This window comes from Saccoglossus kowalevskii, chromosome 22, assembly GCF_978046115.1.
Source record: "Saccoglossus kowalevskii chromosome 22, keSacKowa6.1, whole genome shotgun sequence".
NCBI lineage: Eukaryota > Metazoa > Hemichordata > Enteropneusta > Harrimaniidae > Saccoglossus > Saccoglossus kowalevskii.
Genome location: NC_140662.1, coordinates 2,699,151 through 2,987,508, shown reverse-complemented (window position 1 = coordinate 2,987,508; position 288,358 = coordinate 2,699,151). Strand labels below are relative to the sequence as shown.

General features: G+C 35.6%; 11 protein-coding genes, 2 long non-coding RNA genes and 2 pseudogenes across 13 annotated transcripts; 7 read left to right on the top strand and 8 right to left on the bottom strand.

The window, feature by feature from the left end:
- Positions 1-156: 156 nt before the first annotated feature.
- On the bottom strand, positions 157-1,245 carry LOC144344625 (uncharacterized). Its single transcript, XM_078006502.1, has one exon. It carries the CDS (start codon positions 1,243-1,245, stop codon positions 157-159), a length of 1,089 nt encoding a protein of 362 aa, XP_077862628.1.
- An 18,040-nt stretch (positions 1,246-19,285) lies between these two features.
- LOC146728624 (UDP-galactose:fucoside alpha-3-galactosyltransferase-like) lies at positions 19,286-20,353 on the bottom strand. Its single transcript, XM_085496124.1, has one exon. It carries the CDS (start codon positions 20,351-20,353, stop codon positions 19,286-19,288), a length of 1,068 nt encoding a protein of 355 aa, XP_085352250.1.
- Positions 20,354-29,021: 8,668 nt separating this feature from the next.
- On the bottom strand, positions 29,022-30,089 carry LOC146728623 (UDP-galactose:fucoside alpha-3-galactosyltransferase-like). The gene has a single exon (XM_085496123.1). The coding sequence runs from the start codon at positions 30,087-30,089 to the stop codon at positions 29,022-29,024; it is 1,068 nt and encodes a 355-aa protein (XP_085352249.1).
- Positions 30,090-51,390: 21,301 nt separating this feature from the next.
- On the bottom strand, positions 51,391-52,449 carry LOC144344626 (uncharacterized). The gene has a single exon (XM_078006503.1). It carries the CDS (start codon positions 52,447-52,449, stop codon positions 51,391-51,393), a length of 1,059 nt encoding a protein of 352 aa, XP_077862629.1.
- Positions 52,450-56,828: 4,379 nt separating this feature from the next.
- LOC144344627 (UDP-galactose:fucoside alpha-3-galactosyltransferase-like) lies at positions 56,829-57,581 on the bottom strand. The gene has a single exon (XM_078006504.1). The coding sequence runs from the start codon at positions 57,579-57,581 to the stop codon at positions 56,829-56,831; it is 753 nt and encodes a 250-aa protein (XP_077862630.1).
- A 3,024-nt stretch (positions 57,582-60,605) lies between these two features.
- Positions 60,606-61,154, top strand: LOC144344628 (uncharacterized). The gene has a single exon (XM_078006505.1). The coding sequence runs from the start codon at positions 60,606-60,608 to the stop codon at positions 61,152-61,154; it is 549 nt and encodes a 182-aa protein (XP_077862631.1).
- A 35,283-nt stretch (positions 61,155-96,437) lies between these two features.
- LOC144344629 (uncharacterized) lies at positions 96,438-97,526 on the top strand. The gene has a single exon (XM_078006506.1). It carries the CDS (start codon positions 96,438-96,440, stop codon positions 97,524-97,526), a length of 1,089 nt encoding a protein of 362 aa, XP_077862632.1.
- A 24,353-nt stretch (positions 97,527-121,879) lies between these two features.
- Positions 121,880-124,590, bottom strand: LOC102802096 (protein SpAN-like). Its single transcript, XM_085496118.1, has 7 exons — positions 124,522-124,590; positions 123,998-124,187; positions 123,780-123,906; positions 123,381-123,450; positions 122,990-123,193; positions 122,685-122,814; positions 121,880-121,941 (listed from the first exon to the last, which is right to left on the bottom strand). The coding sequence occupies exons 1-7, from the start codon at positions 124,588-124,590 to the stop codon at positions 121,880-121,882; spliced, it is 852 nt and encodes a 283-aa protein (XP_085352244.1).
- Positions 124,591-126,660: 2,070 nt separating this feature from the next.
- Positions 126,661-128,751, top strand: LOC144344623 (uncharacterized). Its single transcript, XR_013419224.1, has 2 exons — positions 126,661-126,777; positions 128,458-128,751. It is a non-coding gene; the product is annotated as an uncharacterized LOC144344623 (long non-coding RNA).
- Positions 128,752-136,589: 7,838 nt separating this feature from the next.
- Positions 136,590-137,471, top strand: LOC146728622 (uncharacterized). The gene is made up of 2 exons (XR_014928291.1): positions 136,590-136,701; positions 136,856-137,471. It is a non-coding gene; the product is annotated as an uncharacterized LOC146728622 (long non-coding RNA).
- A 6,176-nt stretch (positions 137,472-143,647) lies between these two features.
- Positions 143,648-158,025, bottom strand: LOC144346119 (uncharacterized). Its single transcript, XM_085496117.1, has 22 exons — positions 157,517-158,025; positions 156,729-156,925; positions 156,336-156,477; positions 155,428-156,123; positions 154,948-155,006; positions 154,255-154,452; positions 153,015-153,059; positions 152,757-152,840; positions 152,064-152,129; positions 151,163-151,260; positions 150,830-150,953; positions 150,541-150,660; positions 150,206-150,273; positions 149,568-149,607; positions 148,921-149,011; positions 148,425-148,485; positions 148,076-148,127; positions 147,343-147,440; positions 145,629-145,764; positions 145,428-145,504; positions 144,523-144,579; positions 143,648-144,100 (listed from the first exon to the last, which is right to left on the bottom strand). The coding sequence occupies exons 4-22, from the start codon at positions 156,059-156,061 to the stop codon at positions 143,956-143,958; spliced, it is 2,253 nt and encodes a 750-aa protein (XP_085352243.1). The 5' UTR covers positions 156,062-156,123; positions 156,336-156,477; positions 156,729-156,925; positions 157,517-158,025; the 3' UTR covers positions 143,648-143,955.
- Positions 156,088-167,818, bottom strand: LOC146728621 (uncharacterized). The gene is made up of 9 exons (XM_085496116.1): positions 167,746-167,818; positions 162,269-162,442; positions 161,384-161,530; positions 159,787-161,169; positions 159,046-159,185; positions 158,142-158,343; positions 157,517-157,624; positions 156,729-156,925; positions 156,088-156,123 (listed from the first exon to the last, which is right to left on the bottom strand). The coding sequence occupies exons 1-9, from the start codon at positions 167,753-167,755 to the stop codon at positions 156,088-156,090; spliced, it is 2,397 nt and encodes a 798-aa protein (XP_085352242.1). The 5' UTR covers positions 167,756-167,818.
- An 11,513-nt stretch (positions 167,819-179,331) lies between these two features.
- LOC102806598 (U5 small nuclear ribonucleoprotein 200 kDa helicase-like) lies at positions 179,332-251,184 on the top strand. Its single transcript, XM_085496079.1, has 42 exons — positions 179,332-179,422; positions 180,784-180,947; positions 181,675-181,846; positions 184,540-184,732; positions 188,971-189,029; positions 189,130-189,225; positions 191,410-191,562; positions 193,186-193,285; positions 199,161-199,384; positions 208,213-208,386; positions 208,718-208,855; positions 209,048-209,203; positions 210,145-210,315; positions 210,678-210,736; positions 210,848-211,106; positions 214,069-214,218; positions 214,928-215,024; positions 215,204-215,349; positions 216,104-216,208; positions 216,619-216,900; positions 217,423-217,656; positions 217,869-217,952; positions 218,276-218,382; positions 219,215-219,506; positions 219,814-219,884; positions 220,140-220,240; positions 220,846-221,019; positions 222,553-222,713; positions 224,634-224,861; positions 230,033-230,224; positions 230,566-230,802; positions 236,957-237,159; positions 237,362-237,435; positions 239,562-239,641; positions 239,796-239,943; positions 240,100-240,264; positions 245,016-245,137; positions 246,733-246,876; positions 247,726-247,902; positions 248,142-248,302; positions 249,320-249,401; positions 249,621-251,184. Exons 1-42 carry the CDS (start codon positions 179,378-179,380, stop codon positions 249,870-249,872), a joined length of 6,432 nt encoding a protein of 2,143 aa, XP_085352205.1. The 5' UTR covers positions 179,332-179,377; the 3' UTR covers positions 249,873-251,184.
- Positions 251,185-251,676: 492 nt separating this feature from the next.
- On the top strand, positions 251,677-252,662 carry LOC144355059 (uncharacterized; annotated as a pseudogene).
- A 444-nt stretch (positions 252,663-253,106) lies between these two features.
- On the top strand, positions 253,107-270,028 carry LOC144350484 (uncharacterized; annotated as a pseudogene).
- The last annotated feature ends 18,330 nt before the right edge of the window (positions 270,029-288,358 follow it).

The following is a 288,358-nucleotide window of genomic DNA, read 5'->3' as shown; positions in this document are numbered from 1 at the left end:
TCTACTATGTGACTATGTCTTTCATTAATTTCTGTTTGGTTTCAATGTTGCACACCATTGCGAAATACCACAAAAGCAGTCTAGATATATATGATTATTGTGACAACTACATTAGGGAACAGAAATTAACAGCAGTTGTCAGTGTGTTATAATAGATCAAACAAGTGTTTCGTTTTTTAGTTTCAAATAATTGTCCCTTTGTTCTCGGTAAATTTTCTTTGCATCTTCATAAAGCTTCAAGTCCCATTTATTTCGTGTACGTAGTTCATTCAATTCATACTCTGTAAGGATTTCACTGTGGGCATTAGCGTTGATATGAACAGTGTCATTTTGCTGTGATATACCAAATATATGACTTAGCATTTCTTGAGAGGTTTTAAAGTCCTCTGTCAGGCCAATGAACGCCATATTGGTTTCTATGTTTCTCTTAGCAACAAGATAGTGTTTCTCTTCTACATCAGGTATTTCATATGCTTCAGATAAATGCACTGCTCCATGTCCGTCTTCAAATGTATCATCAATTGTGGGATTATCGCCAAACTGTAAAAGTCGTACCATATTATTACTCATATCTTGTAAATGCACTCTTTTACTACGTTTTAAGAAATCTGTAAGTGAAGAAGTTCTCTGCAAGAACTTTTTACATATTGGATGTGTACGTCCACAATGCGTTTTCTTTAGGAAATAGTAGCTTGAAACAAGCTTCGCAATTGGCTCACGAAACCATGTGACATATGCAACTGGTCTGTATTTGAACACGTAGTCATGGATACCATATGTACGTTTCGAATAGTAAACAGTTTGTGAAGAATCATTCCTAGAGTTAACACCCTCATTGTATAGTTGACTGCAATGGGCAACTAAAGTTTTTCTTAGAATTCCCTTCTTGGGCTTGATCTGCGACAGTATCTTCTCAACTGATGTGCCACCAACTTTTGGCAGATGTGTAAAAATAACATTTGCTGCACGATATTGACTGTGTGCTGATTCATTATAACTCAAATAGAAATTTGGAAGAGGTTTTCTACCGGCATCAGAAGTATTGTAGATATCTCGAAGTTCTTTATTCAGCCTCTTGCACACACCCTTATTATCTGTCACTAATAATTTCATTGACGTCGAGGTGTGTCTATGTGACTGGCCTTTGGTTATTGATTGGTTAGCATAGTGACTGGTGATATTGGAGACGGGCTGGTCAACCTTGAGATTTGGTACTTGCCTCTCAGTATTGTTCTGAACGTTCATGTTTGAGGCGACATCCATACTGTGTACAGATGCCAACCGCACGGGGTTCACTGTAACATGCCAATATACTATGGCTAAACAGGTTATTATATTACATATAAACAGACTGTACATAATTCTGGCAGATTTCATGTTGAATGTCACCAAGATACCTGTTGATCAAACACAAACAGTTAGTAAGAATCATTTACATACTCTATGACAATTTGTATTAAATTGTAGTAATTATGTTTCATGGTAATTGAAGTTCAAAATGAAATCATCTTTGCAGTATATTACTCGAAACGTTTGCTGGGCATTTTGTTTACTATGATGTGAGACCTCTAGGATATGGATAACACCTATACACGAAGTATATAACTGATGGTCTACAAGCTGAAACATGTCATCAAACATAATGAAGGAACTTTTGATTACAACACCAATTAAGTTACAAAAAACGCCAACTATATCCACAGAGTTATTACTTAGTTCAGCAAGAGGGTGTAAGGAGCTTTGATGATAATAATTAATATTTTTATTCAAATGCTTCAGTCTGCCTTAACTTGTCCAACGTACTTTCCTTCGCTTTTTTAGCATTGCTTTGTTTTGCTATTTAGCTTTGCTCTGCCTTTCAATTGTTTGCCTTTATTTGCATTGAATTGTGTTGCCTCTCTTTGCCTCACTTCGTCTTCGTTTTTGTTTAAGTTTAGTATTACTTTTATATTCTTGTAGACTATTATGACATATGTACAAGCGACAATTATCATTTTTATCTACAGCCTCTATATTTGCTCATTAGATTGGAATATTGTTTCAGCCAACAAAACGCAGTTTAATTGAGGCATGTGACCAGTTCACATAGCTGGTTTATACTTTCCAACATCAGCCGATCATATGTTTATTCTGCCACGCCTTAGAATTTTATTGTAGATTTTGTAAGAAAAGTACTATCTGTCCTGAACTAATGTGTATTCCCTGAGTTTTTCTTCTATGATTTAATATTTTAATATTAGAATTGAGTACACACTCACTTCAACTTTATTCATCAGATTTTAATCCCGTTGAACATGTTATTTTATGAGGGGGGCAAGGGTTATTTTCGTACAACGTAATCAATCAAATATTTTTTTCATACACTGTAAAAATGTGTCATTTTTCTCGGTACGTACAAGAATTTACATCCAAATAAAAAAATCGTAAAAAATAATCCAAGGAAATTACATTTTAGAAACAGTAAAACGACTAGATGACACAATGTCAAGACGTAAAAGGCCCTCTAACCGAATGAAGAGCATTACGAGGGTAATATGTGCATGCGTCTCTACACACAGCGCAGTAATGGCGGAGAATTTGAGTCGGAGCTGTTTGGACCATTCAATGTTCCATTTTTTAATACTGTAAACTGTAAAAACGTCCCTTTTCCTTGTAAATTGTAAAAAAAACTTTTTATTTCCCGTAAAACCGTACCAGCTACCCCCTTGCCTCCCCTCTTCTACACCTGTGATACCACAAACACACACACACACACACACCAACACTTACGGCTTTATACTGACGAGCCTACGAAAGGGTATTATACGTGTACAGTTAAATTGCCTTGGAATTAATTTAGTGCGCCAGCAGAATCAATAATCGTGAATATTCAAATCTTTACAGGCAAACGAACGTATAAATATTACAAAACACAGAAATGTGATAACGACAAGTGCTTTACAGAATATATATATAATTCCATTATTATTTTACTCTACTTCACCAACTTGGAGCCATAATACAACACCTGCACATTCAACTGTGAAACAACAAAACCTGTACTCACCCCGTAATACTGGCAGAAACTTAAAGAACTGTTGCTTTCCCGATTGTTTAAGTCCCTGAAAAGATGAACCCTAGGCGTTCAGATTTAGGTGGGTTAGCCATCCAGTGACTGGGGTGAAACATGAATGTCTCATTTACCTGAGAGGCTGTGACAGATTTGTTTTGGTGGTGGTGGTGGTGGTGTTAATGTCCTCTCATGAATAATGTATTGGATATGCCCTGTTGACCATTTAGTTGGAATGTACTTTTGATTGACGACGTGCCTCATGAACCACATCCTATAGTTTTAAAACAAGGTCTCGTCCCAACAAGAATTGTTTTATTCGATAATTCGTTACCTAATTATGTTGAGATTAGTTCAAAATGGAGCATGAAAATTGAAAGTTTTTGAAAGGTAAATAAATTCGCCGAAGCGTGATCTATACAGTTCTATTACGTCTCGTGGATACCTGCCGATTACACTCGAGTTAAAAACAGCCTTATTCACTCAGGGACGAGTCACTGTTTTTTTAACCCAGTCGTGAAGCCTGAACACATAAGAACCATACATTTTTCTCGTAACATTGCCATGGCTCCTTCTGCATCTAAAGAGTTGATTTAAATATTCAAATGAATGACAAAATTGTTCTTTCAACATTTGACGTCACTCAGTGTGTATATAGAACGTTGAAACCACTAGTGTTCGAGTTATAACCACTCCTATTGTAATTGAAATAAATACTACCACAATTTATCAATCTTTATTGACTATGACAATTTTGATAATACAACATCATGTGCCAGTTAACAAAAAACATCTACCAAATATTTATTAACTTTATCAATAAATTAATAAAACAATTTTAATATTACTACAGATATTGTAATTTGTGTATTTTGACGTACATTCTATGTTTGACCGAAGCAGGCGTTGTAATGCCTTGATCGTTGTTAATTGTTCGACTCATTACAAGTGAAATATTTACCCGGTGTTTTATCGTAATGCATGTTAGTATGATTTGTTCGTTATTTCGGTGTACAGAATTGAACCAATTACAAACAAGCATTTTAGTCACTGCGATAACTAAATTCAATGACTAACATACTTGTTAGTATTGAAAGTACTTGTTACGTTATATTATATTACCGAAGATAGAGAACATAAAATAATAATAATGAATAATATTTGATTATTTGATCTTTGCATTAAACAAATGTGTATATCTGACCAAATCACATGTACATATAGTCATACATTCTCATCTCAGCTTTTGTTTATATTCTTATTTCTCAGTTTTTTATATTGGGCTTTTTAAAAATGGGTGCATCTACCTGTCTATGCGTTGAACTAGATAATTGAAAGACCTAGTATCTGTTCTGAAGTGGCCTAGTTTGCATATGAGCTATGACCGTTAAATTTCATTTAACTTGAACTCTATCGAGGTTAGCGAGATTAGTTTCTGCTGCATAAGTTGTATATATTTTTTGCGATAATACAGATAAATCCCCATAACGGCCATTGTAACAATACGTTGTAATCGTTTAGCATGGAGGCGTAGAATTTCAATGTGGCGATTGGACAGCTTTTCTTTCCGAATGCGAATACATGCGTGTTTTCTTCTTTAGGTTGCAATTTTGTGTTTCCTAATTTAAGATAAGCTAAGATTCAATGCCAAGTACGATATTTAATGCCGGGAAAGTCTGCTCACCTTGAATTTGCATGAAAGAGCTCCACAGCCAGTTAAAAACTGGACCTAAAAAGATTGACGTTGAGGGCGCATTTGGCTGAAATTTTCTCGAAACAATTGCCAATTTTTGATTGAAAAAAGATTGACTATTTAAACAGAAATAAATTATGTCGTTCAATAATAATCAACAATCACATGTTTACTCCGTGCTGCGGGATTGCACTACAAATTAGTCTATCAAGTGGTTACATTTGAATTTGATAATTTTTCTATCAGGTACGATAATTGCCAAAATAATCGTTTGTATTAATGAACAAACAAACAAACAATGACAACAAACAAACAAACAAACAAACAAACAAACAAACAAACAAACAAACAAACAAACAAATAAATAAATAAATAAATAAATAAATAAATTAATTAATTAATTAATAAATAAAGCAATACCTTAGACTACGTGAATTCTAATTCCATGATTTGTGTTTGCAAGGTATATGTTAATCAAAATAAAAAGATGACAGTCAGTGTGCCAGTTTGCCGAACAGCCATATACTATGTACTTTTGAGAATAGTCTGAGAGCATTATACATACGGTACCCAAAACACACATACAATTTTCCACCATCTTCATTGAGGCCAGGTTTTTATTGTTTTGCTGTACACACTATCGAACATTATATAATTTAAATTAGTCGTAAATAATTTAATTGTAATACATTATATATAACGCAGTGTCTATATTTTTATCACAACATTTTTGATGACATATTGCGTTATTTGTAAATAATATATAACAGATACGCACAATAATCACTTACTTTTACCCTTTAAATAATACGATACATAATATATGTGTTACATTCTTAGTTGATGACAATGCATATTACAAATTACTTGTTGCATATCTTTGTGTACATAATGATTTCTCACTATCGACACGGTTATACAAATCTCTGACTTCCATCTTCATGTCACGAAGATATTGAGTTATTCACCAACTTTAACTCCAGATATCTACGGCTTGAAAAATGGCGACGCTGTCTCGCGCTGACTGTCTGATTTGGACCGACTATTTGTCTTCCCGCAAAAGTTTTGCTTTATCCTCGCTTTGAACGAATGGTCGACTTGGGGATTACAAACCGGGGAAAGAGTGACACTAGCTCATCATTGACAATTTCAGCTCACGCGTATTTTTATGCTATGCAAATGACCTGAGGTGTGTAGCGAAGTAGGCCCAGATTTTCACTTGTGTCTATGTCTTCAGACTCCCCACAAAATAATACTGAATAATAATTAATACTGACAATTATGTTATTCAAGTATCCACGCAATTTACTGTGTTTCAAATGCGATCTAAACGTCGGTCATCATCTATCGACATGAATCTGATTAGTTTTGATCTTTGTGAAAGTGTCCAAATAAAATAATATGCATTTTTGGCGATCCGCTCCGCTAGGATTGCCCTTATAATCACTTTTGTCGTTTTGTTTGTGTGTGTGTGTGCGCGCGCGTGTGCGCGTGCGCGTGCGCGTGTGTGATTGATTTATTTATTTATTGATTTCCGGTGTTTTCACGTATGATTTTTTCTGTGATTTTTTGGCTTGGCCGATTTCTTTCAAACTTGGCACACACCTCATCCCTTCACCCTAGTTATTAGGAAAAATCTGAAAAAATCTTTTGGCCCAACGTTGCCATAGCAATAGCCAAAAAAACAATTTTTGTATCTCCTCCTACAAATTTGGGATAAAACGCTTCATACATAGCTCAATCTACTCAGCTTGAGTGTGGGCACAAAGTTACTATTTGAATTTTTGATATCTTTATTCATTGTCGAGAAATTTGACCCCAAAGTTAGGGTAACTTTTCACCAGCAACGGCTTTCAAGTCCTCTGTGATTTTTTCGGCTCAGCTGATTTTGTTCATACTTCACAGGTAGGCCGTACCGTCACTAATTGGAAAAAAATCCTGGCCCACCACTGCCATTGCAACATCCAAAAACTGATTTTTGAATACTTTCGCCCCAAATGTATTACCTCCTACCAGTTTTGTAATAGCAGTGTTCAAATGACCATGCTTTTTAGTTTGGCTACGTTGCCCACTGGTAAGAGATCATCCGCGCCGACATTGTTACACTGTATCAACGTAATCCCAACGCAACTTTGAACTTTGAATGAACTGTAAATGCTGCCTTCATTCTAGAAAATCCTATCGCAAAACGGTTGGAAATAATAAATGTAACAGCAGAATACGTCCTAGCACAGTCACTCTACTAATAGAGTGACTGTGGTCCTAGTAATAAACTAAGTGACTTCTAAAGACTGAATGGTGTTTGCGAACTTCGTATACGGGTCCATTTAGTTATAAACCGACGTTAGCTTCACGTTTATGTCATACCATGGAAACAGCCAAAACATATTTTTTGTTTTTGAGCGGAGCGGATCGCCAACCAGCCTACCAGCTTGTACATTTATTTAGTGGTCACAGAAATCATAAAATATAAACCATGAATAAATGACACAGTGTCTTATGTATATATTTTTGTTAGGTCATATTCTGGATGGCGTGACGGGATAGTGATAAGCATACACATATGAAGATTTTGTATAATATCTCAATAATATATAAATGATGAAGTATTGTATGGTGTTTGGTTTTCCAACACAATCTCATTCATTTCGTCCTGTATAGGAATGTTTGTAATTGTCATGATTGGCTTATAATGTGCTTAACTTTCATTATTTTTATAGTAGAATTAATATCTCTACTGAAGTTCTTTAACAGGCACTCATAATAATATTCTAATGCGACAATGTCTCTGTTGCAATCAGTTCATTATTTTCGATAGATGTTGCTGTCAATTTGGTATTGTGATTGGCAGTTTAGTGACATAATTCTAGCATATCTAAATTCCAGTGTGCCAATGCTATCACAACATGTTTACCTAAAAATCCAACATGACGGAATCCAGATCTCACAAAATCTAGTGTGATATTCTGATACTTCGTGCAAATATGCTTTAACATGCACAGTTCTTTTTGGGATATATTTGAGACTAATCTGGGAAATGTCCATATCCATGTAGTTTGAATTTAATTTTATGAACAGCAAGGTTTGAAAATTTACTAAGGATAAACTAGTCTTGAACTAAAACAAGAATATATTATGAAATATATACTGCACAATAAAACCCCCTCCACAGGATTCTTAACATAACGCCTTTCTATCGTTCTGGGGGATACATAAACCAAATACTTACAAACCAAACCAGTCACATTGTTTAAGTTATCATTAATATATTCCATCCTGTAGAATTTGGCACCCACAGATCACATCTTAAAAATATAACACGAGATAGGTATTATTCACAACCACATGTCAGGTTAAATATTAATTAACAAGGTTCTTCCAGTATCAATTAAATATTATTGTATACAAATGCTCGGAATCATATATTTCAATTTAATAAAACAGAATGAAAAAAGCTTTGCACGAAAACTAGTTCAAACATTATTGCTCACATGTGGTTTGATAAAATGGTGTAAACAACCAAACAAACAGAACCAAACACCAAAAACAAAACTCTACGAACCTTGTAAAATATTATACATATAGTTAAATCTCTGCTTTGTTGACAAGAATAAACAATTTCTTTAATCATTATTTCGCATTAGACATTAAACAAATTATAACCACAAAATGATCACAATAATATAATCATCATCATATAGCATAATATAAACGTCTAACAAGTCACTTAACGTTGTCTGAGATGTATTGATGATTATCTTCTAATAATATAATAGAAGGATGCAGAGATAGATAAAGACAATCAATAAACTATGACTCTTATTCTGATGTTTGAGCAATCTCCCAACACACTTGGCATTGCAAGTATCGGTATAATCCGCGGCTAATGATTCAGATAAACGGCTGTGAACAGAGTATGCATATGCCACTTACACGTGGATGTCTCGGTTTCGTTCTAAAGGAATACACATTAGTTCATTACAGATAGTCAAGCTTTATTCGCGTAAACCGCAAGCTGAGGTCACGGCTCGCTGCCCACGTATATCCTTCTTCTGTTACAAAATCTTACAAACTCCACAATAAAACTTCAAGGCGTGGCAGAGTAAACATGGGATCAGCCAATCGCTGAAGCCGTTGGCGCGATCACGTGATTACAAGGGAATTTCACGCGGTTAAAGCATTGCAAATTGTCACTACTGAATACAATTAGTAAGCAATCCATTTATCAAATTCCTGTAATAATGTTACTTTAAAAATACAAGTTGTTGAACCAAAAGTTCGTACTTGATGTCTGTGATAAAAGAACTATGAATATTAGCCTTTCTCTGGATCTGGTGAAATTTTTAGCAATGTACAGTCTTTAGTGACCCGGGCATGGAAATCATTTTGCATCATCCAATTTTGCATTATGTGGCAGTTCACATTAAAATCGTTATAAAAAACTGTAGATATTTTTAGAACTCAACCTTTGCATGATTCAAATTAGCGATTATTTTCAATATTTCAATATTAATATATTACTACCGTTTTATTTCTCTTTGTGGTTGAAGTTCCAGATGATAGGCCAGTTGACTGCCTTACCCCATTCAATTGGGGGCGCCAATCGTTTTCGGAAACTGCATACAATTTAAATATACTTTTAGTATGTGTAAGGTGACATATATATTTTGATCTAATTAAACAATAAGATATCCTGTATGTATAATATGTTAAGTTTGATCAAATGTCAGATACTCATGTGCACCCTCCTTACATTATATGTCTGTTCATTGAATAGTCACTGACATTGCAATGAGAAATGATTAAAAAAGCATAGATGTTATTGTTGTGACGAGGTGTGGGAACATTGTTTTGTACTTTCTGTGAGAAGGAAACTTTCCTTATGTTAATGACGAGCTACAGTACGTATATCAATGAAAAACAGTCTAACACAGAAATTCATATGGTACAATTGAGAATACCACAAATAAACAAATGATCTCAATAATTACATCATTCGGACAACTAAATAGCATTCTGTAATAAATGTTAAATTACGTACGTACATGTGAATAAATCCAATGGGATTCAAATAAATAGAGTGGTTTCATATATAGAACTAAAAATAAGCAAATACAAAACGAGGTCAACGGATTATGATGGCTTAATTATCGAGTTATTAAACCTTCAAGTCAGGTAACCGGTGATCGGGAAGTTCGCCACCCATTCAATCGAACAAAGACACACAGAGGATCGAACTGTGTTACATTTGGTCTCAGCCGTGTTGCTTCTCGGCCGCACCCCGACCGACTCTCTCGTGCCGAGACCACTTTATTCACTTTTCCAACTGTTAACCAATTACAGCGTAGTTTAAGAGCTAGAGGCGTGGCCTACACACAAAGTATTTAACACGCCTTAATGTCTGATTAATTACCCCCAATGCCTGGCATAACTACCATATTCATCGGCGTCTTGTTATTTCAACTAACATTCCGTATTCGACAATTATAACCGCCAGTTGTCCTTTGATAAATCTCAATAACATGCTATGAACGCTATCGTGATAAATTGTAAGCAGATGCGGATTATCCAGGGGTCACCATTGGAAGCCGCTATGACCGCTGGAGCGATCTCTGCTAAACACTGCAAATTTAAATCATGATAGGATCTTGAATTCATCTAAACAAACCTGCTAATAGACTGTACGTAACTTAGCAGCATTATGTTGAAATGTCAGGTGTTTATTTCCAGTCTGTTCTCGGCAATTGTATAAATTACTTATTACTAATATTATACTGACATTACAAATCAGACTAAACTGTATGGAATTAGTATAGTTTCTCCTGCTGACATGTTTAAGCCTCGTTCTGTCAAGTTAAATTTGCATACATATCCCTTATCTTGTTACTGAGATAATGAGGGGGATTTTTCAACTACCAAATATCAGCAGAAAAAATACATAAACGTGAACTGTGAACGATTGGCAAAAAATATGCCATCCATAGTAAAAATAAAAAAATTCCCTGATGCAATTCACGTAATACATACAATACATACTATAATTAGATTTCTTCAGATATATTTAGTAAAGATCCTGCACAAACACTAAGTCTATGATTTTACTTACGAGTTCAATACAATCCGTGGTAAAACACCTTTTACCTCCGTAACATAATGTTGGATATACGTTGACATAAACAACTTATATTTGCAATGTATGTAAACAATTCTAATTTAAATTTGTGATCATAACAGGCAGTGAATGGATTTATTATTTATCACTCGTCCTTCTTAGATTCTATCCCATATCTCGATAATAGCGGTATATATCGAACAATGGTTAATGTTTCATTAAATAAAAAGAGAACAAATTTTATCTGAAATTAATCTTATTTGATCAATCACTTTCATAAGGTTGGTCAACTTATCTGTAGGTTTTCACCTGTGTGTCATCAGTAACAGTGCAGACCAAAGACGCCAGACCTCCAACTTTAGTCATTGAAGAGTCCCTGCTTGCAGAAACTGGGCATTTTGCAGCAATATGGCCAATTTGTTGACATTTATAACATCGGCAATGAAATCGATTTGATAAACTTGTCTGCTCTCTCTGACGTGCCAAACATTCATATGCAATATGCCCAGTCTGTCCACAGTTAAAACAGCCTTGTTGCTATTATGAGAATACTGACTATAACTCTCGCGTATACGTGCACGACATTAATCTATTTGATAAATGTTAAAGAACTTTCATAGCATATTCTATTTGAAAAAAGGGACATGTACAACATTTCATATTACTCATTTCAGGCAGACGTGTTGACAGAACTCACAAAACGCTTTCAAAAGTACAAAAATTCCACCTCAACTATTATTTATACATGGTTTGTAACTTAGTTTTTAAGACAGATGAATCATTCGTACCCAGTCTCTCCTGAATATAAAATGAAATGGTAAAATGTCTCATACTGCAGCCGCGACATTTTAAATCGCGTCATACTCCACATTCCAGGAGAATCAAACCCACAAGCTGGCTAATACCAGTCTAACACGCAATATGAAGACGCCAAATATGTTCACGATATCAACTCGTTTTGTCTCATGTCTGTGCGTTGCATTTCTGACATTCACGTGGTTTTTTGGTGGGGACCTCCCTTATATGAAATGGTGGGACATTCAACAACGCTCAGGCTCTGAGACCACAGGCCATGAACAGGAAAGCAGGGCTGACTCACCCAAGAGCACGCTTGGACCTGATGAGAATTGGGTCAACACAATTACTTGAAATTAGAACAGCTATACAAACACGTTATGGGTTTATCGTTGTGCAGTTTTTGAACCATGCTTACTTGAATATGACAAAAAGTTGGCTTTGCAACGTGGATTGTTTTGATGATGTATTAGAGCAAACGGTGTTTATTACTACTGACCAAGCTGCGTGCGATGGATTACTTGGTTGGTGACCTGAACTGAATGTCTTGCTTATAGAATTCGGAACAGAAGATCCTATGTCATATGGGCGTGTCAATTATTATCAATTTGGACTGTTCTTTGTAATGATGATGATTAATAAGTTGTTGGCGAGTAATATTAGTATATTAATGACTGAATCCGACGCTGTGTGGTTTGGAAACCCTCTTCATTTTTGTCGTAAACTGATACATCCATCAGATATGCATGTCAATGTCGCAAATTACGATAAAGGGGATGGTTTCTGTGCTGGTTTCTTGTTTCTAAACGCGACAAGAGCGACACAAAGAGTGTGGAATACATTGTTCATGAGACTTAGCAAACGTATGAGCACGTTTAAAGACGAGCAACAGAACATTGGAACTTAAGGTTCGGATCAAGTAATGTTATCAAACATTGCAATGCGTGATGACCCAATCAGACTGAACTATCTACCCAAGGACAAATTTGTCAGTGGGCAGTGGTACCATAAAGTAGAAATGCAACACAACATCACTCCAGTTGTTCTGCTAAACAACTATGTTATTGGCAACAAGAACAAAATCAGAAGAGCCAAAAAATGGGGGCATTGGTTTTATCACGTGATACGGTGCAATGTATTGTCAATGCCTTTAACTTCCAAATGGCATTAATTTAGGCGATTGTAACTAATAATTCAGTTATTAGATTTTATTCGTATTGTTAACATGGCAATATTATGTTATAAATATGCTCGGAAATTACTCATTGCTACTTTTCAAAGGGGTGTTTGGATTATAACATGAAACTATATAACATATTATATTATAACATCTAAATCTTACTTTATGCCTATGAACGCTCATTTGTGTTTAGTGCTAAGATCATTTGTTAAGTATAACAATAAATATTTCGTTGGTGTTTCGAATCTCGTGTTATTGGTAAATGCACAAACAGCTTTTCCAATACTGTGTATTATTTCCTGTTAATGTGTGCCCTGTGCACTCCGGGGTTGCGAGCAATCATTTTTTAAACACAACTGATTAAGATGTTTCGATTACAGTGAGAGGTTATACAGATCATTGAACGTCGAAATCGAACATACACAATTTAGTGTGGTGCCGAGGAATGATAGGATGAAAAGTTTGTTTCAATTCGCCGGATTATTTAAAAGCTTTAAAATGACACAAATTTGCTTATAAAAAGTGCATTTTACCGACAAATATAAAATACGTTACAAACTTAACAACAATTTTTAATTAATATTTATAATACTCATGGTGAACTTTATTCAATCGCTCCGACGGCTGAACCATGAATGGTTGATGTTACTTTGATATATATATATATATACTTTGGTGATTTCGTTTTCGAATTCGATGTCTCACATTTTCAGCGTCAGTATATAACGCCGCACTCACGACTGGAGATCTGTGTTGAAAAGTAATCCTCTGTTGTTATTCTCTTGTTATGTTTTTTAACATCCGTTAACAATCCACCTCTAGACGTAATAATTTCATTTCATTATCATCAATCCGTCGTCAAAAAACTAAATAGTCACAATTGGTATTCATTTACTATTCTTCCCACAAGCCACACTATGACTTCATCAAAACAAGTGGTGTTAGGTATACTCTGACCCATGCTTTGGACTTCCTGTTTGTAATGCTATATGATAATGCTAGACCAACTATCACGTGAAATCAAACAAAAATCAATCTAACATTACGTACTAATACCCAATTGATTCTATATACATTGATCCGGGAGGAAACAAAAGACCTTTGCGATAATAATCGTCGACAAGTCCGGGTTGTGACGTTCCGTTGACGAAATGGATGATATAATAGTTCCGATTTGACCTACATGAATACTAATGAATTTCACATAACAAATTGCTACTGTTTTTCCGATTTTTTTATATGTCGTACATCTTCGGTAATAACCCCGAAAGCGAAATACTACATCTTCAACAGAACGTAGCGGTTACAACTTGTTTTGACCTTAGGATTATTTAAATATTACGAACGGTGACAATATTCAAAATTGCTTTTTACTTTCTTTTTTTTGCGTACTTCATAATGATAGATCTAATACTATTTGTATCGAATCTCCCACTAGCTTCCGCTTTTGCAACCGCTTTATTTGACGAAATGAATATTGTAATCCGTTTATACCTTGATAAGTAAGGACATGATAGAAATAATTGGTAGTACACGCAGGGAGTGAGTCCAGGGAAGAAACAACCATCACCCCTTCACAACGGAAACGTGAAATCTCGGCGGATTATTTACGTCGTACACGCAATATTGGATTTTGAGAGATGATCAGTCCAAAAGAAATGCACTAAATGAACCAAAAAGCATGCATTAGAGAAATACATTGCCAGAATTTAGTTTTCCAGTCCTTAATCTATTTTAAACACCTTGGCTACTCTACTGACATCAGCTGTTTACCCGAATCATTTATCACTTGAACTGACTGATAAGCTGTGTAGAAAACGTGCACATAATGGCTATTCTCTGCATGTTTTCGACACGGATTAAAAATCAATGGTAAACAGGAATTGTTCATATGCTGTGTTTGGCAATCATTCATCGGACGGTGAAAAATCATTTTTAATACCAGTGAATTTCAGACGTCATTGCTGTCGTTTATTTGCAATAATGTATACCATTAATGAGCAATGAAACCCCGTACCACGGATATAAATACAATCTTGTTTTGCGGATAAACGAATATGAGCGAAAGTATTTAATAAAAGAAATTATGAGATAATAAGTATTACCTTAGGTCGATAGGTGTTAACGTATCCCATCATATGCCCATCAAAAATCATTAACATGCATACAACAATGCAGAAAAATGATGCTCCAACAAAAACGTAATCTGGCATATTCGCCATAATAAATGTAGGAGCAATTCTAGATTTAAGTATGGGTCAATAATAAATATTGCAAACATACACTCGTCAGATTACCAACAGTAACATATGCTTCCATTCTTGATTGTGATGTTAATTAATCATCTGTATATATCACAAAAATACTTCAGTATTTAAGCTGATTTAAGCAGCCGTCAAAAATCATTAACATGCATACAATAATGCAGAAAAATGACGCCCCAACAAAAACGTAATCAGGCATATTTTCCATAATTAATGTAAGGGCAATTCTAGATTTAAGTATGGCTTAATAATATATATTGCAAACTCACACTCGTCAGATTACCGACAGTAACATATGCTTCCATTCTTGATTGTGATTTTAATCATCAGTATATATCACAAAAATACCGTCCAGTATTGGAATACATCACTTTACAACATGTTTTATTATTATATCTATTAAGGGATAATAATATGTATACCATAAACATTAAAACAAATACTTTTGCATTACCTACATATTTTCCTTTTAAATATTATATTGCTCTTACCTGTAGTTACGAACCATAAATAGAAGGTCGTGGGGCATATTATATTATACTGTTGTCCGTCTTTTATCATACGCATACCTCATGGACAGCTTGTCCGCACTTCTAACACTCCATCTAGATTTATCTGTCTACGGAGCAGATGAAGTAGGTTTCAAAAACACACCACGTCAGAATATGTTATCAATACGTTGATATTACTAATTGTAATACCCAGATGACATGATGGATCCTGTTATAAATTCTGTAAGCAAGAGGTCCCTGACAAAACAGTTCATTACTCGCAGCTTGGTGAGAAGTAAATCAGTTGATGTTACAAGTCCAACTAGTTATCATATGCAAGTAAGCTGGTTTAAAAAAAACTGCACAACGATAAAGTCATAACGTATTTGAATAGGCACTTGTATTGATTCCGTCCACATCAGGTTCAGATGTCATCTTGGCCAAATCATCCCAAACCTGTATCTTGTTTATAACCAGTCATCGCAATCATCAATCCCGAGCGTGGTTCACCGCCTCCTCTATAAGAGAAGTCTCCACCAAAACAGTCAATGATAGAACTAGAACACACAGGCATAATACAAAATAGAGATAATATCATTTACAAGAAATCTTCAGGTGATATCCAGTCAACCCATACATAGAATGTTGAGGTTTGGCCTGACTCAAAGCTCATTTTCCAAAACCGAATACAGATATAGTAGAGGGTTTTTGAGATTTTTAATAACATTTCGTGAGTGAACTATTCTGTAAGACATGAATATTGGGAAAGCGTATCCTTGCTCCTATTTCAAAATTATTATGTGTTCATCAATGTTGTAGTCATTGCTCTAATGAAATAAACGAATGATGTCATGATGGCCCACATTGTGTTTAGGGAACCGATTATACTGTTGGAGCTGTTTAACATAACAAAGGAACCTGAATAAATTAGTTTTGCGATACGCCATCTTGTTGAATTTAGCATCCACTTTCGGTGAAATTTGTCACTTTCTAGTCCTCCAATTGTTCACGTTATAAGAGTCCCCGTAGATAAGATATATGTATAAAGCTCACAATGCACAAATTACACCATTTATTCATCGTGAAATAGGCTAAAATGACGTCTCAATGACGTGCCAGTCAGCCGTTGATTAATCTTTAAAAGCAATACTGACAATCCCGCTTAAAAATCCAATCCTATTTTCACGGGAATGTTCGTAACTTATTGCCCTGTGCAAATATTAACACGAAAAAGACACGACCGTATTCTAATGTATCTCAGCTTTCTGAAAACATATACATTGCCATTGCTGCAGTACGGGGAAGGTCCGAAACGCAATGAAACTTTTATTCCACTTCCCCTCTCGTTTGCATAAAATAAAAACAAATTTCATCCAATCAAAACCGCGCATTTACAGGTTTGATACACACCACATGATATATAATAATATAATATATCTCAAGTAGATGAACACAAAACATTACGAATCGACTATATCACCCTTAGTAATACCAGCAGAAAATGCCAGTGTTAAAGTCTGGGGTGTTTGTGCACTTCTGCTGCACATTGAAATGGGCTTTCCAGCCAAGGAGTTGTGGGAATAGATAATAGAATAATCAGATTAATAAATTATGATTATAAATATTTATGACCCATTTTATTTATTAAACCTTACTTGATATAATCTTTCGCAGAGATTTACGACTCTGATTATTTACCAGGATAATATGCAAAATATATAGTTTCACAGCCTCGGACAAATCTAAAACGATATGCGATATATTGCGACATACAGACCTCTAACTAATCCAAATTTCCTCGGCTAGAACTGTATATCAATACAATAAAATGACGTGATTGTTACATGACTATTACTCGCCCATTTACGACACAGTGACACAGCGACTAGTGAACATTTGGTTATATGTATTTCATGCATTTCACTGTCCGGTGAATCATTGTCAAACACAGCATATGACAATTCCTGTTTACCATTGATTTTTAATCCGTGTCGAAAACGTGCAGTGAATGGCCATTATGTGCACGTTTTCGACACGGCTTTTCAGTCAGCTTAAGTGATAAATGATTTGAATAAACAGCCGATGTCAGTAGAGCCAACGTGTTTAAAATGGAGTAAGTACTGCAAACCAAATTCTGCATAGGTATGTCTCTAACACAAGATTTTTGGTTCTAATAATTTAGCGTACTTTTTTGACTCAGCAGCCTTCAAAACCTAATATTACATGTAAGATCGTAAACAAATCCGTCGAGATTTCAGGTTTTCCTCTCTGAACTCCTTCCCCGCGAGTTCTACAAACTATTTATAGTGACACATGTCAAAGTGTAAACTGGTTACTCATTTCGCCATATCTGCCGCTTATATCGCTTTTAATCGACCTTCTAATCGCTTAATTTCCGACCGGCAAACGACCACATGTTTATCGCTTGTTTTTTCTTTCGCTCGTTTATTGAAAACACCAAACGCTCGCCCAAACATGAGTGGTCGAAATAGTAGCTTTGAGCAAAGACACTAGAAAAATGCAATACAAAATGTATTTTCTTGTGTGTTTGGTTTGAGGATACAACGAGTATTGACTATTATTAAATTCTGAACGATACATTCAATCTATGACACTTTGTATCGTTCGCGAACGCGACCTAAAATATGACCTCTTGTTACGTTAATGGGCGTACTGATGGAGCGGGACTGCATTTCGTTTTAATCCAGGGTTGCTTTCTCTTTTTAATAATGATTTTCGAGACAGCTAAGGCAATGCTAACTCGTTAGGGAAAAGAACAGAGAAACGAGGAAAATATTGATGTGTTTTCCCAAAACATAACGATGTCTAATGGTCTGGTGTAGTCACAGTATAGCTTGTGGGTAAAATAGAAACTAATGCAGTTGTGATTATTTAGATTTTTTACGACATACAATTATATTTTCAACACAGATCTCCAGCAGAGAGGTGGCGTCAGGTACTGACGCTGTCAGTATGAGAAGGTTTTGAAGCACCGATTTTAATAAAGCGACTGCAGCTCACTTATCATTTTTATACTTTGTTGCTGTTCTATTTATCTATTTTATCTTTTTATCGAATTCTGTACTATCTTAAAAATATATATTTATGTAACATCCACCATCAATAAAGTTCACCATGAGTGTTCACCATTATAAAGAATAATTCGAAATTGTTTTGGTTTGTAACGGATTTTATATTCACGTATTTGTCAGTAATAAATGCACTTTTTATAGGAAAATGTGTGTCATTTTACCTATTAAATAATCCGACGAACTGAAACAAAAGTTTTATCCTATTGTCGGGGTGATGGTTTCGTGTCGGATTGGGTTGGTGTGAGTTCTTTTTCGGACCAGGAGTGAGAGAAAAACGGCTTAATTCTGCAGTTGGGGAACTTTTGACTCACTTGGCTTCAGATTGAGGGACTGGGCCGTAACGCTTGCAGACGCACACAATGATGAAGAAACACCAAAATTACTTAGTTACAAATATATATTGATAATATAAGATGTGACTTTTAAATACAATCATGGTTGTTGATACTAAGGCTAACTGAGCGCAGGAATACGAAACGTCCTCGTTTCCGGTATCAACTAAACTAAAACATAATATTCATGAAAAACTGCTAATAACCTCCTAACACTATCATCGCCCAGCACCACAGTAAATTGTGTACATAATACACATTGATTAAATCGCCTTAATTAATGCCATTTGTAAGTTAAATTTTGACAGGCATTGACAATACATTGCACCGTATCACGTGATAAAAACCAGTGCCCCCATTTTTGGGCTCTTCTGATTTTGTTCTCGTTGCCAATAACATAGTTGTTTTGCAGAACAACTGGAGTGACGTTATGTTGCATTTCTACGCTATGGTACCACTGCCCACTGACAAATTTGTCCTTGGGTAGATAGTTCAATCTGATTGGGTCCTCACTGATTGCAATGTGTGATAACATTACTTGTTCCGAGCCTTTAGTACCGATGTTCTGTTGCTCGTCTTTAAACGTGCTCATACGTTTACTAAGTCTCATGGACAATGTATTCCACACTCTTTGTGTCGCTTTTGTCGCATTTAGAAACAAGAAACCAGCACAGAAACCATCTCCTTTAGCGTAATTTGCGACATTGACGTGCATATCTGATGGATGTATCAGTCGACGAAAAATATGTAGAGGGTTTCCAAACCACACAGCGTCTGATTCAGTTATTAATACACTAATATTACTCGCCAACAACTTATTAATTATCATCACACGGAACAGTCCAAATTGATAATAATTGAGATGTCCAAATAACATGGAATCTTCTGTTCCGAATTCTATAAGTAAGACATTCAGTTCAGGTCGCCAACCAAGTAATCCATCGTACGCAGCTTGGTCAGTTGTAATAAACACCGTTTGCTCTAATACGTCATCAAAACAATCCACGTTGCAAATCCAACTTTTTGTCATATTCATGTAAGCGTGATTCAAAAACTGCACAACGATAAAGCCATACCGTTTCTGTATAGCTGCACACCTTTCAAGTAATGAGTTTTCTTGTAAAATTGTGTTGAACCTGTTCTCATCAGGTCCAAGCGTGCTCTTGGGTGAGTTAGCCCTGCTTTGCTGTTCATGGCCTGTCGTCTCAGAATCCGAGCGTTGTTGAATGTCCCACCATCTTATATAAGAGAGGTCCCCACCTAAAAACCACGTCCATGCCAGAAATACAACACACAGACACAAGACAAAACGACTTGATATCGTGAACATATTTGAGGTCTTCATGTTGCAACTGTGCATTAGAGTGTTGGAGCAGTGCCTTGCGTGTTACACTGGTAATAGTCAGATTGTGGGCTTGATTCTCCTGGGATGTTGAGTATGACACGGTCTAAAATGTCGCGGCTGCAGTACGGGACATTTTACCATGGGGAGGACTTTACATTCAGAAGAGACTGGGTACGACTGATTCACCTGTCTTAAAACCTATGACCCAACCATGTATAGATAATAGTTGAGGTGGTATTATTGTACTTTTGAAAGCATTTAGCAAGTTTTGTCAACCAAACTGCATGAAATAAGTAATATGAAATGTTGTACAAGTCCCCGTTTTCAAATGGAATATGCTATGAAAGTCCGTGAATATTTGTTTAACTTACATTTATGTAAGTATTACACGTTTTCGTCATCCACCACACATGTCACCTGCATAATCGATTCAGTGGTGTCGGCGTAAAATACGATACACAACTTCATGTATGAATCAAAAGCAACTAGCGAATACCTTCCCTCAATGCCACTTAATATATGTATACAAACATATTCATATATCTGCCATAGTCTTAAACATAGTAGTGTTAGTGAATAATTCGTAAATGCCACTGAACAATTCCTTCAAAAGTATGCAATTGTAACCAATTAATGTAACTGGCAAGTGCTAGTATTAGAGAACTAATGCAGTGGAATTACTTGTTGAAACCTTGAGTGTCGTTAAATTGGAACAGAAAACTGTAATTTTCCTGTATGCTTAAGAACGTTTAATAATAAAATTACGTATTTTATCGCGTGATTACAGTCAGCGAGTTCCCCGTCCTCCCTCTAACTCGGCGCTCGGTGGCGAACAAGATAACAAGAGCCGAACTATTGCTCGTTCCACTAATCAAAAGCGTTTTTATCACTCATGTATTCTTGCAAGACAGGATGCAACGGCAGTATTGCAGTGCAAACACTGGGTTGCTAATGGAAGAGCTACATGACACAACCCATTGCTTCATGTGGCTTCCTGCTACATTGTGAGAAATGTAGCTCCGTCTTTTAAAGTGTCACGTACTGCAATATTGCTGTTTTATTTTTTTTTGCTGTCACAGTAACTTATTCCAACTCCATGTGATTGGAGCGATAATATGGCATGATTTCCGTCCAGAAACATGACAGGGATCAGTCTTATGGGAGTTCTGAAATTTCACTGGTACTAACACCGCTACACATATGTACTTTCGCCCATTATGGGTTGGCACGTCATTATTGTTTAAATATTATGTATTCAAGTGTTTTGATGTCTTTAGTGTATGACTATTCTAACATATAGCTGACAATGTTGGTTATTACATTCAACGTGAAATACACTTCAATTATATGCAAAAAATAATATTTTTATGTGAATCTATGTCATACTACATATTAGATTGTATTTTAGATGATATCGACCATTTTGTCAGTAATATAATGCTTTTACCATAGGCAGATATTATGCTATATTTCAAATTTTTTAATTGTAGACTGGTCACATAGGCTGCAAAAATATATAAATAAAAATTAAAATATTTATTATTTATTTAATTAATTTTAATTAATTTTATTTTTTTTACATCTGCGGCTTAATACTCATTTCTTTAAAGCAAATATCCTGACAAGCAAGTGGATAATATGTAGCATGTAGCAGGTAATGGCTGGCGAGCGAGTGTCGAGTAGTATTATAAATATAATCATTTTCTTCTTTGTAATGACTGAGATCTATTGCGTTTTAGATATTAATACTGGTTCGAATATGAATTTATTTATTTATTATTGAATTTATTCACACAGTTTTATCAAATGCAACACATGGTGGATAAGTCTTAAGCAATAATTACAAATTATAAATTGCAATAATCGATATAAGAGTGCGTCTGGATTAGATATTCAAATAATGATACACCCACACACATAAATATATCCATACAGGCTGTATCAAGTGTGACGAAAACTAATCTATGTTATATAGAAGTGTCTATTATTATCAATTTGGTCTGTTCCGTGTAAGTATGATACAATTGTTGTCGCCGAGTAATATTAGTATATTAATACCAGTAGCTGACGCTGTGTGGCTTTGAAACCCACTTCATCTTTTTCTGAAAAGACGTTAATAAATTTCAATTATGTGCTGGTTTACTGTTCATCATTGCATCGAGATCAACACAGCGAGTATGGAATATACTATTGACAAGGCCACGTACACGTACCAACAAGTAAAAACAGAACTAAAGAACATTTATTTACTAGGTTTGAAACAAGTAATGTTATCAAACATTGCTATTCGTTAGGACTACATCAGATTGACTTAGATATAACGCCAAAACACAAAAAAATATGTAACAAACTTAAACATAACGGTGCCGTATTGATGCAAGATTGTGGCTGTATGACCAACTGATCAAAACAGGGAGACCTCGTACTAGTAATATTACGAATTATTGCCAAAAATGTTAATACACTGCACAATTTGCAATGAAACTGTCTCCAAAAACATTTATTATACATTCAGTATACATGGATTAGTGCCATCAGTTTTAGTCATATGAATCTTTTTTGAATAAAACGTCCGCACCGTTTTAACATCACATTCCAAGGGAATCAAACCCATAGTCTGCCAGTCTTCTAATACCAGTCGAACACGCAAGGCACTGTACCAACACTTCCACTATGATGAAATATGTTCACGGCAGCAACTCGTTTTGTCTTATGTCTTTGTGTTTATTTCTGACATTGATAAGCTTGGCATAGACATCGTCACTCTCGTCATTACGAATGATTTGATTAATTGATTGCAGCAGAGGGGTTAACTGTGTTTATTATATCAATACACTAAGGCATCAACACATTACCAATCAAAATAATTCGATTTATCTTATGTTTATCAACGATGTGATGGCGTTTGTCAATGATTTAATTATGATTACATAAATGACAAATCATCGGACAATGAAATACATACTATGTTCAGAGAACATAATTATACAAATTACACAATGTTCTATTATTATACAGCTCTAGCGGAGAACATTTGTCATTATTTTGGCATTGTTTGGGACACTGGTTTAAAGAAAATTGTCTATTTTGACATTTGTTAAAAGATTTTTTAATTGAGGAAACAATAAGTACCCATTCATTCATAATATATATTTTTGCAGCCTATGTGACCAGTCTACAATTTGAAATATAGCATAATATCTGCCTATGGTAAAAGCATTATATTACTGACAAAATGGTCGATATCATCTAAAATACAACCATCATTTTCTCAAAAAATAGGGAGGTGATCCCAACTTTTTAAAGTTACTATCCTTATATTGCATGGAAGTACAAATTATTTGAAAATTAATAAATTCTGAGTAGGCTTCTACCCTATGTAATTGTATTTAAAAGGGCGTCCAGCTCCGACGGTGTCAACCTATCCTAGACAATCAGATGGTATGGCAGCTGTTTGCTCTGTGAATATGTTGATGTGATATAAACTGGTAACGATGTGCGAAATGGGGTGACGTGGTCCTTGATTTGGCAAATCTTTGACAGAATCACATTCTGCGTAATTTAAGCTTATGTAAATTAGTTAAACGCAGTACAATTACATTTTCATATTTATCATATTTAAACGATGGATTTGTGTAGTTGACTTGTTTTCTTAACGTCATACTACTGTGCTAAACATGTGTTACGTTTTCAAAGAGTAACTAAAATAATCATGTAATCAATAGGCAAATTACATATGAAGGCGTCTATTAACGTTTATATTGACGGGACAATCTAAAAACTTTAAATGTCGGTTGTCGTCGCGTTGCACATGTGCGACATTTGTGTTGATAATATTGATTTTCCCACAATCCAATGTTCTCTTCTAATAGAAATCACAAGTATGAGTTTTGACCTCGTTCATATGCGCAACAGCCAAAGGTGCTATCTTTGTTTGTTATGAAATCCATATATCTCGCGCATGCGTGGCGCGACAAATTTAAATTGAATGAATCTTATGAAGCCATGATCATCTAAATTAAGTGCAATCCGTTCCAAAAGAGTAACACCAAACTTTATTTTCTTGAAACAGTATCTGTTAACATGTAATTGGTTGTAGCCATTGATTAACGAACGTGAGTGTGCCTTAAATATTGCTCATTGTATCAAAAACGTGCCAAAGGTCATGTGCCTTAAATGTAGCAACAAGGAGAATGCGAGTGCACTGTTAATCCAAACCAAAAACAGTGAAGGTGGGGAGCAGCTGAGAATCAGCAAAATCCAAAATTGCAAGAATGGGTGAATGCATTCTTTCAGACTCCAGACTACTGGTTGTTCAGGCTACCGAGCCGCATGCATGTCCAACGACAGACATAGTTGACAAGAGAGGAGGGCAGTCCGAGGACTTCAAATGCCCAACACTAAGGGGGGAAGACAAATTAAATGTGTCATGAATTGTTTCAAACTGTCAAAATATGTAGATGATATGTGATATTAGTATACATCTAGAACCAAAAACAATAGAATTTACAGTATATGTAGATGATATGTGATATTAGTATACATCTAGAACCAAAAACAATAGAATTTACAGTATATGTAGATGATATGTGATATTAGTATACATCTAGAACCAAAAACAATAGAATTTACAGTATATGTAGATGATATGTGATATTAGTATACATCTAGAACCAACAACATTAGAATTTACAGTATATGTAGATGATATGTGATATTAGTATACATCTAGAACCAAAAACAATAGAATTTACAGTATATGTAGATGATATGTGATATTAGTATACATCTAGAACCAAAAACGATAGAATTTACAGTATATATAGATGGTGTTTGTTTTATTATTATATCCATTAAGGGATAATAATATGTATACCATGAACATTAAAACAAATACTTTTGCATCACCTACATATTTTCCTTTTAAATATTATATTGCTCTTACCTGTAGTTACGAACCATAAATAAAAGGTCGTGGGGCATATTATATTATACTGTTGTCCGTCTTTTATCGTACGCATACCTCATGGACAGCTTATCCGCACTTCTAACACTCTATCTAGATTTATTTGTCTACGGAGCAGATGAAGTAGGTTTCAAAAACACACCACGTCAGAATATGTTATCAATACGTTGATATTACTAATTGTAATACCCAGATGACATGATGGATCCTGTTATAAATTCTGTAAGCAAGAGGTCCCTGACAAAACAGTTCATTACTCGCAGCTTGGTGAGAAGTAAATCAGTTGATGTTACAAGTCCAACTAGTTATCATATGCAAGTAAGCTGGTTTAAAAAACTGCACAACGATAAAGTCATAACGTATTTGAATAGGCACTTGTATTGATTCCGTCCACATCAGGTTCAGATGTCATCTTGGCCAAATCATCCCAAACCTGTATCTTGTTTATAACCAGTCATCGCAATCATCAATCCCGAGCGTGGTTCACCGCCTCCTCTATAAGAGAAGTCTCCACCAAAACAGTCAATGATAGAACTAGAACACACAGGCATAATACAAAATAGAGATAATATCATTTACAAGAAATCTTCAGGTGATATCCAGTCAACCCATACATAGAATGTTGAGGTTTGGCCTGACTCAAAGCTCATTTTCCAAAACCGAATACAGATATAGTAGAGGGTTTTTGAGATTTTTAATAACATTTCGTGAGTGAACTATTCTGTAAGACATGAATATTGGGAAAGCGTATCCTTGCTCCTATTTCAAAATTATTATGTGTTCATCAATGTTGTAGTCATTGCTCTAATGAAATAAACGAATGATGTCATGATGGCCCACATTGTGTTTAGGGAACCGATTATACTGTTGGAGCTGTTTAACATAACAAAGGAACCTGAATAAATTAGTTTTGCGATACGCCATCTTGTTGAATTTAGCATCCACTTTCGGTGAAATTTGTCACTTTCTAGTCCTCCAATTGTTCACGTTATAAGAGTCCCCGTAGATAAGATATATGTATAAAGCTCACAATGCACAAATTACACCATTTATTCATCGTGAAATAGGCTAAAATGACGTCTCAATGACGTGCCAGTCAGCCGTTGATTAATCTTTAAAAGCAATACTGACAATCCCGCTTAAAAATCCAATCCTATTTTCACGGGAATGTTCGTAACTTATTGCCCTGTGCAAATATTAACACGAAAAAGACACGACCGTATTCTAATGTATCTCAGCTTTCTGAAAACATATACATTGCCATTGCTGCAGTACGGGGAAGGTCCGAAACGCAATGAAACTTTTATTCCACTTCCCCTCTCGTTTGCATAAAATAAAAACAAATTTCATCCAATCAAAACCGCGCATTTACAGGTTTGATACACACCACATGATGTATAATAATATAATATATCTCAAGTAGATGAACACAAAACATTACGAATCGACTATATCACCCTTAGTAATACCAGCAGAAAATGCCAGTGTTAAAGTCTGGGGTGTTTGTGCACTTCTGCTGCACATTGAAATGGGCTTTCCAGCCAAGGAGTTGTGGGAATAGATAATAGAATAATCAGATTAATAAATTATGATTATAAATATTTATGACCCATTTTATTTATTAAACCTTACTTGATATAATCTTTCGCAGAGATTTACGACTCTGATTATTTACCAGGATAATATGCAAAATATATAGTTTCACAGCCTCGGACAAATCTAAAACGATATGCGATATATTGCGACATACAGACCTCTAACTAATCCAAATTTCCTCGGCTAGAACTGTATATCAATACAATAAAATGACGTGATTGTTACATGACTATTACTCGCCCATTTACGACACAGTGACACAGCGACTAGTGAACATTTGGTTATATGTATTTCATGCATTTCACTGTCCGGTGAATCATTGTCAAACACAGCATATGACAATTCCTGTTTACCATTGATTTTTAATCCGTGTCGAAAACGTGCAGTGAATGGCCATTATGTGCACGTTTTCGACACGGCTTTTCAGTCAGCTTAAGTGATAAATGATTTGAATAAACAGCCGATGTCAGTAGAGCCAACGTGTTTAAAATGGAGTAAGTACTGCAAACCAAATTCTGCATAGGTATGTCTCTAACACAAGATTTTTGGTTCTAATAATTTAGCGTACTTTTTTGACTCAGCAGCTATCAAAACCTAATATTACATGTAAGAACGTAAACAAATCCGTCGAGATTTCAGGTTTTCCTCTCTGAACTCCTTCCCCGCGAGTTCTACAAACTATTTATAGTGACACATGTCAAAGTGTAAACTGGTTACTCATTTCGCCATATCTGCCGCTTATATCGCTTTTAATCGACCGTCTAATCGCTTAATTTCCGACCGGCAAACGACCACATGTTTATCGCTTGTTTTTTCTTTCGCTCGTTTATTGAAAACACCAAACGCTCGCCCAAACATGAGTGGTCGAAATAGTAGCTTTGAGCAAAGACACTAGAAAAATGCAATACAAAATGTATTTTCTTGTGTGTTTGGTTTGAGGATACAACGAGTATTGACTATTATTAAATTCTGAACGATACATTCAATCTATGACACTTTGTATCGTTCGCGAACGCGACCTAAAATATGACCTCTTGTTACGTTAATGGGCGTACTGATGGAGCGGGACTGCATTTCGTTTTAATCCAGGGTTGCTTTCTCTTTTTAATAATGATTTTCGAGACAGCTAAGGCAATGCTAACTCGTTAGGGAAAATAACAGAGAAACGAGGAAAATATTGATGTGTTTTTCCAAAACATAACGATGTCTAATGGTCTGGTGTAGTCACAGTATAGCTTGTGGGTAAAATAGAAACTAATGCAGTTGTGATTATTTAGATTTTTTACGACATACAATTATATTTTCAACACAGATCTCCAGCAGAGAGGTGGCGTCAGGTACTGACGCTGTCAGTATGAGAAGGTTTTGAAGCACCAATTTTAATAAAGCGACTGCAGCTCACTTGTCATTTTTATACTTTGTTGCTGTTCTATTTATCTATTTTATCTTTTTATCGAATTCTGTACTATCTTAAAAATATATATCTAAGTAACATCTACCATTTATGTTTCAGTCGTCGGAGCGAATCAATAAAGTTCACCATGAGTGTTCACCATTATAAAGAGTAATTCGAAATTGTTTTGGTTTGTAACGGATTTTATATTCACGTATTTGTCAGTAATAAATGCACTTTTTATGGGAAAATGTTGTCATTTTACCTATTAAATAATCCGACGAACTGAAACAAAAGTTTTATCCTATTGTCGGGGTGATGGTTTCGTGTCGGATTGGGTTGGTGTGAGTTCTTTTTCGGACCAGGAGTGAGAGAAAAACGGCTTAATTCTGCAGTTGGGGAACTTTTGACTCACTTGGCTTCAGATTGAGGGACTGGGCCGTAACGCTTGCAGACGCACACAATGATGAAGAAACACCAACATTACTTAGTTACAAATATATATTGATAATATAAGATGTGACTTTTAAATACAATCATGGTTGTTGATACTAAGGCTAACTGAGCGCAGGAATACGAAACGTCCTCGTTTCCGGTATCAACTAAACTAAAACATAATATTCATGAAAAACTGCTAATAACCTCCTAACACTATCATCGCCCAGCACCACAGTAAATTGTGTACATAATACACATTGATTAAATCGCCTTAATTAATGCCATTTGTAAGTTAAATTTTGACAGGCATTGACAATACATTGCACCGTATCACGTGATAAAAACCAGTGCCCCCATTTTTGGGCTCTTCTGATTTTGTTCTCGTTGCCAATAACATAGTTGTTTTGCAGAACAACTGGAGTGACGTTATGTTGCATTTCTACGCTATGGTACCACTGCCCACTGACAAATTTGTCCTTGGGTAGATAGTTCAATCTGATTGGGTCCTCACTGATTGCAATGTGTGATAACATTACTTGTTCCGAGCCTTTAGTACCGATGTTCTGTTGCTCGTCTTTAAACGTGCTCATACGTTTACTAAGTCTCATGGACAATGTATTCCACACTCTTTGTGTCGCTTTTGTCGCATTTAGAAACAAGAAACCAGCACAGAAACCATCTCCTTTAGCGTAATTTGCGACATTGACGTGCATATCTGATGGATGTATCAGTCGACGAAAAATATGTAGAGGGTTTCCAAACCACACAGCGTCTGATTCAGTTATTAATACACTAATATTAATCGCCAACAACTTATTAATTATCATCACACGGAACAGTCCAAATTGATAATAATTGAGATGTCCAAATAACATGGAATCTTCTGTTCCGAATTCTATAAGTAAGACATTCAGTTCAGGTCGCCAACCAAGTAATCCATCGTACGCAGCTTGGTCAGTTGTAATAAACACCGTTTGCTCTAATACGTCATCAAAACAATCCACGTTGCAAATCCAACTTTTTGTCATATTCATGTAAGCGTGATTCAAAAACTGCACAACGATAAAGCCATACCGTTTCTGTATAGCTGCACACCTTTCAAGTAATGAGTTTTCTTGTAAAATTGTGTTGAACCTGTTCTCATCAGGTCCAAGCGTGCTCTTGGGTGAGTTAGCCCTGCTTTCCTGTTCATGGCCTGTCGTCTCAGAATCCGAGCGTTGTTGAATGTCCCACCATCTTATATAAGAGAGGTCCCCACCTAAAAACCACGTCCATGCCAGAAATACAACACACAGACACAAGACAAAACGACTTGATATCGTGAACATATTTGAGGTCTTCATGTTGCAACTGTGCATTAGAGTGTTGGAGCAGTGCCTTGCGTGTTACACTGGTAATAGTCAGATTGTGGGCTTGATTCTCCTGGGATGTTGAGTATGACACGGTCTAAAATGTCGCGGCTGCAGTACGGGACATTTTACCATGGGGAGGACTTTACATTCAGAAGAGACTGGGTACGACTGATTCACCTGTCTTAAAACCTATGACCCAACCATGTATAGATAATAGTTGAGGTGGTATTATTGTACTTTTGAAAGCATTTAGCAAGTTTTGTCAACCAAACTGCATGAAATAAGTAATATGAAATGTTGTACAAGTCCCCGTTTTCAAATGGAATATGCTATGAAAGTCCGTGAATATTTGTTTAACTTACATTTATGTAAGTATTACACGTTTTCGTCATCCACCACACATGTCACCTGCATAATCGATTCAGTGGGGTCGGCGTAAAATACGATACACAACTTCATGTATGAATCAAAAGCAGCTAGCGAATACCTTCCCTCAATGCCACTTAATATATGTATACAAACATATTCATATATCTGCCATAGTCTTAAACATAGTAGTGTTAGTGAATAATTCGTAAATGCCACTGAACAATTCCTTCAAAAGTATGCAATTGTAACCAATTAATGTAACTGGCAAGTGCTAGTATTAGAGAACTAATGCAGTGGAATTACTTGTTGAAACCTTGAGTGTCGTTAAATTGGAACAGAAAACTGTAATTTTCCTGTATGCTTAAGAACGTTTAATAATAAAATTACGTATTTTATCCCGTGATTACAGTCAGCGAGTTCCCCGTCCTCCCTCTAACTCGGCGCTCGGTGGCGAACAAGATAACAAGAGCCGAACTATTGCTCGTTCCACTAATCAAAAGCGTTTTTATCACTCATGTATTCTTGCAAGACAGGATGCAACGGCAGTATTGCAGTGCAAACACTGGGTTGCTAATGGAAGAGCTACATGACACAACCCATTGCTTCATGTGGCTTCCTGCTACATTGTGAGAAATGTAGCTCCGTCTTTTAAAGTGTCACGTACTGCAATATTGCTGTTTTATTTTTTTTTGCTGTCACAGTAACTTATTCCAACTCCATGTGATTGGAGCGATAATATGGCATGATTTCCGTCCAGAAACATGACAGGGATCAGTCTTATGGGAGTTCAGAAATTTCACTGGTACTAACACCGCTACACATATGTACTTTCGCCCATTATGGGTTGGCACGTCATTATTGTTTAAATATTATGTATTCAAGTGTTTTGATGTCTTTAGTGTATGACTATTCTAACATATAGTTGACAATGTTGGTTATTACATTCAACGTGAAATACACTTCAATTATATGCAAAAAATAATATTTTTATGTGAATCTATGTCATACTACATATTAGATTGTATTTTAGATGATATCGACCATTTTGTCAGTAATATAATGCTTTTACCATAGGCAGATATTATGCTATATTTCAAATTTTTTAATTGTAGACTGGTCACATAGGCTGCAAAAATATATAAATAAAAATTAAAATATTTATTATTTATTTAATTAATATGTGACCAGTCTACAATTTGAAATATAGCATAATATCTGCCTATGGTAAAAGCATTATATTACTGACAAAATGGTCGATATCATCTAAAATACAACCATCATTTTCCCAAAAAATAGGGACGTGATCCCAACTTTTTAAAGTTACTATCCTTATATTGCATGGAAGTACAAATTATTTGATAATTAATAAATTCTGAGTAGGCTTCTACCCTATGTAATTGTATTTAAAAGGGCGTCCAGCTCTGACGGTGTCAATCTATCCTAGACAATCATATGGTATGGCAGCTGTTTGCTCTGTGAATATGTTGATGTGATATAAACTGGTAACGATGTGCGAAATGGGGTGACGTGGTCTTTGATTTGGCAAATCTTTGACAGAATCACATTCTGCGTAATTTAAGCTTATGTAAATTAGTTAAACGCAGTACAATTACATTTTCATATTTATCATATTTAAACGATGGATTTGTGTAGTTGACTTGTTTTCTTAACGTCATATTACTGTGCTAAACATGTGTCACGTTTTCAAAGAGTAACTAAAATAATCATGTAATCGATAGGCAAATTACATATGAAGGCGTCTATTAACGTTTATATTGACGGGACAATCTAAAAACTTTAAATGTCGGTTGTCGTCGCGTTGCACATGTGTGACATTTGTGTTGATAATATTGATTTTCCCATAATCCAATGCTCTCTTCTAATAGAAATCACAAGTATGATGTTTGACCTCGTTCATATGCGCAACAGCCAAAGGTGCTATCTTTGTTTGTTATGAAATCCATATATCTCGCGCATGCGTGGCGCGACAAATTTAAATTGAATGAATCTTATGAAGCCATGATCATCTAAATTAAGTGCAATCAGTTCCAAAAGAGTAACACCAAACTTTATTTTCTTGAAACAGTATCTGTTAACATGTAATTGGTTGTAGCCATTGATTAACGTACGTGAGTGTGCCTTAAATATTGCTCATTGTATCAAAAACGTGCCAAAGGTCATGTGCCTTAAATGTAGCAACAAGGAGAATGCGAGTGCACTGTTAATTCAAACCAAAAACAGTGAAGGTGGGGAGCAGCTGGGTGAATGCATTCTTTCAGACTCCAGACTACTGGTTGTTCAGGCTACCGAGCCGCATGCATGTCCAACGTCAGACATAGTTGACAAGAGAGGAGGGCAGTCCGAGGACTTCAAATGCCCAACACTAAGGGGGGAAGACAAATTAAATATGTCATGAATTGTTTCAAACTGTCAAAATATGTAGATGATATGTGATATTAGTATACATCTAGCACCAAAAACAATAGAATTTACAGTATATGTAGATGATATGTGATATTAGTATACATCTAGAACCAAAAACAATAGAATTTACAGTATATGTAGATGATATGTGATATTAGTATACATCTAGAACCAAAAACAATAGAATTTACAGTATATGTAGATGATATGTGATATTAGTATACATCTAGAACCAAAAACAATAGAATTTACAGTATATGTAGATGATATGTGATATTAGTATACATCTACAACCAAAAACAATAGAATTTACAGTATATGTAGATGATATGTGATATTAGTATACATCTAGAACCAAAAACAATAGAATTTACAGTATATGTAGACGATATGTGATATTAGTATACATCTAGCACCAAAAACAATAGAATTTACAGTATATGTAGACGATATGTGAGATATTAGTATACATCTAGAACCAAAAACAATAGAATTTACAGTATATGTAGATGATATGTGATATTAGTATACATCTAGAACCAAAAACAATAGAATTTACAGTATATGTAGATGATATGTGATATTAGTATACATCTAGCACCAAAAACAATAGAATTTACAGTATATGTAGATGATATGTGATATTAGTATACATCTAGAACCAAAAACAGTAGAATTTACAGTATATGTAGATGATACGTGATATTAGTATACATTTAGAACCAAAAACAATAGAATTTACAGTATATGTAGATGATATGTGATATTAGTATACATCTATCACCAAAAACAATAGACTTTACAGTATATGTTGATGATATGTGATATTAGTATACATCTAGAACCAAAAACAATAGAATTTACAGTATATGTAGATGATATGTGATATTAGTATACATCTAGAACCAAAAACAATAGAATTTACAGTATATGTAGATGATATGTGATATTAGTATACATCTAGAACCAAAAGCAATAGAATTTACAGTATATGTAGATGATATGTGATATTAGTATACATCTAGAACCAAAAACAATAGAATTTACAGTTATTTAAAAAGTTATTTCTGCCTTCGTTAAAACGTATATTTCAATTTTCCCTTCGGATCAACTATGTCACCAATATTGATTCGTTGAAAATTATTTATGTCACTTTCAATCACTTTACATTGAATTCAAAAAGTGCTATTTTGTGTGATAGAAATATAATCGCGTTATCGAACAACAACAAAATGTTTTTTTCTGATATGTTATGCTGTTATTTCCCATTAAATTATTACTACAAGCAGCGGTGGCGGTGGCGGCCTCAGTCAATACGCCAAATGTTAGTCGTATTGTGAGGAAAAGCAATCCTCAATAAGGTTCAGCTTGCTGGCATTGACTGTTGAGTATTCTCTTCAATATACGCTTTGTGCTTGGTTCAGGAAATATGAAGCATTTAACTAAAGTAGAAAAATTTAGAGATCAAGTCTAATATTGCACTTGCTTAGGATTATCCCTATTGCCTCAAGATGTAATGCTTGCGTGTTAGCTTATTTTATTAGTAGCTTATTTTGTTCATCAATTTCTTCTAGACGTTTTACATTTTTTCATATATTTGTGTTAAATAGTGCTCCAATCCTAGAATACATTCTTCTCTTAGGATGATAATATGTAATATGTGCCCAAGCTTTCCCAATGGCGGGTCTGCCTATGAATGAGTGTGTGATGTAACTTAGTTGTCTGTGGCTTTGGGGGTTATTGGATTAGGGTTAGAATCATGCACTTTCATGACTATCCGCCTCTGAGATGAATTTAATCTTCGTCCTAGTGTCTTCTGATTTGGACATGAAAAAGGACTAGCTTAGGATTATCCCTAATGCTTGAGTGTTAGATTATTTTAACCAATATTTGTCAATCAGTGAAAATAATTTAGATTTTATTTGTTCACGAATCGTAATGCTTTGTATATAAAAGTATTCGAATGCATCACCAGTTAACTCGTCCAATCTTTTGATAATTACCACAGCATAATCACGCCAATCTGTTTGCGGAAATTAAAAATGTTAAAAGGTATTATATTTGGTTGAGCGCCTGTTATTTGGTAGATACGTGTTATACTGACGATATAACACATTTGCAACACGGTGAGGTCCTATAAAAGTGAAAAAATATATTGTTTATAAACGAATGCGTTAGTTGTATTCCTTTGAGACATGAAAAACATATGTTATACAACAAAGTATTTTATAAAATACTATCGTGAATGCGTGAAGTTACGTCGGAACTGGCCAAAGTTAACGTCTAGTTCACCGTCAATTTACACTATAACCATCAAAATAAATGTCATGTGTACTGTGCAAATCGTTGATATATTATACAAATCCCGTATTTTAGTCTAGTAGCCAACGCCAGTATTTTTTGAGTTCGTGGTCCCCTCCTGGCAACTTTATTTTGATGACTGGATGTGATAGTACATCTATTACTTTCATCATTTTTGTCGCATATTTAATTAGTTATAACACTTTGAGCCCCCCCCCCCATTTACATCCAAAGGTCACTTTTTTGTCTATGCCTGTGACTGTGTATATCTACAGACATTATTGTTTATGGTGCATCTGGACAAGTTTTTAGCAAAATCCTTTAAAACTTGTTGCAGGTATAGAAGGAAATTTATTTATAACTACTTAACTCCTAAACTCAAGTCAAATTCAGGACTGTCATTTTAAAATGGCTTTGCCAAGGTTGGAACATACACATAAAATACACATAGCCCTACATACCATGGGTTGTATTTCCAGCTGCTAAAGGTAACAAAGAAAATTCCATATTTGATGGACAGACTTCCCTGAAGGAGTGTGTTCAGATTATTAAATTAATATTGCATATACAATATGATATACATAATTATGGTATTCATCGATAGCATTCAATGTGGTGATATATAAGAGAAAATATACATACGATAATGTTTAATGGTTTACTAAACACAAATTAACACATTATTTTAACAACAACAAAACAGTATTCAAATAGTAAATAGCATACAAATTATTCTATAGTTTATTCAAGACGAGAATTGTCATCTTCGTCATTGTCCTCAATGTTGGTACACTCCGAGGAACAGCAACATGCTGGCGTACATGCCATTTTAACTTTACGAAGGCCACAACGTCCTGTACAATCTTTTTTGCATTTACATGTTGTCAATTCCTGTAGAACAGTTGGAGCTGCCGATTGCTTCATCAACACTGGTTCACAGTTTTCATTCCATCCATGACCACATGGTGAAGGTAATTCAGGGTTTCCATCCAGACAACGAATCCATATTGCTGCTTGATAGTTTGCCCTACAAACATGCTGTTGAAGGGTATCCTGACATGGTGGTAAATATGAATATCGCTTTTGAGTTTTACAGAACAAACTGTATTGTAAATGAATTATTTGGAATGTCATCAAAGCGAATCTTCTTATACAAAGACACAATAAAACTTTCAGCGAATTGCATTGTCTCTTCTGAACAATCAAATGATTTTCCAAGATTCTGTAGAAGATCGGTGCATGAAGTAGCTATGGTTAGAGCAGATTTCTTTCCAATGCCAGCAAATCCAGATGTTGTGTCCGCTCCTGTTAATGCATGTAAATCTGGAAGGATTTTAGCTAATCCTCCAAGTACTCTGCTTATTTTTGAAATGTTAATATACCTAAAGTTGGCTGTCACGACTGTTGCAACCTGCCAATCTTGAGGCACTGGCATTGCATAAAACAGCCACATCTGTGTCTGGACTATGCACAATCACAGTTTCATAACCTGTATCAAAAGCATAGTTAGCATGAAAGACAAGTCTTGTGTCTGCCTCTTTATGTGAACAAGACAGACTAGGAATAATAGTTGCAACAGAGTTGCTTCTCAGGGCAGTGTAGGCAAGTCCATTAGCTTTCTGCATTCCAGCTAAAAAGACTATTTGGTCAATTTCTAGTAAATGAGCAGAATGCTCTATCCAATATTTATGAAGAAAATCAACTAAGTTGATCTTATTCGCAGTGACTGAAATAAATTTGCTCCACTGTTTCGCGATCAATGTCTGTAGTCCATGAATGTGAATTGTAATTCCACCAGATTTGATTCAGCGAGACCTCTCGCCCATTTTAATTGATTTCTCAAAATACTGATCACTCACAATATCAATTCTTGCCACAGACTTTGATGTTATCAGAATATAATCAAATAATTTATCTCCATACTCTCTGAATGATTGGCAAGAATGTGCAAGTTGTCCTGGGCTTTGAATGACGACCATAAGGTCGAAGGAAACACACCACTTACATTTGTCAGAGATAGAAATTGTGTTGCTAGCATGTACATTTGAAAATTGTTCAATCTCATGTAAAAGAATTGCTCTCTGGGTCTTACGCAGTGTCCCATCAGATGTAGCAATTGACAGATGTATATTGGCTTGTTCATACTTGAAAAGTTCTTTAAGACTGAATTTCCGATATTGAGCAATAACTACAAGTCTGGAAAATAGTTCTATATCTGCAAGGATCACATTTTGAGTAGACGATTTTTTGGACAATGGATATTTCTTTAGGCTTGCAAAGTGTTACACGCAACGTAATATTACCGTAATTGGTATAGTACAGGTGTGATGGTTCAAATACCAAAATGGCAACAGTAACTGAAAGACTTTCCTGGCGGCGATGATAAAATACGAACACGGAGCTAACAGATGAGGTTTCAACTGGTACTGGTATTATTATACTCTGCAAACATCAAGTACAATAACGCGGGAAAACTCCACTACTCCAATAACTAGATACTTAAACTCCAATACAATTCAACGAGATCTCCGATCTGACTCAGTGCTGAACAACTCCCCTATATATACCCACACTGTCTATAAATAGACCATTACATCAGCATACATAATGAGTCTGGAATTTACTATACATTTCTAGAATGTTCCATTACCTTCTATTGCCTCCTACAGTGTTCTATTACCTATTCAACCAGTTTCTAAACAAAATATAGAATATTCCACCCAGACACAGTAAGGTTCTAGAACATTCTCAGTGACACGGAAGTGGTAAATAAGTCGTATGCGACACAAAGGTATGTATTTTATTGCATTTAATCTTGTCAATGAACACCTGTCCGTGCGCAAGACGATTCTGTACAAAGTTACAAAGAGCTTCTTCACCTAGAGTGCAAGATCCTAGGAGACATTCTGAAACTTTTTCAGACAACTGACAACCCGAGCCAATGTTTGAAAGTCGGGATGGGTCAATGGAAAATGGATTTACCCACTCTTCAAACTGGTTATATATCTTGCAGACAATATCATTATTTCGAGCTATTGTATTTTTGTGCAGATCTTTATTTGAATTTGCGTCATCATTCATTTCAAGAACTGTTCTAAGAAGATCACTGGTTTTGCTGTCTCTGTTCAATGTCTGTTTCAGTGTCTGGTCAACTGGTATTTGTGCAAACTTTTGGCTGGATCTTGCAACTACAAAGTCGCCATTTATAAAATGTTCATGGACACCAAGTGCTCTATCTTCAAGCTCCAACATTTTTCATAATAAAAAGTAGCATATCATGAATAATTATGTCTATAAAATGCAAAAAAGTATGGTAACATTGATCTCAGAGATGACAGATGCATATTCCAATTTCCTTCTCGCTCAGCTCTAATGAATGCTAAAAGAATGTCAACCATTTGAACATACTCGAACCAAAATAAAAAAAATTGTGACTGGGATGATTTATCCTTAATGGTAGCATCTCTCAACTGTAAAAGAGGACCCAGAAGTTAGTTAAGTCTTTAACTGCATTGGGTATATCATGCCTGATATCATCTTGAAACAAGTCACGAAAAACAGTAACTGCAGATCTTATAGACTGCCTGTAATTTTCATTAAGATCTTCATATGTAAATTGTTATGCAATAATCTTTCAAGGGTCTCTCACACCAACTTATGAGCCCGCACAGCTCTATTATAAGATCTTCCAGTCATGATACCTGGGACTGATCCTTCTGCAAATGCTCCACTTTCCACCAACAGATCTTCAAAGCCACTACATTCCATTCGTTTACCAAGTACAGCAAGGAATGCCAGCAATACATGAAATGAGCCCATTCTCAATACAACATTTTGAAATTAATTTTTCTTTTCAAGAACTACATCCATGGCTTGGTCTAAAACTAATATAGTGTTTGTCTGTCCAACACGTCTAGTAATTTTATCCGGCACTGTATACACAACATCATACTGTGTTGGCGAGGCATTGATCACAAGGCAGATATGACACTGGTGAGTGGGAGGAAGCTTTCACGTTAAAGCCAGTCCATCCAGGAATATATTGCTGTTCACTCATATTTACATCACCATCTGTTTCAAGTGTTATTAGTTTAGTAGGTAGTGCTCTACACAAGATCCATACTTCATCTAGGTATAATTTCTCAGGATGCATGGTTCTGGACAACCAGGTTAAATTTTTAGACTGTAGCACTGGGCATGGTCGTCTTCGGGCGGTAAATACATTTTCACAGATGGTTCTTTGACTGTATCTAAAGACCTTTTACGCACATAAATTTTATCCATGAAACTACCAGATAATAATGGATTATTGCTCTTTCGCTGTATTGCTATCACATTAGTACAGTGTGTGGTATTTTTACTGGCCACTGCCTCCTCTGTGAAGTCATTGTTGTCTGCAGCGATTTGTGTGAACACATCAGCCTGTACATTGGAAGGAACATTTACTACTTCTTCAGTTAACTGTTGTTATTCTGCCATAGAAGTTTTGATTCGAAGCAATTGGTCATATGATACACAATGTCCAAGCCTATTCAGCAATGTAATAAGTTCTTGGCTTTGGGTTATGTGGTGGATGGCATTAGCAACTGCAATATGTTTTGAGGTATGTTTGCGACCATTAGATGTCACATAGATTAGGTCTTGACCAATTGCAAGAACACGCTTATAGCGATCGTCAGCTGCAGAAATTGGAGGGTCCATCAAGTTTAAATTACTAGTTCCTGCGACCAGCCACTGAAGAAAGAGCAAAAGGCAAGAACCTACTTGGTTCTCCATTTCAGAAACATTAATATCTTCTGAATCAGGTGGTATGATCTGTAAGTCTGTTACCTCTTTTATTTCTGCATTCAGAATAAGTGCTGCTCTAATGAGAACAGCAGTCTTGTCATTAATGTCAAGTACTGGTGCATCAACATTCAACACTGCATCTGCAGTAACTTCTGTTAAGGACTCTATAGCCCTTCCGGTGATTCTGTCACTGGCAAAAACAAGCTCACTTTTGTTTCTTGATTCAGGTCTGTGGAAGGAAATTAGTGTACCATAATGCTGTAGAAGACACTTCTTTACTCTACTAGACCTGTAGTTGTGTGCATCCACATTAAATGTGCATAGGATTTGTCGATACCTATCTCGTATATTTGTCAGTTCATCTATATGGTGCAGCTGAAAGAGTCCAACATCAATTTCGAATAGCAGCATACTAAAGGCTTTGCTGTATTCATTTCTTGTTTCACCATCAGAACTTTTGATGCGAGCAAGGTGATCTGTAGATGTAAAAGTTTGATAACATTTCTTATGATACCTTCCCTCATATGCTATAAGATCATAATCTCTTAGTCAATGCTTAACCATTTCATCATTCCGTAGCTCAGCAGCATTTCGTAGCTTTTCTCTTGCCTGGTAAGTTATAATCTGACAAATTGTCTTTCCTGACTTTCCACAAATCAAAAAGTTCTGCCACTTAGGGTCAGAGTCTAGAGCAGATCAAGTGAACCTAACTGGATTGTGTCCACTTGAACTCGGTTGAAGGAGATAAGACTGTTTCTACTTAATGCGATTGAGCTTTTCTTGACTCGTGAATGTTGAGTAACAATCTTTGTGCCACTTTGCCCCATATTCAAGAAGATTGTCAATATCTTGTTCCAAACACTATGATGGCTCTTCATCACACCTGATTTCTACGCAGCTTTTACCCTTTTCATACCGTCAATAGTACCACATCGTAAGGTTTTACGTTTACTTTGACAAACAAATACATCTTGACCAATCTGTTGACTTTTTAGCTTTTTTAGCAGGGGGAGCTTGTCCTATTGGAGTCCCTCCGTCTTGTTGGTAATTCACAGACTGTATGGTAATTTTTAGAGGTTTCTGACAAAGCAGAAATAGTTTGATATGTGTTAGGACACCCTTCTTAATTTGCAGCATTGTATAAACATTGTTATCTTCAGTGATAACTATAAATGTTTATCTAATATATAAAGATTGTGAACAGTTCATTTTTTTTCAATAGAAAAAAAATACCTACCTGATATACAGAAACTTATCTACAATATACAGTTATTGTCTTTGTGTATTCACTGCAAATCCAGCTAACTGGGAAATGGTGAGATTTCTCGTTGGATGAGTATTAACAAGGGTAGATAACTAAAGCAACTGAATGTAAAGCAACTGAACGGTATTGGCAATTATCAACACTGTTGGTGGAAATCCTCACAAATCACATTAAATGACAAAATGTATAGTTTAAATATTGTGCAAAAATATAGACCTTGTTTAGGTTAAAGAAACAACATCTCCTGTTGGGAGAAATTATATTAATCGCAATTTTGTTCAAAAGCACATATCTGCGTCCCTTTGAGTACTCATTGGAATTACGTTCCACTTATTGCAATGTACAGATGAGATTTGCATGGGATCTTGACTTCATGACTATCCACAAGGCACTCTCCCTTGCAGAGCCTTCGTGACCAAGGGAGCCTCAGAGAGCCGCAACTAGACTCTGCCACAGGCGACATTTTACGAAAATTGTTGGTATTCCGCGTTTTTTTAAACTTGTTTCTTATATAAATATATCAAATATTTTTACATTCAGTGGTTATTTTTTTTCAAAATGTTAAAATAATGAAAAAGTAGATCATGCGGTTGGAGACGTAGATGTGAATCGTCGGTTCAAATCGGTGCGTTCGGGTGACGCGGGCGCCTCGCTCCTGCCCAGTTTTCGTTCGACTGCTATGTGACGTGACAACTGGGCGACTTAGGGAAAAAGATAACGAAATCAAACATAAAATAAATGTTATACATTTTATACGAGTTTCGCTCACATAGCAACGGACAAATACATCTAATTCCTGTCACGTCGCTTGGGCATCTCCAGGGAGAGACGCGAACGCACTCGTGGCAAAGCAAAAAAGTAGGTCCGGTCATCAGTATTTAAATTAGCTTGTGGCAGAGAATAGTGGGACGTTCCTTGGCGACTACCTAGCTTAGCAATACAAGACCCATAGTCTCTGCGACGGAGAATGTACACAAGGCTGTGTATATCACTGACCCCAAGTTATCACTTCCTGATATTGATAATGTCCTTGACAATTCTCGAAAATGTAGAAATAGTCCGATCCTATTACGGAGAAGAATAGTCACACTAAACAGTAATTTCTAGTTTGAGTGTAGATTTCAAGAGGCAAAAAATAAATCCAGCTCAGTATCTCTTAATTTATATGAAAAAAAAAATAATGGACACGTCTGTTAATTTTTCTTAAAGGTTGGTTTTGGTTACATTTCTGTTCAGATCATATGTAGTTGTCAGCTGAATATTCAAAATGGCCGCCAGTTATGTGAACTTTGATCTAAATTACTAATTTTTCAAAACCATATATTAGAAAACTTCAAACTTCTCCATTAAGATCTGGTCAAACACTTGTGAAGCCACAGGAGAAGAAAATACAAATAAACACTCACATGCCTTTTCACAAAACCATTCATTTTGATGAAATTAGGGGGCGGGTCAAAAGTCTCATAACTCATTAGATATTCAATATTTTTCCTGGCATCTACCGAAAATAATTAGGATAATAAGTGTACTTTCATGTCCACTGGTCAAAATAAAGTTGCCAAGAGGGGACCACGAACTCATTATCTAGAACCCTTTTCCAAATTGGCTACTAGACTAATATGTTGTGTATGAATTATTTGATAGTGCTAATGTGTTTTAATGAAATAGACTAACATTGTTTTGTCAAAATATTCTTGCTATATATATTGTATTAACGCTAATACGTACATTCAATATTTTCCTCCTGAGTACAAGCGTTGTATCTGAATGAAACAACTCTGTTCAACATTTCTATACGTATGTAATTCAAGGAAAAATATGATACTTTGAATAGGCGAGTCCTATCAATAATTTTGCACGTCATGCAAAATGATGTAAAATGGGTTCAATGCCTCTATTTTTCAATGGTATATGCTATAAGATATTGAACGTTTATTACGCAATGCGAAAAGGCAATACACATGTGCACAAGTATTGACTTTTTAAAAGTTAATCATTAAATGCTCATAGAATTTGCATACTAATATATATGCGCAACTTATGACTAATAAAAAAATAAATCAAAATGATATATAACAGTCCACAACATTATGTGAGCTTTGAATTAGAACACTCCATTTGTGGTTTTTGTCTTGGAAAACTTGGTCAAGGTATCTTTGATGTTACGTGATGTACATCACAATTTTAAAAAAGTTATGAGAAATAAGGCGCATGAACGTCCTGCGATAACTCATAAGTGTAACGACTGTCGGCGTTGTTTTAATAGCGACAACGCTATATGTAGTTTAGTGAACATATTCGTATAGCCTCCTCTATAGTTAACAAACAAACAGACCGGGTCCTGTCATCTTGGATAGAAAGTTAGTCAGATTTGATGGACGAAGATAAAACAACAAAGTTTTGATTGTATTTAACATTGAGTGATTATGAGTATAATTTAGAGTTCTATATCGAGCGGGTTGTAAACGTCGCTGTGATGGATTTACGTCCTTGTATTTTTGCCAGTGAAGTGTTAATTGGGCAGTATATGAGTATATGTACATGTATTGATAGTTGACTGGTTTACTGGATATTCATTTGCTCGAGTAACTCTATACTTGTTTACATTATCATTTAGTATTTTGTATTTCTTTGTTTTTTCTAGTTTTTATTTTAAAGCTATCAACTATGCTACATGAGAAGATCATTACTAGTAAGGGGATTGATGGTCTGGTTGTTAAAGATATGGATGTGTAACAAATATAAATTTACCAAGTGTTTGCACTAGAGAGGCGATTCCAGCCAGCCACAGCCAGATACCATAGCCTGAAACCATCAGACGATGGCTTCATCGTTGGCTTAGTTGGCTGTCGTGGACTGGTTCGACAACTTTGAACGAATAGAGGAACCAATTTTGTTGCTGCAATTGGTGAATTACTATGTGCGTTGGCAGAGTTATATTACGAGAGAGTGCGTCATGAGCTTTTAAAGGACAGTTGTGAGTAGGTGACATTCGAAATGAACGTGCATCATCACAGTTACATGGGCGTAGTTTGGGAGAAGATGATTAGATCCGCCAGAAACGCTTTGTCTGGTTTACTGATGACACATGGTACGCAGCTTGATGACGAGTTACTTGGAACACTCCCAGACAACGGACGCAAATAATATACTGGCGATCGGACACAGACCTACCTACACACACTTTCTTCAAACAAGATGAAAACAGGTCTTTGCGTGATAACGGTGTATTTTCCAGCGAGTCTCTGCTAACGGTGGCGACGACGGTAATTATAGAACGCAGTCAGAAGCACTGTAGTCGTAGAATACACGCTGCACACTCAGTCGAACACGATACCAATCAATTACAGAGTTTATCTGATCAATATTCGTAACTTGTAGAAGGAGAGTGGTCCGGGTGGATTCCCTTGCACCGCAGTACACATTCGTTAGAAGGCGCATCCAGTTCAACACCAAAATCGGGAATGCCATTCACTGGCGATTAGTGAACACATGAAAATTGGTATAATTGACAGTCTGCCAGCTACGGCGAACGACGTCCTCCAGAATAGATCACAAACTCTCATGATGCAATATTATTTAATGGCTTACTGTTGTACCTACAAGATAGGACATCCACATGTGGTCACACATGGACGTTCAGATCGGGTTCTATCAAAGTACGCTTCTCCAGTACTAATTGAAAGAAACATCTCGCCACTCTATATTTGTATATATATATATATATATATATATATATATATATATTTAATATATTAATATCTTAATTATCTATCGCCAAAAGCAACATTGCCTATCTATCGACATAAGACAAACACAAAACACCACCATCACGACATACAACATAAATATGATTTAATGTTTGACATTCGTGACAATATTAAATGATAATTGAAACTGGAGTGACCTTTGTGAACCAGTGAATAAACGACATTGATGTTAACTATTGGAGTAATTTATTTCTGACGCTTGCGAACTGTGATCCCTCAAGTGAACTGTCTCTCTATTGATGGAATTAATTTGGAGTGAAACGATTCATCATCAATCATTCGCCACAATAAGAACAGATTTATTTTAATTTGTAAAAAACGTATTATCATCAAAAGAATACTTACGGGAATGTTGCTCGGAAAATAATTAAAACATATGGGTCTGTTAAAACTTGATAAGCCAAGGATATATTAATATGTCTACCATATGTCACATTAATGCTATCACAATATTGCATGTTACCATATGTCAGCATAAATTACTGTTTAATGTTTAAACCCTTTTCACACCAACTAATTGCCATGTTTGGGACGGTTTTAAAATACTAGATACCACTTCATGCATGAAATAAAGCAACCAGCGAGGATCTTCTTTATAATATAATCCAAATACGTTTGAATGATGTTTCTGGAAAAGAAGTTTGTATAAAATTTAAAAAATAAGCTTACATCACTTTACAACATTTTAAATTATACTATATTATACATTGATACAAACATGTATACCTTAAACTTAGCAAATGTTCAAATTGAAAGAAATTCTCCCTTTATATAGTATATGTCCCTTATGTATCCACATCGTTGAGAGAATCAGCACAGAATTACACTCCTAACACAATGTCCAGAATATAATGAGATTTATCTGTCCACAAAGCAGATGAAGTGGGTTTAAAAATCACACAGCGTCAGATTATGTTAATAATACTCTTATATTACAAACTGTTTTGACATTGAAGTGTACAAATTAATAATAATTGACTAATAATTGAAGATGACATTTCGTGAGTGATGTCAACTATTCTGTGAAACATGCATATGTGGGAGAGGAATCCTTGTCCCAATTTTAACCAGAATGCTAAAAAATTATTAAGTGTTCATCAATGAAGTTGTAGTCATTGTTCCAATAAAATTTATATTCTGAAATTGTGTCAGTTTGTAATGGAACTCAAGATCTCATCACTTGGTCTCAAATTCATGCACGCATACAATATTGCTCCCATCAAAACATTACATAGTGTATTGAGAATTCCTTTGTGTCATTCCTCATGGAATTGTATGCATGAGTGCAACGCACATATTGCCATTAATTTATTCAACATGCCAAGCATGTGCAGCAGAGTTAGCATGTTATTCGACTCTAAATTGCATTCTTGGTTAGTGCAATCTTGAGGTAAACTAAATTTCTTCTCGGAAATTTTATTTCGTCATCACAATCATTAGGATATCTTTGATCTCACTTTAATAACACCACTGTGCACCACGCAATTGCTCAGTTCTTGTACCTCACCAAACACTGCTGGTGGTATGTGTTACACTAGGAACGTGTAGAATGTAGGGACTCGCGTAGCCTTCACTGATGACACACCTGTCATACAAACAGATTATGTAGAATAGATATATACAGCCTCGGCTGGATGCATTTTCTATATAATTACTTAGCTAGTTGTAAATATTTAATTAATGTAGTGGTTTTATTTAAATTATTGAACAGCTATAAATTCCACTGTATGTAAATTGTGCGTCTAAATCCCGACGATTCAGTCAATTCAAGGGTGTTTAGGTGACAACACTTATATTTCTAATGAACATTAACAAAAAAAGGCAGTTTATGATATCTATCTTATTATATCTATCTGACACGTGTAAATATGCTATACACCTCTAAGAACAATTCGCCCCATGTGATCAAAATGATTGCATCATATCTAAACACGTCCTTTACATCTCTTCAAGTTTATATAGGAACTAGTTCCAACGCTTCTAGTGAAAATTCGTTAGGCATTCCATGCTTCCGCCTTTAATCATAAGCGTGTTTGAATTTCAGCTATGGTCTTTGTGAACTATTTTTCAGCTCGTTATAATTTCACTGACGATGAAAAGTCAGCAGTTGACTTACAGTTGTCCATCATTAGTGTTTTAAATGGGCTTGCATAAAATTAAAATAAATTCACCCAATCACAGCAGGTATAATACACGGCACGTTATGTATGTATTATGAGGTTATTACGAGAATACCTCAAAGTATGCACGAAGACAGTATCAACCTACGTGCAGCGTACTTTTTTCGGGCATACTTTGAAGTATTCTCGTAATAAATTATTATCCATCTTTCTCTTCCAAGGATACACCATGGGAACGCCGAAATCAAAAATGTTTAGAAGCGAATCAACGAACTTCTTTGTGTAGAGGACACTTATGCGCGCAATCATTCTATATTTGAAATTCGCATTTCGTAATATGGTAGGATGGAAATACCCCGTAAAATACCGCAAAATTACGGCACGCTGTAACTTGTGGCGTTACGGTGACAGATGTATAATAATATAATATATCTCAAGTAGATAAACACGAAACATTACAAATCTACTATATATTCCATGGTGACACTAGCAAACACTGTCAGGTGTAATGTTTGGGTGTGTAAGTGTTCTGTAAGCCAAGGAGTCGCGACTAGCGTTGTGGAAATGGATAATGGAATAATCGCATTAATGAACTATCGGATTTCGTCAATAACTGATTATAAATATTCTTGAGCACTAACAAGTTTTTTCCAAATAAAACAATAACATATTACAAGCAACATTTTGCAATGTACCCACGCACACATAAACCCAATTGAAGTTTTTTCGGAAACATCCATTTATTTATATTAAACCTTACAAAATGAATATGCAAAATCACAATACTACATTACCCTATTTACAATACAATACAAACACAATCACATTTATTACATCCCCATATTTAATGCCATTTGAAGGTTAAATTTTAACAGGCGTTGGCGATACAATGCACCGTATCACATGATAAAAACCAGTGCCCCCATTTTTGGGCTCGTCTGATTTTGTTCTCGTTGCCAATAAGACAGTTGTTTTGCAGAACAACTGGAGTGAGGTTGTGTTGCATTTTTACGTTAAGATATCACTGCCCGCTGACAAATCTGTCCTTGGGTAGATAGTTCAGTCTTATTGGGTCCTCACGAATTGCGATGTGCGATAACATTACTTGTTTCGAGCCTTTATTAGCACAAATTTTACGTTGTACGTCTTTAAACGTGCGCATATGTTTACTTAGCCTCACGAAGAGTGTATTCCACACCCGTTGTGTCGCTCTCGTTGAATTGAGAAACAAGAAATCAGCACAAAAACCATCTCCGTTAGCGTAATTTGCGACATTGACGTGCATATCTGATGGATGTATCAGTTTACAAAAAAAATAAGAGGGTTTCCAAACCACACAGCGTCAGCTTCGCTTATTAATACACTAATATTACTCGCCAACAACTTATTAATCATCCGTACACGGTCCAAATTGATAATAATTGACAGGCCCAAATGACATGGAATCTTCTGCTCCAAATTCTACAAGCAAGACATTCAGTTCTGGTCGCCAACCAAGTAATCCATCGTATGCAGCTTGGTCAGTAGTAATAAACACCGTTTGTCTCAATACGTCATCAAACAATCCACGTTGCAAATCCAACTTTTTGTGATATTCCAGTAAGCATAGTTCAAAAACTGCACGACGATAAAGTCATAACGTTTCTGTATAGCTGTACTTATTTTTAGTAACGGGTCATCTTGTACAACTCCATTCTCATCAGGTACAAGCGTGCTCTTGGATGAGTCAGCCTGTCGTCTCAGAACCCGAGCGTTGTTGAGTGTCCCACCATCTCATATAAAGGAGATCACGTCAATGTCATAAATACAACGCAAAGACATAAGACAAAACGAGTTGCTGTCGTGAACTTATTTTGGGTCATGATATTGCAACTGCGTTGGTACATAGCCTTGCAAACCAGTGGGTGAATTGGACCAGTCGTTTTATGGTTTTGACTGTTTACAAAATCACCACTTAGAGCTGGGAACAATTGTCATATACAATTTTGTGTTCACTGAATGAATTGATGTGTGAATTTATATACTCTTGCAACACAGACCATTCCATTTCGACACTTAAAGTGACCAATCAACTATTTCATGGTATCCATGGTATTTGAGTACTTAAATAAAGACATATACAATTTCTGATGAAATCTTGTGCACTGTGTGTTAACACGAATGTTAACGAATAGAACAGGTCATTCAACAACAACAGTTTTACTAGTAGCACATGGCTAAAAATGCTACTGTATTTTTGTCATGTATTGAGGTTAGTCTTTTTAAAACTCCAATATTTCTTTTAAGAAAGTGATTTCAGGTTCCATGTACCAATCTACCTTAGAGTATATGATGTAACGTTTTGTAATTATGCCCTTCCCAATTAATACGGCTGATAACAATATTATATATACATCTTGTCGTGCATTAGCTTACTATTGCTCATTAGCCAATCACCATTACACATCCTTCTAAGCGATATGCTTTAACTTAGTTTACCTGAAAACGCGGATGTTTTTGCAAGTATTCAACATATTAAGCAGGATAATTGTGACATGTTCTGGCTAATTTACCATCTATGAACTGCTGTTATAGTTCATATTGTTACACTAATGACGTAAAATATAAAAACACTAAAATGCCGATGCAACATTAATCAACACATTCTTTAACATCATTCGCACTCAGTGTCCAAATTAAAAATTGAAAAAAACGGAATTGTTTGAGTAACACCAGGTATACATAGTAAAAATGATAAATTATAAGTTTTTTTTATTTATTTGTAATATAATATTACTTTATTTTATTCTGCCAGCATATTGGAATCTAATAATGGGACAAACTCTGAATGAGATCTGCACAATGACTTTATTAATTAGAATGACGCGTTTTTTATTTGTTTTTATTTGACGCAGACTAGTTGGGTCGTTGTGATCACATTGAAGCAATCAGTGTAAACAAACATACTAAACAGTAAATTGCACCGGTGGGCAGACAGTCGGGAAAATGAGTATATGTTGTCCCAGTATTCAAGGCTCTTCATCAACAGTTTATTTGACGATTACATACAATTTTAAAGATATTCTTTTTCAAAATATTACTTATTGTGACTGCAAAATAGAATGGAACGGCAAATTTGCAGTGTGCGTCACTGGTGTGATAACGAAATATCTAACACAACGCATTGTGGTGCCATAGGAAGCTATGTTTAAATATAGCTCTGTCTTTTAACAGTGTCCCATACTACAATATTGCTGTTCCATTTTCATTGCTGTCACAGACAGTAGGTTATTCCAGCTCCCTGTATGTGGGCGATAATAGGGCATGATTTCCACCTGTGATAACTCTTATGAGAGTTCAACGCCGAGGGTTTATCGGATCCGAACTCGGCTCGTGACAAATGCGTAAACTCATTTAGTTCTACTGGCTCAATCGGTTGGGCTCCAATAAATGCGTCATGTGGTATGGTATGTGATTTTTGGTGCTGGTCTGTCAACCTCACATTGGAGATAGGGATGCCAAACGTGGAGCATGTAGACAGACATTCGTGTTTTAGTTTTTGTAGTGTTTGTGCTATCAGCTTGATGGAAGCCAGCATTTGGCATGTGTGGTGTCAAGGAGTACGGATGCGATGCGATATCTACTTGTACCATAGTCCTTAGAGAACGGTAACATGCAACTGTTGGTTTCCTTTCATGTAACCTTAGTTATAATCCTCTACCCAATTAACACCTTAGTGAAACTAACAATAAATCTATGTCAACACTGTAACATCCTCACCTGTTCCATGAGCCAAACATGGCTGCCAGGGAGTAGCTACACAAAATGGACCAACTTTGTTGTTAGAATATGATCAGTAAAATTACATTTGATCAAAACTGAATAGCCAAGTCAATTCTATTCATACCAGTGAAAGTAAAATTACACGTCAATGTCTTGAAATGTCGCTTACGCGTTTTAATATTGGCACAGTGCTTCATTTGAACTTACATTTTATTCGTATCGTTCGTATAGTAGACATGGAACTGACTCAATATTAAATAATAACATCTACAACTCCTTTTACAAATATATCAACCGTACCATGTTTGTAAAGGAGTCGCAATTTTACGTTGTCTATCTTCCTTGTATTTGAACTGTATTCCAGCTTGACATAAATGGCTGATATTTAACAATCAGTCCGCCCGCAATGATATAACACATTCGCAATGTAAAGTATTTATTTTTTAGTTATACCCATGTCTAATTTCATTCCAATACAAACAAAGTCGCTATAACTAAAACGCCATATGGAAAGATACATTTTTACAGGCATTGGTTATACATTGCGTCATATCCTTTGATAAAAACCAATGCCCCCACTCTTGGGCTCTTTTGATTTTTTTCTTGTTACCAATGACATAGTTATTTTGCAAGACGACTGGAGTGAGGTTGTGTTGCATTTCTATACTGTTGTACCACTGCCCACTGACAAACTTGTTTTTGGGTAGATAATTCAGTCTGATTGGGTCTTCACGAATTGCGATATCTGATAACATTATTTGTTCTGCACCTTCTTTACCAATGTTCTGTTGTTCTTCTTTGAACATGCTCATCCGTTTACCTAGTCTCTCGGACAGCGTATCCCACACTCGTTGTGTTGCTGTCGTTGCATTGAGAAACAGGAAACCAGCACAGAAACCATCTCCTTTAGCGTAATTTGCGACATTGACGTGCATATCCGAGGGATCTTCTCGTCTACGGAAGAGTTGAAGTGGGTTTCCAAACCACACAGCATCGGACTCTGTTATTAATACACTAATATTTCTTGTCAACAACATACCAATTGTCTTTACACGAAACAGTCCAAATAGATAATAATTGACATGCCCAAATGACATAGAATTTTTAGTTCCGAATTCTAGAAGCAAGACATTTAGGTGAGGTCGCCAGCTAAATAATCCATCCCGTGCTGCTTGGTCAGTTGTAATAAACACCGTTTGCTCTAATACGTCGTTAAAACAATCAACGTTGCAAATCCAACTCTTTGCCATATTTAAGTAAGCGTGGTTCAAAAACTGCACAACGATAAAACCATAACGTTTTTGTATAGCTGTACTTATTTCAAGTAATTTGTTTTTCTCGGCACTTGTATTGACTCCGTTCACATTAGGTACAAGCACGCTCTCAGATGAATCAGCCAATCTATTATCGTGTCTATCGCCAGACATTACCATCTTCAACTCTGTACGTGGTCGAATGTTCCACCAAGAGAAGTATCCATGCAGGAACCCAGCCAACGTCAAAAATGTAACACACAAACATGATACAAAACGAGTTGATATCTTTTGAGACATCGTATTGCAGCTACATTAGCGGTATGTGTCTGAGCTTTGTGTGATCGCCTCATATTAGTGTTTTAGGTTTGATTTATAGACAATTTATCGCGGGGAGGACTTTATATGCAGATATGTCAAGTACAAGGTTATTATCTGACTGAAACCACAATGCTTAAAAGGCCAATATATATGTGATATTTTGGGAAATTGTGATACTTTCAAAGGCAATAGGCGAGTTCTAAGACCAATTTTGCATGTCATGCGAAATGGGTTTAATCCCCCATTTATCAATGGAATATCCTATAAAAATATTGAACGTTTATTACACAATGCGAAAATGCAGTACCCTCGTGCACTTTTTAGAATTCATAGATCTCCTAGAATTTGAATACTGAAATATATGCACAACTTATGGCTAATCGAGATTATCTCGAAATACCATATAGTCTAAAAGTCTACACTCTACAACATTGTATGAGCCTTGTATTAGAACACACCATTTGTGGGTTTCTTCTTATAAAAGTATAACTGACAAGTGTATGTTTATTGTCGCGTGACCTACATAACAGTTAGAGACAAGTTATAAGAAATAAGGTGATCGTCCTGGGACAATTCAAAAGAAAAATTTTAATGTGTGTGAAAAACGTAATATTATCAAAAACTATAGGTACTTATGGATACACAGCAGAATCGAACATTAATTTAAAAGATATTGGTCTGTTAAAACTGAATAATGCAGCGGATATTAATATGTCTACCATGTGTCACCTTAATGTTATCAGATGTTACCTGTTACCATCTGTCACCATTAATATGCCATGATTTAAACCAAAATTGCATTCAATTTTTTTACACCTTCTAATTGATATGACAGAAGCGTCCGTAAAAACATTATATGTCTGAATAAAATAAACGAGTAACTTCTTTGATTTGCGAACTATAGTCAAAGAGCGTGGAGAGAGTTGTCACCACCATCCAGGAAAATTTGTTCATTCAGTTGGTCTTATAGGGTTGTGTGTTCTAATTATTGAATAAGTTTTGGTATTAAATATTTAAGTCGAAGCCTTGCTGGAGCAAGGAGCATGTCGATAGGCGGTTTGATGCTAAGGTCACGTATACTTGGATTTCTTATTGGGGTCAATCATTCCTTACTACGTCACTTTTTGCAACGATGGTGGCTTTTCTGACTGACTTGTGTTGACCTGCAATGGACGAAAATCATATGCCATTCAGTTTCGATTAAACTTCATATTGCAAATCTTTTCAATGTCCACAATAATTCCAGTTATAGCTTGGATAAGATAATATGTGGGAATTCTATGGAAACATCAATTGAATGATACTCCACAGACTGTCATACTTGAGTATAATGATGACTCTTATCATTCAAATAATAATAAATATGAACATTTCCGATCGTTGGTAAAATATTCAGCTAAAATAAATATATCATGTTTGAGTATTACTCACGTTCGCTTTAAAATGTTATTTTCTTGCCTTAATAAGTGTTTGATGATTCCTAAAATTTAATAACATGTAAAACATCCGCTAAAATCACGCTCCCTCTCACCAGCAATTGCGTTAAAGACGTAAAGGCGCTGTTCACGAGATGCTGGTAAAACTGGTACAGCTTAGTACAGATTACATGGTGTTAGAATTCTGTGTTTAACTCCGTGATCGAGCAGGTGCAGCTAAAATCAAGCACCAGTGGTCTATTATTAAGGTTTGACTCAATGTGGCTCTTTCGAGTATTAAAATATAGGTCATACTACTGAAGAAGAGTAAAAAAAACTAAAGTTCTCGGCTACTTGTATCTTGCTTATGAAATTATAGATTTTAGTTGGACAAGCAGTACGTAGAAGTAATAGCAGCATGAACAGCAGTCAGTCAGTTTTGAGAGTCTAATTTCAGTTTATGTCCCACACTCTCTAAGTACACACATGTTTTTTGGTATCACATTATTAACAAATGTAGAAGGCAGTTTACTTTAGGCGGATAGTGACCACGTATCCCATCATACGCTCATCAAAAATAATTTCACCCATCAACAATGTCCCAACAGAAACGTAATCAGGCATATCCGCCATATTAAATGTAGGAGCAATTCTAAATTTAAGTATGGCTCAATAAAACATATTTCAAACACACACTCGGCAGATTACCGACAGTAACGTATGCTTCCATTCTTGATTGTGATGTTAATCATCCGTACATATCACACAAATACTTCAGTATTTAAACTGATTTAAGCAGCCGTCCAGTATTGGAATACATCACTTTACAACATCTTAGATTATAATATATCAATAAAGGATACAAATATGTATACTATAAATATGGCAAATGTAGAATATGATAAAAATATATTACGTGATCACCAATGTTGTAGTCATTGTTCTGATGAAATATGTATATTAAGCTTGTGGCATATTGTGATGGAACTCAAGATCCCATCACTTGGTCTCAAATTGTACCAATGTGCCAAGCATGTGCATCATAGTTCAGTTGAATCATTTGCATGTGTCTGGCTTCTAGGTACAGCTTATCAATGACTTTTATGCATTTTTGGTCAGTGGAGCCTTTGAGGTAAACATCCTCATGACAATTGTATGCAGAAGTTCAGTTATATAATCTTCTGTCTAGTTTCTGATTGGTATCGTCATCACAAATCTGTGAAGGATCCCTAATCATTATGATATCTTTAATCTCACTCTAATAACACCACTGTACACCACGCCTTTGATCAGTTGTTGTACCTCATCAAACATTGCTGCTGGTGTGTGCTATAAAACGCGTAGAGTGTATGGACTTTGAATCGCTTGGTAGATAACTCTTACGCTGGAAAGATATTCATCTCGACTTGAAGGGATGAAAAAAAAAGACAAATTAGTGATCACGTCACCCATTTGCGCATCTGTTACCAGTTTATACAACGTCACCGTATTCACTGATGGTACATCTGTCATACCGGCAGGTTATGTAAGACAGATAGATAAAGACCGTAGCCTTTTTTTATACAATTACTAAGCAAGTAGTAACATTTTAATTATTGCAGTGGTTTTATTAAAATAATTGTACAGAGATAAAGGAAAAGTCGTAAGGCTTAACATTCTGCCGCCTTGGGTTACTGCTTTCCATGATTAGATATTTATGGTTATTTCATGGATAATGAAAAGTTGGCACTTGATACATTCGTTCAGAGACATGTATCACATCAACACTATACCAGTATTAATCACAACCGCGCATTCAAATGTTTAATATAATATATAATAATCGTCAGCATCCTTTATTCTATGTTTTTGTCACATTACACCAAACCCTGCAAATAGAAGTGTTCGTGGAATCATGGAAAGAACGGTGTTCATTACTATGTGATAACTGTTGTAAAGGTGATTGATAGGTCATACTTGTTTACAACTCAGGAAGGACAATTGGAATCTACTAGGCGTATTTGTGATTCAAATAACAAAGGATGTTTACGATCTACTGAGTTCCCTACGTGAGGCAGGTGCTAGCAATACCACATTCTGATTGGCTCATGTGGAAACCCAGGGTGTACATGAATCTCGGCCATTTATGCCTATAAATTGGCTAGACTGAGGACAATTGTGGTTCATTATTTAAACTAAGTACTCTGTGTATTGCTGCTGCGATATTGTTATTTATATGATGTATGTGTATGTGTATTTCATTTCATTTCAGGTAATATTGTATTGTCTACCCTATTCTAGCAGTGAAAGAACCCACTGTTCAGTGTCTGTTCAAAACACAAAACAGTACGAATCGACTGTACCATCCTTAATAACACCAACAGAGAAAAGGGGTGTATGTGCACTTGTGCTGCACATTGAAATGGGCTTTGCCAGCCAAGGAGTATGGACTAGCGATGTGAATAATAGAATAATCACATTAATAAACCACGATTATATATATTTGTGACCCATTCTATTTATTAAACTTTACATGATGAATGATCTAAATAGGTGACACAAAAAACATTGAGACAAGCATATCAGTGTTTTACGACTATTTTGGTAAATAATTATAGTGCTAGCATTGCTAAAACGGAATATACGGACCTCTAACCAATACAAATTTACTCCGCTAGAATAGTATATCAATACAGTACAATGACATGATTGTTACATGACTATTACATGCCCATTTACGACACAGTGGCACAGAGACTAGTACTTAGGTCTGTGAACATTTGGTTATATGTATTTCATGCATTTCACGACCCGATGAATCATTGTCAAACACAGTAATTTCCGAGCATATCACCAAATCTTTTAAAACATAATATCGGCATATTTACAATACAAACAAAATCAAATTAACTGAATTACCTTATTACCAATACGAACAGAATTACAATGATAAAATCGCCTTATTTAATGCCATTTTGAAGTTAAGTTTTCACAGGTGTTAGCTATACATTGCACCGTATCACTTGATAAAAACCAGTGCCCCCATTTTTGGGCTCTTCTGATTTTGTTCTCGTTGCCAATAACATAGTTGTTTTGCAGAACAACTGGAGTGAGGTTCCTTTGCATTTCTACTTTATGGTACCACTGCCCGCTGACAAATCTGTCCTTGGGTAGATAGTTCAGTCTGATTGGGTCTTCACGAATTGCGATGTTCGATAACAGTACTTGTTCCGAACCTTTAGTACCGATGTTCTGTTGTTCGTCTTCAAATGTGCTCAAACGTTTACTTAGTCTCATAGACAATGTATTCCACACTCGTTGTGTTGATCTTGTTGCATTGAGAAACAGGAAACAAGCACAGAAACGACCTCTTATAGCATAATTTGCGACATTGACGTACATATCTGAGGAATTTATCTGTCTACGGAACAATTGAAGTGGGTTTCCAAACCAAACAGCGTCAGATTCTGTTATTAATACACTAATATTTCTTGTCAACAACATACCAATTGTCTGTACACGGAAGAGTCCAAATTGATAATAATTGACATGCCCGTATGACATAGAATTTTTAGTCCCAAATTCTATAAGCAAGACATTCAGATGAGGTCGCCAACCAAGTAATCCATCGTACGCAGCTTGGTCAGTAGTAATAAACACCGTTTGCTCTAATACGTCATCAAAACAATCCACGTTGCAAATCCAACTTTTTGTCATATTCAAGTAAGCATGGTTCAAAAACTGCACAACGGTAAACCATAACGTTTTTGTATAGCTGTACTTATTTCAAGTAATTTCTCGGCACTCAGGTACATATTAGGCACAACCACGTTCTCGAATGAATCAGCCAAGCTTTTTTCCTGTCTACCGCCAGACATTGCCATCTTCAGCCTTGTAGGTGGTCGAATGTTCCACCAAGAGAAGTATCCATCAAGAAACCCAGTCAACATCAGAAATGTAACACACAGACATAATACTAAACGAGTTGATATCTTTAACATGTTTTGAGACATCGTATTGCAACTATATTAGAGGTCTGTGACTGAGCGTTGTTTGATCGCCTCATGTCAGGGTTTTAAGGTTTGATTTAGAAACAATTTATCGCGGGGAGGATGCAAATATGCAGATGTGTCGAAATACAAGGTTATTATCTGACTGAATCCACATTGCTGAAAAGGCGAATATATATGTGATATTTGGAGAAATTGTGATACTTTTAAAGGCAATAAGCGAGTCCTACCACCAATTTTGCACGACATGCAAAAAAATAAAAGTGGTTCAATGCCCCCCATTTATCAATGGAATATCCTATGAAAAATATTGGACATATATTACCCAATGCGAAAATGTAGTACACATGTGCACAAGTTGTATTCTACGTAAAAAAACAATAATATTTGTCTGTGCATCTATAACTGTAGCAGTTTAAAGGACTATGACAGTTGTCTGGTATTGCGTTATATGTTTTCTTGAATTGTATTTTTACTATACCTAAGTGTTCCGAATATAGCGTAGTTAGTGTGAAATCACATTTAGCTAGGGAGGCTATTAGGGGTTGCCCTTATTGGCAGCAGCTCAAGAACTCGGCGATTTGTTTACAAGGCTGGACGGCTGCATAGTAGTTTTATGGTTTCTCTTCGATTTAGATGGTTTCTCACTTCACTTATACAGCAAACGTCAAGATTTGAATTTTGTATTTACCTACCTGTTAGTGAACTGTTGGAAGGAATCGTTACGCAATAAACGTATAAAGTTGCACTGTTATCGCGATCTGCTAGTTTGTTATTGTCGGCACTTCGCCGTCTGCACGCGATCTGACGTGAACTTGTACATACAAATAGAACGATTTATTCCTGTAGGTTACATGTTTAGTATCGATTGGGAACTTATAAGACTCATGCGGAATTACTATAGGAAGCTAGTGTTTTCGTTTATCCTAGTACGATTTGCGACTACATTAAGATAATACGAGTATGACTTAACATAGTTTTCATTATAGCAGAAATACCGACAAGCAAATGGATATTGTGATTCGTATAACTTTTTTTTCTGTAGTAGCAAGGATAGGAGTGGGCTTCTACCAAACACTACAGTATGCCTGTTATATATAAATGATCATTCGCATATCTATTATCTGATTAATAATAATAATGTAGGACGCAATTGTGATTGCTGTCAAAACATTGTATTAATAATTGCATTCATCAACTTGTTTATGTCCGGTAGACATGTGTCACACGCATATCAACAACTTCTCTTTTTTTATCTGTTAGACCCATTCAGTTGGCTGGTACCCATAGAAAATTGGTTATTTGAAGCATGTTTGTTACTTAGTGTAATTAACATTAATTTTGAAATGTATTATAATATTAATCATTTTCTTATTTTTTAATGCCAGAAGTATTGCTTTCGAAATCTTATTATCTGTTCGAACTGAAACTTTTGTCGCCGGTATCCACGTATATCCATGTCTCTCAACGCCCTTCAGTTGAATGAAAACATTGTGAATCGCAATACTGTCTATCCAATGCAGTTCACCAGTTTAAGCCATTAAAATACACGCGCATCATAGTTTAAATAAGATAATCGCTTCTCGATTTTGTTTCTATTAGCAGATTGATTAGTTCCCTGTAAGAGTGACACATTGAATGATGCATTCAAAATCTTATGAACACGGCAATGTGTAGTTTACACTAATATATAATCGACAGAACTGTAGTACAGAACATCTCACAGGATTACTGGTAGTACAGTACAGCCTTGGGAACTATATGTTTAACAACCAAGAAAGAATGGTCTAATGCGAATATAAAAACGATGTAGAATTGACCCTCCACCTGTACAACTGTCGCTTTGATAATGGGCCGTCAAACGAAATTAAGTATCAATTTTAAATGAAAATATATATATATATATATATATATATATATATTAAATGGTTGCCAATCACAGTTAGAGAAATTCACTAATAAATGTCTACCCAATTTTCAGGTCTAAATTAGGTTGATTCTACTACTTCGAATGATTCACTCATAACAAATTGCATTTGTATAGGTTATGGTATTTGATGTTTTACCAAAATAAGTAATTATTTAAAATAATTTATTCTGCTTGTTTCCCATTTTGGTCATTAAGGAAAATAATATTTAAACATAAACATAATATTTTCATTCATTTATTATTGAATTTATTATACGTTTTATATAATTTTATTAAATTATTATAAGGCTGAAGCTGTGTTAATCATATATTGCAATATGGTGTCCAAAAGCGCACTGAAAATAATAGCGCGCTGTTTGTGTGTTGCCGCCATCAGAGCATCTATCATTTTCTCAACGGGAAACTATAACAGTGATTAGATATTTAACAACCGTTTTAAGTGTGAATCTGGTTTAGATAGTCTGGTGCCAGTCCAGGGACATTATTAAAATAATGATACATTCACGAACATGAACAAATTTAGTTAGAATAGGCTCAGATATACAGAAACGTTATTGTTTTATCGTTGTGCAGTTTTTGAACCATGCTTACTTGAATATGACAAAGAGTTGGATTAGCAACGTGGATTGTTTTGATGACGTATTGGAACAAACGATTTTTATTACTACTGGCCCAAATGCATACGATGGATTACTTGGTTGGCGACCTGAACTGAATGTCAGGCTTATATAATTCGGAACAGAAGACCCTATGTCATATGGGCGTGTCAATTATTATCAATTTGAACTGTTCCGTGTAAGGATGATTAATGAGTTGTTGGCGAGTAATATTAGCATATTAATAACCGAAGGTGACGCTGTGTGGTTTGGAAACCCACTTCATCTGTTTCGTGAAAAGCCGATTCCCTCAGATATGTACGTAAATATCGCAAATTACGCTGATGAATCACAATTCTGTGCTTGTTTTCTGTACCTTAATGCAACAAGGGCAACACAAAGAGTGTGGAATACACTATCCACAAGACTGGCTAAATGTATGAGCAACTTTAAACAAGGACAGCAGAACATTCATTTTCGAGGTTCGGAACCAGTAATGTTTTTCAACATTGCTATTCGTGAGGACCCCATCAGATTGACTTATCTTCCCAGAGACAGATTTGCCAGTGGACAGTGGTACCATAGTGAGGATATGCAGCAAAACATCAGTCCAGTTGTTTTGCAAAACAACTATGTTACTGGTAATGAGAACAAATTAAGAAGAGCCCAGAAGTGGGGACACTGGTTTTTGGCAAAAAATACAACACAGTGTCTATATGATAAATGTCAAAGTTTAATTTCTAAATCGCTCTGATTGTTATGATACAAAACGGTATGGGATAACTTGTGATTCCATTTTTGTGAAACAATGTACATTTCTAATCATGTATCGAATATTTAAAAGTGTATTTCTTAAAGTGTTTGCCTAGTATACCAACCCAGTGTATATAATAAGCCTTTCAAAGTTGTTGTCACTGATATCATGCAACTGAATTAATAAGGACGCGCTTATTTTCTGATATATAAATTTTTGATGTTTTTGAGGGGCACTAATCAAATGCGTTGCATCAGTCTGACTCTCATGATCATACTTGTATGTAGTGGGATGATTGGTATTTGGTCTACTGTTCACGTTGGCATAATCTGTTAAATGAACGTTAAATGGAGTAAATGAACGTTCATTTCTTGATATGAACAAACATTGAAACAAGTTACAGTGTAACACCACAAACGTTGAAGAATTCGAATCTCTAAATGCTGTGTAATTTGTTTTAATTTCGAAGTTAGCTAACAATGCATTGTACACAAATAAACCTATAATTCATGGTTTAATACGACCTTACACAGTTAAGAATGTTCCCGAGGGACAACTCAGTTAACGAGCAGAGACAGTCACTGTGTGCAATTTGAATTAAATGTACAGGTAAATGAGGATTCAAATTCGTGATCACGGCAAACGCCCCTGCATGTAGACTTTTTTCTCGTCAACCCACAGTCAATCACCCAAAACGAATATCGCAAAATGTCATGTAATTATGGAAAGACAGGGATTGGTGTATACAATTTCAAGAGAATACTAAGACTAATTTTGAAGATGTATTGTTGCTCGTTTTGTGAAGGAAAATGAATAAAGACTGTCAAATCAATACTATAAAGCAATCACCACTTCAAACAGCTGACGAATTTACACACACGAGTTTTGGTTAAATGAATTAAACATTTGAAGGAGCCTTACTATAATCATCATCAACATGTCAAGACATCATTTCCCAAATTGATAATTCTATTGATAATGTGGTACAAAAACGAACCTTCTTTACATAAACAATTAAACCCAGTTAGCGCCGGTTTCTAACAAAACTAGGTAAATTTACTCACACATTAAATAATAAGTATAAGAAAAATGTTTTAAACAATTAAATTCATCTAAAGTAGAGAATACTGATAGTGATCTCTCACATACTATAAAATGGTTACATGATGATAAACAGTAATTACATCACAAGTTGAAATAATGATAGATATGCATAAACAGGAACATTCGGTTTCATTGCACATATACACACACGTAGGAAAAGCATAACTCTAATGAATGTCATTGAAAACATTTTACAAACATTTGCATATAATTACTTAAACGTTCTAGATATGCATAAATCTCATTTTCTATGTAAAATATCGATACTTTGCAATACAAACGTTAATCCTGAGATGGAGACTTATCATTTAATATCTGTAAACTTGACTTAAGAATTTGAAAGGTATGTCGGAAATGACAACAAGTTTATATATCCTTATACAAAAGTTTAACCGACAGAGGTAACCATGGAGTTTTAGCAACCTGAGAGCTCATTGTCAAGCACGACGAAGTTGACAATGTACTCTGAGGCTCACTAAAATGTATGTCCACTGCTATCGGGTGAACACTCGAATAATTGTAGCGAATATCTTTGGACATACAGTTTTAGCGACCCGAAGAGCCCGTTGTCTACTGAAGCGAAGCCGAGAGCGCCCTCCTAAAAAAACAGCTAGAAAACCCAGTCAACAGAAGCAGGCAGAAATTTTCAATGCTGGTTTTACTGTTAAAGTTTGTGAATAACTCGAGCATTTTGTAACGTGAATATGAAAGTCAGAGCATTACAGTACCGTGTCGGATGTTCATATACTGATGTATATAATATTAACGATGTGCAGTTATGTATGTGTAGTATCCACCAAATAGGGATAATATACCATATTATATGTTTCTAATTATTTGCAATATAATACATTCTCATTGGTTAATCGGCACCACGTGCAGCCCTGTTATCAGACGTTAACTGATCAGTGAATAAGTTCAATATACGCATATGAATATGTGTAACTCGCCTATGTCTTATGTTTCCCTTGTTTTGTACGGATAATTTAAACAACAAAAGCCTCAATGATTATTTAACTTTCTGTATTTATTTACAAATAATGCATTAAATCTCCGAATATGTATTCAACAATGTTAGGACAAAAATATAAACACTGTTTTTTTAATTCTACTACAATTGAATTGAATAATTTAAATTGTATGTCCAACGGTTTATATATAAGAACAATTATATGCAAATACTAGCTATTAAACAAATATAATAATTAGTACACATTTATCTGTAGTTAGTGTATTGCTCCAAATGACAAATAAAAAAAGTCATCATTTGTGTATTTTATTACTTTATGATATAAAATGTGTATATCAATAAAGCGTAAAACACTATAAGACTGGTTAACCAGCATTCTGAGTGAGAAGAGTAATTGAATAGAAAAAGACTTTTAGCACGCACGTTGAGGGCGTTGTTGCAAGTAACAGGAAACTGCTCTGCATTATGAAGGGTTTTGGAAAAGAGATTGTCAATCTATGCAAAGAATATACAGCAAAAACACTTTCCGGGTATTTAGAACAACTGTAAAGTAACTTGGGACAAATTTGAATCGGCCCAGACAAATTGCCTCAAAGATTTTAATTAGTGTAAATGTGATGTTTACACTGTACTGAATTACAATCTTCATTAACTTTCCTATCGACGAATATTTTTTTTATTTAGTAGTTTTACATCTGTATATGGTATTCTCGTCCTATCTTTAATATTAATGTCCCAGGACGTAGCAATAGATCGTATCGAAATCCCTTTACAACCATATTCTGATTGTTTAAGCCCATCTTATCAGTTTCCTTTATATTGTGAGTGTCAACAGTTTCCGTATACACACATTATTGGAAGAGAGAACGCACAACCAACACCTTTTTTCGGCAAGGAAAACAGTATTATTTTACCACGAGAAAAAAGAGAGGTTGTCAAAAAAGTATTTTGAACCCATGAGTGAAGAGAAACGGGTCCGATTGAGTGGGTACAGCAGAAAATTAATCCTGTTTCAGATGATTTAGAAGAAGCAACTTTAGTACAGAGAAGGTCGATGTGTCAAGTGACAGCAACTCTAAGTACGCGCAAGCGAGAGTGACAAACATTCACCAATTTTAGTGAATTTGTAGTCTGTAAACGAGCAAAGTAGCTACACAATCTGTCTACGCAAACTGCAAAAAAGGTTGGGCCATGGCCTCTCAGGTAAATTAGAAATAGTGAGACATACACGCATGTTCGCTCTCACTGGCTGGCTAACCCACTTTAATCTGACTATCAGGAACCATGGTTTAAGGTCTTAATCAATTGGAACGGCAACAACCTTCTACACCGTGGTGAGTGCAGCTTATGTTGTGTTTCAAAATAGAATTGTCATGAATCTAAGTTGTTTCAGATTTCAAGGATAGATATGAAATCTGCAGCAATGGGATGTACAAGCGAGAACATTCTGTCGGCGAGTGTTATAAAACGATATAAAACGGTGAACGGTAACATGTTCATAAACATAGCGGTCTAAGAAGAGCCGCCATGTTGCTAAGCATATATGTCAAATATTCCACATTCCACATGACAGCGGTATGTAATAAAATGTTTTTTTTTTCTGATCGCGCATGCATTAATTACATGGCCTAATTATGCACACTTTTCAATAGAAAGACGAAATGATGAAAAAAACAATAATGGCTGCCAGTAACCAGTGAGTATTATATTCTGCTATGCGTTGCATGATCACTTTTTATGAGATCTCAAACAACTGATAACAATAAAAAAAAAAATTGTTGAAATTTTATTAAATTAAAAGTATTCAGTGGATGGGTTGTGGAAGCAAACGAAACATTGAAATAAAAAATGTTAAAATGTGCAAAAAGCAGTTAGTTTAGAAGTGTTTAATCAAGAGTTGTCCAGACCCACAGGTTGCCGGTACTCGTCAATAAACAAAGCTTCACGCACAAGTGAACAGCTGACGTAAATGAAGTACGCCCTCGCACCATGGTTTAAAGGGGAGCAGAGGTGTGGCTTTTGACACTCTGTACATGAAATCTGAGATCTATGAATGAATTCTGTCGATGAAAACAACTTATATGTGCTTCGAAATGCCCTAAATATCGGGTATAAAACGGGCTGTGAAGCAGACGACAAACTTCCGCTTTTCCTGGTGTCATTTCGCCTCTAGAGGGCCAGTCAAATGACGTCATCAGTGAACACTGATAATTGAACCCATTCATGCTAGTACGTCAATCCCATAGAAATGCTACTATGAAAGACCTTGTCAACTGACTACTTAAAAGTTGAAACATGACGAGGTGTTGTGTTATGAATGCCGTAACGATTCATGTTATGTTTCTCGAAATCCCAAATAAAAAATCACGTTGTTGGTTGCGAGAAATCGGCGGAAGAACTAACCTGAAAGTGAAGACAATACAGCATTCTGGCTATAGTAAACAGTGAGTGAATAAATATTGTACGAGTTAAAACTAAATGAGAAATATGCTAATATCACTTGAACCACAGTACTCATTTTGCCCAACTTCCCACTTTTTAAACGATCGCTTAATTTCCGACTGCACTGTATTTTCCGACCGGAAAACGACCACATTTTTACCGTTTTTTTTCTCTCGCTCGTATATTGAAAACACCGACCGCTCGCCCAAACACTGGTCACCGGCACAGGAGTAGTCAAAATGTTTGGGGATATACAACAAGTGTTAACTATTATAAATTCTGAACGGCTCTTCAAATCTATACCACTCTGTATCGTTCGCGAACAACTTCATCTGTGTCAAATACTAGAGCCGGTACAATATTGTAAACAAATGCCATGATATCTCAGTCATATTGTATTGTATACACTACCTTTTCTATTCTTGTTTGCACAAACGTTGAATAGCCGTCAAACATTCAAATATATTTAGTTTTTAACTATCTATAATTATATGCACGCCCTTTGACATTTTGACCTAGATTTGATTGGGATGGAATATTTTATTTTAAACAATATTCTGACGTTACTTACTGCCCCAAAAATGTTTCAACACAATTGCGATATGACTGTCTGATTTACAAGTGCATTGGGTAATATATTAATAACCATTCTCACCAATCGCTAGCTTAGGAGCGAGTAGGAAATCAAACAGCCGCAGGTCGCCCAGAAAGGACTGAGAAATTAAAAAAATATATTTCCACAAAGTTAAATAAATCTGGCTGCATCAAAAGCTTCGAAACTAGTTATAAAATTTTGCAAAAGACTGAGTGATCAACGACATCATTTTAGGGTGCAATTGAATTTTAAGTACTTCATTGCGTAACTTACTGCGCGGCGATGTTGACATCAAGTGTGTGTTGACCGAAGTTTGACCCCCCCCCCAAGTCACGCACTGAACAGGCGCGTTACCTTAGCAATCTTTTTCTTTCATGCTCCGCGCGTCGATCATGTAAAATTGTTATTAGTTCTGACGGTACGAGGCGCGGAATGTAAATTTATTATTTTGTGTATACTAGAAGAAAACGTACTAATAATTCAAAATTACGTACGTATTGGAGGCCGTGGCGTGTGTGTTTTAAAATGATGAGTGCATTTAAAAAAAACGGCGTGACTGTGCGTTTTAATGGTATGTGCTTTAAAAAATCATGTGTGTGTATTAAATGGCGTGGGTGTTTTAAAAAACGTGTGTTTTAAAAATAACGTGTGTGTTTTTTAAAAATGGCGTGTGTTTAAAAATGACGTGTGTGTTTAAAAATGACGTGTGTGTTTAAAACGACGTGTGTGTTTTTAAAGATGGCGTGTGTTTAAAAACGATGTGCGTGTTCAAAAATGACGTGTGTGTTTTTAAAAATGGCGTGTGTGTTTAAAAATGACGTGTGTGTTTTTAAAAATGACGTGTGTGTTAAAAACGACGTGTGTTAAAAAATGACGTGTGTGTTTTTAAAAATGGAGTGTGTGAGGTCGAATGAAAATTTCGTGTGTGTAAAAAGAAAAAAACGCGTGCGTTAACCTTTTTACGCCTGTGGGGGCGCTATTTGAGAGATTTATTTCATGTGTGTGTTAAAAAAATCGCGTGCATTAACGAGGCGTCGTCTCAAGTGGTAGCCATTTTCGTTTGTGGATTTCTATAACGTCAATAAGATACGTAAAAAGGAACTTGTCCAGCACGAACATTTTATTCATTTTGCCCTATAAATTTACCGACACTGTGTATACCTCAGAGACCTGGTGATTTATTCGTGTGGTTGGTTGCTGAAGACAATGCGTGGACGTCTGGTACAATGGGGCAGAACAAAGTACTCATACTGGTCTCTCAGGCGCTCGGAACGTTTCTTGGATAATAAAAAATGATCTAAAGTAGGCTCGGCATATTTAGTCAGTCGCCGGTACATTCGCCTACCCAGGGGCGTCGATCCATTCTGAAAAGTGAGGGGGACACTTTTGGGTCCGCGTAAGCGGCCAATGTCCGCGCTTGCGCGAACAGGGGGGTGTCTGAGAAGTGGGGATTGCTTTATGTTCCGACATATCTATGTTCCGACACCCCTATGTTCCGACACATAGTATACTTGTGTCAAACTTAATCTGAATAGTCGTGCGTGACCTTTTACTACCTTGATATAACCAGGATGTTCTGCGGGTTAATAAAGTTGAAATTCAACTGTAGTGTAGTCCGGCCATGATGCTCGAAAGTCCGTGAAGGATAATTATCAGAGAATTATCGAACAATGTTGCCCATTGTATCATTCTAATACTTCGACAATTATTTGACAATATCCGTGTCTGTTGGATGTGGTTCCAACCACCGTCCCGAGGGACGGTGTTCCAACCTTAAATCCTCCGATTGCCTAACTATCGAAGTTTTAGATCGATAATTATCGGAGAATTATTTTACCTTTTTTATGAAAGTTGTACTTCGGTATTCATCAGTCGCAGAATTGCAAGGTTGCCGTTTACATCCGGTAGCACCTTTCCAAGTTTATCTACATATTAATTAAAATCATTTATTTATTTATTTATTATGCGAGAGATGAATAGGCACTGCATTTAGCATTCCGTAGTGTTTGCATAAGTTTTTGAGATTGCCAAAAAATACAAAGGTTTCACACTATCTTTTTCCGTTCCTATATTGTGTATTCGGCCAACATTCCTCGTTTTACCTCCACACGTTATACGTTTACCTATCAATCTAAGACTTTGATAGGTCTCAGAGAATTCCATGTTTAAAAAAATTAAACCACCACCCAGCTGTAGACCCTGTCTAATACCAATCTAAAACATCGAGAATTATCAGATATTTATCCAATAATTCAAATGTACAATAGACCGGCTTCCTCTAATGCGAGGACATTGCACAAGTTTATACTACCTCAAAATTTAATGCATAATTCATCGTTCAGGGTTAAGGTCCATATTAGAGAGATTTCCTTAAGGAAGTCAGAAAGCACTATTCTATTTTATTCTTCGTTGTTCTATTGCATTGTTCTGATATTCCTCTTTATTCTGAAAATACTCCCATATGTTACACTCATAAATTACAGTTGGGCTACACTGATTTAATTTTATGGATGACGTCCTCTGAAGACCCCAAAACTAATGCGAGAGAGCGAAAAAAAAAATCCTGCAAAAAAAAAAATGTTGCTAAAACCACAGGACTACGGAACTGTTATTACGAATTGAACCGCAGTGTATCAAAAAAACCAACAAGTCTTTATTTGTAGGAGGCACATGTTGATGTACACATCTCGTTCTGTATTACTGTCACAGGTATCATCATCTTTGATTTTGAAAAGGCAGGAGGATAAGACAGATGTTAGCTTTGCCAAAGGCATACACATCAACTCAATAATAAAGAAAAAATTACTGTGTTGTATTGAAAAAAATATTAAAAATGAACAATAAGTTTGTCAACAGCAACCTGAAAATTAACTTCTTTGACATTCAAACTACAGCTTTTAAAGTGACACTTCAGATAGACTAAGTGTAGACACAAACTACTTCAACTATGTAACAAATTATAAGAGGCTCGATATTGTAAAAAAAACACCAACAGAGAGTCAACAACAATTTGGATGCAGAAAATTATGTACATGTATCTTGATGAAAATTTGTCATATGATCAAAATAAGGGGACTTCGGCCGAGGAGCTTCCGCTGCTTTCGTTGCAGTTTTGTCGACTTCAATGCGGACAAAGCAACGGAACTGACTTTTCGTCTGTTCGACTTTTAGACCACCATACACCTCCATTCCTCTCCCATTTCTCTCATCGTATAGCTGTGTAAACGTCACATCTCCCAGGCCAACGTCAATTGCGTACCAGTCTACAACAATCCCTCCGTTTTATCTCTGAACTTTTATGCTCACGTATTTTGGTGGCGTGGATCGCCATGTTGGATCATTTATGACAAAATTGGCATGTTTTGAGACAATTTCCTTCCCATAGGTCTTTGCGCTTTACGTAACGCGCATCTAACTGTGCGGAGTTTGGTTTTGAGTTTAGAGGTAGTTCAAAATGAGTTTTACCTGTTTAACGACAAGTCGGCGCTTTGCGACAATATGAGTCGGCAAGTTCCGGACAGAAAACCGATCTGTGGAGACTCATCGTCGGAGATTTTTTTTTTTTTTTTTGAGACCAGGCGAAAACTGATGCGCGCGGATGTCATCAATAAAATTAAGTCGGCGTGGCCTTGGTATAATACACAATTTAAATACTTATCCTTATATCTGCCAAAACATGTACATCCCGTATTTATACTTTGTCAATATCCTTCGTGTTCTGCAGACGTATTTGAAACTGCCTATTCGCTCCATTGTGCAGTCGTCGATTTTGTATTTTACGTTTAATAAATAAATAAAATATTGAGAAAGCATAAAAAGACTTATTTTCAAATACATGAATATGTCATGACTAATTCATTTTATCATAGACGGGATTTGCCCAGAAAATGCCATTTGATGATTTTGAATAACGTATAATAAAGTTAATGAATTCATAATGTCAATAAGTAATGGATTATACGATGTAATATCCAACGTAATACTTGTACGCTACATCAATATAGCTTTAGTTTGATATATAACATGATGGTGTTTGTCTGAGGTATTCCTATTTAATACGTGATAGGCTATTACGTAATTATATCTTTGTATAAGGTTGATCCCATAAAATTTACTTTTATTTGACGCTGTGTATAATTTTTTAAAGCTAACATATTTACCCTGATTTTTGGGGCAAAACGGCTCAGATTCTACAGCCAAAATTGACCAAATTAATTCCCATGTTTCTGTCTATTTTATGGCATGTAAATTTGACAGCCTTGTCTTAATTTTAATTGTACAGTCAGTATTCTGTAACAAGACTGATCACGCTGAACAGAGAAAAAACATGTTGCTATGTTCTACCATATGGAGGGGTATTTATCCAATGTTGGCTTCCGACCACTAGCGTACATTTTTCCATTGAAAATATGGCACATTCTGGCCGGCTCAGAATTTATTGGATGATCGTCGAACATAAAAGTACTAAACAATGTAATTTAGGTCTCCCCGAGTACAAGTTGTCAGGGGCCCACATGAAGACTGTCAGGTACATAGTTTATTGTTGATCTGAATATTGCCGACGATGATCACAAAAACATCTCCATGAAAGCCCATGGCCAGAAGAGTGGCAAGTATTATAATCCGGCATAGTTATTTTTTAATGTAAAGAAATGTAACATTGTGTTACAAAAGGTGGGCGTAGAATAATATTTGAATAATAATAATAATATTTTTTCTTATAGTAAAGAGATAAAAACGCAGTGAAATGTCAAAAACGTTTCTAAAATTTCGTAGGTGTCAGAACCTAAGGTTGTCGGAATATAGGAATGTCGGAACATAGGGGTGTCGGAATTTAGGGGTGTCGGAATATAGGTGTGTAACCCCGAGAAGGGATGTGCCCCCTCAGAAGGTAGAAATTTTTGAAAAATGCAACCAAAATGAAGTCATTTGGTGCATACTTGGGGATTTTCATTCTTGATCATTAAGAATACAGTACATGTACACAGAACCAAAGGCATTACACAAACACAGGCTTTGATATAAGCCTATTATTGATATTTGGGTAAGTCTAGAAAGTGGAGGGGACAGTTGATATTGTGTCTCCCACCCTTCAGAAAGTGGGGGGGGGGGACGTGTCCCCCCTGTCCCCCATGATCGACGCCCCTGCGCCTACCACTCATATGATAACACAAGGTAGGAAAGCGTTTACACCATGACACCGAAATTGTCCGAAAATAACACGATTTTCAAAATTGTATATCGATCCACTTCACACAACTCAAGCATGATATCGGTAGAAACAATCGATCGACTGTTATTATATGAGTGGTAGGCAAATGTACCGGCGACTGACTAAATATGCCGAGCCTACTTTAGGTCATGTTTTATTATCCAAGAAACGTTCTGAGCGTATGTGAGACCAGTATGAGTACTTTGTTCTGCCCCATTGTACCAGACGTCCACGCATTGTCTTCAGCAACCAACCACACGAATAAATCATCAGGTCTCTGAGGTATACACAGTGTCGGTAAATTTATAGGGCAAAATGAATAAAACGTTCGGGCTGGACAAGTTCCTTTTTACGTATCTTATTGACGTTATAGAAATCCACAAACGAAAATGGCTACCACTTGAGACGACGCCTCCAAAGGCGTGAATAGGTTAATGCACGCGATTTTTTTTAACACACACATGAAATAAATCTCTCAAATAGCGCCCCCACAGGCGTAAAAAGGTTAACGCACGCGTTTTTTTGCACACGCACACGAAAAAAAATCTATTCAAAACAGCGCCCCCACAGGCGTAAATAAGTTAATGCACGCGTTTTTTTTCTTTTTACACACACAAAATTTTCATTCGACCTCACACACGCCATTTTTAAAAACACACACGTCATTTTTTAACACACACGTCGTTTTTAACACACACGTCATTTTTAAAAACACACACGTCATTTTTAAACACACGTCAATTTTAAACACACACGTCATTTTTAAACGCACACGTCATTTTTAAACACACGCCATTTTTAAAAACACACACGTCATATTTAAACACACGCCATTTTAAAAAACACACACGTCATTTTTTTTAACACGCACGTCGTTTTTAAACACACGCCATTTTTAAAAACACACACGTCGTTTTTAAACACACGCATCGTTTTTACACACACGTTATTATTTTTACATTATTTTTAAAATACACATGTTCTTTTAAACACACACGTTTTTTTAAATACACATAATTTTAAAACACACACGTCATTTTAAGACACACATCATTTTTAATTCACACGTCATTTTTAAAACACACGTTTTTTAAAACACCCATGCCATTTAATATACACACGTGATTTATTAAAGCACATACCATTAAAACGCACAGTCACGCCGTTTTTTTAAAATGCACACATCATTTTAAAACACACACGCCACGGCCTCCAATACGTACGTAATTTTGAATTATTAGCACGTTTTCTTCTAGTATACACAAAATAATAAATTTACATTCCGCGCCTCGTATGACGGTGCTGTAAGCAAACTTGTATATTTTGAGGTCGTTTACTTAGTGCGCTGCTTTTCTAATTACGCAAATTTGTTTACAATGTTGTACCGGCTCTAAAAATTTCAACATTGTAATATATCGATTTCATAATAATTACGCAAAGTCAGTTATTTAATATTGGACACAGGTGAAGTTTCCTCCGCGAACGATACAATGTGGTATAGATTTGAAGAGTAGTTCGGAATTTAATAATAGTTAGTACCCGTTGTATCCCCAAACTATATCACTCAAAACCACTATTTCGATCATTCCTGTGCCAGTGACCAGTGTTTGGGCGACCGGTCGGTGTTTTCAATGGGTCGGTGAGAGAAAAATTACGATAAAAATGCGATCGTTTTCCGGTCGGAAAATACAGTGCGGTCGGAAATTAAGCGATAAGCGGTCGATTAAAAGTGGGAAGTTGGGCGAAATGATTACTGTAATGATATTAGCGTATTTCTAATTTATTTTTTAACTCACACAATATTTATTTACTCACTGTTTACTATAGCTAGAGCGCTGTACGTGAGAGAAGCTAGCTCATCGACACCAATCTCTATAATTGAGTGCTTTGATGTAAGTTCACTATTCACTAGGGGTGTAACTAATGTGAATACACCTACCTCTTGGAAGGCCTGACTGGACTGAGGTCTAGGAATTGGATACGTATATTACTGTAGGATTGTGAGTTATTGCGCTTCCCTGGCCTTGAATAACCATATTTTGTTTTTGTTTCAGTCATTGATATATATTGTTCTTGCCAGCGGGTAACACAAAGTCAGGAAACGTTGCACTGAGGCAAAGTAAGGTGACATAAAGAAAAGCAAAGCTAAGCAAAACATAGCAAAGTGAAACAACGCTAAGCTAAGCTTAAAGCGGGAGGGTCGTCACCTGCGCACGCGCGGGAATTGAGTCCCAAGCGATAATAACAACACAGGCTGTGAACGCAAAGGCTCACGGGGAGACGCTTGTTTGTAAACAATGACACGCTATGGCCACCTGAAGCATACGTAGGTGACGACACCCCCGTAATAATCTACTTTCATTAAAAGTGGTCTTTATAACCTAATTTGTGCTGTAATCACAAGGTGTTTTTTCGCATACAGCAACTGGTGAACCAGTCTTGAATAGTTGTTATATACCCGGAGGTCAGATATCAGAGTACACGGAATGTCCAGCAAAGGTTTCGAATATCATGCTGCAAAGTTAATTGATTTTGAACAAAATACTTTTCACCATGAATCATTAATACATTTCAATTTAAAACGATTTCTCTTAAGTATGTCGAGTATTAATATTATATGTTTGTGTTTGACCATCAGGTATCTCGGTGACATTGAACATGAAATTTTCCAGAATTATGTACAGTATGCTGCTATGTAATATAATGGCCTGTTTATTCATGGTATATTGGCATGTTACAGTTAAGTCCACTCAAGTACAGACGGCATATGAAGTACAGGTCTCATGCCACTAATTAACCAATGGCTGCTCGTAGCCCAATTTAAATGCCCAGCAAGAACCAATGAAATTTTTTAAATATTATTTTTCTCAGGTGCTCCCTGTTTGAGGGCGTAATCACCTGGGTCAGAGGTGAGACCAACATGTGGTCTTTTGTTTACTACTTAGCGGCTGTGTACCTGTGGGTTTATTCTGTGTGTTAATGGATGTTCTAATCTTGGTGTTTTTCCAGTGATTTCTCTTGGTGCAATCCAAATACAGTAGGTGTGTCTTGTTTACCTGAGATTTGCAAGAGTTTGAGCTGGCCAACATGTTAGTTTTTTTCATATGGTTGATTACTGGCATGTTGATTTCCCATTTTTGAGCCATATTTTCAACTTTCTTCGTCATTTTCATATAGCAATCTCGTCATATGTTAACATTGTCGTCTATGGAAATTCAATTAGTGGTATGAGCCCTGAAGTAACAGTTTGCCTAGGACCACCTGAGGTTGTTGTTTTAACCATAATTATGGCTCTATTCACTGGAATTTAGTCATTTTTGGCAGATCTCATCTTACATAACCAAAGTTTACTTTGACCTAATTATTATAATTTTTGACCTCTCCTGACCTTGCATAGATCTGATAATTATGAGGTTGTGTGTTCAAGCACACATTTCATGAGATCAGATCCATTGATTTGGCAGGTATAGTGCAAAGTAACTGGGAATCTTTTTTATTTTTATTTTACCACTTTTCTTGCTTTGTATTCAACTATTTAGACACAATGGAGTAATTTTTTATCCAGAAATGTTATATTTTGCTATGCGTTTCACCCATTTCTGTCAATCTCTTATATCTTGGTTGAAGATTTTGAAAATTTGTAATTCGGTATATTTTTTGCCCTAATCTTATTAATTGGCTGTGGTTGGGCTGTGGTCTGTAAATATAAATGTTTTTATTAAACTGGTCCAAAAATGTTATTCATTCATCAATGAATTATTCATGTCACCACTAATTTCAATGGCTCTAGGAATTCTGAGAAAAATGCTTAACCCCATTTTATGGGTTTTTTGTCTTATTTTCACATTATGGCAGACAAACTTAACAATTTGTAGTGCGGTCATTTCTAATGTACCGTATTCAAAGTTTAATGAGGTCAAAATCCCAAATATTTAAATAAATTCTCAAAATTGTGTTGTGTATCTTGTCACTGACAAGAGATTTGCATACTGTCAGTATATTAGCCAAGTAGTACAACTCTTTCAATTTCACAATTATTGCTCTTTTCTCAGAATTTTTGTGAATAGTTAGCTAATTAATCCCATCTTGAGTTTATTATTGAACAGTGCATGTACCCCCCCCCAATTAATCAGAAATCCTGTTGATTTGGATTTAATTTGATCAGGGATGTGTAATACAAGTATTTTATATTTAGATCCTTTTCTTGTTTGTATATTTTTATTTTTATTTCTTTTTAAATCATAAAATTGTTTCGTTGAACTACTTTTTTTCACATAAGATTTGATTAAGTATTTTATGTTGAGCAAATTCTATGTGTGGCCATGGTAAATCAAACCACTGTTGTGTTTTGGTATATCCAAGGTTGCCCGTCACAGGTCTCCGGCCTAAATGCAGATACCGTGGAATTGTTTTTTTGTTTTTAATTAATTGGAGAAATAATGAGCTGATGAATTGAGACTTTTGATTCAGTAGAATTTTTTTTTTTTTTAAATTACAGTGATAAACTACTTTTAATTGTCATTATTCTATGTATTATTTCTAGAAATTAATTAAAATTACTAATCATGCCAAACGTTGGTCTGTACTTGTTTGTGGTGAATGAGAACATTATATTTTACAGTACTGCATCTAATAATCAGGCTTATATTCATTGCCTACCATCTATTTTGGTGTTATGCTGAGTGTGTATGTTGCCACTTTCTACAACTAATTGTCTGGGTATAGGGCGCCACCAAGTGGTAGATTTTGATAAATAACTCCCAGGGTTTAAATTTTGGGGATTTTTTTTGCATGGGAAATTACTCGTCTAATGATATTCCATCATATATAAGATCAACAAGAACTTTATTAAACCTTCCTATTTCTCTGAAGGTCTCATGCCACTAATTAACCAATGGCTGCTCGTAGCCCTCAATTTAAATGCCCAGCAAGAACCAATGAAATTTTTTAAATATTATTTTTCTCAGGTGCTCCCTGTTTGAGGGCGTAATCACCTGGGTCAGAGGTGAGACCAACATGTGGTCTTTTGTTTACTACTTAGCGGCTGTGTACCTGTGGGTTTATTCTGTGTGTTAATGGATGTTCTAATCTTGGTGTTTTTCCAGTGATTTCTCTTGGTGCAATGCAAATACAGTAGGTGTGTCTTGTTTACCTGAGATTTGCAAGAGTTTGAGCTGGCCAACATGTTAGTTTTTTTCATATGGTTGATTACTGGCATGTTGATTTCCCATTTTTGAGCCATATTTTCAACTTTCTTCGTCATTTTCATATAGCAATCTCGTCATATGTTAACATTGTCGTCTATGGAAATTCAATTAGTGGTATGAGCCCTACACAGTATGGAAGTCTCCCCAATCATGAACATTCAGAACAATACTGATAAACAATTATCAAATCACACAGTTAAGGTCTCCAATATTACCAGTCACTATGCCAATGAATCAGTAACCACAGGCCAGTCACATAGACACACCGCGACGTCAATGAAATTATTAGTGATAGATGATGAGGGTGTGTGCAAGAAGCTGAATAAAGAACTTCGAGATATCTACAATACTTCTGATGCCGGTAGAAAACCTCTTCCATATTTCTATTTGAGTTATAATGAATCAGCACATAGTCAATATCGTGAAGCAAATGTTATTTTTACGCATCTGCCAAAAGTTGGTGGCACATCAGTTGAGAAAATACTGTTGCAGATTACACCGAAGGAGGGGGTGTTAAGAAAAAGTTCAGTTGCTCATTGCAGTCAACTATACAAGGAATGTGTTAACTCTAGAAATGATTCTTCACAAACTGTATACTATTTGAAATGTACATATGGTATCCATGACTACGTGTTCAAATACAGACCAGTTGCATATATTTCGTGAGCCAATTGCGAAGCTTGTTTCAAGCTACTATTTCCTAAAGAAAACGCATTGTGGACGTACCCATCCAATTTGTAAAAAGTACTTGCAGAGAACCTCTTCACTCACAGATTTCTTAAAACGTAGTAAAAGTGTGCATTTACAAGATATGAGTAATAATATGGTACGACTTTTACAGTTTGGCAATAATCCCACAATTGATGATACATTTGAAGATGGACATGGAGCAGTACATTTATCTGAAGCATATGACATACCTGTTGCTAAGAGAAACATAGAAATCAATATGGCGTTCATTGGCCTGACAGAGGACTTTAAAATCTCTCAAGAAATGCTAAATCATATATTTGGTATAGCACAGCAAAATGACACTGTTCATATCAACGCTAATACACACAGTGAAATCCTTACAGAGTATGAATTGAATGAACTACGTACACGGAATAAATGGGACTTGAAGTTTTATGAATATGCAAAGAAAATTTACCAAGATCAAAAAGAGAACTACTTTAACACAAAAAAGCAAACACTTGTTTGATAAAATAATGTATAAACATAGAAAGCTTCTTGGAATGCCTATTTGACACACTATGTAGTATAATTATTATATTTGATTAAATTGTATTTTAACTTGGAAACATTTCTATTCATTATATGGATGAATATAAATAATAAAATACAATCAAAAAAATTTCAGATAATTCAGCAATTTATATTAAGAATAATTCATAACGAACTGTAATTCCTATGCACTATAAATATTTTTCACAATTCCTGATTACACAAAAATATTACAGAAAAAAAGTTTATTTGCTATATTCTCCATATTTTTGTCTTTTTTGTCTTAAATTATGAATGAAAGAAGCTGTAGAATGTTCAACAACACATGTATGAACAATAACTTTATTAGATATGATTTTACTTGGTAGAAATACTGTTTTTCTGCATAAAAACGAAAGAATTTCACAATGTCGAAAACGTAAAGCCTTTAATGCAATAGGTCAGTTCTCGATTATTATTAGCCGGCCCATTATCAGCGCATTTGGAAATGTGATACAGACAGAAACAGCAAAATTCAGTATGTATAATAGTAGATGCCTGTTATATTTAAATGATCATTTGCACATCTATTATGTGATTAATAATAATAATGTAGGTCGCACTTGTGATTGCTGTCAAAACATTATTAATTATTGCATTCGTCAACTTTTTATTCAGATAAAACATTTTATAGTGTCACACCCATATCAACAACTTCTCTTTTTTATCTGTTAGACCCATTCAGTTGGCTGGTACCCACATAGCTTTGGTTATTTGCAGTATGTTCATTACTTAGGGCAATTAACATTAAGTTTGAAATGTAATATAATAATAATCATTTTCTTATTTTTAATGACAGAAGTATTGCTTCGAGATCCGTTCGAACGGCAACTGTTGTCGCCGGTATCCACGTATATCCATGTCTCTCAACGCCCTTCAGTTGAATGAAAACAAAGTGAATCGCAATATTGTCTATCCAATGCAGTTCACCAGTTTAAGCCATTAAAATACACGCGCATCAAATACCAATAGCATAACTAGCAATACATCTGTGAAACCAACAATCAAAACCAAGACAATTAATAGTAATATGTACTGTCAATTAGGGACGGTATTTCAATGGGTGATAGGGAGGGAACACCAAGTTCGTATAGTTTAAATCAGATAATCGCTTCTAGATGTTTCTGACTAAAAACGCCTTCACAGAAACAGAAATATCGTATTTGTTTCTATTAGTAGATTGATTAGTTCCCTGTAAGAGTGACACATTGAATGATGCATTTAAAATCTAATGGACACGGCAATGTGTAGTTTACACTAGTATATAATCGACAGAACTATAGTACAGCTCATGTCACAGGATTACTGGTAATACAGTACAGCCTTGGAAACATATGTTTAACAACCAAGAAAGAATGTTCTAATGCGACTATAAAAACGATGTAGAATTGACCCCCCCCCCTGCAACTGGCCTTTTACTTGGATTAGAATATGGATCAGTTGAAAGCTGCTAATACCATTATTAGCTGTTACTAATATGTTTGCACACAAATAAAATACAACAATCCCACCAAGCTGTCGCTTTGATAAGGGGCCGTCAAATTAAATTAGGTATCAATTTTGAATGAAAATATATATATATATTAAATGGTTGCCAATCACAGTTAAATACATTCACTAATAATTGTCTACCCCATTTTCAGGTCTAAATTAGGTTGATTCAACTACTTCGAATATAATTTGCAAACTGATTCTCTCGTAAAACAGTGCATATGTATAGGTTATAGTAGTTGATGTTTTACCAAAATAAGTAATTATTTAAAATAATTTATTCTGCTTGTTCTCCATTTTGGTCATTAAGGAAAATAATATTTAAATATTGTTTTCATTCATTTATTATTGAATTTATTATACGTTTCACATAGTTTCATTAAATGCACCATATAGTGGATATTATAAGGCTGAAGCTGTGTTAATTGTATATTGCAATATGGTGACCAAAAACGCATTGGAAATAATAGCGCGCTGTCTGTGTATTGCCGCCATTGTAGCATTGTTCATTTTCTCAACGGGAAACTATAACAGTTATTGGATATTTAACAACCGTTTTAAGTGTGCGTGTGGTTTGGATAGTCTGGTGCCGAGTATGCACGCGCGAGTCCAGGGACATTATTCAAATAATGATACATTCACAAACATGAACAGGCTGGATCAAGCGTGATGAAAACAAAATTAGTTAGAATAAGCTCAGATATACAGAAACGTTATGGTTTTATCGTTGTGCAGTTTTTTAACCATGCTTACTTGAATATGACAAAGAGTTGGATTTGTAACGTGGATTGTTTTGATGACGTATTGGAACAAACGGTGTTTATTACTACTGACCAAGCTGCGTACGATCAATTACTTGGTTGGTGACCTGAACTGAATGTCAGGCTTATAGAATTCGGAACAGAAGATCCTATGTCATATGGGCGTGTCAATTATTATCAATTTGGACTGTTCCGCGTGAGGATGATTAATAAGTTGTTGGCGAGTAATATTAGCATATTAATAACCGAAGCTGACGCTGTGTGGTTTGGAAACCCATTTCATCTGTTTCGTGAAAAGCCAACTCCATCAGATATGCACGTAAATGTCGCAAATTACACTGATGAATCACAATTATGTGCTGGCTTTTTGTACCTCAATGCAACAAGGGCAACGCAGCGAGTGTGGAATACACTACCCACAAGACTAGGTAAACGTATGAGCAAGTTTAAACAAGGACAGCAGAACAATCATTTTCGTGGTTCGGAACAAGTAATGTTATCCAACATTGCTATTCGCGAGGACCCCATCAGATTGACTTATCTTCCCAGAAACAGATTTGTCAGTGGGCAGTTGTACCATAGTGAAGATATGCAGCAAAACAACAGTCCAGTTGTTTTGCAAAACTATTATGCTACCGGTAATGAGAACAAAATAAGAAGAGCCCAGAAGTGGGAATACTGTTTTTTGTCAAAAAAATACCACACAGTGCCTCCATGATAAATGTCAACGCTTAAAATCTAAATCGCTCTGATTTTTATAATATAAAAAGTTATGGTATAACTTGTGATCCCATTTTTGTGAAAAGCGTTCTACGTACTATACAGACAAAACAATATACATTTCTAATCATGTATCCAATAATTAAAATTGTATTTCTTAAAGTGTTTGCCTAGTATACCCACCCACTGTATATAATAAGCCTTTCAAAGTTGTTGTCACTGATATCATGCAACTGAATTAATAAGGACGCGCTTATTTTCTGATATATAAATGCTTGATGTTTTTGAGGGGCACTGATCAAATGCGTTGCACCAGTCTGACTCTCATGATCATACTTGTATGTAGTGGGATGATTAGTATTTGGTCTACTGTTCAAGTTGGGCATAACCTGTTAAATGAACGTTAAATGGAGTAAATGAACATTCATTTTTTGAAAAAGATCAGACATTGAAACAAGTTACAGTGTAACACCAAAAACTTTGAAGAATTCGAATCTCCAAATGCTGTGTAATTTGTTTTAATTTCGAAGTTAGCTAACAATGCATTGTACACAAATAAACCTATAATTCATGGTTTAATACGACCTTACACATTTAAGAACGTTCCCTAGAGACATCTCTGTTAACGAGCAGAGACAGTCACTGTGTGCAATTTGAATTACATGTAATTACAGGTAAATGAGGATTGGAACTCGTGATCACGACAAACGTCTCGCCCCTGCAGGTAAACTTGTTTCTCGTCAACCCACAGTCAATCACCCAAAACGAATATCGTCAAATTTCATGTAATTATGGAAAGACAGGGATTGGTGTACACAATTTCCAGAGGATACTAAGGCTAATTGTAAAGAAAAATGACTATCAAATCAATACTATAAAGCAATCACCACTTCAAACAGCTGACGATTTTACACACACGATGTTTGGTTAAATGAATTAAACATTTGAAGGAGCCTTACTATAATCATCATCAACATGTCAAGACATCATTTCCCAAATTGATAATTATATTGATAATGTCGTACAAAAATGAACCTTCTTTACATAAACAATTAATCCCAGTTAGCGCCGGTTGCAGACAAAGCAGTGTAAATTCACTCACACATTAAAAAATAAGTATAAGAAAAATGTTTTAAACAATTAAATTCATCTAAAGTAGTGAACACTCATAGTGATCTCTCACTTATTATAAAATATTTGCAAATAATTACTTAAACGTTCTAGATATGCATAACTCATTTTCTATGTAAAATATCGATACATTGCAATACAAACGTTAATCCTGAGATGGAGACTTATCATTTAATATTTGTAATCTTGACAACAAGTTTATTTATCGTTATGCAAATGTTTACCCAACAGAGGTAACCATGAAGTTTTAGCAACCTGAGAGCTCATTGTCAAGCACGACGAATTTGCTCTGCGTCTCACTAAAATGTATGTCTGGTGAACATTTGTATTATTATACCGAATATATCTGGACATACAGCTTTATCGACCTAAATAGCTCATTGTCTACTGAAGCGAAAACTTAATTTCAAAAGCTAGAAAATCCAGTCAGCAGAAACAGACAGAAATTTTCAATGCTGGTTTTACTGTTAAAGTTGGTGAATAACTCGAGCATTTTGTGACGTAAATATGCAAGTCAGAGCATTACAGTACCGTGTCGGATGTTCATATACTGATGTATATAATATTAACGATGTGCAGTTATGTATATGTAGTATTGGCTGTCACCAAATAAGGATAATATAGTATATTATATGTTTCGAATTAATTGCAATATAATAACTGATCAGTGAGTTCAATATACGAATGTGAATATGTGTAACTCGGCTATGTCTCATGTTTCCCTACGGATAATTTAAACAACTAAACCCTCAAATATGTCCTCAACAATATTAGGACAACAATATAAACACTGTTATTTTAATTGTACTGCAATTGAATTGAATAATTTAAATTGTATGTCAATGGTTTATATATAAGAACAATTATTTGCAAATACTAGGTATTAAACAAATATAATAATTAGTACACATTTATCTGTAGTTGGTGTATTGCTCCATATGACAAATAAAAAAAGTCATCATTTGTGTATTTTATTACTTTATTATATAAAATGTGTATATCAATAACGCGTAAAACACTATAAGACTGGTTAACTAGCATTCTGAGTGGGAAGAGTAATTGAATAGAAAAAGACTTTTAGTACGAACGTTGGGGGCGTTGTTGCAAGTAACAGGAAACTGTTCAGCATTATGAGGCGTTTTGGAAAAGAGATTGTCAGTCTATGCCGTCGTTGCAAGGAATATACAAAAAAAATATTTTCCGGGTATTTAGAACAAAAACTGTAAAGTAATTTGGGACAGATCGGTTAATCGGTTCAGACAAATTGCGTGAAAGATCTTAATTAGTGTAAATATGATATTTACACTGTACTGAATTACAATCTTTATTAACTTTCCCATGGGCGTATTTATTTTAATTTAGTATTTTTAAATATGTAAATGGTATTCTCGTCCTATCTTGAATTGTAATGTCACAGAACGTAGCAATATATCGTTTCGAAATTCCTTTACAACTATATTCTGATATTTTAATATTTCAACTGCATGTTTTAGAAGAAACACCAATTATATAATACCTCGAGATGTTGTTTGTTTTAAAATGTGTATGTTTAATTTCTTTGTATTTGTGCTGTTATCCTATTCTATAATCACAATCGTTCTGTCATTGCGGATTTTTTATTTTGTAGTCTACAATGTTATAATCTGTGTTGGGAACATTACATAAATAACATAAATGAATTGAACAGTATACGAAAGAGAGAAAAATGTGGTCAACAGAGAATGCTTATCTGCGGCTCAGAACCATTTTGCTAATTATCAATGGCACAATAATTTACTTCTCAAATATAAAACGCTGGTGCAATCAAAATAAATAAGTGATTTGTTTTCAATTTTGACTGGTTACTTAATACATCGTTATAGAGAGAATATGGTGCGAGATACACCACCTTTGTTTGCCAATGCACAGTACCTACAGCCGTAAGCAGTACGTGTGTTCTTTGGTGCTGGTTGTTTAGTGCTGTCAACTATTTTCAAACTTTAATTTTATTCGGATATTATCTGCTTCTACGACTATTCGAAAAACACAATTTGTATACATTTACATATTGACTGAACTAACTATACATACATGGAATTCCACGTAATACATTTCTTTGACCCTGTAGTATAACTGTAGTGTACTCAAACACCCCATTGTCCAAACGTCCAAAAGAGAGGGAATAATTATTTACTACAATTGTTTGGGTTTATTCATTCCTGTTTTACTAACGGTATTATTCAAAAACGCAAATTGCTTTATAAGCTTGTTTGGTCTTCAATAATGGTATCCGATGAATACGTTTACAATGACACACAATCATTCGAGCGTTTCTCTCGATATGATTTGTTATTATCACTGTGCTCTATTGATATTTGATGATTCGTTTATAAACAAGGTAAGATTCTCATCTATTCGGCAATTAGCATTATTTGTTTATATAATTTAAAACACCTTGGCAGACTAACTCAGAGTGCGCTCACGCTGAACGAGGTAAACACAAGGTGGTTGATTATTATTGTACCATAAGTTGCTCATTCAGCGTTGATGTTGTTCGATCAATATAACGCCCAACCCTTTTATCACACGATAATCGGACAGTGATTGTGGTAAATGCAGGGAGCACCAGAGTACAGCAGGCGACAACACCTGATTACGTGATCGTTTTTTTAATGAACGCTCACGATTATCTAATCAGTGAGTGTAATACAATGTATCCTCGGTAGATGGGCGAAAAAAACATACGGGGCAGCTGGAGTAAGACGGTGATTTTGTACTGAATTTCCACCTGCAATTTGACATGGGACTGTTTTAAAAGCGGCCAATTACTACTGACCAAGCTGCATACGATGGGATACTCGGTTGGCGACTTGGTTGACTGCATGTCGTACTTATAGTATTCTGAACAGAAGATTCTATATCATATGAGTATGTCAATTATTATCAATTTGGACTGTACCGTGTAAAGATAATTGATAAGTTGTTGTCGAGTAATATGAGTGTATTAATGATTGAATCCGACTACTTCAAGTTTATGCATAAATTAACACCCAGGCTAGTTGTCTGTACGTTTGTTGTAACACTGTTCAACCAAAAACAATGCTCCGACGGCGTTTTGAAGATAAACACATTGCCAACCATTTCAAAACAAAAGGTAAAAGCGTCTAGGAGCTATTTTTTTAAAGTAGTGGGATGTTCATTAAAACGAAGCTGAGATAATTGCTAATTTGCATAACCATTCACTCAGTAAGAAGTTTGCTAATGTTCATAATTAAAATGGCTGTAACAGTTCCAAATTTAAATGTATTATCGTTTTGTAAAAACGTAAATATAGTGCATAATATGGAGATCACGTCATTACTTTTTTTACCATGTTTCTTTTTTAATATTATGTACAGCCATGCTAAATCTTGCTAAGCATTCAAAAGAGAGAATGTTTGCACCTGTTATCTATATTTTAAAATCGTCTTTCGAGTATGTTCAACTATTCAAAATTCTACAAAATTTTATCAGTCTCTAGCCAAGACTGTTTTGATAATAAAAAGCAAGAAAAAAGTTTCACTCCCAAGTGCCTACAAACCTGCATCTCTACCTCAAAAAAGGACACAGAACAATTATATACTAGGTTAGGAACAAGTAATGTTACTAAACATTGCTATTCGTGAGGATCTTCCAGAGACAGATTCATTAGTGGGCAGTGGTACCATAGTGAGGATATGCAGCAAAATATCAGTCCAGTTGTTTTGCGAAACAACTATGCTACTGGTAATGAGAACAAAATAAGAAGAGCCCAGAAGTGGGGATTCTGGTTTTTTTTTTCAAAAAACACAACACAGTGTTCACCTGATACATGTCAACTCTTAAATTATATATAACTTGTATTCCATTTTTGTGAAAAGAGTTATATGTACTCTACTGACCAAAAATATACATATATCGAATAATTAAATAATTTATATAAATAATAAAAAGGTTACTTCTTAAGGTGTTCTATATACCATGCATAGATAAGGCACTGTAGCTGTTAAGTGCTACCTACTTTATATATTAATCCTTTCAAAGTTGTTGTCACTGATATATTGCAACTGAAGTAATACAGATTTGAGAATGTTCTGAGTTCACTCATGCTTATTTTAGCTAGTTGAGGTTTAAAGGAAAAGTCAAGCCAAACAACATAATGATCCCTCAAGAAATAGCTCCACAAATGTAGAAGAATGCAATGTACAGTTTTTTTATATCACATTTCCTTCTCTAGATATTCAACTTTTCATCAGTATTATGTAGTCAGCCATCTTGATTCTCAAGCAAAGGATAATGGGTAAAGTATGACATCATAGAATCTGTTGTCAGAAATTGAGAAAATGATTTTATCTATCATTTCAAAAGTGTATCTTCAATTTGGCTGAAAGTTTAGAACATGATAGTATACATGTACTGGTGCCAAACATGCATTTAATGTGTCGAACCCAATTATCTGAGAGTATTAAATTGTTAGCCTTCACTTTCCTTTTAAGACCATCAAGTAACAATGGGCAGGCTGACTGCTTCCTTCTAAAGTGACAATTAAAAACAACTAATTGTGAAATATACAAGTACCGAGACTTATCAATCACATTTAATGACACAGAATTCACGTGTCTACAACCCAAAGCAGAAATCAGTCTTCCTGAGCAGCACAACCAACCCCCAAACAGATTAAACCCATATCTTTGAAGGGTCGACATTTCAACAAATAGATAAACTGAACACATGCTTTTTAAACATGCAAGTAAGTCCTACTCTGTTTGGAATTGAAAATGTCATATTTGGGTTAGATGTTTAATATATCCCACAAACAAGAAGAGCACAAAGACTAACCACGGTCTGTATGGCACAAACAGATTAAAGATACAGTACATAAACTAAATAATGATATATAAATAGAAATATCATCTGAAAATTAATCAGATCTCATCATACAGTTTCGGAGAACAGAACCTTAAACTCAACAGAAATCTCAATTATTCCCCGGAATTATATAACTTATTTCATGGATATATAAACAATCAAATTATATTAAGTTACGTTAATCAGCAGCTCCAAATGCTGTGTAATTTGGAACTAGATGGTACGCCGAGTCTAACTAAGAATGCATAGTATATGTCTACACACAAATAAGTTAATTAGAGACAATCACTGTGTGGAATTGAATGTAATTGCGGATAAACGAAGATATATACAATATAACACTAAACAGGATTCGAACTCGTGATAATATCACGGGGTAAAATCTTCTCCACTGGGTCTCCACACTTGTCAGGGGGGAATCTCGTCTCGTCTCTCTATCTCGTCCCCTTGAGGTACGGGATCGGGAAAGTCACTTATACTTTACAGTCAAATAAGACACACACAACGAAATACGTTTCAGCTCTCGTCTTAGTCGGTCAATCGAGCACTCTATAAGACACAGCGCCCTGGGGGAAAAATCCCCAAGACTCTCGCAAGGCTGACCCAAGACTAGCCCAAGACTGGACTGCCTCAAGGCTCGCCCCTGGACTCTCTCGGACTCTCGACTGCCCAGGACTGCACTCTCTCTCTACTGCGTCTATCGTGCTCTGCTCGTCAAGACCAACTCAAACTCTCTTTATTCATTTTCACAACTCTAACCAATTACAAAGCAGTAAAAAGACTCTAAGGCGTAAACTTCAATCATAAAGCCAATCACACTAAGTACTGAATACGTCATATCTTTTGATTAATCGTTCACTACATTAATAACTATGAATATAAACTGTCAGAATGAGTAGTTTAAAAAGCGGTGGTTATCTGGTAATTAGTTCCAAATCACTGAGCCAAGTTCCGTCCAAAACTTCAAATAGACCTAAACGATGACAGACATAACACAGCAATTCAGCTAATAATCAGTTAATTAAGTCGGTTAACAGATACGCAAAAACAAATTCATGACAATAACTGCAGGTAGACTTGCTTCTCGTCAACAAACAGTTTCCATACAAAGAATAAATTTAATAGATGAACAAAACAAGCATAAGTTGGATCAATCTGATTAAAATAAGATCCTAGTTTTTGCTTGTTTTGTATATATATTTTATTTTGATCTAGTATTTTGTTAATTGCGAAAGCCAACAAGGATCTGACCAAATGCCTATGTAAGTCCCTTTCAAATCTCGTAAGTAACAGCCAATCACAGCCCCCCTTTTATACAGGTTGTCGGTTGCTTATTTTTCAGTGTAGCGATACTCTACGGGCAATCTTTCTGTACATTATATTTTGCCATTTGAATAACCATTAATATAGAAAAATAATAGTATATTTTTTATTTACTAAAGAGATTCCACAGAATTTTACAAATTTTGTCATTACATTGAATATTGTTTTCACTTCCAACAAATGTGTACACTCCCTGGTGCATCGTTGCCAGCCTAGGTTCGTTTATTCAGTCCACGCTTCAATCAAACACTGAGCATAATTATATAGAATGGAAGCAAAAAATAAGTAAATCGTAATGATTAAAACATCGTAATCAGCTATATAGTAAACAACGCAAACTGATTTTAAATTGTATAACGGTCACCGGTTCACGGTATCGATGCAGAATATCAGAACAAAAATATTGCCTGATCAATTGAGATGTGTTGCAAATAAAAATATTTCATTCCAGTCAAAATCAAGTCAATTACTTATTAATAACAAATTATTGTATAATGTACAAAATGTTGATACATTTGGATATTTACAGCTACGGCTTCAATACCGTAGACGATTTTGGCCCGATCGTCAACAAAACTCATCTCCAGGGCAAGCGACTGGAAAACGATACCGGTGTTCGGTTGAACCGGTGGAAAAAATCGTCAAGCTCGGAATAACTACGCAAGATAACGAGCTAAATTGGGACTATTCAAGCCACAATATAAACATAAAAATTAAAGATGACTTTTGTTGCATTTGACTATGATAAAATTACCGAAAAACCGTGTTTTCCCAATACATCGGTATAATCCGCCATTTTATTTTATTGTGCTTGCGACCTGACTCTGCCAGTGACGTCATCAGGTGCGCTATAGAGAGAGGTCTGTGATTCATTGACTAAAATCGTCGATAGTGGGTATCGCTGAAATCTCGTTACATAGGCAGAGGCTCAGATGTATGTAGGGCGGAATTAAAAAAAATCACAAAATCAAAGTAAAATAATAAAGCATTAATAAAAAAAGTAATAAAATATAAATTGAAAATTATTTGAACAATAATTACCTTAAACGTTCTAGATATGCATAAATCTCGCCTTCTATGTAAAATACCGATACATTACAATTACGTTAATTTTGAGATGGAGACTTATCATTTAATATCAGTAATCTTGACTTAAGAATTCGGAGGGTGACTTCCCAGGTTTGTCGGTAACGAGTACACAACAAGTTTAATTGTCAACACAGCGAATACAGTTTTACATACATACAGTTTCAGCGATCCGAAGTTATGCATATGTAATATTCGCTGTCACCAAATGAGGATAATATGCCATATTATGTGTTTCGAATTATTTGCAATATAGTTCTCATATAATATAGTTCTCATTGGTTAATCGGCATCACGCACCGCCCTGTTATCAAAGGTTAACTGAGTAGTGATTGAGTTGAATGCACGAATATGAATATGTGTAACTCGCCTATGTCTCATGTTTCCCCAGTTTTGTACGGACCATTTAAACAACAAAACCCTTAATGATTATTTCACTTTAAACAAATTGAGGTTATCTTTATCTAATAAATTACCTATATATGATTGTTGGTGGACGTTCTTTGCGCAACTGACATACAAGCGCCTACAACGTCTATTTATGAATGCTCAACCAATCACGTTTATTCAATATTACGTCAGTCCGATGTATTGTAATTGAAATAACAAACTCTGCATTGTCCACTGTCGCGTGATAACACCCTCGGCTCGGACAATATCTTGTGATAATATAAAACCTCTTATTATGATAGTGGGGATTTATAACATGCAATAATAGACAGCTCATCGCCATTTATTTTCTAAATGAAATGAATATTTATTAAGTGTATTTGTATTTATTTATTTACAAATAATGCATTAAATCTCCGTATATGTATTGGAAAATGTCATGACAAAAATTTAAACACTGTTTTTTTTGTAATTGTACTACAATTTAATTGACTAATTTAAATTGTGTGTCCAATGGTTTATACATAAAAACAATGTAGACCAATTATTTGCAAATACTAGATATTATTATACATCTGTTACCGGGACGCCATAAGTTGCAGCGTTCCGTAATTTTGCAGTATTGCACTGGGTATTTACATACTACCATACTAGGAAATGCGAATTCCAAATATGAAGCGATTACATGGCAGCGCCTAGGGTTTGGCCGGACTTTACACAAAGAAGTCCGCCCAATCTGCTCTAAACGTTTTGTATTTCTGCATACCCCTGATGTTTCCTGGGAGGAAAAGATGTATAGTAATAAGGTTATTGCGAGGATACCGCAAAATTATTTTTAATAATTATTACTCATTTATCTGTAGTTGGTTCAATGGTCTAAAATTGTTGACAAATATGAAACGTCACCATTTGTGTATTTTATTACTTCTGGTTAAATGATATAAATATGTCTTAATGTGCATATCAATAAAGGCAGCGTAAAAAAAACTTCTTAAGACTGGTTAATTAAGTTAACTTTTAGCTCGCACAGCCAGACGCCGTTTCATCAGAACGTGGCATCGTGGACTCCTACGTGGTGCCAGCGTTTTTCATGAATGCAATGTTGCTATTTCCAATATTCTAGTGGAGGTGGACGACCTAAAACTCTCTATTTGTTGTGCCACAAAAGTGTGTCTATTTCTACTGTTAGTAAGTGTAATGGTATGGACTACGCGGTGCAAACAGAAGTAGCGACTGTTCAGAAGCGGGTCACAACATTTTTTGACGTCTGTAGAGATGTGCCATAAACAACATGTTTAAGATGATCTAAATAGATAGGGCACATATGTGGCATAAATAAAAGCACCCCTCTGTATATCTGCCGTTAAAAACATTATATTGCCCCAAAATACAATGTAAAGAATACACTATTTGTTTGCCACTCTGTTAGATTGCCCAAGCATGTTTCTAGCTGAATCAATTCTGTAGATTAAAGTTCGTAAATAAAAAAAGGTTTAGTTTATTTTTCATTATTTTAGCTCCCTTAAGTAACAAGTATTTTTTTTCTAAGAAGGCTGGTACAACAACAAATACACTACAATAACAAAATATTCCTAACATATTACTCACATTAAAATTACAGCACGATAATATATTGGGTACATTTTTCATAGAAATATCAATTTTCAATGTTAACGAATGAGTGGTAAATGGTTTTGGAGCACATAAACTACCCAGCATTGTGTTCGATTGAAAACATTATTAAAAGTCATAGAACATTGACAAAGAATGGTTTACTACTAATTTAGAATGACAAAAGAATGATTTTAACTATTCCACTTCAAACAAAATAATTACATGACTTATATGGTTATTCATTTTAAACAAATCTTGCAATTTCAAAAAACGTGCAACAAAATAAAAAAACGTATATTACGAAAACTATGATAAATTGAAAATAGTTTCTTGATACAAAAGTGATTAAATGATGTCAGCAGTTGAAACATTTTCTTTATTCACTTTAGCAAATATTATATTCAACGAATTAGATTTCATTAGATTCAGTGACAACAATTATTTAATTTCAGGTTTATAAGTGGTAGTGCACGTATTGTAAGTAAACACTTTAGCTGAAAGAACCCTGAGAATGCTAGCAGGTGGATTGTGGGTTACATATCTGTTCAGGCCTTAAACAAATGACAAGATATAATTTTGCATCAGGACCCCTCTCTGGCGCAAGTTCTGACTGGTACCAAAGTAAATAGGTCCGTTCTTGAATTCAAAATGATCTAGTTTTTACCTTTCGGAAACTATCGGATTTCCGTGCTTTATTTTTAAATTAACGCAATAAGGTCATTAATAGACGTCGAGCAGTGAATATATTGCACGACTTGAAACCATTCTATGTTAAACTACGGGGTGTGTTAAACTTTGACTAACATACCTATACATATAAAAATCATGCAATTGGAGTACACATAATCCATTCCTTATTTAGTCCCTGTATTTTTTTTAAAAAAGACCTCCGACCTCTGTCTTTGTACGCAAACACTCCATTGTCCATACGCCCAAAGGGAAGGGAATAACTATTTACTACAATTATTTCATTTTTTTTAATTCTTATTTTACTGACGACATTATTCAAACACGTACGTTGCTTTATAAGCTTATTTGATCTATAATAATCGTATTCAAATCTAATGAATACGTGCCACACATGTTATTGATATATGTGTGTTATACGCACACGATGTTTATTCGAGGGTTCATCTGATATAATTTATTATTATCATTGCGCTCTATGGATATTTGATAATTCGTTAATGAGCAGGACAAGTTCCCAGTCTATTCGACGATTATCTTACTTTGTTAAATAATATTGTTCAACATTAAATCTAAAACCACTTGGCAGACTAACTTAAATCATATCCCTCAGGCTGTCGTGTGGAAAATAGAATATTTTACATATTTTCTTAGCAACATGGCGGCTATTTTTAGACCGCTATGTATATGAGCATGTTACCGTTCGCTGGTTATATTTATAGAACAGTAAAGCAGATCACGAGGTATAGTTTGAAGCATTAGACTGTGAAGCCCTAAGTTTGTCTGATACCTGTGACGCAACATGTTTTTAATAGGATACAGATATTTTAAAGCACCTCTAACGACTCAGAGCCCCAAATATAAGTAACTTATCCATTGCTCTGTTCACTAACAGTGTCAATACTCAAACGAACTGGCAATAGAACATAGATAAATTACGAGACCTACTAACAATAGAAAAAACAAACATTAGTTGTGTTGACGAGAATCAACATTTCCACGGACTGTATTGTATCAACACGAGCAAACAAAATCTATTGCTGCGTATCATTAGAACGCAGCCTCGTCGACTCCTACGTGGTACCAGCGCTTTTCCATGAATGCAATGTTGCTATTTCCAATATTCTCTTGGAGGTGGAAGATCTAAAACTTCCAATTTGTTTGTTCATATATAAGTTTGTCCATTTCTACTGTTAGTAAGTGTAATGGAATGGACAACGCCATGCCAAACAATGCGACTAGTATGGTTAGAAATTGGGTAGCCCGCGAACAGAAATATGGGCTGTTCAGAAGCGGGTCACGACATTTTTTGTCTGTAGAGGGACCATGAACAACGTGTTACGTTAAAAATGACCTAAATAGATAGGATACATAGATAGGGCATAAATAAGAGCACCCCTCTATATATCTGCCGTTAAAAATATTGTATTGCCACAAAATACAATGTAAAGAACGTACTATTTGTTTGTCATTTTGTTCGATTGCCCGAGCATGTTTCTAGCTGGATTAAAGTTTGTAAATAAAAAAAATATTAGTAATTTTGTTATTGTTATTATCTAATGACATTTATACACGGTAGCTCCCTTAAGTAGCAAGTATTTATTTCTGAGAAAGCTGGAACAACAACAGATACATAGCAATAACAAACTCTTACTAAATTGTATTCACATTAAAATTACATTAGATAAAATACAAGGTACGTTTTTCATAGAAATATTAACAACTGCTTTTCAATTTTTAATAACGTTAATAAATAAGTGGTAAATGGTTTTAGAGCACGTAAGCTTTTCAGCATTGTGTTTGATTCAAAACACTTAGTAATAAAACATTTACAAAGCATAGTTTATTTCTAATTTTACGATGACAATAGAATGATTTTAACTCGTCCACTCCAAACAAAATAATTACATGACTTATATAGTTATTCAATTAGGAAAATCTTGCATACTCAAACAACGTGCAACAAAATGATAAAATAACGTATATAACACAAACTCCGGTAAATTGAAAATATATTCTAAATTAAATGACGTCAGCTGCTAAAAAAACCCACATATTCTTATATTCACTTTAGCCAATATTATATTCAACGATAGAGTTTTGATTGGATTCATGGCAACAATTATTTGATTTATGGTTTTTAAACAGTCGATTTAACGCAATAAGGTCATTAGTAGACGTCGAGTAGCGGTGAATGTAGTGCATGACTTGAAACCATTCTTTGTTAAACTACGGGGTGTGTTGAACATGTCATTCGATAATGCATTGTAGCTGTTCTCACTGTATATGATGTGATTTCCAGCTGTTGTCAGTCATCAACACATTGCCTATTAAAATTTAAATAAGCGTATTCAATGCAGGTCATGTGATACAATGAATGTTATGAAAGGACATTAACACAACAATCTTGTCTACGCAAACTGCAAAAAAGGTTGGGCCATGGCCTCTCAGGTAAATTAGAAATAGTGAGACATACACGCATGTTCGCTCTCACTGGCTGGCTAACCCACCTTAATCTGACTATCAGGAACCATGGTTTAAGGTCTTAATCAATCGAAACAGCAACAGCCTTCTACCCCGTGTTGAGTGCAGCTTATGTTGTGTTTCAAAATAGAATTGTCATGAATCTAAGTTATTTCAGGGTTCAATGATAGATATGGAATCTGCAGCAATGGGATGTACAAGCGAGAACATTCTGTCGGCGAGTGTTATAAAACGATAGAAAACGGTGAACGGTAACATGTTCATAAACATAGCGGTCTAAAAAGAGCCACCATGTTGCTAAGCATATATGTCAAATATTCCACATTCCACATGACAGCGGTATGTAATAAAAATCATGTTTTTTTTCTGATCGCGCATGCATTAATTACATGGCTTAATTATGCAAATCATTCAATAGAAAGACGAAATGATGAATAATACAACTTTTAGCTGCCAGTAACCAGTGAGTATTATATTCTGTTATGCGTGGCTTTGCATGATCACTGTTTATGACAGATCTCAAACAACTGAGGTCGCATAAATACCTTCAATGTAAAAAAGACTCCATATTTTAAACTGATCCACATAAGAACAAATATTTTGTTGAAATTTGATTAAATTAAAAGTATTCAGTGGATGGGTTGTGGAAGCAAACGAAACATTGAAATAAAAAATATTAAAATGTGCAAAAAGCAGTCAGTTTAGAAGTGTTTAATCAAGAGTTGTCCAGACCCACATGTTGCCGGTACTCGTCAATAAACAAAGCTTCACGCACAAGTGAACAGCTGACGTAAATGAAGTACGCCCTCGCAACATGGTTTAAGATAAAACGCCGTGAAACAAAAAACATTGGCTAACAACAACGATATTATTTGTTCATATGCTAATTAGTGGTATGATACCTTACCACTGAAGTACAGACGATCTGCCAGCTACAGACGACTATGCAGAACACCACCACGACAAGGTAGTTGACTAATCCGCTGAACAATAGAGGCATACATTACACTGAAGTTGTATGCTTGCAGTAGTGAGAGAAGCTAGCTCATCGAGACCAATCTCTATAATTGAGTGCTTTGATGTAAGTTCACTATTCACTAGGGGTGTAACTAATGTGGATACATCTTGCCGACTAAAATTGATTGATCTTGAAAGGCTTGACTGGACTAAGGTCTAGAAACTGGAACGTATATTACTGACTGGTGATGAGTTATTGCGCTTCCCTGGCCTTGAATAACCATATTTTTTTCTGTTTCAGTCATTGATATATATTGTTCCGAAATAAGTTTCTTGCCAGTGGGTAACACAAAGTCAGGAAACGTTGCACTGAGGCAAAGTAAGGTGACATAAAGAAAAGCAAAGCTAAGCAAAACATAGCAAAGTGAAACAACGCTAAGCTAAGCTTAAAGCGGGAGGGTCGTCACCTGCGCACGCGCGGGAATTGAATCCTAAGCGATGATAACAATACACGCTGGGAACGCAAAGACTCATGGGTAGACGCTTGTTTGTAAACAATGACACGCTATGGCCACCTGAAGCATACGTACGTGACGACACCCCCGTAATAATCTACTTTCATTAAAAGTGGTTTTTATAACCTAATTTGTGCTGTAATCACAAGGTGTTTTTGTCCAGCAATGATTTCGAATATCATATTGCAAAGCTAACAAGTTAACAAAATACTTACATTGTTTTTCACCATGAACCATTGATACATTTCAATTTAAACCAATTTCTCTTAAGTATGTCGAGTATTAATATTATATGTTTGTGTTTGACCATCAGGTATCTCGGTGACATTGAACATGAAATTTTCCAGAATTATGTACAGTATGCTGCTATGTAATATAATGGCCTGTTTATCCATAATATATTGGCATGTTACAGTGAATCCCGTTCGGTTGTCATCTGTACACAACACGGATGTCGCTTCAAACATGAACGTTCAGAACAATACTGATAGGCAAGTACCAAATCTCACGGTTGACCAGCTCGTTTACAATATTACCAGTCAGCATGCTAATGAATCAGTTACCACAGGCCAGTCACATAGACACATCTCGACGTCAATGAAATTACCAGTGACAGATAATAAGGGTGTGTGCAAGAGTCTGAATAAAGAACTTCGAGATATCTACAATACTTCTGATGCCGGTAGAAAACCTCTTCCAAATTTCTATTTGAGTTGTAATGAATCAGCACACAGTCAATATCGTGCAGCAAATGTTATTTTTACGCATCTGCCAAAAGTTGGTGGCACATCAGTTGAGAAAATACTGTTGCAGATTACACCAAAGGAGGGGGTGTTAAGAAAAAGTTCAGTTGCTCATTGCAGTCAACTATACAAGGAATGTGTTAACTCTAGGAATGATTCTTCACAAACTGTATACTATTCGAAACGTACATATGGTATCCATGACTACGTGTTCAAATACAGACCAGTTGCATATGTTACATGGTTTCGTGAGCCAATTGCGAAGCTTGTTTCAAGCTACTATTACCTGCAGAAAACGCATTGTGGACATGCCCATCCAATTTGTAAAAAGTTCTTGCAGAGAACTTCTTCACTTACAGATTTCTTAAAACGTAGTAAAAGAGTGCATTTACAAGATATGAGTAATAATATGGTACGACTTTTACAGTTTGGCGATAATCCCACAATTGATGATACATTTGAAGATGGACATGGAGCAGTACATTTATCTGAGGCATATGAAATACCTGATGTAGAAGAGAAACACTATCTTGTTGCTAAGAGAAACATAGAAACCAATATGGCATTCATTGGCCTGACAGAGGACTTTAAAACCTCTCAAGAAATGCTAAGTCATATATTTGGTATATCACAGCAAAATGACACTGTTCATATCAACGCTAATGCCCACACTGAAATCCTTACAGAGTATGAATTGAATGAACTACGTACACGAAATAAATGGGACTTGAAGCTTTATGAAGATGCAAAGAAAATTTACCAAGAACAAAAAGAGAACTACTTTAAAACAAAAAAGCAAACACTTGTATAAACATAGAAAGCTTCTTGGAATGCATATTTGACACATTATATAGTATAATTATTATATTTGATTAAATTGTATTTCAACTTGAAAACATTTCTATTCATTATATGGATGAATTTAAATAAATAAAATACAATCAAAAAAAAATTCAGATAATTCAGCAATTTATATTAAGAATAATTCATAACGACCTGTAATTCCTATGCACCTATAAATATTTTTCACAATTCCTGATTTTATTGTCTTAAATTATGAATGAAAGAAGCTGAATAAAATTGAAAACTATGTATTGTGTTCAATAGATTTTACTTGGTAGAAATACTGTTTCTCTGCTTAAAAACGAAAGAATTTCACAATGTCGAAAACGTAAAGTCTTTAACGCAATATTAATTCACTTATGATGTTCACCGAAATAATTTTCTAAGGTCAGTTCTCGATTATTATTAGCCGCCTCATTATCAGCGTATCTGGAAAGGTGATACAGCAAAATAAGGAAAACGGCATCAAAGATTCTGCAAACCAACTCTGGTATTATAAAAACAGTCCCGCATTAATTTGTAGAAATGAATTGGGATGCAAACAATGTCACATTTCTCATTTGTGTACTTATCAAACCACCTAAAAACTTACAATGTTGGTGTTATCTGTCATGTCTCAATTGACCCAATGACTGAGTTACAACAACTGCTATCATCTGTTAGTTTGTCATTAGCAAAAGTAACACAGTGCATATTACTCACATTTATTGTCGCTATCCAAAATCAAGCACCACAGAATTTAAGTAAAAAAAATTGTTACAAAATGGTAATTAGAATTGAAGCATCCTGATTAATATGGCTGGCACAGTCTTGGCAATTTATTTCTTTATAAAATTAAAATCAAATAAAAAATAGAGATGGAGGTGTTAACGCGAAATCCCCTGTAACCGCGAAATCACCCAGACTGGACGTTTTTGCCGCGCCATCTGTGGTGAAAGCAGGAACTAGTGTGTTTTCATACTAGTTTTTATGTTAATGAGCAGAATATCAGGCAAGAACGTTATCCAGTCTTATAATCCAGGGATTATTTGGTTCATATATTGGACTCTAATCAGACATTAATCAAATTAAACTACTTATTTGGTGCTTATTGTATATTTAGTACTACTGTTGACCCGGTCTCCCAAATAGATATGTGACTAATTCAGCGTTCCGTTTTATTCTATCAAAATATTTGCAAACGCGTGCGCTCTCACAGTGAATGACGTAGCTATAGCAACGCAGATGCCGGCTTATAAAGAAAACTGAAAGAAATTGAATAGTTTCAGGAAATTTTGACCTGATTTTTATATAAAACACTGTTACCTTAAAAACAGAAATGTAGTGGAGATTGGTAATATCCAAGTACAAGTAAGGTACCTTTATACATAATATTCATTTTAATAGACTTCAGCAAAATCTAAATGACTACTTTTGTTTTTTGAGTCGCACAGCTATACTTGAAAATAAATATGGGAATATAGACTCGACTAGCACCACAATTGCTAATTCCTATTTTATTGCCACTTTTACATTGTTTTAATATAAAATCCATCATCTACGTTATGTTTCCATTGTTATGCTCCTAGATGTGTCGCGTGAACAGGTGAAACATGCCCCTATTTATAACAAATACATAATTTCAAATGAAAATATTAATATTAGTGTGTACATGTTACATATTGAATAAAAACAGTTGAGCACAATATGGTTTGTGAATGGTTATATATTTGTTTCACATAATTATTGTTCTCAATGTTTACAATTGTAACACAGCATGTAGTTATATTTATTTCACAGACTTTTAGACTCTCTTTAGTGTCGTGCTTTTCGGTGGGTATCACATTAAAGTATGTAGTCAAAAAAGTTCAAATTCATCCTGTTTTTCCAAAACTATTACATTTTCTTTCCGTAACGATATCCATGTATTTTTCTAATGGTGTGTTTAAGCTCAGAGTTGTGTGGTTATTCTTTTGGTATAAAGGAATTTATTAACAGTTCCATTAAACAAACATAGACCATATTGCCTCATACATAAATAAAATACAATAATTCATACCAAATTATACATCATAAACTGTTTGTCAATACAGGATGATTAAACCTTATACTATTGTACAGAAATATTAACCATCGCCATATTTTACTCTACTTTCGCTGGAAATAAATTGTTGTGTAAAATAGCTTCCAGTCATATTCTGTTAGAATTACATGTCGGAAAACACAATCAATATACATCGTAAAATCATTAGGCATTGTGTTTACAATGGTATGCTAAATCTTGAGTGAAAGAACAAACTCTGCCATTTCGTTTTTTATAAATGCGGCCTGTAATAACGTTGATATATCTAAACTCGGTCCTCTCGTCTTGACATTTAAATATATTGTGAGACAGGAATATGGCAGTATTCTGCAAAGCATTGCTTTCAATTTTGCATTCAGATCCCCAGAAAGTTTGGTTACTCCTGGTACACACCATATGTTAACATACACTGATATACACCTCTCCCGCTTCTACGAAAATGTGCAGTCTTTTTTTCTCACAAAGTGAAAAGTATTGAAACCTGGTATAATCACATTTGATAATATATTTTTAGGAAGCCACTATACAAATTATAAATACATCTTTGATAGCATTTTGAAATGAATTATTATTTAATTTATGTCTAACAGTCTTTGAATATTCCAGGAAAGAAAAGTAAAAGTAAAGTAAAGAAAAGTAAAACTTTGACCCCATCTTTACCTCTTGATGTTAATTTCTTTAACCTCCCCTGTGACATAATCAACGATGGACTGTTTTTTTACCACGTGGATACACAGCTGTCATAATTATATAATTTACACAAACTTTTACACGACTATCGCTTTCACCTAATTATAATTTCTTCTTCGCGAAATTGTTTTCAATTAATTATAATTTCTTCTTCGCGAAAAATGCCTTTCTAATTTGTATTCCGGATAAAGACCTCATCAATTAGGATATTTGAGTTCTTTAATTTGTATGCACTTCCTCGCACCAATTCCTTATCTTTATTTATATTTCATAAATCTGGCTACAACCGGTTTAGAACCCCTCACATTTGGGGCGTTATATATACGATTTTCATAACTGATGCATCATGCTATCTACTCTCGAACGCATATCCGCACATAACGACTACAGTGTTTTCATAATAGCAGCATTTGTTACGTCACACATTTTCTCTGAAGCGTTGGCCCCACTTTCTTTTGATTCTTCAGCAAATGATAAAGTAGTTGGCCTCGGTCCCGGATTAGATTTCACGTCACCAGAGATGGTTAGTAATGTAAAGGTCAACAATCAAGTATAATTGGTACCTATTTTATGTCCCTGTCTGAACACGGCAATGACTGGCGTGGATGGCGATCTATTGTTCTAATCACACGTTGGCAGAAACAGCCAACACGTTGACGATACAGCTCAGTTGAGACACTGATGATTAACAAAACGTGTAGTAGTATGAAATCATGCGTTTTAATTAATGGGATTTGTAAGAAGCGATCATTGCGTCTTAACTAGTCTAACATCACGACGGTCCAAATGAACCACAACACGGATATTGGGCAGGAATGCCTTTGCGTCTTTCAAATTGAATTGGTATTGCAACCAGTTGTACTGCGTTAGACGGAAAAGTACCATCTCACAATTTTTTAATATTTCCAATGGAGTTCGACAGAGATGAGTAATGTCTCCGGCACTGTTTAGAATTTATATGGATAATCTAAGTGCAACACTCAATAGCATGCCATGTGACTGTCTTGTTGATGTTAAAGCTATAAACAATTTGAGCTACGCAGATGATATAAGTGTAATTGCGCCCTCTATTAAAGGTTTGTGTTAAATTTTACATATTTGTTAGTTAAACGCTGAAAAGCATGACATTATCTACAACTCAAATAATTCTAAATCTATGCATTTCTATGCATTTTGGTCGCAATTGCATGAACATTTGGCCACCATTGCATTTATATAATGATAATATTGACTTTGTTGACCAGTTTAATTATCTGGGACATAATAATACAACTCGTGACCTGAAAAACAATGCTAACATTGATTGTCAGATACTTTTATTCTGTGTGTGAGCAAACATCAAGCTACGTACATTTAATAACGCTTTTCGTAAACTGTTGGGGTACACCCGTGACTGTAGCCCAATCATTATGTTGATTGTTGAAAATTGTACAAATACATTTACTAGTTTATATAGAAAGCTTTTTTATGCTTTTATGGATCGACTACAAATATCAAGCATTACGCTTTTGTGTGCCACGCTCAATGGTGATCTGAGATGTACGTCAGCTCTAGTGCACTATTTGACAAAGTTTACGGAGTCAAATATTATATTCAAATCTGTACGTACTGTCATTTCATCATTTTGTATATTTGTTTTTCTTTTTTTTCTTGAAATAAAACCCTAGATGCATACGAATAATATATCATTCCAAATTCACTGTATTCCACGTGGTAATTCTCAAATAAAAACTGATTTGCAAATTCAGGATTGATGTTGTTGAAGTGTATTGTTAGAAAGTAGACGATACTAATAGAGGCAGCAGGATATGTTGTGGCAATGTTATTGGGAGGCCGATAATGATGCCGATACAATTTCCGAAACCCCTTTTCTTTTAAAAAGGTGTCACCAATCATTAAATAGGTAATTTCTTTGGTGTTTGAAAGGTATTGAAAGATCACAAGCGGTAATTATTGTACGGCGCGCACATGTGAAATCTTGTACTCGTGATTCACGTTAGACGAGCGCATTTGATTGATACAAATATGTACAATAGACACGTCACGTTAAAATGCACATATATTTTTAATACACAAGTTATTTTAAAATGCATACAAATTTAACAATCATACACATACCATATTTATAAAACAAGGCCTTTTTGGTACACACACGCCATTTAAAAAAAATAATCACGCCATATTAAAACACACACATGCGGCTCGTGCATAGATGTCGTGAATTGTGCAATATCTCGTGGTATACCCGCCTCCGGCGTGGGGGGGGGGGTTATTGCTCAATCAATTTAATGTCATTGAATACCTTGTAGACGGTGGAGATTACATCTTATTACAGGGGTTTATAGGGATTGGGTAATTCTCAACGAACAATGCTGTGGAATAATTTAAAACGTTTGTTATGAAATTGGAACAAAACTATGGGGCTACTATTATTCGTTTGAAAGTGGTATAAATTGAAACATGATGTGAATATTTAAATTACAATTGATGGAATATGTCACCAAGCATAACCAACCCACAAAATAACACACTTAATATTAATTTACCATCATTTTATTGACTATAACATTCTCCTTTACTTCAGTCACAGAAAGTGATCTGTTGTAGTTTGAGATCAATTATTACAATACTATTTACTTTTTATTTTTTGAATGATGAACTCCAAGTAAACTACTTTAACATGCGAATATAATAACGGATTTTTATTTCTTTTTATATCATGCTTTTTCTTCTACACTCCATTTTCGATACCTTTGCTGACCGCTTTGCTGATCCAACTTTCAACAACAAAAAAAAAAATTATGCATGGTATATTATTTTTTCAAATGTTTACAAGTGCGAGAGGTCATATTTTGATTGCCCCATAATCCAAAATCCATACAGTCTGTTCCAAAGGTACACAGATTAGATGCAGATTTGGTACCACCGTCAATCACATATGCCATCAAGGATGTAATCACAAGAAGTTTCACAAGCTTTCAAAACAATATACATAATATTAATTTATTCAAATCCAATGTTGTTAAACTAGACTTATACCAAGCATGAAATTTCATAACAGCTGTGACAGAACAATAGCATGCGTATTTGTATTATAACAACAATAAATAAAACAATTCTAAACTAATGAACACATATTGCAATTGAGGGGAAAATAGACATAACTAGAATCTGATATACAACAAAAGATAAAACATTCAATGTGAAATAAACTGAACTACTTACCTATGGTTGTCTTGGTCCACAGTCATCACAGTCTGAACCATATTCACACACACTATAGTCAGATCCATAACCTCCGTCGTCACACAAATCATAATTTTTCCAAGTGCATTCGTTATTGCAGTATTCTTTGTATACATATATTTATTGTATGTAAGAAAAGTTACAGTAGAATAATTACTGTCGTTATTGTGAGATTTGTGCACTCACATTAATAATTTTTGCGCAACCGGCACATAGAATGATCTGTTTGTAAGTGTTATAAAATTGTATATTTTTGATGGTTACTATGAAAGAGCGATAATCATATATTGAAGACTTACGAGTAATATATCTTATTCCACAGTCTGCACAATCTGTGCCATAGGAACAATCACTGAACTGAGATCCTTCACCACCATCATCACATTCACCATCATTAGAGTATACACAGGTGTTAGTACATTTATGAAAAATAAGTATACCAAGAAACTATTATTATATTTGACTTGCAATGAATAACATCATATAAACCTGTCGCTGTTCATGTTCATGTTATTTCTAAACTGAGTGATTCAATTTATATATTTGTACTCACATTGACGTTTTGCTTCGATTTATTCTTCAGGTGGTTCAGCCTAAAACAATATTGATATACGTATCACCAATACAAAATATATCACAAAAAGAAGGGTTCCTAACAATCTTTAGTCACTTACCGAGTATATAGGACACATGAACATCGCCAACACTGTGAGTAAGGAATACACTGTTTGAAGCTTTGCCGTCGTGACCACTTTCAGAAAGCTACGAAATTTAAATACAATCTGCCATAAATACAATAACATAGACGAAACAAATTAGGATGTTTTAAGTAAAATTTGTGGTTGAACAAAAACAATGTAGGTATGCAATTAGTTTACTGATTACTAGCTTCAAGTGCACATGTGCTTGTGTTAAATCGGTTCAGCGCAGAGAACGCAACGGGAGAACGCATCTGGTTGTATAATGTGTCACAGTGTAAGGCCTGCTTATCGCAATTAAGAGGGCCACATACAGAACTCACACTGGACAGGAGGTAATTACAAGAAATAAAGCACAGAAAATTACAATGAATAGAGTCACTAAAATAGGATGTAATAATGGACGACAGTCAATGGCTTCTGCAACACAACAACAAAGAAATACAGAAGTCTGTCATATCACCTACAAGCCAGACTTCTCTACATATGACATTATATAATGAATGGATTACATGATAGTATGTTATGTTAGGTGATATGACATTATATAATGATTGGATTACATGATAGTTTGTTATGTTAGGATATATGACATTATATAATGATTGGATTACATGATAGTATGTTATGTTAGGTGATATGACATTATATAATGATTGGATTACATGATAGTATGTTATGTTAGGTGATATGACATTATATAATGAATGGATTACATGATAGTATGTTATTTTAGGTGATATGACATTATATAATGATTGGATTACATGATAGTATGTTATGTTAGGTGATATGATATTATATAATGATTGGATTACATGATAGTATGTTATGTTAGGTGATATGACATTATATAATGAATGGATTACATGATAGTATGTTATGTCAGGGTGACATGACATTATATAATGATTGGATTACATGATAGTATGTTATGTCAGGGTGACATGACATTATATAATGATTGGATTACATGATAGTATGTTATGTTAGGTAATATGACATTATATAATGATTGGATTATATGATAGTATGTTATGTTAGGTGATATGACATTATATAATGATTGGATTACATGATAGTATGTTATGTTAGGTGATATGACATTATATAATGATTGGATTACATGATAGTATGTTATGTCAGGGTGACATGACATTATATAATGATTGGATTACATGATAGTATGTTATGTTAGGTGATGTGACATTATATAATGATTGGATTATATGATAGTATGTTATGTTAGGTGATATAACATTATATAATGATTGGATTACATGATAGTATGTTATGTTAGGTGATATGACATTATATAATGATTGGATTACATGATAGTATGTTATGTTAGGTGATATGACATTATATAATGAATGGATTACATGATAGTATGTTATGTTAGGTGATATGGCATTATATAATGAATGGATTACATGATAGTATGTTATGTTAGGTGATATGACATTATATAATGATTGGATTACATGATAGTATGTTATGTTAGGTGATATGACATTATATAATGATTGGATTACATGATAGTATGTTATGTTAGGTGATATGACATTATATAATGAATGGATTACATGATAGTATGTTATGTTAGGTGATATGACATTATATAATGATTGGATTACATGATAGTATGTTATGTTAGGTGATATGACATTATATAATGAATGGATTACATGATAGTATGTTATGTTAGGTGATATGACATGAGATATTTGATTTTTTAAAATGACGCCTTTCATTAAATGTGCGAATTTTAAACGTTGCGTGAGTATAACTATTTTAGCAATGTAACCCCTATTTTGTAGCGATGTGCATTTTGAAATTATTTACAATTGATTGCAAAAATTGGTATTGTTACAAATAACATTATTACAACTAATATGCTGTTTAGTACTTTTATATTTTTCTCAATTGTAAGTATTAAGATTATAACCCTCTATTAAATGCTTTTACTGAATTCATCATATTAGAATTGGGGCGCAGACTCGACCAGTTTTAAGCAAACTATATTTGCGTTCTACACTAGGTAAAAACTTGTAAATTATTAATATTATCCAATGTACATATTTTTATTTTTCCTGGTGAAAAATAAATTTATACACTAAATGTACCAATTGTTGCGTTAATTTTTGGGATTGAGATATCTATTGAGATACTTCTATTTTGATGTTAATATTATGATTATGCTGAATATAATGTGTGTTATGATTCCATTCATAACATCTTGCAGAAAATTAAAAGATAAATTCGTGCCGTTTATGAAGGTCAAGGCTTTTAAGCTTGTTCAAACGAGGGGTAGAATGAGGAATAAATTAAAAAATGTGTCAATTCTTGCAAAAATTGTTGGTTAGTTAGAATACTTTTTAAATGTGATGAATATGTAATACCCCAAACATTCAGTCCGTGCGTAATATGAATGAATACTATAATAACAAAACAGTATGTTTTGAATTATGAAGCATTAATTTTAAAAGAATGACACTCTCATTTCTGTTCAGCTTATTTTTTTTACAAAGTATCGGTAAATATATAAGGCCGATTGAATAAAACGTTGGCTCTGTACACGTTCATTTTACGTACATAATTGACGTTATAGAAATCCACAATATACCCCTTTGCGCGACGATGCAACAAAAAGGTACCACTTGAGACACCATCTCCACGGGCGTGAATAAATTAATGCACCTGCTTTATTTAAGCCACACACGAACAAAATCAGTCAAAGCTAGCGCCCTCTACATGGGTGAAAAAGTTGATGCACGCGTTTTCCTCTTTTTATACACGAAATATTCATCCAGTGATAACGCAATTACGCACATCATTAAAAAAAAAAAACATCATTTTTAAAAACACACCATTTCAAAATACACACATAGCACCTTTAACAATACACGTACTTTTTAAACACACATTATTTTAATATGCACACCATTTTATAATACACGTAATTTTTAAATATACATCATTACAAAAATACGCAGCATTTCAAAATACAAGATTTTTAAACACGTCATTTAATAATACGCATAAATCATTTTGAACACATTCCTTTCAAAAACACATACATAATTTTTGAACAAATACTATTTAATGAAAACACATATCATACACACACATATTGTGAAACGCACAAAACATTTTATTATTAAAATGCAAACATCATATTTATTTACACACGTCATTTTCACACATTACAAATCATGTGCATCATAATTTTGTAAAAGAACACCATTCATTTTAAAATAGTTACGCCAATTTAAAACACACACATCATTTTAAAATACACACGTCATAGCCACCAATATGTACGTAATTTTGAAATATTAGTACGTTCTATTAATAGTATATACAAAATAATAAAATTAAATTCCGCGCTTCGTATAGGTGATTATCTCAAAAAAAAGCAACAAAGATCAAAATATTGATTTAATTTCCTGAAACCATCTGTATGTAATAACAGTCTAGTCAGCAAAACACATGTTTGCTAGCTTAAATTCCTATACAATAGATATGAATAAAACACACATATATAATTCTCAGAAAAATCAACCAGTTACCAGGCAAGATCCACGGTCATCGGTACTGTCAATAAACAGTTCTTCATACACAGGTGACGTAATTGAAGTACGCCCTCGCAGATCGTGTTTAGATAAAATGCGGAGAAATGAGACCTAAAAAGGTTACCCCAGCTTTCTATTTGTTAATCAGCGCAAGCGCAGTAAAACTAAATCGATACGCGAATTGATTTCTGAGTCTGATTGAGTTTGATTTCTGTATTGCAATTTAGGCATCTTGCCGGTAGCATCCCCTCCATGTAAATAATGATTGCTAGTTCAATCGTGATATTATAATTTTACTATCTCCAATACACTTTGAAACCTAGTTTGGGAAATAATTGTTCAATGACCTGTTTTTCTTTCAATTTGTTTCATGAAGAAAGTGGAATTTGTATTCTGTTTTTATGGTGAGATTAAGTCTTAGCAATATTTAGTTTTGTTAAAACATATTAAAAGAAAAATAATAATACATGTAGCTGCATTGGAGCAATGAAAACTATGGCACATGGCTAAGCTACATGCAATGCATGATCATGTACGTGTAACTGCAATAGCACTCAAAAAGTTGTGCAATTATGCTCAAGGCTCACACATGGTCTAATAGGTTGGTCATATATTTTTTCAATGACTTCAATGCAGCAGCACTGACATGACCCTTCTTTAATAGTGCATGAGATATTGGGGACATGCATATATACTGTAATGAGTTTCATAACCATATATAATCATTGACCAGTTCACATGTTCACCAATTTTTTTGTTCAATGCCTTCAATATAGCTTTGGTTCCACGTCTCAATTTTCAATAGTGCTCGAGATATTACAGATAAGTACAGTTGATTAGTTCTATGACCACAACTTAATTTACTTATTTAAATAAGCTGTTTTGATTTTTTGATTTTTAAGAGCGTCTACATTGTGTTACGTGATGATTGGAATAATACAGTGATGTAAAATAGAATTTGCCAGATATTGATAACATATTTTGAGATCACAGCAGAGATAACTGATTGGTGGTCGTTAATCACTTTGTGTTGTGTACTTATGTCCTACAACATTTATTGGACAAATTATATAGTTAGTGTACTAATTAATTCTGAAGGCTATATTTCTGATCAAAATATTATGTTATGTGGAATGGTTAAACCAAAAATGCTACAAACAAAAAGTCATTAGAAAATTAAAATAAAGAATTTGAATACAAGTTAAGAATGTAAATAACAGTAAATAAACAATATGTCAAATTGATGTAAACATGTACTTCGTGCTTGACTCGAACCGTCGATAGACAGCTTCTCGTCTAAGTCGCGTACCACCCCTCCTTAGCAACCGGATATCCCATCAAACAATTGTAAAAAAGTTATTCAGTTACCTGTTTGATAATAGTTTTTTCTAATTATGCAATGTTTATATGTTCTGTATTATATTCAGTACAACATTTGGCTGGAACTAACTGAAGGTTTGTGGGCACTCTCAGCCTTTACACATTGTTTTGACATTTTCTATAAAGACAGTCATGGCGTCACACTGTTGATTTTAGAGTTCAGTTCCAACTGGAAAATACTGAATAACCATTCACCGTTCAAAGTACAAGCATGTATATTTGTCAAACGCTCTGCCTAATTTCTGAATAGAATATTGGATTCCAGCAGAGAAATAACAACAGGGTTGCATTCCCTGCTGTTGAAGATCAGTTGCTGTGGACGAGTTCATGTTGCCTCATCAAGACAGCTCCAGCAAAAGACATGGCAAATAGTAATATTTCATTCAAATGGAAGAACATCTACGATAGAATATATTGATGTGCTGTCGGAGGACCCATGTTTAAATGTCAGATGCCACTCTGGTTTGGATGTTGGTTTGGTAAAGTCACATGTACACGTTACACATCATTCACAATCAGTTAGAAGAGACTGCAAAATTACAGAAAGTTTTAATAACAGGCATGTTAAGCGCAATGAGATATATTGAAAACGATCTTATTTTGTAATGGGCAAAGTGACTTCAAATAGTTAATTTAATGATTCCGTTCCATATTGGTTTGTCAATCAAAAATTTACACGTCATTAATAAATAATTGCCACAACTGATTATAAACTCCCCCCATGTTCCAAGCACCACTAATACCATTGTTTATGCTGGTTGTACACATGTGTATTAGCAATACAATACTTCCTTTAATAATGTTTTTTTTTTCTATGGACACGATTTGTTTCTGTTTGTAATAATCTATTAAAGACAATGTCCAGCAAACAATACATATGCAATGCAGTCAACTGTCTGACATCAACTCCACCAAAAACCACAAATGTTATATACAAATGGGCTTAAGCTCAAACATAAACATTTAAGGTAGACATTACTGATAAAACCATAAAGGTATATGATAACACACTGTTTAAATATGTACAACAAGCAGAGCTCTTCCTATTGTCCAGTCGCTTAAACCCTTATAACAGCTTACTTGTTGATTCAACACAAAAATAAGCATACCTATAAGCAAAGGTATATATTCATAGATATTTAAAGAGGAAAATCTAAGTAAATTTGATTATCTACCATGAATTGCAAGACAAAAACTGAAATTTGACGGGTACCCAGGTTGAATAGACAAGACATGAAACATTAGAGACAAACACATCTCAAAAGAACAACAAAACTATAAATATCATAGTAATACGTTAACGGTGGATGAAGTATTGTATTTCATGTATATTTTGTTGTGTTATTTGTGCGTGGGAGACAATACTGTTTTTCATTTGGACTGGGATATAGCATTTCCCAGCATGTCTTGTACATTATTATGTTTTTTGTGGGGAAATAATCACTTATATGTAGTTTGTTTCACATATAATCTCCACATAATACAGATTGTGATGTAAACATAGCTTGTGCAAGTAAGGCATTTCAGTTGTGTTTTCTGACTGCTGCCTTGAAGGGAACTGAGTGACTAGTAAACAATGGCCAATGTTTACCAGTACTATCAATCTCTAATAGTGACAGGGAACTAAAACTCAGCTTCCAAATACACCCAAACTATAACATGCTTCATCGAAAGAATTGTGAATGAAGATTAATTATGTGTTTTGTAAATTGTTGGTGGGTTTAAAGAGTCAGTTACCAATTGTGCTGTGATTTGTTATAGATTTTTTACAAAGATGGACTTTGATTTTGGAACAGCTCGTTTAGCAAGCAATAATGTGTAACTATAACTGAAAGCTGTATGATCGTAGTTCTATCAGTAGATAACATGTCTTGTCGCAGTTCTGAAATAGGCAGTTGACAATTAACTGTGTTATGTTTTAATTTAACATCTTCTATTTATTCTCTATGCTAGTCCAATGGTAAGGTTCTATCTGAATCGAAATGTGATTATCCCCATCACTTACAACGCTGATGTTATGAAAACTGGAACACATTCAAATATCATCTAGTGTTTGTGGATTTTGCAGCAATTTTGTGAATTTTGCTGCAATTTTGCTGCAATTTTGCTGCAATTTTGCTGCGATTTTGCTGCAATTTTGCTGCAATTTTGCAGTTTTGCATAGGTACACTATAGCCTTCAATGTTTGGAAATTGGAAAGATTGTAGCTGAAAAATACAATAATTATTTCCATTTTACTCGAATCTGAGCAACTCAGACCAAGTGATTATGTCTGGATGAATCATGATTTATTACAATTTATAATGTGCATACTTCAAGGTATGTCCTCAAAACAGTACATTTGCTAAAACCTTTACGTCAATCTATACATTCTTGGGCACATCTACAGTAGCATTGTGATATATTCAAATCCTAATGAGAAAAGTTGTCGATAACAATGTAGTATTCTTCGTAGTAGTTGAAGTACAAAATAAATTATATTAATTTCTTAACTTATAGTGTAACCTCAAAATGCAGCGTTTAATATGGCTTTGAGAAACCTATCAACAAAAACTTTATTGATAATAAATGCTTATACATCTCCTTCTATGGTCAGATAAGGAATTGTAAATACATATTTTGGTCATTAATTGGCATTGTGTGAGTCATCCAAAACAAGGGAATTTATCACTCTTAAATATGATAAAGCCATTTTAAAAAATTTGGCCTTAAAAAATGATGCCCTCCCAACTTTGCAAAATTGTTTATTTTATTCTTATTATATTAATTTACAGAAGGTTAATGGAAGTATTACATGGACAATCCCATGTTGCAAAGTCATCAAAATGAACTTGACAAAAATAGAATTTACAACAAATAATGATAATTATGCAAACCGTAAAAATAGAGTGATGCAAACGTCAGATCACTGATTGTTATTGTCAAATAACATGAAGATAACTTGCTTTGAACACTGTCTGGTTCTTACCGACAATAAGGAATAGGCAATTGTTTGGGAAGTGGGACTTCACGGGTGAAGTTTCTGACCTGGAGTCGTTCACTTTAAAAGTTAGAAAATGTGAATAAATATTTCATAAATTGCTGTTAAATTACCGTAGTGTTACCCCAATTATGTAGAGGTCATAGGTCAATTCTGGAAGGTACTTTGCAAGCGATATCGATTTTAAAACATCCAAAAACATGCAATAGTCGCCAATTATGCTTAATTTCAACTAATCCATGTAGCTGTATAGTTAGGTGACCAACCAATTTTAAAGTAAACCACAATCGGCCGTGGTTAGTACTTGCATGGGAGACTCCCTCAGTAAACGAGCTGTTGAATTTTTGTTTGGTTTCATCACACACATGGAAAAGATATAAGGTAAGGTGCCTGCATTTTTTTCTTACTGTGATGTCAATTATTTAGTGTGGAAAATCGTGGCATTTTTTTAACTTTTATAACTATTGGAAAGTTTTCAAATCTTTTCTAATTTCCATGAACAAGTTGTTGATGCTGTCGGCATGTAGTGGATTTTAAGCTGTTAGCGCACCATGCAAAGTTGTTCAAAGTGATTGCAAAGTTGTGCAAAGTTATTGTAAAGTTGGTAGATGTATTTGTATATATGACCTACGTTGTTGGCATATAGAAACGCGCAGTTGTAAAGTCGACAAATTTAAAAAAAGCCAGTTGAAAGAAGCCTATAGATGTTCAAGTGAGCTATGGTAAATATGGAAGGATTCATAGTCATTGTAAATATGAAATGATTACGTAGTTATTGTAAATATTGAAGGATTCCATAGTCATTGTAAATATGAAAGGATTACGTAGTCATTGTAAATATGGAATGATTTATAGTCATTGTACATATGGAATGATTCCATAGATATTGTACAGATGCAAGGATTTCATAGTCATTGTAAATAAAGAAAGATTCCATAGTCATTGTAAATATGGAAAGATTCCATAGTCATTGTATTTATTGAAAAATTCTGTAGTCAATGAAATATGAAAGAATAACGTAGTCATTGTAAATATGAAAGGATTACGTAGTCACTGTAAATATTGAAGGATTACGTAGTCATTGTAAATATTGAAGGATTGCATAGTCATTGTACATATGGAAGGATTGCATAGTCATTGTCAATATGAAAGGACTCCGTAGTAATTGTAAATATGGAATGATTCCATAGTCAGTGTAGATATATAATTACATATGCATTGTACATATGGAAGGATTTCATAGTCATTGTAAATATGAAATTATTACGTAGTCATTCTAATGAGTGTTTGAAAATGAGCAATATTTTGATTTGCTGTGTATTTGAATAAAAAGTGGTGTGTGTTTAAAATGACATGTGTATGTTAAAATAGTATGTCTATTTTAAAATAATGTGTGTGAGGGCGTTATCACTGAATGAAAATTTCGTGTATTTGGAAGAAAAAAACGCGTGCATCCAGTGTACGCCCATTGGGATCGTTATCTTTGAATGATTTGTGTTGGTGTGGATGCGAATAAAACTAATGATAGCCATCGACGTCAAGTGGTACCAATCAACGTCACAAAAATAAAATTTCGTTCTATCGGTTATCAGCATATTGACATGTTTGTATTTGACGCCATGAAAAAAGCAGGCGTACTTCTCCACCCTAGTCTCCCTAATTCAATATCGTTAATAAGGTAAATATAAAGAACCTGTCCCGCACGAATATTTTATTCCATCCGCCCTATATATTAGCCGACACTTTGTATAGCACAAATGCCTGGCTTTTTTTTTCGTGTGGTTGGTTGTTGAAGACAATACAAGGTCGTCTAATCCCATGGGTCAAAAATGTCCAAATAAAGGTCTATCCATGTAGTAATTTTTGCAAACAACCACACCCAAATGGTGTACATCTGTGGTGTACATTGACCGTTACATATCAGCGTTCTTTTATTTTTTGTTCTATGATTGTTCACAATACAGCCGATCGATCAACCTACTGGTCAGGTGAAATGTCATGAATCAATTGGCAGTCATTAACCATGTGTTGTGTATTTAGCACTACGATTTGTGTATTTTTAATCGTTTTAGCTGTTTATCTTGTGATTGGTATTGTCATGGTATAATGTGCACTAGACTGGTTGAGTGTTAAAAATAAAATATATAATAATAAAAACTCAGTCATCTGATTGATTGTTTGTACAATTAAAACCAAAATGACTTATTAGGGTCAAGGCAACATATAAATGCTCTGGGAGTTTAATTATGTTTAATCAAAGCTGTATCCTAATGTTTACATTGTATTTTGTTTATTTATTACTTCATATATTGCATCCACAATAGTGAGGTTGTATGTTGAGATTGTCCCATAGTATCACCCTGTACAGGAATCCATTTTCCCTATATGCATGCAAGGTTGAATAAATGCTAGTGACCTTTGACATATATCATATTAGTCTCGTTCTTGATCAATCGTTGTGGTGCGTGACGCTTCATTGCATTATTTTAGTTATTCAAATGTTACATCGGTCGCCCTGTGCTACGTTTCTAAAGTAATTTTGTGACTAGTGTCTTTTCTCAACTTGCTGACCGGAGAATTACCTTACAATTACATTCTATTTTTGTTTATTTATTACTTCATATATTGAAGTATGCAAATGAGAATATGTTTTGATTAATAAAAGACTTTCCAGAATAATGTTTGTCTCATATATATTAACAACCTATTTCATATTTAATACAGCAATTTACAAGATTCCACCCACAATAGTGAGGTTTAATAATTACACCCCAAACATGTACTCGGTTTTATCAATTTACATTTTGATATAACACCTAATTTTCAAGCTTAATTTAGATAAACACTTAGGGGATAATTGACGAGTTTGCCATTCTTTATGAATAATTCGATATAGTTGAAGTAATAACTTCTGTTGATATTCAACCATACTGTGACGTTAGATTTAATGCCAATGTAACTTCATGCAAATGTGATATGGAGTGATCCACATAACTGATTGTTTTACAAATCAAGCTATATATTTCATTTAGCTTATTGTTATCACGTTTACTAGTAACCGTACTTTGATACAATAGTTAGCGAAGACTCATAAACAATACATATGTCATTTTAAAATACAGACACATTGGCTTTCTCCAGACTTTCTCCGCATTGAAAGATCTAATGTACTTTCTTGGAAACAAATGTATTTGTTGCTTCTCAATAGCAGACATGGTCACACGCAACGTAATATTACCGTAATTGGTACAGTACAGGTGTGATGGTTCAAATACCAAAATGGCAACAGTAACAGAAAGACTTCCCTGGCGGCGATGATAAGATACGAATACAGAGCCAACAGATGAGGTTTCAACTGGTACTTGTATTATTATACTCTGCAAACATCAAGTACAATAACGCGGTAAAACTCCACTACTCCAATAACTAGATACTTAAAATCCAATACAATTCAACGAGATCTCCGATCTGATCTCAGTGCTGAACAACTCCCCTATATATACCCACACTGTCTATAAATAGACCATTACATCAGCATACATAATGAGTCTGGCACTTACTACAAATTTCTAGAATGTTCCATTACCTTCTATTGCCTCCTACAGTATTCTATTACCTATTCAACCATTTTCTAAACAAAATCTAGAATATTCTCAGTGACACGGAAGTGGTAAATAAGTCGTATGCGACATGCCTCCCCTCTCAAGAATATTATAATATATAATATTACACGACTAGCAACGACGTCAATAATACGAATATGATAACAATTTCAAATAAAACAACAATACAATATATCAAATCGAACTGAATAAAGCTCTGAGTACATAAATTCGAAAATCACATACAGTAGAATATAATAAAATATGAAATATAATCATAAACGAATAACATTCTACTATACTGTTCAAAAGTTCAGGTAGTCAGGTAGGTGACGTCTCCCGCTCAACATACAACTTTAACATATTTACATGATACGTCTTCACTTTGTCATCTACCCTCACTCGATAATCGTTTTCACCTATTACCTGCTCCACCACATAAGGACCCTTCCATTGCATCAATAGCTTGTTGTTGTCAGTTGGCAGCAAAATTAACACCTTATCTTCTTCCTTAAGCACTCGCTTCTTCGTTTTACGATCATAGTAACACTTGTATCGGTTCTGTGCTGTTTGTAATTCCTCTCGAGCAATCTCTAAAGTCTGTTCTAACCGATCTCTCAACTCAAACACATACTGGTAACTATTAACTATCTCAGGAGTATCGCTTTCTTTGGTCCATAACTTTTTAAGGATCTTCATTGGGCCTCTAACCGTTCGACCATATAACAGCTCAAATGGGGAAAAACCAGTTGACTCCTGTGGTGCCTCTCTATATGCGAAGAGTAAAGCACTAATATATCGATGCCATTGCCTTGGTTGTTCATGGCACAACCGCTTTAACATCTTCTTCAAAGTACCATTAAACTTTTCCACCAGTCCATTACAAATGGGGTGATAGGGCGTAGACGTCAGTCTTTTAATTCTGAGCAATCTTGATACTTCTTGCATGCATTCTGACACAAACTGAGTCCCCATGTCACTTAGTACTTCTTCTGGAACGCCAATCAGCTATAAAAGTCAATCAACGCCTCAGCTACAGTCTCTGTATCTATATTTTTAAGTGGAACAGCCTCTGGATACCGTGTAGCATAGTCCACCATAGTTAAGATGTATCAATGACCCCCATCACTAGCTGGCGTAATTGGTCCAACCAAATCTATAGCCACACGCTTGAATGGCATATCAATTAAAGGCATCTTACATAATGGGGCCTTCACAACTGATCCCTTTGAAACAGTCTTCTGGCACACATCACACGACCTACAAAAACTGGTAACATCTTGATGTAGCCCAGGCCAATAAAAGCTAGTCACAATCCGGTCTTATGTCTTCTTTATCCCCATGTGTCCACCAAATATTGAATCACGGGCAATCTCCATAACACGAGTCCTCGACAGTTTCGGCACAACCACTTGACGTACCGTCTTGCCTCCTGGAACTGAACGATCCCGATACACACGATATAGCAAGCCTCCATATACCTGGAACTCGGTTGTATGGTGCCCTCTCACTTCTGGTTCTCTCTTATTATAATACTTCTTCAACGATGTGTCTGCTTGCTGCATCTCGATTAATTTGTCTTTTGTTACATGTGCTCCAGTCTTTACATTACACACTTTGAGCGGCTTCACCTTACCAGATTTCTTCACTTGCGCTCTGGTTGTTACTACTCCACTCACATTCCACACTGGATCCGGGTCATCTGGTGGCCTTGCTCCGGGCACATTCCCAACAATTAACTCATAGATTGGGTCCTGCACACATAATGCTTCAACCATGCCTCTCAAGTATGGCGTATCAATTTCCACCATGGCGACTGGAACCCTTCTTACAGTACGATCAACCATCAATATATGACCCATCTTTTTTGTATACTGGTCATCTGGTACCAAGCTTTTCTTGACTATAATGCCATTACACCCAGTGTCTCTCAACATGGTCACAACTGTGTCACCAACCTTCCCTTGACCCACAGGCAAAGTCCTGTCCTCCACAACGCCACTCCGTTCCATACATGCACCATTCACAACCTTTAACTGCTCCCTCGATGCTAACAACAAATGGTCCTTCTCAATCATTTTAGGCACATCACTGTTAATTTGAACAGCACAACTAGCACTGATATTAGACTCCTCCTTAACCACTGCAGCTGCACCAGTAGTAGTGCTGGGTTTGACACTCTTTCTTTCTGAAGGCACTGTTCATCTTTGTCATGGTTGACATCAGTAACGCGGGATGGACATTGTGCTGCTCGATGACCAACACCCTGACATACATAACACCGTATACTACTACCCTGTCCCACATCAGTATTTCTAATGGCAGTCTTATTATCGTTACGCCTCACCTGGTCCTTTGTGAATAACTGTCGACCATGTGCCACTAGGTACTGCTTTGCTATTACTGCCAACTTATCTAAATCTTTGGGTGCTCTTTCTTTAAGATAAACTGCAAGATCTTTTGTACAGGCACCAATAAACTGCTCCTTCACCATCAAGTCGGTAACACCATCACATGTTGCGGCAGTGCCTGACAACTCAACCCATTTAGCAAAATAGTTCTTGAGCCGCACAATTAACTGGTCAGGACTCTCGGAAGTTTCAGGTTTAATTTCACGGAATCGCTTTCTGTACCCATCCTCTGTGAAATCGTATCTTGTCAACAGTGCCACATTCACACGATCATAGTCAATTGCATCAGTGTCGGACATCCTGGAATATACTTCCAGTGCTCTACCAGTCCACAGCGCACTCAATTTTGTGGCCCATCCATCTCAATGCCAATTCGCATTCGTTGCAAACCTCTCAAACCGCAATAAATAACTATCAAGTTCGTCCTTACCATCAACAAATGCAGGCAACTTTGGTGACTGTGCATCCCTGACCACATTTCGTTGACCGCCAAAATCAGCCTGTTGGAGCCCCGGCATTGCTCAAATTCTCTTTCCTTTTCTCGCTGTTCTGCTTCCATTCGCAATTTCTCTCTTTCGCCTGCTTCCGCTTCCAGCCGTAACTTTTCCTTTTTTTCCTCAATCTCCATTTTCCTTACCTCTGCTTCCCTTTCCTTTTCTCGCTGTTCTGCTTCCTCTTCCAGCCGTAACTTTTCCTTTCTTTTTTCAATCTCCATTTTCCTCACCTTTACTTCTATTTCCATTTTTGCCTTTCTCTCTTCCCTCGCCGCTTCTCTGTCAGCCCGCTGAGAACTCAATTGCTCCAAAATAAATTTCCTTTTGTCTTCTCCAGTCATTCCCAGTTCATTCGCCCATTCCATCAACTCTTGTTTCGACATATCTTTTATCTCGCTGGCCATGTTGTCTTCTATATGTCTTCACTGTTCCTGGACGAGCCCCCAGATGTCACACGCAACGTAATATTACCGTAATTGGTATAGTACAGGTGTGATGGTTCAAATACCAAAATGGCAACAGTAACAGAAAGACTTCCCTGGCGGCGATGATAAAATACGAATACGGAGCCACAGTACTGCATATAGTATGGGAAAATGTTCGACTTGCTATGCTTGTTGACAACAGAATGCTGCAATTTTGGAGTAGTATTATTTATAGGAAATCTTTGTATGATAAAGATGTGCATTGGAAATCCCCTTGCATGACTAAAATCAAGAATATACTTGACAAGTCTGGTATGTCGAACCTTTGGCTGAGCGAGACACGCGTGAATAGAACATGGCTTAAACAAAGCATGAAATTACGGTTATTGGATATTTACACGCAAAATTGGTATTCTGAAATGCACGAAATGGCTTGGGTACAAATTACAGAATTATTAAATATTCGTAATCCATTTCAAAATACCCCTTGTGCCTTGATCCAGCTCACCGTATACAGTTATGTAATTTTAGATGTCAGAATCATAGGTTACCTATTATGACTGGTCGCTATATAAATGTTGCTACTCATGATTGAATATGTATCTTATGCCCAGGCAATTATATTGGTGTGGAATTTCACTATCTGTTTGAGTGTGTTGCTTTCCATACAATGAGGAAAGAATTATTAAAACCGTTTTATTATTCTTTCAAATTTATTGTGTAATGTACATTAATCAGTTCTTTCATACCTCTTAGGAGGAAGTGAAGGAAAATAAACATTATTATTATTATTATTATTATTATTATTATTATTATTATTATTATTATTATTATTATTGAAAAAAAATCATTCAATGCCTTCTAATCACCAAAGAAATTACATCTTTTTTAAACATTCAAATATCAAAAAAGTGTTTCTTAAAATAATCGCACTTCTGATTGAACCACTGTCATCTCAAATATATTCAATGTCCTTTTACAAAATACATTCACCAACAACGACGTTATAACTTTCCCGAACGTCGCTTATTTATGGAAAATAAATCACGTGCTACAAGCAAAGCGCTGTATGAATTCAAGCAGGGCCAGTGGTACAAACAAATAGTGTTGGTGTTTTATTTTTTAAAAACCAATAATTAGGATATTGATCACTTTGACACGGGTCTTCTTAAACATGCAGCACTGATAATCTCAGATAAATTATTGACCTAAAAGGACTTGGTCTATAGATGAAGTCTAAAAGTATTTTATTATTCTGTACATTGCGTTTACGACGTGTGGGGGCGCTATATCATGAGCGAGATGACGAGTCATTCTATTAATCAAAACTGTACCCCGGAACAGTTAATACATGGACAAATATACAAAATGTTTTGCATTCATATTCGAACATATTGTTCGTAGTTGAAAGCTAATTGGCCTAGACAATGTAAAGTACGAGATTTATATATATCATTGGATATTATATAACCGAACTCCCACTTGGGTGTTTTCATGAAACACATGAAAGGTATCGTCGTTGGAGAAAGACGGGTATGACACACGACCTGATTATATGAACACACGTATAATAAGTGATTTTATAATTGACTTCAACGTGTTTATGAACGAGTTTGTATAATGATTATTTATAACACTTATTTGTACATCGTCAGAGCTTTAGAACCCAGTGAACAAGGTGAAAGTGTATTTGGTGGCTTAATATGTTGAGAGCTCTCGACAGAATTAATGCCATTGAATTACTTCTAGACGATGAAGATTACATCTTATTTTAAGGGTCAATGGGGATTGGGTACTTCTCAATTTTTATTATGAAACTGGCACATGATCATTCGTTTGAAGGTGGTACAGCTGGAAAGTGGCTTTAACGGACAAATTATCGGTCATAGCCTTTGAAATTTGAAGCGAACCACAATGCGGCCTTAATTTATAGTTGTGTATATTCTAAATCGTATTTGAAATGAAATTGCAGTGGTTTATTTTTTTTAATTGTAACTGTAGCATAGAGAGGCATTTAAAATGAGTAAAATCGAAGCCCATATTTAACATCCAGTTACTTTTCAAAGTTATGACGATTTACTGTCTGATCACATTCGTATACGCCATTGTACATAGCCATTCATGCAGCCTAGCATTGTGTACTATTAGTAAAAACTCGCCTTTTATATGCACTGTCAAAATGTAAGACCTGTTAATTGCTAGTGATAGGGGCACCCATAGAACTCACACTGCACAGGGGTTCTTTTACTGCTAGAATGGGGTGGACAAGACAATGGTACTGGAAATGAAATACACATACACCAAAATTTCAAGTTAAAATAATTATCCTAGATTTAATACCTCTCAAAATAATTACAAGAAACAAAGCACAGGAAAATATAATGAATAAATTCACTAAAATTCACTAAAACACACCTAGGAAAGGGTGTATTAGAGATAACTCACAGTTCCGGGATGTGGAAATGGAGTACAGTCAATGGCTTCTGCAACACAACGACGAAGAAATATAAGAGTCGTGCTTGCAGAGGAACGCTGGTATCCAGGAGGGCACCACTAATAGCAGGAGATTGCAGAGTAGTTCATAAAAAATCTCACAGTCTCACATCATTTTACTCAGTGTTTCTACCGCAGAACTATATAAAACTATTTTCTTGTTTTGAACAAATTCTCTCCCGATCAATTAAAATAACGCACAACACTCATCAGAATGTCTTATTTTATTAACATTTAAATTCTTGTAAATTGGGAGGTAAAAAGATTAAATTTTTTTAATATTGGCATTGACACGCAGATCGCGGCAAACCAACCGAATAGCACCACCTGTGTTGACACAATATGGAATACAATATAGTAGAATACAATATGGAACACAATATAGTTTCGACCACTTTCCCCATAGTTCCACGCGCGGTATGTGCCAGATCGGTTGATTTGTGGCGATCTGCGTGTCAATGACGGCAATGCACACCGTTTCTTCCCATGATTCCATGCTCACTTCTTTTTGCAGGGTTTGAGGTCATAGAGTAAAGGATGCCGACATTCACAATGAGCTTTTTAGAATTTGGGTTAGAACCTTAACGTTTGAATCACAGTATTCTGACAGTGAGATGCCCACAACTGATTAAGATGTTTTGATTACAGTGAGAGGTTCCCTATGCAGATGATTCAACGCCGGGATCGAACGCCCGGAACGTGCACATTGCACTGTGGTGCCGGGAGCCTGATGGTAGGATGGGAAGTTTGTTTCAGTTCGGCGATACAAAATATCCTATGATATTTATTGCTGACAAATAAATGAATATAAAATCCGTTACAATTCTCACAGAAATTTCGTATTACTCAGTCGTATGACTAAATTATGAATGGTAGATGTTACTTTAATATATATTTTGGAGATAGTATCGAAGTAAATAAATATCTAAAATAAATAAATAAAATAATAGCGAAGTATAAAAGTGAGAAAAGTTATTATTTTTGTATCTGTCCCTGTTTATATTATATCTTATATCAGTAATGCATTCTACATATAATAGAGTGAGCGATTAAAATGTAGTTGTACTCACATTCTGGACAATCGTACATTAATTTAGCTAACGTAACATCGGCATTAGTAAGACCGGCTCGGTTTCCCATTTTTGCTTGATCGTCTGAGTTAAGAGCATCGATTGTATTTTGACCATTTACGCTGAAATACTAAAAGCAAACATTGGTTAAAACGAACCATTAATAGTTATATATCTCGCTAATTCAATATAAAGTAGAATAAAGACAACCACAAACTGGCTTAGTTTATCAATATCAAAAAGAGAACATAAATTGCGCGAATAGTGCGCAGTCACCTATAATGCAACTGAAAACAAATATTTACCTTTTCTCCATAATGCATTATGGATCCTATATCGTATGGAACATTGTACGTGATAGCAGTACCTGTGTCGTATTTGTTGAAGTTATGTTCTTTTCCCGGTTTAATATTAGCCGAATTTATTCGAACATAATTGTCTCTATCAGGACGACTTTGCTCATGCCAGAATCCTATTGCATGACCAATTTCATGCGCTATTACGCCCATCTAATAAAAGAAAGAAATAAAGTAAGAAAGGAAACATCTTCTATTTATTGTGCTATTTTCATAATATGCCTTGAATCTTGGTTTAGACATTATCTTAATAACAACGACGAGTTGTAATTTGCTGTATATTGTACACAGCGGGGTAAAACATAATATGTATGCAAAGTACAACAAAAATGTTACTCACAGATTCACAGCCAGGACCTATCGAAATATCTTGGGACCAATCACTTGGACGTCCGACCCAAGACCAGCACCTAATACCATAATACATACAGTGAGTTGTTGCAATTAATTATACACCAACCACCCATGCTAGACAATAAATACAACTATAAACACAATACATTAATTATCTCAAGGTGAGAAATACAAATTTAAACATTGTATTTAAAATAGCAACATGATAGGTCAGTACTGATGAATCATGTGGCGATTTAACAAAAACCAATTCAGGTAGCAATAATGTGTTATACACTATTATGGGTAAGAATGGTTAAAACTGGGTATGTATGAAATTGAAGTGCATGGTTCTATTAGACGTAGTCTTACACCTTTTTAAAACAGGTAAGATGTTGGACCTTACCCATTATCTTTGATGAAGTTAATCCTTGCCGTGTGTCCTGCGGTTGCATTGTATGGCGATAATTTCAAACAAGTGAGGCTCTCCCAGTGGGCAATAGCGCTTTGTATTACTGCCGTGTCACCTGAGCCTAAAAAATAAATAATGATTACAATGATTATCAACTGAATGCACACACACACCACTGTGCTCTGGCAAAAATACTTGTACAGAACTCTTACTTTCACTAGATATTGTATATGGCACAACGCCACCTGGCCAACGCTTTGAAAGATCAGCATGAGCTTTTCTAGTTGCTACTCCCTTTAGTTCTGCTGCTATTTCTTCTTCAATTATAGCCGTTTGTGCATCTGTTAACTTCATGTCGGACTCAAAGTTACCCGGACTCTCGTGCTCTTCAAGTGGTTCAGCCTGAAACAATATTGATATACGTAATATATACAATAAATGTTAGATGACTACAGTAACAGGTGGATGGCAACGTATTTTAGTAATTTTTACTGACTTTAATTCTATTATTATAAAGGATTGGGATCAGACGAGCTTGTTGCAATCCTGTAATTTACTCTTTTATTAAGGTATGCTGTATTTAATGCGATATGAACATGTAAATGTACAGTCCTCGTCTCAGCAACTAATGTTGTTTGGATGTTGCCTTATCGCCGCAATTCTAAGTTCGGCAGTTGTATCACCAATATAAAATATAACACACAAAAAAAGTACCTAAGAGTCATTAGTCCCTTACCGAGGATATAACACATACAAACATCGCCAACACTGTGAGTAAGGAATACACTGTTTGAAGCTTTGTCATCGTGACCACTTTTTCAGACAGCTACGGAATCTGAATACAATCTGTCATAAATACAATAACCATAGAAGAAACAAATTCGGATGTTTTAGATCCGCAAACGAAGAAAATTGCGGCATGAACAATCATTTTCCATAATGCAGAATTATATTGTACGAGGGAAACATGCACAAACATTTATTAGAAAAACGTTTAATGATACTATATTTACATGTAGAGATGGACTCACCAACAACAGCAACTGGAAAATTGAGAGTGGGTTAGAATAAACACCTCATTTATAGCTGTCAGTACATATACAGTGGGTATGGTAATACAAAACAGTATTCAATGCGCATGTGCTAAAGCCCACACAATGACAATTTTATTTAAAATCAATGAAACAAAATGAAACTAATATGACCAAATCATTGGTAAAATAGTTTAATATGAAATTCGAGATCACCAACAAATTTTCATCAAGGAGTTGTGACAACTTCGTTAGTAGGACTTTGATTCAATTCATAAGATGAAACCAATCTGTATGGGTTCTATAACCCAGTCTACTATATTTGTTTCACAGATCCTAAATTTCATATTTTCATATTGGAGAAAACCTCACGAAATTGTGCTAGGCATTGACTAAATGTTTACAGAAACAAAACTAAAAAATAATAGTAACAATAATTCCCTACCTACCTACCTACCCAATCTAGATCCACGACATTTTTTTAATTTTGACTTATGTAGTTATATCCCTTGTACATAGTACGCTTATAGCACGTTCACTTACTTACATTTTCTTACTTATTTAAACATAACGTTTCATTTCATGGACTATGATATGAATTAGCAAATTCACAATTACGTCTGTGTTCCTTAGACTTTTTTCATGATTTTGTCAGGTAAGTGAGCAATAATATTGATACCGCTTCTACAGAAGATGACATCACAGTATTTTTTGAGCTTTGGTAGTAGACACTACAGTAGATAATATATCTTTTGATGGTGTAATTTGGTACCTAATACATTTAATTCTTCTTTGATACGCATAATTATATAATTCGTGAACGATTTGTTATGTGTTTGTACGCAGAGAATTAAATTAAATTATGGTGTTCAAAAGTTAACATTGAAAATAAAATGCACACACTTGCAACTGCTTCTACTTCGATCACATTAAATTGGTAAATCATACCAGTTTTTGACTAGAGCATTATTCTATGTTCGCATTCAGGTCTGGCGTCAGTCAGGTCAGTATCTCTGCTATTCTGGCAGTTCAAGGCAAATTCAAATAATTCAATATGATGAAAATTGGGAAATTACTTCTCATTATATATAGCGAAAAACTATTACAAAACAGGTAACTTACTTACTTGGATATAATAATCAAAGTAAGTCATCCTTTATACTGAGGAATCGCGGTCGTCGAGAGGGGACAGGCCAAAACATGAAAACTGAACTATAAACTGTGAGTGAGCAATCCTGTATGGGAAAGGTGCACTGCCCTGTAAATTTGTGAAAGAGCAGGGGAGAGCAGATAAATTTATAAAGAAAATAGCAGCCAGAGTCAACTCGACTGAGACTTGTGCTCTTGATTTTGTGTACTATATTTAATTGAGAGGCTAGACTTCAGAAAATAGTCACCACACCAATGTATATGTCATGATTTATATTTCTGCTTGTTGGTAGTTGCCATGACATTCACTGATAACGGCTGGCTGATTAATGCCACATGGCAGGGCTGGCTAAGATCCGTCAACACGTTCTTATGAGCTTGTTATTTTCAAGCTTATGCGTCATGTTGGGGAGGTATTCGGTCAGGGTCTGGAACGAATGATGCATATGGATGTCAACTGTGGAATGTTGTTACAGTACCCTTAGCACCTACAAATATAAGCTGACATTGACAGTACGGTGGTAGTTTTCCTAATATAGTAACGATTAATCAATTGTGTTATGACGTGCTAAAAACTTTGTGTGATTGGTTGTATGATTGGAGGCAACGCTTTGTAGTCTGTATACTCCCTTGTAATTGGCTAAGAGTTAAGAAGTTAATAAAGTGATTTGAAGCTGTCTTGAGCTTCTGTGTGTTTTGTTAGTCCAACGTGGAGAATATCTGAATCCCGGGTACCTAAGTGAAGGGTTTAAAGACTATGAAATCAACCCCCGGTGTGTTGAACTCAAGGGGTGGATAATGTGACATAAATTGTAAGTGAAAAGTACTTTTAAAAATCAGAGCCCTTGATGTGTGAATGACACGCACACATGTTTGGATAGTTTGCAACAACCCATTGCACATGTTTATTTTTAGACTGTTGTCAGCAGAATTTTATATACATCTTGTCTTCTCCGTGTCATAATGGCATGTCACAGACAGTGGTGGTTATGAAATACCTTAAAATGTGCTTAGCCAAGCACACCAAAATGGTGTGCATTGCCTTGTGATAACTGCCATAAAGGTGATTGACAGGTCATACTTGTTTTCAACTCTGGATGGATAGTGGGTTCTACCAGGTGGCTTGTAATTTACATAACAAAGGGTGCTTACAACTTTGGAAGGAGAATTGAAATCTACCAGGTGTGCTGTTATTGGAATAACAAAAGATGTTTATGATCTACTGAGTTGCCTACGTGACACAGCTGCTAGCAAGATTACATTCTGATTGGTTTATGTGGAAACCCGGGTGGTCCCACTGAATCATGCCTATAAATTGGACAGACTCAGGACAGTTTTGGTCGATCATTTCAATTTGGTGTTTTTCACTTCAACTTGTTTTCCTGTGTGTTCTGCTACGATATTGTTTGACAAGTGATACAGGCTAAACCCATCATTCTGTGAGACTTGTATGAACTGCTCTGCGATCTCTTGCTTTCAGCTGTGCCCTCCAGAATACCAGCGTTCCTCTGCAAGCAAGACTCCTGTATTTTTTTCGTTCTTGTGTTGCAGAAGCCATTGACTTTCGTCCATTATTACATCCTGGAAATGTGAGTTATCACCAATGCACACTTTCCTAAGCAATCCCCTATCTTAGTGACTTTATTCATTGTATTTTTCTGTGCTTTATTTCTTGTAATTATTTTGAGAGGTACTAAAGCCAGGAGCTTTAACTCGATATATTGGTGTATGTGTATTTCATTACCAGTATTATAGTCTTGTCTACCCCATACTAGCAGTGAAATAACCCCCCTGTCCAGTGTGAGTTATGTGGGTGGCCCTCTCAATTGCGATAAGCAGGCCTTACACTGTGACACACTGATTGGTCCGTTATTTTGAAATAACAAATGTTTTAGTTGAATACATTGTATTATTTGCATGGCCATAATTTAAGTGTAGTATTTAAGTTGAGACATGTGTGGACAACTTTTGTCAGGGAGGTGGCATGACTTGATCCTGTAACATCCTGCGATGCTGATTCCTGACACCAGTGAACTGTACCCTATATAGGGGTACATATGCAGACGTGTTGTGCAGTAATCCCTGCTGATCAACAGGAACCACTGAAGCTCACTGCCTGAACTACCCCCGTTGTACCAGTGCTACCACTATCAGCAGATAGCATTGCATTTGCCGATACTCACTGGACACAGAGCCCGAGTTTAAATTGTAGTGCAGCTGCTTCGACAGTGTGCCAGATACGAAGGAACGCAACATTGCACATTGCTGTCCATTGGAGAGAAGAGTGTTCTCTGCAGCATCGATCAAGTTCCTAATTGTATTTGTTTACTGTGTATCCACACTCCTTGTTGGTTCCAATTACCAGCACCCCTATTATTTATTTATATTTATAAGGTTTCCTTCACTTTAATAAATAAAAGTGAAAGAAACCTTATATGCTGTGTTATATATCTATTGTATTTGTTACTGGTATATTTTTCTTCCATGCACAGCCTCAGTTGTGGTGATATACATTCACCAAACAATCTCAACCCTGTGGCAGATGATGAGCTGAAAGGGAGGAGACCATCACGCTACCAGTGACGTTGATTATTAGACCTACATTGAAGACAAGCTACAAGCTTCTGAATATGGAGTAGCCCCGTATTATACGTCACACTATGTTCTACTCTGCAACTCGCATTAAAATAAATCAGTGAACCTTATACACTGTAATTCACATTGTATTATATCAGAGAACGTTCTATCATGTAATTCAGTTTGAAATATATCAGTCTACTCCGTAACTCATGATGTGAATTATCCCCGGCTAGAAAAAACCAGCCAATGAATGAGATAAATAAGATATTGTTTATTTATTTTACTTATTTATTAAACCTTATTTAATGAGGGTAGCCTGGTAAGCTTCAATAAAGATGCTTATCTATCCCATGGCCCTCTAAATACAAAATCAATTATACAATATATTACAACTATAAAATACACTACAAATTTACAGAAATATGAAATAACATTAAAATATACTGCAGTTTTAAAAGAAAGCATCAAGCCAAATATTCCTTCAAATATGATCTTTTGAATCCAGAAAGCGAGTTAAATATGAAATAACATTAAAATATACTGCAGGTTTAAAAGAAAGCATCAAGCCAAATATCCCTTCGATTTACATTTTTCTTGCGTTTTTTCGTCAATGTATTAAATATATAATAGCATAATTATATTGCGTAAGTGAAAGAGTCTAATGAGACCGTGTCACAACACGTTTTATTTATTTCCAACGCGCGTGGTCGGCGCCTCTGATTGTGTTAATTTTGTATTTTTATTTTCGAAATGTATCACTGGTGTTTGTTTTGTTTTATGTTTTCCTCTCTTTCATTTTTCGTCCGACTGCTGCCAATCCAATAATTCGTCGCCGCATGTACTCAGACAAGCGATCAATCGCCACAGTCATTATACTAGTAGTTTAAGTCCAATTAATTTGTAGAAATTCAGCTATGCGATGATTATATGTGCAGTTTTGTTTTGCGCACCCGGATACGAGCAAAAGTTAACTACATCATTCGTATTACTTATGCAAATTGAGTAAGGGTCATAGTGTGAGTTGCGTTCGCAAATAACAAAGTGTCAAATTATTTTGAGCGCCGTTCGGAATAAATTTAGTCGAAATCACACACAGAAACACACACACAACACTAGTACTCAATACATATCACGATTGATTGACCAGTTATATAGCTGCTTGAACTACGCACATAAGGACGTAAATATGTAAACACAGGTCATAGTTTGACTTGCGTAGCAAACGTTACAATGCGTCAAGTGATTTGAAGGCGTCTTTGTCCCCCTTCCCAATACAGAGAAGCAATACGCGTTGTATTTTGAATCGTCATTAAAACCTAAATTTATTACGAATAAAAACATAAGTTTATAGATACAATGTATGATCGTCGTTACTTCAGCCGCCAGTTGGCAAGCGGACAATGGTTCTGAAGCCAGCCATAGCAGGAGCGAGCGAACAAATGTATGCGAGCGAGCGAACATTAGCGAGCGAAAAAAAAAGCGGTCGGTTTCCGGTCGGAAAGTAGCGAGCGGTCGGAAATTAAGCGATAAGCGGTCGGAAAAAAAGCGATAAAAGCGGGAGGTAGTACTGTAGATACAGTATTATTAGAACCCGACCAAGAGAATAAAATACCCCGAGATTATGCAGAACTACTAAAAGAGAAATTAAAGGTCGCCCATGAAACTGCTTTAAAATGCATTGAAGCTAATCAAGGAAGAATGAAATATTATTTTGACCGACGGGCGAAGGAGAGTATTTTTCAAGTTGGCAACATTGTTTATTTGCATACGCCTAAAACAACTTCAGGGTTAAGTAAGAAATTGGAACATCAGTGGCACAGGCCATATCGCACGTTAGAAAAAGTGTCTCCAATAAATTTCTGATTACAACGCGTAACTGACGGGAAAATATTCAAAAATATAGTACACGTAATAGGTTAAAAGGCCATACGCTGAGAACAAAATGATGAGGTTGGGGTTAGAGAAGCCTCTGAATTTGGAATTGTGAATACCGATGGAGGAGATACAGAAATTCAATTTGAACACCCACCCACTCAAATGGGAATTTCTGAAGAAGTTGTTCCTAGTTTAGATGATATACCTGAACGAGAAAATAATTCTGTAGGGCCCAGAGACACAGAGTTGAACAGTGAGAATATCGGATATTTTTGAATCAAAAAGGGGCGACTAAGAAATGGTAGAAAAGAATATCTTAATAAATGGGTAGGTTACCCAGCGGATCAAAATTGTTACTAAAATTTGAACGAACAGGCAAGGTTATTTTTAGAAAACCATCCGGTCCCCCTTATGAGGACAAATAAGGCCAATAGGAGAAAGGGAAAGAAATTGATTAATAGTTTAGAAGTATTTTAAAAAGAGATTAGGTGTGACGAGGCGAGACATTATTTAGACCCTGGGACGCATGGCATCCATGACTAACACTAATATTTAAAGAGTTCATTCATGGGGTATCATTTCTGAATATGCTAGAGTAAATCTCTGATAAAACCATGATTAAGTTACAAAAAAGGGGGTGAGTAGCGCTAAGTAATGGCGTTATTCCCGCATTTTTACTGCGTACGGGTTAATATTGGAATCACACATTTGCTAGTGGACGCCGGGCAATGACGCTGTGGACATTTTGGTGAGAACATTGGAAACTTTGTAGGTGGTACTTAATTCTATCATTCGATCACGCGAATTGAGAAATGACCACGGATTTATCATTTTCATGTATCATATTCCTTTCTTTTTCATTTCATTACTAATTTTATAGTGCGTCTCCCGAGAAATTGGTGTCAAGATGAAAATAGCATTGATATTTATTAGTGTGTTACTGGTCGTAATATGGAAACCATCTTTGCAGACGAGAGATTATGTTCTGCACCCCAGTTATGGAGTATTGTTCGAACATGTAGCAAATATTGACAACACTCTAACTCACTGGCATCATACATTCGCAATTCCCTATTTAGATATCTCTATGATGAGGGGGAATGAGTCATTATGTTCAAACGTAACAGTTCACCTTATTCCGAAATTTTACGAGGAATACGAAGAAGTTTTGAAATTAATTGAGCAACACAATAAGTTTTATAAGTCTCATATTTCGAGAGATGAGAGGGCGATTTGTGTGTTATTCCCAGAGATAGAGAGCCAAGATTCAGGCGATGAGCGACAAAGGAGGGGATTATTACTTTGTGGGAAAAGTGTAGAAATCTTTATTTGAGACGGCCACGTCAAACGACGTAAATATATTGAGACGACATGTAGCGGCACTGGAAAGTTCTACCGAAGTTATGACGAATCAAATTGTCACATATGAAGACGATTTAAATTCTTATGTTTTCACATCGAATAAGAGAATAGAAAATGCTTTAAATAAGGTTAAAGAAAACCACTAGGGATTTATTCGATCGTATCTAGTTTATCGCAATGCAGAGAGCAGTTGAATAACATGGAACTCACTCAAGAAGCGTTAGAAAAAGAGATAAACTATGAACGGCGATCCACGCATCTCATGTTAAATCCCATTAAAATATATCAGTGTACGTTCTACTCTGTAACTCACATTAAAATAAATTAGTGTACGTTCTACTCTGTAACTCACATTAAAATATATCACAGTACGTTCTACTCTGTAACTCACATTAAAATATATCAGTGTACGTTCTACTATATAACTCACATTAAAATAAAGCACAGTACGTTCTACTATGTAACTCATATTAAAATATATCAGTGTACGTTCTACTCTGTAACACATATTAAAATATATCAGTGTACGTTCTACTATGTAACTCCCATTAAAATGTATCAGTGTACGTTCTACTCTGTAACTCGCATTAAAATATATCAGTGTACGTTCTACTCTGTAACTCACATTGAAATAAAGCACAGTACGTTCTACTATGTAACTCATATTAAAATATATCAGTGTATGTTCTACTCTGTAACTTACATTAAAATAAATCAGTGTACGTTCTACTCTGTAACTCACATTAAAATAAAGCACAGTACGTTCTACTCTGTAAATCCCATTAAAATATATCAGTGTACGTTCTACTATGTAACTCCCATTAAAATGTATCAGTGTACGTTCTACGCTGTAACTCACATTAAAATAAATCAGTCCACGTTCTACTATGTAACTCCCATTAAAATAAAGCACAGTACGTTTTACTCTGTTCTGTAACTCACATTAAAATAAAGCACAGTACGTTCTACTCTGTAACTCACATTAACATAAAGCACGGTACGTTCTACTCTGTAACTCATATTAAAATATATCAGTGTACGTTCTACTCTGTAACTCACATTAAAATAAAGCACAGTACGTTCTACTCTGTTACTCACAATAAAATAAAGCACAGTACGTTCTACTCTGTAACTCACATTAACATAAAGCACGGTACGTTCTACTCTGTAACTCATATTAAAATATATCAGTGTACGTTCTACTCTGTAACTCACATTAAAATAAAGCACAGTACGTTCTACTCTGTTCTGTAACTCACAATAAAATAAAGCACAGTACGTTCTACTCTGTAACTCACATTAACATAAAGCACGGTACGTTCTACTCTGTAACTCATATTAAAATATATCAGTGTACGTTCTACTCTGTAACTTACATTAAAATAAATCACAGTACGTTCTCCTCTGTAACTCACATTAAAATATATCAGTGTATGTTCTACTCTGTAACTCACATTAAACTATATCACAGTACGTTCTACTCTGTAACTCACATTAAAATAAAGCACAGTACGTTCTACTATGTAACTCATATTAAAATATATCAGTGTACGTTCTACTCTGTAACACATATTAAAATATATCAGTGTACGTTCTACTCTGTAACTCACATTAAAATATATCAGTGTACGTTCTACTCTGTAACTCACATTAAAATAAATCACAGTACGTTCTACTCTGTAACTCACATTAAAATATATCAGTGTACGTTCTACTCTGTAACTCACATTAAAATATATCAGTGTACGTTCTACTCTGTAACTCACATTAAAATAAAGCACAGTACATTCTACTCTGTAACTCACATTAAAATATATCAGTGTATGTTCTACTCTGTAACTCACATTAAACTATATCACAGTACGTTCTACTCTGTAACTCACATTAAAATAAAGCACAGTACGTTCTACTCTGTAACTTACATTAAAATAAATCACAGTACGTTCTACTCTGTAACTCACATTAAAATATATCAGTGTATGTTCTACTCTGTAACTCACATTAAACTATATCACAGTACGTTCTACTCTGTAACTCACATTAAAATAAAGCACAGTACGTTCTACTATGTAACTCATATTAAAATATATCAGTGTACGTTCTACTCTGTAACACACATTAAAATAAATCAGTGTACGTTCTACTCTGTAACTCACATTAAAATATATTAGTGTACGTTCTACTCTGTAACTCACATTAAAATAAAGCACAGTACATTCTACTCTGTAACTCATATTAAAATATATCAGTGTACGTTCTACTCTGTAACTCACATTAAAATATATCATTGTACGTCAATAGAGAACATTTAAAATGTGCAGACTTTCGAATACTGCAGTAACACTATGATAATTCGAAAATATTGTGCGAAATGTTGGTAAAGTTAGGAGCAAAGCTTGCAAAGAATAGGACAGCTTTATAGAAAGCCAGCAGATTTGATCCGTGGTACATCGTGGACATTCCAGGATGTAAACTCGTTCTTACAATTAAATAAACACAACATTAGTATATTAGGCCCATTTTATATGATATTTCAATCGTGAGCATATGCCGCAAAACTTAATATATTGCCAAATAAGTTGATTTTAATTATTTCCATGAGATAGCAAATTTAGTTTTTTTTGGCAAAATTTTCAATTTATTAGTATCAATATCATATCAGTGTATTTAAATCAGTGTCAGTGTGTTTAAATTTTCGCGAATTAACATTATGGCATTTTACGTCTGTCATTAATTACTAAGGACCTGGTGTAGATTTGTTCACAAATTATGCAGTAACGATCAAATTTACAAAAATACCTTAATAAATACATTACATGATAAATATAAGAGCGAAGGATCACAATTATATTATAAATATAAGCGAAGGACCTCGTTTTTATTGTAAATATGAGCAAATGACCGTGATTACGTGGCTAAAATGAGCGAAGGACCACGTTTATTATGAGCGAAGGATCATGAGTACGTTATAAATACTAGTATGAGCAAAGGACCACGTTTATATTATAAATATGAGCGAAGGACCTCGTTTTTATTGTAAATATGAGCGAATGACCGTGATTACGTGGCTAAAATGAGCGAAGGACCACGTTTATATTATAAATATGAGCGAAGGACCACAATTATGTTACAAGTAACCTGTAGAATGCTGTGTGGGTAATATTTTTATATTGATTTGTGTTGCATTTGCAGCAAATAGTAACCAAACAATGAGAAATCTATAGGATTGGATATACCTCTCAGCTGGCTTCACATGCATAGTTCAAGACTACCTAACCGGTGCTTACACCAAGATTTAGTTACAGCACCTAGACGGTCTGTGGTTACAGCTTCATATTCCAAGTAATCGCATTGACATTACAATAGAAAATCATGAAAGACTGGCACTCCCATGCAATTAACAGCGAGTGAAATTCCTGGGATTGAAACATATATTTTGAAGTCACTGATGTAGGCAATGAATAACTTCAAGTTGACATAAAGACGAGGTAGTTTATTCAATCGGTGCTCAACTAGAGGCTGAAATTATAACTAATTTGTTTATTTCAATTTCCCCTGAAGTCAAATAGAATACACTGGTGAAACACGGTAGTAACCGTGGGTGAAAGGATGTTTTGGGGTGTAGTTTACATTGTGTATGGAGTGGTAGGGTCGGGTGTAATTTGTTCATTTTCAACTCTTATGAAGTCACGTAGAATTTTACTTAATTTATTTTTGCGGACATGTTTTCAAGCATTACATGTGAATCCAATTTTCACTGTGCTGTGTCTCAATAGATTATGAGGGCAATGGCATTTTTACTGGAATTTATTTCAGGGGAAAAATGTTTTCAGTGATAATGAAGTATTATGACAGAACCCTATACCCTCCCCGTGGCTTTCATTGCGTATGGAAGTTATTTTCACGAGTAATGCTGTGTATTCTGCTGCCGTACTTTCACGAGCGAAGCCATGGGGAGGGTGTGGGGTTCTGTTATTATTATTAATATGCTCCAAGAAAGTGCTGCGACCTAGCAACGCGTGTCAGTGTAGAACGCGTGTCACTGTACGTGTGAAAATAAAATAATCAGACGTCTAATTTGAGTCATTGTCCGAATAAATAACTCGGTGGACGTTGAGTGGAAACCCCGGAAAACACTAAACCAGTTGAAAAACACTAAACCTATTGAAAAAGACTAAACCTGTTGAAAAAACACTAAACCCTTCGTAAAGGGCGAATTATGGATATACCATGATCGTTCAGTTGAGTATTTATGAAAAGAAAGCTAAAGAAAAATCCCTTTATGATCGAGGCCAGGGCCGCAGCTGATTTGGCAGCAGGACGCCCTCTATGTTAGATACTAGTATATCGCGCCCCAAACCAAACATTTTATTTTATTTATTTATATATTTACAAATTATGAACACAGCAATTGGCATATTTTTAGATTTGAAATTCCTAAAACTACATCATGTCAAATTCAGTCCTTGTTGTAGATAAACATCGTGCACAACATCGTGACATGTCAGAGGAAATATTTAACTTAATAGTTTAGATTACATTGAGGGCGCCCTTGTGAAATCAGCTGCCGTCGTGGGTTCTGTTTCATGTTTTCGCTTTCTTTTAATCAAATATTCACTGGACGATTATGGTACACCCATAATACACCCTTTACCTCGGGTTTAGTGTTTTTATTGTCAGGTTTAGTGTTTTTCGACAGGTTTAGTGTTTTTCGACAGGTTTAGTGTTTTCCGGGGTTTCCACTCAACCACTCGTGGATGTTTAAGCGTGGTGGTCGTCGCGCAGCGCGTGTTCGAATTAGTCGAGACGGGTTATGCGCACGCCACTTTGGGTCGTATCTGTGAGCTCTCAAATAGGACCTCACGAATACGACCTACTTTACATATTACCCATATTGCATTATACAACATGGCCGACAGGTTAGTTGTGCTTGTTATTTTCTTCCCGTTACATACACGATGTGTTGTTTACTAGTAATCGCACGTTTTCCTAAACAGTATGTGAACCTTTGTCGCGTCGTCAGACAGAAATTCACTTTTTAACACATGAATTTTGCGTTTTTTTTCAATTTAGCCGAGTCGATTTATCACGGTGGAGCAACAAATTGAGGCACAGATCTAGAAGCAGTACCTACACACGAATTGGTGACGTCATAAAATACATGACCTTCAATCGGGGTCGTTTCCTCGGTATATACGAATTGGTATATACAAATTACAATAAAGATACTTAAGACATTACACATAAGGTAAAACAAATCACGTGACAATATAATGATAATAACGGTAATAAATCCTAGCTTAACAGTTGAAGAGAACGCTCATATAGTCAGTCGGGTGACGCCGAGGGTCACGAACTGTGTTGCAAAATGGCCGTGTGGTTGAAACTGGGTCATGGCGTGACGGGTGAGGAAGACATCATTAAACACTCAAAATCACAATAAAACGGGGAAGTGGTTGCATATTACGGCGTAGCTACCATGGGAAATAAAAAAACGCCCAATACAAACGACATGGGTTCGAATCACACTAGATGCACACTCACCAGAACCGAAGCAATCAGAAACCAGCAATCGTTTTGGCTTTTCCGTTCAACTCATCGGAACACTAGAGTAGTTAGAAAAATGAACACCACTTAACGACCAACGTCGTGGCGTGGTACACAAGCGTGCCATCAAAATAAAACAAAATTAGCTTGAAAAGACAGTGGGTTCGAGTCCCGCTCAGAGCTACCGTAAAAACGTAAATCAAATAAACTGAAATCTCTCAAACCGTAAACAAGTAAACAAAGAACGTCGCAAAAAATAATAAACCTCACAAAACTGCACCATACAAAACTGAATGAATAAATAATAAAATAACTAACGTCTTAAACTGGACGACGCGCAATTTGTTCAACAGTTTCCAGATTGTGACAAGAGATAAACAAGACCCAAGTCAAGGTAAGTTTTGTTAAAGTGTCGATGGCGTTCCCTATATTACGAAAACAATTCAGGCAACAGACGAATATCTTCTGTGGTGTTGTTGAATTTATACCGTGTCTGCGGAATTGTTGATTGAGGGTTCGAAGCCAGCAGTTAACGTTTTGTTAGAAAGTTTCACAATTAAATCAAATATCCAATGATACCAGTATTATTTATTTTAACAACTTGCAATGGTGGAAGTTGGTCAAACACGAGTTCTTACACCTAAATAAGTATCAAATATTTGTCGACACATTTATTCTCTCAACCTTGTAGAGGTGGAAATTAATTAAACAACAGGTATTTACTCACAAATATAATGGTCAATATTTGTCCATACATTCATTCTGTCAATTTAAGAACTTGTAATTGTTGGAATTAATCAAATGAGAGTTGTCTACACCAAAATAAGTTTCAAATACTTGTCCATACATTTATTCTCTCAATTTAACAACTTGTAATGGTGTAAAATAATTAAACGAGAGTTGTCTACACCAAAATAAGTCTAAAATATTTGTCCGCACATTTATTCTCTCAATTTAACAACTTGTAATGGTGTAAAATAATTAAACGAAAGCTGTCTACACCAAAATAAGTCTAAAATATTTGTCCGCACATTTATTCTCTCAATTTAACAACTTGTAATTGTGGGAATTAATCAAACAAGAGCTGTCTACACCAAAATAAGTCTAAAATATTTGTCCGCACACTTATTCTCTCAACCTTGTAGAGGTGGAAATTAATTAAACAACAGGTATTTACTCACAAATATAATGGTCAATATTTGTCCATACATTCATTCTGTCAATTTAAGAACTTGTAATTGTTGGAATTAATCAAATGAGAGTTGTCTACACCAAAATAAGTTTCAAATACTTGTCCATACATTTATTCTCTCAATGTAACAACTTGTAATGGTGTAAAATTATTAAATGAGAGTTGTCTACACCAAAATCAGTCTAAAATATTTGTCCATACATTTATTCTCTCAATTTAACAACTTGTAATGGTGTAAAATAATTAAACGAGAGCTGTCTACACCAAAATAAGTCTAAAATATTTGTCCGCACATTTAGTCTCTCAATTTAACAACATGTAATTGTGGGAATTAATCAAACGAGAGATGTCTACACAAAAATAAGTCTAAAATATTTGTCCGCACATTTATTCTCTCAATTTAACAACTTTTAATTGTGGGAATTAATCAAACGAGAGCTGTCTACACCAAAATAAGTCTAAAATATTTGTCTGCACACTTATTCTCTCAATTTAACAACTTGTAATGGTGTAAAACAATTAAACGAGAGCTGTCTACACCAAAATAAGTCTAAAATATTTGTCCACACATTTATTCTCTCAATTTAACAACTTGTAATGGTGTAAAATAATTAAACGAGAGCTGTCTACACCAAAATAAGTCTAAAATATTTGTCCACACATTTATTCTTTCAATTTAACAACCTGTAATTGTGGGAATTAATCAAACGTGAGTTGTTTACATCAAACTAAGTATTAAATATTTGTTGAGACATTTATTCTCTCAATTTAACAACTTGTAATGGTGTAAAATAATTAAACGAGAGTTGTCTACACCAAAATTAATCTCAAATATTTGTCCACACATTTATTGTCACAATTTAACCACTTGTTAATAGTGGAAATTACTTAAACGCGACTTGTTTAATCAGTTGACATCAATGCAACTTACCCGCAGACAGTGCACAACAGAGTATCATTGTTGAGCAATTATAAACAGGAACGTGTCTTGGCATTAGGTTTAGGGTCGGGTCAGGTATGGGCAACGGAATTATTAACAGGAACGTGTCTTGGCATTAGGGTTAGGGTCGGGTCAGGTATGGGCAACGCAAATGGCAAACACCCAATTGGCAAGATGTACACTAACGGGTTATGGCATGCATATAGTTTACACAAGTAAAAACACAAAATTGGCAATTTTTTGGACAATTGTAACTCAATAATAGAAATATGTTGTATTTCTATATATATACACACTATATAGTCTTATCAAATGCAAATACATCCAGTCAATCCATTGTGGTCTTGTGGGTCAGTTCTCTACATAGTGACCAGGAGGACCTGGGTTCAATTCCCTTGCCTGCCCACCTTTTTTTCGCAAACACCATTTGGCAATAAAGCTAAATATGACAACAAATTATTTAATTTGCATGACTACCCACATAGTTCAGTTGATTTGTACTATGTCAGCAATGTGAGCGATCGCTGGTTCGAATCCAGTATGTTTAGTTAGATTTTTGAATGCTAGTGAAGACAGTGTCCTATGAATAGGACTTAAATCCTAACTCCTGTGTGAAGACACTCGTGGTACAGTGGACAAGACAGTGCGCTGGGAACTCAAAGATCGCAAGTTCGAATCACGGATTGGACACTCCTACAAAAGACATGAAAGACGTTAAAATCATAAACAGCGGATTCAAAAACTCAAGTCAGGAAAACAGAACACAAGAATACTACCCCACGTGGAAGCCAGCCGAAGCCAGCCGAAGTCGTCGAAGAACGAACACAGTCGAAGAACGAACACAGTTGACAGCTGTAGGTCACGTGTAACAACAGACACGAGGAGCATGGCTGCTCTCCAAATGGGTCCCTTCTTTTGTATTGACCCCCTAAGGATTGCTAATCCCCCTTTCTAACTCTTCCCCCAAAAATAATATATCGCCCCTTTTAAAATGTAATGACCCACAAATTAATGAATATTCATGAGCACAGAAACTGCTACGTCATGAATAAATTAGCATAATTTTAAAAAATTTGCATAAAGTGTAGGTACTCCTTCTGGAGCTCTGCCCAAATTGATTTCTGTCCCTTCCAGGGGTAAAACAAAGATGTAACCTAGGCCCAACATTTTTCAATTTTTTTTATTTTAAAATGATCCTTCAGACATTTCTTTCTAAACACTGATGTGACCCTCACTGGGGGCACACCAATTAAGAGTCCTCTGTAGATCTTTGGCGGTAATAATATTTATCGGTCAGGGATTGAAATGGAAATTTTCTCCTGCATGCATAGTGTGCATGTTGAATTTGAAATTTACCTGCACTAACTTGTTGTGAAATGCACCACTTTTAAATAAAATTGACGGGTTCTCGATTGATGCGATTGTGAAAGAATTTGATTTTTTCTAGTTGTCTCACAATCTTTGTTGAACTTAATTTAGACTTCGTGAATATAATGAGAAAATGTTGTGTTAATTTCTACATGCACAGCGTGCACATTATATTTTGAGTTTCCTTGCACTAGCTAATAATCGATGTGCACCAGGGTATTTCGATCCCTGTCGGTACCGGTCATTGCATTGATTGGTACCCTATTTGACCGCATTCAATCACAGAGCCTGGCGATTTTTTAGTGTCGATACGTGGGCAGTACTTACTGTAAAACATGTCTTTTTCGCTAGCATGTTATTTCAGCTAATTTTGCTAATCTGTAATTTCGCTAATTCAAGATGTCAAGAATTTAAAATAGAGTATATTCTCACAATGAAATTGTTTACACTTTAGCTAAATTAAGATTCAGTTAATTCATGCATTGAGTCAAAATCGCTAATATGATGTGCAGCTATTTAAACTTGTTTTACAATATTTACCGGGATTATAGTCGAACTCAGCCAACACATCTGCTTCACTGATATATTTTTGATTAACTCCCATGACTGTTTTGTTCTTGAATTCAGTAAAATAGTTTTGTACAGTAGTTTATTTCATCGTAATAAAACACTTAGTATAGATAAATTATTCGTTACCCTTGCCGCCATGTATCGTTCATTATTTAATTTTACCGTGATATAGGGCTGTCTGTACTATGAAATCAACAACTCTCCCAGACTATTAACTCCGAAGTTCTACTGCTGGCTGAATTCAAATCTGGCAGTTTGGCAGTCATCTGTCCCAGTATATATATAATGTAGGCTAATTGTCCAGAAATAAGACGGATTTTTGGGGTTTCAGACCGTGGATAATTGAATTTTATGACATATGCTTGCTTTACATTACCAAACTGTTTTAATTTTATAATTTTGATTATTTGAGCAAGGGTAAAATCCTATACCAGGACATAGTCGGTCTGTCCCATAGACGTCCATGTATTGAGACGAATAGATGGTCAAGCCCCTATACATTCAATTCAATGACCTGATACGTGAATATGTCATGTATTGCATATCATTGCAAGCCTCTTTTGTAAAATTAGATTTTTATTTTTATCCAACGAAACACAACTACCCTTTTGCTGAGGGCAAACCTTGTTCATAATTTGGATTTTCCTGCGACATTTGTTTGGGCAGCTTGATATTGTGTAATAATGAAAGACACATTCATGGTAGAAACATTCATTTGAGATGTTACTTGACTTTTTTTTACAATCAGTTTTCAACTTCACCTGCCAACAATTGTATGTTAGTGGTCACTCACTTTTTGGGATACTTATTGTGCACAGGTGTGCAGTATAATGTCGCCAGAAGACTTAGTTGTTCGGTAAAATTTTGCAACAGAAATGATGATACAGAAATGATATTGGATTGATCTTTAAATATTCTATGAATTCCTGGACAATAAAATCACGATTCCCATAATAATTTTACACACATGTATAACTATATGTTTTTATAGTATTCAGTGAATGGCACTTGCATGGCTTCCCCTTTTGTCTGATGTTTGGTAGTGCACTTTCACTTCAGCGAAAGACGAAAACAGTTGACTGCTACAACTCAGAAACTTTGTTCAAATTTACTTAAAGATGATTCTTTTTTTTTTTTAAATGTCTATTTTAGGGCAACCAAAACCAGAGAACATAATTGTGTCGGCATTTCACAGGCACTTTTAAAACAAAACTTCCTACTTCTATAATTTTTTTTAAACAGTATCATCTTGTTATAGAAGTGGCTCTTTGTATAAGGAGCTGCATACATTTAATATTTGTGAACTTAACATGTTCCTGTTTTTGCATGTATGCTTCTTATTGCCTCAATGATACTATAGCCAAAGTATCGGTCCTATTTGGCATATTTTACCACAGCTTGCTTTTGTTAACCCTCACGTTCCAAATGATGATCAATTTACAGTATTTGTAATGTGATAAATTATGTATGTAGGTGTTGTTTATTATAATAAATAAAATTGTGGCTAATATTCAACTTTCATCAAATGAACATGTACATGAATTGGATTTAATTTTTAGCTGTTTTGGGTGGCTTATAGACTGGATGAACTTTTATGAAGTCTATGATTCCCTTTCTCAAACCAGTGAATTTATAACCTGATGAAAATCTGCTGAAATTAGACCAAGTAAATATTCTACTTTTTTTTTTTAATTATAGAGCGCCCTCTGGCGGTTGCTCTGAGAAAGTAATAAAATAATTTGAACTGATTAAAGTTGAAGATTGTATAGCAATTGGTTATGTTTTCTAGAAGCTAAAGAAAGAATGATGCTAGATATTTTGACCTAACTTCACTACCTGCAAGTTAGGTACATGATTACAGTTGTGTGGATGGTACTGTTTTCAAAACTTAATGGTCAAGCACCACAATTCATAGCTGCAATGTTGCAGGCTCACATCAGATTCAAATTTTATTGTTTTTGGTCTTGTTAGATAATGTGTGGTGATAGGGTGTAAGAGTGGTTTCAATGGTGACGTGATATACATGTTGATCACTGCAGTTCAACACTATTATGTTGACTGGAAACAAATCCTTGTTAACACATGCAGAAGCCAACTTGTTTCTTTTGAACATAAAATAGGACTTTATACCCTGGTACTCTAAGTCGATAAAACTGTGTCTGTTTTTAACTAACAGTTGTTTCTTAAAAGTGAGGTATTAAATTAGAACATGACAACATTTGGTAAAAAACATTTAAAACAAAAGTCCTTTTTTTTTAAAAACAAAAGTCATGTTTATTAATCCTATAGAGTTATGTGTTAAGGATTTGCTATCAAAAGAGACAAACAAAAATCACATGTGCAATTCATAAAAATAGACTTAAAAAGGCAATCAAGTTGTGAATATGCATGTGAATCTGGGAAACTAAGTTTAATTGCACAGGATCTGAAATTGGAATAGTATCCTACTATTCTATCATCTTAGCCTGAATCATAAACGGAGAGAGCAGTTGTGACAATTCAGGTAATGAACAAATCTTGATGTTTATGTAGAATAGTAATTGAACAAATAAGGCATTAGTTTTCAACATCAATAAACTCTTCCTGTTCAGTACCATCCACTGTTGTCATCTTCATCTTGCTTCTCAATTTCATGCCCAATAATACAAAACAAGTTTTCTGAATAACTTGGAAATAATATTCTTTTCTAACATGTTGCTTCCTATGTGAAGAATTGTAAAATAAATGAATTACATTTAACGTAAATTTTACCGTAGTTTATAATAAAATGTTGAGATGGTGATGATCTAATTATTCACCATATTCCTCTATATTACTCACAGGATACACTGTGCAACTTTGTCTGCTATACAACTATTGTAATTTTGAGGTTATTAGTGGCAATAAATTTTCTTGGAAGTCACTGCAAATTTAAATGGCAAATGACAGTTTTTGGAAAATTATCATTACTTAAAATGCTCAATGAAATTAATGCTCACTGGCTCCGGAAATTTGGGAAATTTAATTGATCATAATGCATATAAGACCAAAGAAGGACTCCTGCAGGTTATGGATGTGTACTTTATTGTAGTTGTTTTATAATTCACATACCATGTCATATATATAAAATTTTTGCTTACTTACTCCATTAATGACTTGCTAATAATCTCAATTGTATTTGGTATCTGGTATTCAGTTTCCCTGAAGTCAAAGTAAGAGTAAATATCAACACTTAATTACTGATTGTTCTTGCTTACCACATGAGTTATTTTGAACACATGAATTGTTTATTAGTCCTCATTTGGGATTTATTGATTGACCTCTATGTGTACATGTGTACATATATCTGTCCATTTAACTGAAGCTGTATTTGGACATGTCTTGGCTGAACACACCTTCACATAAACATCATACACTTTGATTCTAGATGGCTGAATGAAAGTCATTTAAATGTTAACAATTCTTAAAAATCTTGCTGTTCTGCAATTTCAAAACTACTATAAAATTTGTATTTGTATTTCTATTAAAATGGTACAATGCAACAGAGGGGATGCGGTTTCTATTAGAACATCTACACAAATTAGAAATTGTGATTTTTTCGTTCTCAATTGTTCAAAAAAAATGCGGCTTCTAATACAGGGTAGATCTTCGTCGTACATGAATGGATTTTGAGTATACTTTTTACATACATTGGAAATTATAGAACTTTGTACATGGTTTTGTGTTTTTAGACCGGTTTTAAAATGGCTGACTGGTGACAATTTTGTTTTAATTTACTTCTGACATGCCTTGATCATTCATTTTTAAACTTTATAGATATCATACAACATGTCATACATATGCTGTTGTACAGCCATGTCTCAAAGCATCAAATCAAATACATTATACACCATGTCATTTGTTCAAAAGGACTGGCTCATTTCAAATTTATTCACTATTGAACCAACAGGGACTTTTTTATTCATTATTATTATACATCTACATGTAGCACCAGATCTTTACATATGAAAATTTACAGTGTGCATTTTTCATTTGCTGCTTAAACCTACCATGCTTGGCAAACTTGTTGTGGTTTTTTGCGTGATGTAAATGAATCCATGACCTTTTTCAGAACGAAGTTCTGTATCTGTAATTTAACAGAATCGTTAGTATATGCATGTAAATTGTAGTAGATAGTGATTGACAAACAATACACTACAGTGTGTGATAAAACATTAACTCACAAATTACAACTAGCTTTAACTACTTACCTCATCTGGTATTCTTCGAAGTACAGTTTCATACTGGCTCTCTACATTCTTGTCCTTTTTGCAATCTTTTATGTTTGGTTGAGTAAAATATTTACATGGGAATTGGTGGTGCCATAGAGCCTGGAGTGGTGTAGTCCTGTAAGTGTAATTGTTATTTTAATTAATGCAATGATCTGCATCTCTTTGAATGATGTTTATCCATGATGAGGCTCATACTGTGTCAAATTAAGGTCACATTGTCAGTGCATGACAGGTGTTTTTACATGAGAATCAGCAGAAATACTAATACTAGTATTTGTAGCAATATATTTTTGAGTTTTTATAGTCAATGCTCAAGGTGATTAATTGTTATCTAGTCTTAAATTCTCATATCTTCATATCTATCAACCTTTTTTAGCTCCGCTGTTGACTTTGTCGAGCAGAGTTTATCATATAAGTGATTGTCCGTCGTCGTCTGGCGTCCGTCGTCCATGTCAATGTTTTACTTTTTCAACTTCTTCTTGAAAAGCCTGAATGCTTTGATACTTTGTGTATATGTACTTTGGGTAGACCTCTCTCAGATTTGTTCATTTTGTAATGATATCATTAATTCTCTAATTTTGGTGAATATTTTTGTCATTTTTGGTAAAAAGTGTTATTTTCAACTTCTTGTTAAAAACCGCAAGTCCAATTGCTTTGATATTACATATATAGATACTACATGTGGACCACTCTCAGATTTGTTCATTTTGTAATGATATCTTTAATTCTCTAATTTTGGTGATTATTTTTGTCATTTTTGGTAAAAAGTGATATTTTCTACTCCTTGTTAAAAACGACAAGTTCAATTTCTTTGATATTACATATATAGATACTACACGTGGACCACTCTCAAATTTGTTCATTTCATGATGATATCTTTAATTTTCTAATTTTGGTGAATATTTTTGTCATTTTTGGTAAAAAGTGATATTTTCAACTTCTTGTTAAAAACCGCAAGTCCAATTGCTTTGATATTACATATATAGGTATACTACATGTGGACCTCTCTCAGATTTGTTCATTTTGTAATTATATCTTTAATTCTCTAATTTTGGTGAATATTTTTGTCATTTTTGGTAAAAAGTGATATTTTCTTCTTGTTAAAAACCACAATCATTTATGGTGAAAAATGATATTTTTGAATTCTTGTTGAAAACAGCAAGTCCCATTGCATTAATACTATGTACAATGTTCATTTTCTAATGATATCTACTGTTCTTTAATTGAAATGTGCATTGCTAACAGCGGAGCTATCTCGGCCGAAAGGCTACTTGTTTACATATACACTAGAATAGAAACTAGATTTTCCTGTCACAGATTACCTTTGTTGCAATTAGAATTTAAAAGCCTGGCGATCATCTTGTGATTCACATGACATAATAAATGAATGATATCTACATAAAAATATTGCATACCCTTCTCTCATAAATCCTTAGTATAATTTAATGATGCTTCTACTATCAAATTCTCTAACCAGATCCTTGCATTGTATTCAACATAGGGAAGGGCATCAATTATCCAATCCTTATACACAATGTTAGCTAATATCAAAGTCATGTACAAATTAATATGTTAATATGTCAAATTTTATTGAGTCCAAAAACATACTGAAGCGCCATCTGACCACTGAGTGTACATTGTAATGTATTCATATTAAATTGTTATGTGATATAACAACACAGAACATTCTTACCTTGATGATGGGTTATCATGTATATTTGGATTGTCTAGGACTACTTCCTTCATAACATTAATGCACTCATTGATTGTGTCAATCTTGTGAAATCCAATCTGGAAAAGAATGTGGTAAACATTAATTAGGGAGAAGGCAAAATTAATTAATTTCATGCCAACTTGTTAAACTGTACTATCTTTAGGGCTAGGATGTCTTAGACAAAATAAGAGTTACAAAAAGGAGGTTAATCAATGCACCAAAATGTTCACTACATTCACCTGGTTTGAATGAAATTTGACAATGCATTATGGAAATCCAGTTCTTCATTGGCAAAAACATTGAATTTTTTGCATTTTAACTTTAAAATAGCCATTATTTGGCCATTTTTTCTCAACTAGTTGATCTCTGTATGAGTTTGCAATCATTGATCACACAATTGGTATGCTGGAAGCAGGAAGGTCTCAGAATGTCATCACATAGTGTTTTGAAGCATGGTACAGTCTTTGTGAACTAGACTTTTTTGTCAAAGCAAGTAATCATTCTGGGACCAACCACAATATACGGTTGCATGTGACGTCAAGACAACATAATTAGTCTCTATGAACCCTATGACTTGAGCCGGCTCGAGCCAGCAAAAATAAACCCTTGCGGTTGAACCCCGATTCTTCAGATGTGTTCTACATAATACTAGTATAATATAATTCTAATGGTGCAAACACAGTTGTATGTTATGATGGATTTGTGTACTTACCTGATTCATGTCCCATTCTTCAATCAGATTTTCTTTTAAGCACATTGGGTAACTAAAAACAGAAGTGTATTTTATATATCATTATAAGAAAAATAAAAATTTTGACTTCGTCTCCCTTATGTAGAGTAAATAATGGTACAATGCAACTTAATACATAAATGCTCTGGTACAATTCACAGATCTGATTAGTTGTTGGTTAAAATCCATGCATATTAATTGCATAATTTATGTGCTTACAAATTTCATACTGTACTAATAATAATAAGCATACTAATTAACTGTCTTTTATACTGTTCATATTGATTTGTACAACTTGTTGTATATTTCATTGAGTTTACATAAAATTTACCTTTCTTCTGTTTCTTCCATTTTCACATTCAATGTCTTGTTCACCTTTTCATAGTGTTTTTCTATATTACAATGGGTAGAAAATATGATTAGTTATACAAAACAGATTCTGTTGAACAAATGTACCAACAGGTACATGTAAATTGTTAAACGTTGTTAAATCTGCAGACACTGGCAATTATACCTGAACCATATCTTTAAAGTCATGTTGTCTGCAACATTTTTGAAAGCCTTTCAAATTTCTAGTATTGGAACACCAAAAACAAAAATAAAAAAGCATGGTTTTAATCCTTGCCAATGTTATTTTGAAGCCATGTAAAAATACAAAATTAGTTGATCTCTGTAGTGATACTAAGTGAATTTTGTTTTATGCTGAAACCACTGAATAGACATAATGTGGTGTGGGGCAAAATACTTTGCTTGAGTGAGTACACCTTGTAATCTGCAAACATTTTGCCATGTTTGTGCAATCTGTATTTGTATTGTTTTTAACTTACCAGTGGTTTCCTTTTTCTTCCTACAATGTGTGATACATTTTGTAGTTGACGCAGACCTCTTACACATTCGGTGTTCTTCAAGTATTGAGTCCTGTAATTTAAAATAAAATAAATATGTTAGTTTCAAAACTATGTGATACCGGTATACTATTTTGAACATGAAAGGGTGCAGCCTCCTTTCAAAATGCTGGATTCAGGGCTACTTGAACATTTGACTTGTAAAATAGTCTTCCTGCAATCCCTCTCCTTTGGAAAACTTGAGAACAAAATAGATGCAGCCCTCTTATTTTCTGGTTGCTGGGGGAAGTCTATCACTTTAGTGATTGTGATAAATTTTTGACCATATTCTAGCTAATACTAGTAGTGACTATTGACATAAAATAAACAAATCTCATAGCAGTCCACCCAAATATCAAAGCAATCAGTGGTTTCCAAAAACTTTAAAATAATATTTGTGACCAAAAATTACAAAATTATTTAAGATATCATCAACAAATACAGTCTCAAGAATTTATACACGTATACTTTCAAGGATTATAGTATTCTGACCGAACTTGTACTGGTTATCAGGCAGATATTTTGTTATCCCTGTTTAGTAAGAATTAGTAATAACAGCACAATGATCCACAAATGTTAACTCCACTTACCAATGTGTGATTTATTTTTCTTTTCTTTGTAACTTCTTGTCTACGTAAAATTAAAGATACACTGTAAAACCATGCTCTCATCCCAAATTGTGTTGGCAAATGCATAACAACAAATGAATTTTTTTTAAAACATCATTAAAGTTAGTTTTTTTCGAAAGGAAAATATGCTGCTGACAATATTACATTATTTTAAGCAGTCATTGGAAGTCTTTGCAGTCAGTGTATTTGTGTACTAATGTAAATATGTATGTGCGCCTTTTGCATGAATATCTGAAGAACCATGCCACATTTCAGTGAAATTTGGCATACAGTCGCTCTGTGATAATGCACAGACCTATTTAGTTTTAGGTTTAATTCAATGCAAATTCTCTAATTTCAATAGAACAATGTACTGTTACTTGGAAGCCCTGGGATAATGCACAGACCTATTTAGTTTTAGGTTTAATTCAATGCAAATTCTCTAATTTCAATGGAACAATGTACTGTTACTTGGAAGCCCTGGAATAATGCACAGTTTTTCGTTAAAATCTGTGCGTATTTCATAAAATTTGCCAATTTTCAGCTGGTTCCACAAAAATCCCTCAATAACAAAACTTGATATTTAAATAGCATGTTTTTAATATGTATAAAATTTATACCTGTTTGATTCTGGAAATACTTGTGGAAGATCCTCATCACTGCTTGTATCATTGTCAATCAGTATCTCCTGAAAAAAAGTTCAATCAATATGTATTTCAGATTATATTTTGTTTAGTAGATCTCTCTGTCGTTAGTTATTACCGAATTGCATACGTTTACGAACAATGTTTATAATAACAATTTTGAAAAATTAAAATAATTCCAATTTAGTTACACTGTGTATTTGATAAACAACTTATAGCGAAAATATACCTGCCACATTATTTCACAAACTTGTGACAATATTCAACAGTGTTCAGTAAATGGGCAACTACTTTTGTGTCTGTCTACTAACCTTTTGTTTCATATTTTCATAAAACTCTAAAAGTTGAAGTGCAATCTTCATTCTCATGATGTTGCTGCTGTCAAATGTCATTGAATCCATGGCTTGTCCAGTAGTAATACACTTTGCAAACTGAAAATTAGAATTGCATGCACAATTTTGAGTACAAGGCTAAAGTAATATATATGGTCAAGGAATTGTGAAACACTTTCAAAAATGAAATCAGACATCATGTCCAATATATTGTTATTAATATTTTTTCTCTGTAGTATATATAAATGTATTGATGTCTGTTACTTACCAAACAAATGTATGCACCACAGCTGGATCCATCATTTTGTACTGGATGCCATTCTTCATAGGCATTCCAATTAAAATCAGGTACAGCTTCATTCAGCTTCTTTGAACGAATCTCAAAATATTTACTAAAGCGACACAATAAAATCACATGAAAGTTATTAATATATATTAACATTATGCAGGGTTTCAGTTGTCTCAAAATCAGTTTAGGACATTTTGTCAGACTTGAAAATGAGTGTCTTGATTATTTGGCATGTTTTGAGTTTAAAAACAGTAAATAATTAAATAAAATTAAGGACATTTTGAAAAACTGAACACCATATAAATTACTTACTGCATTAATTTTCCATGTTCTACTTGTTGTTTATTCCCTTTATCTACATGGTGTAATGGATCAAAGTATTTGATTTCTCGTGTTATGAAGTCCATAATCTGTAAATTCAAACGTGTTAAATTACTCATTCAAGCGAAATTCATGTTATATAAAATGTTATTCTAGATATTAATATGTAATAGTATGTGAATGATTTTGTTTCGAACCAAGGAGCTGGATCCAAAATCAGCATTCCATTAAAAATAACTAGTATCAATTCCAAATTTAAATCAATAGATATCTTAAATCACATCATAGTTTAACTGATAACTTCACGTATGATTTCCTTCTTCAATTCACCGTGGAGACACATCAGTATATGGCACCTCTGTGTTTGATTTTGTCAACCTAAATACATGTTTATAGTGAGAGTTCTGCCAATTTATAATGACGACGTGACACCCTAAAAAATTAACCTTAGCTGGCCAAGATTTGATGTACATAATTTAATTTTTCTGATCTTGTTCGTGTTTTTCAGATGGACTTTTTTGATTTTATGAATGTTGTGCCATTGCTGATCGCAATCAAACTTTATAAGCAGGTTATATAACATTAATGTCATTTGTTTAATGGTCTGATTCAATATGGGTGACTCAATTTAGATTTGTTTGCTATTTTACAACAGCTGTGTCATGTCAATTTTGGGCATTGTTAATACATGTGCTTCATCAAGTTTGTTTCCTTGTGAAAGCATGCAATAGAGGCCTTCAAGTGGCGTTATACAACCATTCCACATTTACCTTGATAACCATCACGATTTTAATGTAACCATTAGGGTTTGTATACTGAGTATTGCTGAAATTTAGAAGTGAGAACACTTGCTATTTAAACATTTCAATTTTTACAGTGTTTATTTACTTACAAGTAGAGTCCAGTGATTGTTGTCATTAATAGGTAGAAAAAGAAATTTCACCTTATTGAAATCAACCTGCCAAGAAAAAGTTTAAACACTTGTATTAGTATTCTCAGAACAGTGCTCACAGAGAGGAAATTAAAATTGTAATTATCACATTTATGCACTCACATGAAAATAAATAACAAGCATGTACAAAATATTAATACAACTGAATAAATAAATTTAAAACTGCCGATGCCAGTTTACTGTAAATCACCTCTCAACACTTCTCAACTTGTCATTCTTCAAACTTTCCCATACATCAGCCAATGTTTTGATTCAAAATGCAAAATGTTAAAATTCGGTTGTTTAACTTGTGATACAGGTACTGTTGTACTGGTATACATTGTGTTAGTAAAATTTGATTTATTTCATTTTACTAAATAGTTTTCTGTATGATGTCTGAAGTGCTCAAAATAAAATGAAAGACTTTTCATGTATGTACACATACCTTTGGCAACATTAAATACATGCTATCAATTGCTAGGTTATAAGTGGGTTGCTTAATACCGATGACAAATTACAGTTGCCTTAATTCAGAAATTACCCTTTGTCATGGTTACTTGTTATATAGGTCAATTACATGACCTATATAATCCTACTTAATCATGTGTAATTTTCTACATTAAATGCTTTTTTGTATAAACTAAATTAACAAACCTTTTTATTCAGGTTTCGTTCTATACAACCTATGTCATCATTTGATAACAGTTGATACAATGATGGATCAAAACATACCATGTGCTGAAAATATGAATAAGTGGGAATCATTATTTCTACAATAGGTTATATTTACAATAGTATGCCAGTGACAACATGTTAAATATGTGAGAAAAGGAATTATTTAATGTTGTCCTTTTTAGATTCAAAACAGGTGCATGTATATCAATATCACATGTGTAAATTATCATGACTTGCCTGATGTGCTTCTGTTATCAAAATGTCTATATAAGCCATTATTATCTATTATAAAAAGAAATATATCAAGTTCAACATATCTTAAACCACAATTATGACATCATAGTATTTTATTGAGCAGTGTTTATTTCCCAGAATAGATGAAACTCTTGATTATCTAATAATCTTCTCAAAATCCCGAGTTCGGGGATTCAGACAATATGCTTTACCTTGTTGAAAAGTTGTTGAGGCAGACCAGGATTATTTTACCATGATCAAAGTGAAGAAGTGAATCTTCCTGTTCTCTTTTAAGTTTACTCATGGCCTGACTGGTTTTCAAACCTTGTGACTTCATTCATATCAATCCAATTGTCAAGTGGTCACTCTGCTCACTAAGCTATGCAGTAGTTTGTTGACAGTTCCTTTATCCTAATGGTTTTTGCTCAACTAAAATGATTTTAATCACATAGTGCCATGCGTTTGTGCAATGCTGAATGCATTTTCAAACGATGGCCTGAGGGACTGTTATAGACCTCTACACAGTCATTCAACACTGTAGGGAAGTTCTCCTGTAGTACATTGAGGTGATTGACAGATAGAATATAATCATTAAATTACTAACTAAATCGCAAGTTACAGAAGAAAACGCAGTATTTTATCACAACTTTCTTTTGACCACATCTTTGTTGTACATCCCAACTGGAATGACTTGGACTGCCCCTTGAAGTAAAAAAATGGAACCTGACCAATTTCTGGAGATGGATTGTCAGACAGTGAACACATGCATGACAATTCAAATCCCATAAATTCACCTTTCCATGCAGATGAGCTCTGCCCATATGCAAATATTACTATGTCATCCAGATGCATGCATAATAAATAGAATTTTGCAAACACTTTACTTGAAATCATTTTAGTTGACACAAATTTAGGCCTGACAGACTGTCAACAGTCTGGCAACTCATGATGATATATGTTCATACAAGTCTATTTGTCGTTTATGATTATTATTGTTCATCTACACTAAAATAGTTTCAATACAAACGCATGCAGCAACCACCTGGACACAAACTTTGCTGTAATAATCATTATCTGTTTGATTTAGCATTGATTGGATTGTGGTCAAGATGCTCAAGTCAGATAACCACTGCCCTGGTGTTTCTGGCTTGATATTTGTAGTTTGTGTTTATCCATTATATATTTACATATTATCAGAAACAGGCAAGGAATTTGAATACATGTACTCCCCATTTGTACTTACCTGTGTGCAAAAATGACCTGTTGCCCACTGATCCTCTTTGAGTACATCTTTAGCAGTTATATCAGCAAGTTTCTTCTCTTCTGATGAAAATGGCCCACCATCAATAGTTTTAAACATCCATCGACTTATTTTATATGTTTGTGTCCCAGCCACTATATCATTGTTTAGCCATAACTCAATTTCCCACAGTTTGTGTACCTGCAATTTAAAATTTATTCTTGAATGATTGTAACTATTTTGCTCAATTGCTAAGCAAGAAATTACCCGTTTGATTAACTATTAGGTGGTTGTAACTCATAATTGTTGAGAGAATAATATTATATAAGCTTGGTTTGTTAAACTACTAAGAAAGTTGTACCACTTTTGGTCTTGTGAATCATTATTGCGCCATTCCTATATTTCAGTAGACCCAATTTTGTCTTCATGTAGATTGTATACCATCACATTCTATTCATATGCAGAGCATAAATAGTTTTTGTATATGTATAACTATAAACCATCATTGTATGTACACAACCATGTCATTCCTTTAACAGTAAATGACAAAGTGTAAATAATAAACCTACCTACTGTTTTTTCTTCTGTGTGGTTTTTTTAATACAAACAAGACGTTTCTGAATCGTCCAATGTTTCTTGGTATAATTTTAACACTTTAACTAAATTTTTAATTAAATCATCAAAAATTCTACATACCTGATCTTCACGGGCATCTGTTCTACATGTTTGTTCATTTTGAGAGTTACCTGAAAACGCTGTTAGTCATAAAAAAAATTGGTAAATAGTTTGATCAACTCTGAATTCAAAATTGTATGTATAGTTGCTCAATTTTGTGACTAAGAATCAACCCATTTAGTTTGGATTGGATTGGCAGATGAATTTAATATTGTATCTTTCTGTGATGGTGGATGGGATAAATTATTTTATTATTTATGGCATGCTTTAACCAATTTCATTCACATCCATATGATTTGCTACTGAATTAATTTATTTTGCAATTTGTAGACTCTTGCTGGTTTTAATTTCATGTGTCATTTATAAACAATTATGGTACACTTCCTTGTACACTATTTGAGTGCAAATAATGACTGTTATTGATAATGATAGTTGATACATTCCCACTGTGCAACAGTTAAGTGGTTCTAGCTGGCACTCGTGACATTGATGTTCACTTACCACTGAACTCTGATTGAGATTGTGTAAAAGGTAATCCCAACTTGACCCTTCCAAGATCGTCTGTGGTGATCTCTGTCTCTCTGCATTGTTTTTTCATGCCCGCTATCACTGATGAATTCCTTGTTGAATTCCTAATTTCATTAATTAGGCGCTGTAAAAATACATGAGTGGTACTGCTCATGCTGTTCATAAAGTAGCTATTGCGACCAATGTCTCTGAAAAGTTGTTCAGCAGTCTGCGAATTAACTACCCCCTTCAATTCAGGCACATTACCAATTCTTCGCAGCACTTCTTTTTCATTTTTTGTATTGGCCTCGTGGAATCTGTCAAACATTGCATACCGTGTACCTACTCCAGTTATTGGATGAAGTGTATTATCCATCAATGTTTGACAGTCAAAACCACTACAAAAAACATCCTTCACCCATGGAAAATGAACTACCATTTTTTTATCGAGTCCCAATTTAATGTTTTCCTCTGTTGCTTCAGCGACTCTACCTTGATGTGGATGAAACATCTGTGGTTCCCGGTTATTGCCATGTGCAGCAATGAGATGAGCCATATCAACAATGCAAACAGTTGGCTGATGCTTGAAAGACAGTAGAATGTCCACATAGTCTCTTGGGCCTTCCATTCTTAGTGGGCATTTTATTGCATATACTATCCCGTGTGGACAGGTTGCTGCAAGAACACCTCCTAAGCAAGGAGAAAAACAAATTCTTGATTGTTTGTGTACAGATGAGTTCAGTATTCAACTTAAGCAAGTTTATAGGTCAAGAAATACATTTACATTGGAGCATATTCTGAGGTGAAGAATACCTGGGTTACCAAACACCACATTATTTGTATGTTATTGGTTACATATTATTCTTAGGTAATTCTGTTAAGTAGTGTTTTGTTTTGCTTACCTGATGCACCCCATATTTGAGCGAAGATCTTGTCATATTTGTGTCGTGTTTTTAATAAATGCTGTATTCTGAGAACACAGTCAGATTTACTGCCTTTGTCTGACACCTTGAGTGTTTTGCAGAGTGAACGAAGAGTTTCTTTCTTTAATGAAGCAGATAATGGCACTGATTTATTGAAGACAACAAATACATGCATAATTTCTCAAATAATGTGAATGCAAGTTATGGGGTACTACACGAAATTAATATTATTTGCATATTATGATTTCTTAAATTGCTAATGTTCTTCATTGTGTGGCCAAATAAATGGGTTTACCGAATAATATAACAAAATTGTCTGGGCTTGACTAAGTTGTTTAATTGGTTTTTAATACTTTGATTTGTTTTCTCTACCTCAGAATGGTGTAATAGTTCAGTTAATCTCTCTTCCTCAATTACTTCACCGTCTAGTACTTCTTGCCCATTATCTGTTTCACGGTGACACTTTCTGTGTTCTGTGTTAAAAACTATGTTGTTTTTTCTTGTATTCTTACCAATCCATGGTGCCCAGTAAGTATACGATGGTTTAACACTGTACTGGTTCTGCCTGCCTGTTGTAAAATGAAATAATTAAGATATTTAATTATACCTGATGTGTGGTCAAGTTAGGAATGAATACATCTATGCCAAACTGTGTTAGTGATCAGGAGGACATAACACACATATCATCGACCTAACTGACAGATTGAAGATTGAGGGCAAAATACTGTAAACCATTAAAACTGTCTATTAGAATTGTTAACATTTTCAGATTTTGTGAATCTCAACTGACAAATATTTTCAATTCTCTATTTTTGGCGAATATATTTGTCATTTTTGTTATTTCCAACAAGTTCTTGAAAACTACCAGCTTAATTGCTTTGATACTTGGTTATCAAATTGAGCTGGTAGTGTTGAAGAAAAAGTCTTATGGATGTGCGTTGTTCGACTTGACTACCACAATGTTCTTTTAGGACAGCAGAGCTATTTCACTGCCAGGTTGCTTGTCTACAGCAGAGTGTTAAAAGGGTTGATGAAGTGGACAGCATGAAACATTGTGATGTGAATGAGATGAATCAAGGTTTGATTATATAATAATTGGTTGCAAAATCTTTAGTATTATATTGATTAGAAACTTGTCTTGTAGTTTATTCTTTACACACCTGTGCTGTATGCTCTTGCAATTATCTCTTTTGTCACTTGCTTCCAGAATTCTTCTGCATCTACAGTATCATGCTGATCAGAATTAGCTGGAACCTCTAGTTCACTTACTAATAAGTATTAAAAAAATTTCAATAAATTTGGCATAATGTTGACACTGATTTATATTGGCCCACTGGATTATCATATTCTCTTGTTAACTCGGTTGTAGACAAAAATGACAGAGAAGAGCTGTTCATATGGGTTTTGATTGTCTGTCGTTCGTCAACAGTTGCATTTTCAACTTGAAAACTACTAGCGTGGATACTTGGTACGTAGGTGGACCTTTGTCAGATCTGTTTTAGTGAATATTTTTGTCATTGTTGGTTCAACTTCCAGGCCCATTATATTTGTAACAAGATGATAACAATTGTTATTGCCATAGCAACAACCAAATAAACTGCCATGGTCGTGATATGGCAAGAACACTAACAACTATAGTCATAGTCATACAGAACATTATCCCCTTTGTTTTGAGGAAGACACTTAGCAGAGTTAGCTGAGCTAACCTCAAACATTAGGTCACTTGTTCCTGTAAAGCACCATCTCTCCATGTGACAAGACATGAATAGTCAATTATAAACTTGCCATTCAATTGGAAAGCCACTTTTCTATTTAAATCCAGTGTCAGGATTGGTGGATGATATCCACATTGAACGCAGTTGTAGTTATAGGAGTGGTCATTCAGTGCCTCAAAATGACAATATCCATTTAATATATCACTTTCTGGTAACTTCTCCTTCCAAGTGCCTTCAAATGCTTTTGTTACACGACCAATAGCTGAGTGAGACTGAAAGATGCATTGAAACAATATTCTGTGAAAAATTAGCAACTTTGTTTAGTGTTGGATAATGCAACTACAGATGATATATGTAGCACAACTGCCCTCTTGGTGGTATAAAAACACATTTTTTTATATTGTATGGTATATATAATACGGTATATAATATACAGCTACAATGTTTTAATAAATTGTGATGCAAATTGTAATAATTTGTTGAACATAATTTTTAATTGAAATACTGATCTCAGTAATTTGCTTAAAATAATTTGACTAATTTATTACAAATTGATCAGGTCTATTTTTCTGAAAATCTTGTAATACAATTTGTGTCGTTATTACAAAATGCTCCTTTACAAATGGGACTGTCCTTTATTATATCAATACTTTGACAGTGTTGTTTTATTGCTATTCCTAAATATTATATATTGTAAGTCAAACTTGTTCACTTTCCAACAGTTTCATGCATTCTTTTTGAACTATACATTAATTCCAAACTCAGACAAGCAACATCTTATAATTTTATTGTGCAAATGTGAATTACATGAGCTTGTGCAGTGATAATGGATTTGACTAATATTTTTGTTTAGAATGAGACTAATATCAAATGTACCGGTAGTATATACATAGTACAAACATGCCTTTTGTTTTAATTGTGTAACATGCATAATATCTCATTATGCTTCCATAGTGAGCAATTTTTGTACTTACCATTAAATTGTTTCTTAGAAAAATACACATTTGCAGTGATAATAGTATATTATCATTAAAGTTGTGGATTCCATCTGCATATTCTTGATATCTATAAAACACACCACATTTTGGGCACTTCTTACAACATGTTTGGACACCTACATGTGATATGGTAAAAGTAAAGCCAACATTCTTAAAATTTCGTGTGAAATACTTGATCATCTGAATATTCACATAGTTAAATATTTTACATACTGTTAAATCTGCATTAGAAGCTGCATCCCTAATAAAAGTCACATCCATTCTTGAGAACCCAAAATTCCCCAATTATCATATGTGCAGATGCTTTAATAATAGAAGCTATTCTGTTGTATTGTACCATTTTAATAGAAGCACTGCTTCTAATACAGATTTTACAGGCCTTATGAATCTCAATCTCAAATTGAAACTTTGATATTCCTCTTTCAGATGACATGATATCTGGACATAACTTTTTTCTGCAATCAGATCTCCAGCTGCAATTAATTTTTAAACAGGTAAAATTACGTGTTGACTATATTTACAACAAGTGTGGTTTCTGAACAAGACATAAGAGACTTGTGCAACAAAAGATTTTATCATTTGTTCATCTGACTGAATGAATATTCCACAGCCAAGTGATGAAAGGCAAGTTGGTTCACACCAATTAGACATCTGTATGAATATTGTGGTGAATCAAATTCATCAAATTCTGTCCTTTTTGGATAACTCTATACATACCTGAAACTATACCATTCATTGTTATAATCTTGGCTTTGTTGGATATAACCATAGGTGATGTAAGTGGTTCATCACATATGTGGCACATGGTTTCAGTTGGAATTAAACATTTCTTTTGTGAAACATCTTGATTTATCATATCTTGTGGTAATTGTGCAGGTATCAGTTTGGCTGTTAGTTGATAATCAATCATAATATCCAACAGTTCATCTGATGGTGGATACATGCATCTATTTTCTGCTTGTTCATTGTTTTGTGTTGTTGTGACATGCATGTCATCATCTGATTCTGTCATAGTTTGCAGTCTATTTGGGTATTCTTGAAACACAAACAGTCTTGCAAGCATTTTATGACAGCATCCTTTCCCAGCTGAACAAGGGCATCGAAACTTGTTGGCCATCTGGTCAAAGGTTACAACTACCCTTTGAAAATAGCTGTACCAATTTTTTTCTCCAGTAAACACGGAGAAATACAAATTTCTCTTCTTCACATCACAATCTGAAAACATTGGGTGAACTAGGTCAACTTCTTGTTCAGTAGCAAGTTGTTGCATTTTTTGACATGCTTCTTTTCTTTCTGTGGATATAATTTTTACATTTGTTGCCTCATTATATGTAGTTTCCTGTATCTGTGGTGGGGCCTGATATGAGGCTGAATACAGGACACTTTGGACATGAACACATTCATATGAGGGAAAATCACCACGTGAGGCTGCCTGCAATGTCGCTCTGCAGGATGGATTTTCACATTCAACATTTTGTGGAAATCCAGCAACTTTCTTCTGAATGTGAAGTGGATAGCCAGTTCCTTGCATTACCTTTGATACCATGTAAATACCATTTTTTTTATCAACACAAACTGATTTGTGATGTCTCTCTTGACGCACAGTTAGTCTCTTGCTATGCATCTCCCTTGAATGCCGAGAAAGGTGTTTTTTCTGCATTATGCGAGAACACACTTTACATTTGACAGTCTGTTGGAATTTTGTTTTGTTTTTCTTGACTCTAATTCTCTGGTTATCATGACCATCATCCTCTTTTCCTGTGTCCTGGTCACTTCCATTTTTTATTCTTGGACCAGTGAACTCTGCCTTGGCACTTGGACCAGAGGGCTCTGCTTTGGCACTTGGACCAGTGGACTCTGCTTTGGCACTTGTTCCAGTGGACTCTGCTTTGGCACTTGGACCAGTGGACTCTGCCTTGGCACTTGGACCAGTGGACTCTGCCTTGGCACTTGGACCAGTGGACTCTGCTTTGGCACTTGTTCCAGAGGGCTCTGCTTTGGCACTTGGACCAGTGGACTCTGCCTTGGCACTTGGACCAGTGGACTCTGCCTTGGCACTTGGACCAGTGGACTCTGCCTTGGCACTTGGACCAGTGGACTCTGCCTTGGCACTTGGACCAGTGTACTCTGTTATGACAAGATGAAATTCAGTTTAGCGGTATCTGTCAATTGTTGCTATGTATTTTTTGTCAGGTAATTAGTAACAGTCACTGGAATCTAAAATTATGGTCAAATTCATGAAAATACTGTCTTAAAACATTTATTGGTACATCATATATAAATAGGGAATACTGCAGAATATCATGCTTCTTACCATCCCCAACATTTCTTGCATGTTTTTTCTTCAGGTGGTTAATTAAATCATCTCGCCTTCTGATTGATTTTTTGCAGAAGGCACAATGAAAATGAACTTTGCAAATTCCATTATGACAGTTTTTGTTGCACTTCAACATATGAAACCCTGTGGGAAAAAAATACGTGTCATCTGTATTTGCTTTCAAGATTGCATTGAAACATTCGAGTAATAGGTGGTTAACACTTATGACTTGTGAAGATTGATATGTATTACAATACAAGACCAATCATGATGTGTATGACTAGTCACCAAGATGTGCTTACTCATTCCAGACACCTGGTACCATTGCTGAGATGTTAGTGGTTCATGGTGGTCAGTTCTCTATTTTGTTAACAGTGATCTATGTATCATGGACCTAGTAACATTTTGTGACACTATTTATTCTTTTATATTTTTTAGAACAAGCTGTATGGAAACCAACATATCTGCATTGTATACTGGATATAATGGAAATTAATGAAGGCTAAACTAGAATGATCAACATTGAATTGATAGAATATTTTAATTTATAATGAATGTATTCCTTTGATAATCATATTCAGATGTGTTCATTTGTTACCAATTTTTTAATTGTTTCTTTATACAATTCTTTATTCTCCTTAGTGTTTAATTTTGCTTGTTTTTCACTGTAATTTATTAGAAATCCTAAAATTATATTTGCTCATTCAATAATACTTTATTTTAATAACAAAGACCAATCAATATATCAAGTCAAAGGCTTATCCTGCACTTGCCTAGAATAAACAAGTTTAAACTTCACATGTACTTCATGTTCCAACTCTTCTGGGAGATTATAAATGCTCGTTTGAGTAAAATTTGTTTGAATAAAGAAAAAGAAAATACCTTTGAATTCTATATGATGTTTCCAGTGTCTCGTCTTCATGTGAGTGATAAACTTCGTCTTATATTTAGGCTCAAATTCAAGGCATAGTTGACAGTCCACTTTACCATTTATATTCAGTGATTGGAATCTTGAATTCCATGTATTTTCATCACAATCAAATATACCAATACTCTCTGAGATTAAAACAATAAGTGACAGTTACCATTATGACAAACTCAAATTACACGAGATAAGACAGTGGACTTTTGAAAAGATAAGGTTCAAAATTGTTTTTAATAAACATAAAAATATTTGTATTCCATTTTTCTAACAAATTTAACATATTGCCCACTGAAAGCATTCTTAAATATACTGAATGAATGAAGGAAAACTGCATCAGATAATGTGTTAAACTTCCAAGAGCATTCTCTAAATTTATAATGTGTAACAATACCAAGATCTGTTTGATTGTAAAGTATGACTCGCTGTCAGTAAGTTGGAAGATGCTGCCCTAATCCCTGTTTGAATTCACTAATTTTCAGATTATATATGACATGAAACATTATAAGTCTATTAGAAGTCGTATTTTTATATGATGGGCAGATGAATAATTATTAGACCATAGATACTGAAATGACGGAATAAAAACATGTTTTGGCACATTTTTTACCAAATAATACTGTAGAATACTTTATTTTCACTTGGAATTTATTTTCGCTGAAGGGCTGCTTCAGTGAAAATAAAATCCAGCGAATATACATTTTTTTCTGTGTCTCACATTCAACTCATCAAAAATCAGTGAAAATAAATTCCATGCAAAAATGCTTTTTCAGCGAAAATTAATTCCAACTAAAATAAAGTATTTCACAGTAATATATGCAATGTATGAATGAAACCAGGTAAAGGCAGGACTCTGAGAGAACATAATTGTTTTACTCTTCTGTGCAAAGTGTCAAAACTATGACAGTACTACACTCTCAAAGATATGTAATGGTACTTAGATAGCATATTAGCATTGTTTTCTTTATGGGGTTGTCAATCATTTTTGGCATCAGAATTAGACAATTATATTTTCCCAACCAAAATCATGGCATGTATATTTTTCTTGCTTAATTTTTGCTTTCTATTGCTACACTATTTCGAAACTTTTATGCATGTAGTTCATGTCATATTCTATAAGGGACCATGAGATTAATGCTATTATTCTAAAAGGGACCTTGGAGTTAATATAGAACATGTACTACCAGGGGGGGGGGGGTACTCAAGATATAAAAGGTTTTTAGCTCCACTGTCGACTTTGTCGAGCGGAGCTTATCATATGAGTGATTGTCTGTCGTCTTCCATCGTTGGCTATGTCAATTTTTTACTTTTTAGACTTCTTGAAAACTACAAGCCTGAATGCTTTGATACATGGTGTATATGTACTTTGGGTGGACCTCTTTTAGATTTGTTCATTTCAATTCTCTAATTTTGATGAATATTTTTTGCTTTGATATTACATATATAGGTACTACATGTGGACCTCTTTTAGATTTGTTCATTTCATGATGATATCTTCAATTCTCTAATTTTGGTGAATATTTTTGTAATTTTGGTAAAAAGTGATATTTTCGACTTCTTGTTGAAAAGTCTGATTGATTACTATACATATTGTTCATTTTCTAATGATATTTTCATTTCTTTAATTGAAATGTGCATTGCTAACAGCGGGGCTATCTCAGCCGACAGGCTGCTTGTTATACAGGTACGGTATACATTTCCCAGCATTTATTCAATTTATATCCTGATTCTGAGAGTCTGATATTCACCAGTGTGATAAACACATAACAATCGAGTCTAGTTTTCATTATGTAGTATAAATGTATTTTTTCCAGCAAACTTTGACAAATAGTTTTTACCAAAACTGAGTATTATTAATATAATTTCCCTCTATGATTGAGGGACTGTGGTCGAATGTTAGATTTTGTGCATGTCTCTCTCAAACGGAAGGTCAAGTGTATTCCCCACAAACACTGCTATGTCCGTTCTAGAGAATTAAACCAAATGTTTTTGAAAAATCAATGTAAATGCATTAATTATTCACTGGGTTTTAATTTATCTATTTTTGCTGATAAGTAAAATCCACTAAATTAAATCTACATAAACATGTAATATAAAACTTATTGTTTCCTTGACAAATTCGTGAAATTAAAACACAGTGAATACAGTAACAGTTATTACTTTGTAGCCATTATGACATTAATTCCACCCCACAGTATAGTTCACAAATCATGGGAACCACAGTTTCACTATGCTTTGTCTTTTTTTAACTTCCTTTGTAGATTGTACAGACACTAACATCTTCATTATTTAGTTTTGTTTTATATTGCCTTTGATATATGGCCTAATAAAGTTTGCAACTTGGGGTTTATTTTCATAATGTCAGCTGTGACTAGTCATTAATGTTGTAAAACAGCTGGCCTGAGTCATATGTTGGTTCATACATGATAAGTGTAGGTTATAAAGTAGTTACGCAATAGCCGTGTTCATGTTTATACCGGGGGGGGGGGGGTAGCAGTAGCTTTGACTAAAGAACGCCCATCTTGTTAAGAATATGCAAATCAATATAAATAAATAGAAATGGTAAATCCGTAGACATGGGCAAGGTGTAAAATGTAATAGATAGATAGATAGATAGATAGATATTTTATTTGTCACAAAATTTAGCATGAATGAAAAAAAAACATACAATAAATCAATGGTCAAGCAATAGGCTATTTTATTCGCCCGTAATTTGTACAAAGATGTTATTTTTTGGAAGCGTATAAAGCACTATTCAAATTAAATGTCCCATGCAATTTCCAATTTTGATTCTTAAACTCAAATTATCAAAAATATTATGAGTATGTAAAACGTAACTAGGAATTTGTTTTATCTGTAAAGTGTAAAAGCCTATTTTTTACTGTAAACTTAAAATGCCATCTTTATTTCCTGTAACCTGTACGAGCTGTCCCCCTTGCTCTCCCTCTTTTAACGACAGGGGTAATATTTTTTACCTCCATGTTCTACGGTTATAAAACCATACCAAGGCAAATTCAGAATTGCAGATTGCAGAATAACTGGAAGTACTACATGATGTCATCGTCAGTTCATTTTTTTGCGATAACGATGTTCCTAGATGTTCTTGCGTTGTTTGCCATTTTAAAAATTGCATATCGAAATAAATTGTTATTATAGTAAATCTTGCAAATGGACGTTCAATACAATGGTCATTCGGATGCTTAGGGACTGTGGCTAGTGCTAAGCATTCGCGCTCCATTTGTTAGCCCGTGCTCAAGATCTGGACTGGGTCTTAAAAAACGATCAGATTTAACCCGTATTTAGCGTTTATAACCCCATGCTATAAGCGTTCACGCTTTCTCTTCGTTTTATTTTACTTCTACAGTTTATATGCATGTGCTTGAATAATTGTACACAAATGTCGTCTTGACTTCATTCTCATGTCATGGAGCGCATGCTCATGCCAAGTGAAGTGATAATGTAACCTTCAAAATTTACAACTGTTTGCCAAATCATTGTCCTCAAAGTTAATTCAAATTGGCTTTACAATTATAACAGATCGTTTCAGTACTAGTATTCGACTCTATCTTGACTATCTTGACACAGCATGGATGTATTTACCTCCATTCTACAGTCTCTTGTTTGTTTGTTTTTTACTAAAAAAACAACAACTATTTCATGAGTGTACAAATACCATGGTAACCTGGCTTTCACAATTTATACTCTGGCATTATATTTAATTTTATTCAACAACAAAAATCACCGACAAACAAGAGATTGTATGTCCAGGCTCTACTTGGAAAGTATGGGCTGGAAGTGCAAAGTTTGGATTATGGTAATCCACTTTTAGTGTGTAACTGTTAACGTTAATGCTCATTATTTAATTTGTTGAAGCAGTCTTGATACGCGCCTTTAATATTTATATTGTCAGTGTGAATGAAATATGTTAGTAATGTGTAGGCGTTCGTATAAAAATTGGAGTGTCGCCCACCATTATTGTTTCCATGGAATATCCAATTTATTTAGCTTATATTTACTTGTTCGATAGTCGCATTCAATTTTACCTACTGTAAAAGAAATAACCGTTGTACAAAAGCACTGCATGTTGTGTTTTATTATGTTTTTCATCGTTTCTATTTGGACTTCAATTCTAGTATCCATCTTTCGTGTATTTGTTTGCTTGTTATTATTGCGGATAACTTAACTACTCTTAGTACTGCTGCGCTTACGAACGACACTGTCACATGAAGGGAAAATCCGCAAATCGATTAATTTATATTCGGCATTTGACATCAAAATAACTGGCCATTATAACATAGAGGGTAATGGCCATGGCCACTTAATCTTATATTGAATTAGAAGACACGGTAAAAAACGCATGATATTACTACATATAAAAGAAGCTTTTCAAAATATAATTGAGTTTCATCCCCAAATGTATTGATGGCGAGTGTCTTCAAAATCGTGGTTCATCGTGCAAAATAGATTGTTGAAGTGATTATTTTTTTTTTATGAAATATATGTATATTTTAGGCAATTCCATGACAGGTTCGTGGATTTAACTAAAAACGACAATCCTGGAATAATGCGACACCAATGTTAACTCTACATGGACGATCAGAGTTTTACAACACTTAATAACAATACGAACAAATGCATGTATATCATAGAACATGGTAAAACTCTTGCACATAATAAACATTGGGAGGTCACCAACTTTCTGTTGTTACTACGTTATACTAAAATATGTTTGAATATTTAGAGTAGTAACCAAAATACATCATGAATATTAACTTTTGAAATATAATTGTTGGTATGTATTGGTTCTTAGACATTTCAGCTTTGTCGTCCTATACTTTGTTTAGTAATTCGAACTTCCCAGATTGCGTAAAAACGGATAGTTTCGCTATTTGCTTATTGTGACACCCCCAAATCGAGTCATTTACATTCTCAAAAGTCAACAATGGTTTAGTCCCCTATTTTACGCTACGACTCGAATTTTTTATGCTTCACATGTTATTTACCTTCAATTATGTTTTGGTGGTTATCACTCTCGTTCCTGGTTGTGTATAAGATTATATATATATATAATTTTAGATTGGACATGTATCCCGTTTGGGATACATCAATGACAGCTTTTAGGTTAAAGATATACAAGCTAAAAATTAAAGATTATAATACCAATTTATATTTGCGCAAGTAGCCCGAGCACTATACATTTCATCGACCCATCACGGTTTGTTCATCTGAATATTATTTATAATGCAGACCATATAAGACAATATAACTTCGATATATAACCCCCCCCCCCAAAAAAAAGCTTAAATAGGAGCATTAATATACCTGAGCCAAAGAGGGGCGATTTATAACTTGCATTTGCGATACATAATTAAACCATTACTCGTATTATATACTGAAAGTATACAGTAATTCGGCGTTCAATGCAAAATGGACTTACCGTTATTCATGGCGAGAACTGGAAAGCTTAACGTAGCTGAAGACGTGCGACCCAACGTAGGCACATCAGACCGACAGCTCTATGAACTGTTCTCTGACTAGAAATGGAGCATCAACTGATCAACTACCAAAACTTTATTGGACCTTTCATCCATGATGACATAATCCAATAAATCATGTTCGTGACATCTGGTCAGTTACGTGTAATGTGTCGGATGACTCATAGCAACACAAGTCAGGGTCGTATTGCAAAATTCGTAATTGAACAAATAATCGTGTGCATCTTGTATTCCACACTTTGTAAAAGTACTGGAAATATTTCCAACTCCATTGAATTTTACACATAAATACGAATATTGATGATTTTTTTGTCATAAATGTGCCATATATGTTGTATCGATTTCTTAGTTGTGATATGTGACTGTTTAATGCAAGCTCGATGAGAAACAGTGACGGCAGGGGTTTTAAGTTCAAATCGAAATTACTTGTCACACGACAAAAATACATTATTTCAGTTTATGTTAGGGGCTCTTAATTGTTATGACAACAGTAGACAAAACAGTAAATGTTAATATTACTTGTTCACGCAACTGAACATATGCGATTATGATTGTGTTTTTTTATGATTATGCCATGTTCAGGCTGCTTCGAAGACCATGTCTGGCAGAGAATCATACAATAGTGTATCACACAGCTGCAGCGTACAGTGATGAACAGGGTTCTCCCACAGCCTGGAATCCAGTCATTCAGAGCACACGTTCAACGACACTCTAGAATGGCCTAAATACGGAGACGTCGTAGAATTCTATTTCGCCACTTATTGGGTACCTCCTTGCAAATAAAAGAGACACCGTTCTGCTAAGAAGAGTTTTATCAGTGACAATGTCCGTCACCACACTGGGGCAATGTGCGCAGTGAACTAATACTAGCATTTTAAGAAATGGGTGTAGTCACGATAGAGCTTTCAAAAAAGATACTAGTAATCATAACCTCATTTTTCACGGCCGTCCGCGAGGTTTTAGGCTAATGCCTGTTTCAGCGATAACTATCCGAAATTGTGCGTTTATTTTCCAATGTATGTGGTTCTAGTAATAGCATGGAAAGAGCTGAACACGTTGAAGTTGAATATTGATGTATTTTTATAACAATTCTATAGAGCACAATGTTAAAAGGAAAAGTTCGGCAACCTACAATTTGAAACATGGCACAATATCTCCGCCACACGACTCATGATTTAAGTATTGTAAACTGACAAAATAGCAAATACCCACTAAAATACAAATATCATTTTCTCTAAATTAGGCTGGTGACCTAAACCTTTCAAAATCAATATAAATATATTGCCCGGGAGTCAAATTTATTGGAAAATGGATAAATTCATATAATATGAGTAGGCTTCTATCATAAAAGTGTTTTACGTCGCGTCTACGCATATACGGTGTAATAAGAGTAAGTATATTTTTTCCCAAAACGCTAAGATTAACGCAAAAATGGCTATAATTATAGAATTTCCAAGTCTTAATTTCTATTGTGTAAATTTCCGTGTGCAATATACATAATTTCCACTCTTACAATTATCTTGTAGGTGAAATGCACAATTAAATAGTTGTTGGTCAATTCAAAGCTAATCTACCTAAAGACAGACAAAAAAAGAATGAGATCATGAAACTGAATAAATATTGATGAAGAAATTGGCGATAGCAGTAAGACAGATACATGGATATGTGTAGTTGTAGTCGGATGGTTGAGATGATATACTAGTATCACATGGATATGTGTAGTTTTAGTCGGATGGTTGAGATGATATACTAGTATCACATGGATGTGTGTAGTTGTAGTCGGATGGTTGAGATGATATACTAGTATCACATGGATGTGTGTAGTTTTAGTCGGATGGTTGAGATGATATACTGGTATCACATGGATGTGTGTAGTTTTAGTCGGATGGTTGAGATGATATACTAGTATCACATGGATGTGTGTAGTTTTAGTCGGATGGTTGAGATGATATACTGGTATCACATGGATATGTGTAGTTTTAGTCGGATGGTTGAGATGATATACTAGTATCACATGGATGTGTGTAGTTTTAGTCGGATGGTTGAGATGATATACTAGTATCACATGGATGTGTGTAGTTTTAGTCGGATGGTTGAGATGATATACTGGTATCACATGGATATGTGTAGTTTTAGTCGGATGGTTGAGATGATATACTAGTATCACATGGATGTGTGTAGTTTTAGTCGGATGGTTGAGATGATATACTAGTATCACATGGATGTGTGTAGTTTTAGTCGGATGGTTGAGATGATATACTGGTATCACATGGATATGTGTAGTTTTAGTCGGATGGTTGAGATGATATACTGGTATCACATGGATATGTGTAGTTTTAGTCGGATGGTTGAGATGATATACTAGTATCACATGGATATGTGTAGTTTTAGTCGGATGGTTGAGATGATATACTAGTATCACATGGATATGTGTAGTTTTAGTCGGATGGTTGAGATGATATACTAGTATCACATGGATATGTGTAGTTTTAGTCGGATGGTTGAGATGATATACTAGTATCACATGGATATGTGTAGTTTTAGTCGGATGGTTGAGATGATATACTAGTATCACATGGATGTGTGTAGTTTTAGTCGGATGGTTGAGATGATATACTAGTATCACATGGATGTGTGTAGTTTTAGTCGGATGGTTGAGATGATATACTGGTATCACATGGATATGTGTAGTTTTAGTCGGATGGTTGAGATGATATACTAGTATCATATGGATATGTATAGTTGTAGTCGGATGGTTGAGATGATATACTAGTATCACATGGATGTGTGTAGTTTTAGTCGGATGGTTGAGATGATATACTAGTATCACATGGATGTGTGTAGTTTTAGTCGGATGGTTGAGATGATATACTAGTATCACATGGATGTGTGTAGTTTTAGTCGGATGGTTGAGATGATATACTAGTATCACATGGATATGTATAGTTGTAGTCGGATGGTTGAGATGATATACTAGTATCACATGGATATGTATAGTTGTAGTCGGATGGTTGAGATGATATACTAGTATCACATGGATATGTATAGTTGTAGTCGGATGGTTGAGATGATATACTAGTATCATATGGATATGTGTAGTTTTAGTCGGATGGTTGAGATGATATACTAGTATCACATGGATGTGTGTAGTTTTAGTCGGATGGTTGAGATGATATACTAGTATCACATGGATGTGTGTAGTTTTAGTCGGATGGTTGAGATGATATACTAGTATCACATGGATATGTGTAGTTGTAGTCGGATGGTTGAGATGATATACTAGTATCATATGGATATGTGTAGTTTTAGTCGGATGGTTGAGATGATATACTAGTATCACATGGATGTGTGTAGTTTTAGTCGGATGGTTGAGATGATATACTAGTATCACATGGATATGTGTAGTTGTAGTCGGATGGTTGAGATGATATACTAGTATCACATGGATATGTGTAGTTGTAGACTAATGGTTGAGATGATATACTAGTATCACATGGATGTGTGTAGTTTTAGTCGGATGGTTGAGATGATATACTAGTATCACATGGATGTGTGTAGTTTTAGTCGGATGGTTGAGATGATATACTGGTATCACATGGATGTGTGTAGTTTTAGTCGGATGATTGAGATGATATACTAGTATCACATGGATGTGTGTAGTTTTAGTCGGATGATTGAGGTGATATACTAGTATCACATGGATATGTGTAGTTGTAGACTAATGGTTGAGATGATATACTAGTATCACATGGATATGTATAGTTGTAGTCGGATGGTTGGGGTGATATACTAGTATCACATGGATATGTGTAGTTTTAGTCGGATGGTTGGGTGATATACTAGTATCACATGGATATGTGTAGTTTTAGTCGGATGGTTGAGATGATATACTAGTATCACATGGATGTGTGTAGTTTTAGTCGGATGGTTGGGTGATATACTAGTATCACATGGATATGTGTAGTTTTAGTCGGATGGTTGAGATGATATACTAGTATCACATGGATATGTGTAGTTGTAGTTGGATGGTTGAGATGATATACTAGTATCACATGGATATGTGTAGTGTAGTCGGATGGTTGAGATGATATACTGGTATCACATGGATATGTGTAGTTTTAGTCGGATGGTTGAGATGATATACTAGTATCACATGGATATGTGTAGTTTTAGTCGGATGGTTGGGTGATATACTAGTATCACATGGATATGTGTAGTTTTAGTCGGATGGTTGAGATGATATACTAGTATCACATGGATATGTGTAGTTGTAGTTGGATGGTTGAGATGATATACTAGTATCACATGGATATGTGTAGTGTAGTCGGATGGTTGAGATGATATACTGGTATCACATGGATATGTGTAGTTGTAGTCGGATGGTTGAGATGATATACTAGTATCACATGGATATGTGTAGTTTTAGTCGGATGGTTGAGATGATATACTAGTATCACATGGATATGTGTAGTTTTAGTCGGATGGTTGAGATGATATACTAGTATCACATGGATGTGTGTAGTTTTAGTCGGATGGTTGAGATGATATACTAGTATCACATGGATGTGTGTAGTTTTAGTCGGATGGTTGAGATGATATACTGGTATCACATGGATATGTGTAGTTTTAGTCGGATGGTTGAGATGATATACTAGTATCATATGGATATGTATAGTTGTAGTCGGATGGTTGAGATGATATACTAGTATCACATGGATGTGTGTAGTTTTAGTCGGATGGTTGAGATGATATACTAGTATCACATGGATGTGTGTAGTTTTAGTCGGATGGTTGAGATGATATACTAGTATCACATGGATGTGTGTAGTTTTAGTCGGATGGTTGAGATGATATACTAGTATCACATGGATATGTATAGTTGTAGTCGGATGGTTGAGATGATATACTAGTATCACATGGATATGTATAGTTGTAGTCGGATGGTTGAGATGATATACTAGTATCACATGGATATGTATAGTTGTAGTCGGATGGTTGAGATGATATACTAGTATCATATGGATATGTGTAGTTTTAGTCGGATGGTTGAGATGATATACTAGTATCACATGGATGTGTGTAGTTTTAGTCGGATGGTTGAGATGATATACTAGTATCACATGGATGTGTGTAGTTTTAGTCGGATGGTTGAGATGATATACTAGTATCACATGGATATGTGTAGTTGTAGTCGGATGGTTGAGATGATATACTAGTATCATATGGATATGTGTAGTTTTAGTCGGATGGTTGAGATGATATACTAGTATCACATGGATGTGTGTAGTTTTAGTCGGATGGTTGAGATGATATACTAGTATCACATGGATATGTGTAGTTGTAGTCGGATGGTTGAGATGATATACTAGTATCACATGGATATGTGTAGTTGTAGACTAATGGTTGAGATGATATACTAGTATCACATGGATGTGTGTAGTTTTAGTCGGATGGTTGAGATGATATACTAGTATCACATGGATGTGTGTAGTTTTAGTCGGATGGTTGAGATGATATACTGGTATCACATGGATGTGTGTAGTTTTAGTCGGATGATTGAGATGATATACTAGTATCACATGGATGTGTGTAGTTTTAGTCGGATGATTGAGGTGATATACTAGTATCACATGGATATGTGTAGTTGTAGACTAATGGTTGAGATGATATACTAGTATCACATGGATATGTATAGTTGTAGTCGGATGGTTGGGGTGATATACTAGTATCACATGGATATGTGTAGTTTTAGTCGGATGGTTGGGTGATATACTAGTATCACATGGATATGTGTAGTTTTAGTCGGATGGTTGAGATGATATACTAGTATCACATGGATGTGTGTAGTTTTAGTCGGATGGTTGGGTGATATACTAGTATCACATGGATATGTGTAGTTTTAGTCGGATGGTTGAGATGATATACTAGTATCACATGGATATGTGTAGTTGTAGTTGGATGGTTGAGATGATATACTAGTATCACATGGATATGTGTAGTGTAGTCGGATGGTTGAGATGATATACTGGTATCACATGGATATGTGTAGTTTTAGTCGGATGGTTGAGATGATATACTAGTATCACATGGATATGTGTAGTTTTAGTCGGATGGTTGGGTGATATACTAGTATCACATGGATATGTGTAGTTTTAGTCGGATGGTTGAGATGATATACTAGTATCACATGGATATGTGTAGTTGTAGTTGGATGGTTGAGATGATATACTAGTATCACATGGATATGTGTAGTGTAGTCGGATGGTTGAGATGATATACTGGTATCACATGGATATGTGTAGTTGTAGTCGGATGGTTGAGATGATATACTAGTATCACATGGATATGTGTAGTGTAGTCAGATGGTTGAGATGATATACTAGTATCACATGGATATGTGTAGTTTTAGTCGGATGGTTGAGGTGATATACTAGTATCACATGGATATGTGTAGTTTTAGTCGGATGGTTGGGATGATATACTAGTATCACATGGATATGTGTAGTTTTAGTCGGATGGTTGGGATGATATACTAGTATCACATGGATATGTGTAGTTGTAGTCGGATGGTTGAGATGATATACTAGTATCACATGGATGTGTGTAGTTTTAGTCGGATGGTTGGGATGATATACTAGTATCACATGGATATGTGTAGTTGTAGTCGGATGGTTGAGATGATATACTAGTATCACATGGATATGTGTCGTTGTAGTTGGATGGTTGAGATGATATACTAGTATCACATGGATTTGTGTCGTTGTAGACTAATGGTTGAGGTGATATACTAGTATCACATGGATATGTGTAGTTGTAGACTAATGTTTGAGATGATATACTAGTATCACATGGATATGTGTAGTTGTAGTCGAATGGCTGAGGTGATATACTAGTAAAACATGGATATATGTAGTTATAGTCGGATATTTTGGCTTTTACACCTTAGTGAGTCTGTCACAGTGTTCACAAAGGTGCACGAGCTACTGCCTCTTAAGAGAAAAATAACATTGTGAATGCGTACTCTGAGGTTAGTATTAAAGCCAATCCGCGTACTAGTATTTTGCAGGGGCTTCTTGTCCATATTCTCTAAACCGTGGCGAATTTAAACATTAAACTCAATGGTTAGTTTACGCATCTTCTGAATGTGAACTCCAACACAGTTTTGGTTCACAGTCCATTCGGCAGTCAACTGCAAGTAAGTTATGTGACTATGAATTTCATTCAGCCGTAATGAACAAGCTAACTTCAAGTTGAAATCGCATTTAACGGTAGAAGTATGATAATTCTTAAAACATCTACATTTCTATGAAAGGCCTCAGTACTCTATATTGTTTTTTTATGTAATTGCTGTCTTTTCTGATATAGTAGTAAGTGCAATTTATATTTCATTAAATGAGTAAAACAAAGACGTGGAATTCATCATCTCAACTAAGTATAATAATTTGTCAAAATAGTAATAGAAAATAATATTTATTTGACATTTTCCAATTTCATTTAATATACTTATTAGGCAACAGAAAGACAGACAATATGCAGGGTTACATCCTTAAATAACGATTCACCGTGAATGAAAGGGGTTCACTGTCAAGTTGAAGCTACATGTATTGGAGAGGAATAGGTACATTCTGCGCTACGGAGTTCTTTTTTCGAATTATCTAAGCCCTCTTTTTAGTGACATGTAGAACTATGTATTCTTATGACAACACATTTCCATCAAAATTTTAATATCCATTAGTACAATGTACTCAAAATGGAGTTCTAATACCTTTCCTAATTTAAATAAGAAGTGGAGTTTAGAACACGTATTTAAACATGCCATCTTACATATTTCGACATAGATTTTGCAAATAAAACATTCGCTTGAATGGTATCATCACATTGGTGTCATTTGAAATAAAATTGCACTCGGAGAGCATTTATAAAGCGTTATTCGTGTACTGGAAAATGTCATTCTCTGTAATAGCACGGACTGTGACAAAACGTGAGACTGTGAGTTCTATATAAGTTTGTTGTTGCGTAAATAATTACATTTCAGCATTAAAACATGAAACTTACTGCTAATGTCCATTCAAATAATGGGTCAAGTAATTTTTTTAATCAATGAAGACGAATCATGTATATTTTATTTAATATATTGAGAGTATACTGTCACCCAGATTATTTGGAAATCTAAACACTGTTTTTCAAAGCTAAATTTAGGTAACACCGCAGTTCTCGTCAACCCACACATTTATAATTATAAGCGAACACTGTTTTATTTTAGAATTATTTTGCGAGCATCATTATTTATTGTCATCAGTACTCTGCCAGGACGTACATGACTCTATACGTATGTCCCTCTCCATGACCAACATCGACAAAGTATCGACAAATCTGATTGTTGAAAACATCACTACCGGTAAATTCAAGATTACCAACTGGAACTCGAAGGCCTCAAAACACATTCTGTACTCATGAATATAACGGCACACGGTGTTTTAATCAGTCGCATTATCGACTGTTACATCGCGAGTCATCGAATAGTAGCACCGCAAACCACGGCTTATTAAATAACCAAACACTCCCTTGCTCCCGGCCCTTGCTGCTTCGGCCCACAGTCCCTCTATCTGACTGTGTACGACCCGAGTCCACGTCGCGAGCTCAGTTTTTATTTACGAAATACGAAATATATTTATACTAATGGCCCCGGCATCGTTTACTTATAATGTACCACCATTGAACAATCAATACGTCACTTCCTGAGTCCTATTCGTGAGGTCGTATCTGTGAGGTCCTATTCGTGAGGTATATAGCGTGCGCATACATCAATTGAATTAGTCTGGTCCCCTGCCCCAATTTCAACGCTGAGGGCGGTTAAGAAAATATTTTCTTAACCGCCCTCAGCGTTGAAATTGGGGCAGGGGACCAGACTAGTGTTCGAATTTCATGTAAATAAACAATGTATTTTACACGCGTTGTATACGTCGCTGTGAGTCCCATATCGAACAGGGCGCGGCACTACGACTGTCGCCCTTTAGTTGGGACCACGACAGAACCAGAACTTAAACTGGGCGAAAACGATACACAGTTTATGTTGAAGTTAAAAGTTCCTCCACAGATCTGTGCATTGGCAAACATGCCGTACAACTGCGGTACTCAACTGACGGAATGACTTTCGTTGACATCGGCCATGGCTGACTCGTGAGCTGCACACTACAACCTCGTTTGTGATGTTGCTTGCTGGTCGTGGATAGACTGAGTTTTGGTTACCGGTTAAATGTTGCTCATTTGGCGGTGGTAATCTTTATTTGGAACTGAGTAACGCCACAACGTCGCAAGCAGAAACATCCTGGTATCTCGATGTTGATGGTTGCGGCTCCATAGTGATCGCTGATTTTACTGCGGGTCAAGGCTGCGGGTTAATTCTTCCGAGAGCCCTTCAAGATTTATAAAATTCAGTTTCCAGGTGGTAAACATACATTACGTTCTCTCAATCCTAGTATTCTATGTGATGTACATCTAACATGCCAAAAATGATGGTGAACGATTTGAACCTGACAAAAATAGCAGACGGAAATGTGTTTACAAAATACAAATAGTGATTACTTGAAATAGATACCAGGAAGGGGAGGGGGTAAAAGAAAAGTTATATAACATTTTATTATTCAATAATTTATTAAAATACATAAGTTTGTCCAACTCCCTGTGATACAACACCTCAGACTTAGCTCACTGTACTCGGCTTGAGTGTGGGCACAAAGTTACTATTTGAATTTTTGATATCTTTTTTCATTAATGAGAAAGTTGACTCCAAAGTTAGAGAAACTGTTCACCAGGAATGGCTTTTTAACTCTTCTGTGATTTTTTTGGGGGGCTTGGCTGATTTTGTTCATACTTGACAGGCAGGTCGTACCATCACTAATTGGAAAAACAATCCTGACCCACCGCTATCATGGTAACAGCCAAAATCTGCTTTTTGAATACTTTCGTCCCAAATTTATTACCTCCTACCAGTCTTGTAATAGCAGTGTTCAAATGATCATGCCTTTTATTCTGGGTACGTTGCCCACTGGTAAGAGATCACCGGCGCCGACATTGTTACACTGTCAACGTAATTCCAACGCAACTTTGAATAAAATGTAAGTGCTGCCTCCAATCTAGAAAATACTATCGCAAAACGGTTGGAAATACTAGTGATACATCAAACGGCTGAATACGTCCTAGCAATGAAATGAAGTGACTTCTAAAGACTGAATGTTATTTTGCGAACCTCGTATAAGGTGCCCGGTTTTATTTATAAACCGACGTTAGCTTCACGTTCATGTCCTACGATGGTAACAGCCGAAAACATATTGCTTGTTTTTTACCGGCTTGTTTTCATTGGCAACCGAAGTATTTTTATTTTGTAAACAAATTTTCGTCTGCTATTTTTATCCAGTTCAAATCGTTCAGCAACATTTTTGGCATATTAGGTGTACATCACATGGGATACTAGGATTGAGAGAACTTGATGTATGTTGACTGAGTTTTATCATAGTACGAAGTACCAGGAGGTTTCTGCTGGCGACGTTGCAGCGTTACCCAGTTCCAAATAAAGATTACCAACGCCAAATGAGCAACATTTTAACTGGTAATCAAGATTCATTTAATCCATGGTTAACAAGCAACATCACAAGCGAAGTTGCAGCATGCAGTACTAGTAAGACATCCCGTCAGTGGAGTACCGCAGTAGCACGGCATGTTTGCCATCAGCATTGTATTCAAACGAATCACGTGGTGTGCCGTTGTTGTTCAAACCCGGGATTCGATCAATAGGAGAGTTTCAGTAAAAAAACACATTGCAAATCATGCAAATTCAACATTTTCAAACCAATATACTAAATAAACAGAAATTACCAGAGATGCAAAAGAAGGATGGATATTACTTTTCACTATACACATCTCTGTTGATACTATCCCTCACATATTCTACTCCCAATTACTCCTGCGTCAAATGGACTAGCCTCTTTTCATGTTGAAATTCAGAGTAAAATCATGTGACAGGCTGTTAAATTGGCTGTTGCACACTCTTTCGCCGGTCTGGAAAATGTGTTTAATTAGCTCTCATTCAAGCAACAATGCAGATTTCCCAGTGGGAGTGAAACTATTCGACTCTGCCATTAAAAAAATAGGGGTGTTTTCAGCAAAAAACGAATAACCCTGGAATGCACACAACATACTGAATTTCGGAACAAATTGTGCATTACTTACAGCAGCAGAATACCACAGAAATATCAGACGAAACATGAAAACACTATATATTGTATTTCAGCCTGAACCCTCTATATTGCAATTCAAGGAATTAACCCCATATGTGCATCCATTTCCCACCTTGGTATCACCCACCCCTGAAAACAAACTCTTAATACCACGCTGAAGCGTTTGGTAATAACTTCTTAAATCTTTAATTCACATAAATTATCTGATGTCTGCCATGTAAGATTTGAAAGCGGAAGAGTATAAAAACAAAAAAAATCCTAGTATGTGTATGAGGGCGCTGTTTTACTCCAACGTTCATGTGACGAACCGTTCGCCATTTTGCTCGGTCAGTACATCATGGCGGATGCTACTGCGAGATCGTTGCAGTATGAATATAAAGCGGTAAGTATTTTCCTCCGATATATTGTATTATTTTTGAATTTGCATATTTGTAAACAGATCCGATTATCTCTGTTGCGTGTAAATACCCCTGGAATTAATAAGCAAGCATGTTTGTCTCCCGATGCCTGCATGGCTCAAAGCATCATTTTGAAACGCATGGACTTGTAACAAAAGCAACAACACAGACCATGAACCTCTCTCGTTTCGATTCACTACTTCTGTGGAGCTCTATATCAGTCATATATATATAATCCTAAAATGTAATCTTGTTGATTGGTTCAATTTCAAGAGAGCTGCCTAAAAACAAAAAAGTTTAACGTAGTACATCACTACATGTATGACTGGTATGACTTTTAATTTGTCAACATGATCGGCGTGCCGTGTTGGGCACAATATAATACAAATTTAGACATAAATACAAGCTTCTAATCCCATTCCCGTATTCTAACAAGTACTGTAAAACGCATCTTTTTAGCTAGCGTGACATTTTAGCTAATTTAGCTAACTTGTATTTTTGCTAATTCAAGATGTCGCTAATACAGTACGAAATGTATATTCTCACACTGAGATTATTGGCATTTTAGCTAAATTAAGATTTTGTTAATTCGTGTATTGAGTAAATTCGCTAAAATGGCATGTAGCTATTTCAATGTGTTTTACTAGACACATGACCCTGCTTTCCATATGCAATCAGTTGTACTGATTTAACATAACAGTGCAGTGGTTTATGAAACCAGTGTTCACCTTGTAGGATATCTAGAAAGAGTTCCTTTAAAGTCCCTAACTCCGAACATTAAAACTCTAACCTTATCACCCCAGCCCTCCAATGTCATTGTAAATGCCCTTCCCAGTAACTTGTCTTGAAGAGGGGCATATACAACTTAAAAGAAAATAAATTAAGGACATTCACAAAAATAAAGCCTCTTTATACTATTCGATCAATGTTTGCGTTCTAAAATTAAAACAAATAATATCTATAAGACTAAGTAATCATAATCTAGCATTAAAATTAAATTGAAAATAAGTTCCATTTTTACATGCATTGCCTTAATTATCATCCTAATTATTAAATAGGAAATTCTCAATTGGAATAGGAGATGATTTTCATATGTTTGAGTACATTTATGGAGATCATTTCTCTTTTTCATCATGTTTTTTTTTTATTGTCTTCGTGCATACTTTGCAGTATCCTTGTAATAACCTCATATTATATAAAATTATAACTGGGGTTGAAGGCTATGGTTGGAATTAGAGTTATGGTTGAGAGGGCTCTAAGGAACTCTTACCAGATATCTTTACATGCTGTTTTAAGTAAGAACTGTAAGTGCTTTTCTAATCATTGTTCGAACATATTTTTTCAGAACTCTAATCTCGTCTTACAAGCGGATAGATCATTGATTGATCGGCGCCCTCGCGATGAAGCCACAGGTGAGGTTATGTCCCTTACAGGACACATTGAAGGAACAAGAATGGGAGACAAGGCAAAGAGAACCAAGCCTGCCATGATTGAAGAAAAGAGAGTTAAGTAAGTTAGCAGTACAATGTTGTATTATGGGTACCAGTATATGTTCATGTCTTGCAATTAAAACATTGCTCTGCAATTGCCTGAATTGCACTAGTGGTCGAATGACTCACCCATCAATGTCACAGATTTGCTTAATGTTAATTCATGTATGTCATCATTTGAATACTGACTTTCAAACAGTAAACATCACAGCATGTTGAAAATCACACTGCCTCTTGGAAGTCGGTCTTTTATATAGAATAGAAACATTACTGGTAGTACATGTAGTTGGGAAATTATGTAAAGAAATGTATAGTGGTAAAATTTGGAAATTTAAAGACTCGTCAAAAACAATTTAAAAATAAACTTTTCTGTTAAAAAAATTGCTGTACTAAAAATACAAAAATCTGCAGAATCTCTTAGAATCAGTCATGTGTGCATGAATGAAGTTGGCTTCTTGCTTTATTTGAAATTTCTGGCAAATCCACAGAGGGGCTGTAACATGCAACACTGAATGCAAATGTTTGCACAGTGTAAATGCTGTCTATAATCTCATTAAATAATAATCCTATTATAATAATAATGTTGTCATGAGAATACCGCAAAATATGCACTCAGGCAGTACAGGTCATGTCAACCCCTGCTATGCATTGTTCTATGCGATCACTGTACTGTCTTGCATAGTGCATACTTTGTGCTATTTTCATTTTAACCTCATAATATTTACATATTGACTATTGGTTGCTAGGCGACAGAAAAGAGATGATGCTCGTCATGATATGTTGAAATTTAAAGGAGCAACATTATTATCAGAAGGCATAGAAGATATGGTCAGTATTTATTACAAACCTAAGACGCCACAGACTCGTAGTACATATGAAGCACTACTAAGTTTTATACAGGCTGCTCTTGGAGATCAGGTAAATTTATTTTCTTGGTTTGAAATCTTGTTATTGTCTTTTATTGTTAGGAAAATATCATGAGTAGACGTATAGTAGTGAAATATCATGAGTAGACGTATAGTAGTGAAATATCATGAGTACACGTATAGTAGTGAAATATCATGAGTAGACGTATAGTAGTGAAATATCATGAGTAGACGTATAGTAGTGAAATATCATGAGTACACATATAGTAGTGAAATATCATGAGTATACGTATAGTAGTGAAATATCATGAGTACACATATAGTAGTGAAATATCATGAGTATACGTATAGTAGTGAAATATCATGAGTACACATATAGTAGTGAAATATCATGAGTATACGTATAGTAGTGAAATATCATGAGTACACATATAGTAGTGAAATATCATGAGTATACGTATAGTAGTGAAATATCATGAGTATACGTATAGTAGTGAAATATCATGAGTATACGTATAGTAGTGAAATATCATGAGTATACGTATAGTAGTGAAATATCATGAGTATACGTATAGTAGTGAAATATCATGAGTATACGTATAGTAGTGAAATATCATGAGTATACGTATAGTAGTGAAATATCATGAGTAGACGTATAGTAGTGAAATATCATGAGTATACGTATAGTAGTGAAATATCATGAGTATACGTATAGTAGTGAAATATCATGAGTATACGTATAGTAGTGAAATATCTCTGACCTGGCAAAACATACTGTAAATTTACTTGCAATTTATTTTTGCTGTTTTGACTGAAAGGATGAATCAGTCAAAATATTTGTTTCTCTATATTTCACATACTGAATCAGTAAAAAAATGTAATGTTATTCAGTACTTGCAATTGATGCCTCTATGAAGTTTAGCCTTGCAACAATGTGTTCCTCTTGTAGTGTGTTACAATTATAAGGTGAGAGAAAGTGACATTTTCAGGACATAGTAATACTGATAGGCATCTTTATATAGAAACAGTTTTATGAATGACTTGCATTGTGTCAATAAAAAGGGTTTTCAGATGGCAGAAGTCAACGTGTAGTAATTGTCATAATACACCATGTTGGATGGTGGGTCCCATGCAATATATACACCGCTTTGTTTACATACAAAATTAAACATACACAACCATTGTGCATTATTGGCACTATTCCTCTGTGTGTCTTGTGTACAATCCTTTGAAACATTAAAGAGTATATTACATGTATCTTTTTTTTTAATTTTTTTTTATTGTTGTTGATAAAACAATAGAAGTAGAGTGTTCCATAAAGTGATCTAAGCTATCATAAAGATGATTTGAATGTATATGAAATCAGATGACAATTTGTTTAACGCATTCCTTTCTGGACTTTGTTTTTACTCATTGATTTTGGTATCTCTGTAGCAGCTTTCAATAGATGATGTGTGGTCACTGATTTACCAATCTCAACACACGTACTTTAAATGTTACCATATTTATCCGGGTAAGCGCCCATGCCCCGGCAAATTCCACCCCCTCCAAATTTTGATATAATAAATAGATTGAGGCATACGCCCAGGGGTCTTTTTCCACACTTGTAATAACAAAAAAACAAAAAACTATTTTTGTTGTTGTTGTACAGTTGACTTCCTAAGAAATGATTCAAGCAAATCTTACAGAGAGCCGCGAAGCAAGTGTTGCACATGTTTGGCTTTAGCGTCATTGACAATGAAAACATTGTAGCAATCCGTAGCAATCAGGAGAGTGGTTGAAATCATGTTGTTTTGGATCTATAAAATACATGTATTCAGTAGCAGCTTGCAAATCCATAATTTGGGCCAGCAATTTCGCAATGTCATCTTGGGATTTCACATCGAAAACTGGCAACTTTTTTACCATCTTTCATCCCAGCCATTGCGTTTCTCTATTGAAACTTATTTTTCCTATTTCAAGCCCACTGTGATATCCATATAGTGAGACATTCCAATCTCCGGAACTTTCTGAATAGTAACTTTCACCATGATTGATGAGCGTGTAAGTCTGGTAAGAAAGCAATGTTGAGTTGACCCCTACGATGAAACACTAGTAGTGATGTCATTCTTATCCAATCAGTAAAGTGAATGCTTAAAGATGATTGCCACACGGTAAACAAAAGCATCGTGTGCCATTGTAGCAGAGTTGTTTGCCGAGATCCCATTTTTCTTGTCTCTTTATTCTGATTAGACGTGAATTAAAAGTGCCAAGCTGACAGACAGCGAAATCCGTGCATTAAATGTGCTAATTCTAAATTGTGTCGGATGACATCGACAAACTTCAAGACGAAGCTGTAATGATTTTGTTGTTGAGGGTTTTGACTTTCACAAAGATGGCAATGAATGTACTGAGAAGTTGTTTTTTTTCACACAACTATGAACTTTCGTAATTTTACTGCATAAATCTTGTATGGCTGTTCAACCAGTATTTGTCAAAACCAGAAATAATTTTACGCAGTTTAACTCCTGACATTTTAATTCATTTTGAGTTCATGCATGCTTGTCTTCCTAATTCAAATGGTTCCTTACTGTTGATTTTTATTATTTATGGTTTTCCATGTTCAGGACCCTGGGTGCTTACCCGGATAAATACGGTAGATGTCTGCAAAGAAGATTCTTACATTTCTAGAGGATGGGGTTAAACCATTATAAAATATAGATGCATGTACCTTGCTTAATTAATAATTCTCATTGTATATTTCAGCCACGTGACATATTATGCGGTGCCGCTGATGAAGTTCTCGCATCTTTGAAAAATGAACATACTAAAATGAAAGATAAAAAGAGAGAACTAGAGTTGTTGTTAGGTCCGCTTGCGGATGAAAGATTTGCATTGTTGGTGAACCTGGGAAAGAAAATTACTGACTATGGAGTAGATATTGAACAAAAAAATATTGGTGAGAATTCTAATATATGGTCATCCATAAATGCTGCTGTGTTACCAGTACTTTAATATAAAATTATCACTCTAGGATACTTGCAAATTGGTTCCTGTTTTTTTCTGAAATTTATTTTTTGTTAAAAAGTGATAAGTCCAATTGCTTTGATACAAATGTATTACATATATAGGTACTACATGTGGACCTCTCTCAGATTTGTTCAGTTCATGATGATATCTTCAATTTTTTTGGTAAAAAACTGATATTTTCGACTTCTTGTTAAAAACCGTGAGTCTGATTGCTTTGATATTACATATATATGTACATTGTACTACATGTGGACCTCTTTCAGATTTGCTCATTTTGTGGAGATATCTTTAAATCTCTAATTTTGGTGAATATTTTTGTAATTTTTGGTAAAAAGTGATATTTTCGCCTTTTTTTAAAAAAAACTGCAAGTCTGATTGCTTTGATACTATACATATATGTACCTCAGGTAAAGCTCTCTCAGATTTGTTCATTTCGTGATGGTATCTTCAGATTTGTTCATTTCGTGATGGTATCTTCAGATTTGTTCATTTCGTGATGGTATCTTCAGATTTGTTCATTTCGTGATGGTATCTTCAGATTTGTTCATTTTGTAATGGTATCTTCAGATTTGTTCATTTCGTGATGGTATCTTCAGATTTGTTCATTTTGTGATGGTATCTTCAGATTTGTTCATTTCGTGATGGTATCTTCAGATTTGTTCATTTTGTAATGGTATCTTCAGATTTGTTCATTCCATAATGATATCTTCAGATTTGTTCATTTCGTGATGGTATCTTCAGATTTGTTCATTTCGTGATGGTATCTTCAGATTTGTTCATTTCGTGATGGTATCTTCAGATTTGTTCATTTCGTGATGGTATCTTCAGATTTGTTCATTTCGTGATGGTATCTTCAGATTTGTTCATTTCGTGATGATATCTTCAGATTTGTTCATTTCGTGATGGTATCTTCAGATTTGTTCATTTCGTGATGGTATCTTCAGATTTGTTCATTTTGTGATGATATCTTCAGATTTGTTCATTTCGTGATGGTATCTTCAGATTTGTTCATTTTGTGATGGTATCTTCAGATTTGTTCATTTCGTGATGGTATCTTCAGATTTGTTCATTTTGTGATGGTATCTTCAGATTTGTTCATTTCGTGATGGTATCTTCAGATTTGTTCATTTTGTAATGGTATCTTCAGATTTGTTCATTTCGTGATGGTATCTTCAGATTTGTTCATTTTGTAATGGTATCTTCAGATTTGTTCATTTCGAGATGTTATCTTCAGATTTGTTCATTTCGTGATGGTCTCTTCAGATTTGTTCATTTTGTAATGGTATCTTCAGATTTGTTCATTTCGTGATGGTATCTTCAGATTTGTTCATTTCGTGATGGTATCTTCAGATTTGTTCATTTCGTGATGATATCTTCAGATTTGTTCATTTCGTGATGGTATCTTCAGATTTGTTCATTTCGTGATGGTATCTTCAGATTTGTTCATTTCGTGATGATATCTTCAGATTTGTTCATTCCATGATGGTATCTTCAGATTTGTTCATTTCGTGATGGTATCTTCAGATTTGTTCATTTCATGATGGTATCTTCAGATTTGTTCATTTCATGATGGTATCTTCAGATTTGTTCATTTCGTGATGGTATCTTCAGATTTGTTCATTTTGTGATGGTATCTTCAGATTTGTTCATTTCGTGATGGTATCTTCAGATTTGTTCATTTTGTGATGGTATCTTCAGATTTGTTCATTTCGTGATGGTATCTTCAGATTTGTTCATTTTGTAATGGTATCTTCAGATTTGTTCATTTCGTGATGGTATCTTCAGATTTGTTCATTTTGTAATGGTATCTTCAGATTTGTTCATTTCGTGATGGTATCTTCAGATTTGTTCATTTCGTGATGGTATCTTCAGATTTGTTCATTTTGTAATGGTATCTTCAGATTTGTTCATTTCGTGATGATATCTTCAGATTTGTTCATTTCGTGATGGTATCTTCAGATTTGTTCATTTCGTGATGGTATCTTCAGATTTGTTCATTTCGTGATGGTATCTTCAGATTTGTTCATTTCGTGATGGTATCTTCAGATTTGTTCATTTCGTGATGGTATCTTCAGATTTGTTCATTTCGTGATGATATCTTCAGATTTGTTCATTCCATGATGGTATCTTCAGATTTGTTCATTTCGTGATGATATCTTCAGATTTGTTCATTCCATGATATCTTCAGATTTGTTCATTTCGTGATGGTATCTTCAGATTTGTTCATTTTGTAATGGTATCTTCAGATTTGTTCATTCCATGATGATATCTTCAGATTTGTTCATTTCGTGATGGTATCTTCAGATTTGTTCATTTCGTGATGGTATCTTCAGATTTGTTCATTTCGTGATGGTATCTTCAGATTTGTTCATTCCATGATGATATCTTCAGATTTGTTCATTTCGTGATGGTATCTTCAGATTTGTTCATTTCGTGATGGTATCTTCAGATTTGTTCATTTTGTAATGGTATCTTCAGATTTGTTCATTTCGTGATGATATCTTCAGATTTGTTCATTTCGTGATGGTATCTTCAGATTTGTTCATTTCGTGATGGTATCTTCAGATTTGTTCATTTCGTGATGATATCTTCAGATTTGTTCATTCCATGATGGTATCTTCAGATTTGTTCATTTCATGATGATATCTTCAGATTTGTTCATTCCATGATATCTTCAGATTTGTTCATTTCGTGATGGTATCTTCAGATTTGTTCATTTTGTAATGGTATCTTCAGATTTGTTCATTCCATGATGATATCTTCAGATTTGTTCATTTCGTGATGATATCTTCAGATTTGTTCATTCCATGATATCTTCAGATTTGTTCATTTCGTGATGGTATCTTCAGATTTGTTCATTCCATGATGATATCTTCAGATTTGTTCATTTCGTGATGGTATCTTCAGATTTGTTCATTTCGTGATGGTATCTTCAGATTTGTTCATTTCGTGATGATATCTTCAGATTTGTTCATTTCGTGATGGTATCTTCAGATTTGTTCATTTTGTGATGGTATCTTCAGATTTGTTCATTTCGTGATGGTATCTTCAGATTTGTTCATTTTGTGATGGTATCTTCAGATTTGTTCATTTCGTGATGGTATCTTCAGATTTGTTCATTTCGTAATGGTATCTTCAGATTTGTTCATTTCGTGATGGTATCTTCAGATTTGTTCATTTCGTGATGGTATCTTCAGATTTGTTCATTTCGTGATGGTATCTTCAGATTTGTTCATTTCGTGATGGTATCTTCAGATTTGTTCATTTCGTGATGGTATCTTCAGATTTGTTCATTTTGTAATGGTATCTTCAGATTTGTTCATTTCGAGATGTTATCTTCAGATTTGTTCATTTCGTGATGGTATCTTCAGATTTGTTCATTTTGTAATGGTATCTTCAGATTTGTTCATTTCGTGATGGTATCTTCAGATTTGTTCGTTTCGTGATGGTATCTTCAGATTTGTTCATTTCGTGATGGTATCTTCAGATTTGTTCATTTTGTAATGGTATCTTCAGATTTGTTCATTTCGTGATGGTATCTTCAGATTTGTTCATTTCGTGTTGGTATCTTCAGATTTGTTCATTTCGTGATGGTATCTTCAGATTTGTTCATTTTGTGATGGTATCTTCAGATTTGTTCATTTCGTGATGGTATCTTCAGATTTGTTCATTTTGTGATGGTATCTTCAGATTTGTTCATTTCATGATGGTATCTTCAGATTTGTTCATTTCGTGATGATATCTTCAGATTTGTTCATTTCGTGATGATATCTTCAAATTTGGGAATTTTATCAATCACTATGAAATGTCAGTCAAGTTCAGTTTTGGTGTAACTAGCAAGAGCAATTTTTAAGATATAGGGTAATATTTGACTAAACTAAAACATTCAATAAACGTAGAAATAAGTGGATAAAATGAAGTTATTTATACTGCTGATATTGCGAACCAGATGTTAGTAATATCATGGACCTACCAATGTAACTAATATGCTCTCCAAACGCTGTCACATATTGTAAACTTTACTAGGAGTATACATAAAAAAAAGTGAAAGTTACACTCTGTATCAAATGAATTTTGCAATGACTCTGAGCACTTATAGGTGTGACATTACTGAGATTAAAGTTTCAATTTCTAATTTGACTTGAGTTTCCTTTTTTTTTTTTACAGATGAAGCCGTTGATCAGAAGATTGGTGTCAACTTACAATTTGAGGAATCTGACAATGATGTAAGCTTTCATTATGACAACAGATCGTGAGATTTCCACATTTTACAATCTGGCTTTATTTGTTTGTACCGAGTTTCATTTTGTTTGTCTTGTTTTAAAGGATGATGAAGATGTGTTTGGTGAGGAGCATGAAGAAGAGGAAGAAGAAGAAGAGGAGGGTGTAGAAGCTGGATTTGATGCAACATTACAAGCCAATGTAAGATGCATCTTTTTTTTAATTGCGTTTTCAAGTGTTGCCTGCTTTTCAACCTTTAAGTGTTTGTGCTGATGCTGCATTATCACAAAAATTACAATAAGTTGTAATAGGCTAAGTAAGATGGTTTTTCCCCAATGTTTATACATTTCTGTAATAGGTTTTTAGCATCGCTGTCGACTTTGTCGAGCGGAGCTTATCATATGAGTGATTGTCCGCCGTCGTCGTCCGTGTCAATGTTTTACTTTTTCGACTTCTTCTTGAAAACTACAAGCCTGAATGCTTTGATTCTTGGTGTATATGTACCTTGGGTAGACCTCTCTCAGATTTGTTCATTTCATGATGATATCTTTAATTCTCTAATTTTGATGAATATTTTTGTAATTTTTGGTAAAAAGTGATATTTTCGACTTCTTGTTGAAAACCGCAAGTCCAATTGCTTTGATATATTATACATATAGGTACTACATGTGGACCTCTATCAGATTTGTTCATTTTTACCTTGCCCGTACCATCAAAGATGGAAGGGAAAGGTATATTAAGGGAAAAATTTTGTCCGGCGTTGTCGTTAATAATTGTTATTGTGTGCATGATAACTTTACTAATTCTATTCCAAACTTCATCAAACTTTGTCACCTTGTTCATCAGTATAAAGTCTTCCCTGAGTTTGAACAACAGATGTCCTGTATGAAAATATCATGCAAAAATTGAGAAAAACTGATAAAATATTTTGACTGTTTCTACTTGACTGATCACTGGTGATACACATCAAAGGTCACTGATCTCAGTGGAAATATGCATTCAGATTGTTGTATGTGTTCAATGAAGCAAATGATTTATCTTGTAATAATATCCTTGGTAATGTATCTCAGAATCCCTTACTGGGTTTCAAAACCAACTCATGGAGAGATTGCACAGTCTGATACACATTTGCAAACCTACCAATAAATCTTTACAGAAAACAAGATGTCAGAAAATCAATATAAGCACTCCTATGAACTGGGTGCCAAACTTTGATCAAGATCTGGAGCTAATAGAAAATCTGTTTAGTTCAAAGTTATCAAATCAAAAACATGCATTACGTAAAAAATACATAAAAAGCAAAACATTTCATCCACATTTTAAAAAGAAAATTGTTCTAAAATATATGTATTCTGTATTTGACAAACAGTTCATTCGACAAATGAAAACTCACAGGAGTATGTTTCAGCTATTAGAACAAAATGATAGAGTTTTTATAATACTAGTTTAAAAACTCACTTCAAACAAAGATTGCAGTGTTTGAAGATGTAGGTTCTCAGGAGGCAACAGCACTGTTGACTTCTCCCTCCACTGGACACCAACTAACTATTTAAGTTGATTTGCATACAAAGCAGAGCTTGCAACATGATAGCTATTCATAAAGGGTGTTTTTTTTTTTTACTTTTCATATAATACAGTAGTCACACAATGAGGCAGTTCATATTTGTCTCAGTGAATCATTAATTTTTGACAGACACTTGTACAAAATACTTGGACAAAAGCCAGCTAAGATTTTCTGTTATCTTGCATGTTTTATGAATCTATTCACGTCTAAATGCAGCACTTTTTTTTTGCAATGAGGCATTTGTTTTTATACTAAAATATCTGAATTACTTTGAATAAAGCTGGAAATTATGTCCCTTAAAAATAATTAAACAAATAAGGCACCAATGTTTTTGTAAGATATTTACATCTTTAAAGGACATTCGGTAGACTGATTTCCCACTGTTAGTTCAACCCCAAAACTTTTTTTGTATTCAAAATTAATTATGACAATGTATATTTATATTGAAACAAACTATGTTAAAGGGAATTATATTATATAACAAAGGGCAAGGTCACCAGAGTTCAACTATGTTCTAATGATATCTTCTGTTCTTTAATTGCCATGTGCATTGCTAACAGCCGACATACTGCTTGTTAACTTTATTAATGAACTATAAACAATTACAATTTGTACAAGTTTCATTTGAAGTTTTATTATACATGTAACGACTATAAAATGGCTTTTTGTACGTGTAGTTTTGCATGGCTTAACATGGCCTTGCGTGGCTTTAAGTGTCTTTGCCTTTCTTTAAATGGCTTTGCATTGCTTTACATATGTCTTTGTCTGCTATTCGTAAATGTGTCTGCTACTTATATTTATCATTTTTTTTTCACATTCAGTTGATAGGTGGGGATGACAGTTTTACCGAAAAGAAGAAGTCACTCCATCCCCGAGATATTGATGCATTTTGGTTGCAGAGACAGTTGCGAAAATTTTATGATGATCCAAATGTATCACAAACAAAAGGTTGTGAGGTTTTAGACATTCTAAAGGTCAGTGAGTATTTTTACATGAATGTCCCATTCAATTCTATTCCAATAACTTGATTCATTTTACTATTTTTTCTGGCTTGGCTACAAAATTTTTGTATCAGCTATTTATCAGAATAATGTGAACAATAGTTTGCAGCATCAAGAGTTGTATTATACATCAATTAGTTTTTCCTTTTATAGTTCAGTTAGAGGTCGGTTTATAGATCAGATCATAGATCTGTTGGTGCCCCCTTCTACATGCAGGGATCTCGCCACACTGGTCGGCGGTGGTCGGCCCCGACCGGCACTCAAAATTAACGACCACCACAGAAATGCTTCCGACCAGGACAATTGTCCAATTGTTATTATAATTATGTACCAACCGACACGCATCCTTTCAGTCATGGATTATAATTTGTAAACAATAGACCTAGTCGCACGATACGTAGCGGCTAGTCAATTTTGTGAAATTAGCACCTCTTTGTTTGTAAGTAAATACTTTCTGCGAAAGTGTCTCCAACTGTGTCAGTCTTTAGATTGAAAGGTAAAATTCTTTCAAAATCAATTTCACCTTGATATAACGTGGTCAAAGCGGAGTTCACGATCTGACAGTTTACGCTACTCAAGAAAAAAATCAACGTGTTTATTGCCTGATTTGGTAAAATACATTTAAACTGTTATCATCGCAATTCATGTAAAAACTCTTCTTTCAAGACCTATTTTACCTTTTAAAAATTGCTAATCACCTCTTTCGATCACCATCATGCAGTTTTCAACTGAAATCGATGTCCACACGTCGTGCGACATTGCTTTATTTCCACAATGTAATTTTTACAATCACTACCATTTGGAAAACTTCGGATTCTACCGTCATTACCATGCGGCATTCTGATTGGTTAATGGAATTATACGTCACAAACATCATGGCGGACCGTGTTTTTTACTGAAGCGATCGAGTGATCAAAAATATCCACTCCCGATAAAACTAAGTCAAATTTTACATATTTCCTATAAAAAAACGAAGTAACATATTTTGCTTTGCATCATGACTGAGTAAGAGGAATTATTGGACAGGTATAATCAGTGTATAACATCGCGAAGTAAGTTGTGTCACGTTGTAACGTTCGAAAATTTGTTCGTTCATTACTGTGAATATAACGTTTTAGAAATTGATGATACGAATAATAAATTACAACAATATTCCAATAATTGGTTGATTTTTTTAAGGAGAATGTATTTTCAGTAAATAAGATTGTGAAAATATTCCTGGCTGAAACGTTTCAAATGCGTTTTAGTTAACTTTTTACAATAGACATTAATATTGCAACAATAATTTATTTGTTTCTGTTTTTTAGTCTGCAGCATTCGTATTTCGAATATATTTCATTTTCAAATTAAAACTCTTCTAAATTGTGAAACATGTCTTAATTCCAAAAATATTTGCTGCGACCAAACTCATTAATATTCATTGCTAATTAATATTCATATAGCTCATTAATATTCATGACTGTCCGGCACTCATGTTGGGCTGGCGAGATCCCTGTACATGTATCTTGTCCCCTTATCTTGGTCTGTTTGTGCACCCTTTTACCTAGTCTCCTTATTTTTCTTGTCAATTTTCTGATATGCAAGTCTTTATTACAGAATGCTGCTGATGATGGCCAGTGTGAGAATCAATTGGTTGTACTATTGGGCTTCAGTCAGTTTGATTTTATCAAAGTACTTCGTCAACACAGACAAATGAGTAAGTCTTTTGCAAAAAATTTTCTGTTAACCATGTTGGCACAATAACTTGATGAAACTACCGTATGTACTCTAATTTAGGCGTCCCTCTAATTTAGGCGTCCCCCAAAGGTCAAACCTAACAAAAGAATTCTAATTTAGGCGTCACCCAAACCTGAAATTGTACACAATGTATCGAAGTTGTAAAGTGCACTAAGCTAAGAACATGTGTTAAATTTCCCGGTCAAATCCAGACAGCTTGACTTCCTGTTAGAAAGGCACTTTCTTTGTTTCAGACCTAGTACATCAAGTGTGAATTACCAATCCATGCAAACGAAAAACAACTTCACAATTTTGGTTGAGCGATGATCACATGGGCACAGTCGTATACCGGTACCGTATTTCGATCGATCTCCGATGTACATGTACTGCCATAGTTGGTATGATGCAAAGCGACTTATCTAAAAGTCTGATAGCTTCTAACTAAACGACGTCATGGCTAATTAAAACAAGAAAATTTAGTGAACGCAGTACACCAAAGGAGCTTATGGCGTCTGGAGGCAAAAGAAAAACGCACGAGACAAAACAATGCCATTTCAATAAACTACCAATCAAAGGAATTTACATTTATCATTTCTTGTTAATATTCATTCCCAGTTTTATGTTCGCATTATATTTCTTCCAAGTGTTACACAGCAATGATTTTTGTACCTACAAAGCATCAAAGGCATACCGCGTCCAGTGTTTTGATTAACTGTCGCGTGAGTGAGTATGTAATTTTATTGCGTCTGCAGCGGTCACTGGAGTGTCTAGGAAAGTGTCTGGGGATGTTGCTAAGTCCCTCGGTAAATACCTACCGGGTGCGGAAGTTAGGTGTATGTAAATATTATGCGCATGCTGTAAATTCTTTCTAAATGTAATGTTGTTGACATTAAATGTGGAAAACAGATAGTTCTCATTCTAAAAAAACGATTACAGACCACTATATATTTTTGCATTTTTTTACCTCTCAGTCTCACGAATTCATCGCGTGAGAAAGGACCGCCTTAATGTGTTAGTTTGTGCATCGTTTGACAGGAGGTCACATTAACATCCAATCAAAACGCGCCTTTCACGCACTTCTATTGCAACATATTGCGGAGTGTTTGAGCACAACTTTTGGTACAGTTGGCAAAACAAATCTCGGTTGTACGATTAAAAACAAGATTGTTTAAAATACATTTATCCCGGATTAATCGTAACTCTCGACTGAACGATGAGGCCAGTTACTTTCAAATAATTGAGTATGAATTATCTCTCGTCTCTCGTGCTAGGCATACAGTCCCGAAAGCTGGCCACCGGATACTCGTTTACCAAGTCTGACACTGATAACCGCTGCCGGGGTGGTTTCCTGACATCGTTTCTCGAGTCTGGCACGTACCTGTGATAAACACTTTTGTATTTACGCTATAAATATAGGACCAATATAGTTGATGAATCACTCTTTCTCGCATCGTGATGCACAACGCCACTCGACAATGAATTCTATTACAAATTATTTTGCCAAACGTCCTACAGAAGATAATCCAGACACTCCACCGCCTAATGTGGACGATGTTTGAACTCCGGGAATTTTTCTTAATTATTTTACCGTGATATCATGCACACTATTTTGTTTTAATTTTTCATAAAATTTTGATAATATACTTTTTTTTTACATCACTAACCTGACAGTTGTATTGAAAACTGTAATAATAAATTTTCATGTCAAGTACAAAAAAATGTGTTGATCACTGCTTGTTTATTTTGTATGTAAAGTTTACATTTACATGAATAAATCACCTGGTTCTTCATCAGTATATGTCTTGTTCCATTTTGTTGACAATCCTTCTAAAAACATTCCTGTTCCAATTAACACTCAACCAGAAGTTATATATTCTTGATGCCCCACATTCCACAAACCAAAAAGGTGCAAATAAAAAAAAATCATACTTGTTTGACCCTATGACCCTTGAATAGGCGCCACTTGCAACAAATTGTGCTAAATGTATTCTAATTTTGGCGCCATGAAGAATTGAAATGTTGCAAAAAGGACGCCTAAATTAGGGTATCTACGGTATTTATAATAAATTATATTTGTTTATTAGTTCACCAAAACTATTTGATGAGATTGTGCTGTTCTCAAAGAAGAAATTATGACTGTTGTGTATTTTTCCTTTTTAATTTACTGAAAAAATAGTGTACAAACAGCATTATTTTAATTACCAAAATTAATTAAAGGGGAACTAAATAGAGCCTATTTTGGTGTTTGTATTTATCAAGTTATGTATATTGATTATAAATTTGAAAAAAAAAATGAAAAAAAAAATGATTATCTTCAGAGTTATAATGATTTAAATATGAGAAACCATAAACCTGCGAAGGACTTCCGTTTGCGCCATCTTGCCATAAAAAAACGCCCTCATGAGGTATTAACAGGTAATGTAACAAAGCATGATGACGAAATAGTATCTGATTAAATATAAGCAACTTAGGGAGCCATAGCTGGCTGGACTGGTGAATTGACTTCTAGTCTATGTTGTTTCGACTTTTACGTTAATGTTATTTACAAGCATATCAACATACAAACATTATGGATGTGCGATTGATCGGGACAGGCATTTTGTTTTGTTTTTTGTCTGTCTAATAAATGCTGTTTCCAGTACTGCACTGTGCGGCGTGCAAATTATTCAAAGTATGGATGCTGGAGTATGCAATCTTGAGTTCGTAGGGTGGTGGTGGAAACATTTTCGTCCATGTATTCACGGGGCTGCACTCGCAAATCATGGGACAAGTGTCACAGGAACACCAAGCAGATTGTTCAGACTTCAGAGTAATTTGAAATAAAACTTTCATCTGAATTTACGGTGAAATAATGGGTAGGGTCTGTGAGGAAACAGTGGACGAAAGCATTTATCATTATCTTCGTTTTGGTATGTTTTCGATCGTACGCAAACTCTCGACGCAAAACAATTTTCCACCATGAGTTTTTTCAGCACGATTTGACCTGGAATAACTTCCTTTGACATAACAGGTCATGTCTTTCATTAACCAATCAAAATGTTGTGTCGTAATGATGAAATTTTCCGTTTATTGACGATGATTTTTTAGAGCAATGCGGAAGTGAATTAACGCAATGTTAAAATGCGATCTGTAGCACTGATTGCAATGATAAAACGATGATTTTTTAGCTCCGCTGTCGACTTTGTCGAGCGGAGCTTATCATATGAGTGATTGTCCGTCGTCGTCGTCCGTGTCAATGTTTTACTTTTTCGACTTCTTCTTGAAAACTACAAGCCTAAATGCTTTGATACTTGGTGTATATGTACCTTGGGTAGACCTCTCTTAGGTTTGTTCATTTCATGTTGATATCTTTAATTCTCTAATTTTGGTGAATATTTTTGTCATTTTTGGTAAAAACTGATATTTTCGACTTCTTGTTAAAAACCGCAAGTGCAATTGCTTTGATATTACATATATAGGTACTACATGTGGACCTCCTCTCAGATTTGTTCATTTTGTAATGATATCTTTAATTCTCTAATTTTGGTGAATATTTTTGTCATTTTTGGTAAAAACTGATATTTTCGACTTCTTGTTAAAAACCACAAGTGCAATTGCTTTGATATTACATATATAGGTACTACATGTGGACCTCTCTCAGATTTGTTCATTTTGTAATGATATCTTTAATTCTCTAATTTTGGTGAATATTTTTGTCATTTTTGGTAAAAACTGATATTTTCGACTTCTTGTAAAAAACCGCAAGTGCAAATGCTTTGATATTACATATATAGGTACTACATGTGGACCTCTCTCAGATTTGTTCATTTTGTAATGATATCTTTAATTCTCTATTTTTGGTGAATATTTTTGTCATTTTTTGGTGAAAAGTGATATTTTCGACTTCTTGTTAAAAACCGCAAGTCCAATTGCTTTGATACTACATATATAGGTACTACATGTGGACCTCTCTCAGATTTGTTTATTTCGTGATGATATCTTCAATTCTCTAATTTTGGTGAATATTTTTGTCATTTTTGGTAAAAAGTGATATTTTTGACTTCTTGTTAAAAACCGCAAGTCCGATTGCTTTGATATTACATATATAGGTACTACATGTGGACCTCTCTCAGATTTGTTCATTTTGTGATGATATCTTCAATTCTCTAATTTTGGTGAATATTTTTGTCATTTTTGGTAAAAAGTGATATTTTCGACTTCTTGTTGAAAACTGTAAGTCCGATTGCTTTGATATTACATATATAGGTACTACATGTGGACCTCTCTCAGATTTGTTCGTTTTGTGATGATGTCTTCAATTCTCTAATTAATTTATTTTGGTGAATATTTTTGTAATTTTTGGTAAAAAGTGATATTTTCGACCTCTTGTTAAAAACTGTAAGTCCGATTGCTTTGATACTATTCATATTGTTCATTTTCTAATGATGTCTTCAGTTCTTTAATTGAAATGTGCATTGCTAACAGCGGAGCTATCTCAGCCGATAGGCTGCTTGTTTCCCTAAAAACTGGCGATTCGCAATTTCCGAAATATAAACGACGGTTAATAGTAACCGTGGGTGAACTGAGTGTGGAGGAAGAATTTAAACACCTTTCTCGGTCGCCAACATGTCTCATCGTTCAAACCCTAGGCCTTTCATGATAGTCTCAAAGTAAACCATGCCCAATAACCAGGTACACACACGCCTTGACAATCACATATTTGGCTTTTCGAAGGCTACTACTCAAAAAAATATGGATTACTCCAGAATTGCAACATCGATGTTCATCCTGAGTAAATGACAGAATAGAAACGATGCAAATCACGTTGTGTATGTTCGCCATGCACTCTGAACTTAAAATTAATGCGAGTTTTCTCATAAAACTAAAAGCATGAACCAAACTAACATGCCAATCACGATTATTATGAAATGAAACACACCTTTTACACGCATATTTTAAAGAATATCGTCGACGCCCAGTAAAAACACTCTGGGCTTATAATCGTGAATGCCCTCAACTCGATAAATACCAAGTAAAAACATAGGGATGGGCTTCATACTCGGGAGGGGCTTACGATCGGGGAAGTACGGTACTTTAACGCAATTGGGCTTTCACTCTGAGAATACTGTGGTTCAAACGCATAAGGCTCTAACCCAAGTTTTAAAAAGCACATTGTGCATATAAAAGTTGAGTTTATACTAATAGTACACAATGCTAGGCAGCATGAACGACTATGTACAATGGCGTATACGAATGCGATCAGATACTAGAACGTCATAGCTTTGAAAAGTACCCGGATGTTAAATATGTTCGTTCGTTAATTATTCCCCTCCATGAATGGCCTCCATGGCAAGCACTTCAAATGCCTATCCAAGCTACAGTTATAATTAAAACAAAATTAAACCACTGCAATATTATTTCGAATACAGTTTAGAATATACACAACTATAAATTAAGGCCGCATTTAGGTTCGCTTTAATTTAATGTATAAGGGTATGTAACTTTGTATGTATGAAGAAGTAACAAGAAGCAAACTCTATGTGCATCTCTTGAATGTAATTCTAACCAATAGCATCAGAGAACAGAGTGAATGCTTGGAAATGTCCCATTGCATAAACAGAACAAAATTACCATCTTATTTATATGCGCAAAACACTCATACATGTATTACACACTTTGTAAATAAGCAAGAACACTACCAAATTCACATTAAAATTTCTAGAAATGTTGATTTGTGTTAACATATCGCAATTTGTGTGACTTCAATTCATATTGCTTGCCAGCTTACATGGTGATTTTGGTATTGTTTGCCAGCTTACATGTGATTCTTGTATTGCTTGCCAGCTTACATGGTGTTTATATGTGTTTCTATTCAGTTTTATACTGTACATTACTTGCGAGCTCACAGAGTGAAACTGAACGACAAAGAATTGAAGAAAAAATGAAACATGATTCTGAGTTATCATGGATTTTGAAAGCCTTGAATGAAACAGATTCTGAGGATATCATACAAAAAGAAACAGCCAGGAGAGCAGCGGCCAGACAGTCTAGAATTGATGCTAATTTAGAAACAATGGAAGTGGATATACCAAGTGAAATGGTCAGTAAAATAGTGTTGTTTTAATATCTTTGTATTTTGTCTAACCTTCATAGAGATTGGTCCACCACTTCGTGTATTTTTTCTAACCTTCGTAGAGATTTGTCCACCACTATGTGTATTTTTTCTAACCTTCTTAGAGATTGGTCCACCACTACAGTACTCATTCCGCCCAACCTCCCGCTTTTATCGCTTTTTTTCTGACCGCTTATCGCTTAATTTCCGACCGCTTGCTGCTTTCCGACCGGAAACCGACCGCTTTTTTTCCGCTCGCTCGCGTTCGCTTTTGTTCGCTCGCTCGCGCGCTCGCTTTTGTTTGCTCACTCACTCCTGCTATGGCTGGCTTCAGAAACATCGTCCGCTTGCCAGCCGACCGCTGGAGTAACAATGATCGTACATTGTATGTATAAACTTAAATTTTTATTCGTAATAAATTAGGTTTTAATGACGATTCAAAACACAACGCCTATTGCTTCTCTGTTTTTGGAACAAAGACGCCTTCAAATAACTTGACACATTGTAACGTTTGCTACGCAAGTCGAACTGTGACCTGTATTTACACATTTACGTCCTTGTGTGTGTAGTTCAAGCAGCTATATAACTGGTCAATCGCGATATGTATTGAGTACTAGTATTTGTGTGTTGTGTGTGTGTTTCTGTGTGTGATTTTGACTAAATTTATTCCGAACGGCGCTCAAAATAATTTGACACTTTGTTATTTTCGAACGCAACTCACACTATGACCCTTACTCAATTTGCATAAGTAATACGAATGCTGTAGTTCAGAAAATCTATTGGTTAACTTTTGCTCGTGTCTGGGTGCGCAAAACAAAACTGCACATATAATTAGCGCATAGCTGAATTTCTACAAATCAATTGGACTTAAACTACTAGTATAATGACTGTGACGATTAATCGCTTGTCTGAGTACATGCGGCGACGAATTATTGGATTGGCAGCAGCCGGACGAAAAATGAAAGAGATCTCGGAACAGTTAATTTGTTGAGGAAAACAAAACAAACGCAGCCAGTGATACATTTTGAAAACAAAAATACAAAATAAACGCAATCAGAGGCGCCGACCACGCGCGTTGGAAATAAATAAAACGTGTTGTGACAGTCTCACCAAACTCTTTTACTCGCGCAATATAATTATGTTATTTCCCAAAGCACTTATATTTAATACATTGACGAAAAACACCGCAAGAAAAATGTAAATCAATGCCGACATCACTACCGCAATGTTGATCACTGTAAAAGTGGATAAATTCGAACCGTCATCAAATTCAAAATTCAAGCGATCTCGTTGAATGTCAAAAATAAACTCGATGTTTAGAAAGACAAAAACAACACCATATTAGAGTGCAAAAAAAGTTAGCAGCAAAGAACGAGAAGTGCATGTGGGAAAGCGATGAGTGAACTCGAGGAAAATTATGCTGATGTGAGAACAAGCCATATACCCGCGGAGTACTCGCTAAAACATCAAGAAAATGTGCCATTTCAAAGGGCACCCTTACAAATAATGTCTGCGATTGTGTGAACATGATAACGTGCAAACAAGGAACAGAGCTCGTGGTCCACAAGGAAACTTAGCGATGACACAGTTAGATGTATACGGCTGTTGAAAACAGAGACTCCTTCGATCTCATATAAGCAGGTTTACGTGGATGTATCATTTTCAACTATTACCAACAACGCTATGATAACAAAGACATTGTGAAATTCTTTTGTTTTTATGTAGAAAAATACAGTAATTTTACCAAGTAAAATCATATTTATTAAAATTGTTGTTCATACACGAGTTGTCGAACACACTACATAGTTTGTAATTTCATCTAGCTCCTTTCATTCACGATTCAAGACAAATAAAAGGCACAAAATATAGATAATATAGCAAATTATTTTTTTCTGTAATATTCGTGTGTAATCAGTAATTATGAAAAAAAATTATGGGTACATATGAAATAGATTTCGTTATGAATTATTCTTAATATCAATTTCTAAATTATTTTGTCAAAATCAGTTTTTTTTTCCAGGTTTTTTCCCCCAAAACGAAAGAATTTCATAATGTCGGGAACGAGAAGTTTTTTTCTTATTATTATTTATTGGGAACGGAAAGTCTTTAGTCGCTAAAACTGTATGTCCACCTCTGTTGGGGTGAACATTTGTATTATACTGAATAAATCTTAGAACAGAAATGGTGGCACTCAATTATGGCAATCTTCCAGCTCATCGTTAGAAAGATTTTCGGAGGCAAATTTAGTCTTGAAGGATTGCAGGAAATTGACCCTTACAGATTCATATTTATGAATTAATCGGGATTCAGGTATCATAGTGTTTGTAACAGGAAAAAAAAAAACGCTTTCGCGTGGGATTTTTCATGCAAACATTGTGAATGGTTCCCCGACACTGATTCCTTTTTAACTTTCAATTTTTCTAAGACGCGGCAAACCCTGCTCATGACCGGAGACATCGTCGAGATGCAGGTGCGATTCCTCTTAGCAACACGTTCTATTTATTTCCAAAGCGTGTGGTCGGCGCTTTTGATTGCGTTTATTTTGTTCTTTTATTCACGTAATCTATCACTGGCAGCGTTTGTTTTGTTGCGTCTCACAACTTAATGTCCAAGCTGACTTTGTTTTGGCTGTAAGTGAACTACGTACAGCTCATGAAAGTATTTCGCCCAGAGTTCGCAAAAAACGGAATACCCTGCAAAATTTGAATCCTTTATTAGTCCCCGTTCGGACGAAGTCCGAAAACGGGGACTTATAATTCGGTCTCCGTGCGTCCGTCCGGAGTCATATCTCAGACTCCCTTGGACCGATTCCGTTCATTCTTTGCACGTGCCTAGTACTTTATGTGGGACATATGCACATGCAGTGGTTTAGCGATTCGATTCAAAATGGCCGACTGGCAGCCATCTTGTTTTTTGAAAATGTTGTATTTTGGACATGCTTTGTCAGTTTTCATTCAAACTTGGTACATAGATTATACATGTTAGGATACATGTCCATGATGATTTATTTCACAATTGGATCAAAGATGGCCGACTGGCAGCCATCTTGTTTTTTGAAAATGTCGTATTTTGGACATGCTTTGTCAGTTTTGATTCAAATTTAGTACATAGATCATACATGTTAGGATACATGTCCCCGACCATCCGTGAGTTCCTGAGTCTGTCCATCCGACCGTCCGTGTGTCCGTCTGTCCGTGCGTCAGTCTATCCAACGTCATATTTCAGAATCCCTTGGACCGATTCTGTTCATTCTTTGCATGTGTCTAGTACTTTATGTGGGACATATGCACATGCAGTGGTTTAGCGATTCGATTCAAAATGGCCGACTGGCAGCCATCTTGTTTTTTGAAAATGTTGTAATTTGGACATGCTTTGTCAGTTTTCATTCAAACTTGGTACATAGATTATAAATGTTAGGATACATGTCCATGATGATTTATTTCACAATTGGATCAAAGATGGTCGACTGGCAGCCATCTTGTTTTTTGAAAATGTTGTATTTTAGACATGCTTTGTCAGTTTTCATTCAAATTTAGTACATAGATCATACATATTAGGATACATGTCCCTGACCGTCCATGAGTTCCTGAGTCTGTCCGTCCGACTGTTCGTGTGTCTGTCTGTCTGTGCGTCAGTCTATCCAACGTCATATTTCAGAATCCTGTGGACCGATTCCGTTCATTCTTTGCATGTGCCTAGTACCTTATGTGGGACATATGCACATGCAGTGGTTTAGCGATTCGATTCAAAATGGCCGACTGGCAGCCATCTTGTTTTTTGAAAATGTTGTATTTTGGACATGCTTTGTCAGTTGTCATTCAAACTTGGTACATAGATTATACATGTTAGGATACATGTCCATGATGATTTATTTCGCAATTGGATCAAAGATGGTCGACTGGCAGGCATCTTGTTTTTGTTTTTTTATGCGGTATCTTGGACGTGCTCTGTCAGTTTTCATTCAAATTTGGCACATACATGTACTTTATACATGTTAGGATGCATGTCCATGACAATTTGTTTCAAAATCTGGTCAAGGATGGCCGATTGACAGCCATCTGACTTTTTGGCCTTACTACTATATTTCCACAATTTATGTACCATTTTCATTCGTATTTGGCACATACATCATACATATCAGTGTGTTTCATAATCAGATCAAAGATGGCTGAATAACGGCTGTTTTTATTTTAGCCCTATTACTATGACACGAAACACGTGTTTTGATGTAAATAAACAATCTGTTGTATACGCCACTTGGAACTCAAATTTCAAGGACACACTCGCGACAACCCCTCCGTTTTACTATGACGAGCACAAAGAGAACTTAACGGGGACTGTGTCATTTTCAATGACTTGTTTTATAACGAGACATTGGGCGCAAACATAAAAACCATAATTGTAATTCAACAGGTTTATGTAACGTGTTAGTCCGCTTGCCAGCCGCCTAGTTAAAAAACGCGATCTCCAGTGATGTCGGCTTCGACAACTTCGGACAAGTAAGATGGGCGCTGGCCAACATTACATTTGCAAGTATTGTATTTGTTTGACAAATTGTACACTACGGTCATTCTATAACAATCGATCAGTCGTTTTTTTCACAGTCTTACTATTCCTGCAGATATTCTTCAATTGTTATAGGTGCCACGGATTTTAACATAACTACAACTTGACCCGTGTTAAACCCAAACCATGCGTGCATGACAACCGTCACCCTACGCACGGTTACTCAACGAATACCGTACCAAAAATAGAATGGTTTTATTTCATATTAGTTGTGTCTGTGTCAGTGTCGTGATGTATTTGATTTAACATGTTTGGTTCGATCTTGTTTATGGTGGACATTATTACTACGTGTATGTATTATTACCAATTTTATATGGCCGTGTGATCCACCGTATTTTTTTCAACGGTCGTTCTATAAATTTCTGATTGTATTTATTCTTATTTTAACATCATAAAAACAAAAATGATACACTTGTACATGAAATAGTAGGTAATGAACTGTAAATGCGGGCGGTTGCGCTGTCAGGCGAGCGAGCGAGCGATTGCGCGAGCGGATACTTCCAGATTTGCGCGGTTGGAAAAAAAGCGGAAATTGCGCAGTCGAATTGAAGAAAGCGAGCGAAAAAAAAGCGAGCTAAATCCGGAAGCGGGCGGGAGGTTCGGCAAAATGAGTACTGTATGTGTATTTTGTCTAACCTTCATAGAGATTGGTCCACCACTATGTGTATTTTTTCTAACCTTTTTAGTCCCCGTTCGGACGTAGTCCGAAAACGGGGACTTATGTTTTGCCCTGTGTGCGTGCGTGCGTCCGTGATCACCTGTATCTCGAACATGCATGGACCGATTAAGTTCAGACTTCACTCATACATCACACATTATATGGGACATATGCACATGCATTTTTTTCATGATCCGATTAACGATAGCCGATTAGCGGCCATTTTAAGGCCAAAAATGCATCAAAATCGCACATTTTCACCATTCCGGACCCGGATCTCAGTTATGCATGGACGGATTTTGTTCAAATTTGGTACATACATTAAACATAATAGGACCTTGATGCACGTCTTTTTTTTTTTCGGATCAAGTTCGAAATGGCCGACTGGCGGCTATTTTCTTTTAAAGAATTCAGTTTTGGATACGTATCCGAGACATGTCTAGATTGATCAAGTTCAAACTTCACACACACAAGGTACATCATGTCACAATTATGTATGTGCATTTGTTTCATGATCTCATTAACGATAGCCAAATGGAGCGCTTTAAGGCCGAAAATGCATTGAAATCGCACATTTTCACCATTCTGGACCCGGATCTCAGTTATGCATGGACGGATTTTGTTCAAATTTGGTACATACATTAAACATAATAGGACCTTGATGCACATCTTTTTTTTTTCGGATCAAGTTCGAAATGGCCAACTGGCGGCCATTTTGTTAAAGAATTCAGTTCTGGATCCGTATCCAAGACATGTTTGGATTGATCAAGTTCAAACTTCACACACACATGGTACATCCTGTCACAAATAGATATGTGCATTTGTTTCATGATCTGCTTAACAATAGCTGAATGATGGCCATTTTAAGGCCGAAAATGCATCAAAATCACGTATTTTCACAAGTCCGGAACTGGATCTCAGTCATGCATGGATGGATTTTGTTCAGATTTAGTACAATGTGTTGTACATATGCAGGTGCATTTCGGTCATGATCTGCTTTGAATGTATATGTCACTCAAATATGAACGGAACGGGGACGTGTCATTGACGATGACTTGTTAGAGATTGGTCCACCACTACACATGTATGTGTATTTTTTCTAACCTTCATAGAGATTGGTCCACCACTATGTGTATTTTGTCTAACCTTCATAGAGATAGGTCCACCACTATGTGTATTTTGTCTAACCTTTTTAGAGATTGGTCCACCACTATGTGTATTTTGTCTAACCTTCATAGAGATTGGTCCACCACTATGTGTATTTTGTCTAACCTTCATAGAGATTGGTCCACCACTATGTGTATTTTGTCTAACCTTCATAGAGATAGGTCCACCACTATGTGTATTTTGTCTAACCTTTTTAGAGATTGGTCCACCACTATGTGTATTTTGTCTAACCTTCATAGAGATTGGTCCACCACTATGTGTATTTTGTCTAACCTTCATAGAGATTGGTCCACCACTATGTGTATTTTGTCTAACCTTCATAGAGATAGGTCCACCACTATGTGTATTTTGTCTAACCTTTTTAGAGATTGGTCCACCACTATGTGTATTTTGTCTAACCTTCATAGAGATTGGTCCACCACTATGTGTATTTTGTCTAACCTTTTTAGAGATTGGTCCACCACTATGTGTATTTTGTCTAACCTTCATAGAGATTGGTCCACCACTATGTGTATTTTGTCTAACCTTCATAGAGATTGGTCCACCGCTATGTGTATTATGTCTAACCTTCTTAGAGATTGGTCCACCACTATGTGTATTTTGTCTAACCTTCTTAGAGATTGGTCCACCACTATGTGTATTTTGTCTAACCTTCATAGAGATTGGTCCACCACTATGTGTATTTTGTCTAACCTTCTTAGAGATTGGTCCACCACTATGTGTATTATGTCTAACCTTCATAGAGATTGGTCCACCACTATGTGTATTTTGTCTAACCTTCATAGAGATTGGTCCACCACTATGTGTATTTTGTCTAACCTTCATAGAGATTGGTCCACCACTATGTGTATTATGTCTAACCTTTTTAGAGATTGGTCCACCACTATGTGTATTTTTTCTAACCTCCTTAGAGATTGGTCCACCACATCGTCCGCCTGCACGGTGTTGCTCCGTTCGGACATTCCTCCCTCTACAACACCGTGCGGTAATTCTATTCATAACTATTCTATTCTATTCATGGTTGCGCGATAGAAAGTTTACCGACCAATAGAAAGCTTTGTTACAATGACTGCCAGCTTTGCGTTTCCGATGTCTTTGGCTTCATTTCTGCCAATATATGTTGCAGTGACGTCATGAGCTTTGAGATATAACACCTCGTCTTCTATAATACTCAGCAGTGGCGACAACACTATTACCACGCTCGATGGTCGAGAGGCTGGTAAACCATAATAACATAAGGATTTACTATTTATAGTGCGACAAAAAACGAACACATCAGACTCGGCACTAAGTATAGTTTGAATAGCTTTGGTCTGAATATCTGTGAGTTGCATCATGTATGGATGTCTTCGCTGTATTGCCTCGACATCCAAGCCAAAAAAGATTCCACTGTGCACAGCGACATTCATTCTCAGGTCAGGCATTTTCACCGCCTGGCAGAAAACGGTATTTTGGGACAGTTGTTGACACCCCATGAACAGTGTAACAAGATTATCCCTACATATGCAACATATTTAAATTTGGTTGTTTAGGATTTCTTCAAATTTATGTTTGTGCTGTTTCCATGATTTTAGCTATTTTCACGGGCTCGCACAGAGCCCATAGAAATACATGGCAGAGTGGTGCGCGTCTCGTGACTTTGACCCGCCTTGAAGATTTTGAGAGCTTTCCAAGCGCGTTGTAGAAAGAAGCAATATGATTGGCTGTTGGTAAACTGATTCTAAACTGTGAGGGCATTGTCACATACACATAGTCCTAATGAAATACTTCAAGGTGATAGTGGAGTGCTTCGCCGGAACATTCACCTTGAAAATTTAAGATGGGTCCACCACTATGTTTATTCTTTCTAACCTTCTTAGAAATTGGTCCACCACTATGTGTATTTTGTCTAACCTTCATAGAGATTGGTCCACCACTATGTGTATTATGTCTAACCTTCTTAGAAATTGGTCCACCACTATGTGTATTATGTCTAACCTTCTTAGAAATTGGCCCACCACTATGTGTATTTTGTCTAACCTTCTTAGAAATAACCCACCACTATGTGTATTTTGTCTAACCTTCATAGAGATTGGTCCACCACTATGTGTATTTTGTCTAACCTTCTTAGAAATTGGTCCACCACTATGTGTATTATGTCTAACCTTCTTAGAAATTGGTCCACCACTATGTGTATTTTGTCTAACCTTCTTAGAGATTGGTCCACCACTATGTGTATTTTGTCTAACCTTCATAGAAATAACCCACCACTATGTGTATTTTGTCTAACCTTCTTAGAGATTGGTCCACCACTTCGTGTATTTTGTCTAACCTTCATAGAGATAGGCCCACCACTATGTGTATTTTGTCTAACCTTCATAGAGATTGGTCACCAATGTGTATTTTATTCTAACTTGTATTTGTATGTATGTGTATTTTTTTACAGGCAGTGCAGCCTAAACAAGTCTTAGATTTAGAAGACCTGGCATTTGCACAAGGTAGTCATTTCATGGCAAACAAGAGATGTCAGTTACCAGATGGATCATATAGAAAACAAAGAAAAGGATATGAAGAGGTCCATGTACCAGCTTTGAAGCCAAAACCATTTGATTCTAATGAGGTTAGTATGCTTATGCAGTCTACTTTGCTACTTTACTTTTGTGACAGTGAAACTGTCTGTCTGTCTGTCTGTCTGTCTGTCTGTCTGTCTGTCTGTCTGTCTGTCTGTCTGTCTGTCTGTCTGTCTGTATGTCTGTATGTTTACATTTTATGTATGTTATTATCAGTATGTGTCTGTGTTTAGATTTTAATTCTGTTTAAGAAAGTGTACATATCAGGTATTGGATTTTCATGTGTACCACATTATCTAATTTTGTATAGTAATTTGAACTTTGACACAGTATTTGTACCCATTTTAAAAATGATTGATTGCTGTTGTTATTGTTTTCCAGTCTTTGATCGCAATAGAGAGACTTCCCAAGTATGCACAGCCTGCTTTTGAAGGATTCAAGAGTTTAAATCGAATACAGAGTAGACTGTGTAAATCTGCATTGGAATCTGATGAGAATTTGTTACTATGTGCCCCTACAGTAAGTATTGCAGTCTGTCAAGTACCGCACCCTCTTGCACATTGTGTTTATTCCACAAGGTTCTGGTAAATCTAATATAGCATTTGTTATATATGTTGAATACCAGGCCCTATAGCACATAGATATTTTGTAGTGTTATTACCAATACAAAGTACTAGGCTCTATCTCACTTCATTTTTATTCATTCCATAGGGTGCTGGTAAAACTAATGTAGCGTTGTTAACTATACTGAGAGAGATTGGTAAAAATATCAACATGGATGGTACAATCAATGTAGATGCTTTTAAGATTATTTATGTAGCACCAATGAGATCACTTGTACAGGAAATGGTTGGTAACTTCAACAAGGTAAGAATCTTTTTCCTATTAGGTGAGAACACTGTCTTTATTCAGAGGGAACACTGTCTCTGTTTGAAGGGAACACTGTCTCTGTTTAAAGGGAACACTGACTTTATTCAGAGGAAACACTGTCTCTGTTTGAAGGGAACACTGTCTCTGTTTGAAGGGAACACTGTCTCTGTTTAAAGGGAACACTGTCTCTGTTTAAAGGGAACACTGTCTCCGTTTAAAGGGAACACTGTCTCTGTTTAAAGGGAACACTGTCTTTATTTGAAGGGAACACTGTCTCTGTTTAAAGGGAACACTGTCTTTATTCAGAGGGAACACTGTCTCTGTTTAAAGGGAACACTGTCTCTGTTTAAAGGGAACACTGTCTCTGTTTGAAGGGAACAGTTTCTCTGTTTGAAGGGAACAGTTTCTCTGTTTGAAGGGAACAGTTTCTCTGTTTGAAGGGAACAGTTTCTCTGTTTGAAGGGAACAGTTTCTCTGTTTGAAGGGAACACTGTCTCTGTTTAAAGGGAACACTTGTCTTTATTCGGAGGGAACACTGTCTTTATTCAGAGGGAACACTGTCTCTGTTTAAAGGGAACACTGTCTTTATTCAGAGGGAACACTGTCTCTGTTTAAAGGGAACACTATCTTTATTCAAAGGGAACACTGTCTCTGTTTGAAGGGAACACTGTCTCTGTTTGAAGGGAACACTGTCTCTGTTTGAAGGGAACATTGTCTCTGTTGAAAGGGAACACTGTCTTTATTCAGAGGGAACACTGTCTCTGTTTAAAGGGAACACTGTCTCTGTTTAAAGGGAACACTGTCTCTGTTTGAAGGAACACTGTCTCTGTTTGAAGGGAACACTGTCTCTGTTTAAAGGGAACACTGCCTCTATTCAATGAGGAATACTGTATTCTAACTCATTCTTGTTTCATTTTGTATTGGTATTTTTTCCACAGAGATTAAATAGTTATGGCATCACAGTGTCTGAATTGACAGGTGATCATCAACTCAGTAAAGATCAAATACAAGCTACACAAATTATTGTATGTACACCAGAGAAATGGGACATTGTGACAAGAAAAGGTGGAGAAAAGACGTACACACAGTTGGTTAGATTGGTTATCATTGTGAGTATCAGTTGAAGTGAAACATTGTATCTTTGTGTCTATTATGTGAAACTTTGTATTGCAGTAATTACCCACTTGCTAGTTAGTTTTAAGGACGTAACAAAATACCTGGATATAACAAGTGAGCTGGATTCATTTAAATGGTGGCACAGTGCTATTCAGTGAACTGCCAAAATGTAGAATTTAAATACTAAAAAAGTTCTAGAGCTCTGCCAATATGTACTGTATTTTGAATGATAATACTTGGATGAATGCAGTAAATATTGTAATGTGGTTGTATAATTAGTTTTATGAATACAGTAATTACTTTTGTTATTATGGTTGGTTGGTTTCTGAATATTGTTTTGTTGCTTATAACTTAGGATGAGATCCATCTGCTTCATGATGACAGAGGTCCGGTCTTGGAAGCACTTATTGCAAGGTTAGTGTACCCTCCTAAATGTATAGTGTAATTTTTCTAAAATACACAAATTCAGATTTCCCTGGTCTTACTCAATGGGAGAATTTGACTGTAATCATATTTTTGTTTCAGGACAATTCGTAACATTGAGACAACTCAAGAAGAAGTGCGATTGGTTGGCTTGAGTGCTACACTTCCAAATTATCAAGATGTAGCCACATTCCTAAGAGTGAAACCAGAAAAGGGTTTGTTTTTCTTTGACAATAGCTTTCGTCCTGTGCCACTGGAACAACAGTATATTGGTATTACAGAAAAGAAAGCCATTAAGAGATTTCAACTCCTCAATGAAATAGTGTATGAAAAGGTTATGGAGAATGCGGGTAAAAATCAGGTATGCATCTTTCATGTAGTTGCCCTAAACATGGTTGTCCTACTATAAACAGGTATGCACCATAGTTGTCCCATAATAAACAGGTATGCACCATAGTTGTCCCATAATAAACAGGTATGCACCATAGTTGTCCCATAATAAACAGGTATGCACCATAGTTGTCCCCATAATAAACAGGTATACACCATAGTTGTCCCCATAATAAACAGGTATGCACCATAGTTGTCCCATAATAAACAGGTATGCACCATAGTTGTCCCCATAATAAACAGGTATGCACCATAGTTGTCCCCATAATAAACAGGTATGCACCATAGTTGTCCCATAATAAACAGGTATGCACCATAGTTGTCCCATAATAAACAGGTATGCACCATAGTTGTCCCATAATAAACAGGTATGCACCATAGTTGTCCCCATAATAAACAGGTATGCACCATAGTTGTCCCCATAATAAACAGGTATGCACCATAGTTGTCCCATAATAAACAGGTATGCACCATAGTTGTCCCCATAATAAACAGGTATGCACCATAGTTGTCCCATAATAAACAGGTATGCACCATAGTTGTCCCATAATAAACAGGTATGCACCATAGTTGTCCCATAATAAACAGGTATGCACCATAGTTGTCCCCATAATAAACAGGTATGCACCATAGTTGTCCCCATAATAAACAGGTATACACCATAGTTGTCCCATAATAAACAGGTATGCACCATAGTTGTCCCATAATAAACAGGTATACACCATAGTTGTCCCATAATAAACAGGTATGCACCATAGTTGTCCCATAATAAACAGGTATGCACCATAGTTGTCCCATAATAAACAGGTATGCACCATAGTTGTCCCCATAATAAACAGGTATGCACCATAGTTGTCCCCATAATAAACAGGTATGCACCATAGTTGTCCCATAATAAACAGGTATGCACCATAGTTGTCCCATAATAAACAGGTATACACCATAGTTGTCCCCATAATAAACAGGTATGCACCATAGTTGTCCCATAATAAACAGGTATGCACCATAGTTGTCCCATAATAAACAGGTATGCACCATAGTTGTCCCCATAATAAACAGGTATGCACCATAGTTGTCCCCATAATAAACAGGTATGCACCATAGTTGTCCCATAATAAACAGGTATGCACCATAGTTGTCCCATAATAAACAGGTATGCACCATAGTTGTCCCATAATAAACAGGTATGCACCATAGTTGTCCCCATAATAAACAGGTATGCACCATAGTTGTCCCCATAATAAACAGGTATGCACCATAGTTGTCCCATAATAAACAGGTATGCACCATAGTTGTCCCATAATAAACAGGTATGCACCATAGTTGTCCCATAATAAACAGGTATACACCATAGTTGTCCCATAATAAACAGGTATACACCATAGTTGTCCCATAATAAACAGGTATGCACCATAGTTGTCCCCATAATAAACAGGTATGCACCATAGTTGTCCCATAATAAACAGGTATGCACCATAGTTGTCCCATAATAAACAGGTATACACCATAGTTGTCCCCATAATAAACAGGTATGCACCATAGTTGTCCCCATAATAAACAGGTATACACCATAGTTGTCCCATAATAAACAGGTATACACCATAGTTGTCCCATAATAAACAGGTATGCACCATAGTTGTCCCCATAATAAACAGGTATGCACCATAGTTGTCCCATAATAAACAGGTATGCACCATAGTTGTCCCCATAATAAACATGTATGCACCATAGTTGTCCCATAATAAACAGGTATGCACCATAGTTGTCCCATAATAAACAGGTATGCACCATAGTTGTCCCATAATAAACAGGTATACACCATAGTTGTCCCATAATAAACAGGTATACACCATAGTTGTCCCATAATAAACAGGTATGCACCATAGTTGTCCCCATAATAAACAGGTATGCACCATAGTTGTCCCCATAATAAACAGGTATGCACCATAGTTGTCCCCATAATAAACAGGTATACACCATAGTTGTCCCATAATAAACAGGTATGCACCATAGTTGTCCCATAATAAACAGGTATGCACCATAGTTGTCCCATAATAAACAGGTATGCACCATAGTTGTCCCATAATAAACAGGTATGCACCATAGTTGTCCCATAATAAACAGGTATGCACCATAGTTGTCCCATAATAAACAGGTATGCACCATAGTTGTCCCATAATAAACAGGTATGCACCATAGTTGTCCCATAATAAACAGGTATGCACCATAGTTGTCCCATAATAAACAGGTATGCACCATAGTTGTCCCATAATAAACAGGTATGCACCATAGTTGTCCCCATAATAAACAGGTATACACCATAGTTGTCCCATAATAAACAGGTATGCACCATAGTTGTCCCATAATAAACAGGTATGCACCATAGTTGTCCCATAATAAACAGGTATGCACCATAGTTGTCCCATAATAAACAGGTATGCACCATAGTTGTCCCATAATAAACAGGTATGCACCATAGTTGTCCCATAATAAACAGGTATGCACCATAGTTGTCCCCATAATAAACAGGTATGCACCATAGTTGTCCCATAATAAACAGGTATGCACCATAGTTGTCCCCATAATAAACAGGTATGCACCATAGTTGTCCCCATAATAAACAGGTATGCACCATAGTTGTCCCCATAATAAACAGGTATGCACCATAGTTGTCCCATAATAAACAGGTATACACCATAGTTGTCGCCATAATAAACAGGTATACACCATAGTTGTCCCCATAATAAACAGGTATGCACCATAGTTGTCCCATAATAAACAGGTATGCACCATAGTTGTCCCATAATAAACAGGTATGCACCATAGTTGTCCCATAATAAACAGGTATACACCATAGTTGTCCCATAATAAACAGGTATGCACCAAAATTACTTCAAAATAATTAATATTTAATAATTGTGATTACATTATAGGTTCTAGTCTTTGTTCATTCTCGAAAAGAAACAGGAAAGACTGCCCGTGCTGTACGTGATATGTGTTTAGAGCATGATACACTTGGTATGTTCTTACGAGAAGGATCCGCTTCGACTGAAGTATTGAGAACTGAGGCTGATCAAGTTAATGTAAGTCTTGTAACATCATTTAATTGATTGGTTTTATATAAAAATATGATCATCAAAATATGTAAAATTTCGAACATTCTTGAAAATGTAAAATTTTGAACATGTAACCTTGGTTTGTATAGACAAAAGATTTTGTATCTCTATATCTGATTTCAGCCTATAATAAAGAATTATTATGTATTCATAAGTTGTCATGAATTATGGAATGTTAGTATTTGTTTAAAATGATGTCACTGACAATTACAACCAGTGAGTAATTATTTTTGAGGATGCAAGATTTGAACTAATAAATGAGTAATCAAAAATTAAAATATCAATAGATATGTATCCTATTATGGCGTTTTCCCAATGCTTTGTTCAAAATAAATCACAAAAAATCTCAGAAAAGTGAAAATAAAAATGTTTTTATCTGTGCAGATTGTTCTTGTTTGATTTCTTTCTGATGTTGTGTCCCATTCTATGATTACATCGGTTCTATTTTAAATGAAATCTCGTAATCATATCAAACACACTTTTGATAATTATTCTTCTTTTTTTTTAAATTCTTTGAAATGGATTATCATGGGTATTTTTATTTTTATTTCTGTTAGTTCACCTAAATTTGATTTCTAGTTTAGATATTTGTTAATGAAATGTTTTAAATGCTATATGATTTATAGATTCAATGTGATTTCTAGATTGACTAGTTTTATAATATTTATTGATTTAGAATCAAGAATTAAAAGATCTATTGCCGTACAGCTTTGCTATCCATCATGCAGGTATGACAAGAGTTGATAGAACACTGGTAGAAGATCTTTTCGCTGGTAAGGATTACTTAAAGCAATAAAAGAAAAGATTTTGGTTCTCGTTTCAGGGAACATGATGATGGGGTGATGTGTCATCTGGATTTATGAATTTGAAAATAACACTGAAAACCCTTTAAAAACAAAATACGTTCCTGCATAATTGGGGATATTGATGTATGAATGTACTCTTCTTTCAGATCGTCATATTCAGGTTTTGGTGTCTACCGCTACCTTAGCTTGGGGTGTCAATCTACCCGCCCACACTGTCATAATTAAAGGTACACAGGTATATAATCCTGAAAAAGGGCGATGGGTAGAACTTGGTGCACTTGATGTACTCCAGGTAAGAGCAATCATATTCACTGCTATATCAAACTATTTTCTGTTCATTGCAAGATTGCATTTTATGCATGAAATTAAACGTAAACACATGACAAACAAAGGTGAAATCATCATGTTCGTGTCAAAACTTAGCACAAGTCAAACAAGAAGGTATTTTTGGGGTTATTTCCACGCTTAATAATGTGCTACTTGTATACACATTTGATGGTGGTCAGAGTAAGATTGGCATTTCAACATTGAGCTTTCAAAAAGAAATCATTTGATTTTTGCAGGAGATATTCGGTTTGTGACTGTTACACAATACACAAGATCTAATCATTTATTAGTCCCTGTTCAAGCAAAGTTTGACTTATAATTTGGTGTCTGTCTGTTCAAAGTCGTATTTCGCAACCCTATGGACCAAATTATTGTTTGTGCCTACCCCCGGGTAGTACTTTTTCTGAGACATATGCACATGCATTGGTTCTGTACTGTGTCTGTTTCCTTTACAACATACAGTATCAAATATTTCATTCCCGTTTTGAATTTATGTTTGCCTTTTTTGCTTAAAGGATAAATTTAGTGAAAATAAAATCTTGTGTATATATCTTTTTTCCTATATTCCACATCAACTCATCAAAAATAATCTCCATACAAAACAGTCAAAATGTGTTTATACGATAATTATTTGAAACTAAAGTATTTTACAGTACAGTACCAAATATTATCCAGGAAATTATATATAATGAACTGATAATTAATGCTATCTCTTTCAGATGTTGGGTCGTGCTGGCCGTCCTCAGTATGACACCAAAGGTGAAGGTATACTTATAACAAGTCATGGAGAATTACAGTATTATCTATCTCTGCAGAACCAACAGGTGGGACATAAGACATTGTGCAGCACACTTAATAAGATTTGGTTGCGAGTTGAGATGGCATACATGTAGATGTTATTGAGTTCTCGTATGAAATATCAAAGTCTTGCATGATATCTCATTTAAATCTCGCACCAATTCAAAATAATGTTTGTAATCATTTGACCTCAGTGCATCCAACCAACCATCAGTCCCCACTTCTATTTTTTACATGACTGGTCCAATCACATTCATGCTTAACAAGTAATGTATTCTGGAAGACATTGGCGTGCCTATTCTTTTCATAATGATGCCCAAATAGACTCTTGTTTTGTGCTTAAAATTCAAATTAAATTACAAATTCATGTTAAAACTTCTTATATTTCTTGAACAGAGATCTATGTAATGCAATTACTTGTTTTATTTTGTTTCAGTTGCCGGTTGAGAGTCAGTTCATTCATAAATTAACTGACAACTTGAATGCCGAAGTGGTGTTAGGTAATATTCAGAATGTACGAGATGCCGTTAACTGGTTAGGATATACGTATCTCTACATTAGAATGATGCGTCACCCGTCTCTCTACGGTGTTGCAGCAGATTATCGTGACACAGATCCATTTCTAGAACAAAGAAGAATTGATCTTGTACATACCACTGCCTCTGTCTTAGATAAGAATAACCTGTTGAAATATGATAAGAAATCTGGTAATTTACAGGTAATATTTGCTTCATTTACTATTGCATTTATTTAGTGATCGCTATACGTACTGAACTGGCTGCTAAGCTCACATGACTCCCCATAGATACTGGTTGGCTAAGTGTTTCTCCATTTTATCATTGCATGCCTGTTTCTGTTTCCTTTATTTTGTTTCTGTGCAGGAACAGCTATGTGCTTTGTCTGTCCATCTGTTTGTCTTTTCGCCTATTCGCGTGTCTGTCTGTCTGTCTGTCTGTCTGAAATCAAACTTTGTATATTGATGATGTGTAATGAGTTTGAATGTTAAGGGAATGCTATGGTGTTCTTTCATATTACTGTTTGCTCTAACAATACTATATTACTGGCTGGCTGTATATTACAAAATGTTTCTGTTTAGAACAGAAATATATACATTAAAGTGCCCCAATGGTGTATGTTTGTGATTTTGTCATAGCAACAAAAATACCAGAATGTGTGACCTTTAAGGGTCATGAAAGTGGCTTATTGAACTGAACTTCTTACACTGTTCTCTTTCTTTCAGGTGACTGAACTTGGACGTATTTCCAGTCATTATTACTGTACAAACGAAACCATGGCAACCTACAACCAGCTGTTAAAACCGACCCTGAGTGAGATAGAATTGTTCCGTGTTTTCTCGTTATCAGGAGAGTTCAAAAACATCACAGTTAGAGAAGAGGAAAAATTGGAACTGCACAAACTATTAGAACGTGTTCCAATTCCTGTTAAAGAGAGTATAGAAGAACCAAGTGCCAAGGTAGGAGTCTTCTTTAAAATATTTTGGAGACCTTTGAATTAATTGTCGTTTGTTGTATTACTCAGTCTAGATTGAAAGTTTGGTTTTCATTTGACCTCATGTAAGTGAAAAAAAGATGACTGTTGCCTCCATTGAGATCTGAAAGTAAACTGAAAGTTTCTGATGTTTTATCATTTCTCCAGTTACCGTCATTGTGTTTGTTTTTACTTCAGGTGAATGTTTTGTTACAAGCATACATATCTCAACTTAAACTTGATGGTTTTGCTCTTGTTGCCGACATGGTGTATATTACCCAAGTAAGTAAAAAAATAGCGCCTCCTATAGGTGATACTTAGAAATCTTTATGTCTGGTTCATACCTATGTAGTTATCTGAATGGATACAATGCAGAGTATGGTGGTAAATACATGAGTATTGTCGTATAGATACACTTGATAAATTCAGGGGTAAAAAGTGTACAGTTAGAAACGTTCTATGTGTTTAGTACATGTAGTATAACTTTTGATGTGGGTGGATGGCGATGGTTGTTGCATATGTATTCCCTCCCACCTTACAATGAAGTCACACTTTGTTACAAATATTGACATAAGTACACTAACCATGATTCTCACTGTGTTTAGTCTGCAGGTCGATTGATGAGAGCCATATTTGAGATAGTATTACATCGAGGTTGGGCACAGCTTGCTGACAAATGTCTGGCACTATGCAAAATGATTGATAAACGCATGTAAGTTCATTAGTTTATTGTTTTGATGTAAATGAGCAGATGAAACTATGGACTATGGCAGTCTTGTTTAATCCCTTTATGTATTATTTCATTTGTAATTAGGTGCCTGCAATTGCCTTCACACACTTCACCATGCCCAGGGATCTACCCATGTCAGTCACTGGCGTCCAGCACACAGAAATTCTGATCAGAATAAATGTTGCATATTGGCACTATTCTATTGTTTCTGATACTGGCAAGTTGTCACCCACTGGACCATCATCAGGTTTTAACATGCAAAATAATACAATGAGAATATTTACAAAAACAGTACTTTGGATGAAAAAATCCAAGATCCTGTTTCAATCTCTCTCTCGTATAAGTGTGCCAACTCAGAAAAATGTGAATGCTCATGCCCAAGGTAACTAGGATATTGGGATGTCCAGGTGGATCAAAATAGCTGCTCCGATTACGATAACTATATTTTCGTACATTTTTGATGTATTACATTTTTTCACTATGAATGTGGTAATACATGTTTTATTACAAACCGCCTATGTCATGTCAGAAGGTCGTAGCATCAGTATCGCTATCTACGAGATGAGACTTGAATGGGATCTTGGCATGATGTCACCATACAGTACTATGCGCGTTGCAAACCCAAAGTAATTTACCTGTGGTCTAATGTATTTTTATTTTAATCTTTTCCAGTTGACATTCTGTTTGTTTTAACAAAAAAAAACAGATTTGAATAAGTCAATATAATGGGAGGCAAGAGATTGATGTATAAACAGAAGGAAGGTTTATCATTGCAGTTTAACAAGAAAGTTTAACCTGTATGTTCATACTGTAGGTGGCAATCCATGAGTCCATTGAGACAGTTTAAGAAGATACCAGATGAAGTGGTCAAGAAAATAGAGAAGAAAAACTTTCCATGGGACAGATTTTATGATCTCGGACATAATGAGATTGGTGAATTGATTAGAATGCCTAAGATGGGAAAAACTATCCATAAATACCTGCATCAGTTTCCGAGGTTAGAGCTGTCCACTCATATTCAGCCGATTACTAGGTCTACTTTACGGGTGGAGTTGACCATCACTCCTGATTTTCAGTGGGATGATAAAGTACATGGTGGTTGTGAGGTAAGAACCAATAGCTAGATCATTTCAACCAGTAAAGTTAACCTCTGTTGTAAGTAGATTTAGTATTATCATCTGCTGTAGGGGTAGTTTAGTGAACTCAATGTGTCTGCGGTCTCCATATTTATATCAATTGCAGTGAAATGAATGTGTACAGTACTATTGCAGGATTTGGGGGAAATAATGTATGTATGTACAAGTCCATATTAATCTGACATGTCAAGGCACATGCAAGTTGCACATAGTTTTTCTTGAAATCAATGCTATGATACCAGAGTATTTCGTGATTGAATTGTCTTTTTTTTTAAAGGCTTTCTGGATCTTGGTGGAAGACGTTGACAGTGAAATAATTTTACATCATGAATATTTCTTACTAAAGAGGTTAGTATTTGTATTCCTCACTTCTGATAGTTCAAGGTACATCAATACTAAAGCAGATTTAATATTTAGTTTTTAATTTACACTATCACAATGAAATCATGACTCTGCGAGAAAAAAATGAATTATTACAATCTTGTATTTTTTACACAACTCTCACAATGTACATCTATTTGTACTTGTTCATACTTTGATATTAAAAGTGGAATGATGTTGCCATGGTTATAGTTTTTCATGATTGATGTAATTTTGTTACAGTAAATTCTCGCAAGATGAACATGTTGTAAAGTTCTTCGTACCCGTCTTCGAGCCGCTTCCACCACAGTACTTCATCAGAGTAGTATCTGATAGGTGGATTGGTGAGTAACAAGTCACTCAGGTCATAGGTCAATTATGTAGTTATTGAGGTTAGGTCATGCATGTTAATCTCTCAATGCAGTCACTCAGGTCATAGGTGAATCATGACATCCAATGCAGTTACTGAGGTCATGCCATTCATGTTAAGCCCTCAATGCTGTAACTCAGGCCGTAGGTCAGTCATTATGTCCAGTGCAGTTACTGAGGTCGTGCCATTCATGTTAAGCCCTCAATGCTGTAACTCAGGCCGTAGGTCAGTCATTACGTCCAATGTAGTTACTGAGGTCATCGGCCATGCAAATTACTGTCCCCCCCCCTTTCGAAATGCAATCAATGGAACTGTACTACATGTATGTGCGTTTCCTTTCAACAAGGACGCCATTACCTTCCATTGTATGCAAAGTGCATCATACCAGTTGATGTCATTCGTACATGTCCACAAATTATGAGTTTAGGTTTGCTTATTTTAAATCAAGAGAGTGGAAATCAGCATAGACTAAAAATTGATAATGACAGTAAAACGGGATAGATCTAAAGCACATGTGAAATATATTTAAAAGTATCATGGTATTTGAATTAAGTGCTTTTCTTTTTTCTTTTATTACAGCATCAGAAACACAACTACCTGTGTCATTCCGTCATCTAATTCTGCCAGAAAAGAACCCACCACCAACTGAGTTACTAGATCTACAAGCATTGCCAGTTTCTGCTTTACGTAATCTTTCATGGGAGTCAATGTACCAAGATAAATTCACCATTTTTAATCCGATACAGACACAGGGTATGTTTCTGCTTTACGTAATCTTTCATGGGAGTCAATGTACCAAGATAAATTCACCATTTTTAATCCGATACAGACACAGGGTAAGTTTCTGCTTTACGTAATCTTTCATGGGAGTCAATGTACCAAGATAAATTCACCATTTTTAATCCGATACAGACACAGGGTAAGTTTCTGCTTTACGTAATCTTTCATGGGAGTCAATGTACCAAGATAAATTCACCATTTTTAATCCGATACAGACACAGGGTAAGTTTCTGCTTTACATAATCTTTCATGGGAGTCGATGTACCAAGATAAATTCACTATTTTTAATCCGATACAGACACAGGGTAAGTTTCTGCTTTACGTAATCTTTCATGGGAGTCAATGTACCAAGATAAATTCACCATTTTTAATTCGATACAGACACAGGGTAAGTTTCTGCTTTACGTAATCTTTCATGGGAGTCGATGTACCAAGATAAATTCACCATTTTTAATCTGATACAGACACAGGGTAAGTTTCTGTTTTACTTTACGTAATCTTTCATGGGAGTCGATGTACCAAGATAAATTCACCATTTTTAATCTGATACAGACACAGGGTAAGTTTCTGTTTTACTTTACATAATCTTTCATGGGGGTCGATGTACCAAGATAAATTCACCATTTTTAATCTGATACAGACACAGGGTAAGTTTCTGTTTTACTTTACATAATCTTTCATGGGGGTCGATGTACCAAGGTAAATTCACCATTTTTAATCCGATACAGACACAGGGTAAGTTTCTGCTTTACGTAATCTTTCATGGGAGTCAATGTACCAAGATAAATTCACCATTTTTAATCCGATACAGACACAGGGTAAGTTTCTGCTTTACATAATCTTTCATGGGAGTCGATGTACCAAGATAAATTCACCATTTTTAATCTGATACAGACACAGGGTAAGTTTCTGTTTTACTTTACATAATCTTTCTTGGGAGTCGATGTACCAAGATAAATTCACCACTTTTAATCTGATACAGACACAGGGTAAGTTTCTGTTTACGTAATCTTTCATGGGAGTCAATGTACCAAGATAAATTCACCATTTTTAATCTGATACAGACACAGGGTAAGTTTCTGTTTTACTTTACATAATCTTTCATGGGGGTCGATGTACCAAGATAAATTCACCATTTTTAATCTGATGCAAACACAGGGTAAGTTTCTGTTTACGTAATCTTTCATGGGAGTCCTATGCAATGTATATAAATGTAAAATACTGTAAAATCATTTATTTTCACTGGCATTTAATTTCACTATTTTTAAAGTTCACAAACCTAACAAGGAAACAATGAGTTCTATTATTATCTTGCATGTTCTCAGGGATTTTATTTAGCGGATGATACTTATCTGTAAAATTAGTGTAATAAAAAAACAGTGAATAATTAATGTGTGTACAGTACATTTGTACATTGTTCAAGAAAATAAAAAAGTAAGTTTGAAATTTGATGCAGTAATACGTCTGAATTGTCTTGCCCATTTATCGTTTTATTTATTATTACAGTGTTTAATTCTGTATATAATGGTGATGATAACGTCTTTGTGGGAGCACCTACTGGTAGTGGTAAGACTGTGATTGGTGAATTGGCAATACTACGTATGCTATCCCATAATACTGATGCTAGATGTGTTTATGTTACGCCATTGGATTCATTAGCTGAAATGGTGAGTCTGACATTTCCATGGTAACAATCACAGTAGTGTTTGAATCAAGGTGGATGATTAGAAAAAAATTATTGACACATCACCTTCCAAGAAAATCTTGAATTGTTTCGTCTTCTATATTGCGACACCTCCACCTACTGACATCTCCATATAGTGACACCTCCACCCACTGACATCTCCATATAGCGATGCCTCCACCCACTGACATCTCCATATAGCGATGCCGCCACCCACTAACATCTCCATATAGCGATGCCTCCACCCACTGACATCTCCATATAGCGATGCCTCCACCCACTGAAATCTCCATATAGCGATGCCTCCACCCACTGAAATCTCCATATAGTGACGCCTCCACCCACTGACATCTCCATATAGCAATGCCTCTACACACTGACATCTCCATATAGTGACACCTCCACCCACTGACATCTCCATATAGCGATGCCTCCACCCACTGACATCTCCATATAGCGATGCCTCCACCCACTGACATCTCCATATAGCGATGCCTCCACCCACTAACATCTCCATATAGCGATGCCTCCACCCACTGACATCTCCATATAGCGATGCCTCCACCCACTGAAATCTCCATATAGCGATGCCTCCACCCACTGAAATCTCCATATAGTGACGCCTCCACCCAATGACATCTCCATATAGCAATGCCTCTACACACTGACATCTCCATATAGTGACTCCTCCACCCACTGACATCTCCATATAGCGATGTCTCTACACACTGACATCTCCATATAGTGATGTCTCTACACACTGACATCTCCATATAGCGACGCCTCCAACCACTGACTTCTCCATATTGCGACGCCTCCACCCACTGACATCTCCATATTGCGACGCCTCCACCCACTGACATCTCCATATTGCGACGCCTCCACCCACTAACATCTCCATATAGCGATGCCTCCACCCACTGACATCTCCATATAGCGATGTCTTCACCTACTGACATCTCCATATAGCGATACCTCCACACACTGACATCTCCATATAGCGATGCCTCCACCCACTGACATCTCCATATAGTGACTCCTCCACCCACTGACATCTCCATATAGCGATGCCTCCACCCACTGACATCTCCATATAGCGATGCCTCCACCCACTGACATCTCCATATAGCGATGCCTCCATCCACTGACATCTCCATATAGCGATGCCTCCACCCACTGACATCTCCATATAGCGATGCCTCCACACACTGACATCTCCACATAGTGACGCCTCCACCCACTGACATCTCCATATAGTGACGCCTCCACCCATTGACATCTCCATATAGTGATGCCTCCACCCACTGACATCTCCATATAGCGATGCCTCCACACACTGACATCTCCACATAGTGACGCCTCCACCCACTGACATCTCCATATAGTGACGCCTCCACCCACTGACATCTCCATATAGTGATGTCTCTGCACACTGACATCTCCATATAGTGATGCCTCCACCCACTGACATCTCAATATAGTGATGTCTCTACACACTGACATCTCCATATAGTGACGCCTCCACCCATTGACATCTCCATATAGTGATGCCTCCACCCACTGACATCTCCATATAGCAACAATTTCTCACACTGACACTTCTCGTGACACCTCTATATAGTGACACCCTTGTATAAGTGGCATCTCCACATTGTAGTTACCTACATGTAGTGACATCTCCCTATACTGCCATCTCCATACAGTGACACCTTCCTAATAATATCTCCACAGTAACACATTCCATACATACATCTTTATAGTAATATCTTCATATAGTACTGACTTTTTAATAGCAACTTCTCCATATAGTGACACCTCCATATAATGATGTCATATAATCACATCTCTATAAAACAGATCTTATTACTTATAGTGTGAGTATATTGTTTTGTTTTTTCTGCAGGTGTACAATGATTGGCATACTAAATTTCAATTACAAATTGGTAAGAAAGTGGTTTTATTAACCGGTGAAACCAGCACTGATCTGAAACTGTTAGCAAAGGGAAATATTATCATCAGTACACCAGAGAAATGGGATGTGTTGTCTAGGCGATGGAAACAACGTAAAAATGTGCAGAATGTCAATTTATTCATAGTCGATGAATTACAGCTTATTGGTGGTGATAACGGGGTGAGTCAAATTATAGTTACAGTAGTATGAGATTTCAGCCTTTGTTGGAGGTAATATGTTCTTGTATGAGATATATCTCATCTCAAATTGTTTACTGTGTTGTCATTTCAGCCTGTGTTGGAGGTAATATGTTCTTCTATGAGATATATCTCATCTCAAATTGTTTACTGTGTTGTCATTTCAGCCTGTGTTGGAGGTAATATGTTCTTGTATGAGATATATCTCATCTCAAATTGTTTAGATATATCTCGTCTCAAATTGTTTAGTGTGTTGTCATTTCAGCCTGTGTTGGAGGTAATATGTTCTTGTATGAGATATATCTCGTCTCAAATTGTTTAGTGTGTTGTCATTTCAGCCTGTGTTGGAGGTAATATGTTCTCATATGAGATATATCTCATCTCAAATTGTTTACTGTGTTGTCATTTCAGCCTGTGTTGGAGGTAATATGTTCTTGTATGAGATATATCTCATCTCAAATTGTTTACTGTGTTGTCATTTCAGCCTGTGTTGGAGGTAATATGTTCTTGTATGAGATATATCTCATCTCAGATTGTTTACTGTGTTGTCATTTCAGCCTGTGTTGGAGGTAATATGTTCTTGTATGAGATATATCTCATCTCAAATTGTTTACTGTGTTGTCATTTCAGCCTGTGTTGGAGGTAATATGTTCTTGTATGAGATATCTCATCTCAAATTGTTTACTGTGTTGTCATTTCAGCCTGTGTTGGAGGAAATATGTTCTTGTATGAGATATATCTCATCTCAAATTGTTTACTGTGTTGTCATTTCAGCCTGTGTTGGAGGTAATATGTTCTCGTATGAGATATATCTCGTCTCAAATTGTTTACTGTGTTGTCATTTCAGCCTCTGTTGGAGGTAATATGTTCTTGTATGAGATATATCTCATCAAGAATTGTTTACCGTGTTGTCATTTCAGCCTGTGTTGGAGGTAATATGTTCTCATATGAGATATATCTCATCTCAAATTGTTTACTGTGTTGTCATTTCAGCCTGTGTTGGAGGTAATATGTTCTTGTATGAGATATATCTCATCTCAAATTGTTTACTGTGTTGTCATTTCAGCCTGTGTTGGAGGAAATATGTTCTTGTATGAGATATATCTCATCTCAAATTGTTTACTGTGTTGTCATTTCAGCCTGTGTTGGAGGTAATATGTTCTCGTATGAGATATATCTCATCTCAAATTGTTTACTGTGTTGTCATTTCAGCCTGTGTTGGAGGTAATATGTTCTTGTATGAGATATATCTCATCTCAAATTGTTTACTGTGTTGTCATTTCAGCCTGTGTTGGAGGAAATATGTTCTTGTATGAGATATATCTCATCTCAAATTGTTTACTGTGTTGTCATTTCAGCCTGTGTTGGAGGTAATATGTTCTCATATGAGATATATCTCATCTCAAATTGTTTACTGTGTTGTCATTTCAGCCTGTGTTGGAGGTAATATGTTCTTGTATGAGATATATCTCATCTCAAATTGTTTACTGTGTTGTCATTTCAGCCTGTGTTGGAGGAAATATGTTCTTGTATGAGATATATCTCATCTCAAATTGTTTACTGTGTTGTCATTTCAGCCTGTGTTGGAGGTAATATGTTCTCGTATGAGATATATCTCATCTCAAATTGTTTACTGTGTTGTCATTTCAGCCTGTGTTGGAGGTAATATGTTCTTGTATGAGATATATCTCATCTCAAATTGTTTACTGTGTTGTCATTTCAGCCTGTGTTGGAGGAAATATGTTCTTGTATGAGATATATCTCATCTCAAATTGTTTACTGTGTTGTCATTTCAGCCTGTGTTGGAGGTAATATGTTCTTGTATGAGATATATCTCATCTCAAATTGTTTACTGTGTTGTCATTTCAGCCTGTGTTGGAGGTAATATGTTCTTGTATGAGATGTATCTCATCTCAAATTGTTTACTGTGTTGTCATTTCAGCCTGTGTTGGAGGTAATATGTTCTTGTATGAGATATATCTCATCTCAAATTGTTTACTGTGTTGTCATTTCAGCCTGTGTTGGAGGTAATATGTTCTTGTATGAGATATATCTCATCTCAAATTGTTTACTGTGTTGTCATTTCAGCCTGTGTTGGAGGTAATATGTTCTTGTATGAGATATATCTCATCTCAAATTGTTTACTGTGTTGTCATTTCAGCCTGTGTTGGAGGTAATATGTTCTTGTATGAGATATATCTCATCTTAAATTGTTTACTGTGTTGTCATTTCAGCCTGTGTTGGAGGTAATATGTTCTTGTATGAGATATATCTCATCTCAAATTGTTTACTGTGTTGTCATTTTAGCCTGTGTTGGAGGAAATATGTTCTTGTATGAGATGTATCTCATCTCAAATTGTTTACTGTGTTGTCATTTCAGCCTGTGATGAAGCTAATATGTTCTTGTATGAGATATATCTCGTCTCAAATTGTTTACTGTGTTGTTATTTCAGCCTGTGTTGGAGGTAATATGTTCTTGTATGAGATATATCTCATCTCAAATTGTTTAATACTGTGTTGTCATTTCAGCCTGTGTTGGAGGTAATATGTTCTCGTATGAGATATATCTCGTCTCAAATTGTTTACTGTGTTGTCATTTCAGCCTGTGTTGGAGGTAATATGTTCTTGTATGAGATGTATCTCATCTCAAATTGTTTACTGTGTTGTCATTTCAGCCTGTGTTGGAGGTAATATGTTCTTGTATGAGATACATCTCAAATTGTTTACTGTGTTGTCATTTCAGCCTGTGATGAAGCTAATATGTTCTTGTATGAGATATATCTCGTCTCAAATTGTTTACTGTTTTGTCATTTCAGCCTGTGTTGGAGGTAATATGTTCTCGTATGAGATATATCTCATCTCAAATTGTTTACTGTGTTGTCATTTCAGCCTGTGTTGGAGGTAATATGTTCTTGTATGAGATATATCTCATCTCAAATTGTTTACTGTGTTGTCATTTCAGCCTGTGTTGGAGGAAATATGTTCTTGTATGAGATATATCTCATCTCAAATTGTTTACTACTGTGTTGTCATTTCAGCCTGTGTTGGAGGTAACATGTTCTTGTATGATAATATCTCATTTCAAATTGTTTACTGTGTTGTCATTTCAGCCTGTGTTGGAGGTAATATGTTCTTGTATGAGATATATCTCATCTCAAATTGTTTACTGTGTTGTCATTTCAGCCTGTGTTGGAGGTAATATGTTCTTGTATGAGATATATCTCATCTCAAATTGTTTACTGTGTTGTCATTTCAGCCTGTGTTGGAGGTAATATGTTCTCGTATGAGATATATCTCGTCTCAAATTGTTTAGTGTGTTGTCATTTCAGCCTGTGTTGGAGGTAATATGTTCTCATATGAGATATATCTCATCTCAAATTGTTTACTGTGTTGTCATTTCAGCCTGTGTTGGAGGTAATATGTTCTTGTATGAGATATATCTCGTCTCAAATTGTTTAGTGTGTTGTCATTTTAGCCTGTGTTGGAGGTAATATGTTCTCATATGAGATATATCTCATCTCAAATTGTTTACTGTGTTGTCATTTCAGCCTGTGTTGGAGGTAATATGTTCTTGTATGAGATATATCTCATCTCAAATTGTTTACTGTGTTGTCATTTCAGCCTGTGTTGGAGGTAATATGTTCTTGTATGAGATATATCTCATCTCAAATTGTTTACTGTGTTGTCATTTCAGCCTGTGTTGGAGGTAATACGTTCTTGTATGAGATATATCTCATCTCAAATTGTTTACTGTGTTGTCATTTCAGCCTGTGTTGGAGGTAATATGTTCTTGTATGAGATATATCTCATCTCAAATTGTTTACTGTGTTGTCATTTCAGCCTGTGTTGGAGGTAATATGTTCTTGTATGAGATATATCTCATCTCAAATTGTTTACTGTGTTGTCATTTCAGCCTGTGTTGGAGGTAATATGTTCTCGTATGAGATATATCTCATCTCAAATTGTTTACTGTGTTGTCATTTCAGCCTGTGTTGGAGGTAATATGTTCTTGTATGAGATATATCTCATCTCAAATTGTTTACTGTGTTGTCATTTCAGCCTGTGTTGGAGGAAATATGTTCTTGTATGAGATATATCTCATCTCAAATTGTTTACTGTGTTGTCATTTCAGCCTGTGTTGGAGGTAATATGTTCTCGTATGAGATATATCTCGTCTCAAATTGTTTACTGTGTTGTCATTTCAGCCTCTGTTGGAGGTAGAATGTTCTTGTATGAGATATATCTCATCAAGAATTATTTACCGTGTTGTCATTTCAGCCTGTGTTGGAGGTAATATGTTCTCATATGAGATATATCTCATCTCAAATTGTTTACTGTGTTGTCATTTCAGCCTGTGATGGAGGTAATATGTTCTTGTATGAGATATATCTCATCTCAAATTGTTTACTGTGTTGTCATTTCAGCCTGTGATGAAGGTAATATGTTCTTGTATGAGATATAGCTCATCTCAAATTGTTTACTGTGTTGTCATTTCAGCCTGTGTTGGAGGTAATATGTTCTTGTATGAGATATATCTCATCTCAAATTGTTTACTGTGTTGTCATTTCAGCCTGTGTTGGAGGTAATATGTTCTCGTATGAGATATATCTCATCTCAAATTGTTTACTGTGTTGTCATTTCAGCCTGTGTTGGAGGTAATATGTTCTTGTATGAGATATATCTCGTCTCAAATTGTTTACTGTGTTGTCATTTCAGCCTGTGTTGGAGGTAATATGTTCTTGTATGAGATATATCTCATCTCAAATTGTTTACTGTGTTGTCATTTCAGCCTGTGATGGAGGTAATATGTTCTTGTATGAGATATATCTCATCTCAAATTGTTTACTGTGTTGTCATTTCAGCCTGTGTTGGAGGTAATATGTTCTTGTATGAGATGTATCTCATCTCAAATTGTTTACTGTGTTGTCATTTCAGCCTGTGTTGGAGGTAATATGTTCTTGTATGAGATATATCTCATCTCAAATTGTTTACTGTGTTGTCATTTCAGCCTGTGTTGGAGGTAATATGTTCTTGTATGAGATATATCTCATCTCAAATTGTTTACTGTGTTGTCATTTCAGCCTGTGTTGGAGGTAATATGTTCTTGTATGAGATATATCTCATCTCAAATTGTTTACTGTGTTGTCATTTCAGCCTGTGTTGGAGGTAATATGTTCTCGTATGAGATATATCTCGTCTCAAATTGAGAGGAATATACGTATAGTGGCACTGAGTTCATCTCTATCTAATGCTAAAGATGTTGGACAATGGTTAGGATGCAGTACGACACAGACTTTCAACTTCCATCCTAATGTCAGACCTGTACCATTAGAACTACATATACAGGTAAGTTAACGTTATTAAGTAAATTAGATATAATACACCCAAAAATATAGCACCAGAACCATGATGCACTAATGTAGCAATCAACACAGTCTTTTACTCAGTTTGGCCGGATTTATGTTTTTGAACATAAAGTTTCTATGGCAACCTGGATGCATGCACAAATCAATAGTATTCAGTGAATTGGCTGAATTGGAAAAGTGCAAAATGAAAGATGTATAATAAAGTACAAAAACAAGTGTCATCAGAACCACATAATTTAGTTTTGTTAGCCTTAAGACTATATAATTTGAAAAGTAATCCCTTCAGGATGTAATAACGCATTCTTGTTTTTTTATTTTTAGGGCTTCAACATTACCCATAATGCATCACGATTAATTGCTATGGTGAAGCCAACTTACAACGCCATTTTAAAACATTCTCCAAAGAAGCCAGTCATTGTGTTTGTCCCATCAAGAAAACAGACCAGACTCACAGCAATTGATCTTTTGACGTATTGTTCTGCCGATGAGCAGGAAAGTCGGTTTCTTCATTGCCACAAAGAAGATCTGGAAGCTCATCTTAGTAGGGTATCGGATGAGGTAGGTCATCTGATGCAAATATACATTTTCTGTGTAAATTATTAGCTACCCAGTTTTCTCCTTAGCCTTTTCAAGCATTGCATTTTTTTTTTGCTGTGGCCGCGTTACTTTTTTTTGCTTGTTGTGCTTCGAAGTGTGTCTTCTATGTGAGGTGCAATTATACAACTCTAAAGTTGTGTCAATAATGTTCAAGTAAATTGAAGTGCACACACATGTTCAAAACAACATTGTAATTATTCTAAAAAACACTCAAATTAATCTAATTTCTGACACTGCATTTCATGGAGTTGTTGTCAATTTCTGGGCTCTACAGCTGATAATTTGGGTCTCAGAATAGCATCAGAAAGAGATATATATATAAATAATACTTAAAGGGTATTGGTATGGAAACCTATAACAAACACAAAATGGTGTCATGACCTCTACTCTTAAAGAATTCCTGCTCAGGATTCATCAATCTTTTTCCAAGGATTGACTGAACCAGGAGTGGGCCTACTTTTTTGTGTTTGACGTTTCCATGGTTATTTATCAAATTTGCTGAATTTTTGCTTAAAAACTATGTAATATAGCATATTTGTAAAAAGAAAACAAAGCATGATCACTTGGATTGAGTTGTAAAATGTTGCCTGTGGCAGAGACTGATTCTGAACCCTCAACCATGCCATCAGTGGCAGAAATCCATCAAGGCTTGGAGAATGTGAATCATTGTGTAATAACTATGAACTAAATGGGAGGCGGTGAAAGACGTGGCTACTATTATTGAATTCTTTGAGCCCTAAAGTAAGCTTCAGACACCATCCACAAAATACCGCATTCTGCCGTAAATTCATACTCTCTGAGTGCATACTTTGACGTATCCTCATAATAATCTTATTATTGTACATCTTTTCCTTCGAAGGATACATCATGGGAATGCTGAAATCCAAAAAACTTAGAACAGAAACGGCGAACTTCTTTTTGTGGAGTCCGGTTAAACCCTGATTCCAGCTATGTTTGTTAGCCCCCGCCAGATCTGCGATCCGGGCGGGAGGTATTAATTTCGATCGTGTCTGTGCAAATGTGTGTGCACTTTTTCATGTTAGCAGCTTTTTCTCACACATGTGTGATCCAATTCAGTTCAGAGTTGGTACAGAGACAGGAATTGATGGTGCTATTGTGCGCATCAAGTTATTTTTTCGATTCTTCAAAGTTTCACTGTGTTTTTCCTTGATTTTTAACATTTTTCCTTCAAAATCCGACTTTTCCCGAAATTACCCGAGTTTAATCCGAGTTTTGATGACGCTTATGCAGTTCTCGTCTCAGTGGAAATCAGTCATTTTTGTGAGGATATTGTATCCCGGAATTGTATCTTTATTTGTGCAACGCTTATATGGACAAAATTGTGTCTCGTCAATTTCAAAGGTAAGAAACTGTGCTTGTTATGGTATTTATACACTTTGTATTATCGTTTGTGTCTCGGGTTTGGTGATCATGAGAAACTATTGCTAACCTGGCGAGAGTTTTGCCAGAAAAATTGCCTTTTTATTATGGTTGTAGGAACTGATTATGTATTGTATTAATTGAAAGTTTACCTCGTGATTTAAGAGGTTTGCAGTGCTCTCAACGGGATTCAAACGTCGTGGTGGTGTCGGCGCAGTGCTGCTCTGAGATGCTTGCCAGACTCTGCCTCGCTCAAAATCATTATCGCCATGCTTGATTTCTGCAACATTTACATTTGTTTATGATTTCCACAGCTATTGTTCTACGAGATGCGTCCTCGCTGTTCATAAACAGCCATAAACAAGTTTAGTTGGGTCGGCATGTACTCATTGAAAGTGTTGGTTTATTTACGTAATCCACTGGTCACGCAATAGGCGAAGTTAAAAATATGTCGCTACTCAGGAGAGCTTGCCCACAACGCTAAATGTCCCAATATAAACGCACTGGTACGTTTATTTTTTCAACAGAAAAATTCCACCCGGTACATTTTTATTTGGGACGGTACGTTTATTTATTTTTAAAATCCGATTAAAAAAAATCATGCCTTTTTCCCCATGAGAAACGAAGCCAAAAGATCGCACTAAAACATCGGTAAATCTGGTCTTCCGTGTTGCTTTCACCATGAGGTCGCTGAACTGTCATATTTAAATGTTTTATCCATCCAGCATTTTGATTGGTTGATTAGCGACTTGACCTATCTGGTCAATAAACACGCGTCGTGGGCATGGATAACATGGTGGATATCGTCTCATCAAGCGTTAACACGTAACCAAAAACATTTGCTTACTATAAAACTAAGTTCAATTTTACTTGCATTTCATAACAATTCAACAAATTTTTTTTTTGTACGTTAATATAATCACTACTGAGTACTAATCAACAATTACAACACTTCGAAAACAAGTAAGCTACCGTACCGTGATCATTTGCTACCAACAAAAAAATAATGCATAATAAATATAGTGAATATTTTTTGTTTTCATGTAAACAGTTTTTTTATTGACTGTAATTTTCCAACATTTCATGACGCCTTTTGTAGAACCAAATTCGGGCCTTTCACTCCTCCTTGACGCTTATTTAAACAATTATACGGCATCTTGTCGCCAGCCACGAATGTCACACTAGACGAACTTGATCGATACTGCCGACCATTCCATGCATTTTTTATTGACGCATGACTACGGTAATCGCAAATTGAGAAAAGTATTGTCCTTGCAACAATTTCGCACAATACGTCACCACTATACAGTGACTGATTTTAATTTTTATTCAACATTAAAACAAACTACAGTGAGTTGTTCTATGGTCGTATAAAAATAAAATAAACTACATTAAGATACAGTAAAGTTCACCAACTAAACAGAATGCTAAATAAAGCTAAATAATATTACAAACACATATAGAATCACAATAAACTTGTACGATACAGTACAATACAATACTACTATTGCTAAGGAGTGGAAAATCACATTCACATTAGAGTCATAACTATGGAAAGAATATTTTTATATTTGGTGGAGCTGCTCATATATAAAATACATATATTTTTGTATGTATTGTGCAGTTTCCCAGCCAGTCCGACTCGATTAGTGATTGGTTTGCTACTTCATTACATCTTGCAGCCTTTCACACAGTATATTGCTAAACATGCATCAATTGTTGTCCATGTATATTCCTAATTGCTCAGTGAAAACTTGCAATTTCTTTCGGGCTGGTATAAATATATTAAGTAATATGTTTTCGTACTGAAAAGACGGTACACAAATATCTTTTTTAATTAAATTTAACAGCTAATGGGAGCATATATGCTACAATCTCTGCTTACTTTTGACTAAATGTTCTTTTGTTTTTTTCAGGTGCAGAGCCAGAATTCTTTTCTCGGAAAGCAAAGCCATTGAAACTGCATATATTACAAAAGCATACTATTCGCTGCATGTCTGACAATTGTATAAAGTCGTCGTCTTTTTTTTTTTTTGAGAAGTGCTGTCAACCAAAGCATAAATATGTGTTTCTCTGTACATAAAAGTTCAATTTCACACGATTTGTTAATATTAATGTATGATAATAAAAACTTGATAATATTTTTCTGGATTCTTGCACTTTATTAGTCCCCGTTCGGACGCAGTCCGAAAACGGGGACTTAATATGTTTTGCCCTGTGTGCGTCCGTCCGTCCGTCCGTCCGTCCGTCCGTCCGTCCATCCGTCCGTGCGTTCGTGCGTCCGTGATCACCTGTATCTCGAACATGCATGGACCGATTAAGTTCAAACTTCACTCATACATCACACATTATATGGGACATATGCACATGCATTTTTTTCATGATCCGATTAACGATAGCCGAATAGCGGCCATTTTAAGGCCGAAAATGCATCAAAATCGCACATTTTCACCATTCCGGACCCGGATCTCAGTTATGCATGGACGGATTTTGTTCAAATTTGGTACATACATTAAACATAATAGGACCTTGATGCACGTCATTTTTTTTCGAATCAAGTTCGAAATGGCCGACTGGCATCATGTCACAAATATGTATGTGCATTTGTTTCATGATCTCATTAACGATAGCCAAATGGGGGCCGCTTTAAGGCCGAAAATGCATTGAAATCGCACATTTTCACCATTCCGGACCCGGATCTCAGTTACATTTGTATACATGGACGGATTTCATTCAAATTTGGTACATACATTAAACATAATAGGACCTTGATGCACGTCATTTTTTTTTTCGGATCAAGTTCGAAATAGCCGACTGGCGGCCATTTTGTTTTAAAGAATTCAGTTCTGGATCCGTATCCGAGACATGTCTGGATTGATCAAGTTCAAACTTCACACACACAAGGTACATCATGTCACAAATATGTATGTGCATTTGTTTCATGATCTCATTAACGATAGCCAAATGGCAGCCGCTTTAAGGCCGAAAATGCATTGAAATCGCACATTTTCACCATTCCGGACCCGGATCTCAGTTATGCATGGACGGATTTCATTCAAATTTGGTACATACATTAAACATAATAGGACCTTGATGCACGTCATTTTTTTTTTTCGGATCAAGTTCGAAATAGCCGACTGGCGGCCATTTTGTTAAAGAATTCAGTTCTGGATCCGTATCCAAGACATGTCTGGATTGATCAAGTTCAAACTTCACACACACATGGTACATCATGTCACAAATAGATATGTGCATTTGTTTCATGATCTGCTTAACAATAGCGGAATGATGGCCATTTTAAGGCCGAAAATGCATCAAAATCACGTATTTTCACAATTCCAGAACCGGATCTCAGTCATGCATGGATGGATTTTGTTCAGATTTAGCACAAATGTGTTGTACATATGCAGGTGCATTTCGGTCATGATCTGCTTTGAATGTATATGTCACTCAAATATGAACGGAATGGGGACGTGTCATTGACAATGACTTGTTTGTATCATTGTCATATGAGAAGTACTGTAAAATCTGTATTAGAAGCCGCGGCTTCTATTAAAATGGTACAATGCAACAGAGGGGATGCGGCTTCTATTATAGAGCATCTACACATATGAGAAATGATGAATTTTTAGTTCTCAATTATTCAAATAGTATGGATGCGACTTCTATTAGGGATGCGGCTTCTAATACAGATTTTACGGTACTCTCGTCCTTATTTAGAGATATTGAAACTAATTCAGGGCCACAAACTACATGTAGATCTGTACATGAAGTACATGGGAATTAAAGTTACACAGGTAATTTACACCAAGGATCATTGCAGTTTCTCAGTTCCTTATCTGGTGCTAGTACTTGTATGACAAACGGTATCTTTGCCCTGTTACTGTTTGAAATATCAGAAGCTTTTCGCTGGAACAGTTCTGTAATTGACAGTGTTCTTGTATTAGGAATACAGTTGTACAAGGAAGTATATCCAAACAGACACAACACTGACTCTTCAACATATTTGCAGATCTGATTTGCATACTTGCATGTCATTTTACCTGTTGTACTTGTTTGTTGCTCTCTGGTGTTCTTGCTGAGATCAGGGTGGAGAGTGCTATAAACTTGAAAATGCCATAGAAATCATGTTTGCCAATTTACATCCATGCCAAAAACTGGACAAATTATATGTTGCAACTCTCAGTGTCATTCATGACCTGTTTGATTGGATAAAATTTTACGACTTGGAAGCCATTTTTCCCCTCAAAAATCTAAAAAAAACAAGCTTTTTCTAGCTGTTAACAGCTTTTTCTCAGATACATGTATGTGTCATCCAGTTTTGTTCAAAGTTGGTACAGGGACAGGTAATAATTGTTTACAAGTGCACATTGCATTATATGTTTAACAAGTTATAAATTGTCTCAGAAAAGCCAAATGAATAAATTTTTACCCCACCCCCTAAAATTGTAACACATCAATTCTGAACATTTAATAACGGAATTTTAATACAGCTCATAATGAATTAATTCACTCTGACACAAACAATACAAGTTCAATACAAGTTTTTTTTATTTTTTTCTGAGCGGGGGCTATGACATGACATGTCATGTCTTGTTTTTTTTATTAGAGAACGCTCACGCGCATAATCATTAAATATTTGAAATACCCTGTAAAATACAGCAAAATTATGACACACTGTATCTTATGGCGTTATGGTGACAGATGTATAATATATAATGATTTTTTTCTTCAGACTCTGAAAGAGATGTTGGAAAATGGCATTGCATACTTACATGAAGGGTTGACAGAGGTAGAGAAGAAAGTGGTTGAACAGTTGTTCATGGCACAAGCTATACAAGTTGTGGTAGCATCAAGAAGTATGTGTTGGGGAATCAACATGGCTGCCCATCTTGTGGTAGTCATGGATACACAATATTATAATGGAAAGATTCATGCGTAAGTTTTTTTGTCACATTTTCCTTTTAGTGGTCAGCATATAAGTCAACACTGAAATAGAGATTAGTGTTAGATTCGTACACACATCGTTTGCTCTTGAACTGAATCGTTTTACCTCTCAATGCCCAAAATTTTTCTCTTCAACATTTTTCAAATATCATATGAATGTTGTGTTGCATTAATATATCTTGTTTATTGACAGGTATGTGGATTATCCTGTAACTGATGTATTACAAATGGTTGGTAGGGCAAATAGACCCTGGATACCCACAGAAGGTAAGGCCAGACTTTTTAGTCCCCGTTCAGACGAAGTCCAAAAACGGGGACTTATAATTCGGTCTCTGTTCGTCCGTCCGTGCGTCCGTCTACCCGTGCGTCCGGAGTCATATCTCAGAATCCCTTGGACCGATTCCATTCATTCTTAACATGTGCCAAGTACTGTATGTGGGACATATGCACATGCAGTGGTTTAGCGATTCGATTCACAATGGCCGACTGGCAGCCATCTTGTTTTTTTGAAAATGTTGTATTTCAGACGTGCTTTGTCAGTTTTCATTCAAACTTGGTACATAGATTATACATGTTAGGATACATGTCCATGGCGATTTATTTCACAATTGGATCAAAGATAGCAGACTGGCAGCCATCTTGTTTTTTGAAAATGTCGTATTTTGGACATGCTTTGTCAGTTTTCATTCAAATTTAGTACATAGGTCATACATGTTAGGATACATGTCCCCGACCGTCCGTGAGTTCCTGAGTCTGTCCGTCAGTCTGTCCAGAGTCATATTTCAGAATCCTGTGGACTGATTCCGTTCATTCTTTGCATGTACCTAGTACTTTATGTGGGACATATGCACATGCAGTGGTTTAGCGATTCGATTCAAAATGACTGACTGGCAGCCATCTTGTTTTTTGAAAATGTTGTAAAATTTTGGACATGCTTTGTCAGTTGTCATTCAAACTTGGTACATAGATTATACATGTTAGGATACATGTCCATGACGATTTATTTCGCAATTGGATCAAAGATGGTCGACTGACAGGCATCTTGTTTTTGTTTTTTTTATGCAGTATCTTGGACGTACTCTGTCAGTTTTCATTCAAAATTGGCACATACATGTACTTTATACATGTTAGGATGTATGTCCATGACAATTTGTTTCAAAATCTGGTCAAGGATGGCCGATTGACAGCCATCTGACTTTTTAGCCTTACTACTATATTTCCACAATTTATGTACCATTTTCATTTGTGATATTATACATGATATCATACATGATATTATACATATGCATATTTGTTTCATGATCTGATTCAAGATGGCCGAATGGTGGCCATTTTTGTACTAAAAATCATCAAAATCAAGCATTTCCTGGCTGTTTACAGATGGATTTTGTTCAAACCTTGTATATACGTTGGACATTATAGGACCTTGATGCACATCATTTTGTTTTTCGATTTGATTCAAGATGTCCGAATGGCACAAAAATCAAGCATATCTTGGCTGTTTACAGATGGATTTTGTTCAAACTTGGTATATACATGAGACATAAGACCTTGGTTTCACGATCCTATTCAAAGTGGCCAAATGGTGGCTATTTTTGTGCTAAAAAAATCCTCAAATATCAAGCATTTCTTGCATTTATGGATCGATTTTGTTCAAACTTATAACATACATTTAACATCACAGGTTCCTGATGCACGTCATTTTATTTTTCAGATTGGATTTAAATTGGCTGACTGGCAGCCATTTTGTTTTAATGATTGGGCTTCTAGAGCCATATCTCTTAAATGCTTTGACTGATTATTTTCAAATTTTATATATTTGTTATACATCTTGTTATATATATATATATATATATATATATATATATATATATATATGTATTCAAAATGGCTGATTTTGAATGCTGTTCCAGAGCAATATCTCTCAATATGGACAAGTACTTGTTTGACGATCAGATACAAATGTCAATCATTTTAATGTTTAAAAATCATATTTCTGACATGGTTATATTCCAGCTATATTACAATAAACAAAACTATATTTATTAAATTTGATAACTAACGGGGACTGTGCCATGCATGGCTTGTTTATTCTTTGCTTCTCATGTTTTTATAAGTCCATTTTTTTGAGGAGGGTGGAAAAACATAAAATTAATTCTTTTTTTTTTCATTACATTTTGTGTGATTTTCAAAGAATTGTAAGTGAGATCATTGATTGAAGAGAAGAAATGAAATAAAATTTTATTGTTGCCAATTGTGGCTCAATTTTCAGCATTAATGAGAAATGATACCTGTCAGTCACAAATAAAATTTTAAAAAAAGTACCTTTTTCAGTGGTTTGAACATGGTTCATAAGGACTCATTTTTAATCCTTTAATTTTGTTATCTTTCAGTTGGTAAATGTGTTATTTTGTGTCAAGGATCTAAGAAAGATTTCTTCAAGAAGTTTTTGTATGAGCCACTTCCTGTTGAGGTAGGTATTCAATAGAATGGCTTGAAGGAAAGTGTATATATTGTTTTATCCTATTGTCAAGCATGATTTAATTAATGGCTAAAGTTGTTTCATAAAATATAGAAGACAATAATGCTTTTGATTTATTATATTCTTCTTTCATTTCATTTTTCAGTCGCATTTGGATCATTGTTTACATGATCATTTCAATGCTGAGATTGTTACCAAGACGATAGAGAATAAACAAGACGCAGTGGACTACTTGACATGGACTTTTATCTACAGAAGAATGACTCAGAACCCAAACTACTACAACTTACAAGGTACATTGTGTGCCAAAATAAAACCAATAAACCTTTTTTTTTTTTTTTTTTCCTCAAATAAGTGAGATTTGTCAGAATAATGGAATCCACTATATAAAACATTGTCTATGAAGTAATGCTATACTAATAATTAAATGTCAATTTATTTATTCTAAGGTGTGACACATCGTCATTTGTCAGATCATTTATCAGAATTAGTTGAGAATACATTGAGTGATTTAGAACAGTCCAAGTGTATAAGTATTGAAGATGAAATGGACGTGAGTCCCCTCAACCTGGGAATGATTGCTGCATATTATTACATCAATTACACTACAATCGGTAAGTGTTACTTTCACTCATTAGAAAGTGTTAGATGTGCACAAGTTAAGGGAATTGACACAATGTGAGTTACCTAACGAGTTTGTTGCTTTTGGGATGAAAATTTATGAAGAAAGTAATCAAAAGTAAACAAGTCAAAATAGTAAATTTTTTTAATCTCTGGGTGAAACACAGTTTATTTGTCCCTGTTCGGACACAATCCAAAAACGGGGACTTATGTTTTGACCCTTGTGCGTCCGTGTGTGTGTGTGTGTGTGTGCGGACCTGTATCTTAGATATGCTCAGTCCAATCACAATCAAACTTCACACATACATTGTACATGATATTATACATATGCACATCAATTTGTTTCACGATGTGATTCAAAATGGCCAAATAATATCCATTTTTGTGCTGAAGATCATCAAAATCAAGCATTTCTCGGCTGTTTACTGATGGAATTTGTTCAAACTTGGTATATACATTAAACATTACGGGACCTAGTTGCAAAAAATTGTATTTTAGATAATATTCAAAATGGCTGACTGGTGGCCATTTTGTTTTAATGAATGTGTTCTCGTGCCATATCTCTGAATTGCTCAAATTTTAAAAGTTCATTATACATCATGTCATAGATATACAGATATATTGGCCGAATAGTGTATCAAGCATATTTGGCATTCATGATGGATTTCGTTCAAACTTGGTACATACATTAAACATTAACGGGTTCTTGATGCACGTTATTTAATTTTTCAGATCGGATTCAAAATGGCTGACTGGCGGCCATTTTGTGTTAATGAATGGGCTTTTAGACCCATATCTCTGACTTGCTTTGACTGATTACATGTATGTTAAAATTTTTAATATTCATTATACATCATTTCATAGATATACAGATATGTTGGTTTTATGGTTCTATTTAAAATGGCCGAATGGTGTCCATTTTTGTGCTAAAAAAATCATCAAATATCAAGCATTTCTTGCATTTATGGATGGATTTTGTTCAAACTTATAACACACGTTGGACATTACGGGTTCCTGATGCACGTCATTTTATTTTAAAGATCGGATTCAAAATGGCTGACCATTTTGTTTTAATGATTGGGCTTCTAGAGCCATATCTTTGACATGCTTTGACTGATTATGTTAAAATTTTATAAAATCGTTATACATCATGTTATAGATATATCCATGTATTCAAAATGGCTGATTTTGTTTTAATTGATGATGTTCCAGAGCATTATCTCTCATAATGGACAAGTAATTGTTTGATGCTCAGATACAAATGTCAATCATTTTAATGTTAAACAATCATCATAATCATATTCCTGACATGGTTATATTCCAGCTATATTACTATTTAAACAAAACTATATATCTTAAATTTGATACAATGTAACTAACAGGGACTGTGCCACGCATAGCTTGTATTTTTCAGATCAGGTTAAAAATGGCTGACTGGTGGCCATTTTGCTTCTAAAGCCATATCACTGACATGCTTTGACTGATTATGTTCAAATTTGATATATTCATTATACAGTATGTTATAGATGTATTCAAAATGGCATGCTGTTCCAGAGCAATATTTCTCAATATGGATAAGTACTTGTTTGATGATCATATACAAGATGACTTATTTATATTCCAACTTCATTACTATAAACAAAACTATATATCTTAAATTTGATAACTAACATGGACTGTGCCATGCATGGCTTGTTCAAATATTGTGATTATTTGAATCAATATTTCAAGTAAAAGCATATAGAACAAATGTTTTCAAAGCAAATGTAGTCAGCACACCTATTTAACTTCATCAAAATTTTTAGTGAGTCTATGTACATGTACACATGTAGGTCATGTATAGTAATTTAGATACATGCACTGTTTTTTATATGATCAGTTCACATTGCAAAATTATATAGAGTTCTGAGAATGTGTATTCTTACAATCTATTCAGGGTTCTTAGAAGCAATTAGGGTTCTAAAAATGTGTATTGGTTTTTTTTTTAAATCCCTATCATGGTTTTTAAAATGTTTATTTGTGGTCTTAGAATCTATAACAGGATTCTGAGAATCTATATCATCATTCTTAGAATGTATATTGGTGTTCTTACATTCTATATCAGGGTTCTTAGAAGCAATGTTCGGGTTCTAAGAAATGTTTATTGTTTTGTTTTTTTTGAGTCTATATCATGGTTCTTAGAAGCCATATTGGGGTTCTTGGAATGTTTCTTGGTGTTCTTACATTATATATAAGTGTTTTTAGAAGCCATCTTAGAGTTTTAAGAATGTGTAATGATGTTCTCAAAATATATCGTATGCCTAGTGGCCTCAATATGTAAAATTGAGAAAAATAAGGGGTTGGTGTATAGCTTAGGATCTCTTCGGAAATGATAACAATTTGTTAGTTTGTTTAACAATGTAACCATGTTGTAAATGTATAGTGATATTTTTATAATCTATATTGCAGTTCTTAGAATTCATATCAGGGTTCTTAGAATCTCTACCTTGGTTCTTAGAATCCATATCATGGTTCTTAGAAGCTCTACCTGGATTCTTAGTATCCCTACCTGAGTTCTTAGATTCTCTACCTGGGTTCTTAGAATCCATATCAGGGTTCTTAGAAGCTCTACCTGGGTTCTTAGAATCTCTACCTGGATTCTTAGAATCTCTACCTGGGTTCTTAGAATCCATATCAGGGTTCTTAGAAGCTCTACCTGGATTCTTAGAATCTCTACCTGGGTTCTTAGAATCTCTACCTGGGTTCTTAGAATCCATATCAGGGTTCTTAGAAGCTCTACCTGGATTCTTAGAATCTCTACCTGGATTCTTAGAATCTCTACCTGGGTTCTTAGAATCCATATCAGGGTTCTTAGAAGCTCTACCTGGATTCTTAGAATCTCTACCTGGGTTCTTAGAATCTCTACCTGGGTTCTTAGAATCCATATCAGGGTTCTTAGAAGCTCTACCTGGATTCTTAGTATCCCTACCTGAGTTCTTAGATTATCTACCTGGGTTCTTAGAATCCATATCAGGGTTCTTAGAAGCTCTACCTGGGTTCTTAGAAGCTCTACCTGGGTTCTTAGAATCCATATCAGGGTTCTTAGAATCCATATCAGGGTTCTTAGAAGCTCTACCTGGGTTCTTAGAATCCCTACCTGAGTTCTTAGAATCTCTACCTGGGTTCCTAGAATCCATATCAGGGTTCTTAGAAGCTCTACCTGGGATCTTAGATTCTCTACCTTGGTACTTGAAATCTCTACCTGGGTTCTTAGAATCTCTACCTGGGTTCTTAGAATCTTTACCTGGGTTCCTAGAATCCATATCAGGGTTCTTAGAAGCTCTACCTGGGTTCTTAGAATCCCTACCTGAGTTCTTAGAATCTCTACCTGGGATCTTAGATTCTCTACCTTGGTACTTGAAATCTCTACCTGGGTTCTTAGAATCTCTACCTGGGTTCCTAGAATCCATATCAGGGTCCTTAGAAGCTCTACCTGGGTTCTTAGAATCCCTACCTGAGTTCTTAGAATCTCTACCTGGGATCTTAGATTATCTACCTTGGTACTTGAAATCTCTACCTGGGTTCTTAGAATCCCTACCTGAGTTCTTAGATTCTCTACCTGGGTACTTGAAATCTTTACCTGGGTTCTTAGAATCTCTATCTGGGGTCTTAGATTCTCTACCTGGGTACTTGAAATCTCTACCTGGCTTCTGAGATTCTCTACCTGGCTTTTGAGATTCTCTACCTGGGTATTTGAAATCTCTACCTGGGTTCTTAGATTCTCTACCTGGGTTCTTAGATTCTCTACCTGGGTTCTTAGATTCTCTACCTGGGTTCTTAGATTATCTACCTGGGTTCTTAGATTATCTACCTGGGTTCTTAGATTATCTACCTGGGTTCTTAGAAACACTACCTTGGTTCTTAGAAATTCCACTTAGGTTCTTAGAATCTCCACAAAGGTTCTTAGAATCTCCACAAAGGTTCTTAGAATCTCTACCTGGGTTCTTAGACTCTCTACCTGGGTTCTTAGACTCTCTACCTGGGTTCTTAGACTCTCTACCTGGGTTCTTAGAATCTCTACCTGGGTCCGTAGAATCTCCACTTGGGTCCGTAGAATCTCCACCTGGGTTCTTAGAATCTCCACCTGGGTTCTTAGAATCTCCACCTGGGTTCTTGGAATTTCTACCTGGGTTCTTAGAATCTCCACTTGGGTTCGTAGAATCTCCACTTGGGTTCTTAGAAATTCCACCTGGGTTCTTAGAATCTCCACCTGGGTTCTTAGAATCTCCACCTGGGTTCTTAGAATCTCCACCTGGGTTCTTGGAATCTCTACTTGGGTTCTTAGAATCCATATCAATGTTCTTAGAATTGGTGTAAGACTATTTTTATTAAACAATCCAGTCTGCATTTGTGTAACACCTGTACATTACTCAGAAACAGTAAAATCTGCTATTTACTCTTTATATGACTTATTGACTTAATATGAATATTTATGGTTATATGCCTTTTATTCATATCTCATTATACTTATTACATTTTTTGCACATAGAGAAGCTAATTAGAGACAACAATGATTCGTCTGAAACTGTTTACCTAGCAATTAGAGAAAAATTACTGGTTCGTAGTGTTAATTGCAGGTTAACTATAATTACAGAAAGGTTGAATGCATCACACACTATCCTATAGATACCTACTATTTGAAAGTAGATGTCTCTGAAATTGACCTTTAGCCATACTTGACATATTGACATATAATCTGTTTTAGAACTCTTCAGTATGTCACTCAATGCCAAGACCAAGATTAAAGGACTGATTGAAATTATATCAAATGCTGCCGAGTATGAGAATATACCAATCAGGCATCATGAAGACACTGTTCTCAAACAGGTTAGTCATCATATCTTGTGAAAGTGTATCATATATTGTGAAAGTGTATCATATCTTGTGAAAGTGCATCATATCTTGTGAAAGTGCATCATATCTTGTGAAAGTGCATCATATCTTGTGAAAGTGCATCATATCTTGTGAAAGTGTATCATATCTTGTGAAAGTGCATCATATCTTGTGAAAGTGCATCATATTATGCGAGTCTAATATCACATATACCGTTAAAGTCCTATTATAAACCACGGTTTATATTACAATGTATCAATTTAAAAATTGGGGTCAAAAGCTCAAGTTCGGGGTGCGGTTTCTATTACGTACATATTGCAATCACTAAATGGGCGTGGTCATTTTTTGTCCACAACACATGCACAAAACAAACAATACACCGTACAATCTCTTGAATAGGCGTCGGGGAAGAGTGAAAGGCCTTATTTTGGTTCTAAAATAGGCGTTACGAAATATTGAAAAATTACAGTCAATCAAAAAAAAATTCTACATGATACAAAAAATACTCAGTATTTTTAATGTAAATATGCATTTATTTTTTTTTAATTTTCTTGGTAACGAAAAGTATAACAGAAGTTTCAAATAAAAACACAAATGCACTGCTTAGTAGCAAATGATCACATAACGGTAGCTCGATCCGGCCATGCTGCTGGTCACAAGTGAATAACTTACTTGTTTTCGAAGTGTTGGTATTGGTGATTATTATTTAGTAGTGATTACAATAACGCACGAAAAATAAATTCGTTGAATTGTTATAAAATGCAAGTAAAATTCAACTTAGTTTCCCCGTAAGCGAATGACTTCTGTCACATGTAAACAGCCGATACGATATCCGCCATGCTTTTGAATGCTCACGTGACGTATTATTGACCGGATAGGTCAAGTCGCTAATTAACCAATCAAAATGTTGGATGGTGCCCACGTGTCTAAATTACATAGCTCATTTAAATATGTTAATGACAGTTCAGCGACCTCATGGTGAACGCAACATGGAAGAGATTTACCGATAATGTAGTGCGATCTTTTGCCTTTGATTTCCATGGGAAAACGGCATGATTTTTTTTTTTTAAATCAAGAAATTATTTGTTTTCGAAAGATAAATTATTCTTCAATGCTCAGTTTAACACTTTTACGGTGATAAAAGCTCATTGTCTAAAACTTACGAAACACAAACGTATTCAGAAAGAGTATTGACAGAGGTCGCCGCCAGAACAAAAGCAGTTTCATTGCCTGTCTGACATCTTATCACCGCTGAACAATAAATAGGTGTGAATATTTTTAGGCATGTTGTCGAAACAAAGAATAGGATTAGGAACAATGCCGTTTTGGAACAGCTGGTTGAAACAATGAAGACAGTCACGGTCTTGTTGAATTGGGGGTGCGGTTAGTAATAGGTACTTTTCAAGTTTTCATTTTTTGTTAAGAACTCTTTAACCCCAAAGCCGGAATTGGCGGTGCGGTTACTATTACGTATGCGGTTTATATTAGGACTTTAACGGTAACAGGAGTATAATTACAACCACAACCTGGTGTCTCATTCCTTTGTGCAATCCCAGGGTATGAAAAATGTTACCTTTTCTATTCAATAGATTGCTAGCAGATTGCCAAATAAACTGAATAATCCCAAATACAATGATCCCCATGTGAAGACTAATTTGTTACTGCAAGCTCATTTATCCCGAATGCAGTTATCAGCTGAACTTCAGTCAGACACAGAGGATATCCTCAGTAAGGTGAGTATATACAAAGCATTACAGTAACTGCGAAAAACTTTATTTTTGCTGAAAAGACTCTGTGAGTGTTTTTTATGATTCTATTTGCACCTACAGTTGTATTTTTGACGAGCTAAATGTAAAATATAGAAAAAACATATAACAGGCTGTCTCACTTGTTTACATTTTGCATGCATGCTCAGTGACTAGATGTAAAAAACAAGTTGTTCGCACCTGAAGATAAAAAAACAATGTTAGGGTGTTGTTGTTATTACTAAACATATGTGTATGTGTCTTTGTTAATATGTAAATATATGACATCACCATGCACTGGCATATACCAGAATAGTTTTATAGTTTTTCCTTTATTCAAAGACAAAAAACCCTCTCACACGATACTGATTGTTTTATTTGCACACATTTATGTCAATCTATTCATCAAACAATGTGGCCACAGAAAATAAATCATTTGTGTTTCAATGTCCAAGTATAATTTATTCACTGTAGGATACAAGCGGTATGGCGGTACCACCAGTGTTTTGTTTTTACCATCAAACTGGTCAGACACCACCACAGTCATTATCAATTTCTAAAAACTTGTGTATAGTTGTAGCACTTCTATTGCAATAACAAATTTAATAAATGAATTTGTATATTGTGTAACTGAGGACATGTTTGTATTATAATTAGAATGCTAATTATCACAATTTATGTTTGGAATAATTATGCACATGTTATGCAATTGAGTATGTATATTTAAATTTCTGAGAAGAATACTGAGTGATGTTTCCATGTAATGTTAACTGATGACAGTATCTTTTGTTCAGGGGTACTTGTAAAGGAGTAATGTTCGTTTGTCTTTTATTTTAGGCATTACGTTTAATTCAAGCCTGTGTTGATGTACTCAGTAGTAATGGATGGTTATCACCAGCTTTGGCTGCTATGGAGCTAGCCCAGATGGTAACCCAGGCAATGTGGAACAAAGATTCTTATCTTAAACAACTACCACACTTTGCAATGGAGATCATTAAGCGTTGCTCTGAAAAGGTATGCAAATAAAGCTGTTATGTCAATGTTAATGCCGGGCTAAAAGACATTTAATTTTAACCTTATTGTTTCAAACTTTTCATTTCTATGACAAGTTTGTAGCATATAAATGTGTTTGTTGATATCCAGTCAAATCTGCTCTGGTTTGATTTCAGTTGGACTGGTTTTATTTTATTCAGACTCGACCTGGTTTGATTTCAGTCATGTGTATAATTCCAAACATTTTTACAATTTTTTAGGATGTCGAAAGTATCTTTGATATTATGGAGATGGAAGATGATGATAGAAATGGTTTATTGCAATTATCTGATGTTGAGATGGCTGATGTAGCAAGGTTCTGTAATAGATACCCCAACATTGAGTTAACCTATGAAATACAAGATAAAGATGCATTACACAGGTCAGTCACTGTTACCATGCATGGAAAAATCCAAGCAACAATACCCAACTACATGTATAAGCCAAACAGTCAATGTCAAAAGGCAATATTTACAAATCCGAGAACACACAGGAGACACACAAACAAAACAAACTGTCAAATCGTTGAGAGAGATACATGGACCTCAAGGCACAAACCAAGAGGTGATTTCAGGTGTTTCGAAAAGAGTGAGCACATCCTGCTCCACATGTGGCACCCGCCATATATCTCTCTGAGTCACAATCATGAATTTTAGGTCATCCTTGTGCAAAACAATTGACATCAAGCGCTTCTATTATCATCTGTTTCATAGAAACATGATACTTGTCCACTGATGATTCTTGCCACACACAGTTCATTTGATTCCCAAGTAAAATATGAGATGTATTTGACAACTATGTGCGGCCTGAACTACTTGTTGTTACCACTATCCACGTTATACACTTGACCACAATGTGTTTCAGTGTTCTTACAACTACCTACTGGGAACAGAAAACACTTCAGTTTGTGAAGGTTGAAAATTAAACACTACTGCTTCATATTGAGAATGTTATGTTTCTAACTAATTTTATTCAGACATTCCATTAATTACACAGGTAATTCCAAACTGGAAATTGATGTTGGACATAATTATTTTGTTCCAAAATTAATTTACAAAATGTCATAAGCAGTCATATTCAAAAAGATTTCTTTGATAGTTTGATATTGAATGTATGCAATACTGCTTATCCTTCATCACTTATGAAGTGTTTCATGACTTCTATCGCAACTCAAAATCTTTTGTGAAGTCTACTGTATTTGCCCCTCAGCACACATGAATCATTAAACAATGTACATGTACTATGAAAAGGTTATTACAAAACACCCCTGTGGTGCCATTTTAATCATGGTTATGTTATTTTGATGAGTCCCAAAACCAAATACCAAGATGTATGAAAGAAATGTTGATGTTATTAGCCAAAATAATAAACTTTATGTTTGAATCTTGTCTGTTCACAGTGGTGAAGCAGTGATCATCGTAGTGACCTTGGAACGTGAAGACGAGATAACAGGACCTGTCATAGCTCCTTTCTTCCCTCAGGTAATGAATTAAGGTGTAAAACATGAGAAACTAAATAACAAAATAAGTGAATGGTTGCTTGAATATTGAATAGTTGATCTGTTAAAAATAGTTTAATCATCAGAATATCTCAAATTAATAAATATGTCAAACCTTAAACTGTTACTAGGGTAAAAGGGTTTGAATTCTATTGTGATTCAAGAAAGATTTATTTTAAAGTGTTTTGTTTTTTTATTTCAGAACCGAGAAGAAGGATGGTGGGTTGTGATTGGTGACACTAAAAGTAACAGTCTGATATCCATCAAAAGATTGACCTTACAACAGAAAGCTAAAGTCAAGTTAGACTTTGTAGCGCCCTCTACGGGATCTCATAGTTATACTTTGTTTTTCATGAGTGATGCTTACATGGGATGTGATCAGGAATACAAATTTAGTGTCAATATTAAACAAGCCATGAGTGACAGTGATGATGATAGTTCTGATGAAGAATAAAACAATCTATAAACGTCATGTGTTTGCTGATTATAATTGTATGAGTATATTTTGTGACAACTTGTAACATATATGGGCGTGTACTGTAAAATGACGCTGGGTTTAAATTTGGCTGATTAACCATCTCAGACATATTCAGTGGGCTTTATCATTTAGATAATGTGTTCTATGCTAAATTTTACATATTCACTGGGTTTTAATTTAGCACATTTTCCAGTCAGCGAAATAAGCAAAATTAAAACCCAGTGAATAATTAACCCCTTTACAGTATTATTATCACTGTCACCTTATTAGGACATAAATAGTTTCAGTGATTCCCATATATGGACATCTAATGTCACCAAATATGGGCATATGTTTTCATTATGCTGATATGATACAACTACGTGCTTTGACTTTTTCTATCTATTATTCTGGCTATTGTTGTGTTCATATATGGTGTCAATGATGACTGAAATCTGATATATATCTTGTATATAGTAGTTGTATGACTAGAAATGTCTTGTATTTCAGTGAATAATAATCAGAAAGTGATCAATATTAGAATTGTGGAAATCTGATCTCATGAGTTTGTGATAAATTGGAATCTGGGTTTTAAGGGGGGAGCATTTTGGAAAAACAAATTGTCACCAAAGTCACAGCCAGGATACATGTAGGTGCCGTTTAGTATTAAAAAAAATTGAACATTTAAAAATCACTGTAAATTCTTGATATTTGGCTGAGTGAAGGGTGATATCAAATCAATGACAAAAAACTAACAACCAGGTGTACCTGAACTTGTTTCTAATAACACAATGATTGAGCCATTTCCCTTATAGCATTGAGCCCTGCTCTGGTGGCCCTTTGATAAATGGGTAAAATGCATACAAGTGATTTTCATAATTCAAAATGTAGTTCAGCTCTCAAAAGTTTTTTTCTTAAAAATTTAAACGGTGAATTAAAAGAACATTATGTTCATTTCAAGCTTATTTTTGTAAGCCTTCTATAAACTGATGATTTTCAGATATTTGACCATTGCTAACTGGTGGTTTTCATAACACTTTGATCATTTTGAGTTTCTGACATTGAAAACTGAAACTGTTACTCTAAATCTGGTTCTGTAAACTTGAACATTGTATATACTTTGCTGTGTTCTATCTCAAATTACTGTTTGGTTGAAAAGATACACATCGTGATATTTGCAAATCACTCTAACTAATCAAGACTATTATATTTGTAAACTTATACATCTAAGATAAAAAAAAACTTTTATTGCATTCTGTCTTTTATGCTAAATATGTTTAAATAAATAACTTTAGTTTTTAGGATCTGATATATGCGTTGTTTCCTTTTTTGTATGCAACTCCATGAGAAGTTGATATGCTAATGTTATGCAAAATGCCACACAAAATAAATTGTCCTTTTTTTTTTTACATTACCTCTGTCATGGGTTCTCTACAGTGGTATGTGCTGTACATATGCCTTGGATTAAGTCAAATGTTTTTATCTCATACCTTGTATTAATCTATTTGTATAAATATTAATTCTATTACGTCATCACTTCACTCGAGATTACATGAGATAGCACTGCTCATGTGCGGCCTCTGCATATTCAGTGCAGTGCGTGTTGCTGAATACGTCCGCATGAAATTGGTCTCTGTGACAATTTGACACTTATTGACTGAGGTAACATGTTACTTGTCTGACAGTCTATTGTGTTGTTACACACTGTGTGTATTAATTACTGTCGTCATTAAACAACGTAGTTGTTTATCCACGTTCTTCTTTTTGAAAGTTGAACATTTAAATATGGCGGCAAGAGCTGATGCTACGGCTGAGAAAGAGCGTCTCGCTAGCAACAGGTGCTGCGGCTAAAACAAAGACAACAATAACAGTTGATAAAGAATGCACGTCCAATACGGCAGCTATATTGGGAATGTTAAAATCTATTCAAGAAAACCAAACAAAGCAAGGCGAGACTATTTCTTCACTGTCTACTAGAATGGACACATTTCAGGAAGCCTGCGAGTATTGTGATGATAACCAATGTGGTGTTGGATTTGTGGATTTGGATAACCCTGTGGGGAAAATCCTAGCAAGAAACCGAAAACGTCAGTAGGACCTGATGATAACAATGGCGACGCCATTAATACTGAACACGCTAGAGAGTCCAGTCTGAGTCTGTTTAATAGTATGGCAGACAAATTTGTCGTCAAAGAAAAGTGCGACAAGCCAGTCAATGATGGACTTGCTGAGATTATTAATGGTTTATTTAGAATGGGAATTTCTGATGAGAAATTTGACGATTTGTCTAAAAAAATATATTAGACCAGAGAATTGTGAAGGTCTTGCTAAAGTGAGAGTAAATCAGTTGGTTTGGGACATCATTCGCCCAGAAACCAGGACTCTCGACTCTAAATTCCAAATGGCACAGACTGCCCTTGTGAAGGGATCTGCAGTTGTTGTTAAATTGGTAGATGGATTGGAAAATTGCCTGAAAATAAAAAGTGGCTAGATTTAGGCACTGATGCACTGGCTTGTTTGGGTCATGCTAATCGTTTGCTTAATCTACGTAGAAGAGATTGTATGAAACCTGATTTGAAACAGGACTATCTCCATTTAATATCTACCACTGTGCCATTTACGGATAATCTATTTGGTGAAGATGTCACTAAAAGAGTGAAAGATATAAAAGAAGTTAATCAAATGGCACATAAAATTGGTCAGAATTACTGGCAAAAGACTGGAACTCGAGGAAAGTCCAGAGGTTGTGTATTTAGAGGAAGAGGATGTGGTGGATACCAGCGATAACAGAAATTTGACTATTCAAAAAACTATTCAAAGACCCAGACTGCAAAACAGTCAAAATGAGTACCGAAGCAAAGAGTTCTCAGGTAAGCGATGTAAAAGTTAATAAAGTCAACTTTGAAGCAGGAAGACTTAAATACTTCATTGATATGTGGGGTTCTATTACTTGTGATGAGAGAATACTAGATTTGGTATTGCATGCCCATATTGAATTTACACAGAATCCAAAACAGATTAAGGTTCCTAAATCAGTGGTAGTGGTATGGAGAAAACAGTTATTTAAAAAGAAATCCAGAAATTACTGGATAAAAAAGTTATTGTACCATCTCACATTGCTTTGGTGAATTTATTTCCAACATTTTTGTGTGTCCTAAAAAAGATGATAGTTATAGAATGATCTTAAATTTGAAAGATTTGAATCAATATGTGGCATACCATCATTTTAAAATGGATACGTTTGAGACAGCTGTCAAACTAATTTCCCCTGGTAGCTACATGGCATCTATTGATTTACGAGATGCATGTTATTCTGTTCCTATTGCTGAGGAACACCAGAAATATCTCAAATTTGAATGGAAATTTGAATGGAAACAACAGCTGTTTCAATATACCTGTCTGCCAAATGGGTTGGCGAGTGCACCTCGCTTATTTACGAAACTACTCAAACCGGTTTATTCCACATTGAGAAAGTTAGGTCATGTCAACCTTGGCTATATTGATGATTCTTTATTGGTGGGTGACACTATAACAGAGTGCAACCAGAATGTACGTGATACCTTAGATTTAGTTACAAAGCTGGGTTTCATACCACATTCCGAAAAATCTGTCACATCCCCAACTCAAGAGATTGTATTTCTTGGTTTCATTATCAATTCAGTGTCAATGAGAGTAAAATTGACTCCATTGAAGATGGAGAGAATAGTAAGCAGGTGTACTTCATTATTACAGAAAGAAAGGGAGAAAATCCGCACTGTTGCCAAAGTTGTTGGTTTATTGGTATCTAGTGTACCAGCTGTAGAGTATGTGCCATTATTTATCAAATCTTTAGAGATTGAAAAGGCAAGAGCATTAAAATTAAATAAGGGCAATTGTGACGCATATATGATCATTACTGCAGTTATGAAAAATAATTTATTATGGTGGGTTGAAAACTTACCAAGTGAAATAAGACATATTTGCAGGAGTAGTCCTGAAATTCAAATAACATCTGATGCTTCTCAAGTTGGCTGGGGAGCAACTTGTCAAAATAAAAAGACTGGAGGCCCTTGGAAAGAGCAAGAGGCCTTAAATCATATTAATTTTTTGGAGTTACAAGCAGCGTTTTTTGCTCTAAAATCCTTTTGTCCTACAAGGACACATGTGAAATTGCTGCTTGATAATACAACTGCAGTTGCCTATATCAACCACATGGGTGGTGTAAAGTCAAAAATCTGTAGTGAAATAAAGGATATGTGGTTATGGTGCAAGGAGAAAAATATTTGGCTTACAGCTGCACATATTCCAGGAATATTAAATGTAGAGGCTGACCATGCATCTAGAAAGTTTCATGACGACACTGACTGGAAATTAGACCCTTATATATTTAAAAAAGTAACCAAGAGGTTGGGCAGGCCTAATATAGATCTTTTTGCATCTAGACTTAATACACAACTTCAAATATTTGCCTCGTGGAGGCCAGATCCAGATGCAAAATGTGTTGATGCTTTCGCATTTAACTGGCATGACACTTATTTCTATACTTTTCTCCCTTTTAGTGTAATAGGGAAGTGTCTTCAGAAAGTCTGTCTAGACAAAGCAGAAGGAATTATACTAGCACCGATTTGGCCAACCCAGCCTTGGTTTACGAAGCTACTGGGAATGTTAGTGGCGACACCATTGGTCCTTCCGAGGAAACAGGATCTACTTCAGACCAAAGGGAAAGTACATCCACTGTGGAGAGATATGTCACTAATGGCATGCAAGATATCCGGACATCACTGGAAATGTGTAAACTTTCTCGAGCAACAACAGAAATCTTGTTGCAGTCTTGGAGAGGAGATACAAGGAAACAGTACTCAATTTATACAAGGAAGTGGATACACTTTTGTGATAAAGTCAAGAAAGATCCTTTTCACACAGATATAAATGTACTGTTGGACTTTTTGACTGAACTGTTAGAGTCTGGTTTGGGATATTCTGCCTTAAACACAGCTAGATCAGCATTGTCTGCTATCTGTATATCCGAGGGTTTTTTGTTATTAGATTCATGAAAGGTGTATATAATTTGAGGCCTACAGTGCCTAGATATCAGGAAATGTGGGATGTTTCTAAGGTGTTAAACTTCCTAAGAAATAATTCTCCGGTAAAAGAGATTACATAAAAGTTACTAACATTAAAACTAATTATGCTACTAGCCTTAGTAACTGCCGCTAGGGGGCAGTCTTTGCACCTTTTATATGTCAAGTATATGACCGTTGGAAAGTCGTCATACACCTTTGTCATTCAGAAATTAATTAAGCAAAGTAAGCCTGGGTATGTTAACCCCCCAGTTAAGTTGAAAGCTTATCCTCCAGATCGGAGGCTGTGTGTCTGTGTAGTATTAAAAGAATATTTATTACGTACCAATGAAATCAGAGGAACAGAACCTCAGTTATTTATCAGTTATGTGAAGCCTCATAAAGCTGTAACAAAAAGCACATTAAGCAGATGGATATGAGAGGTCTTAGCAATGTCAGGTATTGACACAAATGTATTTAAAGCTCACAGTGTGAGATCTGCTGCTACCTCTAAGGCCAAAAATAATTTTGTGCCAGTTGAACATATATTGTCTATTGCAGGGTGGTCATCCACAAGTACATTTGCATTGTATTATGACAAACCATTTTGTGCAGAAAATACATGCCCACCCTCGTTTTTATTTCACCCATTGTTGATCTGTTGCAATCCTACATTTTTACACCGGCATAAACTGGTCACACGGTAAAAATAACACTGTCGTTAAATTTACGGCGGTGCTACAACGGCGTAAATATTACATGTGAACCAGGTACATATCCAACAATCCTGTTTTCAAATTCAGAAGTCATAAATTGAAATGAGTCGTGCAAACCTCAAAATGCATACATTCACTGAATAAATATTGTATGCAAGGAGCGTCCTCTAGGGACCATCTGAATATTTATTCAGCCCATATAACGCATTTTGAAGTCCCCGTTCCACTTTGATTAATCCTTTTCTATATAATCCTCTACCTTAATGATACATTTCCCAATCTATACACCACTACTTTAGTCCTTCTTTGACATAAAATATTATATATTGCTGTAAAAAACATGAAAGGTGTCTTCTTGATATCACAAACATTGAGATTCATATTCGTAGTAAACAGATTGCTAATCAACTCAAGAAAGTGTAATGAACCCAAAATAAAATTGAAGATGTAAAATACATTGTTATAAAAACGGGGAAAACGTATCAATAACTATAGAACCAGTGATAACAGTGATAATTTTAGTTTTATCATGAACAGTAGACGACGCTATACCCGCGTAGTCAAGTCACTCGCACAATTCATCACAGTCGGCGACTTATATTTGGCCATTGGTTAAAAGGTAAGTTTAAGTGCAGTGATAATATCAATATCGTTGTGTACTAATAGTGTCATGAAATTATAAAGAAATATTCCTAACTCAAATACATAAATACTATGCCCTCATAACATAACATTTACTGTCATCAAACGGCGGGGTATTCGAAACTCAAATAAGGAGGAAACACTGACCATGATATTCAAAAAACGGATTTCTAGTTAGATCTACTTATAGAGTGTTGACCGCAAAAAACGAATGATTTCTGAGCAATTTCAAGTATTTGTAGGTAAAATCAACGATCTTAAAGTGCTATTAAAGAACGATCACATTTCGCGTAATTTTATGAAGCCTTGAAAATCGTTTGCAACATGTGATTTGAAGACTTGTCCACATTGCTCCCCCATAAAGTTACAAAAGGACAGTGCTTATGTCAAATATGTTGAACAGGAGGTCATAAGTATAACTATATTTAGCAATTTTTCACAGCGGTACCGAATTCATGTTCTCTTCAAACGATTGTTTATAGTGCCCTTTTCTGTCAAAATGTTTATCTAACTTTGATTTATGGCATGATGAAGTTTTATTTTTGCACAGAGACAACATGGCCAAGATAAATAACTAACACTTCAGACCTGTGTTTATATGGTGTAAATGAGAATGAATTGAAATATGTGCGTGGTAAAAATAAGTGTAGTATAAATGAGTATCGTCTAAATGAGAATGGATTGAATACTTGAGTGGTAAAAATAAGTATGGTATAAATGAGTATGGTGTAAATGAGAATGAATTGAAATATGTGCGTGGTAAAAATAAGTGTAGTATAAATGAGTATCGTCTAAATGAGAATGGATTGAATACTTGAGTGGTAAAAATAAGTATGGTATAAATGAGTATGGTGTAAATGAGAATGGATTGAAATATGTGAGTGGTGAAATAAGTGTAGTATAAATGAGTATGGTGTAAATGAGAATGGATTGAATATTTGAGTGGTAAAAAATAAGTATGGTGTAAATGAGAATGGATTGAAATATGTGAGTGGTAAAAATAAGTATGGTATAAATGAGTATGGTGTAAATGAGAATGGATTGAATACTTGAGTGGTAAAATAAGTATGGTATAAAAGAGTATGGTGTAAATGAGAATGGATTGAAATATGTGAGTGGTAAAAATAAGTATGGTATAAATGAGTATGGTGTAAATGAGAAGGGATTGAAATATGTGAGTGGTAAAAATAAGTGTGGTATAAATGAGTATGGTGTAAATGAGAATGGATTGAAATATGTGAGTGGTAAAAATAAGTATGGTATAAATGAGTATGGTGTAAATGAGAATGGATTGAAATATGTGAGTGGTAAATATAAGTATGGTATAAATGAGTATGGTGTAAATGAGAAGGGATTGAAATATGTGAGTGGTAAAAATAAGTGTAGTATAAATGAGTATTGTGTAAATGAGAATGGATTGAAATATGTGAGTGGTAAAAATAAGTGTAGTATAAATGAGAATGGAATAAAATATAGTTGTGCACAGTTTTTGCAAATCATGGCATTTTTGTAACTTTTGAAATTAATAAAAAGTTTTCAAATTCCTTCTAATTTTCATGAACAAATTGTTGATGCTGTCGGCACGTAGTGAGTTTTACGCTGCCAACGCACCGTGCAAAGTTGTTCAAACTGCTTACAAAGTTGTGAAAAACGATTGCAAACTTCGTAGTTTGATTCAGAATTGATACCTGTGATATCATATTAACAAGTCCCATAGTTGAAAATTCAAAAATGGGAATAAATATTTCGTAAATTGCTGTTACATTACCGTAGTGTTGCTCTAAGTATGTAGAGGTCATAGGTCAATCTAGAAAGTACTTGTGCCAGCGATATCGATTTTAAACATCCACAAATATTGAATAGCCGCCATTCCGGCATAAATTCAAATAATCCATGCATCTGTGTGGTTAGGTGCCCGACAAATGTTTAAAGTAAAGCACGTTCGGGGGTATTTAGTACTTGCATGGGAGACTCCCTGTGAAAACGACCTGTTGAATTTATTTCTTTTGCTTCATCACACACATGGAAAAGATATAATGCAACGTTTCTGCATTGTTTCTTACTGTGATGTCAATCATTTTTCGTGGGGAATCATGGCATTTTTGTAACTTTTTAATCTAATGAAAAGTTTCAAATTCTATCTAATTTTCATGAACAAATTGTTGATGCTGATGGCACGTAGTGAGTTTGTCGCTGCCAACGCACCGTGCAAAGTTGTTCAAAGTGATTGCAAAATTGTGCAAAGTTTTCGCAAAGTTTGTAGATGTATTTGTGTATACGACCTAAGTTGTTGGCATATAGAAACACGCAGTTGTAAAGTCGACAAATATAATGAAAGTCAGTTTAAAGCATCCTATAGATGTTCACATGAGCTGACTGTAAAATGTTTGAAAACAGCGTGCAAAGTCAGAAAAAAACGAAGGAAATATTGGCGGAGTTGCTTGTACATTGAATCTAAGTCATTATCATGGCAAGCTCGCAGTTAAATGTCGATAACATTAAGTAAATGTTCCGAAAATGACTCATATAGAAGCAGATTATCACAAAAGTCAACCACGAAATCGACAACAAACTGCTTACAAAGTTGTGAAAAACTATTGCAAAGTTGGTAGTTTCATTTGGGATTGTTACCTTTGATATCATATTAACAAGTCCCCTAGTTGAAAATTCAAAAATGTGAATAAATATATGTAAATTGATGTTTAATTACAGTAGTGTTACTCCAAGTATGTAGAGGTCATAGGTCAATCTAGAAGGTACTTGTGCAAGCGATATCGATTTAAAACATCACATACTTGGAGTTATACTACGGTAATTTGATAGCAATTTACGAAATATTTATTCACAATGTACAATGTGGTTCCAGATAGTATAACAGCATAAGTAATTTTTTACCAAGTAAATATGCAAGTAAGTTTGCAATCGCTTTTCACAACTTTGTAAGTAGTTTGTTTATCATTTTACGGTTGGCTAGTGGGATGATCTTGAAATATATTGGACTTTTTTTTCCTAAATATAACAGCGGGGTTCTATATGAAAGCGAATTACAACAAATGAAAATTCACCAACCTTTCAATCGCTTTTCACAACTATATACTCTTGCATTTTACATTTTACGGTCAGCTCATATGCCATTGTCGATATGCAGTGTTATATTGACCACTATTGTTTCTGTTTCGTATCGCCCAATCTGCACATACATCTTGGCCATAGCAAACTGTGGCAATGTATATGTATTAATTGTAATGATGTTATTTAGAGCGTCCGTAATTTCACGTGTGCATCATGCATTGTTCGTTTATATAATTAAGGTGCATCATTTCAACTTAGTATCCTGTGTGTTGGTCCGGCGATATTGTGAGACAAGTGATACAGGCTCCAATCATCATTCTGTGAGACTTGTAAGAACTTCTATCAGCGGTGTCCTTCAGAATAGCAGCGTTCCTCTGCAAGCCGGCCTCCTGTATTTCTTTGCTGTTGTGTTGCAGAAGCCATTGATCATTAATTTTAGCATCCTGGAACTGTGAGTTAACACTTCCCTCGAATTTATTTATTGTATTTTTCTGTGCTTTCTTTCTTGTAATTATTCTGATAGGTATTAAAGCCAGGAGATTTAACGTGATTTGTTGGTGTATGTGTATTCCATTTCCAGTACCATTGTCTTGTCTACCCAAATCTAATAGTGAAAAAAACCCTGTCCATTGCTAGTTTTGTGTGTGGCCCTCTCAATATCAATAAGCAGGTCTTACACTGTGACATATTTATATGATCAGAAATTTTAAAAAGTTTTGTATACATATTGTATACTATTCATAGCACTAGGACATAGCAAAAATATTTGGTTAAATTAATAAAGAGAAAAGTCTTTAATTTTGCAAAGTCGGCCGTTTGTTCATCAGTCTGTGAAAAAGTTGTCTGCGTGATAATTTTTAGAGATAATGAAAGTTTATTTTGTGCTGGCACTTATTTTCTACAATGGATTTAGGGCCAAAATAACAGCACAGCTGTTATTGCTTCTAAAAAAAAACTGTTATAGTCATATCATGATATTAATCAAACTATCAGGTCTCTACTGGTACGTACAATAAAAATACATATAGTTTTTTCACTGTAAATATTTCAATATCAATAGGCAGGTGTTACACTGTGACATTTTAGTATCAGAAGTGAGATTCTGATTCTGATTCTGATTCGGACTGGAATTCGATTTGGAATTCGGATTCGAATTCAGTATTGATTCCGAGGGGACTTATGTTTTGCCCAGTGTGCGTCCGTGCGTCCGTGCGTCCGTGCATCCGTGCGTCCGTGATCACCTGTATCTCGAACATGCATGGACCGATTAAGTTCAAACTTCACTCATACATCACACATTATATGGGATATATGCACATGCATTTTTTTCATGATCCGATTAACGATAGCCGAATAGCGGCCATTTTAAGGCCGAAAATGCATCAAAATTGCACATTTTCACCATTCCGGACCCGGATCTCAGTTATGCATGGACGGATTTTGTTCAAATTTGGTACATACATTAAACATAATAGGACCTTGATGCACATCTTTTTTTTCGGATCAAGTTCGAAATGGCCAACTGGCGGCCATTTTGTTTTAAAGAATTCAGTTCTGGATCCGTATCTGAGACATGCTTGGATTGATCGAGTTCAAACTTTACACACACAAGGTACATCATGTCACAAATATGTATGTGCATTAAATTCCACCTTTTCTGCATGGATATTGTAAACGAACTTAAAGAGTTAGATTGAGAATTGAGGTATGGGGGGGGGATCTGACTCAATTTATGACGGCAGAGCGTGAGAAAAGGGATGAGAGAGCAGCCAAACATAAGACCTAAAGGTCAGAAAGTGAAATTTTGAATGTTTGCACGTAATCGGAATAGAAATAATGATTCACAGGAAATCAGTGCTACGTGTGTAGTTTATGAAGTCACAGACCAATAAGCAGGCATCCATGTTTACAGGGACGAGATAGAGTGGAGTTGAAATGTTGCCATGACCTGGCAATTATTCGTGTTGCCAGTGTTGCACCAACTAATAGTATAGTGAGCGGTGTGCCTGTTGTTCAAGGCTTTATTGATAGTACGGAGGTTCTTCGTGATAGTTGGTGTAGTTCGGTTGTAGTATGTAGAGAGGTGGTGGAGGATAGTCAATTAACTGGGGAGAGTCGTACATGTGTTATAATAATAATAATAATAATAATAATAATAATAATAATAATAATAATAATAATAATAATAATAATAATAATAGTTGTTGTTGTCCTTTGGGTATTGAAACCAGTGTTTCCTTAGGTAATGAAGGCTGTACATCAACACTAGTAGTACGGCTAGTGTGCCATATATTGATGAAGATTGTTCTCCATGTGCTGAGATAAGAGAGCCTTCAGTTATTGAGAGTGGTTGTGAACCATCCATTGATTCGAGTCACGATGACAGTGTTGATGTTGTACAGGTGGTACAGATCAGGGCTCAGAATCTTAGAAGCTGCACATCTGACCCGTCAGTCTCCTGCTCATCTGACCCGTCAGGCTGATGCACATCTAACCTGTCAGTCTGCTGCACATCTGACCTGTCAGACTGCGCACATCTGACCCATCAGTCTGCTGCACATCTGACCCGTCAGACTGCTGCACATCTGACCCGTCAGACTGCTGCACATCTGACCCATGTCAGCTGCACAATATATGACCCGTCAGTCTGCTGGACAGATTGTTGCAAATGCCATTCTGTAAACAATATTTCATCTATTCACTTACAATTTCATATTGAGCAACATATCTTTGTACATACACATTTCTAGTATTCTAGTATTTTTAAACAAGACACAAGCAGTTCATACAAGATATTTGTTTATATTTTTTAATAATTAATGTTAAGTTAATATTTTTGGTACACCACAGTTCTACAATTACAAAATAATGTTAAGAAATTGATATACAAATACAAAATAATTTAATCAAAGCAGAATTAAAAGAATTTCATTTTCGACAAAATAAAGAAAACACTTCATTCAATAAATCAAAAAACCTAATTAAAACATATCACGCAGGGAATCATACTCCTCTCCCTCTTCCTCACTATTATTTTCATAATTAAATAACAAATCATGTTCCAAAACAATATTCAAATCAAGTTTCTTGCCAACTTCAGCATACCAGGTGGTGTACAATTGCAAAAAGCCCTTTCTCTTTGACTGCTCTTCGCTCAATGAATCTTGGTACATAGATGTTCAAGAACAATGGACAGATCTGATTAGTTTTTGGTTGAAATCAGATCATATTAATTACCTAATTTGCATAATAAATCATAATATTTGGTTATAATCACATTTCAATGAAACTTCGTACATAGATGGTCTGTGAAAGTATTTATCTTAATTCAGTGAATCTTGGTACATATGTACTTTAACACATTATGATGATCAAATTAGTTTCAGGTTTATATACATTTAGAATAATTACTTAATGTGCATAATAATTTACTTTTAAGCTTTCCACTAATTTGGTTTAGGATTAATCATCACATTTAATGAAACTTTGTTCATGTGCACCCTGAAACAATATACAAACCTAAATCTAAGTATAATATTTGCTTAGTTTTTTATAATACTTCATTTAGTTGATTGAGATACTTATCCACATACATGATTAGTTTAATGTTGATAAACATGCATATTGATTATCTATTATTAGCCCATTTCTGATATCTAAAAAAATCAGATTTAAATAGAATTCATCACAGAGGTGCTCTGGAACTAATTAGACTAAAAACCATGAATGAAAAATCAAATGTATTTTCTGTATGCATTATAAATTTTGATAACGTGAATCACATTTTTTTATGTTATGCATCTCAAATAGCAGACGAAAATTAGTTGCCAAGCTTCTTGTTTGAAAAAAAAATCTTTAATTTTGAATTAATTTGAATGTGTCTCCAATACTCTCAGCACACAGAAGTTCTTTCTAAGCTTTCTTTGATTTTAATTTTAAGTCCCCTTTTCAAACTTCATTTGAACAGGGACTAATATGTGTAGTAAACAAAAATGTTGTTTCAATTTGAGTTAAGGAGTGTATTCTTTTCATCCTTTTCAAATCTGGCTAGTAATTGAATTTGCTTATATACTAGACTCGACCGGCTTAGCGTCCATGCTCGGTTAAGTCCCCCCCCCGACGTTTGGGACATTTCTATTTTCGGCTTCACATTCTAAGCGCCTATCTAAACAAGGATTAAAATATGCTAATCATTCTTTTCTAAATGGGAAGGCCAATTCCACTCACTGGCAGATGCAACTTCGGGAACCTTTGTTAATGTTTTTGTTAATGCTTTTGTTTGTTTGTGCAGAATAGGTCATTAAATACCTTAATGCCATTATGATAGGAAGATAAATTTCTGATTTTGGAATAATGTACTACTGTCAAAATTATAAAAGTATGTCCAATATTCACATGAAAAGAAAGTCGAAAACAACAGTGACATTTAATGTCCTAAACTGCCACCAGGTACAAAAATATTTACCCCCAAAATACTTGATGTATGATGGAGTTATTCTAGGCTTTGATTTTGAAAAAAAAATGCAAAGTAGCAAGATTGTTTTTTATTGTTACATTTGTATGCTATATGAGTATTTGTATGACTTGTATTTAATACTATATATCTCACATGTATTTGTTTTAAATAAATATAGTTGCAAGAAGTAACAAACCTTTCTGAAGTAGATGCCAGCAATTTAAATATGTAAGAATTAAGTCTTTATTTGATTCTATCAATGTTAATATTTGTTATGTGTTAAGACAGTACGTAGAGGAAAAACCAATCAATCCCTGGAACCACATTTGTCCACAATTTTGTATTAAGGTAGAGATGCAGGTTTGTGGGCACTTGGAAGTGACATTTTTTTTTTGCTTTTTATTATCCAAACAGTCTTTACAATTTTGTAGAATTGTGAATAGTGGAACATACTCAAAAAACTGATTCTAAAATATAGATAACAGGTGCAAACATTCTCTCTTTTGAATGCTTAGCAAGATTTAGCGAGGCTGTACATAAATAATAAAAAAGAAACATGGTGAAAAAAAGAAATGACGGGATCTCCATATTATGCACTGTATTTAACTTTTAACAAAACGATAATACATTTAAATTTGGAACTGTTACAGCCATTTTAATTATGATCATTAGCAAACTTCTTACTGCGTGAATTGTTATGCAAATTAGCAATTATCTCAGCTTCTTTTCAGTGCACATCCCAGAACTTTAAAAAATAGCTCCTAGACGCTTTGGCCTTTTGTTTTGAAATTTTCACAAATGATTGACAATGTGTTTATCTTCCAAAACGCCGTCGGGACATTGTTTTTGGTTGAACAGTGTTACAACAATCGTACAGACAACTAGCCTGGATGTTAATTTATGCATAAACTTGAAGTAGTGAAATTTGAGCTGTTGCCCTGCAAAATTGACAACTGGTAGACAGTTTTCAAGATGGCACATTCTTCATAGTAAACAGATGTACCCATAAACCAATTTTGTCTGGAAACAGAAGCATGGTTTATAAGCAAATTTTTTTAATCACTTTTGACCAAAAAAGCACATTTTTGTGCTTATTTCAAACTACAGTGTCCATAAAAAAATAATAACAAAGTTTTAAAATTCATACAATAAGCTTTCCGAAAATATATAGTTTTGTAGACAAGGGAGGTCATCTTGGTTTCTTAATTAACTAATTAAAATACCTGTCAGATAAATTGCATCTCTACCTTAATACTCATGGTACTAGCCGTGATGCTCAAAAAAGGGATACATTATTGTGAATAATCTGCAGCAAAGACATCATCGAATTCACTGGTATTGATAAAGTTATAATTTACATTGTTACTAAAACTGAATGAGGACTAAATCAGTTTGTGTCATTGCAAAATATTTTTTGAATGCATAACAATTGAATTGATTCATTCATAATAATCTCAACTGATTTTTTTTCTACAATATAACCTATAGAGGGGTTCTATTTTACTTTATTTTTATTAATAGCAATAGTAGACTATGGATGCTATGCTATAAATGATTTTATTCCAATGAACAATGCAATTTAAATTATTAAACTTCAGCAACCACCATAAAATACATTGACATTATGCTTTGACATCTTGCTTTGTAGGAGCATGAGATACTTGGCAATTGAATGCGAGAAACAAACAGGAGACATGGTAGTAATCTTTGGATCAGTTGATACAACAAATGGCATTGTCAATAAGGGTGCTTATATTGCATACCATGACATTGAAGAAGAGGTATTTTATCATTTTAAAGATTGCATATCATGTGATGATCAATATGCTTTTGGTGTACTATAAGTGATCAAACTGCTTAAGAGTTTTGTTTGCAACATTACCACACGACTCCAAAAAATATACTAGCCCGAAGATTTTTTTATTGAAATGATATTGTGCGAAGTCTTAGACCCTTCTCTTCACCAAATATAACACTGTGGGGGGGGGGGGTCATTATCAATGATAAACAAATTTGGATATTTGTTGAAATGAATTTACTAGCAAATAGAGATTTAACATTATTTTGTGATAATATAAAGTTGTGATAATGTTAAGCCTTCAATTCTGATACTGTTGATTTTTAATGGTTGATAGAACCCAAAATGTCAAAAGCGCGGTGTAAGGTGATATTTTTGGTTTCCCACCGTGAAACTTTAATTTTTATATCTTTGCAGACAAAATATAGAAAGCTATCATGTGGTATGCGGTTAGGGGATACTGAAATGTGTGCAGTAAAGAAATTGAGAGAGTGTGTGCCACCACGTTATGATAAATTTAATTGCAAAGTTTTTAAATTATCCAATATAATATTATTTATTCCTCTTAATATGATTGTTCAGTACAAAGTTTGTTTCCAGCATTGTTGTGAATATACAACGTGCAGGATTTTAATTGTAAATACTATAGATTGAATAAATATTTTTTAACGTAAATAGAGTTGTTATGTGAGTATTTTTTGTTGTTGTACTATATTGTAACAGTGAGTACAATCTGTTGTTTTTCAATGGTCGTGTACTTTATTAGCCTACAGTACAAATAAAGTGTCTTCCCACCAAGAAAATGCTTGCATATTTTTACTGTTAAATAAATGATAATTCAGTTGAGCACAAACCTTCCCAATATAATTATTTCTTTGCCTGCTGACTTTTTATTCCACCAAATTTTAGTATGTATGTGAAACCTTCAGCAGGCAACATATATATCTGACATATAGGCCTGACACAATTGACATGCTCCATGCTGCATGTCTGATGAAGCAAACCTGTTACAGGTTCACAGAATTGGCATGCTACATGTCTGATAGAGCAGACCTGTTACAGACCTGACAGAATTGGCATGCTGCAAATCTGATGGAGCAAAACTGTTACAGGCCTGACAGAATTGGCATGCTGCAGGTCTGATTGAGCAGACATGTTACAGGCCTGACAGCATTGGCATGCTGCATGTCTGATAGAGCAGACCTGTTACATGCCTGACAGAATTGGCATGCTGCAGATCTGATGGAGCAGACCTGTTACAGGTTTGACAGAATTGGCATACTGCATGTCTGATAGAGCAGACCTTACAGACCTGCCAGAATTAGCATGCTGCAGGTCTGATGAAGCAGACCTGTTCCAGGCCTGACAGAGCATTATGTTGCAGACCTGAATCCATATTCATGTGCCTGACCTGTTGCTCAGATGTGCACCATACATGGCACAGACCTGTTGCAGATCTGATCAACGTTAGTTGTGTACTGTGAATGCAGTGCGAAAAGCACAGAAGTCTGATTCCACATTATAGCGTGCTAGGAAGTTAGTGAGTACAGGTGAGGAGTTAATCACAGGTCGTAACAATCGGGCAAGGTTTGTGACGAACAAGGGGCTGATCTATAGTGAGTTTCAGTCACCTCATGTTGATAGAGGACGTGTGTGTTCCCAATTAGTTGTACCATGGTGTCACCGTGATCACGTACTAGCTCAGTTGCTCAGTTATGGCAGGTCATCTGGGTGCTAAGAAGACTACAGATAGAATAGCAGCTCAGTTTTATTGGCCTAGGATGCAGAATGATGGTATTGCAGGTCATGTGATATATGTCAGTAGATATATATCGCGAAGTTCTTGTTATCAAGGCACCATAAAGCGATATGCACTTGATTAAAAATTATAGCTATAGATCTGATTGGTCAGATTAGTCCAGCGACTGAGAGAGGTATATTTTAAATGTTATAGAATATGCTTCACGGTACCCTGAAGCTGTAGCATTAAAGAAAATTACTTCTGAGGTGGTTGCTGATTCCTTAATCAGTATATATAGTAGGGTTGGTGTATCCAAAGAAGTTTTAATTGATTTAGGGACACAGTTTGTATCTGACATTATGAAGGAAGTGAGCAGAGTGCTGTCTATTAAATATTTAGTAAGTACTCCATATCACCCGGCATGTAATGATTTGGTTGAGCGGTTAAGGGTGGGGGGTGCGGAAATACATATAAATTGCCTAATGGGGTCGTGCTTCTGATATGGGTCTAGGTCTTATTTCTGGTCAAGATAGGTATAAATATCAGTAATATTTTTCTGATTTTGTACACTTATAGGTCAGTAAATGAGCGAATACCTTCACCTCAGATCCTCATGTAAATGACATGTAAGTTGTAAGTAAGGTGTTTCTATGGTAAAAATACATATTTTAATAAATCTATATACAATGCAACTGTTGGCTTACATGTGCTTATATTGGAGATGCTCTTCTAATAGAGCAAATACGGTAACTGTTTTATTTGGAATAAACAGTGATGGCAGAAATAGTATGAAACCAGGGTAATTTTACTGTTTCTTTAAATCTATGTAGTTTTCTTTATATTCCGTGTTATTACGGGCCCGGGCCCGTGCGTTATTTATTATGGTAACCCGTATTTTTGACGTCATGGAAAAGTTTTGGCCTCATGATTGACGCCCGTTGAGACGCGCGGCAGTGATTGGTGCGTCCCAGGATGTCACGCGACTCCGCGCGAAAGAGAAGAAGGTGCAGGATAGAGACACAGATGGCAGCAGCTGAAAGTGCGATTGTGTTGAAACGGTAAACACGAACGTGTTCTGGAAAGCATCAAGTCGGCGTACGAAAAGCTAGGAAAGAACTGAGTTCAGGGTGTTGCAGCCCACGGACGATTTTATGTTATTACCACGCCGCGAAGTAATCAGAGTGACTGTCGAACTTGCGTTGCACCAAATTTGTGGACGTACAGCGTTGGACTGTGTCGTTGATGACCGAATTGATGCGACTCAGGAACTGATCGATAAGCGGTAAGTGATCTTTTGCAAAGTACGGCTCAAGGAACTTGACGTACATCAGATCGAGGAGCCTAGAATCATCGGGAGTAGTTGTGATTTCCTGAGAGTGGCCGTGTTCTCTGGCGACGCCATTGCGTCATCGCTGATTATACTTGCCTCGTGGTCAGCGAATTTTCGGGACTGTACAGAACGTTGAGAACTGGTTGTCGATTTTGTTGACATCAGTTTATTATTGTATTATGTACCATTTTATGAGAACTGACGATAGCGGTAAAGCTATTGTGTTCTCACTGTAAAATTTCTGCAAAGCACGTATTTTGTAATTTCGGAAATTGCCGTTGTACTTAGACAAGTTCTTGTCATGGCGTTTCTATATTGAGTGAATTACTAGTTTAAATACAATTTTTATTTTATTTATTTTTATTTGACAAGTCAGTTGTTCGTTCCCCCAGGCGGTATAAATGCCTGTATGATCCTCACCACGCCAAATTAGCTAGCCCGAGATTCGAATACGATTATTTGTATGAAATTTGGAGATTCGCACCGGAGCCTAAATCCGTTATCCACGTCCTCCATTGTGCGTAAAACGAAATATCTCGCGGAGGACTTGGTGCGAGAAATACCCGAGTTTCATTAGCGCCCAACACGTGTGGCTATTGATTTGGAGAGAGTTGGGGATTAGAGTTTTTTTGAGACTTTGAGACTTGTAATTTTATTTTATTGAAATATTTGTTTTTTACCCACGAAAATATACGTGTGTGTTTGAAGATGGGATTTTTGAAGACAAGCATATCAGTGATTACAGCATTACTGTGGGTATTCGTCATTCACATCGTGCTTTATGTTTACTGGTTGTATTCACGCTTTTTTCCCTGTATTTACCGTATTTCCATTTTGATGTTGCTTAAGAGACGTGAATGCCGTAGAATGAGTGACAGTGAGATGGATGATATTAAGAGAGAGTTTGTCGATGTGGGTGTAGTCGGGAGAGAGGGTGTGATACCACCTATCGCCACACCTGTTTACACTCGTGATGATCTGACAGGTAACGTTGATGCGGTTGATACCGACGACCTGTATACCGAGGTTCGACGTCTTCAACAACAATTACGTGAACGCGAGGAGGTTTGGGATATGCGTCTAAAGTTAGAGCGCGCTATACGAAAGGATGCTGACATCCATAAAGAACTGTCATGCACCCATACGCCACCCAATGAACTCGCCCATTATGAAATTCCTGCCACCTGCGATAAGGTACGACCGAGAGATCATAATCCTCACACCGTTTTACAGGCACCTCGTTTGCCTACCTTTTTGGGAGATGCCGATGGAAAAGGTGACGTTGACTTTTCGTCGTGGATTTACGAAGTGAAACTGCTTCGTGGTGATCCCACCGTTAGCGATGATTACACGCTGTGAACAGCAATACGCTCACTGTGGGAACCATGGATAAATTGATCAATACGATGTGATACAGTAACACTGGATGAGCTTCTTGACTGAAATGTGTGTTAAAGTGCTGAAAAGTAGGGGCAAAGTAGTGGCAAAGTAGTGAAAATCTGTGGCAAAGTGCTGAAAAGTAGTGGCAAAGTACTGAAAAGTAGTGGCAAAGTGCTGAAAAGTGTGGCAAAGTACTGAAAAGTTGTGGCAAAGTGCTGAAAAGTAGTGGCAAAGTGCTGAAATGTGTGGCAAAGTGCTGAAAAGTAGTGGCAAAGTACTGACAAGTTGTGGCAAAGTGCTGAAAAGTAGTGGCAAAGTACTGAAAAGTAGTGGCAAAGTGCTGAAAAGTGTGGCAAAGTACTGAAAAGTTGTGGCAAAGTGCTGAAAAGTACTGGCAAAGTGCTGAAAAGTAGTGGCAAAGTGCTAAAAAGTAGTGGCAAAGTGCTGAAAAGTAGTGGCAAAGTACTGAAAAGTGTGGCAAAGTGCTGAAAAGTAGTGGAAAAGTGTTGAAAAGTTGTGGCAAAGTACTGAAAAGTTGTGGCAAAGTAGTGGCAATGTACTGAAAAGTTGGGCAAAGTACTGAAAAGTTGTGGCAAAGTGCTGAAAAGTAGTGGCATAGTGCAGAAAAGTAGTGGCAAAGTGCAGAAAAGTAGTGGCAATGTACTGAAAAGTGGCAAAGTACTGAAAAGTTGTGGCAAAGTGCTGAAAAGTAGTGGCAAAGTGCTGAAAAGTAGTGGCAAAGTGCTGAAATGTGTGGCAAAGTACTGAAAAGTTGTGGCAAAGTGCTGAAAAGTAGTCGCATAGTGCTAAAAACTAGTGGCAAAGTGCTGAAAAGTAGTGGCAATGTATTGAAAAGAGTGGCAAAGTACTGAAAAGTTGTGGCAAAGTGCTGAAAAGTAGTGGCAAAGTGCTGAAAAGTAGTGGCAAAGTGCTGAAAAGTAGTGGCAAAGTGCTTAAATGTGTGTTAAAGTGCTGAAAAGTAAAGGCAAAGTAGGGGCAAAGTACTGAAAAGTTGTGGCAAAGTGCTGAAAAATAGTGGGAAAGTACTGAAAAGTAGTGGCAAAGTGCTGAAAAGTGTGGCAAAGTACTGAAAAGTTGTGGCAAAGTGCTGAAAAGTACTGGCAAAGTGCTGAAAAATAGTGGCAAAGTGCTAAAAAGTAGTGGCAAAGTGCTAAAAAGTAGTGGCAAAGTGCTGAAAAGTAGTGGCATAGTACTGAAAAGTGTGGCAAAGTGCTGAAAAGTAGTGGAAAAGTGCTGAAAAGTAGTGGCAAAGTGTTGAAAAGTAGTGGCAAAGTGCTGAAATGTGTGGCAAAGTGCTGAAAAGTAGTGGCAAAGTAGTGGGAAAGTACTGAAAAGTTGTGGCAAAGTGCTGAAAAGTAGTGGCAAAGGACTGAAAAGTAGTGGCAAAGTGCTGGAAAGTGTGGCAAAGTACTGAAAAGTACTGGCAAAGTACAGAAAAGTGTGACAAAGTGCTGAAAAGTAGTTGCAAAGTACTGAAAAGTGTGGCAAAGTACTGAAAAGTTGTGGCAAAGTGCTGAAAATAGTGGCAAAGTACTGAAAAGTTGTGGAAAAGTGCTGAAAAGTAGTGGCAAAGTGCTGAAAAGTACTGGCTAAGTAGTGCCAAAGTACTGAAAAGTGCGGCAAAGTACTGAAAAGTTGTGGCATAGTGCTGAAAATAGTGGCAAAGTACTGAAAAGTAGTGGAAAGTGCTGAAAAGTGTGGCAAAGTACTGAAAAGTGTGGCAAAGTACTGAAAAGTATTGCAAAGTACCGAACAGTTGGGGCAAAGTGCTGAAAAGTAGTGGCAAAGTGCTGAAAAGTAGTGGCAAAGTACTGAAAAGTGTGGCAAAGTGCTGAAAAGTAGTGGAAAAGTGCTGAAAAGTAGTGCAAAGTGCTGAAAAGTAGTGGCAAAGTGCTGAAATTTGTGGCAAAGTGCTGAAAAGTAGTGGCAAAGTAGTGGGAAATTACTGAAAAGTTGTGGCAAAGTGCTGAAAAGTAGTGGCAAAGTACTGAAAAGTAGTGGCAAAGTGCTGAAAAGTGTGGCAAAGTACTGAAAAGTTGTGGCAAAGTGCTGAAAAGTACTGGCAAAGTGCTGAAAAGTAGTGGCAAAGTGCTAAAAAGTAGTGGCAAAGTGCTGAAAAGTAGTGGCAAAGTACTGAAAAGTGTGGCAAAGTGCTGAAAAGTAGTGGAAAAGTGCTGAAAAGTTGTGGCAAAGTGCTGAAAAGTGTGGCAAAGTACTGAAAAGTTGTGGCAAACTAGTGGCAATGTACTGAAAAGTGTGGCAAAGTACTGAAAAGTTGTGGCAAAGTGCAGAAAAGTAGTGGCAAAGTGCTGAAAAGTACTGGCAAAGTGCTGAAAAGTAGTGGCAAAGTGCTAAAAAGTAGTGGCAAAGTGCTGAAAAGTAGTGGCAAAGTACTGAAAAGTGTGGCAAAGTGCTGAAAAGTAGTGGAAAAGTGCTGAAAAGTTGTGGCAAAGTGCTGAAAAGTGTGGCAAAGTACTGAAAAGTTGTGGCAAACTAGTGGCAATGTACTGAAAAGTGTGGCAAAGTACTGAAAAGTTGTGGCAAAGTGCTGAAAAGTAGTGGCATAGTGCAGAAAAGTAGTGGCAAAGTGCTGAAAAGTAGTGGCAATGTACTGAAAAGTGTGGCAAAGTACTGAAAAGTTGTGGCAAAGTAGTGGCAATGTACTGAAAAGTTGGGCAAAGTACTGAAAAGTTGTGGCAAAGTGCTGAAAAGTAGTGGCATAGTGCAGAAAAGTAGTGGCAAAGTGCAGAAAAGTAGTGGCAATGTACTGAAAAGTGTGGCAAAGTACTGAAAAGTTGTGGCAAAGTGCTGAAAAGTAGTGGCAAAGTGCTGAAAAGTAGTGGCAAAGTGCTGAAAAGTAGTGGCAAAGTGCTGAAATGTGTGGCAAAGTACTGAAAAGTTGTGGCAAAGTGCTGAAAAGTAGTCGCATAGTGCTAAAAACTAGTGGCAAAGTGCTGAAAAGTAGTGGCAATGTACTGAAAAGAGTGGCAAAGTACTGAAAAGTTGTGGCAAAGTGCTGAAAAGTAGTGGCAAAGTGCTGAAAAGTAGTGGCAAAGTGCTGAAAAGTAGTGGCAAAGTGCTGAAATGTGTGTTAAAGTGCTGAAAAGTAGAGGCAAAGTAGTGGCAAAGTACTGAAAAGTTGTGGCAAAGTGCTGAAAAGTAGTGGCAAAGTACTGAAAAGTAGTGGCAAAGTGCTGAAAAGTGTGGCAAAGTACTGAAAAGTTGTGGCAAAGTGCTGAAAAGTACTGGCAAAGTGCTGAAAAGTAGTGGCAAAGTGCTAAAAAGTAGTGGCAAAGTGCTAAAAAGAAGTGGCAAAGTGCTGAAAAGTAGTGGCATAGTACTGAAAAGTGTCGCAAAGTGCTGAAAAGTAGTGGAAAAGTGCTGAAAAGTAGTGGCAAAGTGTTGAAAAGTAGTGGCAAAGTGCTGAAATGTGTGGCAAAGTGCTGAAAAGTAGTGGCAAAGTAGTGGGAAAGTACTGAAAATTTGTGGCAAAGTGCTGAAAAGTAGTGGCAAAGTACTGAAAAGTAGTGGCAAAGTGCTGGAAAGTGTGGCAAAGTACTGAAAAGTACTGGCAAAGTAGTGAAAAGTGTGACAAAGTGCTGAAAAGTAGTTGCAAAGTACTGAAAAGTGTGGCAAAGTACTGAAAAATCGTGGCAAAGTGCTGAAAATAGTGGCAATGTACTGAAAAGTAGGGGAAAAGTGCTGAAAAGTAGTGGCAAAGTGCTGAAAAGTACTGGCTAAGTAGTGCCAAAGTACTGAAAAGTGCGGCAAAGTACTGAAAAGAAGTTGTGGCATAGGGCTGAAAATAGTGGCAAAGTACTGAAAAGTAGTGGAAAGTGCTGAAAAGTGTGGCAAAGTACTGAAAAGTGTGGCAAAGTACTGAAAAGTGTTGCAAAGTACCGAACAGTTGGGGCAAAGTGCTGAAAAGTAGTGGCAAAGTGCTGAAAAGTAGTGGCAAAGTACTGAAAAGTGTGGCAAAGTGCTGAAAAGTAGTGGAAAAGTGCTGAAAAGTAGTGCAAAGTGTTGAAAAGTAGTGGCAAAGTGCTGAAATTTGTGGCAAAGTGCTGAAAAGTAGTGGCAAAGTAGTGGGAAAGTACTGAAAAGTTGTGGCAAAGTGCTGAAAAGTAGTGGCAAAGTACTGAAAAGTAGTGGCAAAGTGCTGAAAAGTGTGGCAAAGTACTGAAAAGTTGTGGCAAAGTGCTGAAAAGTACTGGCAAAGTGCTGAAAAGTAGTGGCAAAGTGCTAAAAAGTAATGGCAAAGTGCTGAAAAGTAGTGGCAAAGTACTGAAAAGTGTGGCAAAGTGCTGAAAAGTAGTGGAAAAGTGCTGAAAAGTTGTGGCAAAGTGCTGAAAAGTGTGGCAAAGTACTGAAAAGTTGTGGCAAACTAATGGCAATGTACTGAAAAGTGTGGCAAAGTACTGACAAGTTGTGGCAAAGTGCTGAAAAGTAGTGGCATAGTGCAGAAAAGTAGTGGCAAAGTGCTGAAAAGTAGTGGCAATGTACTGAAAAGTGTGGCAAAGTACTGAAAAGTTGTGGCAAAGTGCTGAAAAGTAGTGGCAAAGTGCTGAAAAGAAGTGGCAAAGTGCTGAAAAGTAGTGGCAAAGTGCTGAAATGTGTGGCAAAGTACTGAAAAGTTGTGGCAAAGAGCTGAAAAGTAGTCGCATAGTGCTAAAAACTAGTGGCAAAGTGCTGAAAAGTAGTGGCAATGTACTGAAAAATGTGGCAAAGTACTGAAAAGTTGTGGCAAAGTGCTGAAAAGTAGTGGCAAAGTGCTGAAAAGTAGTGGCAAAGTGCTGAAATGTGTGGCAAAGTACTGAAAAGCTGTGGCAAAGTGCTGAAAAGTAGTCGCATAGTGCTAAAAACTAGTGGCAAGGTGCTGAAAAGTAGCGGCAATGTACTGAAAAGAGTGGCAAAGTACTGAAAAGTTGTGGCAAAGTGCTGAAAAGTAGTGGCAAAGTACTGAAAAGTGTGGCAAAGTGCTGAAAAGTAGTGGAAAAGTGCTGAAAAGTAGTGGCAAAGTGCTGAAAAGTAGTGGCAAAGTGCTGAAAAGTAGTGGCAAAGTGCTGAAAAGTAGTGGCAAAGTGCTGAAATGTGTGTTAAAGTGCTGAAAAGTAGGGGCAAAGTAGTGGCAAAGTACTGAAAAGCTGTGGCAAAGTGCTGAAAAGTAGTGGCTAAGTACTGAAAAGTAGTGGCAAAGTGCTGAAAAGTGTGGCAAAGTACTGAAAAGTTGTGGCAAAGTGCTGAAAAGTACTGGCAAAGTGCTGAAAATTAGTGGCAAACTGCTGAAAAGTAGTGGCAAAGTACTGAAAAGTGTGGCAAAGTGCTAAAAATTAGTGAAAAAGTGCTGAAATGTAGTGGCAAAGTGTTGAAAATTAGTGGCAAAGTTCTGAAATGTGTGGCAAAGTGCTGAAAAGTAGTGGCAAAGTAGTGGAAAAGTACTGAAAAGTTGTGGCAAAGTGCTGAAAAGTAGTGGCAAAGTACTGAAAAGTAGTAGCAAAGTGCAGGAAAGAGTGGCAAAGTACTGAAAAGTACTGGCAAAGTACTGAAAAGTGTGACAAAGTGCTGAAAAGTAGTGGCAAAGTACTGAAAAGTGTGGCAAAGTACTGAAAAGTTGTGGCAAAGTGCTGAAAATAGTGGCAAAGTACTGAAAAGTAGGGGAAAAGTGCTGAAAAGTAGTGGCAAAGTGCTGAAAAGTACTGGCTAAGTAGTGCCAAAGTAATGAAAAGTGCGGCAAAGTACTGAAAAGTTGTGGCATAGTGCTGAAAATAGTGGCAAAGTACTGAAAAGTAGTGGAAAGTGCTGAAAAGTGTGGCAAAGTACTGAAAAGTGTGGCAAAGTACTGAAAAGTGTTGCAAAGTACCGGAACAGTTGGGGCAAAGTGCTAAAAAGTAGTGGCAAAGTGCTGAAAAGTAGTGGCAAAGTACTGAAAAGTGTGGCAAAGTGCTGAAAAGAAGTGGAAAAGTGATGAAAAGTTGTGGCAAAGTGTTGAAAAGTGTGGCAAAGTACTGAAAAGTTGTGGCAAAGTACTGAAAAGTTGTGGCAAAGTACTGAAAAGTTGTGGCAAAGTGCTGAAAAGTAGTGGCATAGTGCAGAAAAGTAGTGGCAAAGTGCTGAAAAGTAGTGGCAATGTACTGAAAAGTGTGGCAAAGTACTGAAAAGTTTTGGCAAAGTGCTGAAAAGTAGTGGCAAAGTGCTGAAAATTAGTGGCAAAGTGCTGAAACATAGTGGCAAAGTGCTGAAATGTGTGGCAAAGTACTGAAAAGTTGTGGCAAAGAGCTGAAAAGTAGTGGCATAGTGCTAAAAACTAGTGGCAAAGTGCTGAAAAGTAGTGGCAATGTACTGAAAAATGTGGCAAAGTACTGAAAAGTTGTGGCAAAGTGCTGAAAAGTAGTGGCAAAGTGCTGAAAAGTAGTGGCAAAGTGCTGAAATGTGTGTTAAAGTGCTTAAAAGTAGGGGCAAAGTAGTGGCAAAGTACTGAAAAGTTGTGGCAAAGTGCTGAAAAGTAGTGGCAAAGTACTGAAAAGTAGTGGCAAAGTGCTGAAAAGTAGTGGCAAAGTACTGAAACGTTGTGGCAAAGTGCTGAAAAGTAGTGGCATAGTGCAGAAAAGTAGTGGCAAAGTGCTGAAAAGTAGTGGCAATGTACTGAAAAGTGTGGCAAAGTGCTGAAAAGTTGTGTCAAAGTGCTGAAAAGTAGTCGCGTAGTGCAGAAAAGTAGTGGCAAAGTGCTGAAAAGTAGAGGCAATGTACTGAAAAGTGTGGCAAAGTGCTGAAAAGTAGTGACAAAGTGCTGAAAAGTAGTGGCAATGTACTGAAAAGTGTGGCAAAGTACTGAAAAGTTTTGGCAAAGTGCTGAAAAGTAGTGGCAAAGTGCTGAAAAGTAGTGGCAAAATGCTGAAATGTGTGTTAAAGTGCTGAAAAGTTGGAGCAAAGTAGTGGCAAAGTACTGAAAAGTTGTGGCAAAGTGCTGAAAAGTAGTGGCAAAGTACTGAAAAGTAGTGGCAAAGTGCTGAAAAGTGTGGCAAAGTACTGAAAAGTTGTGGCAAAGTGCTGAAAAGTGTGGCAAAGTGCTGAAAAGTAGTGGAAAAGTGCTGAAATGTAGTGCAAAGTGTTGAAAAGTAGTGGCAAAGTGCTGAAATGTGTGGCAAAGTGCTGAAAAGTAGTGGCAAAGTAGTGGAAAAGTACTGAAAAGTTGTGGCAAAGTGCTGAAAAGTAATGGCAAAGTACTGAAAAGTAGTGGCAAAGTGCTGAAAAGTGTGGCAAAGTACTGAAAAGTTGTGGCAAAGTAGTGGCAATGTACTGAAAAGTGTGGCAAAGTACTGAAAAGTTGTGGCAAAGTGCTGAAAAGTAGTGGCAAACTGCTGAAAAGTAGTGGCAAAGTACTGAAAAGTGTGGCAAAGTGCTAAAAAGTAGTGAAAAAGTGCTGAAAAGTAGTGGCAAAGTGTTGAAAAGTAGTGGCAAAGTTCTGAAATGTGTGGGAAAGTGCTGAAAAGTAGTGGCAAAGTAGTGGAAACGTACTGAAAAGTTGTGGCAAAGTGCTGAAAAGTAGTGGCAAAGTACTGAAAAGTAGTAGCAAAGTGCTGGAAAGTGTGGCAAAGTACTGAAAAGTACTGGCAAAGTACTGAAAAGTGTGACAAAGTGCTGAAAAGTAGTGGCAAAGTACTGAAAAGTGTGGCAAAGTACTGAAAAGTTGTGGCAAAGTGCTGAAAATAGTGGCAAAGTACTGAAAAGTAGGGGAAAAGTGCTGAAAAGTAGTGGCAAAATGCTGAAAAGTACTGGCTAAGTAGTGCCAAAGTACTGAAAAGTGCGGCAAAGTACTGAAAAGTTGTGGTATAGTGCTGAAAATAGTGGCAAAGTACTGAAAAGTAGTGGAAAGTGCTGACAAGTGTGGCAAAGTACTGAAAAGTGTGGCAAAGTACTGAAAAGTGTTGCAAAGTACCGGAACAGTTGGGGCAAAGTGCTAAAAAGTAGTGGCAAAGTGCTGAAAAGTAGTGGCAAAGTGCTGAAAAGTAGTGGCAAAGTGCTGAAATGTGTGTTAAAGTGCTGAAAAGTAGGGGCAAAGTAGTGGCAAAGTACTGAAAAGTGTGGCAAAGTACTGAAAAGTTGTGGCAAAGTGCTGAAAAGTACTGGCAAAGTGCTGAAAATTAGTGGCAAACTGCTGAAAAGTTGTGGCAAAGTGCTGAAAAGTACTGGCAAAGTGCTGAAAATTAGTGGCAAACTGCTGAAAAGTAGTGGCAAAGTACTGAAAAGTGTGGCAAAGTGCTAAAAATTAGTGAAAAAGTGCTGAAATGTAGTGGCAAAGTGTTGAAAATTAGTGGCAAAGTTCTGAAATGTGTGGCAAAGTGCTGAAAAGTAGTGGCAAAGTAGTGGAAAAGTACTGAAAAGTTGTGGCAAAGTGCTGAAAAGTAGTGGCAAAGTACTGAAAAGTAGTAGCAAAGTGCTGGAAAGAGTGGCAAAGTACTGAAAAGTACTGGCAAAGTACTGAAAAGTGTGACAAAGTGCTGAAAAGTAGTGGCAAAGTACTGAAAAGTGTGGCAAAGTACTGAAAAGTTGTGGCAAAGTGCTGAAAATAGTGGCAAAGTACTGAAAAGTAGGGGAAAAGTGCTGAAAAGTAGTGGCAAAGTGCTGAAAAGTACTGGCTAAGTAGTGCAAAAGTACTGAAAAGTGCGGCAAAGTACTGAAAAGTTGTGGCATAGTGCTGAAAATAGTGGCAAAGTACTGAAAAGTAGTGGAAAGTGCTGAAAAGTGTGGCAAAGTACTGAAAAGTGTGGCAAAGTACTGAAAAGTGTTGCAAAGTACCGGAACAGTTGGGGCAAAGTGCTAAAAAGTAGTGGCAAAGTGCTGAAAAGTAGTGGCAAAGTACTGAAAAGTGTGGCAAAGTGCTGAAAAGTAGTGGAAAAGTGCTGAAAAGTTGTGGCAAAGTGTTGAAAAGTGTGGCAAAGTACTGAAAAGTTGTGGCAAAGTACTGAAAAGTTGTGGCAAAGTACTGAAAAGTTGTGGCAAAGTGCTGAAAAGTAGTGGCATAGTGCAGAAAAGTAGTGGCAAAGTGCTGAAAAGTAGTGGCAATGTACTGAAAAGTGTGGCAAAGTACTGAAAAGTTTTGGCAAAGTGCTGAAAAGTAGTGGCAAAGTGCTGAAAATTAGTGGCAAAGTGCTGAAACATAGTGGCAAAGTGCTGAAATTTGTGGCAAAGTACTGAAAAGTTGTGGCAGAGCTGAAAAGTAGTGGCATAGTGCTAAAAACTAGTGGCAAAGTGCTGAAAAGTAGTGGCAATGTACTGAAAAATGTGGCAAAGTACTGAAAAGTTGTGGCAAAGTGCTGAAAAGTAGTGGCAAAGTGCTGAAAAGTAGTGGCAAAGTGCTGAAATGTGTGTTAAAGTGCTTAAAAGTAGGGGCAAAGTAGAGGCAAAGTACTGAAAAGTTGTGGCAAAGTGCTGAAAAGTAGTGGCAAAGTACTGAAAAGTAGTGGCAAAGTGCTGAAAAGTAGTGGCAAAGTACTGAAACGTTGTGGCAAAGTGCTGAAAAGTAGTGGCATAGTGCAGAAAAGTAGTGGCAAAGTGCTGAAAAGTAGTGGCAATGTACTGAAAAGTGTGGCAAAGTGCTGAAAAGTTGTGTCAAAGTGCTGAAAAGTAGTCGCGTAGTGCAGAAAAGTAGTGGCAAAGTGCTGAAAAGTAGAGGCAATGTACTGAAAAGTGTGGCAAAGTACTGAAAAGTTGTGGCAAAGTGCTGAAAAGTAGTGGCAAAGTGCTGAAAAGTAGTGGCAAAGTGCTGAAAAGTAGTTGCAAAGTACTGAAAAGTAGTGGCAAAGTGCTGAAAAGTAGGGGTAAAATAGAGGCAAAGTACTGAAAAGTTGTGGCAAAGTGCTGAAAAGTAGTGGCAAAGTACTGAAAAGTAGTGGCAAAGTGCTGAAAAGTGTAGCAAAGTACTGAAAAATTGTGGCAAAGTGCTGAAAAGTACTGGCAAAATGCTGAAAAGTAGTGGCAAAATGCTGAAATGTGTGTTAAAGTGCTGAAAAGTTGGAGCAAAGTAGTGGCAAAGTACTGAAAAGTTGTGGCAAAGTGCTGAAAAGTAGTGGAAAAGTACTGAAAAGTAGTGGCAAAGTGCTGAAAAGTGTGGCAAAGTACTGAAAAGTTGTGGCAAAGTGCTGAAAAGTGTGGCAAAGTGCTGAAAAGTAGTGGAAAAGTGCTGAAATGTAGTGCAAAGTGTTGAAAAGTAGTGGCAAAGTGCTGAAATGTGTGGCAAAGTGCTGAAAAGTAGTGGCAAAGTAGTGGAAAAGTACTGAAAAGTTGTGGCAAAGTGCTGAAAAGTAATGGCAAAGTACTGAAAAGTAGTGGCAAAGTGCTGAAAAGTTGTGGCAAGTAGTGGCAATGTACTGAAAAGTGTGGCAAAGTACTGAAAAGTTGTGGCAAAGTGCTGAAAAGTAGTGGCAAACTGCTGAAAAGTAGTGGCAAAGTACTGAAAAGTGTGGCAAAGTGCTAAAAAGTAGTGAAAAAGTGCTGAAAAGTAGTGGCAAAGTGTTGAAAAGTAGTGGCAAAGTTCTGAAATGTGTGGGAAAGTGCTGAAAAGTAGTGGCAAAGTGCTGAAAAGTAATGGCAAAGTACTGAAAAGTAGTGGCAAAGTACTGAAAAGTTGTGGCAAGTAGTGGCAATGTACTGAAAAGTGTGGCAAAGTACTGAAAAGTTGTGGCAAAGTGCTGAAAAGTAGTGGCAAACTGCTGAAAAGTAGTGGCAAAGTACTGAAAAGTGTGGCAAAGTGCTAAAAAGTAGTGAAAAAGTGCTGAAAAGTAGTGGCAAAGTAGTGGAAAAGTACTGAAAAGTTGTGGCAAAGTGCTGAAAAGTAATGGCAAAGTACTGAAAAGTAGTGGCAAAGTACTGAAAAGTTGTGGCAAGTAGTGGCAATGTACTGAAAAGTGTGGCAAAGTACTGAAAAGTTGTGGCAAAGTGCTGAAAAGTAGTGGCAAACTGCTGAAAAGTAGTGGCAAAGTACTGAAAAGTGTGGCAAAGTGCTAAAAAGTAGTGAAAAAGTGCTGAAAAGTAGTGGCAAAGTGTTGAAAAGTAGTGGCAAAGTTCTGAAATGTGTGGGAAAGTGCTGAAAAGTAGTGGCAAAGTAGTGGAAACGTACTGAAAAGTTGTGGCAAAGTGCTGAAAAGTAGTGGCAAAGTACTGAAAAGTAGTAGCAAAGTGCTGGAAAGTGTGGCAAAGTACTGAAAAGTACTGGCAAAGTACTGAAAAGTGTGACAAAGTGCTGAAAAGTAGTGGCAAAGTACTGAAAAGTGTGGCAAAGTACTGAAAAGTTGTGGCAAAGTGCTGAAAATAGTGGCAAAGTACTGAAAAGTAGGGGAAAAGTGCTGAAAAGTAGTGGCAAAGTGCTGAAAAGTACTGGCTAAGTAGTGCCAAAGTACTGAAAAGTGCGGCAAAGTACTGAAAAGTTGTGGTATAGTGCTGAAAATAGTGGCAAAGTACTGAAAAGTAGTGGAAAGTGCTGACAAGTGTGGCAAAGTACTGAAAAGTGTGGCAAAGTACTGAAAAGTGTTGCAAAGTACCGGAACAGTTGGGGCAAAGTGCTAAAAAGTAGTGGCAAAGTGCTGAAAAGTAGTGGCAAAGTACTGAAAAGTGTGGCAAAGTGCTGAAAAGTAGTGGAAAAGTGCTGAAAAGTTGTGGCAAAGTGTTGAAAAGTGTGGCAAAGTACTGAAAAGTTGTGGCAAAGTACTGAAAAGTTGTGGCAAAGTACTGAAAAGTTGTGGCAAAGTGCTGAAAAGTAGTGGCATAGTGCAGAAAAGTAGTGGCATAGTGCAGAAAAGTAGTGGCAAAGTGCTGAAAAGTAGTGGCAATGTACTGAAAAGTGTGGCAAAGTGCTGAAAAGTTGTGTCAAAGTGCTGAAAAGTAGTCGCATAGTGCTAAAAACTAGTGGCAAAGTGCTGAAAAGTAGTGGCAAAGTGCTGAAAAGTAGTGGCAAAGTGCTGAAATGTGTGTTAAAGTGCTTAAAAGTAGGGGCAAAGTAGTGGCAAAGTACTGAAAAGTTGTGGCAAAGTGCTGAAAAGTAGTGGCAAAGTACTGAAAATTAGTGGCAAAGTGCTGAAAAGTATTGGCAAAGTACTGAAACGTTGTGGCAAAGTGCTGAAAAGTAGTGGCATAGTGCAGAAAAGTAGTGGCAAAGTGCTGAAAAGTAGTGGCAATGTACTGAAAAGTGTGGCAAAGTGCTGTAAAGTTGTGTCAAAGTGCTGAAAAGTAGTCGCATAGTGCAGAAAAGTAGTGGCAAAGTGCTGAAAAGCAGTGGCAATGTACTGAAAAGTGTGGCAAAGTACTGAAAAGTTGTGGCAAAGTGCTGAAAAGTAGTGGCAAAGTGCTGAAAAGTAGTGGCAAAGTGCTGAAAAGTAGTTGCAAAGTACTGAAAAGTAGTGGCAAAGTGCTGAAAAGTAGGGGTAAAGTAGAGGCAAAGTACTGAAAAGTTGTGGCAAAGTGCTGAAAAGTGTAGCAAAGTACTGAAAAATTGTGGCAAAGTGCTGAAAAGTACTGGCAAAATGCTGAAAAGTAGTGGCAAAATGCTGAAATGTGTGTTAAAGTGCTGAAAAGTTGGAGCAAAGTAGTGGCAAAGTACTGAAAAGTTGTGGCAAAGTGCTGAAAAGTAGTGGCAAAGTACTGAAAAGTAGTGGCAAAGTGCTGAAAAGTGTGGAAAAGTACTGAAAAGTTGTGGCAAAGTGCTGAAAAGTAGTGGCAAAGTGCTGAAAAGTAGTGGCAAAGTGCTGAAATGTGTGTTAAAGTGCTTAAAAGTAGGGGCAAAGTAGTGGCAAAGTACTGAAAAGTTGTGGCAAAGTGCTGAAAAGTAGTGGCAAAGTGCTGAAAAGTAGTGGCAATGTACTGAAAAGTGTGGCAAAGTGCTGAAAAGTTGTGTCAAAGTGCTGAAAAGTAGTCGCATAGTGCAGAAAAGTAGTGGCAAAGTGCTGAAAAGTAGTGGCAATGTACTGAAAAGTGTGGCAAAGTACTGAAAAGTTGTGGCAAAGTGCTGAAAAGTAGTGGCAAAGTGCTGAAAAGTAGTGGCAAAGTACTGAAAAGTAGTGGCAAAGTGCTGAAAAGTAGGGGTAAAGTATAGGCAAAGTACTGAAAAGTTGTGGCAAAGTGCTGAAAAGTAGTGGCAAAGTACTGAAAAGTAGTGGCAAAGTGCTGAAAAGTGTAGCAAAGTACTGAAAAATTGTGGCAAAGTGCTGAAAAGTACTGGCAAAGTGCTGAAAAGTAGTGGCAAAGTGCTGAAAAGTAGTGGCAAAGTGCTGAAAAGTAGTTGCAAAGTACTGAAAAGTAGTGGCAAAGTGCTGAAAAGTAGGGGTAAAGTATAGGCAAAGTACTGAAAAGTTGTGGCAAAGTGCTGAAAAGTAGTGGCAAAGTACTGAAAAGTAGTGGCAAAGTGCTGAAAAGTGTAGCAAAGTACTGAAAAATTGTGGCAAAGTGCTGAAAAGTACTGGCAAAATGCTGAAAAGTAGTGGCAAAGTGCTAAAAAGAAGTGGCAAAGTGCTGAAAAGTAGTGGCAAAGTACTGAAAAGTTGTGGCAAAGTGTTGAAAAGTAGTGGCAAAGTACTGAAAAGTAGTGGCAAAGTGCTGAAAATAGTGGCAAAGTACTGAAAAGTAGGGGAAAAGTGCTGAAAAGTAGTGGCAAAGTGCTGAAAAGTACTGGCTAAGTAGTGCCAAAGTACTGAAAAGTGCGGCAAAGTACTGAAAAGTTGTGGTATAGTGCTGAAAATAGTGGCAAAGTACTGAAAAGTAGTGGAAAGTGCTGACAAGTGTGGCAAAGTACTGAAAAGTGTGGCAAAGTACTGAAAAGTGTTGCAAAGTACCGGAACAGTTGGGGCAAAGTGCTAAAAAGTAGTGGCAAAGTGCTGAAAAGTAGTGGCAAAGTACTGAAAAGTGTGGCAAAGTGCTGAAAAGTAGTGGAAAAGTGCTGAAAAGTTGTGGCAAAGTGTTGAAAAGTGTGGCAAAGTACTGAAAAGTTGTGGCGAAGTACTGAAAAGTTGTGGCAAAGTACTGAAAAGTTGTGGCAAAGTGCTGAAAAGTAGTGGCATAGTGCAGAAAAGTAGTGGCATAGTGCAGAAAAGTAGTGGCAAAGTGCTGAAAAGTAGTGGCAATGTACTGAAAAGTGTGGCAAAGTGCTGAAAAGTTGTGTCAAAGTGCTGAAAAGTAGTCGCATAGTGCTAAAAACTAGTGGGAAAGTGCTGAAAAGTAGTGGCAAAGTGCTGAAAAGTAGTGGCAAAGTGCTGAAATGTGTGTTAAAGTGCTTAAAAGTAGGGGCAAAGTAGTGGCAAAGTACTGAAAAGTTGTGGCAAAGTGCTGAAAAGTAGTGGCAAAGTACTGAAAATTAGTGGCAAAGTGCTGAAAAGTATTGGCAAAGTACTGAAACGTTGTGGCAAAGTGCTGAAAAGTAGTGGCATAGTGCAGAAAAGTAGTGGCAAAGTGCTGAAAAGTAGTGGCAATGTACTGAAAAGTGTGGCAAAGTGCTGTAAAGTTGTGTCAAAGTGCTGAAAAGTAGTCGCATAGTGCAGAAAAGTAGTGGCAAAGTGCTGAAAAGCAGTGGCAATGTACTGAAAAGTGTGGCAAAGTACTGAAAAGTTGTGGCAAAGTGCTGAAAAGTAGTGGCAAAGTGCTGAAAAGTAGTGGCAAAGTGCTGAAAAGTAGTTGCAAAGTACTGAAAAGTAGTGGCAAAGTGCTGAAAAGTAGGGGTAAAGTAGAGGCAAAGTACTGAAAAGTTGTGGCAAAGTGCTGAAAAGTGTAGCAAAGTACTGAAAAATTGTGGCAAAGTGCTGAAAAGTACTGGCAAAATGCTGAAAAGTAGTGGCAAAATGCTGAAATGTGTGTTAAAGTGCTGAAAAGTTGGAGCAAAGTAGTGGCAAAGTACTGAAAAGTTGTGGCAAAGTGCTGAAAAGTAGTGGCAAAGTACTGAAAAGTAGTGGCAAAGTGCTGAAAAGTGTGGAAAAGTACTGAAAAGTTGTGGCAAAGTGCTGAAAAGTAGTGGCAAAGTGCTGAAAAGTAGTGGCAAAGTGCTGAAATGTGTGTTAAAGTGCTTAAAAGTAGGGGCAAAGTAGTGGCAAAGTACTGAAAAGTTGTGGCAAAGTGCTGAAAAGTAGTGGCAAAGTGCTGAAAAGTAGTGGCAATGTACTGAAAAGTGTGGCAAAGTGCTGAAAAGTTGTGTCAAAGTGCTGAAAAGTAGTCGCATAGTGCAGAAAAGTAGTGGCAAAGTGCTGAAAAGTAGTGGCAATGTACTGAAAAGTAGTGGCAAAGTGCTGAAAAGTAGGGGTAAAGTATAGGCAAAGTACTGAAAAGTTGTGGCAAAGTGCTGAAAAGTAGTGGCAAAGTACTGAAAAGTAGTGGCAAAGTGCTGAAAAGTGTAGCAAAGTACTGAAAAATTGTGGCAAAGTGCTGAAAAGTACTGGCAAAGTGCTGAAAAGTAGTGGCAAAGTGCTGAAAAGTAGTGGCAAAGTGCTGAAAAGTAGTTGCAAAGTACTGAAAAGTAGTGGCAAAGTGCTGAAAAGTAGGGGTAAAGTATAGGCAAAGTACTGAAAAGTTGTGGCAAAGTGCTGAAAAGTAGTAGCAAAGTACTGAAAAGTAGTGGCAAAGTGCTGAAAAGTGTAGCAAAGTACTGAAAAATTGTGGCAAAGTGCTGAAAAGTACTGGCAAAATGCTGAAAAGTAGTGGCAAAGTGCTAAAAAGAAGTGGCAAAGTGCTGAAAAGTAGTGGCAAAGTACTGAAAAGTTGTGGCAAAGTGTTGAAAAGTAGTGGCAAAGTACTGAAAAGTAGTGGCAAAGTGCTGAAAAGTGTGGCAAAGTGCTAAAAAGTTGTGGCAAAGTGCTGAAAAGTAGTGGCAAAGTACTGAAAAGTGTGGCAAAGTGCTAAAAAGTAGTGGAAAAGTGCTGAAAAGTAGTGGCAAAGTCCTGAAATGTGTGACAAAGTGCTGAAAAGTAGTGGCAAAGTAGTGGGAAAGTACTGAAAAGTTGTGGCAAAGTGCTGAAAAGTAGTGGGAAAGTACTGAAAAGTTATGGCAAAGTGCTGAAAAGTAGTGGCAAAGTACTGAAAAGTACTGGCAAAGTGCTGGAAAGTGTAGCAAAGTGCTGAAAAGTACTGGCAAAATACTGAAAAGTGTGACAAAGTGCTGAAAAGTAGTGGCAAAGTACTGAAAAGTGTGGCAAAGTACTGAAAAGTTTTGGCAAAGTGCTGAAAATAGTGGCAAAGTACTGAAAAGTATGTGAAAAGTGCTGAAAAGTAGTGGCAAAGTGCTGAAAAGTGCGGCAAAGTACTGAAAAGTTGTGGCATAGTGCTGAAAATAGTGGCAAAGTACTGAAAAGTAGTGGAAAGTGCTGAAAAGTGTGGCAAAGTACTGAAAAGTGTGGCAAAGTACTGAAAAGTGTTGCAAAGTACCGAACAGTTGGGGCAAAGTGCTGAAAAGTAGTGGCAAAGTGCTGAAAAGTAGTGGCAAAGTACTGAAAAGTGTGGCAAAGTGCTGAAAAGTAGTGGAAAAGTGCTGAAATGTAGTGCAAAGTGTTGAAAAGTAGTGGCAAAGTGCTGAAATGTGTGGCAAAGTGCTGAAAAGTAGTGGCAAAGTAGTGGAAAAGTACTGAAAAGTTGTGGCAAAGTGCTGAAAAGTAATGGCAAAGTACTGAAAAGTAGTGGCAATGTGCTGAAAAGTGTGGCAAAGTGCTGAAAAGTAGTTGCAAAGTACTGAAAAGTAGTGGCAAAGTGCTGAAAAGTAGAGGTAAAGTATAGGCAAAGTACTGAAAAGTTGTGGCAAAGTGCTGAAAAGTAGTGGCAAAGTACTGAAAAGTAGTGGCAAAGTGCTGAAAAGTGTAGCAAAGTACTGAAAAATTGTGGCAAAGTGCTGAAAAGTACTGGCAAAATGCTGAAAAGTAGTGGCAAAGTGCTAAAAAGAAGTGGCAAAGTGCTGAAAAGTAGTGGCAAAGTACTGAAAAGTTGTGGCAAAGTGTTGAAAAGTAGTGGCAAAGTACTGAAAAGTAGTGGCAAAGTGCTGAAAAGTGTGGCAAAGTGCTAAAAAGTTGTGGCAAAGTGCTGAAAAGTAGTGGCAAAGTACTGAAAAGTGTGGCAAAGTGCTAAAAAGTAGTGGAAAAGTGCTGAAAAGTAGTGGCAAAGTGCTGAAATGTGTGACAAAGTGCTGAAAAGTAGTGGCAAAGTAGTGAGAAAGTACTGAAAAGTTGTGGCAAAGTGCTGAAAAGTAGTGGCAAAGTACTGAAAAGTAGTGGCAAAGTGCTGGAAAGTGTAGCAAAGTGCTGAAAAGTACTGGCAAAATACTGAAAAGTGTGACAAAGTGCTGAAAAGTAGTGGCAAAGTACTGAAAAGTGTGGCAAAGTACTGAAAAGTTTTGGCAAAGTGCTGAAAATAGTGGCAAAGTACTGAAAAGTAGGTGAAAAGTGCTGAAAAGTAGTGGCAAAGTGCTGAAAAGTGCGGCAAAGTACTGAAAAGTTGTGGCATAGTGCTGAAAATAGTGGCAAAGTACTGAAAAGTAGTGGAAAGTGCTGAAAAGTGTGGCAAAGTACTGAAAAGTGTGGCAAAGTACTGAAACACTTTTGTGTTGCAAAGTACCGAACAGTTGGGGCAAAGTGCTGAAAAGTAGTGGCAAAGTGCTGAAAAGTAGTGGCAAAGTACTGAAAAGTGTGGCAAAGTGCTGAAAAGTAGTGGAAAAGTGCTGAAATGTAGTGCAAAGTGTTGAAAAGTAGTGGCAAAGTGCTGAAATGTGTGGCAAAGTGCTGAAAAGTAGTGGCAAAGTAGTGGAAAAGTACTGAAAAGTTGTGGCAAAGTGCTGAAAAGTAATGAAAAAGTACTGAAAAGTAGTGGCAATGTGCTGAAAAGTGTGGCAAAGTACTGAAAAGTTGTGGCAAAGTAGTGGCAATGTACTGAAAAGTGTGGCAAAGTACTGAAAAGTTGTGGCAAAGTGCTGAAAAGTAGTGGCAATGTACTGAAAAGTGTGGCAAAGTACTGAAAAGTTGTGGCAAAGTGCAGAAAAGTAGTGGCATAGTGCTAAAAACTAGTGGCAAAGTGCTGAAAAGTAGTGGCAATGTACTGAAAATGTGGCAAAGTACTGAAAAGTTGTGGCAAAGTGCTGAAAAGTAGTGGCAAAGTGCTGAAAAGTAGTGGCAAAGTGCTGAAATGTGTGTTAAAGTGCTTAAAAGTAGGGGCAAAGTAGTGGCAATGTACTGAAAAGTTGTGGCAAAGTGCTGAAAAGTAGTGGCAAAGTACTGAAAAGTAGTGGCAAAGTGCTGGAAAGTGTAGCAAAGTGCTGAAAAGTACTGGCAAAGTACTGAA

What these genes read in the sequence shown, in the direction of transcription:
- LOC146728623 (XM_085496123.1), bottom strand. Translation starts at nt 30,089, where the DNA reads ATGAAGACCTCAAATATGTTCACGATATCAAGTCGTTTTGTCTTGTGT.
- LOC102802096 (XM_085496118.1), bottom strand. Translation starts at nt 124,590, where the DNA reads ATGACAAAGCTTCAAACAGTGTATTCCTTACTCACAGTGTTGGCGATG. An exon ending in ATATACAATATCTAGTGAAA is followed by an intron (nt 123,907 to 123,997) that starts GTAAGAGTTCTG and finishes TTTATTTTTTAG; the next exon opens with GCTCAGGTGACACGGCAGTA. An exon ending in AACTTCATCAAAGATAATGG is followed by an intron (nt 123,451 to 123,779) that starts GTAAGGTCCAAC and finishes TTATGGTATTAG; the next exon opens with GTGCTGGTCTTGGGTCGGAC.
- LOC144344628 (XM_078006505.1), top strand. Translation starts at nt 60,606, where the DNA reads ATGATTAATGAGTTGTTGGCGAGTAATATTAGCATATTAATAACCGAA.
- LOC144346119 (XM_085496117.1), bottom strand. Translation starts at nt 156,061, where the DNA reads ATGGAAGGCCCAAGAGACTATGTGGACATTCTACTGTCTTTCAAGCAT. An exon ending in ATGAAAATATGAAACAAAAG is followed by an intron (nt 150,274 to 150,540) that starts GTTAGTAGACAG and finishes ACTTTTTTTCAG; the next exon opens with GAGATACTGATTGACAATGA. An exon ending in ATGGAAGAAACAGAAGAAAG is followed by an intron (nt 148,128 to 148,424) that starts GTAAATTTTATG and finishes TTCTGTTTTTAG; the next exon opens with TTACCCAATGTGCTTAAAAG.
- LOC146728624 (XM_085496124.1), bottom strand. Translation starts at nt 20,353, where the DNA reads ATGAAGACCTCAAATATGTTCACGATATCAAGTCGTTTTGTCTTGTGT.
- LOC102806598 (XM_085496079.1), top strand. Translation starts at nt 179,378, where the DNA reads ATGGCGGATGCTACTGCGAGATCGTTGCAGTATGAATATAAAGCG. An exon ending in GGTAGAAGATCTTTTCGCTG is followed by an intron (nt 215,025 to 215,203) that starts GTAAGGATTACT and finishes CTCTTCTTTCAG; the next exon opens with ATCGTCATATTCAGGTTTTG. An exon ending in GAATATTTCTTACTAAAGAG is followed by an intron (nt 219,885 to 220,139) that starts GTTAGTATTTGT and finishes ATTTTGTTACAG; the next exon opens with TAAATTCTCGCAAGATGAAC.
- LOC144344626 (XM_078006503.1), bottom strand. Translation starts at nt 52,449, where the DNA reads ATGTCTCAAAAGATATCAACTCGTTTTGTATCATGTTTGTGTGTTACA.
- LOC146728621 (XM_085496116.1), bottom strand. An exon ending in AGTGGCTTTCCAATTGAATG is followed by an intron (nt 157,625 to 158,141) that starts GCAAGTTTATAA and finishes AATACTTATTAG; the next exon opens with TAAGTGAACTAGAGGTTCCA. An exon ending in TGCAAGAGCATACAGCACAG is followed by an intron (nt 156,926 to 157,516) that starts GTGTGTAAAGAA and finishes ATTTTACAACAG; the next exon opens with GCAGGCAGAACCAGTACAGT.
- LOC144344625 (XM_078006502.1), bottom strand. Translation starts at nt 1,245, where the DNA reads ATGAACGTTCAGAACAATACTGAGAGGCAAGTACCAAATCTCAAGGTT.
- LOC144344629 (XM_078006506.1), top strand. Translation starts at nt 96,438, where the DNA reads ATGAACGTTCAGAACAATACTGATAGGCAAGTACCAAATCTCACGGTT.
- LOC144344627 (XM_078006504.1), bottom strand. Translation starts at nt 57,581, where the DNA reads ATGACAAAAAGTTGGATTTGCAACGTGGATTGTTTTGATGACGTATTA.